Raw genomic sequence first — 265,453 nt, forward strand, 5'->3', positions numbered from 1 at the left:
AGTGACAGTTGGGAGTTGCATATACCAAAACATGCTAGTAACATTCATAACTTAACAAAACCGCTTATACAGCTAACTGTGGATTTCAAAGCTGATATCTGTAAATTATTTAACCATATACCCCTTCCTCCTTTCCTACTTCTATGGTAAAACATTTCTCATAGGCACCTTGCGTTCACAAGAAGAGTGGGGAAGGGGACCAGCCAACGTATCTCTCCTCCGTGACTCTCCAGGCTACATTTATATGATTAAGTTATGTAGTGTCCCCCCCCCCCCTCCCCCAGGAGTTTACTTTTTAATCCTATGCGACATCCTAGAGAGATATAAATTTACCCCTCTTGTACTTCCATTATCTCAACATGTTATCTAACTTCCCTCCCCCCTCCCTGTATTAACAGAATACTGCCTGTTCTTAAATCTTCTATACTTTCTCTTCCTTGTTTAAGTATGATTTTAAATCTTATCTGTTAGTCTCTCATCTGTTGTTTACGCCGGATGCATCTGTAGCCATTCTCCGGCTTATTCTGGTGAATGCAGAAATACCACCTTCCCTTCTGATACAATCCGCAGTCTTGCTGGATACACCATGGAGTATGGGATTCCCCGTTGTTTAAATCGCTTTTTAATTTCAATGAAAGTGGCGCGTTTTTGCAATTCTGCCGAAAAGTCTGGGAATATTGATATTACCGCATTATTGTGTGTGATGGGGCTTTTCAGTCGTGCCTGTCGTAGAGCGATATCTCTGTCCCGGCAGTTGAAGAGTCGTGCCAGTAGCGGTCTCGGTGGCGCCCCAGGTGGTCTCATTGGTACTCTGTGGGCTCTCTCCACCACGAACACGGGTGTAAACACGTCCTCTCCGAGTGTAGATTTCAGCCATTGTTGCAGGAAAAGTTCTGGTGATGATCCTTCTGTTTTTTTCTGGTAGCCCAATGATGCGGATGTTATTCCGCCGCATATGGTTTTCCAGGTCATCTGTTTTAGAATGACATTGTTCTGCTTTTTGGAATGCCGTTTGTACTTTAGCTGGAAGTGGCTGTATTTTATCCTCTGCTGCGGATACTCTCTCCTCCATTTCATGCAGCCACCCTCTTACGTTCTGCAAATCTTGGCAGAGCAGATTAACGTCTATCTTAATCTCTTCGATTTTTCCCGGTCAGGGATGTTTTACAGGTATTATCTTCCAGCACCTGGCGCAGTGTTGGCTCGGGTTTTTGTTCCGAATCTGCGTCAGCGTGTTTAGCTTTAACTGGTGTAGATTTGACTGGTCTTGATGTTGGTTCAGAAGCATCAGTTCTAGCAAAGTCTTTTAGTTTGTCCATTGCGGATGTATTTTTAGCGCGTGTACTCATATTTGTGGATAGTTGTTTATATAGTATAAATCTAGCAGGTGCGGAGAGATTTCCAGAGTCCAGCAAAGTGTTGTATATATTAATATGCAGATAGTTTTCTTGCTACTGTTGAGTTATTCCTCTTCTTTCGCCTCTACAAACTGCTCCCCCCCCCCCCCCAAAGCTATTGCTCTGTTCTGTTCTGCCAGCTGCCTCTGTGGTGCTTGCTTAATGATTATTACACTAGATGGCACTGTAGTAAGGGCTATTGGCTTGGTTAGCTCTTGTTTAATAATTCTCCCACCAGGTGGCGCTTCAATAGAAGCTATAGGCTTGATTTAGCTTGTATTAGCTTTCCTCAAGTGCTTGCACGGCCTTAATTATTTATTTATGCGTTGTGGGGGGAGGGATCTCTGCTGTTTCTGGCTGCCAGCATTAACGGTTTATTAATGCAATGTGGGAAGAGGGGTTTCTGTTATTCCCTGCTGCACTTATCTTTATATTTGGGGGGGGGGGCAGTGTATACTTGGCTGCGGTCCCTTTAGGTGCTTCGCGAGCTCGGTACCTCTCAAAATAGCGGCGCCTCGTGGCGCGGTCTCTCCTGGATGATGGCGGCCAGCTGCTGTATCCCCCATGTCTGTAGCCGAGCAGCGTCCCAGCTATCCGAGCCGCTCACTCTGTGCCGTCCCTCAGTCTCTCGCCGGCTGTGGGCTGCAGTGCAGGATCCTCCTCTCCGATCACTGCTGTCTCCCGACTGCCGGCAATCAGATCACAAGCCCGGGGGGGGGTCCCCCTGCCTCTTCCTGCCGCTGTCGCCGATGGGCTGCCCCTCCGGTCCGATCCTTCGTGCCTACCGGCCAGCACCGGGGGAGGAAGACCACTCCCGGAGGTCTGTTTTGCCGCCGCCACCTGTCCCTCACCGCAGCTCAGCGCAGGTCCTGTCGGCCCCAGGTAAGCTCGTTTCTGGGGGTCTGGTCTGCCGTTCTCCCCCGCGGCTGGTCTCAAGGTTTAGCAGACGGCTTGGGATGCCCCAGGGATCGTTTTTGTCTCCAGGTGCTTAGTTTTCCAGGAGTATTTCAGGATTTTTTGGGTGCCTTTTGTGGGAGCTCTGTTCACTCACAGCCGTCCTTCTTGCTTGTCCGTGGTTCAATGTATTTTTATTGATTTTTGTCTTATGTTCCATTAACATTTTTTCCAAAATAAAACAAAATTATTAAAGATAAACTATTGTGTTCTTAACATTTTTTTCCTTCAGCTATCTTTTGTTTCTTCGGCGAGTCTCGCCTTAGCGCGCACAATAAATGGTATCATTGTTAGAAAAGTGCAAATACATTTCTATATTTGATATTTTCGTTCCCAGTTTGCATTGTAAGATATAACTGTGTGCCATACAATATCATTCTAGTCAAACGTCAAGACGAGGATATTTTAGAGGTGGGGGGGTTCAGAGTAGAGAAGAAAGGTTTTGGATAGGATAAAAAAGGAGGGGGGGGGGGGGGAGGGGGGGGGGAGTTGACCTATGCAGCCTCAATTAAATACATTGTGCTTCCGTCGTCAATGGGGGCTGAAGCAGTTATGTGTGAGCGTAGCCGGGAAGGTGGGGTGGTTCCGTTCGCCACCCAGGTGGACACCTCTTGTGTATCCCGAAGCTGAGTCCAGGTGAGCCATACTGCCAGATACTTGTACTTCATCTCGTCTCTGGCATATAACTCCTCTAAATGCCTTATGCTATCCAGTGCCTCCAGCCACATTATCCGAGAGGGTGGGGAAGCGGACTTCCATTTTCTAGGAATCCCTTGTGTTGCTAGGATAAAAAAATCTCAGCAATGAGTTTTTGGCCTGAACTAAGGATCCAGGGAACATGGACAGCAAGGTTAGTTCCGGTGTTAAGTGAATCGGGTTACCACTGACCCACGTATAGAGAGAGCTAACTTCCTGCCAGAGGGGGCGAATCTGCCCGCATGACCACCATATGTGAATAAGAGTACCTTTTTCCGACTGGCATCTCCAGCAAGCATCCGGGTGTTGGGGGTAAAATCTGGACAATCTCTCAGGCGTCCTGTACCACCTCGTGAGAATTTTATAATTTAGTTCTTGCAGTCTGCTTGAGATGTTTATTTTAAATGTCAGCGTGTAGGCTTTCCTCCATGCTTCATCTGTACGTGCCTCTCCCAGATCATGCTCCCATTCCCTCTCGAGGCCCCTCCCTACGTCCCGACTTTCCTCATCTACCAAGAATCTATATAAGACTGAGATTTTGTTGATATTCGTCTGGTTACAAATGAAGTGTTTCTCAAAGGGTGTCGGGGGTGAGTTTATTTTATCAAATTCTCCCAATGATCTTCTATAATGGCTTATTTGAAGGTACTGGTACCATGCTCCAGCTGGGGGTCTCAAGACTCCGAGCACCTCCTCCAGGGTTTTGAGTCCTACTGTCCCCAGCATGTCTTTAACCCTCGGTATCTCTGCTGGCCATGTAGCTGTCATTATGTTTGTGAGAGATGAGCCTTTAAAGGAGAAAGGGATGTCTGTATTGCCTACCAGGGGTGTTAGAGGACTGGGTCTCGCTATTAATTTTGCTTTAGTGGCTGGTCTCACCCACGCCGATGGGATGTTTTCAATAAAAGGAGAAAGTCCCCGGTTTCTATAGCTCGCCTGCCCTGATAGCCACAATATGCCCTGGCCCTTGTATGGAATTGCATCTTGTTCCATCCTCACCCATCGTTTTGGGGGGCTCCTGTTAATTAGGTCTAGGATGCGTCGTGACATAGTGGCCTTGTAGTATAGTGCTACATTTGGTATGCCCATCCCTCCTCGTTCTCGCGGGCCAGTAAGAGCTCTCCAATTGCGCCTAGGTCGTCTTCCGCCCCCATATGAACCGCATCATTATTCTCTTAATCTGATTCAGAAAAGTTCCTGGGAGGCGCAGCAGCACCGTTTGAACAGTATATAGTAGCCTGGGGAGAATATTCATTTTGACGGAACTAATTCTGCCAAACCAGGAAAGAGGCACCGCGCGCCATCTGTCCATAACTTTCTCTAATTTGGTTATAAGGGGCTTATAATTTTTTTTGGAAGATGTCAGCAATATCTGGTGTGATTATGATTCCTAGATATTTAATACTGTCCGTGTCCCAAGAGAAGGAGAAAGCAGATTTCATGGCCTCTTTTTTATCTTCCGAGATATTAACCTTAAGGATTTCAGATTTACTCAGATTTACCTTGATGTTTGCAAGTCGGCCAAATCGGTGGAACTCTTTTAGTATGTTAGGGAGGGCGATTCTAGGGTTGGTTATATAAATTAACAGGTCGTCAGCATATAAGGCTAATTTTTGCTTTTCATTTTTTTGGCTGGATCCCCCTGATAACATTTACCTGGAGGACATTTGCCAGAGTCTCCATGACTATAATATACAAAAAAGGGGACTGGGGTCAGCCCTGCTGAGTGCCGTTTTTTATTTGGATCTGTTGGGAAAGCCTGCCATTAACCCTAATTCGGGCGGAGGGGTTAGAGTATAGTGCCATTACCCATCCCAGGAACCTCAACCCAGCCCTATTTGCTCGAGGGCCGCCTCCAGGAACCCCCATCCTACCCTGTCAAATGCTTTCTCAGCATCTACTGTTAAGAGACATAGTTGTTCTCCTGAGCTCTGAGCCCTAGACAGCAGCGATAGTGTTCTTATTGTATTATCGCCTGCTTCCCTGCCAGGTACAAATCCCACCTGGTCTTCATGGATCAGGGTGGGAATGTGTAACTGGAGCCGCCCGTGAGCATCTTGGAAAACAGTTTCGTGTCAACGCTTAGTAATGATATCTGCCTATAACTCCCGCACTGAGTGGGGTCCTTTCCAGGCTTAGGCAGGACCGTAATCACCGCTTGTAAGGCCTGTTTCGGGAAAGGACAGTCCATGGAGATCGCGTTAAAGGCTTCAAGTAACATGGGGGCTAATTGGTCTACAAAAGTTTTGAAAAAGCGGGGCGTAAAGCCGTCTGGGCCTGGACTTTTGTCTAACTTCAGTGACATTATTGCTTCTTTTAATTCTTGTAATGTGAAATCCCCTTCCAGTGCCTGTTTATCGGATTCTGGTATGACGTTGGGCGTGTGTGCTGTAATATATGTATTTCTATCTGCAATTGTTTCCTGTTCCAGGGCCCCTCTTCCTTCCAAATTATATAAGCCCCTATAGAATCCCGAAAGCTTTCAAGGATTCTGGAGTTATGGTGTACTAGCCCCTTCCCTGGCTTGTTAATTGCGAAAATGTATGTCTGCTGCAACCTAGGGTTCAGGGCCCTTGCCAGTCCCCTGCCACACTTATCACCGTATTCATAGCACCACCCTTTTAGTTTGTCTCGTTGACAAAGTGAGGCCTGGTCAAGTATGCAGAGTATTTCCGTCCATGTTGAGAAAATTCTGCGACGGTAGTATCTGCCTGTGACATCTTGTTAATTGTCTCTAGGTTGTCTAAACGTTTCAACAGTTCTTCTAGTTTAGCTGCTCCAAGTTTTTTGAGCCTAGACTCATGCGCAATAAATATCACTCGCAGGACGCACTTGAGAGCTTCCCATTTAATGGGGGAAGATGTAGGGTCCGTCGTGTGGTTTGATCTAAAGTCTTTTATAGTGTGTTGTATCTCCTGTTTGCAGACTGCATCATCTAACAAATTGTCGTTCAAACGCAAACTGAAAGATATGCTGTCCTTACCTGTCTTCAGAGACCCCCAAACTGGAGCATGGTCTGACCAAATGAACGTTCCTATCGAGGAGGAAGGGGATCTATCTAGTAACCCGTGTGAAATGTATAGATAATCCAGTCTGTGATAGTTGTTGTGTGCAGACAAATAATAACTATAATCTCTCTCCCCTGGGTGTAGCATTCTCCAGAGGTCAATTAGTCTAAGGTTTGCTAACTTTGACCTAAGTTTGCGTGTGGTGGATGGGAAAGTCCCCGACTTACCCCCTGATGAGTCTCGTGCCGGGTCCATGCTTAGGTTAAAGTCTCCTCCGAGGATGATACCGAATCCGTCCGCGAAGTTTGCCAGAGCCATCAACACCCGGATGCCGAACTGTTTCTGACCTTGATTTGTGAAAGTAAACGTTAGCCACTGTTAAGGTTTCATTGTTCACTAAAAGTTTTATGAATACAAATCTCCCATTTTTATCCATTTCGGATGATATGAGTTTGTGGGGTAGGCTTTTGTGGATAGCAATGGAAGTTCCACCAGCTTTTTTGGTCTGGCAGTGAAACCAAGTGGTAAAATATCGGTGTTTACATTTAGGGATTTTTAAATCTTGGAAGTGGGTTTCTTGCAGGAGGGCTAACTTAAAGGGGTTGTCCCGCGCCGAAACGGTTTTTTTTTTTTTCAACACCCCCCCCCCCGTTCGGCGCGAGACAACCCCGATGCAGGGACTGAAAAAAAGAACAGCACAGCGCTTACCTGAATCCCGGCGCTCCGGTGACTTCTATACTTCCCGGTGAAGATGGCCGCCGGGATCCTCTACCTCCGTGGACCGCAGCTCTTCTGTGCGGTCCATTGCCGATTCCAGCCTCCTGATTGGCTGGAATCGGCACGTGACGGGGCGGAGCTACACGGAGCTACACGGAGCCCCATAGAGAACAGGAGAAGACCCGGACTGCGCAAGCGCGGCTAATTTGGCCATCGGAGGGCAAAAATTAGTCGGCTCCATGGGAACGAGGACGCTAGCAACGGAGCAGGTAAGTAAAAAACTTTTTATAACTTCTGTATGGCTCATAATTAATGCACAATGTACATTACAAAGTGCATTAATATGGCCATACAGAAGTGTATAGACCCACTTGCTGCCGCGGGACAACCCCTTTAATTCTTTTTTTGTTCAGGTGGTCAAGTATTTGCCCTCTTAACCGGCTTGTTCAGCCCTCTCACGTTAAAGTAGCAGAAGTTTAAGTCAGCCATTTGGTTTTGATTTTGAAAGGCTTGCTTGTGGGTCGGTCGGGGATATTTGGGAGTGAGGTACGTGTTTGGTAGTAAGATGGGAAAGGATAGCTGGGTGAAGAAAGAGGTGGTGAATGAGAAATGGGGAGAAAGAGGAGGTCCACAATGTGGACCTTGTGCAGCGGTAGGCTGCCGCACTTGTTAAGCAGGTGAGATACTAGCCTGTTAATTGCCAGTATTTGCACAAAGTGCATTTAGTCACCGGAGGTGGGAGGTGTGAAGGAACGACCAGGGTAGGTTTTGTCCCCCCGCGTGAGGCACCAACATTTGTATTAACTCTAACATTTGCTACGGCTTTAACTTAGGAAATGGGGAAAGGTATAGAACATAGGAAATAAAAAATAAAAATAGAAATAAATGGAGGAAAGCTTTTGTTCCTGCTTCTGTGGACCCTGAACCGCGGTCCATCATTAGTGACAGTTGACTGAGAGCAAACCGCTCAAAGTCCCCTGGAGCGTAGATGGTTTCAAGAAAATCGAAGTAAACTAAGGCTCTGGAATCAAGTAGTCTCCTATGCTGGCATCCTTCTGTCACGTTGAGCTCTCAGTTGAACGGTCTGCCATTGCTCCTGTCCAGTGGGAGCCTCAACTGTCGGTGTCTCCGGCCAGTCAGGTAAAGCTATCATGAGTAGCTTTAGTACTCCCAGAAAGTTTGGCAAGTCTCCCAGGGAATGGAATATGGTAGTCTTCCCATCTTTTCTGGCGGCGAGAGAAAAGGGGAAGCCCCACCTGTATGGGACTCCTTAGTTTTTCACAGCAGTTAGGAGCGGTCTCAGAGCCCCTCTTAGGCGTAGTGTGTGTCGGGCTAGGTCTTGTAGAAGCATAATTGGCTTGCCTTTATATTGCAAGTCCCCTTTTTCTCTAGCTTTGAGCAGGATGATATCTTTTCTTTTAAAATAGTGGATCCTGCATATAATGTCTCGGGGTCTGTTGGGGTCCGTTAGTTTGGGGCCTAGAGCCTTATGAATATGGTCGATCTCAATGGTACTTTCCGGTGGGGAGTCAACCGCTGGAAAAAGGATTGCGACTACGCCTCCAACTGTTGCCCTTCTATTTCTTCTGGCAGGCCGCGAATACGCAAGTTGTTCCTGCGGTTCCTGTTTTCCAGGTCGTCGATCTACATGATGATACTTGTGATTTGATCAGCTTGTGCCTGTATGGCCTGCCTGTGTGTTTCCAAAATGGCCGACGTGCTTTCCTGTGTTTCCTCTATCTGGATGATTCTGTGCCCCAAGTGCTGCATGTCTGTGTGAATTTGTTCTAGGACCTGTTTATTAGATGCTTCACATCTTTGAAAGAGGCTATCTAGCTCTGCTTTTGTGGGAATGGCCATTATACGGTTTTTCCAGGCCTCCTCTTTTGCCTCTGCAGGTGGGGTTAGTGTCTCTTTTTTTTGGGTAAGACGCTTGTGGTATGGGGTCCCGGGGTTAGTGGTCACATATATGGGCAGCTATTTCTGCCCTCCATGGGGTCTGGAGCTGAGGATGGTGGTGTATGATGTCGGGTGCAAGGGCTGCTGCCCATGCTACTCACGGTTCCCCTCTCAGGTGAGCCTGCCAGCACTTCTCATTCCATGTCAGAGTCGCTCTTCGGGCCCTCTCTCCTCTTCCCTGAGTCAGGCGGTTGTATTCGGCTTCTTTTCCTAGGCAGGGACGCTTTACGCTGCTGCTCTCCTCCCGCTGGAGCTGGTGCTGAGAGGTCCGCTTTCTGATCTCGCGAGAGCGGGCGCCATCTTTGTTTTTGCCGGGGCGCCTAGAAATCTTTCTAAAGCGCTCTTTCCTCCGCTCATTGTTGGTCCTTGGGGTCGCGACTGCCTCCGCTTCATATCGCTGCGTCTCAGGGTGAGTTTCAGACGGTTTTTGGTGCCTCGGAGCTGCGGGCTGGGTGAAGGACGTGGGAGCTCGCTCTACATGCGACCTATCCCGCCATTAGCCAGACACGCCCCCTTTTACAATCAAGTTGATATGGAAGGTAAGTCAAATGTTAATAATAAAAACTGATTAAAGAGTTTACTGTCGGCTGTGTCCCTTTGCTCCAACACTTCAGTGTTTAAAACATTGCTAACAGATTCCAGTCAAACTACTGATATACCTCCATCACATTCTGAGTAGGTCACTACAGCAAAAGGGTGCGGTACAAAGGGATAAAGATGCTCATCCTACAGGGGTTGAATAATTCTAAGACTGCAATAGTTATTAAAAGTGGCATTTTGTGTGTGAATTTAGAGACACTAATTGTAATATTTGTTGTGTTTAGCTATTTAAATTTGTTCTTGCCTGTTTATTGTAAACATCTGAAAGTCTGTAAATTTGCAAATAAACTTACTTTACAATGAGGTTTGAATAATTTTGATTGCAACTGTATACATATCTCAGATATGTAACTCAGGAGTAGTGTATCACTGTTACCAGATGAAGAATCGGGTGAGGAGCTAAGCATGGCTTTTTAATGTTTTTACTTTGGGCTATGCAGATTTCTATGTGAGCCCCGCACAGAAATAGAGCATGCCGCGATTTGTTTTCTACGCATGAAATCCCTCCAGCTTGGCAGCTTCCACGGGCGGAAATTCTGCAAGAAATCCCGCCGCGGAATTTCCGCCCGTGTGCAGGGGGCCGTAGAAGCCAGAAAAAGCGCCGAATACAAATCCTGGAGGGGACTAGCTACAGCACAGGATTCTTTACACCAAAATGGCAGTGATATTTGTAACTGATTTTGTGTATATGTTGAGAGCATTTTCAGGCATATATTGTACACTATATGTACATACCGAGGGTTCTGTGAAAATAGTTTGAGTAATCTTGGTGGTGGTGGTGGGGGATTTTGAGGAAATCCATCCTCCTTTATGCCCCCCCCCCCCCCCCCAACAGACCACAGCCTCCTCAATCGTCTACACAAATCCATATTAAAAATATCCAACACAATCTCTGACAAGTATACTATATCATTCCTATGGAAGCCTGGAACCAAACCTTCCAAATCAGCATATCTAAAAAGAAAAAATGCACTCCTGGTGTGAGCTCTACCACCGGGTTAACCCTCCTCCGAATTCTCTCGCTATATATAGACCTCGGCAAGGACCATAATAATCGAGGAACAATATCTGAAAAAACCATCCCTGTATCTGGAACCTTGTTTCAATGCTCCACATCTTCCTTTCAATGTCCCATGACATATCAATGTGTTCTCTTCTATGTCATTAACCCCCAAGTTTAAAATTAAAACATCTGGACAGGGCCCATGTGACTCTCTAAGCCCACATGACTCTTTATACATCAGTTCAGCCATTAATCCACTCCACCTCATACATCTATTACCGCACCAAAAATTTCAAACTGTGATCTGTACAATCCCACATTTTCGGAATAACAGCGATCTGCTGCCCTTCTCCAAGCCCAGTACACAAAGGAGAGTCCAACAATCCACACAATACTTTTCTTAATTCCTAAAATGAAAAAAAGAATTAGTACACCATATTATTCAGGTGCAACTTAACACGAGATGAACCCTATCTGTCTACTTTTTCTTCAATACAACCACACCTGTAAACAATTTAAGCATCATTATACATTAAAAGCAGATAATGACTGGCCATCATCCCTGTCTCCCTGAAAACAAGACAGGGTCTTCTACTAATTGCTCCATAAGATCTTACTTTTGCCATGTATAGCTGCCTGGACACTATTTACATTGACTTTTTTTTTTTATTAACGGCAACTAGGGTTTATTTTTGGAATAGGGCTTAAAAGTCAAGAATCCTCAAAAATCCTGAAAAATCCTGCTAGGGTTTATTTCCGGGGTAGCTTTTATCTCCAGGGAAACAGGGTACGTGGATCAACAAAGAACCTGGTGCTTGTGGGCACAGACACATAAATGCCTGCAAATTCCTAAGCAAGCATATATTCTCATGAAAATGAGCAAACAAGCGAATCAGCACCCCTTTACCCATTTTGTCTTTTTTTTTTAAAATTATTATAAAGCTAGCATGGTTTGCCACATCCTTTAAGGCCCCAAAGCCACACCTAAACAGCTGATCTACACACTTCAGGCAATACTTTTACCAACTTCCCTAGTAAGCTAAATGTGATAGCAGAGTGCCGACCAGCGGCATACACTACTGCCTTACAGCCCCTGATCAGCGGCATACATTACTGCCTTACAGCCCCTGATCAATCGCCATACCTGAAAAACAGAATTAATAGGTACGAGGTTATACCATCTTTGAAAGAAAGCAATACCCGACAATATCTTCCAAACTGAGCTATATGGGCCACATCCTAAATGTTGGACTCTTCTTCCCTGAATTGCTGCATCCGCAAACAAGACTATGAAAAAGCAGCCACATTAATCTCACACTGACCATCTCTAACCCTCAATAAGAGGCTATATGTTAGACATAATCAGACTAGCATACAAACTAACTCCTGCCGACCAGCTCTTACCAACAATCACTCCATAGCCATTATCCACTGATGTCAGCACCTAATGATAACTCCTCCGCTTCCACAAACTCCCATCACCAAGCTGACTGACCATTAAAGTCACAGATACCAAGCATAGCACTAAATCCTGCTTTAGCTCCCTTGACATCTGCGCATGTGATGTATGAGCCTTCCAACCGCACATCACCACACATGACCTGCGGGAAAACCTGCGACCAATAATAATCACTCGTGAAGCAAAGAAGAACTGACCTAACTGCTGTAACTCCCTCCATGTAATCGTCCTTTTTACGTAATATCTGACTAATTAAACCCATAGACTATACACCCCTGACATTGGCAATTAACATTGCGATGGTTTTTCTATCAATTGGATAACAAAAAACTCCAAAGGAGCCCATGGCCATACCATTTTTTCAGTTCGCTAGCGGCACCCCAAAATCTTCCATCCTGACCACATGCCCTCTAAAACTCGTGCACCCCTCGTTACCCTGATGCCCCATAAACAAAAATCATCTAAGTAGTGTATTACACCAGCATCAGGAGATTCCTTCCTCCCACCTACTCTAAAAATGAGGATAGTTCTAAATAATAATAGGATGCCTTAGATCCCATCAGTAACGCCAAACCGGAAACCGAAAAATTAACACCCCAACCAATAAGAAGTTATCCGAATACTGCATCACATAACCAAAGTGCCATAATAAAGCTAATGTAGTCACATGATGCATATCTTCGTGCCAGCAGCTCAGGAGCGCCTCAGCATTCAGAGAAGACTGTTTGGGGTAAGGTAATGATAAATCACTGAGAGGAGATCGACTCCTTCTCTGGCATCACCCTTAAAGGGGACAACCTCAAAGTGAAAAAAAAAAAAAAAGGGGGGGGGGGGGGAATCAAAATGACCGGCAACTCTGCCCTCAGCTATGTGATTAGCAATTTAACTACCTCAGGATCATAAACAACTGAAATTAACTTATTAACCCCTTCACAGCCGAGTTCCTTTAACTAATGAACATATAGGCCGTACTGGGAGCCTTCTTTAATGAGCCAGGCCAACTTCCAATATGAGAGCCTCACTGGTGTCTTGCCCTATTGTAGGAAATTCTCTATTTCCTGGATGCAAGGAATTTGTACTGATTTCTGACTAAAACAACAATAAATGGATGAGAGCGGCACAATATGAGCCCTCATGGCAGTACCCACACCTCTCCATTACCTCGATCTCATAAATGTAACCACACATCTCAGGTAGTGAGGAGCCCCAAGGATGTCTAAAACCACCTCACTAGTTACACCGAGGTAGTGAGGCGCCCCAAGGATGTCTAACAAGCACCTAACTAGTTACACCGAGGTAGTGAGGTGCCCCAAGGATGTCTAACAACCACCTAACTAGTTACACCGAGGTAGTGAGGCGCCCCAAGGATGTCTAAAACCACCTCACTAGTTACACCGAGGTAGTGAGGCGCCCCAAGGATGTCTAACAACCACCTGACTAGTTACACCGAGGTAGTGAGGAGCCCCAAGGATGTCTAACAACCACCTAACTAGTTACACCGAGGTAGTGAGGCGCCCCAAGGATGTCTGAAACAACCACCTCACTAGTTACACCGAGGTAGTGAGGCGCCCCAAGGATGTCTAACAACCACCTGACTAGTTACACCGAGGTAGTGAGGCGCCCCAAGGATGTCTAAAACCACCTCACTAGTTACACCGAGGTAGTGAGGCGCCCCAAGGATGTCTAAAACCACCTCACTAGTTACACCGAGGTAGTGAGGCGCCCCGAGGATGTCAAACAACCACCTAACTAGTTACACCGAGGTAGTGAGGCGCCCTGAGGATGTCTAACAACCACCTGACTAGTTACACCGAGGTAGTGAGGAGCCCCGAGGATGTCTAACAACCACCTGACTAGTTACACCGAGGTAGTGAGGAGCCCCGAGGATGTCTAACAACCACCTGACTAGTTACACCGAGGTAGTGAGGAGCCCCGAGGATGTCTAACAACCACCTGACTAGTTACACCGAGGTAGTAAGGAGCCCCGAGGATGTCTAACAACCACCTGACTAGTTACACCGAGGTAGTGAGGAGCCCCGAGGATGTCTAACAACCACCTAACTAGTTACACCGAGGTAGTGAGGAGCCCCAAGGATGTCTAACAACCACCTAACTAGTTACACCGAGGGAACACCAACATCCCGGTAACCATTATTAACCATCTCTGTTCCTCCGGTCATCATTAGATTCTGCTTCTTTTTATGAAAGTAACAGTTATAAAATGACAAGTAATTATAAACCAAATCTGATTAACAGCAGCAGTCGCCTCAACCACAGACTGCGTGCAGCAATTACCTCACAGCTGACTGCCTGCATACAGTGGCCAGTTACCTCAGAACAGTCTCCTACAGTGCTCAGTTACCTCAGAGCTCAGCTAACTCAGGGCAGCGCTGTTACCTCAGGGCAGCACTCATTTACCTCAGAGCTCAGTTACCTCAGCTCAGACATGATACCATTAATAAAACACAACTGTTAAGCAGACATACATTCCCCATCATCCCCTGACTTGCCCTTTCTTTACAGCCTAGTAAAGGTTAACACTAACACATTTAAACTGACCAATCTACCTTAGGGGGCCCTCACACGACGGCCCCGATGCCCAGCACCCTGTGAGCCAAAGCCAGGAGCAGAGAGAAAGCATAATGGAAAGATTTGCATGTCTTCCCTATAATGGACCCGCTCCTGGCTCCGGCCCGCCAAAAAACCGAACACAAAAATCGCTCCCAACTGGTACACAAGCTAAATCCTTCTATACACAGGTGCCAGTAACCAGGGGTACCACCTAGTTACCGGGGGTCTCACCACTTGTAGAGCTTCACCTGCACCCTGCTAATGCAGCAGCACAGGACTTGGCAGAGGTGCCATCACCATCTTGTAGAGCTTCACAGGACTTGGTGTTGTCATCTGGTAGCACTGTTCCTGCTGGTGTTGGCATCTGCTGGGCACTGTTCCCGCTGCCAGGTTTCAGTCGCCTCCAAAATGATGAAGGTAAAGGCAGCCCCTGCGTTCGCTTCACTGGTGGTTTACTACTGACAAGTCCTCCTCAGATACAAGTGTTCACACAATGTCCTCTGCCTGTTCAGCTCCTCCTGGCCTGCACTGCTGACAAGTCCTAAGCTGCAGCACAGGGGATTCCAGACATCTGCACAGCTATTCCTCACTGTCCACTTAATCCTCGCCGACGATCAGCCGCTGCAGAAGGTCCTCCATCTTCACAGATGATGTGAAGTTGTCACAGGAATTGTGAGGGGAGCTGATAGGTCAGGGAGCTGTCACCTGGATGCTGCATGCTGCTTCCTTTCCAGATGATGATGGCCCACATCTCTGCACCTCCATATCTCACTGCTGTTCCTCTCAGCCTGTTCCTCTGGACCAATTACCAGCCACTGTCAGGCCACCAGATTCTGCCTGACAACCACAGGCATTTCCCGCCATTTTTCTACAGCCAATCATTTGCTGCTGCCAACCAGCCCATCACTGGGCAGAACTCACTCTGTGCCATCTCATCTGACCCAGTAATGACCTTTGTAACATTTCTGGTTAACCAGAAAACCTTTTCCATAGAGAGTGACAAATCATCCATCATGTACATAAAGCCCAGATCCCATGAGGCTTTCCCTCCTAACTGTCCCTCAAGCCTTACATCAGTGTGCAAACAATGGGGCAGATTTATGAAACTGTCTTTGTTGCTCATAATGACCAATCATATTGCAGCTTTCAATTTTCAAGAGCAAAATATGAGGTAACTGCTCTGTGATTTGTTGCAATGGGCAGCAAATAGTTTTTTTTATTTTTTTATTTATAAGTTTGTTTTTTTAGACCCTTTCATAAATCTGCCCCATTATATACCACAAGGGAAATATTGTGAGAATAAAGATTCCTAGAGCCCTGATATGTCGGGGTGGTATCACACATGAGTGGCAGTTTATTTAGATCAGTATTTCTATTTCCATTAAGTATTTTGTCAGTAGTAGTGGGGTAGTTTGCCATTTGCCACCCCTCCCCATTTATCTGGGCTTGGGATTGGCTTGTAGCTGTTTCCCATTACATCTGAATAATCAATGCCATCATTTTCCCAATAACTACATGTGCATGCGGAAGCTGGACACTCAAGAAAGTAGACAGAAGAAGGATCGAGGCCTTTGAGCTTTGGTGCTGGCGGCGTATACCATGGACAGAGATGGTCACAAATCGGGCGATCCTAGACCATGTCAGACCAAAAGTATCACTAGAAAAGGAAAATCACCAAGCAACGGCTTTCATACTTGGGTCATGTCATACTAGCTAATTCTCAAGTAACAATATTTAGGCCGCTTCCACATGGGCGACAAAATTGTGCGATTTTCTTACGATGCGATGGTGCTACAGATCCTATGTTTTCCTATGGGTTCCTTCACATTAGCGATGTTTTGTCTGATGCTATCTTGCAAGAAAAAAAATAAGAAAATCGCCATATTCTTTAAACAGCCTGTGGAGTGGCTATTTTCAGGGTAGGGCTTATATTTCAAGACGCCCTAAAATCCTGGCAAAAGAGCACAACAAAATTGCGATATCACTTTGAGAAAACGCAGCAATATTGCACAGATATTGCTGTCACCCATGTGAAAGATGCCTACTGCTCGGCCCAATTAGGTGGTCTACAAGTAGGGGACGCCTAAGAACACGCTGGCTAGACACAATCAAGGTAGACACGGACATAACTGTGGGAAATCTGAAGGAAGCCGCCAAAGACAGGGAAGCTTGGTGTATGCTGATCCACAAGGTGTCCGAAAGTCAGCAATGACTGAAGTTTTATCATTGAAAGTTCAATCAATGAAAATCATCATTTCTATTTCAAAAAGTTTTAATCAGTGTAACAAAACAAGAAATGTAACATTCCACAACATTACATAAACAGAATGATGATGGAGAGGCTGTCAGGGAAATGACCTTTAACAGGAGGATAGAGTAAGATCAGTAGCTGAACCCTGACCTTAACTAGAAGCCTGCTGGGTTCACCAAATACATTGTAATGGGACGAGCTTCTTCGTTGGTACATCTTGGACTATCAGCGCAGATGTGGCTGACCTTCAGCTATGAATCGCCTGCTTGTTGTCAATGGAGGCGAGTAGAATGATCCAACCCGCTCCCGATCAGCGATGGGCCGGCATCTGCAGTGCCCAACGGTCCTCCCGTGTTTAAGGAGCTCAACTCCGTACCATGCACCGCACGCACATGACACACGTGCAGTGCACTACTTCCTCTTCCGGCTCTACCCGTCACATGACTGATCACATGGGCATGACGTCGCGGAAGGTCCTTGCGCTTACTGGATGTAGCCAACTCGGTGGGGACTGCTTAGCATTGTTGGGCTCTCTGGTACATGGCCGCACGGAGCTGTATAACACCATGCTGAACGTTCCCTCTCCCTCCTTCCCCGTCCCCAACTCCCAGCAAAGAGTGTCGGCAGGTGGGAGAAGCAAGGTACATATGTATGTATGTGGGCTCCTCTATCACGTGATCTGTAGAGTGCAGCTCCTGTGTCTGACCACTTACCTGTACACTACCAGCTATATATATATATATAATCATGCACTGAATGTACCTGGGCTGAGGGTTCCATCTGTTCACTATACTTTGTGCAGTCGAATGTAAAGGTCAGGTTACTGCAAAAAAAAAAATGTACTGCGTAAATCAGGGCTTGTTCACACCAGCGTTCCGTCTCGCCGTTCCATTTTAGATCAGAGCGATGGAATTAAAGGGGTTGTCTCGCGGCAGCAAGTGGGGGTAAGCACTTCTGTATGGCCATATTAATGCACTTTGTAATGTACATCGTGCATTAAATATGAGCCATACAGAAGTTATTCACTTACCTGCTCCGTTGCTAGCGTCCCCATCTCCATGGCGCCATCTAATTCTGATGTCTTCTGGCGTTTTTAGACGTGCTTGCGCAGTCCGTGCTTCTGCCTGGTGAATGGGGCCGCTCATGCCGGAGAGCTGGTCACTGCGTCGTCATCGTAGCTCCGCCCCGTCACGTGTGCCGATTCCAGCCAATCAGGAGGATTGGCTGGAATCGGCAATAGACCGCACAGAGCCTATGGTGCACCATGGGAGAAGACCCGCAGTGCACCATGGGTGAAAACCGCAGTGCATCCCTGGGAAAGGATCGGCGGCCATCTTAGGGAGAAGATTATTATAACTTCACCTTTCAGCACATCGGTGAGTAGCAAGCGGCTTAAAAACCGCTTTAAATTGCTATTTTATGCCGGGGGGGGGGGTGACAGGGGGAATGGGCTAATTTAAAATTTTGATGTTTGCCTTGAGACAACCCCTTTAACCCCTTCCCGCTCCAGGACGTACCGTTACGTCCCGGGAGCCTGGTACTTCCCGCAAAAGGACGTACCGGTACGTCCTGGAGATAGCACGGGATCACATAAGATCCCGCGCTATCCCGCAGCGGGAGCCGGCTGTCAGTCACAGCCGGCGTCCCGCTCCAACAGCGGGGGGACATCGGAGATGCGCCCGCCGCTGTTAACCCCTTCCCTGCCGCGATCTAAGTAGATCGCGGCAGGGAAAGAGTTCACAGAGGGATCGCGATCCCTGTGTGCCTCCGGCCGGAACTCGCGATGTTCTGTATTGCCTGTGCCTATAATCACTGTACAAGCGATAAGGCATGGCAGAGCAGTAGCTCTGCCATGCCTTATGACAGCGATCATAGGCATAGTGATGTAAGTCCCTCAGAGGGACTCAAATAGTATAAAAAAAAGAAAAGAAAAATGTAAAAAAAAAAAGTAAAAAAAACCCCTTTTTATGCTTTTTCTAATATTAGCATAAAAAAAGGGAAAAAAAACTAAAACCCCACATATTGGATATTGACGCGTCCGTAACGACGTGTACAAAAAGTTGAACACACTTTTTATTTTGTACGACAAAAAGCGTTAAAAAAAACGCTAAAAAACAGAGGCAAAATGCTAATTTTTAGCATTTTGCCTCACAAAAAATGCAATAAAAGTGATCAAAAAAGCCGTACATTTCCCCAAATGGTACCAATAAAAACTACAGCTCGTCTCGCAAAAAATAAGCCCTTAAAGAGCTCCGTATATAGAAAAATAAAAAAGTTACATGACTTTGAATGCAGCTATAGAGAAAAAAAAAGATTTCCAAAAAAAAGGGGGTTTTATTGCAAAAAAGTGTAAAAACCTAAAAAAAATATAACAATTTTGGTATCGTTGTTACCATACCGACCCGCAGAAAAAATTTAGTGTGTCATTTATGCTGCATGATTAACGCTGTAAAAAAAATAAAAAAAATCTATGGCAGAATTGATACGTTTTCTCTCCCTGTTATCATTAAAAAAAAAATAATAATTTTACGATATTGTCTATATACCCAAAAGTGGCACCGATAAAAACTACAGATCGCCACGCAAAAAACAAGCCCTTATACGGCCGCGTCCACGGAAAAATAAAAAAGTTATGGCTTTTGAAAAATGGAGATGGAAAAATACCAAAAAATCGCTTGGTCCTCAACGCCAAAATAGGCCATGTCATTAAGGGGTTAAAGAGTTCCAGTGTTTTGGTTTTTTTGTACCAATATGTGTTTTGGTTTTTTTTGGTTTGTTTTTTTTACTTTTATTTTCTTTTAAACAGAGGAAAAGTTTTCAATTTACTTTCATTCCATTAAAAAATACAGAAATCTACCGGAACAAATAGTGCTCATGCCCACGAGCGATGTGGGATACACACGCCGATTTACGCTGCGAGAGTACCGCGATTCAAAACAAAAAAGCCAGCAAGTGATCACGTTTTTTCCAGTCGCTATTCATTAATATCAATGGAGCCCTCCGTGGCGTAAATCCGCGGTAAAATAGAGCACATTGTGATTTATTTTTTTCCTGCTTGCGGATATCTGCGGCAGAAATCTGCATGTGTATGGGCAGGCAGAAAGCTATTAGGTTCAATAGAACCGTGCCACTGCGGAATTCACATGCGGATTTCCACCCATGGAAACACAGTGCTAATCCTTCTATGGGCATTCACACTTAGTCTAGTCTGCTGTGCTATTTCTTCAGTTTAAGGGCTCCTTCCCACAGACGGATTTCCGCCGTGTAGTACGTGGCGAAAATCCGCTGCATTGCCTGCAGGTATTAGGTTCTATAGAACCTAATAGCTCAATGCTCACGGTGCGGAATTCCATCGCGGAATTCCGCACCGTGAAATCACCCGACCTCACCCGCGGCATGCTCTATTTGCCGCGGGTGTACGCGCGGCCAGCTTCCATTGCAGTCAATGGAAGCCGTCCATCACGCTATCTTCCGCTGTAGCACAGCGGAAGATAGCGTGAAACCGCTTCCCCGCCCACCGCCAGCCACGTCATATGACGCGTCTGGCGCATCATGTGACGCTGTGGGCGTGTCATATGACGTGGCTGCCACGTCACGCGCTCTATTGCGCATGCACGCCGAAGCGTCATGCGGGATGGAGGACGCCGGATCTGGAGGTAAGTATTGGGGTCTCTAGGGGGCGCCGTGACGGGCTCTGCCGCGGAATTCCGCAGCGGAGCCCGTCACGGCCGTGAGAAGTCGGCCTAAGTAATGGAAAACTAACAGAAGAGGAGTAAACTGAATGCTTCTGTCTACTTAGTTTTTTTTTTTTAATCGATTGATGTCAATGGGGAGAAAAACGTAATCTTTTTAATTCTGCTTTTCTGTTTCAGAGACTGAAAGTCGGAGCGCAGGTGTGAATGAGCCTTCCCCAGCTGGATAATTTTGGACCAACTAAAATACAATGTTTAGTTACCAAAGTTTAAGAAATAAAAAGGTATTCCAATAAATATTTTTTCTTGTCAAGTTTTCACCCATCCAGTGGATGGGCAAAAACGGATGCATTGGTGTGGGTACATCTGCTGGGACTCACTGATCCTGAGATTTCAGAGGTCCCATCTGCACAATTTCCATTCACCGTGACACGGGAGATCCTACTTGATGGGACCTGTGCAAGGCCTCATTTAACCCCTTGAGTGGCGGGTTTCCTACCACCCTGTCGTGCCCACCAGGGCAGGTTTTTTAAAATGGTCTAATCATTGAATTTCAACTAATTTTGCAGTTGCGTCTCAAGAGCCATAACTTTTTCATTTTTCCATTGACATGGCCATATAAGGGCTTGTTTTTTGCGGGACAAGTTGTGATTTTTTTAAACTGGGGGGAGGAAAAAAAGAAATGGGGAAAAAAGAGAAAAAGGGGCTATGTCATTAAGGGGTTAAATAATGTATTAACTTCCTTCTCTGGGTCATTACGACGCAGGGATACCACATGTGTGATTGTATTTTTGATTTTTTACAAAGTAAAGTGAGACAAGTGTTATTATTTTTTAAAATAATTTTTTAGCTTTTTTTTTTAAATTTATTTATTTATTTTTGTCCCTTTAGGGGATTTCCACAGGGACCCATCAGGACCCCCTGATCACATTCCGGGGGTCCGATGGTGACAGCCCTTTACATGCTGCGGTGACAGCCCTTTACATGCTGCAGTGACAGCCCTTTACATGCTGCAGTCACATAGACTGCAGCATGTAAAGGGTTAACACAGCAGAGATCGGAGGTTTTCTCTGATCTCTGCTGTAAGAGCAGGTACCTAGCTGTCCTCTCACAGCCAAGCACCAAGCTCTCCCTGCCACAGAGACCATCGGCTTGCTTCTGACAAGCCGATGGTCTCTATGGCAACCTGTAAACAAAGCAGGAGATTGCCGACATATCGGCAATATCTTCTGCTGGTTTTTCAAAGCCCTTGCTTTGTTCTCTGTGGGTCTGTGCAGGCAGAGCACACTGTCACAGCTTGTGGCATTGTGCTCTGCAGCTCCCATAGTGATACATAGCCCGGAAATCTTCCGGGCTATATTACTATCGGCAGTGGAGCTCGTCCCGGAAAATTTCCGGGCGTGCCACTCAAGGGGTTAATGGAGTGCTTCCCGCGCATGCATAATGAGCACTCCATTCATTTCATGGAACGGACGGAAGTAAAGGTAGAGCCACTGTGCATGCGCTGGGGAAGCTCCATTGAACGTGGATAGCAGATAAGTTCATATAACTGGAATACCCCTTCAAAGTCTGATTTATTATTACTCTGTGAAATGCCCACCCTCCGCCTTCCCCCGAAGTATAATTACATTCAGCCCCCCTCTGCCCACAGTATAGTCTCCCCTCACAGTATAATTATATTCAGGTCTCCCCATTCACAGCTGAATTATATTCAGTTCTTTTGCTCCTCAGTATACTTATTTTTAGTTCCCCTGCCCAATATAATTGCATATAAAAACTTCATAGTAAGGGGCAACTTCACTCATCTCCACCCCAAACCCCCTTCGCCGTGCATGCAAAAACACTTCTCTCTTACTGCTCTCCTGCCCAAGTCTGTGGCATGCCGCTTATCTTTTCTTGAATGATGCTTGCCACAAATTAGCTACATCACTATGTGGGCAATTGGCATTGAGGGGAAGACCTGGAGGCAGAGTGGATGCTGCCCCTTCAGGCCCTAGCCGGTAGCATGAGTGTCAGGGGGTGGGCCCATCAGACATGTCTGTTAGATGCAGGAGAAATATCTCTTAGGCCTCATACACATGGATTCCATATACAGGAGTCCGGCTTTTGTGAGATAGTTCCTGCTTTTATTCAAATAACCTTGTGCTCATAACAGACAGACAGAGTACGCGTTTCGGTTCAAATAGAACCTTGCTCACCTCTGAATAACAAATATTACACAGACCTTTAAAAAGCTTAACATATAATTAGTTAATTAAAAACAAATGTGTTAACCCCTGCATTGACTTTTTTATATTGATTGCCATGGTTCGTTCCTCCTGCAAGATCCGACACATGTCTATTTGCATATAGAGTATACATAGTAGCACAATACAAAGATGGACAGTCATAATAAGTGTGGTGTAAAATATAGTGACATAAATATAACCTTGAAGGACTTGAAGCGGCTTACTTATTATATCCATGTATATATCACAAAAAATTCATTTAGCGATATATTAATAAATGTATAGGTTATATACTTTATAGAGCAAAGCAATTCAGTAAGGGCAGTCATTAAATAGAGGCTCATTATGACAGACTGAAGCAGCTTAGTTAACATGTCATTAGCATTACTACTATGTATGTGCCTAATGACATGCAAAAACGGCACACAGATAAATAAATAAATAAACAAACAAACAGTGGGGATAGAGAAAAGAGAAGACAATGGATTCCTACATATTTAATTAGATCTAGTAGATGTACATGAGATCTGTCCTATAATTCATCCCTTTAGGGTATCTGGTGTTCAAATTTAGAATCCAAAAGGCTTCCCGTTTGAAAACCTTTTCTTGGCTGACTATGCCTTTTTTCTTATTCAGCACCCTTTCTATCCCCAAAAAAGAAAGGCTTTCTATGCTGCCTGCATGTTTCTCACAGAAGTGCTTGGCTACACCTGAGCTGCTTCCATTACCTTTTTTTATATTGCGGATGTGTTCTCCAACCCGTGTTTTTAGTTTGCGTGTAGTGCATCCTATATAACTCATATTACATTCATTGCATCGGATCATGTAAATTACATTAGTAGTGTTGCAATTAATGTAACTCCATATTTTATATTCTCTCGTGTCACTACTGTCGGAAAAGCTCTCTTTTTTAATAGCTAGATGACAAACAGTGCATCGTTGATTGCCGCAGCGATAGAAACCCTTAAATTTTAACCAATGAGGTTTTTCTGTGTTAGAAGAAAAATTACTTGGGGATAATAAGTCTCCTAGGTTTTTATTTTTTCTTGCAACAAATTTTACTCCTTCATTTAATATTTCATCAACCAAATCGTCCTGTCTAAGTATTGGCAAAAATTTGAAGAAAGTTTTTCTAATACTATATAAATTCCTGCTGAATGCTGTGGAAAACACTAAGCCTTTGCTCCTCTTTTTGTCTTTTCCTTTAAATCTATCCATGAGTAGTTCCTCTCTATTTAAAGGAGATGTCCCGCGCCGAAACGGGTTTTTTTTTTTTTTAAACCCCCCCCCCGTTCGGCGCGAGACAACCCCGATGCAGGGGTTAAAAAAACCACCCGCACAGTGCTTACCTGAATCCCGGCGGTCCGGCGTCTTCATACTCACCTTCTGAAGATGGCCGCCGGGATCCTCTGTCTTCGTGGACCGCAGCTCTTCTGTGCGGTCCACTGCCGATTCCAGCCTCCTGATTGGCTGGAATCGGCACGTGACGGGGCGGAGCTACACGGAGCCGCTCTCTGGCACGAGCGGCTCCATAGAAGACTGCTGAAGACCCGGACTGCGCAAGCGCGGCTAATTTGGCCATCGGAGGCCAAAAATTAGTCGGCTCCATGGGAACGAGGACGCTAGCAACGGAGCAGGTAAGTAAAAAACTTTTTATAACTTCTGTATGGCTCATAATTAATGCACAATGTATATTACAAAGTGCATTATTATGGCCATACAGAAGTGTATAGACCCACTTGCTGCCTCGGGACATCTCCTTTAATGCTTCCATTTTAGTACACGCCCGGTCCAGCAATGTTTTATTATAGCCTCTCTGATGTAATCTATTTTTAATATCAATTTTTGTTGTATTAAACACGGAGTTGTCAGAACAAGATCTTTTAGCACAAATAAATTCCCCCATAGGGGTGGCTTTTATGGTATGCTTGGGGTGACCGCTACTCGCGTGTAATACAGTGTTGCCGGCTGTTTCTTTCCTATAAAGTTTAGTCTCAATACCAGTAACAATATTACCCTTCAAGGTCAAATCTAGAAATGGTACCTCTTCCTTATTGTGTGTAACAGTAAATTGTAAATTGACAGAGTTGTTATTAATGTATCTGCTGAACTGATTGATTTCTCCATGAAATTTACCTTGTACTGATCCTTCATCCCAGATTATTACCACGTCATCAATATATCTAGCATACCACACCATGCGGCCAACAAAAGGATTATTATGATTGAAAATAAAACAATCTTCCCACCAACTCATAAAGAGATTGGCTATCGACGGAGAGAATTTGGAGCCCATTGGGGCTCCAGAAATCTGTAAAAAAAATTCCTGATCAAATGAAAAAAAATTATGTTTTAACAAAAATTCAGTAGATAAGAGGATAAATTCCTTTAATTCATTACTGTAATTGCTGAAATTTTGTAAATGAAACCGAACTGCCTCTAAGGCCGCATGGTGTGGTATGCTAGAGTAAAGATCCTTAACGTCACACAGAATCCAATGGAAACCATCTCTCCATTCCATATGCTGAAGTTTCTGTATAGCATGCTTACTGTCTCTTAGAAACCCTGGAGTCCTGCATACTAACGGTTGCAGGGATCGGTCCACCCACGAACTTAAACGTTCACAGGGTGAACCGATCCCTGCAACTATCAGCCGTAATGGGGGTGGAAATATCCCCTTGTGAATTTTAGGGAGACCATGAAATATAGCCATGGTTGGACTTGTAGGAAGTAGATATGAAATTTCCCTATCATCCAAAATACCCAAATCTTTTCCTATATGCAGCAACTTGTCAAGTTCCTTTAAACAATCTTGTAATGGATTTGTTTTGATTTGTCTGTAAATTTCTGTATGACAAAGGATTTTTTTGACAAGTGCCGCATACAGGTCAGAGTCTAATAACACCACATTACCTCCCTTATCTGACTTGCGTATTACCACATTTTTATTTTCCATAAGGTTTTTCAAACCTATTCTTTCTTTCACAGTAAGGTTGTCTTTTTTCTTTTTATTCAACTCATTGGTCTCCTTTATTTTAATTAATTCTTTTTCTATGACCCATTGGAATTCATCCATATATTTAGTTCTGGCATTTAAGGGGTAAAATCCTGGGTTAGGAACATGGAAGTCAATCTTGTTGATATTATCCGTGACAGTTGGTTCATCCCTGCTTTCTCTTTCTAGTTCCATGAGATCTTTTATAGCTAAAGCTTCTTTAAAGGTGCAATCTTTAAATTCATTGGTATGATAATGACTGATAGGGTTTCCTTGAGACTTCGTACCAGCTTCCCGTGTTTTATCAAAGAAATGTTTTTTTACAGTCAAAGATCTATCAAATCTGTTGACATCCAGCAGTGTTTCAAACAATGAGAAGTCATTTTCAGGGGAGAAGTTCAGACCTTTGCTCAAGAAGACGCATATTTGTTGTTCTGAGATAATGAGAGGTGTTAGTACAATGACATTCTTGTTTATAGTCTCCGATTTCTGCTGGGATATCTGCTTGTTAAGACTATCTCGTTTTTTTGCATTCTTTTTCTCATGTTAACCCCTGATATACTAGGTTCAGGGCTCGACATACTGCAGCTCGAGGAGTCCCTCTCTGTAGTGTGTCCTTCTGTATCTGTTGTGGAGAACGTAACTTTGTTATATTTCCTTTTTCTGTCATTGTTACTACGTTTCAGTATAGGTTTAAAATCACCTCTGTGCATGCGTTTTCTACTCCAATTATAGATGTTTTTTGTTTCATAGTCCCTTCTGTCTCTTTCCAACTTACTTCTTTTTATTTGCATAATAGTTTCTTCCATTTTAGCAATATTAGTTTTCAGTTTTTTATTCATGTTATTCCATTCCTCTATTTCCACCATATTCATAAGTGATTCCTCCATATCTTTGATATCAATTTCAAGTTGTTTTAATTTATCAGCCTCATATTCCACTATCAGTTGCATTAACTTGATAGAACACTCTGATAGTATATTATACGATTTATCTTTGAATTCTTCAGAGTACTCGAACGTAGGCTCTTTCCTCAATCTTAAACCTCTTGGTATCATATTCAGCTGTATATATTTATCAAGACTGTTCATATCCCACCAAATCTTGGTTTCTTTTTTTCTTTCTCTCTCCAACCCGATTAGAAGCTGTTCTACATTGCTATTTACCAGGACATTGCCCGTCGTAGAACCAATATAATAGAGAAATAGAATAACATGAATAACAGCGGAAGATAGCGTGATGGACGGCTTCCATTGACTGCAATGGAAGCTGGCCGCGCGTACACCCGCGGCAAATAGAGCATGCCGTGGGTGAGGTCGGGTGATTTCACGGTGCGGAATTCCGCGATGGAATTCCGCACCGTGAGCATTGAGCTATTAGGTTCTATAGAACCTAATACCTGCGGGCAATGCAGCGGATTTTCACCACGTACTACACGGCGGAAATCCATCCGTGGGAAGGAGCCCTTAAACTGAAGAAATAGCACAGCAGACTAGACTAAGTGTGAATGCCCATAGAAGGATTAGCACTGTGTTTCCATGGGTGGAAATCCGCATGTGAATTCCGCAGTGGCACGGTTCTATTGGACCTAATAGCTTTCTGCCTGCCCATACACATGCAGATTTCTGCCGCAGATATCCGCAAGCAGGAAAAAAATAAATCACAATGTGCTCTATTTTACCGCGGATTTACGCCACGGAGGGCTCCATTGATATCAATGAATAGCGACTGTGGAAAAAACGTGATCACTTGCTGGCTTTTTTGTTTTGAATCGCGGTACTCTCGCAGCGTAAATCGGCGTGTGTATCCCACATCGCTCGTGGGCATGAGCACTATTTGTTCCGGTAGATTTCTGTATTTTTTAATGGAATGAAAGTAAATTGAAAACAGGAACAGAGCTGCAGCACATGAAGCAAGGTGGGACAATTTATTATTTGTTTTATACTCATACACATGGGCAGATTTTTGCTGCAGAATCAGGAGAGGGCGTCCGCTCATTGCATGGAAAAACAACTCTTCATGCACATGAACGGAAACCAATTGCAGTTTCCGCTCACGGATGAAAAATCGCAGCATGCTCCATTTTACTGCGGTTCCCACACGGACGTCTTCCTTGCCGTGTGCATTCAGCCTTATATTTTACTGCACACTCAGCGGCGTGATGGCAGGTCTAGTTGCTAATGGTGATTAGATTGAAAAATCTTTTTGACATTTACAAAATCTTCTGGCTCCTCCAGCTCTAAAACATCATGCCTGCAGTTTAAAAAGGGTGTTGGAACTGTCAGATTACCTTTAACTCCTTCCCACTGTAGGACGTACAGTTACGTCCTGCGGGGTCGGGTGTGTATTAAGAGAGATTGCGCGGCTATCTCTCATCATACATCGCAGTTGGGGTGGCTTGATAGACTGCCTGTCAGATTGCAGTATGATGTAATGCTATAGCATATAGTTGTGGTCTCCTAGGGGGACTTAAAAAAAAAAAAAGAAAAGAAAAAAGTAAAAATAGGAACCATAAAGTTTTTTAAACTGTTAAAAAAAAGGAATAAAAGTTCAAGAACCTACCTTTTGTCATATTAAAGGGGTTGTCCCGCGCCGAAACGGGTTTTTTTTTTCAATAGCCCCCCCGTTCGGCGCGAGACAAACCCGATGCAGGGATAAAAAAAAAAAAACGGGTAGTACTTACCCGAATCCCCGCGCTCCGGTGACTACTTACTTACCGTGTGAAGATGGCCGCCGGGATCTTCACCCTCGGTGGACCGCAGGTCTTCTGTGCGGTCCATTGCCGATTCCAGCCTCCTGATTGGCTGGAATCGGCACACGTGATGGGGCGGAGCTACGAGGAGCCGCTCTCTGGCACGAGCAGCCCCATTCAGAAGGGAGAAGACCGGACTGCGCAAGCGCGTCTAATCGGGCGATTAGACGCTGAAGATTAGACGGCACCATGGAGACGGGGACGCCAGCAACGGAACAGGTAAGTGAATAACTTCTGTATGGCTCATAATTAATGCACAATGTACATTACAAAGTGCATTAATATGGCCATACAGAAGTGCATAACCCCACTTTGTTTCGCGGGACAACCCCTTTAAGGCTCCCTGTTAACAATTAATTAAATAGCTGTGGATGATATTTTAAGTGATTTGCGGATATCTCAATTGATCCCCCGCATGAAAAAAAAAGACAATTATAGTGCATTCACAGCAGAAATCTGCGCGGGCCTGATTTTCCCCGTGGACATGAGGCCTTAGTGATCACAAGATGTCACGCGGCAGATGTTCCTAATACAATGATCATTCAGTGTATTAGGTATATACTGTATACCCATTCTGAAAGTAGACACCACATTTTGTATGCAAACCTGCTTTTTGGCCTATTAGTCCAACAGAAATCATACCGTATTCTAACAGTAAATAATGATATTGAATACTGGCTTTATTGGTAAATGTGTGCATAAATATCAAACACTTGTGACATTTGCAAACCAGTAAAACCTTCATGTCAATAGAAACCTATTTGTCCTAAATTGCACAATAGAAAATAACCTTATTCTTATAGACACCACTGCTGTTCTAAGTCCAGACGGACTGTAACTAAATAAAAGGATGTAATATGGGGAGTAAAAAGATAACGTGTACAGCTAAGACAATGGATTATAGAAAGCTCAAGAGTCACAACTTGTTCCATATATATATTCATAGCAGTTTTACAAATAAAACATTACTACTTCCTAAAATTCAGTCTAGTTAAGATGAAAGGCGCCCAGCAGTTACTGTCACCTTTACCAGGTAGTCGTGTTAAGGCTGCATTCCCACGAACGTATATCAGCTCGGTTTTCATGCCGAACCGATATACGTCGTCCTCACCTGCAGGCGGGGGGGGGAGGATGGAAGAGCCAGGAGCAGGAACTGAGCTCCCGCCCCCTCCCTGCCTCCTCTCCACCCCTCTGCACTATTTGCAATGAAAGGAGGTGGGACGGGGGTGGGGCTAAGTGCCAAGAATTAGCCCCGCCCCACCTCTCCCCATTGAAAATATTGCAGGGGGGCGGGAGCTCAGTTCCTGCTCCTGACTCTTCCACCCCCCCCACCTCTGCAGGTGAGGACGACGTATATCGGTGCGGGTGTTTCGTGGATCCGGACGGCTTCCATAGGCTTCAATAGAAGCCTGCAGGAGACCCGTACTAAAGTGGAGAATGCTGCGGGTTTTTTCCCGCACACGCAATCCACACATCAGGGGAAAATGACATCCCCAGGTATTTAACTACCTGCGGGTGTCCAATGCAACGGGTGAAACGCTTCAGATTTTTAATTTTATTTAAGCCGTGGACATGAGGCCTTAGTCCCCCACTAGACTCTAGTTACAGTGCATTGCTACAGAGTTGACCTGTTATGATGACGTGGCTGCTGCAGCGGGCACATGCTGTGCATACTGATATGACTGCCGGACACATAATGGTACGACACTTCATCACTGCCACCATTTGAACAAAGATTTTATATATTTAAAGGGGTTGTCCCGAGGCAGCAAGTGGGTCTGTACACTTCTGCATGGCCATAATAATGCACTTTGTAATGTACATTGTGCATTAATTATGAGCCATGCAGAAGTTATAAAAAGTTTTATACTTACCTGTTCCGTTGCTGGCGTCCTCGTCTCCATGGTGCCGACTAATTTTCGCCCTCCGATGGCCAAATTAGCCGCGCTTGCGCAGTCCGGGTCTTCTGCAGTCTTCTATGGGGCTCCGTGTAGCTCCGTGTAGCTGCGCCCCGTCACGTGCCGATTCCAGCCAATCAGGAGGCTGGAATCGGCAATGGACCGCACAGAAGAGCTGCGGTCCACGGAGGAAGAGGCCATCTTCAGCGGTGAGTAGAGAAGTCACCGGAGCGCGGGGATTCAGGTAAGCGCTCCGGTGAGCTTTCTTTACCTCCCTGCATCGGGGTTGTCTCGCGCCGAACGGGGGGGGGGTTGAAAAAAAAAAAAACCCGTTTCGGCGCGGGACAACCCCTTTAATGGCTACAGTTTATATATAGAATTAAACTGTCACCGTGCAAATAAATTTTGCTACTTGCTGGAAATGTGTCTTTAAGCCTTTTATAGGCAAGATTTATCAAAGATTGTAGACCTTGAAAGGGGAAAAGAAATGCTTTGTCCAAATTCCTAATACAAAAATACCTGTCACATGTCTTGGTGCTGTTCCTTAAAGGGGTTGTCCCGCAAAAGCAAGTGGGTCTATACACTTCTGTATGGCCATATTAATGCACTTTGTAATGTACATTGTGCATTAATTATGAGCCATACAGAAGTTATAAGAAATTTTTCACTTACCTGTTCCGTTGCTAGCGTCCTCGTTTCCATGGAGCCGTCTAATTTTCAGCGTCTAATCGCCAGATTAGACGCGCTTGCGCAGTCCGGGTCTTCTTCTTTTATGAATGGGATCGCTCGTGCTGGAGAGCGGCTCCGTGTAGCTCCGCCCCGTCACGTGCCGATTCCAGCCAATCAGGAGGCTGGAATCGGCAATGGACCGCACAGAAGCCCTGCGGTCCACCGAGAGAGAAGATCCCGGCGGCCATCTTCAGCAGGTAAGTAAGAAGTCACCGGAGCGCGGGGATTCAGGTAAGCACTCTCCGGTTTTCTTTTTTAACCCTTGCATCGGGGTTGTCTCGCGCCGAACGGGGGGGGGTTGAAAAAAAACAAAAAACAGTTTCGGCGCGGGACAACCCCTTTAAGTAAACACTCACCACTTTAGAAAGGACCACTTCACTAGGGCCGGATTATCATTGCAGCACTGGCTTTGGGGTACATAATATCCAAAGTGAAGGGGGCGCCCCTGCTGCTTACTGTCTGGGGGGCTGAGAGAGCCCCCCAAAACTGGTTCTCACTGGTTTAGCAAATCCAGTGAGAAGCAGTTATTATTTTACCACATATATATATAGCTATATCTTTATTTATATTCCGCAGCGCTTACAAAAACAGCGGGATACAGAAAGACAGAAGTAAGGACATACAAAAACCACGGTTACATAGCAATAAGTTGATAGAAACAGTAGGGGTGCGGGTCCTGCTCCAACGAGCTTACATACTACAGATAATGGGATGATACAGAAGGTAAAGGGGCTGGAGATGTGCACGGTATGGCGAGGTGGAGAGTGTGGGCTGCTATACACATAAGCAATGGTCAGACATTAAGCCATATGGTGGCTGAATCATTGTGACTGCAGGGGGCGGTTTTTGGCGGCTAGCAGGGGTTGCAGTTTGTGGGACAGGGAGCATGTTATCAGGCGGATTACAGAGGAGATTGGTTTAGGGAATATAGTATGCCTCTCTGAAGAGGTGTGTTTTTAAAGCCCGTCTGAAGTTTTGTGATTCAGGGATTGCGTGAATAGTTTTGGGTAGTGCATTCCAGAGGACCGGTGCTGCTCTGGAGAAGTATTAGAGGCGGGAATGAGAGGTTCGAATTAAAGTAGCACTCAGTCTGATTTCATTAGCAGAGTGGAGGGCACGGGCTGGGTGGTGGATTGAGATGAGAGAAGCAATGTAGAGCACAGTGGTTCTATGGAGAACTTTGTGGATGAGGGTAGTGACTTGAAATTGTATTCTATATTTGACGGGCAGCCAGTGCAGTGACTGGCACAGGGCAGAGCTGTCAGAGTAGCGGCTGGACAGAAGATGAGCCTGGCTGCAACATTCAGGATGGATTGGATGGGTTGGAGTCTGCAGCAGGGGAGGCCTATCAGCAGCGAGTTGCAATAATCGAGGCGAGAGTGGATGAGAGCAACAGTGAGTGGTTTTAGTGTGCCCATGGTGAGAAAAGGGTGTGGATAATATTGGTATATGGTAATATTACTATAGCACAGCATATTCATTAACAACAGATGCTGTGCAGACGAATTATATAACACAAAGTCAGAAGGGAGATATGGCCATTGTAACCAACCTTTTGTGTCATGCCCACCTGTTGGCATGTCAGTGTTTATATTGTTTGCTGAGAGAGCCTCAGTTTGCCCCTGTGTACGATTCTATGTGGGTACAATGTGTAAGCACTGTGCTGCAAAGTGTTCCTAACTTTACACTTTCCTTAGTTACATTGGAGGTCAATTACTTTTACAGAGTATTCTTTAAAGTGTGCTGTTTCATTGTCAAAAAGTGTGACTTCAAAGTATAGGGTTAAGAGTTGAATCTTGTTCCCTTTAAAGGTCTTGCATTAGGGACCTTTAAAAGGAACCTGTCACCTGGTTTGAGCACCATTTTCTACATTTTGGAGTCCAGTGGCTCTCGCATGCCGTGATGAAATCAATTGCGCTAGAGGATCAGAATGTTACGTTTTTTCCTGAAAATCACCTTACACTAGTGGGTAAATCGATATTGATTTCATGCAGAATTTACAGCTACAAATTCAGGTGTGTATTTGGGTGCATGGTAAGGTAAAGTCCCCTGGTGCAAGCAGGGTGATGTCACACTGCGACGTTTTCTTGGCAGACTGTTTTTGTGTGGTGGCTTGCAATTGCCTTCCCCAAGTCAAGCTTGAGACGGCTACCTGAACCAAGCGGGTATTGAACCTACAACCTAAGCTCACAACTTTTTCTGGTCCCAAGGGACACATTGTCATACTGAACTACTTGCAAAGGTCGCAAGTATATGCCACAATAAACTGAAGTTCCACTACCATTACTCCCACCTATATGGAGAATGGAAGTCTCCTTCTTCCCCAGTCAGCACTACAGAAAGGAAGAGACAATGCATTGTAGATGATGGATGTCAAAGTAACAAAGTATCTGGTAGTTCTATAAACTACAATGGAGAGAGCTCCATGCATATAGGATGCCTCTAACTTATATACTCATTTCTGGAGTGCCAAACAGACTTTATTCTTGTCATGTATAGAGGAGCCAGATGTGGCTACACAATGCACCCTTCTTAGCACATGTCCTTTCCCGTTACCCTGCTATGTGTCTCTTCACCCTAACATGGAAACTACATTTGAGCAGTCACACATAGACATTTCTGTGTCCAGATGACTGGGGCCACACAGAATGCAATTGTGGGCCACATATGGCCGCAGGCTGCATGATAAGCCTATCCCAACCATTCAATGATGTAAATCACTGAATTGCTGGGATTGGTTCAGAGTGCCAGCTCTGATTGGCTGAGCCATGGCGCTTGTGATCCAATCACAGCAATCTCTTGCTGGAGGCGGGGTATTCAAGCCTTGTTACCAGGAAAAGAATGCTCTCTCAGCGCCGAGGACTACACTGAAGACTGCCGGAGTGCTGCAGCCCAGCATGAGGGACCAGGACGCCGCCTGCTAGGTGAGTATTAAGACAACCCCTGAAAATAAGACACTGTGCCTCTTTTGTGGCAAAAATTACTATAAGACACTGTGTTATTTTCAGGAAAGCACGGTATTTACTGAAATATACAGGTAGCAATCCTTAACATGACTTGCACATTATGAGTTTACACCTGCCGCACTTGCCCGTGTGAAGCTAGCCTTAGGGGTTCATATTTGTGCAACATTTGTGTGTTTGAAAAAGCACAAATCTCTCGTAGTATTATCACCCGTGTGAAGCCGGCGTAGAGGGTACATGTATAGCACCAGCTTTTCTTCTGTGTGGTTATCCCGTAAAATCGCCCGCTATCACATCTACTGCTACTGAGCAGTGGATGAAACATATGAGAACTACATGTGATGATATGAGAAAGGGTTAAATGTTTCGATGCGTTCAAGATTGGTGACAAAATGACTTTACAAGTTAGTGCTGCATCATTCAGCCACCAGTTAGAATACACAGATGGGATTGAACAGTCCTCGAAAAATAGCTAATTTTGTTCTTTGGACTGGATTTTCACCCGGTTAGGCCTCCTGTCCACAGGCGATATGTCACTGCGTTATCCGTGGCGATAATCCGGTCGCGGGTAACGCAGTGAACGCTTTCCATAGGCTAGCTATGGAAAGCGCAGCCCGATGTCCACGAGCGATTCTTTGCTCGCAGGATTCAAATCGCAGCATGCTGTGATTTGCTGCAGTAAGCCTATCTATCAGATAGGCTCAACGCGGAGACCTCCCAATTCTACCCCCTGCGGCGGAATATCGCTAGTGATATTCTGCCTCGGCCGTGGACAGACAGCCTTAGTATGCAGAAGACCTGGACAAGACAAGCAATCCCAGATTCTCACCCAGCCATATGTAACCATTCCCCCTTATGATCCACCACAAATGCCAAGAACTAGAGGTCTGTTTTCACTCTGCTGTATAGAAAGCTGGTCAGACGTAAAGCATTTGCTATTCTTTGGCCTCTGCCGTAGTTTATTTTCATGTAATATGAGTGCTGTACTCTGTTCTCAGCAGGCTATAGAAAAAAAAGTTCTTGTTCACATCCATTGCAACACTAATCTATCTGGCCAGTCCTGGATCACGTGGCTGCTCTGTGGGAGAGGGCAGAAGTTAGACAGGAACTAAAAGGAGTAAACTGAAGCTACTTATTGTGCTTGCCATTACAGGGAGGGCAGGGAGGAGGTAAAGGGACATTCACAGAGTAGAAAGGAAGGAAGAAGTCATAAAGGATCATGAGTTTTATACCGAGCCTCTCACCTGGTACCTGGTTCTTGCTGGCTACCCTCTTGCTGTTGTTGTTACTGTAAGTAGAAAATACATTTTGTACTTTATGATTACTATAGCTGCTAATGTTTAATTTGGGAATTGTCACACGTGTGGCATCTCTCTGCAATACACACATATAGACACAGTTTAATCTGCCGCTGCGGTTATCTGCTCCATAAGGGTGCCTACCCACTTGCGATTTTTTTTCCTGTGATGTTTTGCGTTTTTTCTCAAGAGCAATTAGTATAGAATGTGTTCTTGTCCATCTGGGGTTTTTTTTCCGTTTCGTGGGGTTTTTTCACATAGGAACTGTCAGTTGCATATGTCTCCTTATTTTTCTCTTAATGCACCCATGATTGTCAATGGAGGGCTGCAAAAAACGCTGCGGAAAACGCGCAAAAAATGCGCGAAAACGCCGCGTTTTTCACGCACGAAAATCGGCAACGCAAGTGGGTAGGCGCCCTTAGGGTGAATGCAAACGGCCGCGTCGGATTCCGCTGCAAGAATTCTCGCAACAAGATGCGACCCATGCCCCTGCAGTGACGCGCAGCACACCTCCTCCGGTGTCTTGTCTTTGCTCTGCGATGTGCCGGCTGGTGATGTTTCTCTGCGGGTACCTGCGAGGCTCGCTCAGAAATAGGACATGGCGCGATTTCTTTAGAATATGTTACCTTTTGTGATACGGTAGTTATAGTTCCTGCACTGGCAAATTTATTTCCAAGAAAGCAGAAACTTCAAAAGTGTATTTGCGGAGTTGGTTCGGTTTCTTTGATCTCTATGGCAAAAATACTGCATTTCTGTGCAGTTTTAGCAATATTCGTAATCCAATTACATAAATAAAAAAATATATATATTATATTCACCTTCCCTGACGCTTCTCTGGTCAGCCCCAGTCTGTATACTGGGGATGGACCAGAGAATCTCATCTCTGCACATCTGCCAAAGGCTGGGTATACAAAGATTGGCAGTGGAGCTAAGAAGTGATGCCACAGGAGCTCCAGAGGAGATGAGTGTAGAGTATTTTTTATTTTTAATTTTAAACTTTGAATACATTTTTTTTCTTTTGGCATTGTGGATTTTGCTGAACACCCATGGGAACTTTGACTTTCTCACTGGAACTCAACAAGAAAAATCACAATCCACAATCAATCTGTACCAGAAATTGGCATGTGCTGGACTTCAAAATCCGAACCGCGATGTAAGCCCACTGTCCACCTGGGAGGCTCACAAATGTTACATTAGAGGTTTTTTAATTTCAATGGGATCCCGCCTTAAAAAGAGCATAATGCACCTCTACAAGCCCTGTTGGGGCGCTTACAGGCTTTAGAGACAACACACAAGGCCACGCTGGACCAGACAGTGGAGTTGATACAGCTATGCAATCACATACGTTCACACTGTTTAAAGCAGACAAAGGCATTATTAACCAAATGCAGATGCCATTTCTATGAATATGGTAACAAGTGCAGCCGTACTCTGGTCAGAGCCCTAAAGAACACAAGAGTACGCTCTTTCATTCTCTGTATTTCTATTCCGGGGAGTCATCTCTGCATATACCGCAACAGATCACAGAAGCATTCAGGGACTACTTCCATTCTTCATATTACTTATCCCCACCTATGACAAAGGAGAAGTGGATCTCATGACAAACTCAGATGCAAACTTCTATACAAGCCTCTCGTATGAGCTGCCTTCCACAAACAGAAGTTCAAGCAATGGAAGCACCCATCACTCAGGAGGAATTAGCGTATGTTTTGAAACTGTCTAAGCCTGAAAAGGCTCCAGTCCCAGATGGTTTTCCTCTCACCCAGTATAAAGAGTTTTCTGAGATCCTTTCTCCTCATTTTCTCCAGACATTTAACTTTGTGACCACTGGGATGGCTCTCCCATGGGACATCTTAAAAGCACTCATCACAGTGATACCAAAGGAAGGGAAAGATCTAACGCTCTGTCATAGCTACCGCCCGATATCGCTTTTAAACGTAGATTTGAAACTTTTTTCCAAGAAACTAGCAAATAGAATATCCCCCTTCCTTCATCACATTATTCACAGAGATCAGGTGGGTTTTACACCGCTACGGGAAGCACGTGACAACATCGTCAGAGCCATCAACTTAAGTAGCCATGCAAAAAAACTTAGCTCTCCACATGAGTCTTCTATCAACAGACACGAAAAAGCATTTGACAGAATAAATTGGGACTTAGAATCTCTCCGGTAGATAGGAATGGGCACCTTTTAACGTAAAAAACGGCACAAGGCAGAGATGCCTGCTTTCACCTCACCTTTTTATTATATGTCTGGAAGCCTTTCTAGGTATTATTGTATCTTATCACCACCGGAAGCTTGGGGTTTGACAGGGTTTGGATGAAGGAACACCCCTGTCAAACCCCTAGCTCCCGATTGGGTGACCTCTGTAAGGTCCTTGAAGGTCCTAGCTACAGTGTATGTACTGCATTTTACCTGTCCTGGAGGGTTGGTGTTAGGGTTAGTTTTCCTGTTAGGCTTGCATTATTAGCTGTAAATGCAGAAGCTTTTACAGCTATAAATGTAAACCTAATAGGAAAACTAACCCCTAACCCTCCAGGGCAGGCAGAATGCAGTACATACGCTGCAGCTGTCCCTGCACTCCCTCAGTGCTCCATGTGGGCATTGATTTGCAGCCGCTGCGCTGGCTGTTAGCTACGTCCCCACCTGCAATTGCCCCGGTCACTCACTGATGGGGTCCGTTGTCCATGTGGGTCACCCGCCGCTCCCCCAGCCTTCCTTTTCAGGACGTCACTTGCAGCATTGAAGAGGCCGGCGCTCCGAGCCTCAGCGCTGTCCTCCGTTGCTTCTGTGCGTGCCGCCACTCCCAGCCTTAGTGCTGTCTTCATGCCGTCGCAGAAGAGCAGTGGCCGGTGTCCTCCGGCGCCTCTGCCTGTGGTTGCGCGGCCACTTCCTGCCTCGCTATTCTCCTGCCCTGTCTGAATTTAGTAACGCCCCCCAACCAATCAGAAGCTGGGAGAGTTACTAAATTCTTTGACAGCTGGTACTTTGTCACCACCCTTAACTTCCAGTGGTGACAAGGTACAATAACACCCCCTTTCTAGGACATATCAGATCCAACCTCACTATATCAGGGATTCACATAGGAAACAGCACACAAAGTCGCAGCATATGCGGACGACTTATTATTCTTTATATCTTCACCATGCATATCACTTCCTAATTTACTACTGGAATTCTGCAATTATGCCCAACTCTCCAATTTCAAAATTATTAGCAAAAATCGGCAGCTAATATCTCTCTTCCCCAATCATTGGTGACAGAGCTCAAAGACTTCTTTTCCTTTCGTTAGACTACTATCCACATAAAATATTTGGGCATTCACTTGACCGCAGATGTGAAGGATTTATATACAGCTAATTTCCAGAACCTATTAAACAAAATTAGATTGGACTTGAATAATTGGACAAAAGGCCTATTCTCGTGGCTGGGCAGATGTTCAATTTCCAAAATGAACGTCCTTCCACATATCCTTCGTCTTTCAGGCACTACCCATCTCTATTCCCAGGTTCCTCTTCAAACACCTAAACTCTTTAACCTCTTAATGACGCGGCCCTTTTTTAAAAATCAATTTTAGTTTTTTACTCCCCTCCCCTTTTAAAAAATCATAACTCATAACTTTATTTATCCATCTATGTAGCTGTATGAGGGCTTGTTTTTTGCGCGACGAGTTGTATTTTTCAATGCTGCTATTTAATGTACCATATAATGTACTGAAAAACTATTAGAAAATTCTAAGTGGAGAAAAATGAAGAAAAAAAAGATATTCCGCCATCTTTCAGTGTGTCTTCTTTCTACGGCACATGAACTGCAACAAAAATTACATAACTTTATTCTATCGGTCAGTACGATTACTACGATATCAAACTTGCAGGACCCACATTGAAAGTGATATTGAAGACCTTTCAAAGATTGGAGGTATCTCCGGCACCCTCCCCTCCTTTTTCCTGTCCTGGCTAATCCGGGTTTTCTCCCGGATATGGAGAAAGGGATATTTAAATACTGGCCAGACAACCAGAAAGACAAAGCACACTATTTCCTCCAAAATGGATCAGGGATGTCTGTTAGGGAATTCAATGTTCCGTCAATATGCTGTGAGGCTCCAAATCAAAGGCTGTTATGGCGGCCGCCATGAGAAAGCTATGAAACACAGAGATCAGGCCTGTGTCTAGAAGCAATCTGAGTTTATTGTGTACATTGCCTTATTCTTATACAGAAAATAGTAGGCGTATCAGTAGGCTAGTGTTACAGAGGTTGACCTGTTTTACTGGTACATAATTTTGTCTTCTCTATAAACAATGCTTTATTTGTTTGTATGTAGACATCGTGTCTGGTATCCTGATTATCATCACACTCTACATTAACAAAGCATTCCATACAACCTTTTGATCAGTGTAACGAGATAAACAAGCTCTTGGAGACATGATGGACATTTAAGATTACACCTCTACTTAATGTAATTAAGTACTAAGCTAAATGTACAGGAGCTTTTTATAGGACACAGAATAGAGTGTACAATTTAGGCCTACTGCCTCCGGAAACGTATATCAAAGATACATACATATATAAGTTTTCATGTTCATAACCCTCACAGTCCCCCATTTTGAAACAGTCCATCTTGAAAAGAGCCTTTGTTGTGGTACTATCAGGGGTGCTAAGCCACCCCTGCCGGTCTTTCTATCCTCTTCGCCGGATCCCCACTGTTGTTGCTCTTTTACGTATGACTGTTTTAACGATATCGTAGAGGGAGCGATTCCAGATAATTTGCTTGTCTCCGTATCCCACAGAATGTCCATAAATTGCAAACACTCAAAAGAATGAACAAAAGAAACAGTATTAGTAAAGGGTGAAACATAAAATCCATCATCTTTCCTGCAATAGGTGACCATTCAGTAAAAATATCATACCAGTTATACTCTGTGTCTACCTGGATCTCAATACCTAGGCTGACTAGCTTATCTCCTACCCATACATTTTTCTAATTCCATAAGGGAGAGGTTAGTAACATCCAAATGCATTTAAAGGTGTTCAGTATCTATCATTAGTCTTACAATTCTACCCAAGGATACTGTCAGAGTTGACATAGGGATAGTATCTGGGTACCAGTAGTACCTTAATGTTGCTTCAGCATCTGACAAAAATGTGTAAGTTTCTGTAAATCTATGTATCACCGATATGTTCTGTATACATCCAGACAATGGAGTGGTGAGATTATACATACTGGTGGTTCCAGTTCGGTTGGCAACAAAGAATATATACATATTGGGGGCCAACTTCTGTCAGCATATAGAAGAAGCAGGTAACACCGTCCAATCACATATGCTGATTGAAGGCTGCTGGAAACATGGCTCATATGCGGCTGTACTCCGTCCGCATGCTAGGCCATCCAGTGTTTCTTCACAGTTCTCTATACCATGGGTTTTATTTTCACTATAAATCATCATACCTGTGAACTTGGGCAACCAATATTGGAAAGCATATAGAGGCGGTCCGAACACCACAGGTAGTACTACAGACTTACACATCAGGCTTGTGTCCTTTACATCATAAAAAAAAAAGTCATTTCCCCAGTGCTATACTCATCAGAGCATTCTACACCATCAGCCCCGGGCCGTATCCAAGATGCTACTGGAATTACATTATTGAGAATATTTCTCCACAATTTTTCATTATTTGTCATCACATCTGACTGCTTTGTCCCTCTCGTGAATCATATATACATATTGCAGGCTACATTGTGTATAGTTCATGAATTTACTCATATTTACAAACAAATCCTTTTAAACCGCAAAACCAGATTAAAAAGCGTTAATACATCCTTATCATATCCTAATGCAAGACATCGGGGGAGGAACAAGGAAGGCATGCATTGTGCCTGAACATTTATCAATCTAGAAACATCCTGTCCTACCCCAGCCATTTTATTCTTCATCACCTCTAAATCTATAGAGTTCAGAACCCCTACACCTGTACCAATTCCCCCTAATAGGGTATCATACCATTTTCGTTTTCCTCTGGTGCAGGGTTTCATTGCCTGAAGAGAAATATTATAATGCACAATGGTTTTCTGGCTCTTTGTGGATGATAAGGGGTGTCAAATGCCTGGGAGTTACCCAGGGCAGACATGAAGTGTTGCATTATTTCACCTGTGAAATGTGTACCTCTATCTGACTCGATTACCTCTGGTACCCCGTATCTGCAGATTACCTTATTCATGAGCTTCTTTTCGGTTACCTGCTCATTTACTTTTGTAACAGGGTACGCCTCCAACCTGAAAAACATCAACAACAAGCACATATTCATACTTCCCAACACGTGGGAGCTGAATGTTGTCAATTTGCAATCCCTGAAATGGGTAGAGTGGTCCTGGCAAGTGCCTTTGTGGTCAATTTACTTCTACCCTGTTGCTTACGGCATAGCTCATGCAAAACTGGACAAATGATGTAGCAGCTACAAAGAACCCAGGGGGCAACCCTTTCTCTCTCAAGCGTAGGTAACATAGCTGCCTTCGATAGGTGAGTCTTTCCATGGATCAGCTGGGCCATCATGGGGTACAGGGATCGTGGTAGGCAAGTTACTGACTGTTTGCCATACGCCACCCTGTTCTACTGCTCCCATATTAGTCCATTTATCTTTTTCTTCTTTGCTGGCTTGTGACTGTAATGTCTTTAGTACATCAATGTTCAAATTTTTATCAAAGTCCAAATCATAGTCTCTGACTTGTGCGGTCAGTATCTTCTTTTCTTCTTTCTTCCACGGCTTGAGGGCCGCTGTCTGCGCTGAAGTCTGCTAGGGCATTGCCTTTTGCTTCTGCACTGTTGGCTTTGGTATGAGTTTTCACCTTCAGGATTGCTACTTTGTCTGGTAGGAGTAGGGCTTTCATAAGGTTCTGTACTGCTACACCATTCTCAATGGGTTGTCCTACAGAAGTTTAAAAATGTCTGGCCTTCCATATTGGGCCGTAACCATGATCTATGCCGAATACATACCAGGAGTCAGTGTAAATGGTTACCTTCTGTCACTCTACACGCCTCAGTGAGGGCCTTCAGTTCCGCTTCTTGTGCTGAGACATGCGGAGGCATTCTGCTTTTAGAGATCTTGTTGTGTGAACATCTGGTGTGGAGTCGTCAATCACCCTGGTACTATCTATAAAAACAACTCAAAATATGTATTAACAAGGGGTTTCAATAACTCTTTAAACTTTTCTTGTTGCATCAATGCTAGACAATCATGCTGATATTCTATTCCAAATAGATCACGTTCTTATTTGCAAAAATTTTTAAAAATAGCTGATCTGTAATACATAGATCACCTATGCATCCCCCTCCCCCATTTGATCACCTATGCCTCCCCCTCCCCCATTTGAAACAGGATACTCGATTGGAAGAAGAGTAGCCGGGTTCACCATTGAAAAGAAATATTAAAGGGGGGGCATGAGCAAAGCACATTGCAACCTTATTTGACGAGCTAGAGACAGATGTTTAGGTTGTACTTGAGTAAGTATACTCTGGATGTCATGAGGGGTGAGAACCACTAGGGGGGGTAGTTCAGGACCAACTCAGAAGACTTGTCAACCATTACTTGTACTGCTGCCACCGCACAGACACAGGAGGGGGCTCCTCGGGCTACCGGATCCAATCTCATGGAGTAATACCCAAGTGACCGTGGACGTCCTCCATGTTTTTGCGTCAATACTGCTGTCGCATGAAAGGCCAGGGACGGCAGTATGAGACAAGTCCCAAAAAGGTGCGAAGCTTTGGCAGCAGAAGAAGATACAGAAATGGCTTGAACTGCAGCCCTGCGTCGTTCTGTGAGATGTCTGCCTTCTTGAGCTAGACAACAACCTTTTGTTTACAAAGCTGTAATTTTTCCTTTTTAAGCCTTGCAGCCATTTTCTGCTAAAAAAAAAAATTTTAGAAGAGAAATAGATGCAGATTGACATGTTTCAGATCCTCAGCACAAAGCTGGAAAGTCATTAACATATTGCAACAGCACAGTCCCCTCAGGCGGAGTCCAAGCCTGCAGGACAGTTACATAAATGCCCTTTTGTCTGAAAAAGGGCCGGAGATTCAGACTGTCTCCACTCTGGCTTATTATCTATGACCTTAGGGATTTCAATAGACCTTCTACAAAGGCCATACTAAGTACATGTTTACCCATCTCTTCTATGCCCCTATATCCCAGATCTGACAAACGTTGTTGAAGGGGGGGCATAGAATTGTTTTACACTTTCTTCCTTCTCTTTGTGTGATATTAGAAAGAGACAAGGAGGATTCTCTCAATTTTTTTTTCTTTTTCCCCAATGTTTCAGACAAATTAAAAATATTTTACCACTTCTCAATTCTCTATGTTTAATTTTATCCCAATCTGTGCCACAATAGTCTTTCACATAATTTTAGATTATCATTCCCACTGCCTTCCCTGTTTTACATATACTTCTATATCACCCTCCGCTCCCTTCATCTCTTTCTTGTCCTCATGCTTCCACTCACTAGCCTAGGATCTAGTGAGCATAGGCATAACCGGTTTGTGCCGAGGAGCTCCGCAAGCAGGGCAGCTCTCTCTCCAATCCGGGTTCTGTTGTCCACAATGCCAGCAGGTCCATCCCTCCAGTCCAATGTTTGACCTTGGAGTGGATGACTTGGCATAGGGTGGGGAGGAGACGGTTGGAATTGAGATGAAGGAGGGGGTGAAGATGGAAGAGGGAACTAACCCGACAATGAGAGAACATCTTTGAATTCTTTTCTCATTTCATTTTCAGCTACTGAACAGTATATATATATATATATATATATATATATATAATACAACATACTTCCTGTGTAGCCAAATATAACCAATTCTTAATTCAGATTTCTTTGCAAAGACAAGTAGGTCTTCTAAAGCCCAGTACTCCCCACCCTTTGAAATTTATCTTATCTTCTATAGAACACAGAAACTTGTCCAGACAGATAGCAAAGCTGTATAACAGGTTCCACTGCCTGTGACCATCTTCTATTGTGTGTAACTAACCTGGGCTGTCTATTTAAGATTAACCCAGAATGTAATACACTTGCCCCCACCTTACAAAACTGCAAATTCACACTCACTAAGGGGGGTTTTTATTCATTCCTATACGGACTGATAATATGTGAAGTAGAAATTGGGATTGTATTTACTGTACACCAGACTTCCAATAATGAGCGAATTATGTATAGATAAGAAAAACTCTTAGTACCGCGGTTTTTACACAATTCGCTCAGAATAGGCTACCCAATGACAAACACAATACAACTTATGCCCATTTCTACTCACATACTGATATTCACCACACTGTGACCACTCAGCGGCCAATATATTATAGGGGGCTTTATTCCACCCTGGCATTATTAACAATTTCATCGGACACTTCTTTGTTCTTAGCTACTGACATTTTCGTACTATTGCGGATTTTCTTAAACAGCGACATTTTCACACTAAGCCCGATTATCACAAGAAATTCTTCAACTATCAGTTTATCAAAATTTTCCTTTAAAACAAACTAGTGTATTACTCTCTGCGTAATCCGGTTCACAGCGCCATTAATATATATTGCTGCAAGGAGCAAGACTTAGTTCAAATTACGCCTTAAAGAGAGTTAGACACTATAAAAGGTTCATACTGTAGTTGATTGGGACCCTAATAAGTGGGATGGGGACCAATATTCATTTGCCAATTTCTTTAGCTATCTTTCACACCTTATCCTCTTTACCAGCAGTATGGACAATGGCTGGCGGTTTATGTAAACCAAGAGGCTTATTGTTTTTATTCTTTCACACACATAAAACAATTGTTTGTTTCACTATTTTTCTGTGCAGTCTTCCGCACCTTATCCTCTTTACCAGCACTATGGCCAATGGCTGGCGGTTTATATACACCAAGAGGCTTATTATTTTTATTATTATTTTCTTTATACACTCTTCAAATAAAATACTGTTGTTAATTGGAAATGAGATACACTTTAAATAGAACTTTTGCTATTAATTTGACTAAAGTACTTATCAGGTGTTTCAAGTACACAATTATCTCATATTAATATCTTAATTCAATAATATTCAAATTAACACAACTCAATATTTTTGAATTCCACATATTCCACGAATCTGTATATTCATATATACACTGTGGTAATCCTGGGCTATTATCTCACACAACTAGTCTCAGGAATAAAATTAGATAATTAGATGCCCCTCCTTTGGTCACTCCATTTGTTCAAGTGAGAGACTTAACATGGAGTCTAAGAGTGACCTTCACTCTATACATTACCACAATATACATATATATACACCAACATCCACTTAAAATGGAGACACACTTTTCACATAGGCTGGACTGTGTGGAGGGTGGAGCAAGACCTGTTCCTATTGTTCTTCCCTCCCATCTCCTTACATCACCTAGCTCCACCCCCTGTGGTCTGGCTCAGCATTTGGTCATTTTTGCTTCATTTCGTTTCTGGTTACCGGACAGTATACACCATATAACACAGTCTAACTCTCATACAGGTCCTTCCATTTATACACACACATAAAGACAAAAACATTTGCATGTCAGTTACTATTTTTTTATTTTTTTTGTCAGTACTTTAAGTGTCAGTACTTCCTCACTTGTCTAAAAGTGTCGGTATTCTGTACTTCCTCACCCTGCATATTTTACCTCGTCTCTACTACTTCTCTTATGTTTATAAGAGGATCCCATCAGGGGTTTTATCCCCTGAAAATTTTAGGCTTCCCTGGTATAACTTATACCATGCCTTCCAGAGATTGGCAATAGGGTATTATATTCTGTACACTGACCATGCAAAGTAACAAATAAAGACAATAACAGTTAAACACCCGCACAGCATATTCAGCCCACCATATGAATTCTTAAAAAGCTTGAAGATTTATAAGAGGCATGCACTTCTTACCCCTCGGACAGGAAAGGAGCAGCCAGGAAGCACGGATAGATTGTGGCAAGATAAAACCTTACCTTACTGCGCAGTTTTTGTCAATCCGTGGTTCCGAGTGGCTCCTTATCCCATCTGGGTCCGGGGGGATTCGAGGTGTAGGTGGTCCTCTTGTTCCATCAAGCCCCGCGATCGGGCGCCAATTACTGTTAGGGAATTCAATGTTCCGTCAATATGCTGTGAGGCTCCAAATTAAAGGCTGTTATGGCGGCCGCCATGAGAAAGCTATGAAACACAGAGATCAGGCCTGTGTCTAGAAGCAATCTGAGTTTATTGTGTACATTGCCTTATTCTTATACAGAAAATAGTAGGCGTATCAGTAGGCTAGTGTTACAGAGGTTGACCTGTTTTACTGGTACATAATTTTGTCTTCTCTATAAACGATGCTTTATTTGTTTGTATGTAGACATCGTGTCTGGTATCCTGATTATCATCACACTCTACATTAACAAAGCATTCCATACAACCTTTTGATCAGTGTAACGAGATAAACAAGCTCTTGGAGACATGATGGACATTTAAGATTACACCTCTACTTAATGTAATTAAGTACTAAGCTAAATGTACAGGAGCTTTTTATAGGACACAGAATAGAGTGTACAATTTAGGCCTACTGCCTCCGGAAACGTATATCAAAGATACATACATATATAAGTTTTCATGTTCATAACCCTCACAATGTCCATGGAGATGTTATCACATATCTCCGACCCAGTACCACTGTCTCCATGGCACATCATTCAATTCCATCACTGTCTCATTTCACTACCCTCCCCATGACATTTCCTATTAAGACGCCCTTTCAACAACTGTGCAACGCACAAGGCCCAGTTAAAAACCCCCTTTCACGTACTTATTTATTTCTGCTTGGAAAATTTTCTCCGTGTGTGAATGAGATTTGTTCAAATCTCATCCACTTTACTGCTGACTTGAGGCCTCGGTCACACGGGCGTTTTTTCCCGCGATTTGCGGATCGCATAACGGATGCGCATCCGCAAATCGCGTGACCGGGGCCGACGATTTCACTGTCATTCAATAGCTGTCATTCAATAGCTGAGAGCTGCCTCTGATTGGTCCCTGCACTCAGCCAATCAGAGGCAGCACTCACTCACCCATTCATGAATTCATGAATGGGTGAGTGAGAGCTGCCCCTGATTGGTGAGGGCTGTGACTAATCAGAGGCAGCCCATTCAGCCAGCGGGGATTTTAAATCCCCGGCTGCTGAATACTACACAGAGCAGTTCAGGAGAACTGCCGGCCAGACGCGGCTGAACTCCGGCTGCTGGGAAAAGGTGAGTATACATTTATTTTTAATTTTTACACATTTTAGGATGACTTTCAGGGAAGGGCTTATATTTTTAAGCCCTTCCCGAAAATTCATCCCGCGCTCGCCGGCAGCCCATTGCTTTCAATGGAGCCGGCTGTATTGCCGGCTCCGTTGAATTCAATGGGCGAACATCGTTCTTCTCTGCCACAGCTGTTACAGCTGTGGCAGAGGAGAATGATCTTTGTAGTATATGTTCTCAATGGGGTCGGTGCTGCTGCCGTCAACCCCATTGAGCGCATATATAGAACACAGTGATGCGCAGAACGCAGATAGGCGCGTTCTGCGAATCGTTGTGTCCTATAATTGATCGCACATCCGCATAAAAAGCGGAGATGTGACCGATCCCATTGGGATGCATTTGGTCTATAGATCTGCAGATCGCAAGCGTGTCTGCAGATCGGACCAAAAAACGGTCGTGTGACCGAGGCCTTACCCAGCAATGCTACTACATGTGAACCTAAACACAAGCACAGGGTTTCACCACAGCGACCCCACTTTGCCTTTGGGATTACCCAGAACTACACCACTCTTTCATTTTTCCCCTGTGAGAAAAAAGGTGTAACGATGTTGAAGGCCGTGTGCACATAGGCTATATGACAACATCTTTGCTCTACAAGGTCGTCCGCACACACTGCTGCTCTAGGCTCAGATGTTGTACACAGCCATAATATGACCTTGAGTTCTGAGGAAAATACCTAAAAAAGAAAATAAGTAGAAAGTAATAATCAGGAAACAAAAAAATTACATGGAACGTGTTTCTATAGAAATGCAATGGCTGGCAATTCTCTTGCATGTCATGAAAATGTATTTATACAGTAAATGCCAATGGTTTTTGTTTTTCTTAGTTATGGAATATTTCCTTATGGCCTATTCAAGAAGTTGGGAATTCCTGGACCAAGTCCACTACCATTTATTGGTACATTTCTGGGGTACAGAAAAGTAAGTAGATATTATTGTAGACCATAGAAAATGCTGCTTGGTTTTGTTAAAATGGAGCAGTTTTGCTACCATTTAGATATGGGAGGAGTAAAAGTCCATGTGTGACACATCTTAAATGGTCTGGCATCTGTATTTTTTTCATCCCATTTTCAATAGTAAGGGAAGTGTCACACGAACGGATTCTAATTGCGGAATCCATGATCGCTGACTGCGTGGACTTCCTGCAGCAAAATGCAGGCATTAAAAGGCATGTAGTTTTGATTTTTCCTTCACGCTCATGGATACAAACTGCATATACCGCAAGCAGAAGAAAAATCGCAGCATGCCCTATTGTGCCACGCACTCCGCTCAGACAGACTCCATTAAAGTCAATGGAGGCATCTGACTCGCAGCTCACACGCAATTAACATTGACCTGTCATCGCTAAGCAATGGCTCCGGAAGTACAAACAAAAAAAAACTAAACTGTGCTGTGCATGACCGATGGCAAGCATATATTTATGTTCAAAAGGAATTTATTGTTTTTCAAGTAAATTTTACAATATACTTTAAAATGTATAGAACTGTATATTACAACAAAAAGATCTTGTTACATCATCATATTTATCATAATTTGATTTGATGTTCTCCTCTGTTATAACAGTTACCGGTACTTCACTTTCCTATCTATATGTAAAATAAACATTTCAACAGTATTCTGAGCTCCGTGAGCTCCCATCCAGTTGGCCCATCCTTTCACCTAGCCGGTGGGGTTTTTCAATGAGCGCTCCGGGCACCTACTATCTTATCTAACCAAACTTTAAGTCTTGGAGATATATGAAAGATTATGTTATAAGTTTAATGAAGCAAACCATAGAAAGTGATAGAAAAGAAAGATAGGGGGGGGGGGGGATAAATAATAAAAAGAGTCAAAGGGAAAAATAAGGAGGGGTACCCTGGTATCCCAAATTGTACACATATAAAAAGATTAAGTTACTATGTGGAACCCCACATTTTATCTCCCACTAGACCATACTGCTCCTCAACCACTCTGTGACAGAAGGGGAGTTCCGAAATGCCATCCAAGTAGCCCAAATAGCGTAAAATTCTGAGTGTTCCGTTTCTAAGTCGCTAGACCTGAGTTCCTTCATGTAATGCAGAGAATCCATTGCTTCCAGCCACACTATTCTTGGTATTGTGACACGTTGCCTCTAGTACCTACGGATATTCTGTCGTATAGCCATAATGAAGTGCCGAAGTAGGCCTTGTGTTAGGGTTGCTGCTGGGATCTGTTGTACTACATAGGTTTTCAGCAGCACAGTTTCACAGGTGGTGTTGATTGAGCAGGCGGGGTGTGGATTTTCCCAATTAGCCAATCCCCAAGGTCTGTGCTCGTATATATATATACCAGCCCCTTTGCTAGAGGCTGTTGGTCTTTCTCCTGTCTGTCCTGGTTTGAGCACTGTCATGATCCTGTGTCTCTGTGCAGGTTCTGTTCTGTGTGAACTGTGTCATGCACCTGCGTGTCTGTTCTGGTCCCAGCAGTCTTGTGTTCCTGCTTGTCTGTTCAGGCTTCAGCATGTTTAGTGTGAACTGTATTGTGTTCTTTCATGTTTGTACAGTCTTCTGTATCTTCTGTGCATGTGGCTGGACATGAGGTGTCTGTACATGTGGCTGGCGGGGAGTTGGTTTCCTCATTCCCTTGTGTCTGCATTCTTGCTTGTTGTTCTTTGTTCATGAACTGTGTCCTGTGCTGCTTGCATTATTTATCATCTAGGGCTAGTTAGGCACTTAGGTGCCAGTGCGGGGCCATCCCTATCGGGGCGATCACCCTGCTTGCAGTCAGGTGTCCTTGGTTAGTTGTCGTGTTAGAGTAGGGATTGCGAGATGAGAACCCTTTGATGTGGGCTTGTGGCCTAAGTGACTTGGCTAATCCCCAAACTAATTCCTCTTACTTATTATAGCAATTTAACCACTTAAGTGATGCATTTTTCCATAATTTACAGGTTAAAAAACTTCACTTTTTTATTAGCATTTTAAATTCTATGATTTTTTTTCTGTACTTGGGAGTATAATGTTTTTAAAAATATTTAGTGTAATTTAGGAGTTATAATGCAATGGGATGCAGGAAATCCCAGCAGTGATTTTTTTTTTTTGGGGGGGGGGGCTTGAAATATAAGTCCTTCCCTGAAAATCATCCGTGTCTGGTGTAGAAAATTTAAAAAATATATACTCGCCTCTCCAAATGGTACCCTAAAAATCATCCCTATCTTGTGTTGAAAAACAAATAAAATAAATATATATATTTTTTTCAATTATTATTTTTTTTTTTGTAACACAAGATAGGGATGATTTTTAGGGTACCATTTGGAGAGGCAAGTATATATTTCTTAAATTTTTTACACCAGATACGAATGATTTTATATACTCCCCTCTCCTCACCCTAAAATCCTCTCTAGCTTGTGTTGTGTTATATTAAAATATATATATACTCACCTGTCTGGGTCTGTCGGGATCCGGTGGGACTTGCAGCGTGTCTTCCCAACTCTGCACTGAAGATCTTTCAGCCGATGGGGATTTTAAATCCCCACCGGCTAAAAGCGCTGTCTCTGATTGGCTGAGTGCTCAGCCAATCACAGGCAGCCCTCAGCCATTCCTTGAGTGACATGTGAGCGCTGCCTGTGATTTATCACAGAGCTCAGCTAATCACAGGCAGCGCTTGGTTCATTTGTTGAATCCTTATATTTAAAATACCCCCTCGAAAATCATCACTGCGGGGTGTTCCCTCCTCAGTGAACCCTGGGACAGCACTATAACAGTGTTCAGAGATAAGGGGACTGCAGCGGGGATGAAGAAATCCTCTGCCATTGCTGTTACAGCAGTGGCAGCGAATAACGATCATCGCCCATTGATTTCAATGGGGTCCAAGCCGCTTTCGTGCGTCGTCAGACATGCGTCGGTGACAAATTTAAAATTTATTTCCTGAACGCATCCCTGACGATGGAGTCAGGGAAGGGGTTAATCTGTTTATTCGTGCGGGTATGCTGTTGAGTGTTTAAGCGTTTGCCAGTCCGAGAGCTATGCCTGTCCGTGAGCTATGTCCACTCTTTCTAAGTCCAGTTCTGCAGTCCACGTACCGATAAGACGCTGCTGAGTGTTCATGTCCCAGTTTGACGTTACTGAATATACATGTACACAGATAAGGAAATATTTGTTTGTGTTCCTGTTTCCCCCTTTTTCATGTCCATGTTTGCCAGTGTTTTTACACCTCGCTTAAGTTGAGAAATTGGGCCAGCAGGGATAGAAAGGAGAGCAAGCTCTGGTGTAAAGTGGAGTGAGGATGTATTGTTCAGAGACTGAGAGGTAGATCCTATGCAGTCTGACAAGAGTTCTGTTCAACTGCAAAATTATTTTAAAATTAACCCCTTAGTGACGAAGCCTGTTTGCGCCCTTAGGGTGCGTTCACACCAGTGTGTTTTTGTGCGTACGTACGCACGCACAAAAACACACTTCTATTTGCAACAATGCATTCCCTATGGTGGGTTCACATGTCCGTACTTTGCAGGTGCGTGCCTGCAAAGATAGGACATGCGTGCACCATAGGGAATGCACGCATTGTTTTCAATGGAGCCGCGGCTGCTGCCGGTGGCTCCATTGAAAACAATGCTCTGTCGGCACCCCTGCATTCTTTTTCAGGGAAGGGCTTCCCTGAAAAAGAAACATTTTAGTGTAAAAAAAAAATAATTACACCTCCGCCGCTGCCATGACCCCCGCTAGTTAAAAGAATTCCCAGCTGCTACAGCTGCGGTAGAGAATCCTGCTGCCGGCATCCCCGTCATTGGATTTCAGGGAAGGGCTTTAAACATAAGCCCTTCCCTGAAAATCCAAGAAAAGTAGTGTAAAAAAAATAAAAATAACATACCTCCCTTGAAAACAATGGTCTGCCGGCACCCCTGCATTCTTTTTCAGGTAAGGGCTTTACATATAAGCTCTTCCCTGAAAAAGAAAAATTTTAGTGTTAAAAAAAAAATATATACTTACCTGTCCGCCGCTGCTGTGTCCCCCGCGGGTATGAAGAACACATCCTTCATCCCCACTAGTTAAAAAAATTCCCTGCAGCAGAGGAATTCTTCAATTCTCAACCGCAGCTGTCACACATGTCAGTTGCGGTAGAGGATTCGGCAATTGATTTCAGGGAAGGGCTTTAAATATAAGCCCTTCCCTGAAAATCAAGTAAAAGTGGTTTAAAAAACAAAAAAATAGATACTCGCCTCCCTTCAGCTGCCAGGGCTCAGCCGTGTCTTCTCCTGCTGTCCCCTGCAGTGTGGTACTGATCTATCAGCAAGCGGGGATTTTAAATCCCCGCCTGCTGATTAAAGTTTCAACCCCCTTTATGGATGCGATCCGTGAGGGGAGCTGAAACCCTAATTTTTTTTTTACTTTTCATTCACTTTAATGTGATCAGCGCTAATCAATTTTAAATCCCCGCCTGCTGAAAGGGCTAAATGTGATTGGCTGAGGTCCTAAGCCAATCACAGGCAGTTCTCCCCGAATGAATGACGGGCGGCTCCATTGACAACAAGCACGCAGCTGTGTTCACGCGGGTTTTTGCTGGTACCTAGGTGCGGACGTATGTACGCACCTAAGTACGCACAAAAACACGCTCATGTGAACGCACCCTTAGTGATGGAGCCAAATTTTGGAAATCTGACAAATGTCACTTTAGCATAGAATAACTCCGTAAAGGTTTTGTATATCCAAGTGATTCTGACATTGTTTTTTTCGCCACATATTGTACTTCATTTAGGTGGTAAAATAGACCAATATAATTTGTGAATATTTATTAAAAGTGCCAAAATTGGGAAAATTCGGGAAAAAATATTATTTTTTCACATTTTTAACTGTAATATCTCAAATATGTGCAAACACACTGTACAAAATTTTGCTCAGATATATATTTCCATCTGTTTACTTCATTCTGGCACACTTTTGAAATTTTTTTTAACCATTTAGGAGACGACAAATTAAGCATTACTTATCAACATTTTGAGGAACACTTTGTTTCCTACACCAAGCCAAGATTGCTCATAGGTGTCAGAATTATAGATACCCGCACAAATGACCCCATTGTAAAAAATACCCCCCTTAATATATTCACTATGGGGGGGGGGTCATGACTATTTTGAGGAATTAATGCAATTTAGAGGAGAAAAAATAAAAATTAATATTTTTGAAAATATGTCATTTTAAAGACATTTTTTTTTCTATAGTGCACATGAAAATGAGGATTTACACCCCAAAATGGATACCCTTGTTTGTCCTGTGTTTAGAAACATACCCATTGTGGCCCTAGTCTTATGTCCGTATGCACAACGGGGCCCAAACCGTAAGGAGCAACTGGTGGTTTTCAGAACAGACATTTTGCTTGAAGGGGATTTAGGCCCCATTGCCCACTTGTAGAGCCCTTGAGCGGCCAAAACAACAGAGAACCTCACAAATGACCCCTTTTTGAAAACTAGATCCCTTAACAAATTCATCTAGGGGTGTATTGCATATTTTGACCCCACAGTTTTTAAATCCAAACAAAGCAGAAGGAAAAAATTACGACTTTCATTTTTTGGCAATAGTGTCATTTAAAAAAACATTTTTTTTGTACAGCACACATATGAATGAAGACTTATACCCCAAAATGGAAACCCCTGTTTGTCCTGTGTTAGGACGTAAAGAGGAAGAGACCACGGCACTCGCATAAACAACCCACGGGATAGAAACCCACTTATGGGGGAGGAAGTACTATTTCCAAAACTTTAGTGTCAAAAAATGCAAAGCCACCCTGGGGGCTATGGACCTAAGCCCCATGAGACATACAAAATAGAAAAATGGAGAGCATGGCAGCATAGAATGATGCAGAGAATTAAATCATTTAGAAGAACATGTTTATTGCATCCAAGTTAAGATAGGCAACGTTTTGACCTATAATTAGGTCTTTTTCAAGCCACGTAGCATGAGAATCAGGATACGTAGTCCAAGTCCCACCATTTTAACTTAGGCGTGCATGCGCAGAAGACGCCAGAGGGTCCGTTTCAGATGAGATCAGCGCCGGACTTCGCGAAGAATGGGGGTGAGTAGTTTCAACCCCCTTTATCGATGTAATCCGTGAGGGGAGCTGAAACCCTACCTTTTTTTTACTTTTCATTTACTTTATTGTGATTAGTGCTATTCAATGGATAGTGCCAGTCGCACTGGGGAGGGGGGGCTTCCCCAGCCCTGCATGACAGTTCCAGGTTGTTAGCTACCTCTGGGAACCGACAGCATGGAGCTTTCACGTCCTGAGTCTGCAGGGCTTTAATCCTCAAGGAATGCATGTTTTAATGTCCCTGAGGATTAAAGCCCACAAAGTCAGGATGTAAAAAGGTAATGGGGCCGTCACTAAGGGGTTAAACTCCTGTAGTCAAAGTCACAGGTGTCAAACACAAGGCCTGCGGGCTGAATCCGACCCGCCACCTCATTTTCTGTGGCCCGCTGGCTGTGCAGTAAGTTCCCTCACCTCTGTGCTGCTGTCAGTAGGCGATCTTCTATTGGCTAGTTCTCTCTAGTGCAGACAGTAATAGAGGAGTGCCGATAGCACACTGACAACAGCTGCGGAGGAGGGAAGAAGACTGTAGAGAACATGATCTCTGGTGCAAGGAGCGCTGAGGAGGAGCAGCTGCAGGGTGAGAGCCTGGTCAGCGCTGACCTCCTCTCACCGGCCTTCCCTCTGTTCATGGCTGCAGGCCTGCGAGACGAGGGCCCCAAGAAGGACTGAGATCAGCCTGTATACCTGCCAGTGGGACCATATTGGATGCAGGTAAGTATTAAGATGTGTAAGAAACGCAGAAGTGTCCTTGTGTGCATATGTATGTATGTGTATATGTGTGTGTATTGTAAGGGATTAGAGTTAGGATAGGTAGCAGCGTGGGCATCCGCGGCCAGAGACAGTGACATCAGGCAACAAAAAGTTCTTTAGTCCAGGCTTTGCCTGGGTTTATTGCAGCATAGACAAACAAAACAGGCCTTGACTTCACGCCAACATAAAATAACACCTCCTCGTCTGAGCGCTCACTAAACATAGACCGACCCTGACTACTCACTTAAAAAAAACAAATGTTTGCGGCACACGGCCAGTCCAGTCCTCAGACCTGTGGAGGTCTCACCATACACCTTTCCTTGGTGTGGAGGTTTGGGGCGTCACCCTGTCAACCTCGGGCCTCTCATCCCCACACTGGGCTAGCCAGGCTCCTGGCTCCACTGAGCCCTCTCTCTGGCTCTCTCAGACCCTGTAGGCCCAGGCTTTATAAGGCCTGATACCAACCTCACCTGGTACGTGGGAGTGGCCATCCCACCCTTCGCTTTGACCACTCCAGGAAAAGCCGGCCCGGATTATGCGGCTTGGAGCCACTTACAAAACTACAACATGTCAGTAACATAGCGTTACTGACACAGAAATGCTGGCTTCCTCCACCGAGCCCAGGCCGCTCGGTGGCACATATCCACCCTCCAGCACTTTGTCAGTCACTGCCTCACAGTATATATAATATATGTATGTGCACCTGTGTGTGTATATATTATATATAATGTGCACCTGTGTGTGTATTTATGTGTGTGTATATATATTCTACACATATACACACAGACGCACACCATTCTATACATATACACACAGACGCACACTATTATACATATATACGTACAGACACACACATATATATATATATATTTTGCAAGATATCCATTTTTAATACGTTTTCACAATATCGTTTAATCAGGTACACGGGGTCATCGGCCAGGCTCCAAGTTGGATCCGCTGTGGGCCTCCCACATATGGAATCCAACCCATTTGTGTGAAGCTTGCCTAAAAAGTTCTAGGATTACTTACTAGAGTATTTCTCTTTATAAACGGCACAGATAAATCAGAGGAAGACAGATTAGTTACTGCTTTTTGGTGTTGGCGTGTTAACAATTACGAGCCATCCACTGTCTGTGTAAATAAAGCCTGACAGAAATAAATGGTTGATTCTGTTTTTTTCAGGGTGTGCCCAAATTTGATATGGAATGCTTTAAGAAATATGGGAAGCTGTGGGGGTAAGTTTAAATATCCAAAGTAGATGTTTTCATGTGTTAATTTTTAGCTGGCAATATTAGGAACCTTTCACATGGGATAGAATATTACGCAACAGTGTTGCAACATATGCCCTTCTGCAAAATTTTCAGCACCAAAATCCACACTGCTAATGTGCGGATTTTGATGCGCAATTCAAAATAGCAGAATTCTGCAGCCAATTCTTCATCAAAATCCAGTTGGCCATGCAGATTTTGGTGCAGAATTCCATGGTGGCATATTCCGCAATACAGTTGTGGAATATACTGCCCCGAGTGAAAGTTCTCTAAGGGGCTCATATGTACAGCCATATTCACCTCCAAGTTGTGCTGATGCAGAATACAATACCCATAGCAGCCTATGTAAACCTGCTGTACCCCTTTAGGGTGCCTACCCACTATAGTTATGTTTTCACTGCGAAATTCGCAGCGTTTTTTTTCTCCAGGTGTCTATGGGACTTGTTAATGTTAAAATCGCAACGCTGCAAAATCGCAATTTACCGCGAAATCACGATTTTAACATTAACAAGTCTCATAGACACCTGGGGGAAAGAAACGCTGCAAATTTTGCAGTGAAAAAGAACTATAGTGGGTAGGCACCCTTATGCCTCTGTTTTAACGCTGTATTAAAAAGGCATTGCTTTTAAAAGAAGATATCTCCATGATGCAGTGCCGTTAAGAGGCAGAATGGAGCGCCTATGGCTCCGTGCCACACACTCTACAGGCTCCCTACATACATGTTTATCATGTGCCTTTAGGATATGTTCACAAATAGCAGATTTGTCCTTTGCCAAGACGTAAAAACAAAATTAAAAAGATGAAAAATGTGGTCTTGAAGTGGTTAAACAAAATATAATAGGATGTTTTAAACTACCAATTAGTGTATTGGTCCTGTGTCAAGGTGTGATTCATAATTCTAACCTACATGTTACTACTTTGCAGACTGTATGATGGTAGACAACCAGTACTTGCAATTCTAGATCCAGTTATTATTAAAACTATTTTGGTGAAGGAGTGCTACACTAATTTTATGAACAGACGGGTAAGTTTACAGCAGAGATAATGATTGAAATGACTATTTTTACTACATGATACTCTGGACTCTTTCTGAATATTGTCTGCACAGAAACATTCAAGCAGAAAGTGCCCTGCCCTATGTTAAAATGCAAGATCTAGATATATGTTATTGTAGTTTGTGAGCCTTTTTCTTTTCAAAAAACAATTCTATAGGATTAAAAATAAAACCTATTCAAAAATCACAAGAGACCATACTTAGTGATATACTGATACAGAGATAGAAGGGCAGATATAAACATCATATCAGCAGTATGCAGAACAGGCAAAGTGCTACCATACATGATTGCAAAGGTACAAAAAACAGATGAACAACCACTTACATGCCTGCCATACATGGGAAAGAGTTGTAGTATTATACTTGCACATACATAAGGCTACTATACAGAGGCAGTCATACAGATACGTGCAGCCCAGCACCATATAGATGAGTGACGCTAAGTTTTTGCTGCAACCACATCAAAAACTGCAACAAATTGCATGTGTTTTTCCAAGTGTGGTTTTGAATGGTTACCACAATTTAACCACCCTGTCTGAATACAGCCAAGTGTAAAGCCCCATTTACATGGGACGAATGTCGGGCAAACTATGCCTGACACTCATTCCCGCGCATACTCACTCCCGCGCTGTTGCACAGGAGCGAGTATCTCTGGCTCACAACGGGGCGGCAGGAGGAGATTTCACTCCCCGCTCTCCCCCGCCCCTCTCAATTCACTTAATACAGCGGCTGTTCAGTACTGAACGGCTGCTGTTTACACTCATCATTCAGAATTTTATGCAGCCTAAACGATGAGCGATGATCCTGAACAATGATCGTTTAGTGTAAACAGCAGCCGTTGTTGGGGCGGGGAGAGTGACGAGTGAAATCTCTTCCTTCTGTCCCGCCTCCCTGCTGGCCACTCTGTCAGAGAGCCAGCTATATTCGCTCCTGTGTAACAGCACGGGAGCAAGGACACACAGGGAATGAGTGTCGGGCATCATTTGCCCAACATTCGTCCCATGTAAATGGGGCTTAAGGCTGCTACTACATGGCAGTGTTTTATCCTTGCAAAATGCAGACAAAGTTCTGCTGATTGCAGCTGGAAATGGTACTTCTCTGTTCAAATTGCATAATGAGTCCAGGTGCCAGACGTAATTAGCGGAGCTCTGCCTGTCTACATGTTTTGCTAAATGAAAATGTTTGAGTTTCATACATAGCAATCACCGAGGAAGAATGTAATATTAAAACCAACTAACTTTATTAGAAAAATTAAAATGGACAGAACAAAACATATATAATCGAGATAGGAACTCTTGGATATAGAATCATTTAACTTTTCTGGTCATAGGCCCCACAAGTGATTTAGTGTCCATTATCCGGGACACTACTTGGTTCTTGTGTACGGGTTTTCCATGTGGAACTAGGGAATATTCTATATCCAAGAGTTCTTATCATGATTATATATGTTTTGTTCTGTCCATTTTTAATTTTTCTAATAAAGTTAGTTTGTTTTAATATTACATTCTTCCTTGGTGATTGCTCTAGAATTTATTTGAAGAATTACTGCCTTGGTGAATAATTAGAGTTTCATACATAAATTTAAATGGAAACCGATATAAATGGAAACAGAGTGTCCTTAAGGCCCTTATGTCCACGGGCGGGTCAGATCCCGTGCAGGGAATCCCTCACAGAATCCAGTACTACTCGCGGCCAGTGAGCCCTGCTTACCTGCATTCCCCGACAGCGACGTCCACACAGATCCCTCTACTTCCAGGTTCGCTGTACTGCGCATGGTACTCACGGCTCGCCGTCGGACATGCGCAGTACAATTTTTGTTTTTTTTTATCTTCTGCTTTCTCACTCATCCGCGGCATGTCAACATTGACAGCTGTGGGTGTGCCGCATATCGGAAAGCTTCCATTTACTTCAATGAAAGCCGGACTTTTTTCAAGTTTGCATGTTTTAATCCATTTGTGGACGCCCATGCATCTCTGAGTGGCTTGATTTGCAGATCTCCCGTGTGGATTCCACAAATCAAATTTGCCTGTGGACATTGAGCCTAAACATGAGTTATGAGTGTTTCAAATGAAGATGTTTTGTAATAAACCGGTACTTTTCTGCCCTAAACCCCTCACATTATAGGGGTTCTGTCATTAAAGAAAAAAAAAATTCTATGCTTACCTATTCCTCCCCAGGCAGTCTACTTACCAGATCTTCTCCCCACCGATCTTCTCATCACCTCTAGCTGGCTGGATCCTTTTCTTCCTGTGATGTTACGTCCATTGCCGGCATTCTCCTTCCTGCAGGTCAATGCACACTACATCACTAGTGACATAGCGTTTACTGCTCAGCAGGGAATGCTGTTCTTCTGCAGCCTGCTTTGCAGTGCACAGGCGCGGGGTCTCGCCGCTATACATACTATATGAACACTAACAGCTAGACTAGTCACATGCGTACTAAAGCGGGCTGCCGAGGATTCGGCATTACCTGCTAGGCAGTGAATGCTATTTGACTAGTGACGTAGCGTTCATTGACCTGCAGGAAGCAGAATGCAGGCAATATACACTTCGTCACAGGAAGAAGATCCGGCCGACTTGCGGTGAGGTGACTCATAGGACTGAAAGAGCCAGGAGAAGATCAGCATGTTGAAGATCTGGTAAGAAGACTGCCTAGGGAGGGAATGGGTAAGTACAGAATTATTTTTTTTAATTACAGAACCCCTTTAAGGCCTTATTTACATGAGCATTTTTTACACGGCTAATCTAGACATGATAAAAAAATTGCAACCATGTGAAGCATTGGATTCCAATGCATTCATTCACATGGCGATTAGCCGTGTGAAAACACAAAAGATAGGAGTTGCCTGCAAAGAAGGGGAGGGAGTTATGCAGCGGCTAGCGATGCAAATCTATGTCAGCTGGCTTTATTGAGCCAGTTCAAGTACTTATGACAGCTAAAGGATATATGCCGCATCCGACCATATGAATAAGCGAGAAAACGCGAGATTTTGTCGCTGCTTGGTTGATTGATTTTTCGCATTCATGCAATTTTAGTCCGCGATGCAGAAGCAAAAACCAGGATTGGAATCTAAAGTGAGAAAGTATAATGGAATATTTTGATTCTCTTACATGTTGGCTTCCAAATATTGATGCAAAATGCCGAGCTGAATACTGCCATTTCAATGAGGCCTATCCTTGCATCATCACAAACCCCCAGGAATACCAGCCTTCTGTAAATTGCTGGAGAGTAAGGCCTCTTGCACATGGCAAAGCCGTCCGTGCGCACCTGCTTACTTTCGTCTTCATCTGTACTGTGGATGGTCCGCACGGCTCGCCGTCGGACATGTGCAGTACAGATTTAAAAAAAAAAAATCCCGCATCATCACTAAGCAATTCAATTGCGAAAGGGCTGCAGATCGGAAGGCTTTCGTAGAAGCTGTCAGCGCGGAAATGTGTGCAAAAATGGAGCAATGCTGTGAGGAGAAAAAAATTTCTCGTGTAAATGAATCCATTTAAAAGAATGGATTTCTTATTCGTGCAGGTTTTGTGCACATCGCACAAAACTCACGTGAGAATATAGTTCATGTGAATGCCCCCTTAGTATAATATGGAGAGAAGGTGTTTTCCTGCTTCTAACAATACCAATGTACTTGAAATCCCCCCATTTTATAAGTTGTTTTTCCAATTTTTTCTTCTCCTGGACATGAGGGATATATTCACACAAGGAGCTTTGGGTGCAGTAGAAAACCTCACCAAAAACTGCATGCCTTTTTTGCTGTCGTTGCGTTTTTACCATAAATGTAGCAAAAATGCATGCAATTTTGCAGTGTTTACAGGAAAAAATGCAACCCCATGGTTTTGCTTGGGAGGTTTTTGGGGCAGTTTTTACTGTATCCAAAGTAGCCCCGTGTGAATACTCTCAAAGAGAGCTTGGGTATTATATGCCTTAGTGCCACAGAAACAGCACAAACCTCATTATGTATTGTTTTTATTTTGCCATTTTTCACTGCAAGTAAGGCCGGTTTTACATCTGTTTTGAAACCTACTGCCATGGGTTCTGTCACAGATCCGGCTCAAGATACCGCATGCAGCACTTTTTCTTCCGTCCAAAAGCCAAGTAGCTGGGCAGAAAGCAGATGGACCCTATTCTAGTCAATGAGGTTCGTCCGATGCTGTTCGGTTCCATCCAGAGACGGAGCTGATCGGCCGCAGGGATTCTCCTTTCGTGCTACCCTAACAGAGCAAGGAAAGCAGAACCCCAATCTCAGATATTAAACCACATTAAGCGTGGCTTCACACCTGCGTTAGGGCTCATTTCAGGGTTTCCGTCTCTGCTCTGTTTTTGGAGTATGTAAAACTGGTATTGACTTATCATTTTTTTCACCATTGATTTCAATGGGTTTTCAAAAAAATTTAAGGCTGCCTGCAGTTGGGCGGGTCGGATCCGGCGGCGAGGATTCTCACCGCGGAACCCGACCCGAGCGCCTGCAGAGAGCAACGCGTACTTACCCACGCCGGCGGCTCCAGCTGTTTGATGTGCCGCACAGAAATGGGACATGCCGCGGTTTGTTTGCCGCGTGAAATTTCGCGCGGCCAAACCGCGGCCGTCTGCATAGGATTGCGTTTGTTAACGCAATCCTATGCAGGCTTGCAGCGGCGGAAATCCGCCGCAGAATTTCCGCTCGTGTGCAGGGGGCCTAAGGCTTTCAGTTGGCTTTTGCTTCAGTTTTTTTTTACTGGAACAATGATGCAGCAGACCGCTCCTGTAAATGCAAGGTACCTTGATATGAAAAAGTTGTGTGAACACTAGGTAAATGATAGCACCATGTCAGCAAGTCCAGCTTACGTAAGATAGTAGCTGTGCCCAGGGGTGTAGCTGAAGGCTCATAGGCCCGGGTGCAAAAGTTTATCTTGGGGAACCCCAACTTCTCTTAAACCCTTAACGCAGAGGCGTAACTTGAAGCTCCTGGGTCCCAATACAAAACCTATAACAGGGACCCCAACTATAATGCTTTATTCATAGTACTAGCCTCCCTATGGAGAAGAGAGGCCTTATAGGCCCCTAAGGGTCCTGGGCCTGGGTGCAACTGCATCCCCTGGTATGAATTCTTAAAAACCACTGCATGTTACCCTGTAAGTGACAGCCTGTCTATTACTACTTTATGCTACCCTCAGTACAGTATCAAGTACTAGTTGCCTTTAAGCCATTAATTAGACCGTGGAAGAATTTAAAAACATTTAATGGTAAGACTTGGGGTCAGTTCACATCAACATCATAGATTCTATTCGGAACCTTTGTTGCTGATTTCCATTGAAATGCAGGACAAAATAGTGCGGTGTGCAGCCTTCTTTTGTTCTGTTCCATCAGAAGATGAATGCGTTTGTCCACTGAATTCTGGTTTCTTGCTCCTGCAGCGGAGCAGGAAAACAGAACCAATAACACTGATGTGAATGACACCTCTGCTTTTTGGGTCCACATGTGGTTTTGCATTTGCAAAGAACATATATACAATATGCTAGAATGTGTGTGTTTTTTTTGTTTTTTTTTAATTCTAGAATTTTGGTCTTAATGGGCCTCTGGAGTCTGCAATAACAATTGCAGAGGATGAGAAATGGAAGCGGATTCGCACAGTTCTTTCACCCACATTCACTAGTGGTAAACTCAAGGAGGTAATTACTAATTTGTCTGGAATTTCTTACTTTTTTACTTCTTTCACTTCCATACTTCAAGTTGTATACAACACTCGTTCAGTCCTACTGTACCTTCGTATATCTCTGCTAATACAGTTGCATCCGTGCGCTGATTAGGTCTTCGATACATAGCTGACCTGTCTTGTTTTTAGATGTTTCAGATCATGAACCACTATTCAAATACACTTGTGCGGAATATCCAGGTTTATGTGGACGAGGATGAGCCGTGTGCAATGAAAGAGTGGGTTGTCTTTTGAAAATTACATCTTAGAGCGAAGGTTTATGCTGTAAAAAATGAATTTTTGGCTTTTTAAATTTATTTATTTTAATACTGTATTTTGAATTAGACACATTAATTCTGTTTTGTTTTTTTTTTCAACACATTTCATCATTACAGGTAATGTATCAAGGTTCCAGAATTTTTACAGTAATTTAAATCTATTTTCGGACTCCACTTCAATGGAAAGTTATCCACTATAGGGAATGAGGAAGCTGTAAATTATCTACAAGTTTGGCATTTTCAAGCATTCTATTAATAAAAAGAAAAAAAATAAATGAATATCAATGAGACATTTATGCATATTCTTGTAAAAAAAAGGAGGGCTGTAGCTTTGTTTGCTCACTTCCATGTACTGGTGTTGCTTTATTGGGAGATCACTGCATACAGACATCAGCATTATAAAGGTCTGCTCACATGCTGTATACAGTAAATGCTGTGGATTTTGCACACAGAAATCTGCATGTTAGTGTAATGTCATGTTTCTCATTGAAATGGGAAACACTTGCCGATCATCTGACGTGTGTGAAACAAGCACCGGAGGATCGCAATTTCACAGAAGTGGTGCAAAGCGTTTTTGCATGTTGATGTCGCCCTTGCCCGTGTGAACATACCCTAAATGTGGAGGTCAAATCCATGTCAAAATCCGTATGTACGCAGAATTTTGACGTCAATCCACACCAAAGTCTGCTGCAGGAGTCTGCTGTGGAAAATTTGCTGTGTGTAAATGTAGTCCCAAAGCAACTATCATTTTCTGTCACGCCACCCCCCATTAATAACAGTGGTCTAATTAAAGTGCCAGCTACCCAGCAGAATAATGGATTTCTTCTGTCATTTGCACATTATAATCTTTATTATAGTATGCCACAATGCATTGTTTTATCTATGTCTAAGCATAAATAATGTATGTATTTAATGCGATTAGTAATTGATGGTTTTTTTTCTATGTGCCTGTTTCAGTGTGCTAGGAGCATACACTATGGATGTTGTCGCTAGTAGTTCATTCAGTGTGAACATTGATTCATTGAACAAGCCTAATGATCCTTTTGTTACCCAAACCAAGAAACTACTGAAAGTTTGATTATTCAATCCAGTTCTCATACTTGTAGGTAAGGTTTCCATTTGTTTAGCTTCACTATTAGAATATAGTACAAGGTAATACATATTAATTTCTGTTTGTTATCCATCATAATCCATATCTATGCATGATCTGCTGTTTATTGAAAGTTCACTTGGATGCAAAAACCTGATGAAACAAGGGTCTTAGTATTGTTCTTCTGATAGTTGTGGGTTCCAAAGGTTGAACCCGCACTTATCAAGCATTTATCGCATATCCTGTGAGTATGCTATAAAAGTATATGGTGGAAAATATCCCTTACATGACCACGTGCCGTACAATACAAGGGTATTATGGCTCTTATAGGGATTAGCCAACTCCCAAAACCCGTATGGGGAGGTGTTAAAAATACTGATTCCCCTACTGTTCCCATTCTAACAGTGTCTGCTTCTCCCGCTGCTCTCCGCTTCCTGCTGCAGCGATGATTTCATTGACACCAGGAGAAGTGACTGCTGTAGTCAATTACCGCCTCAGTTCAGCTAATGATTAGTTGCAGCAGTCACGTGTACAGTTCTCGGGACTGATTGGGCAACTATAAAATGTTTTTTTTTTTAAAAACACATTAGTAAAGTTTTGTTGTGATGGGTAGCATTTTATGATATTTTTTTGTATTTTTCAACATTTCAACACATAGGAACCTCTTTACAGATCATAGTGAACTCTGTCCTTTCAAACATTTCAATCTTGCGGGGTTTTTTTGGCCTGCATGCACGCCTAAACACCGTCAAATAGTGCATGTCACCTTTTTACGCACACATTTCACACGCTGTCTGTGAGAGGCGCCATTTAAAATAAGGTTAAGTTAGTTGCTTTGCATGTTATATGCGGTGAAAAAACGTTCATGTGAGAGGGCTATTATCCATATATTATAATGTAATGTGTACATTGTGAATAGGCACATTCTGAGTTTTGCTATAGGACATTATGATTTCTACTTGTACTCCTTTTTAATTATGATGCAATTATGTACTGTATTTGTGACTCATAGCAAATCTTGTACGAGTCTCGTACTTATATGACTAATTCTGCAGGTCAAAGCACTTGGATCATGGTCTGTAACAAAATACATTTAGCATGAAATTACATTTAAGTGTCACAATTTCACATTCACTTTGCGTTGACAGTAGTTGCCTTGATCTCTGTTTATGAATGTACTTAGAATGAATATAGAAATACTACCTCATAAATGTTTTCCACTTATAATTATTTCTGCTTTCTTTTGTTTAGTTACATTTCGTAAACCATTTGTGTGTATTCACCGCAACATAAATACCTGACGTGTACCATCCTTACGGTTTTATACCATTGAATGCATTTTTTTTTACTTTCAGTGATTTTTCCATTCCTCCGTCCCGTTCTTGAGTGGCTAAATTTTAACTTCTTACCAAAAGACTTCTTGAATTTTTATATGAATGCCATTACTAGTTTTAAAGAGGAGCGAAAGAAGGGAGACCACTCGGTAAGTACACCCTAATCTTGATTGTGTGCTGGAGTATGATTGTTAGTCACACAAATGCACAGCGCCATGACTTCCATTAGAAGTCTATATTTGGTAACCCTCTCTATTATAAAGAGAAAAGAAAAAAATTCTCTACTTCAACGGTAACAATCGAACCTCACCCTTCTGATGTTGTTTCACACCACTTGACCCATGAACAATCAAAACAGAAGGTCCGGATACTTCTTTGTGCCTTTTAATGACCTTTGAGTTGAATCCTCTAATTTGTTTGATAACACTGCAGTATATGTGGATGGAAGAATTATTGTTACTCCAAGAAAAGTGTATCAGATCAACCAGATCTGGGCCTTACCTTCCTTTCGGGAACCCTATAGCAAGACAACAGCAGTCCTTGACATAAAGCTACAAAAGCTCAATTCATCGTTGGGTGACATGTGCTGCACTCTTGGCTTCAATGCCTAGACCGATCTTTGGATTGTCCTCCGTGTTCATATGTATTTTCTCTGGCAGCTGATTTTCTTTTTTCCATAAATAACAAGGTTTCCTGAACATGAGTGCATTCACATGTAGCTAATTTGCTGTGGATTTTGTTGTGGATCTGCAGAAAATTTCCCCCTTTCAATTAAATTCAAATTGAATAGTTGAAACTGCTGCAGATCTGCAGCTATGTGTGAATGCACTCTTCTACTGACTCTAAAGTAATCTTAAAAGTAGGAAAATAAGAAAACAATTCTGTAATCCTCTTTTATTCTTCATTTGTAACTAACAGGGTCGTGTAGACTTCTTGCAGCTCATGATGGATTCTAGAGTAGAAGATGCCAGTGGCTTAAGCAAGGAACAAAAAGGTATACAGAATTCCTTTGAATTCAATATCTCATTAGTATCTACATATTGGGGGAATTACTTGTCCTGTAGATGATCAGGAATGAAACACAGCATTAATCATAATTAAGGCATTACAATTTATAAATGATGTATAGCTAGTCTTAGGGTGCCCACCCACTAGCGTTTTTTTACTGCGAAATTCGCAGCGTTTTTTTTTTTCTGCAGGGGTCTTTGGGCTATGGGACATGCAAAGCTAAAATCGCGATCGCGCAAAATCGCGATATCGCGGTAAATCGCGATTTTGCGCGATCGCGATTTTTACATTACAAGTCCCATAGACCCCCTGCAGAAAAAAAAAACCTGCGAATTTCGCAGTGAAAAAAAACGCCAGTGGGTGGGAGCCCTTAGTGAGCAGTTTGCATTATAATATTTTTGGACCGGCTTCTGCATGTTTGGCATTGTACTGTACATTGATATGCTCAGATTTAACAGATTCAGAATATCTGTTATTTGATACATTGTTTATCTGTACACGTCTACCAACTTTCCACTCGATTGTGCTGCGTCTACTCAAAGTTCTTGCGCATCAGCAGCAGCTTGACTCTTTCTGAGCATGCTTCAAAGAAAGATTATGGGGCTCAAGTTCAAAGATGACGACTGTGTCCCTTTAACCCCTTGAGTGGCACGCCCGGAAATTTTCCGGGACGAGCTCCACTGCTCATAGCAACATAGCCCGGAAGATTTCCAGGCTATGTATCACTATGGGAGCTGCAGAGCACAATGCCACAAGCTGTGGCAGTGTGCTCTGCCTGCACAGACCCACATAGAGCAGTGCAGGACTTTGAAAAACCAGCAGAAGATATTGCCGATGTGCCGGCAATCTCCTGCTTTGTTTACACGTTGCCATAGAGACCATCGGCTTGTCAGAAGCAAGCCGATGGTCTCTGTGGCAGGGAGAGCTTGCTGCTTGGCTGTGAGAGGACAGCTAGGTACCTGCTCTTACAGCAGAGATCAGAGAAAACCTCCGATCTCTGCTGTGTTAACCCTTTACATGCTGCAGTCTATGTGACTGCAGCATGTAAAGGGCTGTCACTGCAGCATGTAAAGGGCTGTCACCATCGGACCCCCGGAATGTGATCAGGGGTCCTGATGGGTCCCTGTGGAAGTCCCCTAAAGGGACAAAAAATTAAAATTAAAAAAAAAAAGTTAAAAAATTATAAAAAAAATAATAAAAACACTTGTCTCCCTTTACTTTGTAAAAAATAAAAAATACAATCACACATGTGGTATCCATGCGTCGTAATGACCCAGAGAAGGAAGTTAATACATTATTTAACCCCTTAATGACATGGCCCCTTTTTTTCTTTTTTCCCCATTTCTTTTTTTCCTCCCCCCTGTTTAAAAAAAAAACACAACTTGTCCCGCAAAAAACAAGCCCTTATATGGCCATGTCAATGGAAAAATGAAAAAGTTATGGCTCTTGAGACGCAACTGCAAAATTAGTTGAAATTCAATGATTAGACCATTTTAAAAAACCTGCCCTGGTGGGCACGACAGGGTGGTAGGAAACCCGCCACTCAAGGGGTTAAATGATCTGGTAGTTGCTGAATGCTATGTCCTTCTATTTATAATAAACTGTTCATTACGTGTATTTTACATTTTTGTCATTTAGGGACATCCTGGAAACTGTCAAATGCTTCTTGAGAAACCTATTGTGCTTTTCTTTGCAGCTCTGACGGATACAGAGATTATGGCTCAGTCTATTATTTTTCTGCTGGCTGGATTCGAGACCACAAGTTCGACATTAACTTACGTGTTTTATAATCTGGCCACCCACCCTGATGTTCAGAAGAAACTGCAGGAGGAGGTTGATTCATATCTTTCTGATAAGGTGAGAATATGATGGTGTGTGTGCATATTTATCCGGTCAGCTTTTACATCTTGGCAATAATAGTTATTCTGAATTCAGGCAGCTATTGAAACCACAATGTATTGCAAATTGACAGTAATGAGAGAAAATTCAATGTGCAATCTCATAATTTATCATGTTGTGTTCCACTCAGCTAAGCCTATTAGGGCTTTAATATCATTTGCACTAAAGGAACTGAATGAAATTAACCACAGTGCCAATTCCGTCACATGATGGATATCAAAAGCACCTGATGACTTCTATAAAATATACCATCTACTTACCCCATCTCATTCACAGATTCTCACTTTTGAGAAGATATGGGTAATGAAGAATACTCCAAACAATTAAATATATTTTGGTGTCTCCAATATGAGAATTGGATATCTTATGTACATTACAACAGACGTGATCTCCAAACTCTCTCTGCTTTCAAGAGTATCTGAATTCTAAAGGCTCTTTATAAGAATTTCTCTTTTCTATAGGTTAAGCTTAAAGCATTTTGGGATACGCACACATATTATATATATTTGGCAGCAAGACCTGGGTAATGCGATTGAGACAGCTAACCGGAGTATATATATACATATATAACCCTATATGGGACTCTGTCTTCCACTGTTCCATTAATGTTACCACAATGAAGACTGCATACAAAGTTATACTGCCTTCATGATGCCAAGTTATCCTACCACATGTTTTCATAGTAGTCCTGCAATGGAAGATGTTCTGCATACCTGGTGGTCTTGGCCAAGACTGACCAGGTTCTGGAGCCGTGTTTTTTGGCCTACTTCAAAACTTGTTTTGGTTTGATTGTACACAAGGACTCTAGGGTGGCTCGACTTACTATTAAAGCCCCTTCCCTCAGAGTCCAGTTAGACCTGCTGATTTCCCATTTGAACGAGCGAATCATGGCTGAGTTCGGTCGGGCAGGCTATGTATACAGCAGATACATCGTTGGCTCATTCAAATGAGAGATCCTTCAGTCGTTGACATTCACTGTACGATCCGTATTTAAAACGAATGATTAGTGAACGAGTGAACAATGATTTAGATGCCTGCATAAGATGGAACGCCAAATGATAAATTGTTCGCTTTTTGTTCATCATTGGCTGCAGTTACACTGAGCGATTATCGTGCATTTTTATTCATTTGAATGATTTTTAATGGAAAAAGGCCTTTACGCAACCCTAACTTGAACTATTTACATTTGTTTTTCTAGCTGCAAAGCAAACAATTGCACATTCATGGAGAATGGACTCTGTTCATTTCAGTGAGGCCAAGTCTCGCTTTGATCATTTGTGTGTTAGGCCTCAGTCAGACAAGCGTTTTTTTTTTTTTGCACACTTAGGCCCCCTGTCCACGGCAAAAAGAAAATTAAAAATCTGCAGCGTTTTTCCCACAGCGGATCCGCTCCCCATAGGGATGCATAAGACACCTGCAGGTAGTTAAATACCGGCGGATGTCATTTTCCCCTTGAGGTGTGGATTGCGTCTGCGGTAAAACACCCACGGCATGCTCCATTTTAGTGCGGGTCTCCCGCGGGGACGGCTCCTGCAGGCTTCTATTGAAGCCTATGGAAGCCGTCCGGATCCGCGGAACACCCGTACTTGAATTTCTGCTCTCCGGCGAGGGAGAGCAGGAGTTTTTTTAAAAATGGAGTGCCCGACACATCCGCCAGGCCGAAGAAAGAAGATCCGGCTGCAACGGAGGGGAGACCCACAGCGTTCGGACAGGTAAGTAAAATCTTTTTTTTTTAGCCTCATGTCCGCAGGAAAGGAGGGACCCGCTGCGGGATTCTGCATGGAGAATCCGCGGCAGGCCTGATTTTCCCTGTGGACATGAGGCCTTCGAAGATCGCGATCCTCTGCCACGGCTGCAACAGAGAATTCCTTCATCCCAGCCGGGAGTCCCCTTGTCACTGAACACTGACAGTGCTGTCACAGTGTTCAGGGATGAGGGGACTCCCCGTGGGGATATTTTACGCGCAGCACAGACGTTCCCGGCACACAGATGTCCTATCTTTTGCAGGTGCGATTATTTTGCGCCTGTAAAAGACAGACATGTGGACACTACATAGGGAACCAATGGTTTCATCAAATGCGCGCAAAAAAAAACGCTCATCTGACTTCGCCCTTAAAGAGGAACTTGCCAGTGTTCTTCTCATCTCTAGTTCAAATTTTGAGAAGATTTGCTTCTCATGGATTCCATATGCTTATCCGTAACTACCAACTCAATCTCTCATAGGTTTAGGACTTAAACTTTCAAAATGAATTTGAGCAATAATCGTTCAGTGTAAATGCGGGGGGGGAGGGGAGGATTGCTCACTATTCGTTTGCGGTTATTTATTACGGGCTTTCAGTCAGCAAAAATAACTAGTGCTGGCTTCTCGTTGTGTGTATACACTCCCAGCACAATGCTTCACACAGAAGGTGCAGCGCAGAGCGGGAAGCCAGCATGAAGTCTGATGTCTTTCAGTCTAAACGTTCTGCATGAGTGCTGACAACCTTAGCGGTGACTGTCGGCCTGTGTAAGATGGCCATTGACTTTTTATAAACATTTATACTGTATTGTTTCTATGGTTTATCTATGGTCTTTCTCCTTAGTAACCTCGTCAGAATAAAGCCTCTTTCACATGACGTGATCATTGTTCAAATCGCTTATTGAGGCCCATTTACACGTAATGATTATCGGTCAAAATTTGTTCAAAGGAACAAATTTGAACAATAATTGTTCAGTGTGAATGCAAAAAAACTGCTCACTTGTCATTCACTGTTTGTTAAGTTGACTCACTGGTTTCTCGACCTGTGTAAATGCTCCCCGTTCAGCACTTCCCATAGGAGGTGAAGCTCTGAGCGAGAAGCGGATGAGGAGCTGGCTAAGCGTCAGCAAGTCTTTCAGTTTAAACACTCTGCTCTAGCGCTGATGACCTTAGCGGTGACGTCAGCACTCGTGTAGTCGTTTAAAAGACTGTTGGCCATTAGATCGAGCTGTTTGCACTGTAATCGTGTACTGTGAACGCATCCAGCGAAAGAAGAATCGGCGATGATTGGATCTTTCATGCAGAGCTAAAAATCATTGTTGGTCTCTGGCTGCATCATTCTGTGTAAACAGGCAGTAGTTCTGTTATAAATGACAGCCTGTTTTCTATAAATCGAGGCGAGTGGAATGATCTCTGGCCCGTTCAGCCTGCAATCACTGAGTGATGATCACTCCCTTGTAAAAGTACAGGAGTGATCATCACGGAGACGGCGGTTGGGCACTAAGGTGTCCCGTGTGAAAGGGGCTTTACTATGGTGGTGTTTTGTTGTGGCTCAGGTTACAATTTGCAGTTATTTGTACAATTATGTCATTTCTGCTTTTTAAATTGTTTGTGTACTTTTAACGACTGAGCAGAAAGTGCAGTAAACATGTTCAAACTTTGGAGAGTCCATTGTGTTACTATGATGAAGTCCTCAAAAACAATAACGGGGACTGAGTTCCAGTGATTGGTGGATATGCCTACACATTATATCCTATGTCTGTGGGGACACCACTGCTTCTGTTGATAGATTTTCAGATCTTTATAAAGATTATATTAAAATGCTGCATACATTACAAAAATATAAATTTACAATTAGTCCTACATTTTGAGTTGTATTGAACTATTCTGGGATAAGTCATACTGTATATCATTCGTTTATCTTCAGGCCAGCCCTACATATGATATATTGAAGCAGATGGAATACCTAGATATGGTTATTCAGGAGACTCTCCGTATGTACCCTCCAGCTGGAAGAATAGAAAGAGTTTCAAAGCAAACTGTTGAGATTAATGGTGTCACCATCCCAAAAGGGATGGTCTGCATGATTCCATCCTACGTTTTGCACTATGACCCTGAATTCTGGCCTGAACCCGAAGAATTCCATCCTGAAAGGTAACTTAAGCCACTTACCATGCTATGTGGTCTTGAAACTTTTGAAGCATGACAGAAAAAGGGGTTATTTCTCTCCTGATCCTTATGCCTTTTTTCAATGGGCCTGACCATTGCATCATCCCCTGACTTTCACTGGAATATTTAGAATTTTCTCTGAGATTCACACAGTACTTTTTTGATAGCTTTTAATCAGTGGTTCCAGATGAGGCTGCAGTACTACAGCTGAAACGCGTAGAACCGATCAATTGAACCATTTACTACTTAGCTTATCCATCTTATTTTCTTTCACACTTGATGGATTAGCGTTTTGTATTCTAAGTGAGAGATGTTCATTTGGCATAAATTAATTATTTCCCTACTGCATCCTTTTGGGATATATATTGGCTATTGAGCCAATCATTTATGCTGTTACTGTAGATACAAGCGTAGTACTTTTTGGACGCTTGTGTCCCCCTTTTTTTGTATTTGTGTTTGTTCACTTCCTATAGCCGTGGGCTGGTTTTATTTTATTTTGATCTAATAAAAGTTATATTTTAGAAAGAAAATAGACACTCAGTGAAGCCCTTCAACCCCTTCCCGCTCCAGGGCGTAAGTTTATGTCCTGGCAGCAGGGTACTTCCCACAACAGGGCATAAACATACGTCCTGGGGATAGCGCGAGATCATACGTGATCTCACGCTACCCCGCAGTGGAGGCCGGCTGTCAGTCACAGCCGGCCTCCAACTGCAACAACATCCCCCCCCCCCCCGCTGTTAACCCCTTCCCTGCCACGGCATGGGAGGGGTTCACAGAGGAAGTGCGCTCCCTCTGTGAAGTTGCCGGGCTCTTGCGATATAATTGCAGAGAACCTGGCCTGTTGCCATGGCAACAGGACGCCAGACACTGGCGTCCTGTATTGCCATAGCCTGTGATCGCTTTATAAGCGATAAGGCATGACAGGACAGTAGCCCTGCCCTGCCTCATCACAGCGATCATCAGTGCAATGTTGTAAGTCCCCCAGAGGGACACAAATTGTGTAAAATGAAAAAAAAAAAAAATTAATAAAAAAGAAAAAAATGTTAAAAAAAAAGTTAAACCCCACATATTTGGTATTGTCGCATCCGTAACAACGCATACAATAAGTTGCACATGCTTTTGACTGTGCGGGGAAAAAACGTTTAAAAAAAACGCTAAAAAACTGTGGTTCCTATTTTTTATTCACAATTAAAACAAAATAGTACATCCAAATTGTCACTCTTGCATTACTAGAATGCTAAGAAAATAACCTAAAAAGGTCGCCTGCACATGGGCGGGACGGATTCCGCATGTGGAATCCCAGAGTGAAATCAGACCCTCTGCCCGGAACACTTTTTTATCTGTACTGTGGATGGTCCGCACGGCGAGCTGTCGGACATGAGCAGTACAATTCTTTTTTATTTCTTTTTTAAACCTCTGCTTTTCCCGCGTCATTGCTTAGCGATGACTCGGAATCTGTGACCTTTCCGCAAAAGGGACGCAGATTGAGTGGCTTCCATTGACTTCAATGGAAGCTGTCCATGCGGAATCTGCACAAAGTTAGAGCATGCTGCGAGTTCCCCTCCTCAAGCGGAAAATCACAATTGATTTCCGCTCGTGTAGAGGAAATCGCATTTTGTCATAGCATGCTATGGGCAGTATTTGCTGCGGAATACGGAGGCAGGTGCTGGCTCTGGATTCCGCAATGCAAATCCGCCCGTGTGCAGGCAGCCTTATACAGAGCTGTTATAGAGATCCAATTCAAATGCATTGGGCTTCTTTCTGTTTTCAAGCATTGTGCATACATCATGTGATGCAGCGTGCCACAGAGCTTTTCTCCTGTGGAAGCATTGTTACTAGGAGAAAATAGCCCTGTATATAGGGCACTAAACAAAGCCCGTCCATCGATCACATGACTGTTACAGCTAATCACCGGCCTCAGCCATCATGTCTGCATGAATGGCACTTGAATGCTGAAGCCAATAACTGACTTGAGTAATCCATAAAAGCTGCAGGAGCTTCTGCACTGGACCAGAAGGACATTTAAAAAAAGTGAAGTAAAAGTCAAAGAGACAAAAAAACCTCCTTGTGCGACTATGTTCAATTGAGGATAAAATACTGTAGAATTATGACTTGCCGCACTGAGGGGATTTGGACCACAGCCAGCTCCCCCTCAAGTCCCGGTCAGCCAAAGTATGGAGAAGGAAGGTGATGGCACGAGATCTTCGTCCAAGTAGTTTATTAGCGGTACACGGCAGTATATACATATAATGGCAATGCGGTTTGTTATATCAGTATATTTTAACCCTTTCCAATCCACTGTCCGACGTCTGAAGACATTCTGATTGAAGGCTATACTGCTCCGATGTTGGAAGACGTCCGGCAGGGTATTCTTACCGTATAATACTGGCCGCTCTGTTGTCGGGGGGCCTCTCCAGCATGTCACATACCGCAGTACCGGCTCTAGCCAGCAGATGGCACCATTGTATAATGGCAGAAAGAGAATGCCCCCTAGGAAACCCTGAATCCAAAATTGGATTGCAAAAGGTTAATATATTCTATATAATTATTTCCTCTTGAGCGCACACATAATACTATAAATTTTTTTAAAAGTATAGTTTTTGCTTTTTTTATACTGTTATTGAGAGTTCACATGTGGTGAATCTTGATGCAGATACACAGCAGATTTCACCCTTTAAATTGAAGGTGGCGATTGCTTTTACATACAGGAAAAATACATGGTATTTACAGTACAGACCTTGTAGATGGAAATTTTAAAAATGCCTTCCACATGCACATTTTAAATCTCCAGCATGTCAATTAGGGGTACACACACATGGACAATTTTTCAGCCTCATTTTTGGACCGAAAATAGGGTGGAAATTGGACCCATTAATTTGCATGAGTGTATGCACATGGGCTTTTCTTTTTACTCAGACGAATAGTCCATGTAAAAAAACAAAGAAAACCCGAACAGCATTTCTTATTCTTGTCTAATTTTTGGACAAGATTAGCACGTCAATGAGCAGTCCCCAATGCAGTACACACGTCACATATATACATACTAAGAGAACACCCAAAATTATGCATACATATCTGCCATATCGAAACAGCAGTGATGCAGTGGGCAATTCGCAGGAGAGGAGGAGCCAAACACAGCCAGGCCATCATTGGCTGTGCCTGCCACAGAATGCCAATGCAGCAGTGGTAGTGGAAGCTCTCTGGGTGCCTGCCTCCGGTAGTGGCTGTAAGGACACAAATTAAAGGGGCCATGAGAAAGCAGTGAATTATAATATGGGTGGTTTTGACAGCCGTGGACCCACTGGAGCTTCGGGCCCGGCGCCATTGCCCCTAATGCCCCTGTCGTAATCTGCCATTGAGTTAACTGCTTTCCTTTTTGTTATTTTCATTTCTCCATTCCCATTATCCAAAAATCATAACTTTTTTAAAAAATTTTTTGGCGACATAGATACATGAAGGTCTGTTTTTTGAGGGACCAGTTGTAGTTTTCAATGGTGCCATTTCAAGTACCATATAATCTATTGTAAAACTTAAAAAAAAATTCTAAGTAGACTGAAATGCGAAAAATAATTTTGACTTTTTTTTGGGAGGGGTTGTTTTCATGGCATGGTACAGTAAAAATGACATCTTCTCTATCTTCTCTAAGGCAATGATTATAGCAATGTCAAATTTAGGCTGCATTCCCCCAAACGTATATCGGCTCGGTTTTCACGCCGAGCCGATATACGTCATCCTCATGTGCAGGGGAGGGGGAGGATGGAAGAGCCAGGAGCAGGAACTGAGCTCCCGCCCCCTCTCTGCCTCCTCTCCGACCCTCTGCACTATTTGCAATGAAAGGAGGCGGGACAGGGTGGGGCTAAGTGCTGAGAATTAGCCCCATCCCCGTTCCCCCTCTCCCCATTGCAAATAGGGCAGAGGGGCGGAGAGGAGGCAGAGAGGGGGTGGGAGCTCAGTTCCTGCTCCTGGCTCTTCCATCCTCCCCCCTGCACATGAGGATGACGTATATCGGCTCGGCATGAAAACCGAGCCGATATACGTTCGTGGGAATGCACGCTTATATAGTGGTTTTTTTTAGATATTGTACTACTCAACAAACACCTTTTTTTATAGAAAATAATTTTTCTGTCACCATCCTTTGACCCCCATAACATTTATTATTATTTTTTTAACTTTTAAGTTTCCATTGGTGCAGTATTGTGAGGGCTCATTTTTGCAGGGTGACCAGTAGTTTTTATTGGTACCATTTTGGGGTGCATATGACTTTTTGATTGCTTTTTATTCAGTTCTTTCTTGGGGGCTGGGTTTCCAAAAAAGCGCAATTATGGAATTTTTTTTTTGATGGTGTGCACAATGCAGGAAAGCTGTGATATTTTAATAAATTTGAAATTCACAGAAGCGGCAATGTCAATTTTTTTCTTTAACCACTAGACTTTTTTTGTTTATTTGCTAACTACAAAAAAAAACAACAAACTTTATTGATCTTAGGTCCCCATAGGGTACTTGAACCAGTGATCACTTGATTGCTTATCCAATATACTGCAATTATTTATGAATTTTGTTGCAGTAAAATGTACAGACCTGTTCCTGGTAAATTATTAAGGAACTGCAGCAATTGTCTGAATGCCACAGCCTTTTCAATATGCTAATTAGAGGGGATGTTGGAAAACAGATCCCACTGATTTGATATGCTAAGTCCAAGAAAACCACTTTGAATGCTTAAAGTGATAGTTTATCTTGTGGGTGTTGGATAACTTTGTTCTTTAACACCTTAGTGATGAAGCCACATTTTGGAAATCTGACATGTGTCACTTTCACATAGAATAACACCGTAAAGGTTTTGCATATCCAAGTGATTCTGACATTGTTTTTTCACCACATGTTGTACTTCATTTAGGTGGTAAAAATAGACAGAATTTGTGTATAATTTATTAAAAGTGCCAAACTTCAGAAAATTTTGAAAAAAAATTACATTTTTCACATTTTCCACTGCAAGATCTCAAATATGTGCAAACATACTGTACAATTTTTTGATAAGATATATATTTCCATCTGCTTTAGTTTATTCTGAACGCACATTGGAAAAACGTTAGTCTTTTTTTAGCCATTTAGGAAACGTGCAAATTTAACATTCATTATTAACAATTTGAGGAAAATTTGGTTTTCCTTCACCAAGCCAAGATTGCGAAGGCTCATAAAATGTCAGAATGATAGATATCCCCAACAAATGACCCGATTTAAAAAATACACATTTGAATGTATTCACTGAGGGGGGTCAATGAGTATTTTGACCCCACAGTTTCTTTTTAGGAGTTAATGCAAATTAGAGAAGAAAAATAAAATTTCATATTTTTGCAAACCTGTCATTTAAAAGGCATTTTTTTTTCTATAGTTCACATGAAAATGAGGATTTGCACCCCAAAATGGAAACCCTTGTCTGTCCTGTGTTCAGAAACATAACCATTGTGGCTCTAATCTTGTGTCCTTATGCACAACGGGGCCCAAACCAAAAGGAGCAGCCGGTGGCTTTCAGTGCAGGCATTTTTCTTGAAGGCGTTTTAGACCCCACAGCACACTTGTCGAACCCTTGAGCAGCCAAAATGACAGAAAACCCCCAGAAATGACACTATTTTGAAAACTAGACCCCTCAACGAATTTTTTTCTTTTAAAAAACAGTGTTTTTTTTGTACAGCACACATATAAATGAAGACTTTCACCTCAAAATGTCTTGTGCATCTGCCATTTTGCTGATAGGCGCATGTGCTGAAATTTGGGAAATGTCCGCAGAAAAAAATATCCCGTCGGGGGGGCCTCGCCGGAGGCCTTAGGCAAGTATTTTCACCTCCCTTCATGGATTGGATCCATGACAGGAGGTGAAATTTTAACTTTTTTTTTACTTTTACGTGATCGCCATTATCCATCGGATAGCAGCGATCACGTGACCATGGACTGCGTACCATATTGTGAAATCTCCAGGCTCTCTGCTATGTTTGGTAGCCAGGAGCAGGGAGATTCTAAATTACCCTGGCGATCCGTGGCTTTTGTGCATGGGGCTGCCATTTTAGCAGCAGGCGTGTGCGCAGAAGCCGGGGTAAGGTCCGCGGATAAATCCAAGGGCCTTAGGTACATAATTTCATCTCCCCTCGCGGATATGATCCAAGATGTGGGATGAAATGTAAAACTTTTTAAACTTTTTTTTTTCACTTTTATGTGACTGGGAACCGCATACAGCGGTCCCCAGTGATATCTCTCTGCCCTTGGTTACACATGCTAGCTGGGACAAGAGAGCTTTTAAATCTCCGGGGCTGCAAGCCCTTCTGGGCATATGCCCGATGCTTACGTCAGGCGTGCATGCACTGAAGGTGACGTAAGATCCGAGAATGCCCAGAACGTCGTGGAACATCCGAGGACAGAGGCGAGTACTTTCAGATCCACTCATGGATCCGGTCCATGAGGAGAGATGAATCTTTAACTTTATTTAACATTTTTATTGGAAAACTGCGATCGCTAGACCAGGGGTCGCTCACCGCAGCCCCCACCCCCTGACAGCTCCATGCTCTTGGCTACCTCTGGCAGCTGACAGCATGGGGCTGTCATGTTCACAGCCTCAAGATGACTTTAATCCTCAGGGCGAGCATGCTTTTACGGCCCTGAGGATTAAAGCCCATAAAGGATTTCCTCTAGTCCCAGTAGTAATAGTGAGTCTCCCCAACATAGTGGCCCCAGTAGTAATAGTGCGACCCCCCCCCCCCCCACACACAGTGATCTGAGGAGTAATAATGACTACCAGAGTGAACCCAATAATAAATGTCTTCCTTTGTGGACCTCCAGCTGGGCAGCAACCTGACACCATCAAGCATTTAACTCACTCAGTCCGTAGTGGCCGGACCACAGCTACAGATAGAGTGAGTTAAATGCTTGATGATGTTGGGTTGATGCTCGCCTGCTTTTTTAGCAGCCATTAGAGATGAGCGAGCACCAAAATGCTCGGGTGCTCGTTGCTCGAGTCGAACTTTCCGCGATGCTCGAGAGTTCGTTTCGAGTAACGAACCCAATTGAAGTCAATGGGCGACTCGAGCATTTTTGTATATGACCGATGCTCCGCTTAGGTTTTCACTTGTGAAAATCTGGAAAACCTACGAAAGTGATGGAAACGCCACAGAAATGGATAGGGCAGGGCAGGGGCAGCATGCAAGGCTGCATATCAGGCTTCCAGGTCTCACTATTAAGCCACAATAGCGGCAAGAGTGTGCCCCCCCCTCTTCTCCTGGGTTACATGCTGCCCAACCCCCCGCACGACCCTGCGTCCACAGCGCACACAAAAGTGTCCCTGCGCAGCCTTCAGCAGCCCTCATGCCACACGCTCGCTTCATAGCCACACCACCCTCATGTCTATTTATAAGTGCGTCTGCCATGAGGAGGAACCGGAGTCACACATTGCAGAGTGTTGGCAGGGCCAGGTAGCGAACTTCTTTAAAAGGGGGGGGGGGATAGCCCACAATGCTGTTGAGAATCAATGAGAAATTGACGTTCGATCTTCATTCCAATAAAGTGCAAACCTCCGTCAGGAGCTGCAAACGTGGGCACGAGTTACATAGCTATGGGGAATCCATGTGCCCACACAGTATTCATTCTGTCTAGGTGTCGGATAGCTCAATCGACACCGCAAGGGAAAAGCCATCTGCACTCTGCCCCCTACCCAAGTCAGTCAGTGTCTTTGTGCCAGACAGGTCAAACACCGCAATGGGAAGTCTGTGTGCACCCACAGCATAGGCGAGCAGAAGGAACCAAAAGAAAGTAATAAACATGAAGAAATTACAGTGCCCAAACATGGCAGACTTACACAGCGCCGAGGACATAGGCCTCGGCCAACAGCTTCAGCAATCGTAGGCATGAAGCGGACTTCGATGCTAGTTCATCTGCGACAAGCTCATTAAATCAGTTACGTTTTCTTTCACCGCTCCAATGACTGGATTAGCCAGGAAAAAGTTCCACAGGCCCAACCTGGCGCAGTTGCAGTTCCCCCGGGACATAGGCCTCGGCCAACAGCTTCAGCAACCGTAGGCATGAAGCGGACTTCGATGCTAGCACAGCATTGAACGTCTCATTAATGCAGTAATGCTCCTCTTCTTTTGCCCAAACCAGTGTATCAGATAACTGTGGTAACATGACAGCAAATACATGATGCCCAGTGCTGATCCCCTGACCCCAAGTAGGAGGAGGAGGTGGCCTTACAAGGCCAAGAAACCATGACCAGGACCCGCTGTAGCCTGTGTGGGAAGTATCTGAGCGGGCCCTTGATCAGGCTCGGTCCCAGCAAACACACCTTGTGACCCAAGGTGCCGCGAGTTACATAGCAAATGGCAATCCGGGTCCACTCACACTATACAGTCTGTGTTGGTGTCGGATAGCTCAATCGACACCGCAAGGGGAAAGCCATCTGCATTCTGCACCCTACCCAAGTCAGTCAGTGACTTTGTGCCCAACAGGTAAAACATCGCAATGGGAAGTCTTTGTGCAGCCACAGCATAGGCGAGCAGAAGAAACCCAAAAAATGTAATAAATATGAAGAAATTACAGTGCCCAAACATGGCAGACTTTCACTCCGCCGAGGACATAGGCCACTGCACACACCCTCAGCAAACGCGGGCATTGAGCAGACTCCGATGCTAGTACTTCTGTGAACGTCCCATTAAGCCAGTAACGCTCCTCTTCAGTGGCCAAACGAGTTTCACAGATAACTGTGGTAACACGAGAGAAAATACATATTGGCCTTGGCCCACAATTCATGCCCTAGTCAGTGAGTGTTTTTGGGCCTGATAGGTAAAACACCACGATGGGAAGTCTGTGTGCACCCATAGTATAAACGGACTCCTGTAACATTCCAGTAGAAAAGGTATAAGCAGACCCCAGTAACATTTCGGTTGCAGTAGTATAGGCAGACCCCAGTACCATTTCTTTAGTAGAAGTATAGGCAGACCTCTGTAACATTTTGGTAGCAGGAGCACAGGCAGACCCCTCTAACAGTTCGGTAGCAGGAGTAAAGGCAGACCCCTCTAACAGTTCGGTAGCAGGAGTAAAGGCAGACCCCTCTAACAGTTCGGTAGCAGGAGTAAAGGCAGACCCCAGTAGTACCATTTCTGTACAAGTATAGGCAGACCCCGGTAACATTTATGGAGCAGAAGTATAGGCAGACCCCTGTAACATTTATGTGGCAGAAGTATAGGCAGACCCCTGTAACATTTAAGTGGCAGCAGTATAGGCAAACCCCAATAACATTCTTGTAGCTGCAGTATAGGCAGACCCCGGTAACATTCTTGTAGCAGCAGTTTGGCAGACCCCCTGTAACATTTACATGGCAGAAGTATAGGCAGACCCCTGTAACATTTGCGTGGCAGAAGTATAGGCAGACCCCTGTAACATTTAAGTGGCAGCAGTATAGGCCGAACCCAGTAACATCCTTGTGGCAGCAGTATAGGCAGACCCCTGTAACATTTAAGTGGCAGCAGTATATAGGCAGACCCCTGTAACATTCTTGTAGCTGAAGTATAGGCAGGCAGACCCCAGTAAAATTTCTGTAGTAATAGTATAGGCCAACATCTGAAACATTGGGGTACCATGAGCGTAGGCGAGGGCCGGAAAAATTAGTTGGATAAGAGTGTAGGCGTGGGCCCGAAAAAATAAGTGTACCAAGAGTACAAGTGTACCTCTGAAAAATTTATCAACCGAGAGGGCAGGTGAAACCCATAAATATTTTTTGAAAGATACAGCTCACTGTTGCTTAATTTGTAACAGAGCCTGGAGGCAGCCCTGTTGAAAAAATTGGTTCATGGTAAAGTCTCAATACTTTTGAAACTTTAAAAAATTGTAAAAATATTGGTAGATGTAGATGAGCCTTTTGGGCCGCAGAAAAATTGTCCGTTCAGCGCAATGACATGTTGTTTCTGGAGGAGGAGTAGCAGGAGGAGGACTAATGTCAGAGACAGATTGACAAAGCTAAATGCCCCATTTTACCGGTGATAGAGAAGAGTGCTTTTATCTGCGGTTGCAGCGAAAAGAAACTTTAGGTTCCGCTGCTCTCCGCCGGTGGAGAAGAGAAGTCTGGGGAAATCCAGGCTTTGTTCATCATTGAGTGTAAGCATGTCAGCACTGGCAGTTGACAGGCGGGTACGCTTGTCTGTGATGATTCCCCCAGCTGCACTAAACACCCTCTCTGACAAGATGCTAGCGGCAGGGCAAGCCAGCACCTCCAGGGCATACAGCGCAAGTTTGTGCCACATGTCCAGCTTTGACACCCAATAGTTGTATGGAGCAGAGGCATCACGGAGGACGGTGGTATGATCGGCTACGTACTCCCTCACCATCTTTTCACAGTGCTCCCTCCGACTCAGCCTTGACTGGGGAGTGGTGACGCAGTCTTGCTGGGTAGCCATAAAGCTGGCAAAGGCCTTGGAGAGTGTTCCCCTGCCTGCGCTGAACATGCTGCCTGATCTCCGCGCCTCCCCTGCTACTTGGCCCTCGGAACTGCGCCTTCTGCCGCTAGCGCTGTCAGATGGGAAGTTTAGCATTACTTTGTCCACCAGGGCCCTGTGGTATTGCATCACTCTCGTACCCCTTTCCTCTTCGGGAATGAGAGTCGAAAGGTTCTCCTTGTACCGTGGGTCGAGAAGGGTGTACACCCAGTAATCCGTGTTGGCCAGAATGCGTCTAACGCGAGGGTCACGAGAAAGGCAGCCTAACATGAAGTCAGCCATGTGTGCCAGGGTGCCAGTACGCAAGACATGGCTGTCCTCACTAGTAATATGACTTTCAGGCTCCTCCTCCTCCTCCACAGGCCATACACGCTGAACAGATGAGAGGCAAGCAGCATGGAAACCCTCTGCAGTCTGCCCAGCTGTCTCTTCCCCCTCCTCCTCCTTCTGCTCCTCCCCTTCCTCCTCCTCCAAAACGCGTTGAGATATAGACATGAGGGTCGTCTGGCTATCAAGCGACATACTGTCATCCCCCGTCTCCTGTTCCAACCGCAAAGCGTCGGCCTTTATGCCGTGCAGCGAACTCCTCAGCAGGCATAGCAGTGGGATGGTTACGCTAATGATTGCAGCATCGCCGCTCACGATCTGGGTAGACTCCTCAAAGTTTCCGAGGACCTGGCAGATGTGTGCCATCCAGGCCCACTCCTCGGTAAAGAATTGGGGAGGCTGACTACCACTACACTGCCCATGTTGGAGTTGGTATTCCACTATTGCTCTATGCTGCTCATAGAGCCTGGCCAACATGTGCAGCATAGAATTCCATCGTGTGGGCATGTAGCACAGCAGTCGGTGCTCTGGCAGATTAAACCGATGTTGCAGGGTCTTCAGGGTGGCAGCGTCCGTGGTGGACTTGCGGAAATGTGCGCAGACGCGGCGCACCTTGCTGAGCAGGTCAGAAAAGTGCGGGTAGTTTTTCAGAAACCGCTGAACCACTAGATTGAAGACGTGGGCCAGGCATGGCACATGTGTGAGGCTGCCGAGCTGCAGAGCCGCCACCAGGTTACAGGTTGTCACACACGACCATGCCAGGTTGGAGGCTCAGCGGCGAAAGCCAGAGGTCGGTCTGCTCTGTCAGACCCTGCAACAGTTTGGGGGCCATGTGCCTCTTGTCACCTAGGCTGAGAAGTTTCAGCACGGCCTGCTGACGCTTGCCCACCGCTATGCTGCCGCGCCACACCGACTGCTGGCGACGTGCTGCTCACATTTTTTATTTGAGAGGTAGAGGTTGCATAGGAGGAGGAGGGGGAGGGTTTAGAGGAGGCGGCATAGACCGCCGCAGATACCAGAACCGAGGTAGGACCCGCTATTCTGGGTGAGGGTAGGATGTGTGCCCTCCCAGGCTCTGCCTCGGTTCCAGCCTCCACCAAATTCACCCAATGTGCCGTCAGGGAGATATAGTGGCCCAGCCTGCCAGTACTTGTCCACGTGTCCGTGGTTAAGTGGACCTTCCCAGTAACCGCGTTGGTGAGGGCACGATTGATGTTGCGGGAGATGTACTGGTGTAGGGCTGGGACAGCACACTGGGAAAAATAGTGTCGACTGGGGACCGAGTAGCGTGGGACCACTGCCACCATCATGTTTTTGAAAGCCTCCACGGCAGCATCTCCAGACTGATCAATTTGGCAATGTGCACGTTTAAAGCTTGAGCGTGCAGGTGCGTGGTGGCGTATTTGCGCTTTCGCTCCAACGCTTGCGCTAGCGACAGCTGGACGCTGCCCTGAGAGACATTGCTGGATGGGGTCAAGGACAGCGAAGATGAGGGTGTGGGTGCAGGCCGGGAGGCGCTCGTGCCTGTGTCCTGAGAGGGGGGTTGGATCTGAGTGGCAGGTTGGGGCACAGGGGGAGAGGCAGTGGTGCGACCCGAAGGCGGTGAACGGCCTTCGTCCCACCTTGTGGGGTGCTTGGCCATCATATGCCTGCGCATGCTGGTGGTGGTGAGGCTGGTAGTGGTGGCTCCCTGGCTAATCTTGGCACGACACAGGTTGCACACCACTGTTCGTCGGTCGTCCGTGCTCTCACTGAAAAACATCCACACCTTTGAAGACCTAAGCCTCTGCATGGTGGCTTGGTGCGAAGGGGTGCTTTGGGAAACAGTTGGGGGATTCTTCCCTCTGGCCCTGCCTCCACCCCAGGGCATCCCACTGCCTCTTCCAACCTGTCCTGCTGCTGCACTTGCCTCCCCCTCTGAAAACCTATCCTCAGTTGGCTTAGCAAACCAGGTGGGGTCAGTCACCTCATCGTCCAGCGGCTCTTCCTCCGAATCCTCTGTGCGCTCCTCCCTCGGACTTACTGCCCTTACTACTACCTCACTGATAGGCAACTGTGTCTCATCATCATCGTCCTCCTCACCCACTGAAAGCTCTTGAGACAGTTGTCGGAAGTCCCCAGCCTCATCCCCTGGACCCTGGGAACTTTCCAAAGGTTGGGCATTGGTCACGACAAACTCCTCAGGTGAGAGAGGAACCATTTTTTCCTAATCAAGGCCGGGCCCGAGAACAGTTCCTGGGAGTCCACCTGCTCATCAGAATGTGTCATTTTCATGGAGTGAGGAGGCTGGGAGGAAGGAGGAGCCACAGCGAGAGCATTCAGAGTTGCAGCAGTGGATGGCGTAGAAGACTGGGTGGCCGATAGATTGCTGGATGCATTTTCTGCCATCCACGACTGGACCTGCTCACACTGCTCTGTTTGTAATAAAGGTCTACCACGTGGACCCATAAATTGTGATATGAAACTGGGTACCCCAGAAACTTGCCTCTCTCCTAATCCCGCAGCAGCCGGCTGGGATTCACCTGGACCAGGAACTCGGCCTGTGCCCACACCCTCACTTGGAACTCCGTGTCCTCGCCCGCGTCCACGTCCTCGACCCCTACCCCTCAGCATGGTGGATAGAGCAGACACAGACTGCTATAAATAATTAAGGAATTATGCGCGTACACTTTTGGAAAAAAACACAGGCTATATAGTGTGTATATCACTTTCCCTCTATAAGTGGTTGTGTTGGCCGTACGCTGAGCGTCAAATTCACTGCAGACACAGACCGCTGTAAATACTCATGGAATTGTTTGCGTTCACTGCTTCGCTGAGAGCGGTATTGTAAGGCAAACTCCAGGCAGAAAAAAATAGTCAGGAAGGCCACAAACAGGCCTAGCAGTGCAATACTGATGCACCAAAACTCCCACCAGACACCCAGTAAAATGTAAACGGTGAAAGGTAGCCCAACGAAGGGGCTTTTTTTTAAAATAGAATACAGGCTGTTCAGTGTGTATATCACTTTCCCTCTATAAGTGGCTGCATAGGCTCTACGCTGTGCGTCTCAAATTCACTGCGGACACAGACCGGTGTAAATAATTATGGAATTGTTTGCGTACACTTTGTCACTGAGAGTGGTATTGTAATGCAAACACCAGGCCGAAAAAAATTAGACGGAAGGCTGCAAACAGGCCTAGCTGTGCAATAGTGATGTACTACAACTCCCACCAGACACCCTGTAAAATTCAGACGGTCACAGGTAGCCCTAAGAAGGACCGTTGGGGTTCTTGTAGACAGGATTCTACACTACCACTGTCCCTATCTCAGCAGCACTGTCCCTATACTCTGTATAATTGACTGCAGACTGAGAACGCTATAGCTGTAATGGCCTGCACAGCCGGAGATGAAAAAAAAAAAATTTGTGCAAAACTGCTCCAAGGAGCCATAACAGTAATGCACACGGTCAGATGTGGCCCTAAGAAGGACCCTTGGGGTTCTTGAGGACAGGAACCTACACTAACACTCTCCCTATAGCAGCAGTAGTACTCTCCCTGATCTCTCCCAGTGTGTGTCTGAGGCGAGCCGCAGGCGGGACCGCTTTAAGTACTCGGTGGTCACTTGATCTCACCAGCCACTCACTGCAGGGGGGTGGGATAGGGCTGGCACGTCACAGGAGGAAGTGGTAATGCTTTCCCTGCATGTCTATTGGCTAAAAAATGGCGCTAAACATGCAGGGAAGGAAATGGAATTGACTCGAGTACCACGTGGTGCTCGTCTCGAGTAATGAGCATCTCGAACACCCTAATGCTCGAATGAACATCAAGCTCGAACAAGTGTGCTCGCTCATCTCTAGCAGCCATGATATGGCTGTTAAAAAATAAATACCAACACCAGCCTTTAGGGCGCCCACCCACTGGCGTTTTTTTTCCCTGCGAAATTCGCAGCATTTTTTTCTCTGCAGGGGTCTATGGGACTTGTAATGTTAAAATCGCGATCGCGCAAAATCGCGATTTCGCGGTAAATTGCGATTTTGCGCGATCGCGATTTTAACATTACAAGTCCCATAGACCCCTGCAGAGAAAAAAATGCTGCGAATTTCGCAGGGGAAAAAAACGCCAGTGGGTGGGCGCCCTTAGACTTAATTATCTGTTTGGCTGGTGACTTATCAGCCGGGTGGCAACCCTAGCGCCGCCCTTCTGAGATCTTGCAGACTGACGCAGCAGGCTCACGTTGCTTCGTGGTGGTGGTGGAGGGGGGCTGGAAGGGATATATACCTTTTTCACAACTACTGTATGAAGACTTTTATTCTGAGTCTAAGCTGAGTTCTTTTTATATTGTTTTTCTGCAGATTCAGTAAAGAGAATAAAGCAAGCCACACACCATACACTTTTCTGCCCTTTGGAGATGGACCAAGGAACTGCATAGGGATGAGATTTGCCATGTTGATCATGAAAGTTGCCATTACATCCATCCTTCAGCACTTCACCTGTAAACCATGTAAAGATACCCTGGTGAGCAAACTACTCCATATACATTCAATATGTTGAATTTTTTTATTATCCATGGTTACCTTATCACTGCAGATAACTGTTGGCCGAAGCCTTGTTCAGTCAACAACTGTCCCTCCCGACCTCGCTATACACACTCATTTCAAGAAAGCCTGCATGTGTTCTAAATAGTAAGAGGAGAATAAGCTTCTACCAAACACCTTGTTGGTGCCTTATCTCCCTTGAGACTAATAGTATTGTGCACCCAACATCATTGTAGAAGCAGGATACTGTTGTTTATTGGAATATCCCTAGTGCACTTGAAAGCAGGGGCAGGAAAGATCTCTAAAGGCCCATTTACACGTGATTATCGCTCAATAGCCATCATTTGAGCGATAAACATATGTAAATGCTCCCATCGTTCACTCTTCGGCTGAACGATGATTTTTAGGTGAGCATAGAATCCATTGTTCAGCCGGAGAGAAGATAACACAGACTGCATGTTTGCAGTCCATGGTGTTGTATTCTCCACGGAAGTGCTGATTACATTGTGTTCAGCAGAAAGCCTGTGGCAGAGCAAAGCAGTTCATTGCAGAGAACAGACCTACTGCTGTTCTCTACATACAGCTCTGGAGGCTCATTTACATGCACATGAAGGTGATACGCTGTTGATGGGCATCAGTGTCCATTAGCAGGTTTTGAGTGATTGTTTTGCATAAACTATCTTTTGAATGATTATCTTTGCGTGTAAATGGACTCTTAAACTACGTGTTAAGTCATCAACCAAAGGAGATAACATTCTAGATTGAGTAGTTACAATAGAAATCTGGTGACTGAGATTAAGGTGGAAGGGAATTTGGGTTTCCAGAGACCACAAATATTTACAGAGTTGTGTAACATTAGACAGGAAACACACCATCTTATTAAGGTATAAGGCCGCCTGCATACGAACGAGTTGAATTGCAGAATCCGCGATAGTCTCCTGTGCGGACGATCTGTGGCATTGCGCACAAATTCAAACCAATAGAGAACCCGCATGTTTGCTCACACGAGTGGACAGCAACTGTGATTTTTCGCAATTGACATTGCGGAAAGGTCACAGATTCCACGTCATCGCCTACCAGTGATGCGGGTAAAGCAGGAGTTTAAAAAAGAAAATCTGTACTGCACATGTCCAACATCGAGCCATGCGGACCATCCGCAGTACAGATTATGAAGACTAAATACAGGTACGCGTGGATGCTAGCTGGGTACAGAGTTGGATTCCGCTGCAAACTCCCGCTCGCGGAATCCGACTCGTTCGTGCGCAGGCAACCTAACAGAAAAAACTACTGGAATTCCAAGCATTTAAAATGGGGATAATAACTATATTAATGCAGATAAGGCCATTGCTGACTATTTGAGCTACTTTTGTTAAGTAATTTTCAGAAGCTAGTTTTTAGAATAATATGATTGGGCTTGGTATTACCTCTAGTTGTAGGAGTTCTGATCCAGCATTTTTGGAGAATAATATTGTAGATGAACTTGTGTGTTTCAAAGATGAATAAGTTGATGGGTCTTAAGTTACCCTTTCCAATCCACTTTGTATCCTGGTTTTCCTAGGGGGCTTACTCTTTTTCTGCCATTATACAATGGCGCTATCTGCTGGCTAAAGCCAGTACTACATGAGGTGACACGTCGGATAAGCTCCGACAGCAGAGAGGCTGGCAATATACAGTAAGAGAACCCCGACGGATGTCTTCCAACATCGTAGCTGTACAGCCTTAAGTCATAATGTCTTCAGATGTCAGACAGTGGATTGGAAAGGGTGATTACAACAAAACCCTGTTCACCTGCTCGGCCCGGCTTAAGATACAAGAGAGTCCTGGAGCCTGGGAAGCAGCTCAGAGCCGCCACCGGTATCAACGGAGACTTCCAGGTTGACGGCCTGGCGGAAGTTAGGTGTCGTCTGCTACCAATCAAAGGCTGCAGCGTCACCGTACATGTTTACCAGGAACATGTACAGTGACATATGTACAGTTATGCTGCAGCTTCTGATTAGCAGCAGACGACACCTGACTTCCGCCTAGCCGTCAACTCAGAAGTCGTCGCCAATATTGGCGGCTCTCAGTTGCTTCCCAGGCTGCAGGAGAGGTGAGTATGCCCTACTTTTTTTTTATTTGACCCATCACCTTATTCATCGTTAAACACATCTACAACTTTAAGGACGCGGACCTTCTCACCCCCCACCCACCCCCCTCAATTTTGGTTTTTCCTGACCCTTTTAAAAAAAAATCATAACTTATTTATCTATTGATGCAGCTGTCTGAGGGCTTGTTTTTTTGTGGAACAAGTTGTATTTTTCAATTGTACTATTTAATATACTGTAGCAACCCGGGGATCATTCGCTCACATCATAGGTAGACACCAATGGGTTAAACTCCAAATGTCTATTTTCAACTTCACAGCAATAGCAGCTTGCTTCAGGACAGCACTTTATGCACATAAACTTAAATGTCCTTTTACTTTAAGGTTTTGATAAACAGTCCAACTGTGGTTCTCACCCACTCTCCAGGGCAGCTTCATACAGTTGTCTTCACTTTCCCTCAAGACGGTTTCATTCCAACCTTCCTGAGGCACATAAACAGTCTCTCCAGCATCCAGGTCTCTCTCCAGACCTCTTGCTCCCAGAGCCAGAGCTCCCCAAGCGTCCCGCCAGAACAACGTAGCTCTCCGCCTGGTCACAGCCTCTCTCTCTGTTTACAACAGGAGTCAGGTTAACCAGAAGTCTGGTCACAACAAGAAGTCTGGTTCTCCCAGACACACACACCTCCTCCCTAGTTCCACCTGTCCCCTTACATAGCTTGCTGGTTCAGGTGGAAGATCTGGCCTAGAGTAATATTGGACCGATCTACATCACAGAAGCGAACAACCTCTGTGACCTACATCTTCTATTCCATACCATACCTGTGGGTGTTTTTCATCTTGTCTCAGGCACCAGACTGACTGTCTGTTGCCCCCTACAGGCCATTCTCTGTAGTGCACCTCTACAATACCATACAATGTACTGAAAAACTTAGAATTTTTTAAAAGTGGAGTGAAATGGAAAAAAAACTAAATTCCGCCATCTTTGGGTGCTACTTGTTTTTACAGCATACACACTGCAACAAAAATGATTCTATGGGTCAGTATGATTACTATGATGCCAAATATATATATCTTTTTTTTTTGCTGTACAACTTTTATTTTCAAAGATATTTAATTTGTTTAATTTTCTGCGGCCATCTTCTAACATCCATAACTTTTTTATTTTTCATCGACATAGCTGTGCGTGGGCTATTTTTCAGCTGGCCTTTCTGTAGTTTCCATTGGTACCATTCTGAAGTACATTTTTTCATCGCTTTCTCTTACATTTTTTTTCTTGGAGACGGGATGACCAAAAAAGCACATTTCTGACGTTCCTTATGTTTTTTCTGACGACGTTCACCGTGCAGTTTAGGTAATTCTATTTTCCCCGCAGAAATTGGGCCTTTTACGGACGCAGTGCTACAACATGTGTTTTTGTTTTATTTAATTTCTTTTATTATAAATATGGCAAAAGGTTTTTTTTTTCACCAGAGGGAACAAGAACTTGTGATAACATTACATTATATGATGATCTGACAGACATACTATGAAGCCACCCCACGACATTCAGAAGGCCCCCGGCTGCCATGATACCCACACGGCAACCCGCAATCTCATCTCAGATGGGGAGTGGGGGCGTATGGAGCCCCAGAACATTGGTCTGGGGATTTAAATGCCGCGGCTTATCGGGGGTGTTGTGGGCGGGTGTCTGCTGTAAGAAACAGCCGACACTCGCATTGTATAGAGCGAGATCGCCCCGCGATCTCCCTTCATACATACCAACGCTGCAGGACATAACTGTATGTCCTATAGAGTTAAAAGGTTAAACCGCTCGTCTGTGATTGCTGCCCCTCTAAGCCTAGGGGTGCCTTTACACTGGCAATAAAATTGTGTGATGTGAGAGTGAGTGAAAACGCAGAATTATGAAACCAATGGATTTCAATGGTTTCCTTCACATTTGTGATTATTTTCAATCATGCGATGTTGCGAGAGAAAAAAAATTGCCCTATGTCTTATCTTTGTGTTTTATTTTATTTTTTTTAATCTTCCATGTTTTCCTATGAAGCCTTCTTTTTATCGCATGACATCGCAAAGCATGAACTTGCAATTTTCATGCGATGTGTTTTAAAAATTGGAGAAAGTCCTTGCTTCTGTGGCAAATTTTACTCCTCCTGTTCTCCCCAGGCTCTTCCAAACCTGCTAAGAGACCATGATTACAATCCATTTCCAGTTCAACATCTGATATTGCAAGCCTGGATTTATACTTATGGATAGGTTGTTAAAAAGGGTGATGGTCTTGCTACTGTACAGGAGGATAAGAAATACTTTTTTTCTGCTAATGACAATGATGAACTACTTAAAGCTGTAAGAGATACTATGAATGCGGAGGAGGTACAGAAGACTAGAAAAATTGTTTGGTGACCTAAGAGCTAGGTGTAAGATGGTGTTTCAGTGAATGAGACTCTAAAGCAGTTGATTATGGAAGTGGAGAAGCAGAAAAATTCCCAAATATTTCCCAGGCATTTAAAGTAGTTGTGTTCTGACTGATCTTTATCGTCTATCCATAGGATGGGTGATATTAGTCTGATCAGTGGGGCTCTCACCACTAGGACCCCCAAAATCTCGAGAATGGGGGTCCCATGTCCCTCTCATAACTCAGGATCACTGCACTTTGACCCGCAGTGATGTCATATTGAATAGTGATGCGATGGTTGTGCATGTGCTCTGGCACTCCATTCATTTCAATAGGGTTGATGGAAGTAGCCAAGTACAAGTGCTTGACAATCTCCAGCATTCTATTGAGAATGAATAGAGCAATGGCACACATGTGCGATGGTCGAGCCATTCAATCTGTCATCTTTGTGGATGAGTGCTGTGAACTCGCAGTGATGAGAAGAGGGAGACATAGGACCCCCATATTCAGGCTTAGGGTGGGTTCACACGAGCGTGTTTTTTAAATCCCCGGCTGCTGATAGCTCAGTACTACAGAGCCGGGGACAACGGCAGTGGTTGTGGCTGAGCCCTGGCAGGTGAGTATAGATTTTTTTTTTCATACTATTTTAACCCCTTAGTGACGATGCTTGTTTGCGCCTTAGTGACGGAGCCAAATTTTGGAAATCTGACATGCGTCGTTCAACGTAGCATAACTCCGTAAAGGCTTTACATATCCAAGTGATTCTGGTATTGTTTGTTCGTCACATGTTGTACTTCATTTTGGTTGTAAAAAGAGACCGATATAATTTGTGTATATTTATTAAAAGTACCAATGTTGGAAAAATTTAGAAAATTTTTTCATTTTTTCACATTTTCAACTGTAATATCTCAAATATGTCCAAACATACTGTACAAATTTTTGATAAGATATATATTTCCATCTGTTTACTTTATTCTGAATGCACACTTGAAAAACTTCTGTTTTTTTTAAACCATTTACAGGACGTACAAATTTAACATTACTTTTCAGCATTTTGAGGAACTTTGTTTTCCTGCACCAAGCCAAGTTTGCAAAGGCTCATGAGTGTCAAAATAATAGATACCCCCCCCCCCCAAATGACCCCATTTAAAAAACTACACCCCTTAATGTATTCACTGAGGGGTGTCATGAGTATTTTGATCCCACCAGTTTTTTTCAGGAATTAATTCAGTTTAGAGGAGACAAAATAAAATTTCATATTTTTGCAAATATGTCATTTTAAAGACATATTTTTTTCCTATAGTGCCCATGAAAATGAAGATTTACACCCCAAAATGGATACCCCTGTTTGTCCCGTGTTCAGAGACATACCCATTGTGGCCCTAATCTTATGTGTGGATGCACAATGGGGCCCAAAATGAAAGGAGTAGTCGGTGGCTTTCAGAACATAAATTTTCCTTGAAGGCGTTTTAAGCCCCATAGCACTTTTGTAGAGCTCTTGAGCGGCCAAAACCAAAGAGAACCCCCACAAGTGACCCTATTTTGAAAACTTGACCCCTTAACAAATTTATCTAGTGGTGTACTGCCTATTTTGACCACACAGTTTTTGAATGAATTCAAGTAAAGCAAAAGGAAAAAAATGTGATTTTCGGTTTTTTGGCAATTCTGTCGTTTTTAAAACTGCTTTTTTTGTACAGCACACACATGAATGAAGACTTGCACCCCAAAATGGATACCTCTGTTTGTCTCGTGCTCAGAGACATACCCTTTGTGGCCCTAATCTTTTGTCTGGATGCACAACGGGGCCCAAAATGAAAGAAGTAGTCGGTGGCTTTCAGAACAGAAATTTATCATGAAGGTGATTTAGGCCCCATTGCCCACTTGTACAGCCCTTGAGCGGCCAAAATGACAGAGAACCCCCACAAATGACCCCATTTTGAAAACTAGACCCCTTAACGAATTCATCTAGGAGTGTGCTGTGTATTTTTACCCTACAATTTTTGAATAAATCTAAGCAAAGCAGTAGGGAAAAAAAGTACAATTTTCATTTTTTTGGCAGTTGTATCAATTTAAAAACAGGTTTTTTTGTACAGCACACATAGCAATGAAGACTTTCACCCCAAAATGGATACCCCTGTTTGTCCCGTGTTCAGAACCATACCCCTTGTGGCCCTAATCTACTTAAAGGACACATGGCTAGGCCTATAATGGAAGGAGCACCCGTTGGATTTCAGGGTACAATGGAATAAATTCCAGGCCCCATTGCCCACTTGTAGAGCCATTGAGTGTCCAAAACGATAAAGAACCTCCACAAATGACCCCATTTTAAAAATTAGACCCCTTATTAAATTCATCTAGGGGTGTATTGTGTATTTTGACCCCACAGTATTTGAATAGATCTAAGCAAAGCAGAAGGAAAAAATTACGATTTTCATTTTTTTGGCAATTTTGTCAATTTAAAAACTGTTTTTTTTATACAGTGTACATAGGAATGAAGACGTTCACCCCAAAATGGATACCCCCATTTGTCACGTGTTCAAAAACATACCCATTGTGGCCCTAATCTACTTATAGGACACATGGTTAGGCCTGTAATGCAGGGAACACCCGTTGGATTGCAGGGCACAACTGAATAAATCCCAGGCCCCATTATTCATTTGTACGGAATAAAAATTGACTCCCTAAAAATATCCCCCACACACTCCACGCCCTTTTCGGCGTTCCCCAAATCTTAGATAAAAGTAATAATGTGAACTGTGTGGTATTTCCGAAGACAGGGGTAATTACGGAGGCTGGTTGGGATGGGTACATGGGGCAATAAAACCGGGTATCCCCCCTCCTCTCATGCTTTTTAGGGGTATTTCGTGACCTCAGTAGCGGGTATGGGGTGTAAAAAGTGGCGCTCTGTGAGTCTCCGTAAGCTTGCGGAGGTTCGGCGGTCTCGCACAGAAGACGCTCAACAAGCTGCTCCTGGAACTGCAGGAAGGCGAGCGTTCCCGGGGCTTCTTGTAAATTGCGTATTACAGGTAGCGGTCTGAATAACGCCGGGCTCACGCAGCCGTAGGTGGAATCATCTTGCGGAGGCCCGCAGCGGATTTCAGCTGTGAGCCGGCTGTGACCCTGCGTACGGCAGCGTAATGTACCGCGCATAACTGCCAACTCACACAGGCGGTCATTCGCAGTACTTTTTTTTTGTTTGTATTTCCCGCACCGTCGCTTAGCGATGACGCGGGTACCCGCAGCCCGTACACAATGTAGTTGCGTATGGGCTGCGGATATATCCGCGACCACAGAGCACAATGGGCTCTATGTTGCGGATATCCACGGTAAAATAGAACCTGCTGCGTTCTCTTTTCTGCGAGTGGATTACGCAATTCCGACCCGCTAATGTGAGCGGGATTGTGTAATCCAATGCGATTGATCTGCGTATTACCGCGGATCAGACGCATGCGGAATCCGTAATTCCTATCCGGTCATGTGAGACCGGCCAAAGGTAGATCGCTACCTTTTTATCACGTAACCGGGGACCACTCAACGAGGCCACCCGTCACTGCTCCAGGCTCTTGGCGACCGTTGGTCACTGGGAGCAAGGAGATTTTAAATTTCCTGTGCTCCCCGACTCCTGCGCATGTGTCCGCTGTTTTGCCGGCGGTCGCATGCGCAGGATCCGGGAAAGTTCACGGAGGAAGATCTCGTCGGGGTGCAAATACGGAGGCCTCCGGTAAAAAGTTTCATCTCCTCTCACCAATCGCATGGGTGAGGGGAGATGAAGCTTCACCTTTTTTTTCCTTTTACGTGATCGCCATTATCCATTGGATAACGGCAAACATGTGTTCAGGAACCGCTCACCGCGGCCCTCCGTGAAATCTCCAGGCTCTTGGCTAACTTTTGTAGCCAGGAGCAGGGAGATTTTAAATTATCCTGGCAATCCACGGCTTTTGCGCATGCGTCCGCCATTTTGGTGACGGGCGCGTGCGCAGAAGCTGGGGTAAGGTCCGCGGATAAATCCGCGGGCCTTAGGTACGTCATTTCATCCTCCCTCCCGGATATGATCTGTGGGGGGAGATGAAACGCAAGCTTTTTAAACTTTTAAAAAAAATTTTTGAAACTTTTTTTTTTTACTTTTACACTTTTTTTTCACTTTTTACACTTTTTTTAAATTTTACATGATCACTGCTATCCATTGGATAACAGTGATCATGTCCCCGGTATAATCTCTCTGCTCCTGGCTACACATGGCAGCCAGGAGCAGAGGGATTGTAAATTTCCCGGGGCTCGAGCCCCTCTGTGCACGTGCCCGATGACATCGGGGAGGACTTAGGTGAGTATTTTCCCCTCCCCTCATGGATCTGAAACTTTTTAAAAACTTTTTCACTCACAGCGGTCTACCTTCATGAGCCGGGAACCAGGAGATTTCAAATTTGCCGGGGGCTCCCGGGCTTCTGCGCATGCGCCTGACGTCATCGTCTGGCGCGCATGCACAGAAGACCGCTGGCGGGTCTGGGAGGACCCGATCTTCGTGGGACACCGCGGACAAGCCGCATGAGTATTTTCAGCTGCCCTGATGGATCCGATCCATCAGGGCAGCTGAATCTTTACTTTTTTAAACATTTTTGTTTACTTTTTTGCGATCGGCGCTATCTATTGGATAGCGCCGATCGCAATGCCGGGGGGGACTGCCCGCATCCTGGGATGACAGCACCATGCTGTCGGCAACCTGCGGGCACCGACAGCATGGAGCGGTCACGTCCTCAGGCAGGTGGGCATTAATCCAAAGAGGATTCATAAAACTACGTCCTCTAGGATTAAAGCCCAATTACTGAGGACGTAGTTTCCCGATGGGGCAGTCGTTAAGGGGTTAAAAGGCTTTTCATGGAAGGGCTTATGAAGCCCTTCCCTGAAAAGCCATTGACGGCTGCCGGGGCTCAGTGGCGACTTCTGCCGCTGTCCCCGGCTTTATAGTTCTCAGTTAGCAGAATGCAGGGATTTAAAATCCCCACTGCTAGTAGCTCTAATTGTGATTGGCTGAAGCACTTCAGCCAATCACAATCAGAGGTATCAGCAGACGGGGATTTTAAATCCCCAGCTGCTGATAGCTCAGAACTACAGAGCCGGGAACAGCACCACAAGTCGCGGCTCAGCCCCGGCAGCTAAAGGGAGGTGAGTATTGATTTTTTTTTTTATACACTTTTTTTAAATGGCTTTTCAGGAAAGGGCTTATAAAGCCCTTGACTGGGTGCCGGCAGCAGGATTCTCTACCGCAGCTGTCATGAGAATTGAAGAATGCAGGGGTGATGGCAGAGCATTGTTTTCAACGTAGCCGCTGGCAGAAGCCGCGGCTCCATTGACAACAAGCACGCAGCTGTGTTCACGCGTGTTTTGCTCGTACCTAGGTGCGCACGTATGTACGCACAAAAACACGCTCGTGTGAACCCACCCTTAGTGGGATCTCTGTGGTAAGTTTCACCAATTACACTTTTATTATCTGTTCGAGGGATAGATTCCGAAGATGTTAAAATCTGTGAGGAGGTTCCTAAGATTGATGTACAAGTAGCAAAAGTTATTTAAAAAAAACAAAACACTCTATTCTCCCATTTAAGTATTACTCTCACTTAAGGATCCAATGGACTATAAAGCCCATTGACTCTTCAAAAAAGTCTGGGAGGCGTCATTGTATCTACTAGAGGCAAACGTGCTACTTTCGCGGCATGCTGTACCAGTTAGAAAGCACCTTAAATCAAAAGGCTTCAAGATACGATATCTTGTACTATCTATACTTACTTAAAATGGCTCCAGGATTCCAATCGGATGCCTCAGCATTGACATTCAGGTTCAGAGCTAGGAGTGCAGAATTTGGTAACTCCGCTCATAAAGCACTTTCGTTGCATTGAGGTGGTGACACATTGTCCAAAATTAGCTCTGTTCCATCCAGTTTCATGGAAATTTGGTGCTCTTACCTAAATTTAAAATACTGGAAATGCAGATGAAATAAGAAGACATCTCCAGGGGAGAAGCAAATGAAAAAGAATCTTTCTTTTTAGAAGCCTAAATTTCAGAACAGTGACCCAAACAACAAAGGTAAATCAAGTAGATGGAGCTGCCTGAAAGGAGGTAGGGGCAAAAACTTTATCCTTGAACCGAGCCACCACAATGCAATGACAGGGAGGGGAAGAGTGTCCCAGTTCTAGGACTCCTGTAGACCGGTATCGTAACTCCAAACTCTGTGGTGTTACAAGTAGTGTCTTAAGGATACAAGACAGAATTTTCCTCCTCCTGTCCTCCAGAAAGGTTCTTCACTCCAACGCAGCAGTCCTATCTCCTTCAATAGAAGCTGGCAGAGGGTATACATTATTTACTGAATTTAGGGGCAAAAATCCCTATTCTGGTAGGAGAAGAGGGGTTAAGGCATTATTCCACCTTGTTTTTGGTAATGAAATTGAATGGTCCCGTGGATATCCCGAGCCCTTGAGAGTTTAAAATTATTTATGGAAGGTATATTGATTACGTGAAGCGATTTAAATGTCTCTCTCAATATGCTCCTTGATACATCCAACCAAAAATCTCCACTCGCCAGACTCTGCTCTTAAGAAATTGAAACAGTGCTTGTCTGAGTTGAACTCAGGAGATGTCTGGTGTGTACATCACACAACTGACAAAGACTTCACTTTTTTTCTCCCAAATACATAATTAACATTATAGACTAAGTTATCTAATCATCAATGAGAGGCATTTAACCCTCACACACTGTCCCGGCATTGGCTGCATCACTCTTTCGGATCAGGCCCCTGTTGCATTCTTCTTAGCTTTATATAATCTTCCACCCAAAACATGGACAGGACCCCTGAATGAAACTTTACTTGACTCCCCCTATCATGTAACATCCTTACAAAAAATCACTTCTAGATTTCTTCTTTAAAAATAAAACCCCAATATTTCCTGTAGCTTACTATGGGAATCCCAAAGGCCTAGAGGAGAATTTATTGCATTTGGTACAAAATGCAACATACTGCCTATACTACTCCCTATTGTCCCAAATCTCTCCAATGGAATGTATTAGCAGGCTCTCTGGTGCAGTTAAGGTGCGGGAGGAATTAAACAACTCAGAAGGAAGTTGAAAGACTTGCCAAATATTTATTCATCTAGACTTTATCAGAAATGCTCTTTAAAATTTTATGTGCACAGCACTAAAGGCTCGAGATTCATGTCAGTCCTACTTTAAAAAAATCAAAAAAGAGCACTCCTTTATTGAGATTAGAACTTTCTCTGGCTCTTTGGTCAATAAAATTGATGTTACAAAGAATTTCTAACATTTCACAGCTCTGTGGATGGCCTTCCTGATCACCGACATGCAAGCTCCATTACATGTCGGTTTCTTGACTTTATAAAACTCCCACTGCTTTCAGAAGACAAAAGAAATACTCCTAGTGCCCTTTACCTTCCCGGAGTCTGCCAAGCCCCGCACAGAAATAGAGCATGCCGCGATTTGTTTTCTGTGCGTGAATTCGCATGGACAAATTGCGGCCGTCTGCCTAAGATTGCGTTTTCTAACGCAATCCTATGGCAGCTTCCACGGGCGGAAATTCTGCAGGAAATCCCGTCACGGAATTTCCGGCCATGTGCAGGGGTCTCTCACTGTTAAAAGCTTGGCCAACCATTTAATATCTTGCATACACAAAACAAAAGTCTGCACATCTAACAAATAAATTAAGTGTGAAGGTGCACAATAAGCCATGGCTGCAAGAAATACAGTAACAAGCATGTGCTGCAGCACCCATATACGCCCAATATCTGCAAACAAATGCATAACGTTTTTCTATACTAACCGCATAAAAATCCAAGGTTCTTAGCCGCCACATCAAGGCGAACCTTAATGGATTTGTGTAGGAGTGGCTGCCTGCACTTTTGTCATGCACTCCATTTTTCCATTTCTCGCAGGGGGTTAAGTAATAGTATATAGCTAGGTACTCAGCTTTCCCATTCACGTGAAGGCTTTTTAGCCTAAAGAGGGTGTCTATAGAGTTAGGCACCCATCCATTAAGGTTCGCCTGGACGTGGCGGATGGGCATACACGGATTTAATCAAACATATCAGTACCCCACAGAACAGTCAACGCCCTCCAGAACCTGGCTCCCTTCAAATGGCCAGCTCACTACATAAAGTATTTAGGCATCAACATTACAAAATCCTTATCTGACCTTTTCTACTCTAATTACTACCTGCTATTTGCCAAAATTAAAACTCGCCTTAGCTCACTCAATGTAACTTTGCTTTCCTGGGTAAGGATGAAAAACCATATCAAATCTGGTATGTTTTTATAGAGGATACCTATTTATATCCCTCAATCCTTTTTCCGTACAGTGAGACAGATATTCGTCCGCTTCCTATGGAATCGGCGCAAACCTAGGTTACAACACAGACTGCGAATACTGAAACCTTCCAATTGTGGTATGGGTTTTCCAGACCCCCATCTGTACTAGAAAGCCATTCACTTGAACAGGTGAAACTATATGACCAGGATACAGGAGACTGCTTTCTACCTTTCTGTCAAAAGGTCTCTTATGGGTTCCTTCCTTAAGGGCCTTCTATGGCATCCCACCACTGAACACAGTCTACTTAAATCTATTAGCCCAGTTATGAAAGGTACTATTGAAATGTAGTTGTTTTTTTTACTTTTCTTTACTTATCCTTTCAGACAGATTTTCCAGACAGTACCTCAAGGAAATGTGCAAACTGTTCTGCCAAATTTATTAGCTTTGGGGAACCCACACAGTTAGAAACATATGTACCTCTCCTCTCACTAGGTATGATATCTAAAATAAATTCAATCCTTCTTCTTAACAATGTATACAAAAGAAGACATTACTTTCATTGCAAGGATCTCACACAGGTTCTCCAGGTATTAACAGACACAAGAAAAAATTCCTACAAAACTCTTTAAGGCCCATTTACATGCAAAGATAATCTTTCTAACGATTGAACGTTTTAGCGATCTTTTTACATAAAGTGTTAATGGACACTGTCCATTAACACTTTATCTTCTTCATTTGCATGTAAATGGGACTCTAGGATCTGTTCACAGAGACGAGTGTGTGGCTATTCACACGCTCTGCTGTGAAACAGCTGCATTGTTCTCATTGGGACTGCCAGCGAAGAACACAGCATGCTGTCTGTTGAGAGATACTTTATCTCTCTGCAGCTGAATGATGGATTTTAAAGGCTGATTTACATACGATTATCGCTCAAAATTCATTTAAACAACTGCTTTTGAGTGATAGCCATTGTGGGTAAATGTGCGCCCATCATGCACTTACCGTGCACTCTTTATCCATCCCCGAGTTCAGTTCAGCATAAAAGCCGTAGTCGCTGATAAGAGGAACCACATGCTGTGTTCTCCGCCGGCAGCGCTGATAGCATTGTATGCAGCCGGCAGCAGGAACAAAAGCGGTGTATTTATAGAACAGACCACCACTGTTCTCTAAATACATGCAAATGAAGCTAGTTAGCTACTAATGGGCTGATTCGCCCATTAGTACCTAATGCAATATGATCACTCAAAAATGTCAGTTTCTGCCGAATTTTGAGCGATCAGCTTTGCGTGTAAATGGACCTTTAGTTCAACTTAAAATCATCGTTTAGACGAAAAGTGCATGACTGAAGTGTTTACATGTATCGATATCGCTCATTTTTGGTCGTTTGAACGAATTTTGAGTGATAAAAGTGACGTGTAAATGGGCCTTTACTAGATAGTATCAGACACCAGATTATCTTTACAAGCTTAATTTGTCTCACGCGATTCAATGTTGACATTGATTCATATACAGGCTCCATATCGCGGTAAACTGCCACAAAATACAAGGCTACTAGAATGGAGTCTCTGACCTTATTAAAAAGTCACTAGTAAAGATTTTCTGCTTCTAGTCGCCTCATTCTTCTTTGGGACCCTCTAAATTCTTTTCAACCCTAAAAACTACATTTGGAAAACTTGGAAAAACTTCCAACTCACTAGAGGTACTAGCTAATACTCCCACCCCAAGATTTCCTACTTAATGAGATTAGTTTTACCGTCCGTGCTGTTCATGCTCACTGTTCATGCTTGAAGTCTCCTAAGAACTCTGGGACCTACTATGTTACAGATCCCATGGGTGACATTTTTTTGCTGGGACAACTTTGGGAACTATGTAAATAGTTTGTTTCCTTCTTTGTTATTCACGCTGTGCATGCAAATAACATTGTATCTCTGTAGTGGATTCTCCATCATGTTTTTCTCTGAAAACACACTTTGGTATGCTTTGAAAAACCTATGCTGTTACCAACTTCAGCAAAATGCATGTTTTATACACTTTTCTCAATAAAAAGAAATTTGCAGGAAAAAAAAGACGGATACTATCATATTCTGATAGATTTCCGATAACAAAAACATCCGAGGTTTGCTATAAGAAGAGGATCTCTGATTCTGAACTTCCAATCCATCTGTCCGCCAGTCTGCATCTCTTATGTAAATAGACAGTGGAAACCGGAGACCATAGTGGAGGACAAATGGGGGAGTGGGGAGAGATGAGTAATTGCTGATTTGTTATTTTAATGCATGGGCGGGCCCATTGACAAAAGTTTCCCTTAACTCAAACAACCCGTTAAAATGTGCTCCCTATACGTGTGCTAGCTTCTTACATATGGTGTACATGTATTCGCATTAAACATAAATTGACACATAATAGTGATGATACCCATAAATACTGTAGCTTGTTTATTTTTGGTATACGGTTAGGCGTTACAATGCAAACATTTTACAGATACTGGTGCGAGTCTGGATTTAAATTACAAATTAGATTTCTTGTTGGAATACATAAAATATATATCATGAAAGCAGAGCGATAATCAAATATCATCATAGAAGTGTCAGCAAAAACACACAGAATACCAAATCAAATAAATAAGGTATGTTAACAGACGTATTTTTCTGACCTCTTACTGTATGTTATTGTGTTTAACAGTTCCCAATGGAATTCAGCCCTCAAGGTTTCATGCAGCCAAAGAAACCAATTGTTCTAAAATTTGTGCACCGGACAACAGCTAATGAGTGAGCAAGATGCAATGATGCCACATGGTATATGTAGTCTAGGCTATGCATGTGTTTTTTTTATTGGGGGGGTGGGGGAATTTTGCAATCAAGTTGATGTGGAATGTAAGTCAAATGTTAATATTAAAAACTGATTAAAGAGTTTACTGCCAGTTGTGTCCGTTTGTTCCAACACTTCAGTGTTTAGAATATTACTAGAGATGAGCAAGCGTACTCGGCCACGCCCCTTTTTCGCCCGAGTACCGCGATTTTCGAGTACTTCTGTACTCGGGCGAAAAGATTCGGGGGGCGCCGTGGGTGAGTGGGGGGTTGCAGCGGGGAGTGGAGGGGGGAGAGGGAGAGAGGGCTCCCCCCTGTTCCCCGCTGCTACCCCCCACGCCGCCACACCTCCCCCGGAGCCCCCCGAATCTTTTCACCCAAGTACTAAAGTACTCGAAAATAGCGGTGCTCGATCGAGTAATTACTCAGAACGAGTACGTTCGCTCATCTCTAAATATTACTAAATGATTCCAATCTAACTATGGATATACCTGCATCACATTCTGAGTAGGTCACAAAAGGATGCGGTACAAAGGAATAAAGATGCTCATCTCACAGGGGTTGAATAATTCTGACACTAATTGTTATATTTGTTGTGTTGAGCTATTTACATTTGTTCTTGCTTGTTTATTGTAAACATCTGAATGTCTGTAAATTTCCAAATAAACTTACTTTACAATGAGGTTTGAATAATTTTGATTGCAACTGTATGCATATCTCAAGATCTGTAACTCAGGAGTAGTGTATCACTGTTACCAGAAGAAGAATCGGGTGAGGAGCTAAGCATGGCTTCTTAATGTTTTTACATTGGGCTATGCAGATTTCAATTTAGTTACTTCTGGCTAGAATAGCCCATTAACTGCCTAGCACAAAGCGTTATCACAGTGCTGGTCATGTGACTTAGGCCAGAAAAAGTGCAGAATACAAATCCTGGAGGGGACTAGCTACAGCACAGGATTCTTCACACCAAAATGGCAGTGATATTGTAACTGATTTTGTGTATATGTTGAGAGCATTTTCAGGCATATATTGTACACTATATAAAGGATGCTCCTTTATTTTTCCAAAAGTAAAAACATGCAAGCAACGTTTCAACTCCAAAAGGGAGTCTTTGACAAAGACTTGACAAGCATCCTTTGTGATGCATTCATTTTATTAATACCATTCGTGGATGCTGCCTGGTGTATTTTGCTGTGGCTAACCTAAAAATCAGCCTTCACTCTTATCAGAAGTTCTCCAGTGCTGATAGCATTGTTTCCCCTTGGAGAACAAAGGATCTGAGTGCAGATAATAGCCACTATTAACTGTGTTCAGCAAAGGCTTCATTTGCACACTTAATTGGTACTTAAAGGAGATGTCTCGAGGAAGCAGTTAATTTTTTTTTTTGCCCAGTCCCCCCCATTAAACACACATTACTAAGCCCCCCTGTAAATGACATTTCTAGCTGGTTCGTACTTACCGTTCCAGCGTTTCAGCAAGTTATAAAAGTTTCCTCAAGATGGCCGCCGGCTCTTTCCCCGTCGCTCGCTGCAGCCCGACGTGCGCGCTCCCGAGACGCCGCCAGCTGTGTCTCCATGGCAACCGGACGCATCGCAGCCGCCGACCAGACGCCCCGCAGCCGCCGACCAGACAGCAGGTAACCGGCGCTAGCCCCCGGCTCCCCAGCGCTAGTTCCCCCGGCGCAGCGACAGCCCCCCCCATCGCAGCGACAGCCCCCCCGGCCTAGCGCTAGCTCCCCCGGCGCAGCGACAGCCCCCCCGGCCTAGCGCTAGCTCCCCCGGCCTAGCGACAGCCCCCCCGGCCTAGCGACAGCCCCCCCGGCGCAGCCCGGCGCAGCGGCAGCCCCCCCCCGGCGCAGCCCGGCGCAGCGGCAGCCCCCCCCGGCGCAGCCCGGCGCAGCGGCAGCCCCCCCCCCGACCCATCACTTACCTGGGAGGCTTCTCGGGGCTGCTGGGCTGGGCTGGTCTTCTCCGCTGGGCAGCTCCAGTTTCTGCACCTTCCTCTAACAGAGGATGGTGCAGAATGGCCGCTTCAGCGCGCTCCCGAGCAGTGACAGCTCGTCTGCGCATGCGCAGAAGAGCTGTAGCGGGGAGCACACTGAAGCGGCTCGTGCTGAATGGAGAAGACCGGACTGCGCAAGCGCGTCTAAAAAAGCAAGCTGCCAGCGAATTTAGACGGAACCATGGAGACGAGGACGCTAGCAACGGAGCAGGTAAGTGGAATAACTTCTGTATGGCTCATATTTAATGCACAATGTACATTACAAAGTGCATTAATATGGCCATACGGAAGTGTATAACCCCACTTGGTTTCGCGAGACCACCCCTTTAAGTAGCGGAGTAGCTACTTAATACTTTATGCAAAATGATCGCTCAAACTATCGTTTGAGCGATCATCTGCTGGTGTAAATGGGCCTCTAAGGTTCAAAAACATGTCAACGTCTATATTCCTGCACGTCTATATAAAAACTTTTAGCAAGCCTTGTAAAAATGACTGGGAACATAATCTAGAGTCTTCGCCAGAAGGAAAAGTTAAACAAACTATTTGGGGACGTTGCTCCCATGAGTGTGCAGTAGGTTACTGGCTTGGTGGAGCCCACCCATATGAACATACCCTTAGCTCACTTTTTCACACATCCGTGTTTTTATCAGTATTTTTCATCAGTTAATGGGCGGGCTGGTGCCTACATTTTTTTTTTAACTGAAAGAATCCTTATACAATAGAAAGCAAACTTATACTCACTTGTTTTGTCCTCCTCCCACTCTTGTCTCCTCCAGGCAGCTGATCCTGCACTTTCTAAGCATGTGATCACTGTGGCTAAGCACTGGCACCTCTGAAAAAACCCAGCTGTAGCAAAAGTACGGACATACAAAAACCACAGTTATATAGTAATAAGTTGATAGAAACAGTAGGGGTGAGGGTCCTGCTCCAACGAGCTTACATACTACGAATAGTGGGGTGATACGGAAGGTAAAGGAGCTGGAGATGTGCACGGTATGGTAAGGTGGAGAGTGTGGGATGCTATACACATAAGCAATGGTCAGACATGTGGTGGCTGAATCGGTGTGACTGTAGGGGGCGGTTGTTTGCGGCTAGCAAGGGTTGCAGTCACTAGGACAGGGAGCATGCTATCAGGCGGAGTACAGAGGGGTTTGGTTTAGGAGATGTGGTATGCCTCCCTAAAGGGGTGCGTTTTTAAAGCCCGTCTGAAGTTTTGTGATTCGGGGATTGCGTGAATAGTTTTGGGTAGCACATTCCAGAGGACTGATGCTGCTCTGGAGAAGTCTTGGAGGCAGGAATGAGAGGTTCGAATTAAAGTAGCACTCAGTCTGATTTTATTAGCAGAGTGGAGGGCACGGGCTGGGTGGTGGATTGAGATGAGAGAAGCAATGTAGAGCAGAGTGGTGCTATGGAGAACTTTGTGGATGAGGGCAGTGAGTTGAAATTGTGTTGTATATTTGACGGGCAGCCAGTGCAGTGACTGGCACAGGGCAGAGACGTCCGAGTAGCGGCTTGACAGGAAGATGAGCATGGCTGCAACATTCAGGATGGATTGGAGGGGTTGGAGTCTGCAGCAGGGGAGGCCTATCAGCAGCGAGTTGCAATAATCGAGGCAAGAGTGAATGAGGGCAACAGTGAACGGTTTTAGTGTGCCCATGGTGAGAAAAGGGAATGGATAATATTGCTATATGGTAATATTACTATAGCACAGCATATTCATTAACAACAGATGCTGTGCAGACTAATTATGTAACACAAAGTCAGAAGTGAGATATGGCCATTGTAACCAACCTTTGGTGTCATGCCCATCTGTTGGCATGTCAGGGTTTATATTGTTTGCTGAGAGAGCCTCAGTTTGCCCCTGTGTACATGATTCTCTGTGGGTGCAATGTGTAAGTACTGTGCTGCAATGTGTTCCTAACTTTACACTTTCCTTAGTTACCTTGGAGGTCAATTACTTTTACAGAGTATTCTTTAAAGTGTGCTGTTTCATTGTCAAAAAGTGTGACTTCAAAGTATAGGGTTAAGAGTTGAATCTTGTTCCCTTTAAAGGTCTTGCAATACGGATCTTTAAAAGGAACCTGTTACCTGGTATGAGCACCATAAACTAGGTTTTGGAGTCCATGGCTCTCGCATACTGTGATGAAATCAATTGTACTAGAGGATCAGAATTTCACGTTTTTCCTGAAAATCACCTTACACTAGTGGGTAAATGTTTATTGTTTTCATGCAGAATTTCCAGCTACAAATTAAGGTGTGTATTTGGGTGAATGGTAAGGTAAAGTCCCCTGGTGCAAGCAGGGTGATGTCAATTTGTGACATTTTCTTGGCAGATTGTTTTTGTGTGGTGGCTTGCCATTGCCTTCCCCGGTCATCTTTTACCCCTAGCAAGCTGGGTACTCATTTTACCGACGTCGGAAGAATGGAAGGCTGAGGCAAGCTTGAGACTGCTACCTGAACCAAGTGGGGATTGAACCCGCAACCTAAGCTCACAACTTTTGCTGGTCCCAAGGGACACATTGTCATACTGAACTACTTGCAAAGGTCGCAAGTATATGCCACAATAAACTGAAGTTCCACTACCATTACTCCCACGTATATGGAGAATGGGAGTCTCCTTCTTTCTTAGTCAGCACTACAGAAAGGAAGAGACAATGTATTGTAGATGTTGGATGGCAAAGTAACAATCTGGTAGTTCTATAAACTACAATGGAGAGAGCTCCGTGCATATCAGATGCCTCTAACTTAAATACTCATTTCTGGAGCGCCAAACGGGTCGAGAGACTTTATTCTATTTATGTATAGAGGACCCAGATGTGGCTACACAATGCACCCTTCTTAGCACATGTCCATTCCCGTTACCCTGCTATGTGTCTCTTCACCCTAACATGGAAACTACATTTGAGCAGTCACACATAGACATTTCTGTGTCCAGATGACTGGGGCCACACAGAATGCAATTGTGGGCCACATATGGCCGCAGGCTGCATGATGAGCCAATCCCAACCATTCAATGATGTAAATCACTGAATTGCTGGGATTGGTTCAGAGTGCCAGCTCTGATTGGCTGAGCCAATCACAGCAATCTCTTGCAGGAGGCGGGGTATTCAAGCCTTGTTACCAGGAAAAGAATGCTCTCTCAGCGCCGAGGACTACACTGAAGACTGCCGAAGTGCTGCAGCCCAGCATGAGGGACCTGGACACCGCCTGCTAAATGAGTATTAAGACACCCCCTGAAAATAAGACACTGTGCCTCTTTTGGGGCAGAAATTACTATAAGGTAGTGTCTTATTTTTGGGAAAACATGGTATTTACTGAAATATAGAGGTACCAATTCTTAACATGACTTGCACATCATGATAACTCAGATTACACCTGCCGCACTTGCCCGTGTGAAGTTAGCCTTAGGGGTTCATATTTGTACAACATTTGTGTGTTTGAAAAAGCATAAATCTCTCGCAGTATTATCACCCGTGTGAAGCTGGCCTAGAGGGTACATGTATAGCACCAGCTTTTCTTCTCGTGGTTATCCAGTAAAATCGCCCGCTATCACATCTACTGCTACTGAGCATATGAGATCTACATTTGATGCTATGAAAAAGGGTTAAATGTTTCGATGCGTTCAAGATTGGTGACAAAATGACTTTACAAGTTAGTGTTACATCATTCAGCCACCAGTTAGAATACACAGATGGGATTGAACAGTCCTCGAAAAAATAGCTAATTTTGTTCTTTGGACTGCATTTTCCCCCCGTTAGGCCTCCTGTCCACAGGCGATATGTCACTGCGTTATTCGTGGTGATAATCCGGTCATGGGTAACGCAGTGAACGCTTTCCATAGACTAGTTATGGAAAGCGCAGCCCGATGTCCACGAGCCGAGAATTATAGAGATTCTTTACTTGCTGGATTCAAATCACAGCATGCTGTGATTTGCTGCAGTAAGCCTATCTATCAGATAGGCTTAACGCGGAGACCTCCCAGTTCTACCCCCTGCGCCGAAATATCGCTAGTGATATTCTGCCTCGGCCGTGGACAGACAACCTTAGTATGCAGAAGACCTAGACAAGGCAAGCAATCCCAGATTCTCACCCAGCCATATGTAACCATTCCCCCTTATGATCCACCACAAATGCCAAGAACTAGAGGTCTGTTTTCACTCTGCTGTATAGAAAGCTGGTCAGACGTAAAGCATTTGCTATTCTTCGGCCTCTGCCGTAGTTTATTTTCATGTAATATGAGTGCTGTACTCTGTTCTCAGCAGGCTATAGAAAAAAAACTTCTTGTTCACATCCATTGCAACACTAATCTATCTGGCCAGTCCGGGATCACGTGGCTGCGGGAGAGGGCAAAAGTTAGACAGGAACTAAAAGGAGTAAACTGAAGCTACTTATTGTGCTTGTCATTACAGGGAGGGCAGGGAGGAGGTAAAGGGACATTCACAGAGTAGAAAGGAAGGAAGAAGTCAGAAAGGATCATGAGTTTTATACCGAGCCTCTCACCTGGTACCTGGTTCTTGCTGGCTACCCTCTTGCTGTTGTTTTTACTGTAAGTAGAAAATACATTTTGTACTTTATGATTACTATAGCTGCTAATGTTTAATTTGGGAATTGTCACACGTGTGGCATCTCTCTGCAATACACACATATAGACACAGTTTAATCTCCTGCTGCAGTTATCTGTTTCATAAGGGTGAAAGCAAACGGCCGCGTCGGATCCCGCTGCGAGAATTCTCGCAACAAGATGCGACCCATGCCCCTGCAGTGACACGCAGCACACCTCCTCCGGCGTCTTTTCTTTGCTCTACGATGTGCCGGCTGGTGATGTTTCTCTGCGGGTGCCTACGAGGCTCGCTCAGAAATAGGACATGGCGTGATTTGTTTACCGTGCGAGTTTTCACGCACTCAAATTGCGGCTGTCTGCATATCGCCACAGAATTTCCACCCCTGTGCATTCACCCTTACTCGCATGAAGATTTAGATGCAGAATTTTCTGCATCTGTAGGTGCGTAGGAAACCATTGGTTAATTTAGACGCAATTATTTTTTTTACGCGCCTATTTAGGGTCAAAACGACACTCGTGTGAAGGAGCCCTTATGCTTTCTGCTGCAGAATATGTTACCTTTTGTGATACGGTAGTGATAGTTCCTGCACTGGCAAATTTATTTCCAAGAAAGCAGAAACTTCAAAAGTGTATTTGCGGACTTGGTTCGGTTTCTTTGATCTCTATGGCAAAAATACTGCATTTCTGTGCAGTTTAGCAACATTCGTAATCCAATTACATAAATTAAAAAAATATATATTATATTCACCTTCCCTGACGCTTCTCTGGTCAGGCCCAGTCTGTATACTGGTGATGGACCAGAGAATCTCATCTCGGCACATCTGGCAGTGCAGCAGTCACTACTGACGTGTTCTCACCATAGGCTTGGTATACTAAGATTGGCAGTGGACCTCAGAAGTAATGCCACAGGAGCTCTAGAGGAGATGAGTGTAGAGTGTTTTTTATTTTAAACTTTGAATACATTTTTTTTCTTTTGGCATTGTGGATTTTGCTGAACACCCATGGGAACTTTGACTTCCCCACTGGAACTCAACAAGAAAAATCACAATCCACAATCAATCTGTACCAGAAATTGGCATGTGCTGGACTTCAAAATCCGAACCGCGATGTAAACCCATTGTCCACCTGGGAGGCTCACAAATGTTTCATTAGAGGTTTTTTCATTTCAGTGGGTTCCCTCATTAAAAAGAGCATAATGCACCTCTACAAGCCCTGTTGGGGCGCTTACAGGCTTTAGAGACAAAACACAAGGCCACGCTGGACAGGACAGTGGAGGCGGAGTCAGATACGTTCACACTGTTTAAGGCAGGCAAAGGCATCATTAACCAAATGCAAACGCCATTTCTATGAATATGGTAACAAACGCAGCAGTACTCTAGTCAGAGCTCTAAAGAACACATGAGTACGCTCTTTTATTCTCTGTATTTCTATTCCGGGGAGTCATCTCTGCATCTACCGCAACAGATCACAGAAGCGTTCAGGGACTACATTCTTCATACAACTTATCCCCACCTATGACAAAGGAGAAGAGGATCTCATGACAAACTCAGATGCAAACTTCTATACAAGCCTCTGTTATGAGCTGCCTTCCACAAACAGAAGTTCAAGCAATGGAAGCGCCCATCACTCAGGAGGAATTGGCGTATGTTTTGAAACTGTCTAAGCCTGAAAAGGCTCCAGGCCCAGATGGATTTCCTCTCACCCAGTATAAAGAGTTTTCTGAGATCCTTTCTCCTCATTTTCTCCAGACATTTAACTCTGTGACCACTGGGAGAGCTTTCCCATGGGACATCTTAAAAGCACTCATCACAGTGATACCAAAGGAAGGGAAAGATCTAACGCTCTGTCATAGCTACCGCCCGATATCGCTTTTAAACGTAGATTTGAAACTTTTTTTCCAAGAAACTAGCAAATAGAATATCCCCCTTCCTTCATCACATTATTCACAGAGATCAGGTGGGTTTTACACCGCTACGGGAAGCATGTGACAACATCGTCAGAGCCATCAACTTAAGTAGTCATGCAAAAAAACTTAGCTCTCCGCATGAGTCAGTCTTCTATCAACAGACACTGAAGAGGCATTTGACAGAATAAATTGAGACTTAGAATCTCTCCGGTAGAGAGGAATGGGCACCTTTTAACGTAAAAAACGGCACAAGGCAGTGATGCCTGCTTTCACCTCACCTTTTTATTATATGTCTGGAACCCTTTCTAGGTATTATTGTATTTTGTCACCACCGGAAGCTTGGGGTTTGGCAGGGCTTGGATGAAGGAACACCCCTGTCACACCCCTAACTCCCGATTGGGTGACCTCTGTAAGGTCCTTGAAGGTCCTAGCTGCAGTGTATGTACTGCATTTTACCTGTCTTGGAGGGCTGGTGTTAGGGTTAGTTTTCCTGTTAGGCTTGCATTATTAGCTGTAAATGCAGAAGCCTTTACAGCTATAAATGTAAACCTAATAGGAAAACTAACCCCCTAACCCTCCAGGGCAGGCAGAATGCAAGACATACGCTGCAGCTGTCCCTGCGCTCCCTCAGTGCTCCATGTGGGCATTGATTTGCAGCCGCTGTGCCGGCTGTTAGCTGCGTCCCCACCTGCAATTGCCCTGGTCACTCACTGATGGGGTCCGCTGTCCGTGTGGGTCACCTGCCGCTCCCCCAGCCTTCCGTTTCAGGACGTCACTTGCAGCATTGAAGAGGCTGGCGCTCCCAGCCTCAGCGGTGTCCTCCATCGCCTCTGTGCGTGCCGCCGCTCCCAGCCTTAGTGCTGTCTTCATGCCGTCGCAGAAGAGCAGTGGCCGGTGTCCTCCGGCGCCTTTGCCTGTGGCTGCGCGGACACTACCTGCCTCGCTATCCTCCTGCCCTGTCTGAATTTAGTAACGCGCCCCCCCCAGCCAATCAGAAGCTGGGAGCGTTACTAAATTCTTTGACAGCTTGTACCTTGTCACCACCCCTAACTTCTGGTGGTGACAAGGTACAATAACACCCCCTTTCTAGGACATTTCAGATCCAACCTCAATATATCAGGGATTCACATAGGAAACAACACACAAAGTCGCAGCATATGCGGACGACTTATTATTCTTTATATCTTCACCATGCATATCACTTCATAATTTACTACTGGAATTCTGCAATTATGCCCAACTTTCCAATTTCAAAATTAATTAGCAAAAATCGGCAGCACTTAATATCTCTCTTTCCCAATCATTGGTGACAGAGCTCAAAGACTCCTTTTCCTTTCGTTAGGCTACTATCCACATAAAATAGTTGGGCATTCACTTGACCGCAGATGTGAAGGATTTATATACAGCTAATTTCCAGAACCTATTAAACGAAATTAGATTGGACTTGAATAATTGGACAAAAGGACTATTCTCGTGGCTGGGCAGATGTTCAATTTCCAAAATGAGCGTCCTCCCACTTATCCTCCGTCTTTCAGGCACTACCCATCTCTATTCCCAGGCTCCTCTTCAAACACCTAAACTCTTTAACCTCTTAATGACGCGGCCCTTTTTTAAAATCAATTTTAGTTTTTTACTCCTCTTTTAAAAAATCATAACTCATAACTTTATTTATCCATCTATGTAGCTGTATGAGGGCTTGTTTTTTGCGCGACGAGTTGTATTTTTCAATGGTGCTATTTAATGTACCATATAATGTACTGAAAAACTATTAGAAAATTCTAAGTGGAGAAAAATGAAGACAAAAAAAGACATTCCGCCATCTTTCAGTGTGTCTTCTTTCTACGGCACATGAACTGCAACAAAAATGACATAACTTTATTCTATCGGTATAGTTTTTTTCCTGTACTACTTTTATTTTTTTTTCAAAGACATTTAATGTTTTTAATTATTTTCTGCTGCCATCTGCCATCATACAGAAAATGATAACACCAGAGCACCCTGGGAAAGGGGTTTAAACACTCAGGGGTTTAAATAGGAGGATGATTGCGAATCACCTCCAGCTGGATGGAGAAGCCAGACACAGTAACCCTGTAGATGCTGGAACAAAGTCAAGCAGACTCATGAGGGAGGACGACGCCCGCGTTTGCCAGACCTGACAATATAATTCCCATAAGTATTAGAAATCACATCACAGTAGGACCCACATTGAAAGTGATATTGAAGACGTTTCAAAGATTGGAGGTATCTCCGGCACCTTCCCCTCCTTTTTCCTGTCCTGGCTAATCCGGGTTTTTTCCCGGATATGGAGAAAGGGATATTTAAATATTGGCAAGACAACCAGAAAGACAAAGCACACTATTTCCTCCAAAATGGATCAGGGATGTCCATGGACATGTTATCACATATCTCCGACCCAGTACCGCTGTCTCCATGGCAGATCATTCAATTCCGTCACTGTCTCATTTCACTACCCTGCCCATGACATTTCCTATTAAGACGCCCTTTGAACAACTGTGCAACGCACAAGGCGCAGTTAAAACACCCTCTCATGTACTTATTTATTTCTGCTTGGAAAATTTTCTCCGTGTGTGAATGAGATTTGTTCAAATCTCATCCACTTTACTGCTGACTTACCCAGCAATGCTACTACATGTGAACCCACACACAAGCACAGGGTTTCACCACAACGACCCCACTTTGCCTTTGGGATTACCAAGAACTTCACCGCTCCTTCATTATTTCCCTGTGAGAAAAAAGGTGTAACAATGTTGAAGGCCGTGTGCACATAGGCTATATGACAACATCTTTGCTCTACAAGGTCGTCCGCACACACTGCTGCTCTAGGCTCAGATGTTGTACACAGCCATAATATGACCTTGAGTTCTGAGGAAAATACCTAAAAAGAAAATAAGTAGAAAGTAATAATCAGGAAACAAAAAAATTACATGGAACGTGTTTCTATAGAAATGCAATGGCTGGCAATTTTCTTGCATGTCATGAAAATGTATTTATACAGTAAATGCCAATGTTTTGTTTTTCTTCTCAGTTATGGAATATTTCCTTATGGCCTATTCAAGAAGTTGGGAATTCCTGGACCAAGTCCACTACCATTTATTGGTACATTTATGGGCTACAGAAAAGTAAGTAGATATTATTGTAGACCATAGAAAATGCTGCTTGGTTTTGTTAAAATGGGGCAGTTTATTACTATTTAGATATGGGAGGAGTAAAAGTCCATGGGTGACACATCTTAAATGGTCTGGCATCTGTATTTTTTTATCCCGTTTTCAATGGTAAGGGAGTGTCACATGAATGGATTCTAATTGCGGAATGTGTGATCGCCGACTGCGCGGACTTTCTGCAGCAAAATGCAGGCATTTAAAGGCATGTAGTTTTGATTTTTCCTTCACACTCATGGATACAAACTGCATATTCCACAAGCAGAATCAAAATCGTAGCATGCCCTATTGTGCCACGCACTCCGCTCAGAGAGACTCCATTGAAGTCAATAGAGGCATCCTACTCGCAGCTCATACGCAATTAACATTGACCCATGTCATCGCTAAGCAATGGCTCCGGAAGTACAAACAGAAAAAAACTAAACTGTGCTGTGCATGACCGACGGCAAGCATATATTTATGTTCAAAAGGAATTTATTGTATTTCATGTAAATTTTACAATATACTTTTAAATGTATTGAACTGTGTATTACAACAAAAAGATCTTGTTACACCATCATAGCTATCATTTGATTTGATGTTCTCCTCTGTTATAACAGTTACTTCACTTTCCTATCTATATGTAAAATAAACATTTCAACAGTATTCTGAGCTCCCTGAGCTTCCACCCAGTGGGCCCATCCTTTCACCTAGCCGGTGGGGTTTTTCAATGAGCGCTCCGGGCACCTACTATCCTATCTAACCAAACTTTAAGTCTTGGAGATATATGAAAGACTATGTTATAAGTTTAATGAAGCAAACTGAAGAAAGTGATAGAAAAGAAAGATAGGGGGGGGGGGGGGGAATAAATAATAAAAAGAGTCAAAGGAAAAAATAAGGAGGGGTACCCTGGTATCCCAAACTGTACACATATAAAAAGATTAAGTTACTATGTGGAACCCCACATTTTATCTCCCACTAGACCATACTGCTCCTCAACCACTCTGTGACAGAAGGGGAGTTCCGAAATGCCATCCAAGTAGCCCAAATAGCGTAAAATTCTGAGTGTTCTGTTTCTAAGTCACTAGACCTGAGTTCCTCCATGTAATGCAGAGAATCCATTGCTTCCAGCCACACTATTCTTGGTATCGTGACACTTTGCCTCTAGTACCTACGGATATTCTGTCGTATAGCCATAATGAAGTGCCGAAGAAGGTCTTGTGTTAGGGTTGCTGCTGGGATCTGTTGTACTACATAGGTTTTCAGCAGCACAGTTTCACAGGTGGTACTGATTAAGCTGGCGGGCTGTGCATTTTCCCAATTAGCCAATCCCCAAGGTCTGTGCTCGTATATATACCAGCCCCTTTGCTAGAGGCTGCTGGTCTTTCTCCTGTCTGTCCTGGTTTGAGCACTGTCATGATCCTGTGTCTCTGTGCAGGTTCTGTTCTGTGTGAACTGTGTCATGCTCCTGCGTGTCTGTTCTGGTCCCAGCAGTCTTGTGTTCCTGCTTGTCAGTGCAGGCTTAAGCATGTTTAGTGTGAACTGTATTGTGTTCTTTCATGTTTGTGCAGTCTTCTGTATCTTCTGTGCTTGTGGCTGGACATGAGGTGTCTGTACATGTGGCGGGTGGGGAGTGGGTTTCCTCATTCCCTTATGTCTGCATTCTTGCTTGTTGTTCTTTGTTCATGAACTGTGTTCTGTCCTGCTTGCATTATTTATCATCTAGGGCTAGTTAGGCACTTAGGTGCCAGTGCGGGGCCATCCCTATCGGGGCGATCACCCTGCTTGCAGTCAGGTGTCCTTGGTTAGTTGTCGTGTTAGAGTAGGGATTGCGAGATGAGGACCCTTGAAGTGGGCTTGCGGCTTAAGTGACTTGGCTAATCCACAAACTAATTCCTCTTACTTATTATAGCAATTTAACCACTTAAGTGATGCATTTTTCCATAATTTACTGGTTAAAAAAACTTAACTTTTTTGTTAGCATTTTAAATTCTATGATTTTTTTCTGTACTTGGGAGTGTAATGTTTTTAAAAATATTTAGTGTAATTTAGGAGTTATGATGCAATGGGATGCAGGAGATCCCAGCAGTAATTTCTTTTTTGGGGGAAGGGCTTGAAATATAAGTCCTTCCCTGAAAATCATCCGTATGTGGTGTAAAAAATTTAAAAAATCTATACTCGCCTCTCCAAATTCCAAATGGTACCCTAAAAATCATCCCTATCTTGTGTTACAAAAAAAAAAAAAATTTGAAAAAAAAAAAAATATATATATGTTTTTTTTTTAATTATTTTTTTTTGTAACACAAGATAGGGATGATTTTTAGGGTACCATTTGGAGAGGCGAGTATATATTTCTTTAATTTTTTTCATCAGATACGAATGATTTTATATACTCCCCTCTCCTCACCTTAAAATCCTCTCTAGCTTGTGTTGTGTTATATTAAAATATATATATACTCACCTGTCTGGGTCTGTCGGAATCTGGTGGGACTTGCAGCGTGTCTCCCCGACTCTGCACTGAAGATCTTTCAGATTTTAAATCCCCACCGGCTAAAAGCGCTGTCTCTGATTGGCTGAGTGCTCAGCCAATCACAGGCTGCCCTCAGCCATAACATGAGTGACACGTGAGCGCTGCCTGTGATTTGTCACGGAGCTCACCTAATCACAGGCAGAGCTTGGTTCATTCATTGAATCCTTATATTTAAAGTACCCCCTCGAAAATCATCACCGCGGGGTGTCCCCTCCTCAGTGAACCCTGGGACAGCACTATCACAGTGTTCAGTGATGAGGGGACTGCAGCGGGGATGAAGAAATCCTCTGCCATTGCTGTTACAGCAGTGGCAGCGAATAATGATCATCACCCATTGATTTCAATGGGGCCCAAGCCACTTTCGCACGTCGTCAGGCATGCATCGGAGACAAATTTTAAATTTATTTCCTGAACGCATCCCTGACGATGGAGTCAGGGAAGGGGTTAATCAGTTTATTTGTGCGGGTATGCTGGTGCGTGTTTAAGCGTTTGTCAGTCCGTGAGCTATGCCTGTCTGTGAGCTATGTCCACTCTTTTCAAGTCCAGTTCTGCAATCCACGTATCGGTAAGACGCTGCTGAGTGTTCATGTCCCAGTTTGACGTTACAGAATATACATGTACACAGATAAGGAGATATTTGTTCATGTCCCTGTTTCCCCCTTTTTCGTGTTCATGCATGCCTCTTGTTTCATGTCCATGTTTGCCAGTGTTTTTACACCTCGCTTAAGTTGAGAAATTGGGCCAGCAGGGATATAAAGGAGAGCAAGCTCTGGTGTAAAGTGGAGTGAGGATGTATTGTTCAGAGACTGAGGGGTAGATCCTATGCAGTCTGACAAGAGTTCTGTACAACTGCAAAATTATTTTAAAATTAACCCCTTAGTGACGAAGCCTATTTGCGCCCTTAGGGTGCGTTCACACCAGCGTGTTTTTGTGCATGCATACACACGCACAAAAACACACTTCTATATGAAACAATGCATTCCCTATGGTGTGTTCACATGTCCGTACTTTGCAGGTGCGTGCCTGCAAAGATAGGACATGCGTGCACCATAGGGAATGCACGTATTGTTTTCAATGGAGCCGCGGCTGCTGCCGGTGGCTCCATTGAAAACAATGGTCTGCCGGCTCCCTGCATTCTTTTTCAGGTAAGGGCTTTACATATAAGCTCTTCCCTGAAAAAGAAAAATTTTAGTGTAAAAAAAAAAATTGCAGGCATTCTCCTCAATGGAGCCGCTGCTGCTGCCCACGGCTCCATTGAAGGCAACGGTCTGCTGGCACACCTGAATTGTTTTTCAGGGAAGAGCTTTACATATAAGCTCTTCCCTAAAAAAGAAAAATTTTAGTGTGTAAAAAAAAAAAGATGACTTACCCGTCTGCCGCTGCTGTGTCCCCCGCGGGGATGAAGAACACATCTGCCGCATGCAGCAGATGTTTCCTTCATCCCCACTAGTTAAAAGAATTCCCTGCTGCTACATCTGGCAGGGAGAGCTGGTTGTTAGCTGTCAGAGGACAGCTAGGTACCAGCTCTTACAGCAGAGATCAGAGAAAACCTCCGATCTCTGCTGTGTTAACCCTTTACATTCTGCAGTCTATGTGACTGCAGCATGTAAAGGGTTGTCACTGCAGCATGTAAAGGGCTGTCACCATCGGACCCCCGGAATGTGATCAGGGGTCCTGATGGGTCCCTGTGGAAGTCCCCTAAAGGGACAAAAAAAAAAAATTAAAAAAAAAAAAAAAAAAAAAAAAGTTTAAAAATTTAAAAAAAATTTAAAAAAACACTTGTCTCCCTTTACTTTGTAAAAAATCAAAAATACAATCACACATGTGGTATCCGTGTGCGTCATAATGACCCAGAGAAGGAAGTCAATACATTATTAACCCCTTAATGACATGGCCCCTTTTTTTCTTTTTTCCCCATTTCTTTTTTTCCTCCCCCCTGTTTAAAAAATCACAACTTGTCCCGCAAAAAACAAGCCCTCATATGGCCATGTCAATGGAAAAATGAAAAAGTTATGTCTCTTGAGACGCAACTGCAAAACTAGTTGAAATTCAATGATTAGACCATTTTAAAAAACCTGCCCTGGTGGGCACGACAGGATGGTAGGAAACCTGCCACTCAAGGGGTTAAAGGGGTTGTCCCGTGGCAGCAAGTGGGGTTATACACTTCTGTATGGCCATATTAATGCACTTTGTAATATACATCGTGCATTAAATATGAGCCATACAGAAGTTATTCACTTACCTGCTCCGTTACTGGCGCATGCGCAGAAGACCTCGGCGGCGCGAGCACGCCGGAGCGGCTCCATTGCACAAAGCAGAAGACCGCACAGCGCAAGCGTGTCTAATGGAGGGAGAAGACAGCGTTAGACGACACCACGGAGACGGGGACGCCAGCAACGGAGCAGGTAAGTGAATAACTTCTGTATGGCTCATATTTAATGCACGATGTATATTACAAAGTGCATTAATATGGCCATACAGAAGTGTATAACCCCACCTGCTGCCGCGGGACAACCCCTTTAATTTTTACTTTTACTTTTCATTTACTTTAATGTGATCAGTGCTATTCAATGGATAGTGCCAATTGCATGACTTGGGGGGGGGGGGAGGCTTCCCGCGGCCCTGCATAACAGTTCCAGATTAGCTACCTCTGGGAACCGACAGCATGGAGCTTTCACGTCCAGAGTCTGCAGGGCTTTAATCCTCAGGGAATGCATGTTTTAATGTCCCTGAGGATTAAAGCCCACAAGGCCAGGATGTAAAAAGGTAATGGGGCCGTCACTAAGGGGTTAAGCTCCTGTAGTCGAAGTCACAGGTGTCAAACACAAGGCCCGCGGGCCGAATCCTACCCGCCACCTCATTTTCTGTGGCCTGCCGGCTGTGCAGTAAGTTCCCTCACCTCCGTGCTGCTGTCAGTAGGCGATCTTCTATCGGCTTGCTCTCTCTAGTGCAGACAGTAATAGAGGAGTGCCGATAGCACACTGACAACAGCTGCGGAGGAGGGAAGAAGACTGCAGAGAACATGATCTCTGGTGCAAGGAGCGCTGAGGAGGAGCAGCTGCAGGGTGAGAGCCTGGTCAGCGCTGACCTCCTCTCACCGGCCCTCCCTCTGTTCATGGCTGCAGGCCTATGAGATGAGGGCCCCAAGAAGGACTGAGATCAGCCGGTATACCTGCCAGTGGGACCATATTGGATGCAGGTAAGTATAAGGATGTGTATAAAACGCAGAAGTGTCCTTGTGTGCACATGTATGTATGTGTATATGTGTGTGTATATATAATATATGTATGTGCACCTGTGTGTGTCTGTATATAATATAATATATATATATATATAGTGCACCTGTATGTGTATTTATGTGTGTGTATATATATTCTACACATATACGCACAGACGCACACCATTATATACATATATACGCAAAGACGCACCATTATTATACATATATACGTACAGACGCATATATGTATATATATATATATATACACACACACACACATACATGTATAATAGTGTGCGTCTGTGCGTATATGTATAGAATGGTGTGCGTCTGTGCGTATATGTGTAGAATCGTGTGCGTCTGTGCGTATATGTGTAGAATGGTGTGCGTCTGTGTGTATACATATATAATAGTGTGCGCCACTGTCCACTAAGGGGGACCTTACTACCAATCGGGCCACTATGAGGTTCACTTTTACTATACTGTCTTACAATTAGAATTGGCCCTTTAAAGGCAACCATAAGGCTGATGTGGCCCTTGGTGAAAATGAGTTTGAGACCTCTTGTCTAAGTGATATGTTAACTTTATGTGAAAGAGCATAGGAACCAGCCTCTCCAAGGCCTCCTACCACTTCCTAGTCCGACCTCTCAATCTGATCCTCCATCAGCAGGCCATACACTACTGAGTAGGTGCCTCCTTAGTGATGCATAAACGCTGGAACAGGGTGAGGTCTACTACCAGGCCTGAGAGCGGAGCCAGTGCGGCAATGTAGCTGTGCAGTTGGAAAGACCCTTTTGGCAGAACGTGTTCTCCCTTTAAATCCATAAGAGTTCTCATACCCCGGGGCCCCATAACATCTCGCACACAAGGGAACTCTCTCCCTGTCATAAATGAAATAGAGCTGTGTGTTCTTGTGGGCGGTATTTTGGGGTTCCCCACCAGAGGGGTAAGTGGCCCTGGCTGCGATACGACTGCACCTCTTCTGTTGTGTTTATGCCAGGCATGTAGTAGTGTCTGTAAGAGGGGTGAGGCACCTATCCTTTTCCAATTCAATTCCCAGGTATCCAAAATGCTTCCCTAATCTGGAAGGGGTTTAAGGCCTTCTCTACTTGCACCCACAGCTTAGACACGGAATATTGGTTGAGATCTACAATGCAATTACCTACTGTTAGGGTTTTATAGCTAATGCGCTGTGTGGAGTTACACCAAACAAAATTAGTCATAATTTTCCTAAGCTTTGCAAAATAATAGTTGGGTATGTCCCAAGGGACTGTCTGGAAAATCTAAAGCATTTTTGGCAAGATATCCATTTTTAATACATTTTCACAATATAGTTTAATCAGGTACGCAGGATCATCGGCCGGGCTGAGAGTTGGATCCGCTGTGGGCCTCCCACATATGGAATCCAACCCATTTGTGTGAAGCTTGCCTAAAAAGTTCTAGGATTACTTACTAGAATATTTCTCTTTATAAACGGCACAGATAAATCAGAGGAAGACAAATTAGTTACTGCTTTTTGGTGTTGGCGTGTTACAATTACGAGCCATCCACTGTCTGTGTAAATAAAGCCTAACAGAAGTAAATGGTTGATTCTGTTTTTTTCAGGGTGTGCACATATTTGATATGGAATGCTTTAAGAAATATGGAAAACTGTGGGGGTAAGTTTAAATATCCAAAGTAGATGTTTTCATATGTTAATCTTTAGCTGGCAATATTAGGAACCTTTCACACGGGATAGATGCCCTTCTGCAAAATTTTCATCACCAAAATCCACACTGCTAATGTGCGGATTTTGGTGCGAATTTCAAAATAGCAGAATTCTGCAGCCAATTCTTCATCAAAATCCAGTTGGCCATCCAGATTTTGGTGCAGAATTCCATGGCGGCATATACCGCAATGCAGTTGTAGAATATACTGCCCCGAGTGAAAGTTCTCTAAGGGGCTCATATGTACAGCCATATTCACCTCCAAGTTGTGCTGACGCAGAATACAATACCCATAGCAGCCTATGTGAGCCTGCTGTACCCCTTATGGTGCCTACCCACTACAGTTACGTTTTCACTGCGAAATTCGCAGCATTTTTTTTTTCTCCGGGTGTCTATGGGACTTGTTAATGTTAAAATCGCAGCGCGGCAAAATCGCAATTTACCGTGAAATCGCGATTTTAACATTAACAAGTCTCATAGACACCTGGAAAAAAAAATGCTGCAAATTTTGCAGTGAAAAAGAACTGTAATGGGTAGGCACCCTTATGCCTCTGTTTTAATGCTGTATTAATAAGGCATTGCTTTTAACATAAGATATCTCCATGATGCAGTGCCGTTAAGAGGCAGCATGGAGCGCCTATGGCTCTGTGCCACACACTCTACAGGCTCCCTACATACATGTTTATCATGTGCCTTTAGGATATGTTCACAAATAGCAGATTTGTACTTTGCCAAGATGAAAAAACAAAATTAAAAAGATGAAAAATGTGGTCTTGAAGTGGTTAAACAAAATATAATAGGACAAAGTTAAGTTCAGCAAGTGTGTGTTTTAAACTACCATTTAGTGTATTGGTCCTGTGTCAAGGTGTGATTCATAATTCTAACCTACTTGTTACTACTTTGCAGACTGTACGATGGTAGACAACCAGTACTTGCAATTCTAGATCCAGTTATTATTAAAACTATTTTGGTGAAGGAGTGCTACACTAATTTTACGAACAGACGGGTAAGTTTACAGCAGAGATAATGATTGAAATGACTATTTTTACTACATGATACTCTGGACTCTTTCTGAATATTGTCTGCACAGAAACATTTAAGCAGAAAGTGCCCTGCCCTCTGTTAAAATGCAAGATCTGGATATATGTTATTGTAGTTTGTGAGCCTTGTTCTTTACAAAAAACAATTCTATAGCATCAGAAATAAAACCTATTCAAAAATCAAAAGAGACCATACTTAGTGATATACTGATACAGCGATACAAGGGCAGATATACACATCATATCAGCAGTATGCAGAACAGGCAAATGCTACCGTACATGATTGCAAAGGTACAAAAAACAGATGAACAACCACTTACATGCCTACCATACATGGGGAAGGGGGGTGTTGTAGTATTATACTTGCACATACATAAGGCTTCTATACAGAGGCAGTCATACAGATACGTGCAGCCCAGCACCATATAGATGAGTGACGCAAAGTTTTTGCTGCAACCACATCAAAAACTGCAACAAATTGCATGTGTTTTTCCGGGTGTGGTTTTGAATGGTTATCACAATTTAACCACCCTGTCTGAATACAACCAAGTGTAAAGCCCCATTTACACGGGACAAATGGCAGGCAAACTATGCCTGACACTTATCCCTGCGCATACTCTCTCCCGTGCTGTTGCACAGGAGCGAGTATCTCTGGCTCACAACGGGGCGCAGGAGGAGATTTCACTCCTTGCTCTTCCCCGCCCCTCTCAATTCACTTAATACAGCGGCCGTTCAGTACTGAACGGCTGCTGTTTACACTCATCATTCAGGATTTTATGCAGCCTAAACGATGAGCAATGATCCTGAACGATGATCATTTAGTGTAAACAGCAGCCGTTCAGTACTGAAGTGAATGGAGAGGGGCGGGGAGCGTGGCAAGTAAAATCTCTTCCTTCCGTCCCGGCTCCCTGCTGGCCACTCTGTCAGAGAGCCAGCTATACTCGCTCCTGTGTAACAGCACGGGAGCAAGGACACACAGGGGACGAGTGTCGGGCATCATTTGCCCAACATTCGTATCATGTAAATGGGGCTTAAAGGGGTTGTCCCGCGAAACAAAGTGGGAGTATACACTTCTGTATGGCCATATTAATGCACTTTGTAATGTACATTGTGCATTAATTATGAGCCATACAGAAGTTATTCACTTACCTGTTCCGTTGCTAGCGTCCTCGTCTCCATGGTGCCGTCTAATTTTCAGCGTCTAATCGCCCGATTAGACGCGCTTGCGCAGTCCGGTCTTCTTCTTTTCTGAATGGGGCCGCTCGTGCCGGAGAGCAGCTCCTCGTAGCTCCGCCCCGTCACGTGCCGATTCCAGCCAATCAGGAGGCTGGAATCGGCAATGGACCGCACAGAAGCCCTGCGGTCCACCGAGGGTGAAGATCCCGGCGGCCATCTTCACCGGGTAAGTAAGAAGTCACCGGAGCGCGTATTGGAAAAAAAAAACCCGTTTCGGCGCGGGACAACCCCTTTTAGGCCTCATGTCCACGGGGAAAATCAGATCCGCTGCAGATTCTACATGTAGAATCTGCAGCGGGTCCCTCCTGCCCCGCGGACATGAGCGCCGAAAATAAGAATTTAAAAGTATTTACCATCCGGCGCGGGCGGGGAATGTCAGCTGTTTCTCACGGCCGGATCTTCATTTTCGGCCGGCGGATGAATTCCTGACGCCGGCGGCACGTCGCCGGCACGTCGCCGAAGTGCCGCGCGCATGCGCCGGGCACATCCGCCGAGCCGAAGCAAGGAAGATGCGGCCGTGAGGAACAGCTGACCTTCCCCGCCCGCGCCGGATGGTAAATACTTTAAATTCCTATTTTAGGTCTCCCGCGGATCCGGACGGCTTCCATAGGCTTCAATAGAAGCCCGCGGGAGCCGTCCCCGCGGGAGACCCGCACGAAAATGGAGCATGGTCCGGATTTTTCCATGCTCCATTTTTTTTTAAATCCCTTTTATTGACGATCCGCGGGTATTTATCTACCCGCGGGTGGTCAATGCATCCCTATGGGATGCGGATCCGCATGCGGGAGATCCGCTGCGGATCTTAAATCATATTTTGCCCGTGGACATGAGCCCTAAGGCCTCATGTCCACGGGGAAAATCGGGCCCGCTACGGATTCTACATGTAGAATCTGCAGCGGGTCCCTCCTGCCCCGCGGACATGAGCGCCGAAAAGGAGAATAAATGACAATAAACTTACCTCCGATCCGCTCCGTTTCTTCTCTTCGCGGCGGCGTCATCTTCTCTCGTCGCGGCCGGATCTTCATTCTTCGGCTCGGCGGATGTGCACGATGACGTCGGTGACGTGCCTCGCGCATGCGCCGGGCCGAAGCAAAATGATCCGGCCGCGGCTGAGAGAGGATGGCGCGGCGCCGAAGAGAAGAAACGGAGCGGGTAAGTAAAATATGATTTTTGTGTCCCGCGGATCCGGACGGCTTCCATAGGCTTCAATAGAAGCCCGCGGGAGCCGTCCCCGCGGGAGACCCGCATGAAAATGGAGCATGGTCCAGATTTTTTCATGCTCCATTTTTTTTTAAATCACTTTTATTGACGATCCGCGGGTATTTATCTACCCGCGGGTGGTCAATGCATCCCTATGGGGTGCGGATCCGCGCGCGGGAGAAGAGTTAAAATCCGCTGCGGATTTTAATTCTTCTTTTCCCCGTGGACATGAGCCCTAAGGCTGCTACTACATGGCAGTGTTTTATCCTTGCAAAATGCAGACAAAGTTCTGCTGATTGCAGCTGGAAATGGTACTTCTCTGTTCAAATTGCATAATGAGTCCAGGTGCCAGACGTAATTAGCGGAGCTCTGCCTATCTACATGTTTTGCTAAATGAAAATGTTTGAGTTTCATACATAGCAATCACCGAGAAATAATGTAATATTAAAACCAACTAACTTTATTAGAAAAATTAAAAATGGACAGAACAAAACATATATAATCGAGATAGGAACTCTTGGATATAGAATATTCCCTAGTTCCACACGGAAAACCCGTATACAAGAACCAAGTAGTGTCACGGATAATGGACACTAAATCACTTGTGGGGCCTATGACCAGAAAAGTTAAATGATGACCTCCCACTCGTGATCAAACGTTGTTCTATGTTCGGGAAGAGGGGAAAAAATCCTTTTTATTACCATCTTATCTGTGGTCCACTTTATTAACGGAACCATTAGATTGTAAAAAGTTACAGAGAGTCAGAGAGATAATGCGTTTTTATGCACTCAGCCGCCTAGATGTGCACTAGAGATGAGCGAGTATAGTCGCTAAGGCTAACTACTCGAGCGAGTAGTGCCTTAGCCGAGTATCCTCCCGCTCGTCTCTAAAGATTCGGGGCCGGCGGGGGGCGGGGAGCGGCGGGGGAGAGCGGGGAGGAACGGAGGGGAGATCTCTCTCTCCCCCCTGCTCACCGTCGCAACTCACCTGTCACCCGCGCCGGCAGCCGAAACTTTACAGACGAGCGGGAGGATACTCAGCTAAGGCACTACTCGCTCGAGTAGTTAGCCTTAGCGACTATACTTGCTCATCTCTAATGTGCACCCTTTGGTTGTAATCAAGATTCCCCAGGGGGAGATGCAAAGGATGAGCATTAGATATTTAGTCTCACTGTTTTCTCATGCAAATCCCCCTCTCGCTAGGGCACTCACTATCGGGTTGCTGCCAGCTATCACGGCTGCTCCCGCTTCTCATTCCATCCTGATGAAGCAGTTAACTCCTTGTCAACCTGCAGAAACGCATTGATAGGGATGTAGTTCTTAGTGAGAAAGTTTTAACATTTTCAGACAATCAGAATCAGTGTTAGCTGGCTGCCCGGTACCATTAGCCGGGCGGCTGCACCGATGCCGAGTTAGCTGCTGATTCATTACAGTGATTAGTACTGTTATGGTCAGTTAGGATCTTTTCACCGCTGAGACTACTGAATTTAGGGATAATCTGTGAAGCACTAAGGCCTCCCTCACACAGGGCGCTTCCAGCAGCGTTTTTAGCAGCGTTTTCAGCCCTGTGCTAAACGCTGTACAAGGCTCCCATTCATTTCAATGGGGCTGCTCACACAGGGCTGAAAACGCTGCTTTGAAAAACGCTGCGTTTTGAAAGCGCTGCATGTTCTATTCTTGGGCGTTTTCAGCTGAGTATCCCATTGAAATGAATGGCCAGTGTTTTCAGCTGGGCTGAAAACTCAGCTGAAAACGCAGCTGAAAAGGCAGCGTTTTGCAAACGCCCTGTGTGAGGGAGGCGTTAGGGTGTTGTGATTAACTCCCATGAGTTTTTCCCTTCCCAAACATAGAACAACGTTTGACCACGAGTGAGAGGTCATCATTTAACTTTTCTGGTCATAGGCCCCACAAGTGATTTAGTGTCCATTATCCGTGACACTACTTGGTTCTTGTATACGGGTTTTCCGTGTGGAGCGAGGGAATATTCTATATCCAAGAGTTCCTATTTCAATTATATATGTTTTGTTCTGTCCATTTTTAATTTTTCTAATAAAGTTAGTTGGTTTTAATAGTACATTCTTCCTCGGTGATTGTTCTAGAATTTATTTGAAGAATTACTGCCTCGGTGAATAATTAGAGTTTCATACATAAATTTAAATGGAAACCGATAGAAATGGAAACAGAGTGTCCTTAAGGCCCTTATGTCCACTGGTGGGTCAGATCCCGTGCAGGGAATCCCTCACAGAATCCAGTACTACTCCCGACCAGGGAGCCCTGCTTACCTGCATTCCCCGGCAGCGGCGTCCACACAGATCCCTCTACTTCCAGGTTCGCTGTACTGCGCATGGTACTCACGGCTCGCCGTCAGACATGCGCAGTACAATTTTTGTTTTTTTTAATCTTCTGCTTTCTCACTCATCCGCGGCACGTCAACAGTGACAGCTGTGGGTGTGCCGCATATCAGAAAGCTGTAGGTGCAGGATCGGCACAAAAATGGAGCATGCTGTGATTTGTTCTCCGGACCTTTTTCAAATGTGCATGTTTTAATCCATTTGCGGACGCCCATGCATCTTTGAGTGGCTTGATTTGCAGATCTCCCGTGTGGATTCCACAAATCAAATTTGCCCGTGGACATTGAGCCTAAACATGAGTTATGAGTGTTTCAAATGAAGATGTTTTGTAATAAACAGGTACTTTTCTGCCCTAAACCCCTCACATTATAGGGGTTCTGTCATTAAAGAAAAAAAAAATTCTATGCTTACCTATTCCTCCCCAGGCAGTCTACTTACCAGATCTTCTCCCCACCGATCTTCTCATCACCTCCAGCTGGCCGGATCCTTTTTCTTCCTGTGATGTTACATCCATTTCCAGCATTCTCCTTCCTGCAGGTCAATGTACACTACAGCACTAGTAACGTAGCGTTTACTGCCTAGCAGAGAATGCTGTTCTTCTGCAGCCTGCTTTGCAGTGCACAGTCGCGGGGTCTCGTCGCTATACATACTATATGAACACTAAGGGCGCCCACCCACTGGCGTTTTTTTACCCTGCGAAATGCGCAGCATTTTTTTCTCTGCAGGGGTCTATGGGACTTGTAATGTTAAAATCGCGATCGCGCAAAATCGCAATTTACCGCGAAATCGCGATTTTGTGCGATCTTAACATTACAAGTCCCATAGACCCCTGCAGAGAAAAAAATGCTGCGAATTTCGCAGGGAAAAAAAAACGCCAGTGGGTGGGCGCCCTAACAGCGAGACTAGTCACATGCGCACTAAAGCAGGCTGCCGAGGATTCGGCATTCCCTGCTAGGCAGTGAATGCTATTTGACTAGTGACGTAGCGTTCATTGACCTGCAGGAAGCAGAATGCAGGCAATATACACTTCGTCACAGGAAGAAGATCCGGCCGACTTGCGGTGAGGTGACTCATAGGACTGAAAGAGCCAGGAGAAGATCAGCAAGTTGAAGATCTGGTAAGAAGACTGCCTAGGGAGGTAATGGGTAAGTACTAGAGATGAGCGAGCGTACTCGGAAAAGCACTACTCGCTCGAGTAATTTGCTTTATCCGAGTATCGCTGTGCTCGTCCCTGAAGATTCGGGTGCCGCTGTGGCTGACAGGTGAGTCGCAGCGGGGAGCAGGGGAGAGCGGGCGGGAGAGAGGGAGAGAAAGATCTCCCCTCTGTTCCTCCCCGCTCTCCCCTGCAGCTCCCTGCTCCGTGACGGCACCCGAATCTTCAGGGACGAGCACAGCGATACTCGGATAAAGCAAATTACTCGAGCGAGTAGTGCTTTTCCGAGTACGCTCGCTCATCTCTAGTAAGTACAGATTTTTTTTTTTAATTACAGAACCCCTTTAAGGCCTTATTTACATGAGCATTTTTACACGGCTAATCTAGACATGATAAAAAATTGCGACCATGTGAAGCATTGGATTCCAATGCATTCATTCACATGGCGATTAGCCGTGTAAAAACACAAAAGATAGGAGTTGCCTGCAAAGAGAGGGGAGGGAGTTATGCAGCGGCTAGCGTTGCAAATCTATGTCAGCTGTCTTTATTGAGCGAGTTGAAGTACTTATGACGGCTAAAGGATATATGCCACACCCGGCCATGTGAATGAGCGAGAAAATGCGAGATTTTGCCGCTGCTTGTTTGATTGATTTTTCGCATTCATGCAATTTTAGACCGCGATGCAGAAGCGAAAATCGCAATGCTCGTTTGAAAGAGGCCTTAGTCTAATTCACACAGCAGCATTCTGGTATTTTCTATCAGTATTTGGAAGCAAAAACCAGAATTGGAATCTAAAGTGAGAAAGTATAATGGAATATTTTGATTCTCTTACATGTTGGCTTCTGAATATTGATGCAAAATGCCGAGCTGAATACTGCCATTTCAATGAGGCCTATCCTTGCATCATCACAAACCCCCAGGAATACCAGCCCTCTGTAAATTGCTGGAGAGTAAGGCCTCTTGCACATGGCAAAGCTGTCCGTGCGCGCCTGCTTACTTTCGTCTTCATCTGTACTGTGGATGGTCCGCACGGCTCGTCGTCGGACATGTGCAGTACAGATTTTTTTTTAAACATCTGCCTTTCCCGCGTCATCGCTAAGCAATTCAATTGCGGAAGGGCTGCGGATCGGAAGGCTTTCGTAGAAGCTGTCAGCGCAGAAATGTGCGCAAAAATGGAGCAATGCTGTGAGGAGAAAAAAATTTCTCGTGTAAATGAATCCATTCAAAAGAATGGATTTCTTATTCATGCAGGTTTTGTGCGTATTGCACAAAGCTCACGTGAGAATATAGTTTATGTGAATGCCCCCTTAGTATAATATGGAGAGAAGGTGTTTTCCTGCTTCTAACAATACCAATGTACTTGAAATCCCCCCATTTTATAAGTTGTTTTTCCAATTTTTTTCTTCTCCTGGACATGAGGGATATATTCACACAAGGAGCTTTGGGTGCAGTAGAAAACCTCACCAAAAACTGCATGCCTTTTTGCTGTCGTTGCGTTTTTACTGTAAATGTAGCAAAAATGCATGCAATTTTGCAGTGTTTACAGGAAAAAATGCAACCCCATGGTTTTGCTTGGGAGGTTTTTGGGGCAGTTTTTACTGTATCCAAAGTAGCCCCGTGTGAATACTCTCAAAGAGAGCTTGGGTATTATATGCCTTAGTGCCACAGAAACAGCACAAACCTCATTATGTATTTTTATTTTGCCATTTTTCACTGAAAGTAAGGCCGGTTTTACATCTGTGTTAAAACCTACTGCCATGGGTTCTGTCACAGATCCGGCTCAAGATACCGCATGCAGCGCTTTTCGTTCTGTCCAAAAGCCAAGTAGCTGGGCAGAAAGCAGATGGACCCTATTCTAGTCAATGAGATTCGTCCGGCGCTGTTTGTTTCCATCGAGAGACGGAGCTGATCGGCCGCAGGGATTCTCCTTTCGTGCTACCCTAACAGAGCAGGAAAGCAGAACCCCCATCGCAGATATTAAACCCCCTTAAGGGTGGTTTCACACCTGCGTTAGGGCTCATTTCAGGGCTCCCGTCTCTGCTCTGTTTTTGGAGTATGTTTTTGAAAAATCTGATTTTTTTATTAGATTTTTTTGTTCCAGTATTTTAACATACATAAGTTGGCAGATTTACATATCAGTTTTGTTCCTAGTATAGCTGAGCCAGGAGTTGTACATCTGTCATATATACTTAAGAACAATAAGTAAGATAAAAAAAGTAACAACAACTGTTCCCCTGCACCGATTACGGCGAAGTCTTAAATGTTTTCTCCTTGGTGCATAGGGGGATAAGTAACACACAACTGGGGGAGGGGGTGGGGGGAGGATATTGGGTAAGGTGGGGGTGGGGGGGAGGGTATAGGTTGGGGTTGGGTTTGGCCTGTAGCATCAAGATTAAATGTCTGCCTACCAGATCCTCTAGATCTCCTATGGGAGAATCCGAGGCCAAGGACGATTCATGGTCATCGACAAGTGCCCCCCTCTCAAGGCGAGGACATGTTTCGACCATTAGTGTTACATTAACTAAGAAGAAGCTCAATGCGACGTGTATGCTGGCGTATATGCTGAGAAGGCATGGCACAAATTGTTTTTATTTGTCTCCCATCAAACCCTCCACACCAGAGCCTTCCAGGGGCTCCACATTTGAACAAATCCCTTATGTCTGCCTCTTGCCCAACTTAATAATTCTTCTAGATTACAAATTAAGTCCACTTTTTCTCTCCACTGGTTCAATGAGGGTGGAGATTCCTGCATCCACAGGAGAGGGATTAGGGCCTTAGCCGCATCAATCACCAGGGCAATGAGTCTGCTCCTCAGAGGGTGAAAGGTCCCAGAGGGCCTCCATAGAAAAATCAGGTCCGCTGTGAGATTCAGGTTCGGTGACATACATTGTAGCATTTTTTCTACCTCTTTCCAGAATGGGACAATGAGAGGACATTCCCACCAAATATGTAGGTATGAGCCTACTCCCAGGTTGCACCTCCAGCATCTGTCGTGGGATGCTAGCTTATACACGGCAAGCCATTGGGGAGTTTTATACCACCGCACCAAGAGTTTATAGTGGCTCTCTTGCATTAATATGCAGGGGCAGAGGCCGAAAGCTGTTTTTAAAATTTATTTTACTTCTGTTGGGGAGAGTGATATATTTAGCTCTTTCTCCCATGAAACCAGAAATGCGGTCTTGGATACCGTAGGGGGGGAAATGAATTTCTTCCATAGATTAGATATTTTTCTAGGTGCGGCGGTACTCTCCCCCCAGCACCTTCTGAAAGGGGGGTTTGGGTCTAGTTGATTTAAAGGTCTCTAGGAACTTGCCTATAGAGTTGGTTATATGCGCGGCCTGCAGGAAAGAGAGTTTGTTATTCGGTAGTAGAATCTGGAGAATCTCCTCAGGTTTTTTGTGAGCTTGAGATTGAATATCTTCCACTTTTTCCACGGGGAGACTCTTCCAGAGACTTCTTGTCGCAGGGTCTGGAGGTACTCCGATTAGTCTGCAAAAGGCTCGTAATGGGGCCAGCGGTGAGGGTGTTGGAGCCAAGGAGTTCCTTAGGTTGTCCCAGGTCTCGCAGGGGCCCCTGAGTAAGAGGTTAAATTTGGTTTCTTTGTATTTTAATTTCTCAGGATACCAGAGATCATCTAAAAAGATAGGGCCATGTCATCTCTCTGCTAACTTAGATAGAAGAGGGTCTTTTACTGGGTGAGTAAGCTCCATCCAATAACTCAATTGAGTAGCTTTATAATAGTCTTTTACGCATGGCAGGTCAATTCCCCCCTCTGAACGTCGATTTATCATAAGGCTGTAAGCTAAACGCGGTCTTTTTTGCCTCCAAACCTAGCTGGAAAAGGCTCTGCGTAAGTTCTCAAAGAAGGTTCAGGGCAGGGAGACCGGCACTATGCGGATTTTGTAAAGAATCCCTGGTAGTACATATGATTTGATAATGTTTTTCCTACCAAACCACGATATAAACGGGAATTCATAGAAGAGTAACATATCTTTGATTTGTGGAATTAAGGGTTTAAAGTTATAGGAGTAGAGATCTTCTGCTTTTTTGGTTAGTTTAATGCCGAGGTAGTTAATCGCTGAGTTGGACCAAGTAAAGGGAGAGCCAGCTCTCAAATTGCAATAGCTGGGTTCTGGCACTGAAATGTTTAGGATGGTGGATTTAGAAAAATTTATTCTAAAGTTTGAAATTACGCCAAAGTCTTTTAATTAGGTAATTAGTTTGGGTAGGCTCTTTTCTGGTTTAGTAATGACAAATGCAATATCGTCTGCGAAAGCCGCAGTTGTGAGGGTATTTAGGCCGCAGCTCAACCCATGGATATTTGGGTCTTGTCTGATGCTCTGGAGTAGGGGTTCAAGTGATAAAATGAAAAGGGTTGGAGACAAAGGACATCCCTGTCGGGTCCCCGTTACGAATGCCAAAAGGGGCCGACAAAAACTCGTTAACCTTCAGTCTAGCACATGGTCTGGTATACAAGGAGAATATGGCTGAGATGAAGGGTGTGGGAAGGCCGAATCTGTCTAGGACCGCTTTTATGTATGCCCAACTCACTCTATCGAATGCTTTTTCAGCGTCGGTACTTGCAATGACCATTGGGATACTATAAGTCTGCGCGTACCTTGCTGCGTGTAGTAGACGGTAACAGTTATCCCGGCCTTCCCTTCCCTTCACAAAGCCGGCCTGCTCGCTATTAATGAGGGATGGGATATAGTCTTCTAGTCGTTTGGATAGTAGTTTGGCCCACAGTTTCACATCGAGGTTTATTAAAGATATAGGTCTGTAGCTACTGCGCTCCTCTGGGTATTTCCCCTCTTTGTGTATTAACGTAATATGCGCTTTTAATGATTGTTTCAGAAGGGGTTTTCCCCGCAGAAGTGCATTGAACAAGTCTTTTAAGTGTGGCATTAGGGTTGATTTAAAGGCTTTATAGTAGGCGAGTGTTAGGCCTTCCGGGCCGGGACTTTTGCCTAGTGCGCAGGAATCTATTATATCCTCTATTTCTTGCGAGGTTACTGGAGTCAATAATGAGCAAGCTTCATTTAATCCTAATTTAGAAAGTTGCACTGAGGCAAGAAATGAGTCAGTTTGTGTTTTAATTAGCTGGGGTTCTTTACTTGGATTTAGTCTCTGGAGGTCATAAAGTGATGAGTAAAACTGTTGAAATTCCCCTGCGATTCCCGTTGAAGATGAGACGATGGCACCTTTCTGGGTTTTTATTGAATTTATGTGGTTTCTGCTACGGTTCTTTTTAATTAGCGCTGTCATGAATTTGCTTCCTCTATTCCCGTGAGCATAGATCATGTGTTTTATATATAGATGTTTTTTGTTGAATTTGGATTCGAGGGAGTTTCGTAGTTCCCGTCTCAGGGAGATCAGTTTTTCTAGGTTATTTTTGCTTTGGGCGCTTTTGACTACTTGTTCAAGGGCTGCTATTTGGGAGAGTTTCCCGTCAATTTCTTTTTGTTGTTTTTTGGTTCTTGTTCTAAGGTCGATAAGTAGACCTCTTACGTAAGCCTTATGGGCTTCCCAAATTATCGGTGTCCCTAAATCTCCTTTAGAGTTTAAGCGGAAATATTCCTGAAGTAATTCAGTAATTTGGGTTTTGTCTTCTATTGAATCTAATAGTGCGTCATTAAGGCGCCATCTCCATTCCTTCGGGGGTTTCTTTAAATGGGAGGATATTAATATGCAATGGAGCATGGTCTGATATCGTCATGGGCTCTATAACTGCTTTGTTCAGAGAGGTTAGATAGTTAGAGGAGATAAAAAGATAATCTAACCTTTGGAACGAGGAGTGAACTGTGGAGTAGTAGGTGAAATCCTTAGTAGATGGGTATAAATATCGCCAGGCGTCCACTACATTTAGTCCTTGGAGGAGTCTGTTCAGTGCCCTCAATTTCCTCTGCGAGACCTGGGATCTACCCCCAGAGGAGTCCAGCAGAGGTTTAAGTGTAAGTTTCCAGTCACCTCCAAGAATAATCCTACCAGAAGCAAACTGTCGGAGCGCCTAAAGCTGCTTAATTAGCCAGGAGACCTGATCCACATTGGGAGCATAAAGATTTGCGAGGGTCAATTTGGTGTTATTAATTGACCCTCTGAGGAACAGGACTCTACCCTCTCCATCTGTATATTGCGCTTCACATTTAAAGGCTAAGGATTTGTGGAATAAGATGGCAACCCCCTTTGATGCCGAAGTAGGGTGTGTATTGTGATAGGTTCGAGGGAAGTGTCTGCCCGGGAGGGCGAAACACTTATCCCCCTTGAAATGTGTTTCTTGCAATAGGAGGATTTTTGTGCCATACCTTCTCTCAGTAGGAGGGAGAGATTGTGTTGCTTGAGAGGTGAATTGAGACCTCGGATATTAAAGGTGGTGATCCGGATGTCAGTCATTGTAGCTTTCCGTCGCTTGTGAAGGTCGGTCTTTTCCGGGTAGTCGAGCTAAAGCGGAAGAAAGGCAGAATAGCGAAATAAGGTTATACAGTTATCTATTAGTTATGTGAGCGGCTGTCGAGGGCCTTGTTCAGGCAGGTGACAATGGGGATGGGGAAGAGTGGATAGGGATGGGGGATGTTAAGGGGAGACACAATAGGAGGTAAGGTTCGTTAGGTGGTGGATAGGGCTAGGTACAACCCTTAAGTGAGACCTCAGATGGCCACCAGGCCGGGTAACCGGGGGCTGGGGTGTTTTGGCCTAGTGGTTTACAGCTGAGTATGGGTGTGTGTGTGGGACGAGAGTAGCAATGTCAACAAAAAATTAGTTAGCATTTACGGTATAAGCCTGATCGGTACAGGCGCAATCGGGACCGAGTTTGAAGTAGGAGGATCGGCAGTCCTTTTAGTTCAAAATAGGAGATGGGTAGCGACGTTACTACAACAGTAGTGCAACAGTTTCTTTAAACGAACGGTTGGTCGGAGTGGCCCATTTTCTTTTACTTCAGGTTCCACTTCTTGTTGTATCTTCCTTGCTCTTCTTTTTCTTGCTTTTGGGGGATTTTACTGGCCCCACAAGCTGCCAGGCATCTGTCGTCGGTAGACGGGAAAGACAAGGAGGTTCTGGAAGTGGCATCCAGTTTGGGAGATCTATTGGGTCTAGCCCCAGGTGTTGCCAGCAGTTTTTTAATTCTTCCGGCGTACGTATATTGTATCTTTTTTCCTTATATGAGAAGCCTATGCCAAAGGGAAAGAGCCAGGCATATCTTATGTCCTTTGATCGCAAAGCCTCCAGGAAAGGTCGTAGTAGGCGGCGTTTGGTCAAGGTGGTAGGAGCTAGGTCCTGGAAGATTTGTATTGCTGTGTTGTCATACTGTAGGTTCTGGCGGTTTCTGGCTGCTCCGAGGACTGCGAGGGCATCCTGGAAGGAAAGTAACTTGCAGATTGTTAGGGAAAAACTCCCTTTAGTATGTCATCCGGCGTCCAAATTGTAATGAGTACTCATCATTAATTGTTTAAGTAATACCGATCGGTAGAAAAAGAGACCGTACATGTGCATGGAATGTACAATTCATCTACTTCGACTTTATTGGCGTTACAAGACGTCTTTTATAGACCTATCATATAATTAAAGTGACGTTGATTCTGAGCCAAACATTACATATTTAGTTTACATCATTCAATAATGCCACATGTTCAATCAAAGTCCATCATGATACCTAACATTTTCCATTCTTCCGCGATTCTGTTATTTTATACGTGTCTAAACATCATGATGATTCAGCATAGTTATTTATCAATACAGGTTTGTCTTTATGACTTTATTTTAAGGTAAATTTATTGGTTATATCAGCTGTAACCTGGTACTAATTTGCTTCTTATCAATTTATGTCTGTACTTTCAACCATCGCCTGACTAGTCACCAGTTATGGTTTATTACTGGTTAAGTCAAGCTGACATTCTACCAAGGCCTAAAGTTTATACAAGAAATGATTTCTCTGAAACAGTAGAATCTAAAATAATATCACAAAAGCTGGGGTCCTGGGTAATTTCCCCCACAATCCCCCCTTTTTATAATAGTCCATGCGAGGAGACGTTGTGGTACTTCAAGGAGGGTGAAGCCCTCCGAGCCGGACTTTTCCCAATTTTCTCTTCTTGCTTCGGGCCGGGTTCCCACCGATACGGCTCCTCGATATGACTGTTTAAAAATTCATTGAAGATACTAGTAAAATCGTAAATCCTTCATTATTTTCTTTGATGATTGTTTTCTTTGACGATCAAGATGGCTCTTTTTGATTCGTGTATGTTCGTAGTTTTGCATTGCTTGATTCCTCAGATATGAACAAACATAAGCGTTAGTTCTTATATAAACGTGACATTTCTATGTTATTCCCATAATAGGGAGGTCTTCTTTTTGGTACATACTTCAGACATATAGTCACCAAATTTGGAATACGTTGTACACAACAGCAGATCAATATTAATCCCATAACTATTATTGTAAATATCAAAAATATTTTCTTTATCCAGCTTAGGCCTAACCATGAAAATAACCAACTGAACTGAACCATCCCTGATCCACATCTTGTTTTATACTAATGGATATTTCTTTCAAAGTGTTGGTCTTCTGATGTATTGATTCTGAATGATCAGAGAGGTTGAAACACCACATCCCCTCGAACTCTTCACAACCATGATTTAGTGTCAACAATAGGTAATCTATAGTGGCTCTATTTTGCAGGGCGGCCTTTCTTACTCCTTGTACATGCAATAGGAGGAGGTCTAAAGCTTGAGAGGTAGTATTTAAACCTTTCGCTAAATCACAAGCTATACCATTTATGACTCTTCCATTATATACGGCTAGTCCCCAAACTCCCACTATAGAAAATCCTAACGCTTTTACTTCAGTGTCACTAAGGAGGGTTGGTGGACCCTAACAGCTCTCATCTATCCCTTTTATTTCCCTTTTTACTTTGTTACGTTCTTCTAGTTTCTAGTGCGTAAAAATAGTCAAACGGGACAGTGTACATGGTTCTCCTGTAACATTTGCTGGAATATATGTATAAGTGAGGTTTCCACATGATAAAACCCAACCAGTTGGTAATTTAACATGTCAAATATGATTGGGGCTTCTAACAATCACTTTATAACGCATTTCATTTGTTACCTTCTTACATTGATTTACCGTACGATTACAGGGTATTTGAGAATCATCAGTAGCTTGTTCGGGGTGTGCTTCAATTTGTCGACATTTCCCAATTTCCTCAGGGTCACAAGTGAAATTATAGCACACCTCGGCTTCAGCTACATTCTTAACCTGAAACTTAGTCATATTAGTCCATTCTGTATGTTCTATTTCCCTACAGTCAGGACAGTATTCATACAAATTTAAGAAAGTATTCATGCTGGTTACATCGGATTCTTCTACTAAACTATCATTATGTTTTGCTGTAAATATATTTCTGAGCACTTTTACAGGTGTAGGAACTGATAACAAGCATGTAAAATATCATTTCCCCTTCTCAAATTAGGCATACACATCCTTGAAATATTTAATACATCTCTTGCCAAATATTCCCACACATTAGGATGCCCTTCCGTCCATACGGACCATCTCCTTCCCACCTTTGTCATTTCATTTGGTTTCCAATACCATAGTATACCTGTAAGACAAATAGCAATACACGCTAAGGAACTAAGATACGCTTCTAGTTTTACTGAAGTAGAGGTGGTCAGGAGAACTTGGAAAGGACCATCAAATTGTGGTTCCAATATTTTTGCTCATGTGTCTTTTTATCACTACCCAATCACCAGGCTGCAATTCATGTGTACCTTCAAGAGAGTATAGATCTGCAATGAAAAAGAACACTTGGTCGTGTGTTACTTTAAGTTTCTTACTTAGAGGATAACATAATTTCTTAGGGTGCCATACTGCAGTTGTTGTGGGAAATACAGTCCCAGTCTTGGCACACTTCCAAACAAAATTTCATAAGGAGACATGCCTGTTTTCTTGGTAGGGACATATCTTACAAAGAAAAGGGCCAAAGGCAAACACTCAGTCCAGGGTTTGCCAGTCTGCCTCATGGTTTTCTGTATTTTTAATTTCAGGGTGCCATTCAGCCTTTCCACTTTACCACTACTCTGTGGGTGGTATGGAGTGTGAAAGGCCTGAGTGATGCCCAAAGCTGACATTATGTGTTTCATTATCTCTCCTGTGAAGCGGGTACCACTATCTGATTCGATCACCTCAGGTACCCCATATCTTACAGATTATCTCGTTCATCAGTTTCTTTTTCGGTCACTTGGGCAGTTGCCGAATTGACCGGATAGCCTCACACCACCCCAACATGTCCACACATACTAACACAAATTCATTCTTGCCCTTGCGGGGCAGTTGAATGTAGTCAATTTGCAGTCTCTAAAACAGGTAGAGTGGTCCAGGTGCGTGTTTCTGGGGTACTTTGACTTTTTGCCCAGGATTGCTTTACGGCACAAATCATGCAAAATTGGACAAATGATGCGGCAGCTACAGAAAAACCAGGGGCCAACCAGAATTTCTCTAACGTTGCGACCATTGCTGTTCTTGATAGATGTGTTCTTCCATGAATCAGCTGAGCCATCATAGGGAACAAGGCACGTGGGAGGCAAGTTCTGGTAACCGTTCTCCATATGCCGTCATCTTCCTTGGCCCCAGCTTTCGTCCACTTGTCTTTTTTTTCTTTGCTGGCTTGTATTGAGAAAGTCTTAATAATGTCCATATCAGATGAAACAGGTTTCCCTGTGTCTGCTTTAGAACAAAATGTCTCTGTATCTGTATCAGAACAAAATGTCTCTCTTGTGACTGGGTCGGGGTCTGTATGCTGCGTAGCAAAAACCACCTTTTCTTCTTTCTTTTCCATGGTTGTATCTTTTGTACATGCTTTTGATTCTTTAGTACTGCTATCTTATCTGGCCATAGCAGGGCCTCAATTAATTCTTTCACTGCAGCACCATTTCTTAATAGGTTGTCCAGCAAAGGTTAAAAATTGTCTGGCCTTCCATATTGGGCCGTAATCATGAGCAATGCCGAAAGCATACCTGGAGTCAGTGTACACATTAGCTGTCTTACCTGTGGCCACTCTACACGCTTCTGTGAGTGCTTTTAATTCCGCTTCTTGTGCTGAGACATGCGGAGGCAGAGATTCTGCTTTTACCGTGTCATGCTGTGTTACGACTGCATAACCGGAGTGGAATCAGCCATCTTCACCCTGATAACGAGAACCGTCTTCAAAAAGTTCAAAATCAGGATTATCTAATGGTTTTTCAACAACATTTTCAAAACCTGCTGTTTCTTGTTGCATCAATTCTATGCAATCATGCTCGTGTGTGTCATCATCAAATGTGTCATCATTGATTTTTGTATTTTCCCCTTCTTCGCCTCCTCCCTCCCCCCTTTTGGAATCCGGATAATCCACTGGCAATAGAGTAACCGGATTCAAGGTAGTACATCTTTGACAGGTAATTTTAGGAGGCATGAGGAGTGCACATTGCAAGCAGATCTGTCTGGCTGAATAGTAGGCCACAGGCCGTGGCCTGCCACCATGTTGTTGGCAAAGTACTGCTGTAGTATGTCCAGACAGTTCTGTACAGTAAAGTCGGAAAGGAAGTTGATAGTTGGGTAGACCCAGCGCAGGAAAAGAAGTGATAGCCTGTTTTAGCAAATGAAAGTTAATGATTGCTTCTTCAGAAAACGTGAAGGGAGTGGTTTTTAGACAGTCATAGAATGGTTGCATAAGTAGCGCAGCCGAACGTAACCAAGGCCTGCAGAATGATACAAGACCTAAAAATGTTCGAAGCTTTGCAGCAAAATTTGAGAAAGACAGATCTTGAATAGCCTTTTTTCCTTTCTTCCGTCAAATGCCTGGTTCCTTGTAACAGGCAGTGACCAAGAAAGATTACCTTCTACTTACAGAACTAAAGCTTGTCTTTTAAAGCTTTACATCTATTATCTGCTAGCAAATGGAGCAGTGAGATTGATGCCTGCTGGCAAATTTAGAGATTGTCAGCACATAGTAACAAATCATCCACATATTGTAGCAAGACCACCCCTTGTGGCCAGGGCCAGACCTGCAGAAAAGTTTGTAGGACCTGTATGTACATATTTGGAGAATTCTGCGCTCCTTGTGGACTGTTTTCCCCTGAAAGTGAATGCAAAGAGATTTTGTGAATCGGGGTGCAATACAACTGACATAAAGGCTGACATAAATTGCTAAGGTCAATCACTGTAAAATAGATGGCGCTAGCGGGTACTTGTACCTTGAGGCTTTTCCTTTAAAACCCCTGTCTCTGCATTATCATGACAGCTCTAGGGTTTGTAACCCGTTCAGATCTTTCATTTAATTCTATTCCTTTTTCTGCCAGCAACAGATTCTTATATTCAGTCTGCCGCCATTCAGGCTTGCATTCCTGTAATTTCTTGCGAATGGAGGGTTTAAGACCTTCCACAAAAGATAATGCTAACACAGAAGTCCCAATGTTACCATCAGTTATGCCGCTATACCCAAGGTCCGCCCACCTAGTATGTAATTTTGCCGCAAAGGTCTCACCCTTTTCCTGCATCACAGTGAACAGGGAAAGGGAAGATTCCCGTAGCCTTTCACTAGCCCACTTTTGGAGACCCTCACAGTATTCTTTTTCCGGACTGTATACTTTTTCTATCTCTATAGACTGTACCATTTAAATCCACTGCTTCATTAATCAATTTTCCCATAGCAGTTTCCTCTAGATTTGAATCTGCTATACTTTATTAGTAATCACAGGGTAAAGTCCTTTAGGCATAGGGGCCAAAGGTTCTTCACCTGCTACTTCATGCTTACAGACGCGCTGAGAAAAAAAGTTATTGCTGTGCTTTTGAGACAGTCTGCCCGCAACACAGGCAACAGAAACGTCTCTTCTATCATGGATTTTTGCAGTCTACAGCCCACAAGTCGAGTAAGGACCCTTTTCCTCCGTGAGTACCCTCTTATTAGAATCATAGGGTGGTGGATTTTGTATTTTAAGGGGCGTAATACATTATACACTTATATTCTTTTCGTTGATAACTTATATATTCGCTTGTTTTACTTATCCCATATATGTTTATAGCTGCAATCCATCCCCCCCCCCCCCCCCCCCCTGGCAATTCCTGAATTCTTCCCAAAAGGAAGATTTAAGAATTCCAGCTTCTCCTAAACCTGCTGATCTTAGCAACTGAATACATCTACATTTTCCTACTGCCCTTTGTCCTTTTATGTCTTTTTTCCTATTTCTCTAGTGGTTTTCCATTGATTACCGCTTATTTCGGTGTGTGTTTTTCCGTTTTATTTTTGCCTGTACTTCCTCCCGCTTTCTTCTCACTGACCTTAATTCCTACCCTTTACCTTAAAAAGGGCGTTTCCCCGACCAAGATATATAAATATATATATATATATATAGTCTATATAAAATAGCCTTTCTGCTATTTTATTTCCCAAGGCGCAGTTTAAAAGGGGATCTTTGTACTTAAAGGGCCATAAACCATTTCCTGTCTACAGGATTCCGTAATCGTAGACACCCAAATTAAGAGGACAAAGTACAGTAGTAAACTAAGCAGCGCTGTAGTATATGATGAGGGGAATCATTATAAAACATAAAACATGGGACGCAACATTCTCACCCGCCAAAATGACATACCAGATCCCTTTTACAGGTTCTTTGAAAATCAGGCTTTTAAAGGAGATAAAAACACTTACCCACTTAGCTCCGGACGGAAAGAGAAGAATTTCAGAAAAGCACAGATTTTATGGTAAGATAAAAAAAATCTTACCTTTGTACAGCACTGTTTTTAAATCTGTGGTTTCCTGGTATCCTCGCTCCTCCACTGCTAGGTCCGGGGTCCACGGGGAAAGATATTCTGCCTTGATAAGGGTTTTCGGCACCAAGTTTGTTAGGGAAAAACTCCCTTTAGTATGTCATCCGGCGTCCAAATTGTAATGAGTACTCATCATTAATTGTTTAAGTAATACCGATCGGTAGAAAGAGAGACCGTACATGTGCATGGAATGTACAATTCATCTACTTCGACTTTATTGGCGTTACAAGACGTCTTTTATAGACCTATCATATAATTAAAGTGACGTTGATTCTGAGCCAAACATTACATATTTAGTTTACATCATTCAATAATGCCACATGTTCAATCAAAGTCCATCATGATACCTAACATTTTCCATTCTTCCGCGATTCTGTTATTTTATACGTGTCTAAACATCATGATGATTCAGCATAGTTATTTATCAATACAGGTTTGTCTTTATGACTTTATTTTAAGGTAAATTTATTGGTTATATCAGCTGTAACCTGGTACTAATTTGCTTCTTATCAATTTATGTCTGTACTTTCAACCATCTCCTGACTAGTCACCAGTTATGGTTTATTACTGGTTAAGTCAAGCTGACATTCTACCAAGGCCTAAAGTTTATACAAGAAATGATTTCTCTGAAACAGTAGAATCTAAAATAATATCACAAAAGCTGGGGTCCTGGGTAATTTCCCCCACACAGATGATGTCTCTGGGAGGTTCGGAGTTAGCCGGAGGAGGGCGCAGCGCTCTGTGAATGTGTTCAATTATGATCGTATCGTCCCTATCTGGGCCTAAGAGTAGAGCAAAAAGTTATTTTGCGATTTTGGGGAGGGCTTCTGCAGCCCAGGACTCGGGCAGACTTTTTATACGAATGTTGTTGCGCCTGTTTCTATTTTCAGGATCTTCTTGTGAGAGGAGCATCTTGTTTATATAGGTATGGTGATTGTTTAATATTTGAGCCATTTCTAATGAGTGGGAGGTAATGGTGGTAGTAGAGGTCTCCAGTTCCTCCACTCTTCTTCCCATGCTTCTAACTTCCTCCTTTATCTCCATGAGCTCTGCTAATACTGGGCGCATAGTTTTGGAAAGGAGATCTTTCATGAACCTCCTTGAGATTCTTTCATTCTCCTCTCCCTCTGAAGAGGAGTCCTCCTCCCGCTCACCTCCGGCTGCAGCAGCCATTTCCTGGCTCGGCGCCATCTTGCTGGCCGCGTGGGGAGAGCGGGCCGCTCGCTCTTTTAGGTACCTCTGCATATCGGCCTGATTCCTAGCCGGGCGAGGGGTTCCGGTGTGCTCTCCGCCCTTCTCCCTTGCCGGTTTCACCATTCTCCGCATCGGATTGCTGCTGATCTCGGTCCAGGTAAGCGCCGCTGCACGGGAGCTCTGCTCTCAAGCAGCCATTTCTCTCCGTGGTGAGGCTCCGCCCCTGTTTTTGGAGTATGTAAAACTGGTATTGACTTATCATTTTTTTCACTATTGATTTCAATGGGTTTTCAAAAAAACGTAAGGCTTTCAGTTGGCTTTTGTTTCATTTTGCTTCAGTTTTTTTTTACTGGAATTTCAAAGATGCAGCAGACCGCTCCTGTAAATGCAAGATACCTTGATATGAAAAAGTTGTGTGAACACTAGGTAAATGATAGTGCAATGTCAGCGAGTCCAGCTTACGTAAGATAGTAGCTGTGCCAAGGGGCGTAGCTGAAGGCCCATAGGGCCGCGCGCAAAAGTTTATCTTGGGGAACCCCAACTTCTCTTAAACCCTTAACGCAGAGGCGTAACATGAAGCTCCTGGGTCCTAATACAAAACCTATAACAGGGACCCCAACTATAATGCTTTATTCATAGTACTAGGCTCCCTATGGAGAAGAGAGGCCTTATAGGCCCCTAAGGGTCCTGGGCCTGGGTGCAACTGCATCCCCTGCTATGAATTCTTAAAAACCACTGCATGTTACCCTGTAAGTGACAGCCTGTCTATTACTACTTTATGCTACCCTCAGTACAGTATCAAGTACTAGTTGCCTTTAAGCCATTAATTAGACCGTGGAAGAATTTAAAAACATTTAATGGTAAGACTTGGGGTCAGTTCACATCAACATCATAGATTCTATTCGGAACCTTTGTTGCTGATTTCCATTGAAATGCAGGACAAAATAGTGCGATGTGCAGCCTTCTTTTGTTCTGTTCCATCAGAAGATGAATGCGTTTGTCCAGTGACTTCTGCTTTCTTGCTACTGCAACAGAGCAGGAAAACAGAACCAATAACACTGATGTGAATGACGCCTCTGCTTTTTTGGGTCCACAGGTGGATTTGTATTTACAAAGAACATATATACAATATGCTAGAATGTGTGTTTTTTTTATATTCTAGAATTTTGGTCTTAATGGGCCTCTGGAGTGTGCAATAATAAATGCAAAGGATGAGCAATGGAAGCGGATTCGCACAGTTCTTTCACCCACATTCACTAGTGGTAAACTCAAGGAGGTAATTACTAATTTGTCTGGAACTTCTTTCTTTTTTACTTCTTTCACTTCCATACTTCTAGTTGTATACAACACTCGTTCAGTCCTACTGTACCTCCATATACCTCTGCTAATACAGTTGCATCCGTGCGCTGATTAGGTCTTCGATACATAGCTGACCTGTCTTGTTTTTAGATGTTTCAGATCATGAACCACTATTCAAATACACTTGTGCGGAATATCCAGGTTTATGTGGACGAGGATGAGCCATGTGCAATGAAACAGTGGGTCTTCTTTTGATAAGTACACCTTAGAGCGAAGGTTTATGCTGTAAAAAATAAATTTTTGGCTTTTTTAATTTATTTGAATCCTGTATTTTGAAATAGACACATTAATTCTGTTTTTTGTTTTTTTTCCAACACATTTGATCATTACAGGTAATTAGAGATGAGCGAGCGTACTCGGATAAGCACTACTCGCTCGAGTAATTGGCTTTATCCGAGTATCGCTGTGCTCGGGTCTAAAGATTCGGGTGCCGGCACGGAGCGGGGAGCTGCAGGGGAGAGCGGGGAGGAGGGGAGGTAAGATCTTTCTCTCCTTCTCTCCCGCCCGCTCTCCCCTGCTCCCCACTGCGACTCACCTGTCAGCCGCAGCGGCACCCGAATCTTTAGACCCGAGCACAGCGATACTCGGATAAAGCCAAGTACTCGAGCGAGTAGTGCTTATCCGAGTATGCTCGCTCATCTCTACAGGTAATGTATCAAGGTTCCAGAATTTTGTACAGTAATGTAAATCTATTTCTGGACTCCACATTCTCCTGTAACTTCAATGGAAAGTTGTCCACTACAGGGAATGAGGAAGCTGTAAATTATCTACAAGTTTGTCGTTTTCAAGCATTCTATTAATAAAAAGAAAAAAATTAATATCAATGAGATATTTATGCATATTCTTGTAAAAAAAAAAGGAGGGCTGTAGCTTTGTTTGCTCTCTTCCATGTACTGGTGTTGCTTTATTGGGAGATCACTGCATACAGACATCAGCATTATAAAGGTCTGCTCACATGCTGTGTACAGTGAATGCTGTGGATTTTGCACACAGAAATCTGCAGTATTTGTAGTACAAGTCATGTGGATGTGATTTTAACAAATCTCAATCGCGTGACACGGAAATAATCTGCGCAGTATCCGTAGTAGAATTGTCATGCTGTGCAGATTTCAAATCTGCAACATGTCAAATTATGCTGCAGATGTTCTCTCTAAGCTATGTTCACACGAGTGCAACCCTCATGTGTTGCGAAACGCACAAAATACGCATGAGCTCCATGCTTTTGATGCTGCGAGGTAAAAAAAATCACTGCATGTCCTATCTTTTCGTGCCCCTTAGAATGCATCGCCCATTGATTTCAATGAGACGGTCAGATACACTGCATGCCATGCCATGTGCATGTTAGTGTAATGTGATGTTTCTCATTGAAATGGGAAACACTTGCCGATCATCTGACGTGTGTGAAACAAGCACCGGAGGATCGCAATTTCACAGAAGTGGTGCAAAGCGTTTTTGCATGTTGATGTCGCCCTTGCCCGTGTGAACATACCCTAAATGTGGAGGTCAAATCCATGTCAAAATCCGTATGTACGCAGAATTTTGACGTCAATCCACACCAAAGTCTGCAGCAGGATTCTGCTGTGGAAAAGTTGCTGTGTGTAAATGTAGTCCCAAAGCAACTATCATTTTCTGTCACGCCATCCCCCATTAATAACAATTGTCCAATTAAAGTGCCTGCTACCCAGCAGAATATTGGATTTCTTCTGTCATTTGCACATTATAATCTTTATTATAGTATGCCACAATACATTGTTTTATCTATGTCTAAGCATAAATAATGTATGTATTTAATGCGATTAGTAATTGATGTTTTGCTATGTGCCTGTTTCAGTGTGCTAGGAGCATACACTATCGATGTTGTCGCTAGTAGTTCATTCAGTGTGAACATTGATTCATTGAACAAGCCTAATGATCCTTTTGTTACCCAAACCAAGAAACTACTGAAAGTCGGATTATTCAATCCAGTTCTCATACTTGTAGGTAAGGTTTCCATTTGTTTAGCTTCACTATTAGAATATAGTACAAGGTAATACATATTAATTTCTGTTTGTTATCCATCATAATCCATATCTATGCATGATCTGCGGTTTATTGAAAGTTCACTTGGATGCAAAAACCTGATGAAACAAGGGTCTTAGTATTGTTCTTCTGATAGTTGTGGGTTCCAAAGGTTGAACCCGCACTTATCAAGCATTTATCACATATCCTGTGAGTATGCTATAAAAGTATATGGTGGAAAATCTCCTTTACATGACCACGTGCCGCACAATACAAGGGTATTATGGCTCTTATAGGGATTAGCCAACTGCCAAAACCCATATGGGGAGGTGTAAAAATACTGATTCCCCTACTGTTCCCATTCTAACAGTGTCTGCTTCTCCCGCTGCTCTCCGCTTCCTGCTGCAGCGATGATTTCATTGACACCAGGAGAAGTGACTGCTGTAGTCAATTACCGCCTCAGTTCAGCCAATGATTAGTTGCAGCAGTCACGTGTACAGTTCTCGGGACTGATTGGGCAACTATAAAATGCATTAAAAAAAACAAAACACATTAGTAATTTTTTGTTGTGATGGGTAGCATTTTATGGTATTTTCTGTATTTTTCAACATTTCAACACATAGGAACCTCTTTACAGATCATAGTGAACTCTGTCCTTTATAAACATTTCAATCTTGCGGCGTTTTTTTTGGCCTGCATGCACGCCTAAACACGCCAATATAGTGCATGTCACCTTTTTACGCACACATTTCGCACGCTGTCTGTGAGAGGCACCATTTAACATAAGGTAAAGTTAGTTGCCACGCGTGTTATACGCGGTAAAAAAACGCTCATGTGAGAGCCATTATACATATATTATAATGTAATGTGTACATTGTGAATAGGCACATTCTGAGTTTTGCTATAGGACATTATGATTTCTACTTCTACTCCTTTTTAAATATGATGCAATTATGTACTGTATTTGTGACTCCTAGCAAATCTTGTACGAGTCTCGTACTTCTATGACTAATTATGCAGGTCAAAGCACTTGGATCATGGTCTGTAACAAAAACACATTTAGCATGAAATTACATTTTAAGTGTCACAATTTCACATTCACTTTGCGTTGACAGTAGTTGCCTTGACCTCTGTGTATGAATCTACTTAGAATGAATGTAGGAATATACCTCATAAATGCTTTCCACTTATAATTATTTATGGTTTCCATTATTTAGTTACATTTCGTAAACCATTTGTGTATTCACCGCAACATAAATACCTGAAATGTACCTGAATGCATTTTTTTTTATTTTCAGTGATTTTTCCATTCCTCCGTCCCGTTCTTGAGTGGCTAAATTTTAACCTCTTACCAAAAGACTTCTTGAATTTCTGTATGAATGCCATTACTAGTTTTAAAGAGAAGCGAAAGAAGGGAGACCACTCGGTAAGTACACCCTAATCTTGATTGTGTGCTGGAGTATGATTGTTAGTCACACAAATGCACAGCGCCATGACTTCCATTAGAAGTCTATATTTGGTAACCCTCTCTATTATAAAGAGAAAAGAAAAAAATTCTCTACTTCAACGGTAACAATCGAACCTCACCCTTCCGATGTGGTTTCACACCACTTGACCCATGAACAATCAAAACAGAAGGTCCGGATACTTCTTTGTGCCTTTTAATGACCTCTGGGTTGAATCTTCTAATTTGATAACATTGCAGTATATGTGGATGGAAGAATTATTGTTACTCCAAGAAAAGTGTATCAGATCAACCAGATCTGGGCCTTACCTTCCTTTCGGGAACCCTATAGCAACACAACAGCAGTCCTTGACATAAAACTACAAAAGCTCAATTCATCGTTGGGGGACATGTGCTGAACTCTTGGCTTCAATGCCTAGACCAGTGGTGGCGAACCTGTGGCACGCAGAGCCCTCCCTGCTGGCACGCGTCGGCCGCTCACTACGTTAGTGAATACCTGCAGGGGCCGTGGCTCCCCTGCCGGCATTCACTAAGCAGCGCTGCTTTGTGCGCTGATCCCTGACGCATATTAAGTTTTTCTTCTCCCCTTCTGCCCTAATCAGCAATTCCAGCAACCTGATTGGTTGTTTGGTGAATCAGTCAACACAAACAACCAATCAGGTTGCTGGAATTGCTGATTAGAGCAGAAGTGGAGAAGAAAAAGTTAATATGCATCCCGGCCACACTGTGACGTCAGTGTGCAGCCAGATCCTCCTCCCCCCTTCCCCGACATCTCCTACTTGGTTCCGCAAGAGCAGGGGGAGGAGGCATCCAGCAGCATACGGACGTCAGTGTGCACCTGCTATCAGCGCTGCTGGAGGGTGCCAGGCAGAGGAGGAGTGCTGCTTCCACAAGGAGGAGGGGGTAAGTATGTGGGTCTCCGCGTGGAATGAGGGGCCACTGTGGGGTGTCACTATGCTACTACGGGGACTGCTGTGGGGTGTCACTGGGCTACTGGGGGGCCGCTGTGGGGTGGTCACTGTGCTACTGGGGGGCCGCTGTGGGTGGTGGGGGGGTCAGTGTGCTACTGGGGGGCCGCTGTGGGGTGTCACTGTGATATCGGGGGTTGCTCTGGGGTGTGACTGTGCTACTGGGGAGTCAATGCGGGGGGAGGGCAGGGGGTCACTGTTACTGGGGGGGCCACTGCGAGGGGTCACTGTGCTACTTGGGGGCTGCTGCGGGGGGGGGGGGGCGTCACTGTGATACTGGGGGGCTGCTGCGGGTAATCACTGAGATACTGGGGGCCACTGTGGGGGGGGGCTCACTGTGATACTGTGGTTGGGGTCACTATTACCGCTAGGGGGGGTCACTATTATACTGGGGGTTGCTGTGGGATGTCACTGTTATCGCTGGGGCTGCTGTCGTGGAAGGGGGTCATTATTATTGCTCGGGGGTCACTATTATCGCTGGGGTTGCTGGAGGTGGTCACTATTATCGCTGTGTCTGCTGGGGGTGGTCACTATTATTGCTTGGGTCGCTGGGGAAGGGGTCACTATTATCGCTCGGGCCGCAGGCAAGGGTCACTATTATCGCTGGGGTATGTTTACAGGTGGCGGGAATGGGCAGGGCTGTTTCAAAATAGACAGGGTGTAGATTTTGACTGCTTTTTGAATGCGGAAATGCTGCAGAATTTTCCACAGAAAGTTCCACTGAGGACATTCTGCAGTATTTCCGAGTCCAAAAAACAGTCAAAATCTGCATCCTGTCTATTTTGAAGCGGCCCTGTCCATTTTAGAATGACAAGGGTAAAATCGTACGTTGTGATAAGCCCCGCCCCCTGACATGTTGTCACTTTGCCATAAATAAGTGGGTTTTGGGTTGCAGTTTGGGCACTCGGTCTCTAAAAGGTTCGCCATCACTGGCCTAGACCGATCTTTGGATTGTCCTCCGTGTTCATATGTATTTTCTCTGGCAGCTGATTTTTTTCCCCATGAATAGCAAGTTTTCCTGAACATGAGTGCATTCACATGTAGCTAATTTGCTGCGGATTTTGTTGTGGGTCTGTAGAAAATTTCACCCTTTCAATTAAATTCAAATTGAATGGTTGAAACTGCTGCAGATCTGCACCAAAATCCATAACAAAATCTGCAGCTATGTGTGAATGCACTCTTCTACTGACTCTACAGTAATCTTAAAAGTAGGAAAATAAGATACAAACCTGTAATCCTCTTTTATTCTTCATTTGTAACTAACAGGGTCGTGTAGACTTCTTGCAGCTCATGATGGATTCTAGGGTAGAAGATGCCAGTGGCTTAAACAAGGAACAAAAAGGTATACAGAATTCCTTTGCTTTCAATATCTCATTAGTATCTACATATTGGGGGAATTACTTGCCCTGTAGATGATGTAATGGAAAATATTTGATTATAAAATATTTGGTTATAGATACTTATTATTTGAATTAAAACTGCGTAATAACAGACAGCATCGAAATATACCAGAGAAGCTACTTCACAAACTAGGTTGTGTAACTATATTGATGGACATATGTCTAGATAAGATAAGGATATCGAGAAGCTTCCACATGTCGGCTCAAGGGGCCATACCAAGAATATCAAGATACTAAGGGGGGGGGGGGGTTGACGCCTCACACTAAGGATAGAGAATAATGTAAAGTAATCATGAACTGGATATATGTGAGTGTATATATGTATATGTGTGTGTGTATGTATATATATATATATACTGTATATATATGTATGTGTGTATGCCTATATATATATCTATATATATATCTATATATATATATACTGTGTGTATATATATATATGTATGTGTGTATGCCTATATCTATATAGATACATGTATATAAGTGATATTTGAAATATTACGCCACAGAATCATCCTGTAATGTATTGCACAGACCGCGTGACCATATTCTTAGCTAAGGGAGACATATGCTGAGATAAGATAAGAACTTCGAGCTACTTGGGCCTCTCAGCACTCCGTCAAGAGGTTATTCACTGCTGACTTGGAAGTTTCTGGAAGGTATGCAAATGAAGAATCAGAATGTATCCAATGAATGCCATGTGATGTCTAAGAAGTAACCAATCAGAGGTCGGATTGAGAACTGTCTAAAGAACTATGATATTTCTTGGAATAATGAGATGTAACCAATGGACATGAAGAAGGGTTAAAGAATGAAGTAGATCCCACCAACAGCACTAAGTAAACTCTTTCCGGGGTCAGGCAACCAAAAATGCAACAGCCAGTTTAGAACCATAAAACCAGAAAGGTTCTTAGATGAATGTCCATATAAATAATAGACTGGCAGCATGGACGGATGTATGAAAATACAAAACCGCTTTTATTCCCCCATTGCATAAAGGACGCGACGTTGCGTCCTTTATGTAATGAAGAAGGGTTAAATTGACCTGAGAGTGAGAAATGTTTGATTGAAAACTAACCAATAAACGTGCATAGTTAATTGCCCAATGATGTTGTGGCACCCCAATGTTAGGGGGCTATAAATAAAGATGCCCTGATATCGATCAGGTGGGAATTCTTTGATGAATCCATAACTGTGTGGGCTCTGTCATTTAATTCCTCCGTCATATGACGTACTGAAGTCTTGGTGTGAGCAGCCCTACTGCACGGGCCACCTAGACTTCAGTCGCATGGTACACACTGCTATCCCTCAGCAGGCTATCACCGTTACATGGATCATATGGCGTCATTCACGAGGTACACTCAGCTTTCCCTAGATGGCCATATATTTTTGCTGTAACAATGATCAGGAATGAAACACAGCATTAATCATAATTAAGGCATTACAATTTATAAATGATGTATAGATAGTCTTAGTGAGCAGTTTGCATTATGTAAGTATACATTATAGTATTTTTGGACCGGCTTCTGTCTATACTCATATGTTGTCATGTTTGGCATTGTACTGTACATTGATATGCTCAGATTTAACAGATTCAGAATATATGTTATTTGATACATTGTTTATCTGTACACGTCTACCAACTTTCCACTCCCTTCCAGTGCTGCGTCCACACAAAGTTCTTGCGCAGCAGCAGCAGCTTGACTCTTTCTAAGCGCACTTCAAAGAAAGATTATGAGGGCTCAAAGTCAAAGATGACGACTGTGTCCCTTTAAATGATCTGGTAGTTGCTGAATGCTGTGTCCTTCTATTTATAATAAACTGTTCACTACGTGTATTTTACATTTTTGTCATTTAGGGACATCCTGGAAACTGTCAAATGCATCTTGAGAAACCTATTGTGCTTTTCTTTGCAGCTCTGACGGATACAGAGATTATGGCTCAGTCTGTTGTTTTTCTGCTGGCTGGATTTGAGACCACAAGTTCGACATTAACTTATGTATTTTATAATCTGGCCACCCACCCTGATGTTCAGAAGAAACTGCAGGAGGAGGTTGATTCATATCTTTCTGATAAGGTGAGAATGATAGTGTGTGCATATTTATCCGGTCAGCTTTTACATCTTGGCAATAATAGTTATTCTGAATTCAAGCAGCTATTAAAACCACAATGTATTGCAAATTGACAGTAATGAGAGAAAATTCAATGTGCAATCTCATAATTTATCATGTTGTATTCCACTCAGCTAAGCCTAGGGTTCCTTTATCATTTGCACTAAAGGAACTGAATGAAATTAACCACAGTGCCAATTCCGTCACATGATGGATATCAAAAGCACCTGATGACTTCTATAAAATATACCATCTACTTACCCCATCTCATTCACAGATCCTCACTTTTGAGAAGATATGGGTAATGAAGAATACTCCAAACAATTAAATATATTTTGGTGTCTCCAATATGGGAATTGGATATTTTATGTACATTACAACAGACGTGATCTCCAAACTCTCTCTGCTTTCAAGAGTATCTGAATTCTAACGGCTTTCTCTTTATAAGAATTTCTCTTTTCTATAGGTTAAGCTTAAAGCATTTTGGGATACGCACACATATTATATATATTTGGCAGCAAGACCTGGGTAATGCGATTGAGACAGCTAACCGGAGTATATATACACATATATAACCCTATATGGGACTCTGTCTTCCACTGTTCCGTTAATGTTACCACAATGAAGACTGCATACAAAGTTATACTGCCTTCATGATGCCAAGTTATCCTACCACATGTTTTCATAGTTGTCCTGCAATGGAAGATGTTCTGCATACCTGGTGGTCTTGGCCAAGACTGACCAGGTTCTGGAGCCGCGTTTTTTGTCCTACTTCAAAACTTGTTTTGGTTTGATTGTACACAAGGACTCTAGGGTGGCTCGACTTACTATTAAAGCCCCTTCCCTCAGAGTCCAGTTAGACCTGCTGATTTCCCATTTGAACGAGCGAATCATGGCTGAGTTCGGTCGGGCAGGCCATGTATGCAGCAGATACATCGTTGGCTCATTCAAATGAGAGATCCTTCAGTCGTTGACATTCACTGTACGATCCGTATTTAAAACGAATGATTAGTGAACGAGTGAACAATGATTTAGATGCCTGCATAAGATGGAACGCCAAATGATAAATTGTTCGCTTTTTGTTCATCATTGGCTGCGGTTACACTGAGCGATTACCGTGCATTGAATGATTTTTTATGGAAAAAGGCCTTTACGCAACCCTAACTTGAACTATTTACATTTGTTTTTCTAGCTGCAAAGCAAACAATTGCACAATCATGGAGAATGGACTCTGTTCATTTCAGTGAGGCCAAGTCTCGCTTTGATCATTTGTGTGTTAGGCCTCAGTCAGTGTTTTTTTTTTTTTTGCACACTTAGGCCCCATGTCCACGGCAAAAAGAAAATTAAAAATCTGCAGCGTTTTTCCCGCAGCAGATCCGCGCCCCATAGGGATGCATAAGACACCTGCAGGTAGTTAAATACCCGCGGATGTCATTTTCCCCCTGAGGTGCGGATTGCGTCTGCGGGAAAACACCCGCGGCATGCTCCATTTTAGTGCGGGTCTCCCGCAGGCTTCTATTGAAGCCTATGGAAGCCGTCCGGATCCGCGGACTACCCGTACTTGAATTTCTGCTCTCCGTCACGGGAGAGCAGGAGTTAAAAAAAAAAATGGAGTGCCCGGCTCATCCGCTGGGCCGAAGAAAGAAGATCCGCAGCGTCCGGACAGGTAAGTAAAATCTTTTTTTTTTAGCCTCATGTCCGCAGGAAAGGAGGGACTCGCTGCGGGATTCTGCATGGAAAATCCGCGGCAGCCCTGATTTTCCCCGTGGACATGAGGCCTTAGAAGGTCGTGATTCTCTGCCACGTCTGTGACAGAGGATTCCTTCATCCCCGCGGGGAGTCCCCTTGTCACTGAACACTGAGACAGCACTTTACGCGCAGCACAGACGTTCCCGGCGCACAGCTGTCCTATCTTTTGCAGGTGCGATTATTTTGCGCCTGTAAAAGACAGACATGTGGACACTACATAGGGAACCAATGGTTTCATCAAACGCGCGCAAAAAAAACGCTCGTCTGACTTCGCCCTGAAAGAGGAACTTGCCAGTGTTCTTCTCATCTCTAGTTCAAATTTTGAGAAGATTTGCTTCTCATGGATTCCATATGCTTATCCGTAACTACCAACTCAATCTCTCATAGGTTTAGGACTTAAACTTTCAAAATGAATTTGAGCAATAATCGTTCAGTGTAAATGCGGGGGGGGAGGGGAGGATTGCTCACTATTCGTTTGCGGTTATTTATTACGGGCTTTCAGTCAGCAAAAAGAACTAGTGCTGGCTTCTCGTTGTGTGTATACACTCCCAGCACAGTGCTTCACACAGAAGGTGCAGCGCAGAGCGGGAAGCCAGCAAGAAGTCTGATGTCTTTCAGTCTAAACATTCTGCATGAGCGCTGACAACCTTAGCGGTGATTGTCGGCCTGTGTAAGATGGCCATTGACGTTTTATAAACATTTATACTGTATTGTTTCTATGGTTTATCTATAGTCTTTGTCTTTAGTAACCTCATCAGAATAAAGCCTCTTTCACATGACATGATCATCGTTCAAATCGCTTATTGAGGCCCATTTACACGTAATGATTATCGGTCAAAATTCGTTCAAAGGAACAAATTTGAACAATAATCGTTCGTTGTGATTGCAAAAAAAAACTGCTCACTTGTCATTCGCTGTTTGTTAAGTTGATTCGCTGGCTTCTCAACCTGTGTAAATGCTGCCCGCTCAGCACTTCCCACAGGAGGTGAAGCTCTGAGCGAGAAGCGGATGAGGAGCTGGCTAAGCGTCAGCAAGTCTTTCAGTTTAAACACTCTGCTCTAGCGCTGATGACCTTAGCGGTGATGTCAGCACTCTTGTAGACGTTTAAAAGACTGTTGGCCTTTAGATCGAGCTGTTTGCACTGTAATCGTGTAGTGTGAACGCATCCAGCGAAAGAAGAATCGGCGATGATTGGATCTTTCATGCAGAGCTAAAAATCATTGTTGGTCTCTGGCTGCATCATTCTGTGTAAACAGGCAGTAGTTCTGTTATAAATGACAGCCTGTTTTCTATAAATCGAGGCGAGTGGAATGATCTCTGGCCCTTTCAGCCTCCAATCACTGAGTGATGATCACTCCCTTGTAAAAGTACAGGAGTGATCATCACGGAGACAGTGGTTGGGCACTAAGGTGTCCCGTGTGAAAGGGGCTTTACTATGGTGGTGTTCTGTTGTGGCTCAGGTTACAATTTGCAGTTATTTATACAATAATGTCACATGTGCTTTTTAAATTGTTTGTGTACTTTTAACGACTGAGCAGAAAGTGCAGTAAACATGTTCAAACTTTGGAGAGTCTATTGTGTTACTATGATTCAGTCCTCAAAAACAATATCGGGACTGAGTCAGTGATTGGTTGATATGCCTACACATTATATTCTAGGTCTGTGGGGACACCACTGCTTCTCTTATTGTAAAAATTATATTAAAATGCAGCATACAATACAAAAATATAAATTTACAACTATTCTGGGATAAGTCATACTGTATATCATTCGTTTATCTTCAGGCCAGCCCTACATATGATATATTGAAGCAGATGGAATACCTAGATATGGTTATTCAGGAGACTCTCCGTATGTACCCTCCAGCTGGAAGACTAGAAAGAGTTTCAAAGCAAACTGTTGAGATTAATGGTGTCACCATCCCAAAAGGGATGGTCTGCATGATTCCAGCCTATGTGTTGCACCATGACCCTGAATTTTGGCCTGAACCCGAAGAATTCCATCCTGAAAGGTAACTTAAGCCACTTACCATGCTATGTGGTCTTGAAACTTTTGAAGCATGACAGAAAAAAGGGGTTATTTCTCTCCTGATCCTTATGCCTTTTTTCAATGGGCCTGACCATTGCATCATCCCCTGACTTTCACTGGAATATTTAGAATTTTCTCTGAGATTCACACAGTACTTTTTTGATAGCTTTTAATCAGTGGTTCCAGATGAGGCTGCAGTACTACAGCTGAAACGCGTAGAACCGATCAATTGAACCATTTACTACTTAGCTTATCCATCTTATTTTCTTTCACACTTGATGGATTAGCGTTTTGTATTCTAAGTGAGAGATGTTCGTTTGGCATAAATTAATTATTTCCCTACTACATCTTTTTGGGATATATATTGGCTATTGAGCCAATCATTTATGCTGTTACTGTAGATACAAGCGTAGTACTTTTTGGACGCTTGTGTCCCCCTTTTTTTGTATTTGTGTTTGTTCACCTATAGCCGTGGGCTGGTTTTAATTTATTTTGATCTAATAAAAGTTATATTTTAGAAAGAAAGTAGACACTCAGTGAAGCCCTTTAACCCCTTCCTGCTCCAGGGCGTAAGTTTTCGTCCTGGCAGCGGGGTACTTCCCACAACAGGGCGTAAACATATGTCCTGGGGATAGCGCGAGATCACTTTTGATCAGTCACAGCTGGCCTCCCGCTGCAACAGCATGCCCCCCCCCCGCGCTGTTAACCCCTTTACTGCCGCGGCTCTCGCGATATAACTGCAAAGAGCCTGGCCTGTTGCCATGTGTGACCTTTCCGCAAAAGGGATGCAGATCGAGTGGCTTCCATTGACTTCAATGGAAGCTGTCCATGCGGAATCTGCACAAAGGTAGAGCATGCTGCGAGTTCCCCTCCTCAAGCGGAAAATCACAATTGATTTCCGCTCGTGTAGAGGAAATCGCATTTTGTCATAGCATGCTATGGGCAGTATTTGCTGCGGAATACGGAGGCAGGTGCTCGCTCTGGATTCCGCAATGCAAATCCGCCCGTGTGCAGGCAGCCTTATACAGAGCTGTTATAGAGATCCAATTCAAATGCATCGGGCTTCTTTCTGTTTTCAAGCATTGTGCATACATCATGTGATGCAGCGTGCCACAGAGCTTTTCTCCTGTTACTAGGAGAAAATAGCCTTGTATATACGGCACTAAACAAAGCCCGTCCATCGATCACATGACTGTTACAGCTAATCACCGGCCTCAGCCATCATGTCTGCATGAATGGCATTTGAATGCTGAAGCCAATAACTGCCTTGAGTAATCCATAAAAGCTGCAGGAGCTTCTGCACTGGACCAGAAGGACATTTAAAAAAAGTGGAGTACAAGTCAAAGAGACAAAAAAACTATTCTTGTGCGACTATGTTCAATTGAGGGTAAAATACTGAAGAATTATGACTTGCCGCACTGAGGGGGTTTGGACCACAGCCAGCTCCCCCTCAAGTCCCGGTCAGCCAAAGTATGGAGAAGGAAGGTGATGGCACGAGATCTTCGTCCAAGTAGTTTATTAGCGGTACACGGCAGTATATACATATAATGGCAATGCGTTTTGTTATATCAGTATATTTTAACCCTTTCCAATCCACTGTCTGACGTCTGAAGACATTCTGATTGAAGGCTGTACAGCTCCGATGTTGGAAGACGTCCGGCAGGGTATTCTTACTGTATAATACTGGCTGCTCTGTTGGCGGGGGGCCTCTCCAGCATGTCACATACCGCAGTACTGGCTCTAGCCAGCAGATGGCGCCATTGTATAATGGCAGAAAGAGAATGCCCCCTAGGAAACCCTGAATCCAAAATTGCATTGCAAAAGGTTAATATATTCTATATAATTATTTCCTCTTGAGCGCAGACACAATACTATAAATTTTTTTTAAAGTATAGTTTTTGCTTTTTTTTATACTGTTATTGAGAGATACACAGATGCAGATACACAGCAGATTTCACCCTTTAAATTGAAGGTGGCGATTGCTTTTACACACAGCAAAAATACATGGTATTTACGGTACAGACTTTGTGGATGGAAATTTTAAAAATGCCTTCCACATGCACATTTTAAATCTCCAGCATGTCAATTAGGGGTACACACACATGGACAATTTTTCAGCCTCATTTTTGGACCGAAAATAGGGTGGAAATTGGACCCATTAATTTGCATGAGTGTATGCACATGGGCTTTTCTTTTTACTCAGACGAATAGTCCATGTAAAAAAACAAAAAAAAACCCGAACAGCATTTCTTATTCTTGTCTAATTTTTGGACAAGATTAGCACGTCAATGAGCAGTCCCCAATGCAGTACACACGTCACATATATACATACTAAGGGAACACCCAAAATTATGCATACATATCTGCCATATCGAAACAGCAGTGATGCAGTGGGCAATTCGCAGGAGAGGAGGAGCCAAACACAGCCAGGCCATCATTGGCTGTGCCTGCCACAGAATGCAAATGCAGCAGTGGTAGTGGAAGCTCTCTGGGTGCCTGCCTCCGGTAGTGGCTGTAAGGACACAATTTAAAGGGGCCATGAGAAAGCAGTGAATTATAATAGGGGCAGTTTTGACAGCTGTGGACCCACTTGAGCTTCAGGCCCGGCGCCATCGCCCCCAATGCCCCTGTTGTAATCTGCCATTAAGTTAACTGCTTTCCTTTTTGTTATTTTCATTTCTCCATTCCCATTATCCAAAAATCATAACTTTTTAAAAAAAATTTTTGGCGACATAGATACATGAAGGTCTGTTTTTTGAGGGACCAGTTGTAGTTTTCAATGGTGCCATTTCAAGTACCATATAATCTATTGTAAAACTTAAAAAAAAATTCTAAGTAGACTGAAATGCGAAAAATAATTTTGACTTTTTTTTGGGAGGGGTTGTTTTCATGGCATGGTACAGTAAAAATGACATCTTCTCTATCTTCTCTAAGGCAATGATTATGGCAATGTCAAATTTATATAGTGTTTTTTTTAAAATATTGTACTACTCAACAAACACCTTTTTTTATAGAAAAAAAGGTTTTCTGTCACCATCCTTTGACCCCCCATAACATTTATTATTATTTTTTTAACTTTTAAGTTTCCATTGGTGCAGTCTTATGAGGGCTCATTTTTGCAGGGTGACCTGTAGTTTTTATTGGTACCATTTTGGGGTGCATATGACTTTTTGATTGCTTTTTATTCAGTTCTTTCTTGGAGGCTGGGCGTCTAAAAAAGTGCAATTATGGAATTTTTTTGTGATGGTGTGCACAACGCAGGAAAGATGTGATATTTTAATAAATTTGAATTTCACAGAAGCGGCAATGTCAATTTTTTTCTTTAACCCCTAGAATTTTTTTGTTTATTTGCTAACTACAAAAATAATAAAAAAAAAAACTTTCTTGATCTTAGGTCCCCATAGGGTACTTGAACCAGTGATCACTTGATTGCTTATCCAATATACTGCAATTATTCATGAATTTTGTTGCAGTAAAATGTACAGACCTGTTCCTGGTAAATTATTAAGGAACTGCAGCAATTGTCTGAATGCCACAGCCCTTTCAATAAGCTAAGTGGAGGGGATGCTGGAAGTCAGATCCCACTGATTTGATATGCTAAGTCCAAGAAAACCACTTTGAATGTTTAAAGTGATAGTTTATCTTGTGGGTGTTGGATAACTTTGTTCTTTAACGCCTTAGTGATGAAGCCACATTTTGGAAATCTGACGTGTGTCACTTTGACATAGAATAACACCGTAAAGGCTTTGCATTTCCAAGTGATTCTGACATTGTTGTACTTCATTTAGGAGGTAAAAATAGACAGAATTTGTGTATAATTTATTAAAAGTGCCAAACTTCAGAAAATTTTGAAAAAAAATTACATTTTTCACATTTTCAACTGCAAGATCTCAAATATGTGCAAACATACTGTACAATTTTTTGATAATATATATATTTCCATCTGTTTAGTTTATTTTGGATGCACATTGGAAAAACGTTAGTCTTTTTTTAGCCATTTAGGAAACGTGCAAATTTAACATTCGTTATTAAAATTTTGAGGAATATTTTGTTTTCCTACACCAAGCCAAGATTGCAAAGGCTCATAAAATGTCAGAATAATAGATACCCCCCACAAATGACCCGATTTAAAAAATACACATTTGAATGTATTCACTGAAGGGAGTCATTGACCCCACAGTTTCTTTTCAGGAGTTAATGCAAATTAGAGAAGAAAAAATAAAATTTCATATTTTTGCAAACCTGTCATTTAAAAGGCACTTTTTCTTCTATAGTTCACATGAAAATGAGGATTTGCACCCCAAAATGGAAACCCTTGTCTGTCCTGTGTTCAGAAACCTACCCATTGTGGCTCTAATCTTGTGTCCGTATGCACAACGGGGCCCAAACCGAAAGGAGCAGCCGGTGGCTTTCAGTGCAGGCATTTTTCTTGAAGGCGTTTTTAGACCCCACAGCACACTTGTCGAAACCTTGAGCAGCCAAAATGAAAGAAACCCCCACAAATGATACAATTTTGAAAACTAGATACCTCAATGAATATTTTTCTTTTAAAAAACAGTGTTTTTTGTACAGCATATGAATGAAGACTTTCACCTCAAAATGTCTTGTGCCTCTGCCATTTTGCCGATAGGCGCATGTGCTGAAATTTGGGAAATGTCCGCAGGAAAAAAAGATCCCGTCAGGGGGCCTCGCCGGAGGCCTTAGGCAAGAATTTTCACCTCCGTTCGTGGATCGGATCCATGACAGGAGGTGAAATTTTATCTTTTTTTTAACTTTTACGTGATCGCCAATATCCATTGGATAGCAGCGATCACGTGACCATGGACTGCGTACCATATTGTGAAATCTCCAGGCTCTCTGCTATGTTTGGTAGCCAGGAGCAGGGAGATTCTAAATTACCCTGGCAATCCGTGGCTTTTGTGCATGGGGCTGCTATTTTAGCAGCAGGCGTGTGCGCAGAAGCCGGGGTAAGGTCCGCGGATAAATCCGAGGGCCTTAGGTACATAATTTCATCTCCCCTAGTGGATATGATCCGAGATGGGGGATGAAATGTAAAACTTTTTAAACTTTTTTTTCACTTTTATGTGACTGGGAACCGCATACAGCGGTCCCCAGTGATATCTCTCTGCCCTTGGCTACACATGCTAGCTGGGACAAGAGAGATTTTAAATCTCCTGGGCCGCAAGCCCTTCTGGGCATACGCCCGATGATTACGTCAGGCATGCATGCACTGAAGGTGACATAAGGTCCGAGAATGCCCAGAACGTCGTGGAATATCCAAGGGCGGAGGGGAGTACTTTCAGATCCACTCATGGATCTGATCCATGAGGAGAGATAAATCTTTAACTTTATTTAACTTTTTTATTGGAAAACTGCGATCGCAAGACCGGGGGTCGCTCACCGTGGCCCCTGCTCCCTGACAGCTCAATGCTCTTGGCTACCTCTGGCAGCTGACAGCATGGGGCTGTCATGTTCACAGCCTCAAGATGACTTTAATCCTCAGGGCGAGCATGTTTTTACGGCCCTGAGGATTAAAGCCCACAAAGGATTTCCTCTAGTTCCAGTAGTAATAGTGAGTCTCCCCAACATAGTGGCCCCAGTAGTAATAGTGACCCTCCCACAGTGATCTAAGGAGTAATAATGATTACCAGAGTGAACCCAATATTAAGTGTCTTCCTTTGTGGATCTTCAGCTGGGCAGCAACCTGACACCATCAAGCATTTAACTCACTCAGTCCGTAGTGGCTGGACAACAGCTACAGATAGAGTGAGTTAAATGCTTGATGGTGTTCGGTTGATGCTCTCCTGCTTTTTTAAGCAGGCATGATATGGCTGTTAAAAAATAAATACCAACACCAGCCTTTAGACTTAATTATCTGCTTGGCTGGTGACTTATCAGCAAACCTAGCGCAGCCCTTCTGAGATCTTGCAGACTGACGCAGCAGGCTCAGGTTGCTTCATGGTGGTGGGGGTGGGGTGGGGCTGGAAGGGATATATACCTTTTTCACAACAATTAACACTTTTATTCTGAGTCTAAGCTGAGTTCTTTTTATATTGTTTTTCTGCAGATTCAATAAAGAGAATAAAGCAAACCATACACCATACACTTTTCTGCCCTTTGGAGATGGACCAAGGAACTGCATAGGGATGAGATTTGCCATGTTGATCATGAAAGTTGCCATTACATCCATCCTTCAGCACTTCACCTGTAAACCATGTAAAGATACCCTGGTGAGCAAACTACTCCATATACATTCAATATGTTGAATTTTTTTATTATCCATGGTTACCTTATCACTGCAGATAGCTGTTGGCCGAAGCCTTGTTCAGTCAACAACTGTCCCTCCCGACCTCGCTATACACACATAATGCAGATAAGGCCATTGCTGACTATTTGAGCTACTTTTGTTAAGTAATTTTCAGAAGCTAGTTTTTAGAATAATGTGATTGGGCTTGGTATTACCTCTAGTTGTAGGAGTTCTCATCCAGCATTTTTGGAGAATAATATTGTAGATGTACTTGTGTGTTTCAAAGATGAATAAGGTGATGGGTCTTAAGCTCTTAAAGGGGTTTTGTCATTACAACAAAACCCTGTTCACCTGCTCGGCCCGGCTTAATGGATTTGTGTAGGAGTAGATGCCTGCACGTTTGTCATGCACTTCATTTTTCCATTTCTCCCAAGGGGTTAAGTAATAGTATATAGCTAGGTACTCAGCTTTCCCATTCACGTGAAGGCTTTTTAGCCTAAAGAGGGTGTCTATAGAGTTAGGCACCCATCCATTAAGGTTCGCCTGGACGTGGCGGATGGGCATACACGGATTTGATCAAACATATCAGTACCCCACAGAACAGTCAATGCCCTCCAGAACCTGGCTCCCTTCAAATGGCCAGCTCACTACATAAAGTATTTAGGCATCAACATTCCAAATTCTTATCTGACCTTTTCTACTCTAATTACTACCCGCTACTTGCCAAAATTAAAACTCGCCTTAGCTCACTCAATGTAACTTTGCTTTCCTGGGTAAGGATGAAAAACCATATCAAATCAAGTATGTTTTATAGAGGATACCCATTTATATCCCTCAATTCTTTTTCCGTACAGTGAGACAGATATTCGTCCGCTGCCTATGGAATCAGTGCAAACCTAGGTTACAACACAGACTGCGAATACTGAAACTTTCCAATTGTGGTATGGGTTTGCCAGACCCCCATCTGTACTAGAAAGCCATTCACTTGAACAGGTGGAACTATATGACCAGGATACAGGAGACTGCTTTCTACCTTTCTCTCAAAAGGTCTCTTATGGGTTCCCACCCTATGGGCCTTCCATGGTATCCCACCACTGAACACAGTCTACTTAAAACTATTAGCCCAGTTATGAAAGGTACTATTGAAATGTAGTTGTTTTTTTTTTTGTTTTTTTTTTTACTTTTCTTTACTTAACCCTTTCAGACAGATTTTCCAGATAGTAACTCAAGGAAATGTGCAAACTATTCTCCCAAATTTATTAGGTTTGGGAAACCCACCCAGTTAGAAACATGTGTACCTCTCCTCTCACTAGGTATGATATCTAAAATATATTCAATCCTTCTTCTTAACAATGTAGACAAAAGAAGACATTACTTTCATTGCAAGGAGCTCGCACAGGTTCTCCAGGTATTAACAGACACAAGAAAAAATTCCTACAAAACTCTTGAAGGCCCATTTACATGCAAAGATAATCTTTCAAACGATTGAAAGTTTTAGCGATCTTTTTACATAAAGTGTTAATGGACACTGTCCATTAACACTTTATCTTCTTCATTTGCATGTAAATGGGACTCTAAAATCTGTTCTCAGAGACCAGTGTGTGACTATTCACACGCCCTGCTGTGCAAACAGCTGCATTGTTCTCATTGGGACTGCCAGCGGAGAACACAGCATGCTGTCTGTTGAGAGATACTTTATCTCTCTGCAGCTGAATGATGGATTTTAAAGGCTGATTTACACACGATTATCGCTCAAAATGCATTTAAACAACTGCTTTTGAGCGATAGCCATTGTGGGTAAATGTGCGCCCATCATGCACTTACCGTGCACTCCTTATCCATCCCCGAGTTCAGCTCAGTATAAAAGCCGTAGTCGCTGATAAGAGGGACCACATGCTGTGTTCTCCGCTGGCAGCGCTGATAGCATTGTATGCAGCCAGCAGCAGGAACAAAAGCAGTGTATTTATAGAACAGACCACCCACTTTTCTCTAAATACATGCAAATGAAGCTAGTTAGCTACTAATGGGCTGATTCGCCCATTAGTACCTAATGCAATATGATCACTCAAAAGTGTCAGTTTCTGACGAATTTTGAGCGATCATCTTTGCGTGTAAATGGACCTTTAGTTCACCTTAAAATCATCGTTTCGACGAAAAGTGCATGACTGAAGTGTTTAAATATATCAATATCGCTCTTTTTTGGTTGTTTAAATGAATTTTGAGTGATAATAGTAATGTGTAAATGGGCCTTTACTAGATAGTATCAGACACCAGATTATCTTTACAAGCTTAATTTTTCTCCGTTCAATGTTGACATTGATTCCTATACAGGCTCCATATTGCAGTAAACTGCCACAAAATACAAGGCTACTAGAATGGAGTCTCTGACCTTATTAAAAAGTCACTAGTAAAGATTTTCTGCTTCTAGTCGCCTCATTCTTCTTTGGGACCCTCTAAATTCTTTTCAACCCTAAAAAGTACATTTGGAAAACTTGGAAAAACTTCCAACTCACTAGAGGTACTAGCTAATACTCCCACCCTAAGAATTCCTACTTAACGAGATTAGTTTTACCGTTCGTGCTGTTCATGCTCACTTTCTGCTTGAAGTCTCCTAAGAACCCCTGGGACCTACTATGTTACAGATCCCATGGGTGACATTTCTTTGCTGGGAAAACTTTAGGAACTATGTAAATAGTTTGTTTCCTTCTTTGTTATTCACACTGTACATGCAAATAACATTGTATCTTTGTAGTGGGTTCTCCATCATGTTTTTCTCTAAAAACACACTTTGGTATGCTTTGAACAACCTATTCTGTTACCAATGTCCGCAAAATGCATGTTTTATATAAGTTTCTCAATAAAAAAGAAATTTGCAGGAGAAAAGAGATGGATACTATCTAGAGATGAGCGAATGTGTTCGTCCGAGCTTGATATTCGTGCGAATATTAGGGTGTTCGGGATGTTCGTTATGCGTAACGAACACCATGCGGTGTTTGGGTTACTTTCACTTCCTTCCCCGAGACGTTAGCGCGCTTTTCTGGCCAATTGAAAGACAGGGAAGGCATTACAACTTCCCCCTGTGTTGTTCCAGCCCTATACCACCCCCCTGCTGTGAGTGGCTGGGGTGATCAGGTGTCCGCCGAATATAAAAGTCGGCCCCTCCCGCGGCTCGCCTCAGATGCCGTGTGAGTTAGATGAGGGACAGTGCTGTTTGTACCGGAGCTGCTGTAGGGAAAGAATTGGTAGTTAGTGTAGGCTTCAAGACCCCCAAAGGTCCTTATTAGGGCCACTGATAGCTGTGTGTTGGCTGCTGTTAGCAGTGGCAATTATTTTTTTTCTCAAAATCGCCTCTGCAGAGCGTTGCACCCGGCATTAGGGACAGAAGTGCTGCATAGGCAGGGAGAGTGTTAGGAGTGAGTGTAGCCTTCAAGAACCTCAACGGTCCTTTCTAGGGCCATATTTAACCGTGTGCAGTACTGTGCAATCCAGACGCACCCAGCTACGTTTTACTCCTGGCTTCGCCATTTGCTTTCCTTAATTGGGAAAAAAAATACCTGCTCTGCCAGAGTTAATAACTCTGCTACCCTCACGTTCTGTGCCACATTAGCAGGGCCACAGCACAGTTATTAAACTTCTCATGTTCATTGAATATACGCAGTGCTGCCTTTTGGTGGAAAAAAACTGAAAATAATTGTATTTGTCCTGCCTCTGTCCGTCCTAAGGGCGGTGGACACGTGTCGGCTGCGTGTGCAACGTTTAACAATCAGACGCACCCAGCTACGTTTTACTCCTGGCTTCGCCATTTGCTTTCCTTAATTGGGAAAAAAAATACCTGCTCTGCCAGAGTTAATAACTCTGCTACCCTCACGTTCTGTGACACATTAGCAGGGACACAGCACAGTTATTAAACTTAGATTATTCATTCACTAGAGGCAGTGGGGCCTTTCATTTTCAAAAAAGGGAAAAAATTATATTTGGCTGCAGTCTTGCGCCAATTTATTTCCTGCCTGTGAAATCAAATCACTGGTAATACAGCATGCTGAGGGGTAGGGGTAGGCCTAGAGGACGTGGACGCGGCCGAGGACGCGGAGGGCCAAGTCAGGGTGTGGGCACAGGCCGAGCTCCTGATCCAGGTGTGTCGCAGCCGACTGCTGCGCGATTAGGAGAGAGGCACGTTTCTGGTGTCCCCACATTCATCGCCCAATTAATGGGTCCACGCGGGAGACGGTTATTAGAAAATGAGCAGTGTGAGCAGGTTCTGTCCTGGATGGCAGAAAGTGCTTCGAGCAACCTATCATCAACACGCAGTTCTGCGCCGTCCACTGCTGCAAATCCGAATCCTCTGTCTGCTGCTCCTCCTTCCTCCCAGCCTCCTCACTCCACTACAATGACACCTGCTCAGGAGCGGGAACACTCCCAGGAACTGTTCTCGGGCCCCTGCTTAGATTGGGCAGCAGCGGTTCCTCTCCCACCAGAGGAGTTTATCGTCACTGATGCCCAACCATTCGAAAGTTCCCGGGGTCCGGGGGAAGAGGCTGGGGACTTACGCCAACTGTCTCAACAACTTTCTGTGGGTGAGGAGGACGATGACGATCAGACACAGTTGTCTTGCAGTGAGGTAGTAGTAAGGGCAGTAAGTCCGAGGGAGCAGCGCACAGAGGATTCGGAGGAAGAGCAGCAGGACGATGAGGTGACTGACCCCACCTGGTGTGCAACGCTTACTCAGGAGGACAGGTCTTCAGAGGGGGAGTCAAGGGCATCAGCAGGGCAGGTTGCAAGAGGCAGTGCGGTGGCCAGGGGTAGAGGCAGGGCCAGACCGAATAATCCACCAACAGTTTCCCAAAGCGCCCCCTCGCGCCATGCCACCCTGCAGAGGCCGAGGTGCTCTAAGGTCTGGCAGTTTTTCACAGAGAAGCCTGACGACCGACGAACAGTGGTGTGCAACCTTTGTCGCGCAAAGCTCAGCCGGGGAGCCAACACAAACAGCCTCACCACCACCACCATGCGCAGACATATGATGGCCAAGCACCCCACAAGGTGGGACGAAGGCCGTTCAGCGCCTCCGGTTTGCACCCCTGCCTCTCCCCCTGTGTCCCAACCTGCCACTGAGATGCAACCCCCCTCTCAGGACACAGGCACTACCGCCTCATGGCCTGCACCCACACCCTCATCTCCGCTGTCCTCGGCCCCATCCAGCAGTGTAGTTCAGCGCACCGTCCAGCCGTCGCTTGCGCAACTGTTGGAGCGCAAGCGCAAGTACGCCGCCACGCACCCGCACGCTCAAACGTTAACCGTCCGCATAGCAAAATTCATCAGCCTTGAGATGCTGCCGTATAGGGTTGTGGAAACGGAGTCCTTCAAAAGTATCATGGAGGCGGCGGCCCCGCGCTACTCAGTTCCCAGTTGCCACTACTTTTCCCGATGTGCCGTCCCAGCCCTGCATGACCACGTCTCCCGCAACATTGTACGCGCCCTCACCAACGCGGTTACTGCCACGGTCCACTTAACAACGGACACGTGGACAAGCACAGGCGGGCAGGGCCACTACATCTCCCTAACGGCACATTGGGTGAATTTAGTGGAGGCTGGGACAGAGTCAGAGCCTGGGACCGCTCACGTCCTACCCACCCCCAGAATTGCGGGCCCCAGCTCGGTGGTGGTATCTGCGGAGGTGTATGCTTCCTCCACTAAAGCACCCTCCTCCTCCTCCTCCTCTGTCTCGCAATCAAGATGTGTTAGCAGCAGCATGTCGCCAGCAGTCGGTGTCGCGCGGTGTGGCAGCACAGCGGTGGGCAAGCGTCAGCAGGCCGTGCTGAAACTACTCAGCTTAGGCGATAAGAGGCACACGGCCCACGAACTGCTGCAGGGTCTGACACAGCAGACCGACCGCTGGCTTGCGCCGCTGAGCCTCCAACCGGGCATGGTCATGTGTGACAACGGCCGTAACCTGGTGGCGGCTCTGCAGCTCGGCAGCCTCACGCACGTGCCATGCCTGGCCCACGTCTTTAATTTGGTGGTTCAGCGCTTTCTGAAAAGCTACCCATGCTTGTCAGACCTGCTCGTAAAGGCGCGCCGGCTCTGCGCACATTTCCGCAAGTCCCACACGGACGCTGCCACCCTGCGCACCCTGCAACATCACTTTAAGCTGCCAGTGCACCGACTGCTGTGCGACGTGCCCACACGGTGGAACTCTACGCTCCACATGTTGGCCAGGCTCTATGAACAATGTAGAGCTATAGTCGAATACCAACTCCAACATGGGCGGCGCAGTGGGAGTCAGCCTCCTCAATTCCTTTCAGAAGAGTGGGCCTGGTTGGCAGACATCTGCCATGTCCTTGGTAATTTTGAGGAGTCTACCCAGGTGGTGAGCGGCGATGCTACAATCATTAGCGTCACCATTCCTCTGCTATGCATCTTGAGAAATTCCCTGCAAACCATAAAGGCAGCTGCTTTGCGCTCGGAAACGGGGGCGGGGGAAGACAGTATGCCGCTGGATAGTCAGGGCACCCTCCTGTCTATTTCTCAGCACGTACAGGAGGAGGAGCATGAGGAGGATGAGGAGGAGGGGGAAGAGACAGCTTGGCCCGCTGCTGACGGTACACCGGCTGATTGCCTGTCATCCTTTCAGCGTGTATGGCCTGAGGAGGAGGAGGAGGAGGATCCTGAAAGTGATCTTCCTAGTGAAGACAGCCATGTGTTGCGTACTGGTACCCTGGCACACATGGCTGACTTCATGTTAGGATGCCTTTCTCGTGACCCTCGCGTTGCACGCATTCTGGCCACAACGGATTACTGGGTGTACACACTGCTCGACCCACGCTATAAGGAGAACCTGCCCACTCTCATTCCCGAAGAGGAAAGGGGTTCGAGAGAGTTGCTATACCACAGGACCCTTGCGGACAAGCTGATGGTAAAATTCCCAGCCGACAGCGCTAGTGGCAGAAGGCGCAGTACCGAGGGCAAGGTAGCAGGGGAGGTGCGGAGATCGAGCAGCATGTACATCCCAGGCAGTGCAACAGTCTTTAAGGGCCTGGCCAGCTTTATGGCTCCCCACCAAGACTGTGTCACCGCTCCCCAGTCAAGGCTGAGTCGGCGGGAGCACTGTAAAAGGATGGTGAGGGAGTACGTAGCCGATCGCACGACCATCCTCGGTGACGCCTCTGCCCCCTACAACTACTGAGTGTCGAAGCTGGACACGTGGCCTGAACTAGCGCTGTATGCCCTGGAGGTGCTTGCTTGTCCTGCGGCTAGCGTCTTGTCGGAGAGGGTGTTTAGTGCGGCTGGGGGAATCATCACAGATAAGCGTACCCGCCTGTCAACCGACAGTGCCGACAGGCTAACACTCATCAAGATGAACAAAGCCTGGATTTCCCCAGACTTCTGTTCTCCACCAGCGGACAGCAGCGATACGTAAGCAATACGTAGGCTGCACCCGCGGATGGAAGCTACGTTCTCTCTCACCATCCAAAACGGGGACATTTCTGCTTCATCAATCTGTGTCTAATATTCCTCCTCCTCCTCCTGCTCCTCCTCCTGAAACCTCACGTAATCACGCTGAACGGGCAATTTTTCTTAGGGCCACAAGGCTCACTCAAATAATTTTTCTGAACAATTTTTATAAGTTTCAATGCGCTTAAAAGCGTTGGAACTTTAACTTGAACCAATTTTTCGTTACACTGGGCTGCCTCCAGGCCTAGTTACCACTTAAGCCACATTAACCAAAGCGATTCACCTGCCATCTTGGTTGGGCATGGCCAATGTTTACTGAGGTACATTAGTACTGTTGGTACACCAATTTTTTGGGGCCCTCACCTACAGTGTAATCATAGCAATTTGTATGTTCTTCGCCTGCACTCATGGTACAGAAACGTGTGTGGGGTTGGCCTACACTTTAGCTACATAAATGTAATTTGGGCCTTGGCTATACTAAGGCTACTGAAATGGAACTAAGACTGCGCTCCCACTATACTGCTGCTTCAGAATTGTTACTGGGGCCTGTCTTGAGTGCTACTATTGCTGACATGGAACGAAGACTGCGCTCCCGCTATACTGCTGCTTCGGAATTGTTACTGGGGCCTGTCTTGAGTGCTACTATTGCTGACATGGAACGAAGACTGCGATCCCGCTATACTGCTGCTTCGGAATTGTTACTGGGGCCTGTCTTGAGTGCTACTATTGCTGACATGGAACGAAGACTGCGCTCCCGCTATACTGCTGCTTCGGAATTGTTACTGGGGCCTGTCTTGAGTGCTACTATTGCTGACATGGAACGAAGACTGCGCTCCCGCTATACTGCTGCTTCGGAATTGTTACTGGGGCCCGTCTTGAGTGCTACTATTGCTGACATGGAACGAAGACTGCGCTCCTCCTATAATGCTGCTACTGATATGTTAGTGGGGCCTGTCCTAATGCTACGGCTGAAATGTTACGAATTCTGGGCTCTGCCTATACCGCTGCTAATGGTATGTCTCTGGGGTGTGGAAACAGAGGCTTCCCAAAGACATGATGGCGGCGAGGCCATTTCCCACCAACGCGGTTACTGTTAAGGTGCATATAACCACGGACACGTGGAGAGGACACGTAGTGCCTCAAAAACATCCCCCTCCTCCTCCAACAGGGAAAACATTCTTGGCAAATGCCTTTGCATTGGTTCGTCTGGTGGCAGTCCAAGAATTTCACCTTTACCGACACAACAAGAGAGCCCCCACACCATCCCCCCGCCACGGCCCACTTAATCCTGGCCGCATTCCGAAAACCAACAAAATACAACCGTGCTACTAGGTCCGCAGTCACCACCACATTACCACCAACGCGGTTACTGTAAAGGTGCATATAACCACGGACACGTGTAGAGGACACGTAGTGCCTCAAAAACATCCCCCTCCTCCTCCAACAGGGAAAACATTCTTGGCAAATGCCTTTGCATTGGTTCGTCTGGTGGCAGTCCAAGAATTTCACCTTTACCGACACAACAAGAGAGCCCCCACACCATCCCCCCGCCACGGCCCACTTAATCCTGTCCGCATTCCGAAAACCAACAAAATACAACCGTGCTACTAGGTCCGCAGTCACCACCACATTACCACCAACGCGGTTACTGTTAAGGTACATATTACCAGTCTGACTGGGGCATGCAGACACCTTGACAGAATGAATAGTGTGTGGCACATAGGTTTCCCATTGCTATGCCCACGTGTGCAGCTCCTGATGGCGGTGGCACAGGATTCTATTTCTCATTGCTTCTGTACAGCATTGTGGGCTATCGCCCCGCCCCTTTTAAAGAGGGTCGCTGCCTAGCCGTGCCAACCCTCTGCAGTGTGTGCCTGCGGTTCCTCCTCATGGCAGACGCACTTCTAAATAGACATGAGTGTGGCGTGGCATGAGGGCAGCTGAAGGCTGCGCAGGGACACTTTGGTGTGCGCTGTGGGGGGGAGGGGGGGCGGTTGGTCAGCATGTAACCCAGGAGAAGTGGCAGCGGAGTGTCATCCAGGCAGTGATTGTGCTTTGTTGTAGCTAGTGTGGTGCTTAGCTAAGGTATGCCATGCTAATGAGGGCTTTTCAGAAGTAAAAGTTGTTGGGAGGGGGGGGGGGGGCCCACTCTTGCCGGTATTGTGGCTTAATAGTGGGACCTGTGAACTTGAGATGCAGCCCAACATGTAGCCCCTCGCCTGCCCTATCCGTTTCTTTGTCATTCCCATCACTTTCTTGAATTGCCCAGATTTTCACACATGAAAACCTTAGCGAGCATCGGCGAAATACAAAAATGCTCTGGTCGCCCATTGACTTCAATGGGGTTCGTTATTCGAAACGAACCCTCGAACATCGCGGGAAGTTCGTTTCGAATAACGAACACCCGAACATTTTGGTGTTCGCTCATCTCTAATACTATCATATTCTGATAGATTTCCGATAACAAAAATATCTGAGGTTTACTATAAGGAGAGGATCTCTGATTCTGAACTTCCAATCCATCTGTCCGCCAATCTGCATCTCTTATGTAAATAGACAGTGGAAACCGGAGCCGGTAGTGGAGGACAAATGGGGGAGTGGGGAGAGATGAGTAATTGCTGATTTGTTATTTTAATGCGGGGGGAGGGGAGGGCATTGACAAAAGTTTCCCTTAACTCGAACAACCCTTTAAAATGTGCCCCCTATACGTTTGCTAGCGTCTTACATATGGTGTACATGTATTCGCATTAAACATAAATTGACACATAATAGTGATGATACCCATAAATACTGTAGCTTGTTTATTTTTGGCATACTGTGAGGCGTTACAATGCAAATATTTTATAGACACTGGTGCGAGTCTGGATTTAAATTACAAATTATTCTTGTTGTAATACATAAAATATATCATGAAAGCAGAGCAATAATCAAATATCATCATATAAGTGTCAGCAAAAACAGAATACCAAATCAAATAAATAAGGTATGTTAACAGACGTATTTTTCTGACCTCTTACTGTATGTTATTGTGTTTAACAGATCCCAATGGAATTCAGCGCTAAAGGTTTCATGCAGCCAAAGAAACCAATTGTTTTAAAATTTGTGCTCCGGGCTACAGCTGATGAGTGAGCAAGATGCAATGATGCCACATGGTATATGTAGTCTAGGCTATGCATGTGGTTTTTTTTATTTTGGGGGGGGGATTTTGCAATCAAGTTGATGTGGAATGTAAGTCAAATGTTAATATTAAAAACTGATTAAAGAGTTTACTGCCAGCTGTGTCCCTTTGTTCCAACACTTCAGTGTTTAGAATATTACTAAAAGATTCCAATCTAACTATGGATATACCTGCATCACATTCTGAGTAGGTCACAAAAGGATGCGGTACAAAGGAATAAAGATGCTCATCCTACAGGGGTTGAATAATTCTGACGCTAATTGTTATATTTGTTGTGTTGAGCTATTTAAATTTGTTCTTGCCTGTTTATTGTAAACATCTGTAAATTTCCAAATAAACTTACTTTACAATGAGGTTTGAATAATTTTGATTGCAACTGTATACATATCTCAAGATCTGTAACTCAGGAATAGTGTATCACTGTTACCGGATGAAGAATCAGGTGAGGAGCTAAGCATGGCTTTTTATTGTTTTTACATTGGGCTACACAGATTTCAATGTAGTTACTTCTGGCTAGAATAGCCCATTAACTGCCTAGCACAAAGCGTTATCACAGTGCTGGTCATGTGACTTAGGCCAGAAAAAGTGCAGAATACAAATCCTGGAGGGGACTAGCTACAGCACAGGATTCTTCACACCAAAATGGCAGTGATATAGTAACTGATTTCATGTATATGTTGAGAGCATTTTCAGGCATATATTGTATGCTATATGTACACACCGAGGGTTCTGTGAAAATAGTCTAATGAGCAATCTTGGTGATGGTGGTGGTGAGGGACTAGGTTCAGATGTATAACTGCTAAGAGTTGGCTTTAGGCTGCATTCAGACGAACGTATATCGGCTCGGTTTTCACGCCGAGCCGATATACGTTGTCCTCATGTGCAGGCGGAGGAGATGGAAGAGCCAGGAGCAGGAACTGAGCTCCCGCCCCCGCTCTGCCTCCTCTCCACCCCACTGCACTATTTGCAATGGGGAGAGGTGGGGTGGGGCTCATTCGCGGAACTTAGCCCCACCCCCACCCCGCCTCCTTTCATTGCAAATAGTGCAGAGGGGCAGAGAGGGGGCGGGAGCTCAGTTCCTGCTCCTGGCTCTTCCATCCTTCCCCCCCCTGCACATGAGGACAACGTATATCGGCTCGGCGTGAAAACCGAGCCGATATACGTTCCTGGGAATGCAGCCTTATCAGAAGTTCTCCAGTGCTGATAGCATTGTTTCCCCTTGGAGAACAAAGGATCTGAGTGCAGATAATAGCCACTATTAACTGTGTTCAGCAAAGGCTTCATTTGCACACTTAATTGGTACTTAAAGGGGTTGTCCCGCGCCGAAACAGGGTTTTTTTTTTTTCAACACCCCCCCCCCCCCCCCCCCCCCCCGTTCGGCGCGAGACAACCCTGATGCAGGGACGTAAAAAAAAAACCGCTCAGCGCTTACCTTAATCCCCGCGCTCCGGTGACTTCTATACTTACCGGCTGAAGATGGCCGCCGGGATCCTCTTCCTCCGTGGACCGCAGCTCTTCTGTGCGGTCCATTGCCGATTCCAGCCTCCTGATTGGCTGGAATCGGCACGTGACGGGGCGGAGCTACACGGAGCCCCATTGAAGAAAGCAGAAGACCCGGACTGCGCAAGCGCGTCTAATTTGGCCATTCGACCATTTTAGACGGCGAAAATTAGGCGGGCTCCATGGAGACGAGGACGCCAGCAGCGGAACAGGTAAGTGAAAAACTTTTTATAACTTCTGTATGGCTCATAATTAATGCACAATGTACATTACAAAGTGCATTATTATGGCCATACAGAAGTGTATAACCCCACTTGCTGCTGCGGGACAACCCCTTTAAGTGGCGGAGTAGCTACTTAATACTTTATGCAAAATGATCGCTCAAAGCTGTCACTCAAACTGTCGTTTGAGTGATCATCTGCAGGTGTAAATGGGCCTCTAAGGTCCAAAAACATGTCAACGTCTATATTCCTGCATGTCTATATAAAAACTTTTAACAAGCCTTGTAAAAATAACTGGGAACATAAGCTAGAGTCTTTGCCAGAAGTTTTCCTTAAAGTTTTTTCTTAAGTTAAACAGACTGTTTTGGGATGTTGCCCCCATGAGTGTGCAGTAGGTTACTGGCTTGGTGGAGCCCACCCATATGAACATACCCTTAGCTCACTTTTTCACACATCCGTGTTTTTATCAGTATTTTTCATCAGTTAATGGGCGGGCTGGTGCCTACATTTTTTTTTAAACTGAAAGAATCCTTATACAATAGAAAGCAAACTTATACTCGCTTGTTTTGTCCTCCTCCCACTCTTGTCTCCTCCAGGCAGCTGATCCTGCACTTTCTAAGCATGTGATCACTGTGGCTAAGCACTGGCACCTCTGAAAAAAACCAGCTGTAGCATAAGGGTCCCCCGAATGATCGCCATATGAAAGTTACAAAAAGTTGTCCCTTCCCAGACCAAAACACCCATATTACATCAGGATAGAAGGCTGCATTCAGACGACCGTATATTGGCTGGGTTTTCACACCCAGCCGATATACGGCGTCTCTCTCTGCAGGGGGAGGAGGCTGGAAGAGGCGGGAGCAGTGCTCTGAGCTCACGCCCCCTCTCTGCCCCTCTGCACTATTTGAATGAGGAGGCGGGACAGGGGCAGGGCTAAGTGGGGTGAATTAGCTAAGCACCCATCCTGCCTCTCCTCATTGAAAATTGTGCAGGGGGGTGGAGAGGAGGCAGAGAGGGGGCGGGAGCTCAGAGCTCCCGGCTCTTCCAGCCTCCTCCCCCTGCAGAGAGAGACTCTGTATTTCCAAAAGGCGTGAAAACCCAGCCGATATACGGTCGTGTGAATGCACCCTGAAGCTGTAACTAAAATATATATGTGAAGCCCTATACCTCACAAATTGTGCAAACAATGGGGCAGATTTATGAAACTATCTTTGTTGCTCATAATGACCAATCATAGTGCAGCTTTCAATTTTCAAGATCAAAATATGAGGTAATGGCTCTGTGATTTGTTGCTATGGGCAGCAAATAGTTTTTTTTTTTTTTATTTATTTATAGATTTTTTTTTAGACCCTTTCATAAATCTGCCTCATTATATACCACAAGGGAAATATTGTGAAAATAAAGATTAGAGATGAGCGAACGTACTCGGGAAGGCCGATTTCGCAATCGAGCACCGCGATTTTCGAGTACTTCACTACTCGGGTGAAAAGTACTCGGGTGCGCCGGGGGTTGCAGAGGGGAGTGGGGGGGAGGGAGAGAGAGAAGGCTCCCCCCTGTTACCCCCCCGCTCCGCCGCGCCCCCCCCCTGCCCCCGAGTACTTTTCACCCGAGTAGTGAAGTACTCGAAAATCGCGGTGCTCGATTGCGAAATCGCCCTTACCGAGTACGTTCGCTCATCTCTAATAAAGATTCCTCCAGCCCTGATATGTCGGGGTGATATCACATGTGCGGCAGTTGATTTAGATATGTATTTCTATTTCCATAAAGTATTTTGTCAGTAGTAGTGGAGTAGTTTGCCATTTGCCACCCCTTCCCATTTATCTGGGCTTGGGATTGGCTTGTAGCCGTTTCCAACTACATCTGAATAATCAATGCCATCATTTTCCCAATAACTACATGTGCATGCGGAAGCTGGACACTCAAGAAAGTAGACAGAAGAAGGATAGAGATCTTTTAGCTTTGGTGCTGGCGGCGTATACCATGGACAGAGATGGTCACAAATCGGGCGATCCTAGACCGTGTCAGACCAAAAGTATCACTAGAAAAGGAAAATCACCAAACTACGGCTTTCATACATTGCTCATGTCAGACGAGCCAAGTCTCTGGTAACATTTAGGCCGCTTCCACACGGGCAACAAAATTGCACGATTTTCTCACGATGCGACAGTGCTACAGATCCTATGTTTTCTTATGAGTTCCTTCACATTAGCGATATTTCGTCTGATGCTATCTTGCGAGAAAAAAAATATATAAAATAGCAGCATGCTCTATACAGGCTGTGGAGTGGCTATTTTCAGGGTAGGGCTTATATTTCAAGCCCCCCCCCCCCTTAAAATCCTGGCAAAAGAGCACAACAAAATTGCGATATCACTGTGAGAAAACGCAGCAATATTGCACAGATATTGCTGTCACCCATGTGAAAGATGCCTACTGCTCGGCCCAATTAGGTGGTCTACAAGTAGGGGACGCCTAAGAACACGCTGGCTAGACACAATCAAGGTGGACACGGACATAACTGTGGGAAATCTGAAGGAAGCCGCCAAAGACAGGGAAGCTTGGTGTATGCTGACCCACACGGTGACCGAAAGTCAGCAATGACTGGAGTTTTATCATTGAAAGTTCAATCAATGAAAACCATCATTTGTATTTCAAAAAGTTTTAATCAGTTTAACAAAACAAGAAATGTAACATTCCACAACATTCCATAAACAGAATGATGATGGAGAGGCTGTCAGGGAAATGACCTTTAACAGGAGGATAGAGTAAGATCAGTAGCTGAACCCTGACCTTAACTAGAAGCCTGCTGGGTTCACCAAATACATTGTAATGGGACGAGCTTCTTCGTTGGTACATCTTGGACTATCAGCGCAGATGTGGCTGACCTTCAGCTATGAATCGCCTGCTTGTTGTCAATGGAGGCGAGTAGAATGATCCAACCCGCTCCCGATCAGCGATGGGCCGGCATCTGCAGTGCCCAACGGTCCTCCCGTGTTTAAGGAGCTCAACTCCGTACCATGCACCGCACGCACATGACACACGTGCGGCGCACTACTTCCTCTTCCGGCTCTACCCGTCACATGACTGATCACATGGGCATGACGTCGCGGAAGGTCCTTGCGCTTACTGGATGTAGCCAACTCGGTGGGGACTGCTTAGCATTGTTGGGCGCTCTGGTACATGGCCGCACGGAGCTCTATATACACCGCTGTCACCTCTGTATAACACCATGCTGAACGTTCCCTCTCCCTCCTTCCCCGTCCCCAACTCCCAGCAAAGAGTGTCCGCGGGTGGGAGAAGCAAGGTACTGTCATATGTATGTATGTGGGCTCCTCTGTCACGTGATCTGTAGCGTGCACCTCCTGTGTCTGACCACTTACCTGTACACTACCAGCTATATATATATATATATATATCTATCTCATGCACTGAATGTACCTGGGCTGAGGGTTCCATCTGTTCATTATCTTTTGTGCAGTTGACTGTAAAGGTCATGGGAACTGCAAAAAAAAAAAGCGTACTGCGTAAATCAGGGCTTGTTCACACCAGCGTTCCGCCTCCATTTAGGGTTTCCGTCTCGCCGTTCCGTTTTAGATCAGAACGATGGAATTAAAGAGTTCCAGTGTTTTTGTTTTTTTGTACCAATGTGTGTTTGTGTGTTTTCTTGTTTTTTTTTTTTAATTTTCTTTTCTTTTAAATAGAGGAAAAGTTTTTTCAGTTTACTTTCATTCCATTATAAAATACAGAAATCTACCGGAACAAATAGCGCTCATGCCCACGAGCGATGTGGGATACACACGTGGATTTACGCTGTGGGAGTACCGCGATTCAAAACAAAAAAGCCAGCCAGTGATCGCAGATTTTCCACAGTCGCTATTCCTTAATATCAATGGAGCCCTCCGTGGTGTAAATCCGCGGTAAAATAGAACACATTGTGATTTATTTACTTGTTTCCTGCCCGTGGAAATCTGCGGCAGAAATCTGCATGTGTGTTGGCAGGCAGAAAGCTATTAGGTTCAATAGAACCGTGCCACTGCGGAATTCACATGCGTATTTCCACCCATAGAAACACAGTGCTAATCCTTCTATGGGCATTCACACTTAGTCTAGTCTGCTGTGCTATTTCTTCAGTTTAAGTAATAGAAAACTAATGGAAGACGAGTAAACTGAATGCTTGTGGCTACTTCGTTTTTTTTGTTTTAACCGATTGATGTCAATGGGGAGAAAAACGTAAAATTCTGCTTCAGAGACTGAAAGTCGGAGCGTAGGTGTGAATGAGCACTTACCTGCATGCCTTTAGTTCCCCAGCTGGATAATTTTGGACCAAATAAACTACAATGTTTAGTTACCAAATTTTAAGAAATAAAGGGGTATTCCAATAAATAATTTTTTTTTCTCAGGTTTTCACCCATCCAATGGAGGGGCAGAAAACGGATGCATCGGTGTGGGTCCGTCTGCTGGGACTCACTGATCCTGAGATTGCAGGGGTCCCATCTGCACAATTTTCATTCACCGGGACACCGCAGATCCTACTTGATTGGACCTGTGCAAGGCCTCGTTTAATAGAGTGCTTCCTAGGCATGCATAATGAGCGCTCCATTAATTTTTAATGGGACGGATGGAAGTAAAGGTAGAGCCACTGCGCATGCGCTGGGGAAGCTCCATTGAACATGGATAGCAGTTAAGTTCATATAACTGGAATACCCCTTCAAAGTCTGATTTATTATTACTCTGTGAAATGCCCACCCTCCGCCTTCCCCCAAAGTATAATTACATTCAGCCCCCCTCTGCCCACAGTATAGTCTCCCGTCACAGTATAATTATATTCAGGTCTCCCCATTCACAGCTGAATTATATTCAGTTCTTTTGCTCCTCAGTATACTTATTTTTAGTTCCCCTGCCCAATATAATTGCATATAAAAACTTCATAGTAAGGGGCAACTTCACTCCTCTCCACCCCAAACCCCCTTCACCGTGCATGCAAAAACACTTCTCTCTTACTGCTCTCCTGCCCAAGTCTGTGGCATGCCGCTTATCTTTTCTTGAATGATGCTTGCCACAAATTGGCTACATCACTATGTGGGTAACTGGCATTGAGGGGAAGACCTGGAGGCAGAGTGGATGCTGCCCCTTCAGGACCATCAGACCTGTCTGTTAGATGCGGAAGAAATATCTCTTAGGCCTCATACACACGGGAGGCTTTTTGCTGCAGAATCCGGAGTGGGCATCCGCCTCTGGACTCCACAGCAATAACCCTCCATTATATGCTATGGAAAAACAATTCTTCATGCACATGAGCGGAAATTTCAATTGCAGTTTCCACTCACGGGTGAAAAACCGCAGCATTCTCCATTTTACTGCGGTTCCTGCACAGACGGCTTTCATTGAAGTTAATGGAAGCCATCCGACCTGTGGCCATTGTAGACGGGACCGCATATTCCTCTTGAAACGCAGAAGTTTTAAAAAAACACGTACTGCACAGGTCTGATGGTAAGCCATGCGGACCAATCAGTAGTACAGAGAAGCCAGAAGAAGACAGGTCCGTGTGGATGCCACCGCCGACAAGTACACAGGGTCACCCGCTGCGGTCAAGGACAGATTCTGTGTGGGATTCGCCAGGCGGAATCCTTGCCTGCTGTGTGCATTCAGCCTTACCTTCACCTGCACACCCAGCACAATGGCAGGCCTAGTTGCAAATGGTGATTAGATTAAAAAATCTTTTTGCCATTTACAAAATCTTAGGCGCAAGTGCAGGCGCTTTGCACTTTAAAAAATTTTTTAATCCACTTGTGCACCACTTACCAACTTTTCCAGGGCTGTACTTCTTTGGCAACTGAGTTTTCAGGGAGCTCACACCTAATGGTACTGCTGAGCCCTGAGAATAATACTGCACTAAGTGCTGCTCTGCGAAGCCCCATTGAAATCAATGGGAGCGTTGTACCGCGATTGGAGCGGTGCGCTAATGACCGTAAAAAGTGGCAGTATGAGAGCGGCCTAAGACTGCGAGACCACACAGATTAGTACATAATTACCATTTACCATGTGACTACTTTATTTTGTCATTTTTAAACCTCATTTTATTTTCCAGAAAATTAGAAAAAATTATTTGCAATTCTTCAGATTTTCAAGAAAACTTCCCAAATATTCTTTAGGCATCAGTACAGTTCCGTACTGGCTTTGTTGGGGGCTGTACATAAGACCCTCCTCCCATAAATAACCGCATTAAAAAATTTCAAAGTATGAAAAGTTGGGCTGCTTTTTTACTCGGACCGAGTATAAAGTCTCAGCATGTCCTATTGTTGTCTGATTTTGGGATGAGAATAGCAAATGTCAATGTGCAGTGTTCAGGACAATGGCCAGCACGCGGACAGGATATCAGAGTGTTGTCTGATGCGAGTTGCGCCCAATAATCTCTGGCGCAACTTTTAATACGTAAGTGTGCATGTACTCTTGCACTGAATCTGTCCCCATAAAGCCATATATCAATCTGCTCGGCTCCTCTGGCTCTATAACATCATGCCTGCAGTTTGGACAGGGTGTTGGATCTGTCAGATTCCCTTTAACTCCTTCCCGCTATAGGATGTACAGTTACGTCCTGCGGGGTAGGGGTATGTATGGAGAGAGATCACGCAGCTATCTCTCATACATTGCAGGTGCAGGCTGTTAAGCCTCGAGGCCGATCAGGGCTGTTAACCCTGAAAATATTTTTTGAAAAGTCTTTGAAAAAAATACAGGTAGTACAGAAGAAAAAAAACTATATAAGTTTGTTGTAGTAATCGCACCGACCCATAGAATAAAGGTATCAGGTCATTTTTATTGCAGTTTGTACGCAGTAGAAACAAAACACACTGAAAGATGGCGGAAGTTCGTTTTTCCTGTTTTTTTTCTCTGCCCGTCTGCAGGAGGCCTATATGGTACGTGAAATAGTACAATTTTTAAAGGGAGAAGGAAAAAATGAAAACTGGAAAAAAAAGGGCCGTGTCCCTAAGGGGTTAAAATCTGCACCCCCAGTTAATTTATATTGCAGATACTTTCTTCAGCATACAGATCAGACTTATGGAACTGTTGTCATCCGCAGCCCTTCTACCACATGTGACCATACCCTGAGGGTGCATTCACACGAACGTATATCGGCTCGGGCTTCACGCCGAGCCGATATACGTCGTCCTCGTGTGCAGAGGGGGGAGGATGGAAGAGCCAGGGCCAGGAACTGTGCTCCCGCCCCCTCTCTGCCTCCTCTCCACCCCTCTGCACTATTTGCAATGGGGAGAGGCGGGACGCGGCGGGGCTAATTCCTGGACTTTAGCCCCACCCCCGTTCTGCCTCCTCTCATTGCAAATAGTGCAGAGGGGCGGAGAGGAGGCAGAGAGGGGGCGGGAGCTCAGTTCCTGCTTCTGGCTCTTCCATCCTCCCCCCCCCTGCACCCGAGGACAACGTATATCGGCTCGGCGTGAAAACCGAGCCGATATACGTTCGTGTGAATGCAGCCTGAGGCTGGCTTCACAAGGTTGATAAAAACGTGCGAGATTTGTGCGTTGCGAGCCGCACAAATATGAACCCTATTCTTTTGAATGGAGCCCTACACACGAGTGATATATTTTATTTATTTATTTGCCTAGCACAGTGATGCTATGCAGGAAACGCATCGCAGCATGATCTATCTAGTTACGACATGTCTCTTCACAGCACCCATTGTTTTCAATGGGACCAGCAGCAGCAGCTTTAGGCCCATTGAAAGCAATGGGAAAAACCCTGCGACTCTCTGTGGCGGCTGTGACAGCCCTGGCAGAGGTTCCCCTCATCCCCGAAGTGATGCGAGGCTATTTTCACATGAAAACGTTTCGCATGCTTGGGGATTTCACACAGTGGGGAGCGCGACATGGGGGCGGGATTCACGGTCGGATATCGCACTCACCCATTTGATGTTAGCCTTACAGTTCTGAATTGCCATTGTACATTATCTAGTAAGCACTATTTTCCTTCCCTGATACTTAGTATTTCCGAGCAGGGCACGTTTCCTTCCTCCACTGATGCTCCCCTCTCATCTGCAGCACATTACTTCTGTTTTCTCTCTTTCTGCTTTGTTGCCTCACATCTTGTAACATCCTGTATCTGTATTGTAATGGGATAACTCAACGGCCCTGTTTATGTTCACAGTTGAATTTATTTGTGCCCTACTTATGTAGACCTTCATGTTGTTTTCTTTTACGTATATAATGGATAATATAGGCTAATATCTGTAAGGCCTCCTTCCCACGAGCGTGACGGGGTCCGCCGCGTAATATTACGCATTGAAGCCCGTCACGGCGCCCCCCAGAGCCCCTATACTTACCTGCGGGAGATAGCGTGAAATCGCTTCCCCGCCCACCACCGCCGCGTCACCGCCCACCACCGCCGCGTCACCGGCCGTGTCACGTGCACGGCCGGCCGTGTCACGTGACGCGGCCGGCCGCGTCATTTGGCGTCATATGACGCGCGGCGGTGGGCGGGAAAGCGTTTTTTCACGCTATCTCCCGCTGGTTACAGCGGGAGATAGCGTGAACGGACGGCTTCCATTGACTGCAATGGAAGCCGTCAGTGCGTACAGCCCGTCCTCACCCGCAGAAAATAGAGCATGCTGCGGGTGAGGACGGGAGAAATCGCGGTGCGTAATTCCGCGCTGGAATTACGCATCGTGAGCATTGTGCTATTAGGTTCAATAGAACCTAATAGCTGCGGGCAACGCAGCGGATTTTCGCCGCGAATTACGCGGCGGAAATCCGTTCGTGGGAAGGAGGCCTAAATGTTTTTTTTTTGCCTTCCCCGTGATCAACATTCGGGGATTAAGAGCCTGTACTGGAGGGACGTCTCTTTTTTTCGGCCTTACATACTATGTTACTATGTATGTAAATAAGCTGAATGCAGTGGGGTTTTTGACAAATCCAGGTGCCGCCCGATAATTAGCAAATCAACCTCAGCGTTTACCGACACCCCAAAGAACTTTTACATAAACAGATATCGGCTGAACTGGTATTCATATAAAGCCTGGTTTAGACACAACGATTATCGCTCAAAAGATGTCTTTTGAGCGATAACCATTGTGTGTAATTACAGGGCAAGGTGATCGCTCAAACGTTGAGCGATCACCTTGCTCTCCAAGCGGGGTATGCAGAAGACAAGCGGGGCCGCTTGTCTTCTGCATCCAGGTGTTCTCTGCTCGGAGCGCTGAGCTGGTATGCAGCTGAGCGCTCCGAGCGGGGTATGCAGAATGCAGCTGGACGACTCTGTTCTTCATACCCCGCCTGTCTTTATGGAGCAGGATACAGTTGAAACAATCGTATCCGTTGTATCCCACTGTGAATTCCTGACAATTGATCGCTGATCTTTTAGCATGCTGAAAGATCACCGACTGCTTAACGAAAACTGTGTGATGTTAGTGCAGTTACACATGACGATTATCGCTCAAAAGATGGCTTTGAGAGATTTTTGAGCAAGAATCGTGTCTAAATCAGCCTTTAATCCCCTTCCTGATTGTTGTGCTGTGTAAACGGGGCATCAATCATCCGGCAAACAAGCAAATGCTTCTTTAGCTGATCAGATCTTTCTATTGCTGCTGCAAAAATCGTTGTTGTCGACAGCACATCCCCCCGTGTAGGTAGGATGTGCTGCTCACCATGATGAAAGTGTATGGGGGACCAAGCAAAGTGATTTTTCTATCTAGTTTAAAAGACTGGTCTTTGTTTCACGTAGTTTCCAACATTACTAAAGCGGTCTCCATCTCGCAATTGAACCTGTGGTTCCATCCTGGTTTTTGCATACAAAATGGAACCGGTGCTGACTTCACTTAGACCACTTGGTACCACTCACACTGGCCGGTTTACTGTGGATTTCACGCTATGCATTATGAAGGGTGAAATTGGCAGTAAAAACATGCAGAAAGTTTTGACTTGTTGCGGATTTTAACCCTTTGCAATCCAATTTTGGATTCTAGGTTTCCTAGGGGGCTTTCTCTTTCTGCCATTATACAATGGCGCCATCTGCTGGCTAGAGCTAGTACTGCGGTATGAGACATGCTGGAGAGGCTCCCGACAACAGAGCGTCCAGTAATCTACAGTAAGAATACCCTGCCGGACGTCTTCCAAAATCGGAGCTGTACAACCTTCAATTAGAATGTCTTTAAACGTCAGACAGTGAATTGTAAAGGGTTAAAATCCGCACCACAGATCATTTTACATGCAGAAAATATCCAGAGGGTGCGCATGAAATGTTTGAAAACCACATCTACTTTGTTGGTGTTGTATTAATTTGCCGATTTTCAGCCAGAGAATTGGAAAGTAATATACCTGCTGTGCGCCCACCCCGAGGTCGCTCTCATGTGCCCTGGGTGAAGTTGCATGTATACTCTTAGCCTTTATGCCATGTAGGGGGTCTAAACAGACCGTTCAGCTGATGCTGTCTGCCTCCCAATCAGCTTCAGGTATGAGTACTCATTGACAACTCAGTTGGATGACCCTACGGGTATGCGGTTAGCCAAAGAAGAAGTGGTTTATTCATCAGAGTTACAGAAGTTATAGAGAAAAATTGCTTGCGTAAGATTTAATCACCGCATGTCCGAGGTCGCTGGACATCTGTATGAACAATTAATAATACCTCTTTCAAAGACGTCTCCTACATAAACAATATATCAATGCTCGGTGACAATTGTATCAAAGCAAAATATGTCTTTGGATAAGTTTCTTAGAAAAAGTTCCTCAGAACAGGATGACATGGGAAAGTACAGATAAGACATGTGAAAACAAGATTCAGGGTCATATAGAGAGAGAAAGTTAGATAAAGTGAAGTTGAAGGAGAAATTAAAACATATTTTTCTCTATTTAATTTGAGACAGGAGAAAATCTAGAATTAACCCCTCACATTCCCCCATTTGGACATAGAGTCCACCATCATGCTAGGTACGTTCACCCGAGTGGTGCCAGCTACTGCCAGATTCCCTAGAGTCATGTGGTGGTCCCAAAGTCCATCTGGGTTAAAGTTTAGCAAAAGCCTTTTCACTACAATGTGTGATGCAAGACATGATTAACTTTAAAGCAACATATATGACGAGCAAAATCATTACTACTTGAATTCCCATGAACCATCCTCCCAGACCAGAGAACCAATTAGCGGGATTGAGAAGGCTAAATGTGTTACCCCCACCAGCTATCTCTGGTTTCTGAGTTTTCATTTGTCCATGCAAGCAATTCTTTCGGCGAAACAGGAACAGGCAGGAAAGGAAGACTAGTGGCACCAGGTGCGTGTGTGCAAGTCCAACAGTCCTTCACCTGTGAGGTGTTCAGTCCATCTACCAGTATTTGGTGGTGTCTAACAAAGTGGTTCTGGGCATTGTCATTTTGCACCCTCTCATAGGGGCGAAGCATGGAGTGAGGAGTCCAAAAAGTCCAACAATAAACAAAATGTCCTTCATTTTCCTTCTCATAGGGGGGGGGGGGGGGCAAAGCAGGGTGTGAAAAGTCCCATTAGTCCCAAGACAAGCAACAGTTCCTTCAACTTTCACCGAAGTAGGTGTGATCAGCAGGACTTGATAGGGCCCCTCGAATCTGGGCCCTAGGGATTTCCGGACACGCCTCTTTACGACCACCCAGTCTCCAGGTTGCAGAGAGTGTGATCCCTCTAAGTTGTCTGGGTCTGGAATGGAAGAAAAGACTAGATTCTGTGTTACTTTTAGTTGGTCACACAGGTGCTTTACATATCTGGCTACTGTGTCATAGCCCTGCTGTAGGGCCTGTGGATGATACAGCCCCAATCTTGGCACAGAGCCAAACAAAACTTCTTCTAACTTAAAGAGGTTGTCTCGCGGGAGCAAGTGGGGTTATACACTTCTGTATGGCCATATTAATGCACTTTGTAATATACATCGTGCATTAAATATGAGCCATACAGAAGTTATACACTTACCTGCTCCGTTGCTGGCATCCTCGTCTCCATGGTGCCGTCTAACGCTGTCTTCTCCTTCCATTTAGACGCGCTTGCGCTGTGCGGTCTTCTGCTGTTTCAATGGAGCTGCTCCGGCGTGCTCGCGCCGCCGAGGTCTTCTGCCCATGCAAGACCATTTAGTCTTTTCACTTTGCCTGAACTCTGCGGGTGGTATGGGGTGTGAAACGCTTGTTCCACCCCAAGGGCTGAGATCACCTCTCGCATCACTTGACCTGTAAAATGTGTACCCCTGTCACTCTCAATTGTCTCTAGTACCCCAAATCTACATACAAGTTCTGACACAAGTTTAGTCGCTGTGCATTGTGCGGTGGCTTTGGACAGGTCCACGCACACAAGGACGTACTCATACCTGCCTGATTTGGGAAACTGGATGTAATCGATTTTGTAATCTCTGAAAAGGATACAGTGGTCTGGGTGTGCACTTCCGGGGAAAAGGGGGGGGGGGGGTCCTCACCACTTGTGCAGGGTGCACACTTCACATGCCTTCGCCAACCTGTCGAACCCTGGAGCATACCATACCTTGTCCACAACAGAAACCATGGCATTCCTAGAGGCGTGCACTTTCCCGTGAGCTAGGAAGGCGAGGTGGGGGTAGGCAGCCGCTGGTAAACACACTCTTTCTCCCATTCTTCATACATCATCTACGTACCTAGCTCCTGCCCCGGTCCACCGCTCCACTTCATCCTGTGTGGCGCCAAATCCCACATCAACAAGGGTGGTGGGACCAAGATCCAACTTACAGCACACAGGGCTTGGGGGGGGGTCTTGAGTCCTGTTCAGGAGAGCTGCAGCCTTGGCTGCCCTATCCACTCTGTCATTCCCCTTGCTCTCTGCTGACTGCCCCTGCGTGTGTGCTTTAACCTTTATTATGGACACCTGTTCGGGCAACATGATGGCTTGCATTAATCTACCTACTGATACACCATTCTTAATGGGCTTGCCTTGTGCCGTGAGAAAGCCCCGGGACCGCCAGATGGGTCCATAATCGTGTGCAATACCAAAGGCGTACCTGGAATCAGTGTAGATGTTAGCAGTAGTATCTTTCGCAATTGTACAGGCCTCAGTTAGAGCACGGAGATCAGCCTCCTGCGCTGACGTGTGGCGGCAGTGGTTTTTGTTCAAGTATCTCATTCAGTGTGACTACTTCAAAACCTGTTACAAACCTTCCTTCGTCATTCAGGTATCTGAATCCATCCACAAACAGCTCAAACTGGGGGTTCTGCAGGGGCTTGTCTGTGACATGCGCAAACCCAGCCGTTTCCTGGGCCATGAGGGCCACACAGTCATGCTGGTTTCCGGTGTCAAATGCCTCCTGTTCGTCAGTGAGGGAGTTGTAAAACAACTGATCCCCTGTACTTACTCCCCCATTTGAATCTATGTCACCTAATGGAAGTAAGGTGGCTGGATTCAAGGTGGTGCACCTTTGGAATGAGATGTTCGAGGAGGAATGCACTGCGAGTTCCATTTTTATCTGTCTGGCAAGAGACAGATGACGGCTTACCTGAGTCAGGATACCATGTATGTCATGTGGGGTGTAGGTCACCATGGTGTGATCTAGGACAACGTCAGAACTTTTGTCCAGTAGTGCCTGAACTTCTAGAACCGCTCGGACGCATGATGGAGACTCTCTAGCCACCGCGTCAAGATGGGCACTGTAGTATGCTACAGGTCGCTTTTTGTCACCATGCATTTGGTCAGTACAGCGGTGGCGTGTGCCGCCATCTCAGTGACGTACATTTGGAAAGGTTTGTCATAGTCTGGCAGCCCCAGTGCGGGTGCACTGGTTATCTGTGCTTTCAGCTGATGGAAGGCTGACTCGGCCTGTGGGGTCAGCGCAAATGGCCGTGAACCCAAACAGTCGTACAGAGGCTGCATGGTCATGGAGGCAGAGCGTATCCATGGCCGACAGTATGAGTCCAGTCCCAAGAAGGTACGCAACTGAGCATGGGAGGTGGGAAGTTGCATGTCACTTACCACCTTCCTGCGTCAGGTGTTTTGTACCTGGACCTAGACAGTGGCCCAGGAACACTACGTGAGATTTGCAGAACTGAAGTTTCTCTTTGCTGGCTTTGCAGCCATTCTACTCTGATGGAGGAAACACAAAAGGCTTAGTGATGCATTGAGGCAACTATTTGGGTCAGGAGCACACAAATTAAGTCATCAAAATATTATAAGAGGGCGGTGCCCTCGGGAATTGGCCAGGCGTCTAATACCAGCTTCATGCATCTGGTGAACTGGGTTTGGGCTATTCTGTGCCCCTTGTGGCAGCACTGTCCAACAGTACTGCTTTCCTCTGAAAATAAATGCAAACAAATACTGACAGTCTGGCTGGCCCTTTATACTCTTTCTCTTAACGGGGAACAAAGGGGTATTGGCTGGGGAGACACATTCCTTAAGGGCTTTAAGTTGACATAAAGAAGAGACAGTGTCTGCAATTGCATCTTCCTGGGCATGTGCCAAGGGGTACTGACGGACCAAGGGGCTTTTTCCCCTTCCTTTAGGTAAACCATTACCGGTGGGGCTGACAGTCTGCCGAGGTCCGTCTGTTTGGTAGCCCAAAGGCTCGAAGGAACGACACTAAGAGCTTGTTCCTCTGCGTGCGTAAGAGTGAGGACAGGGAGAGGTGTCGCTTGGTCTGCTGCCATCCGACAGAAGGTCGGGTGACTTTCAGACCCGGGATGTATACGAGCCTCACCGGACGGGTGAAGTTTGATACAACATCCCAAGGGTCCCATCACGTCAGTTCCCAATATGCTTTCAGGACCTTCCAGCACAAGGAAGCGCGTGAGGCATCGCGACCCTTTAAACATTACCTCAAGCGGTTCAGTTTCTGCCAGCTGAATTGGCACTCCTGAAACCCCTTGCACCGATTACCGCTAGACAATCAGGCTGGTATTCTATTTTAAATAGATCAGAACCTTGTTGCAAAAAAAAAAAAATTTAAGATAGCTGACCTGCAATACCTAGATCACCTATTTCTTCTCCTCCCCCTGTTTGAACTAGGATACTTAATTGGAAGAAGAGTAGCCGGGTTCAAAGTAGTAGCAACATTGAAAAAAAAAATGAAAAGAGCACATTGTAGCTAGATTTGACGGGCCAGAAATAAGTGCTTGGGTTGCACTTGCGTGTATATGCTCCAGATGTCATGAGGAGTGAGGACCACTAGGGGGTAGTCCAATACCAACTCCGAAGATTTGTCAACCATTGCCTGTACTGCTGCCACCGCACAAACGCATGAGGGAGCTCCTCGAGCCACTGGATCCAGCCTCATGGAGTAGTATCCAAGTGGCCGTAGTTGTCCTCCGTGCTTTTGTGTCAATACTGTCGTCATATGGCCAGAAAATTCAGTACAGGAAAGAATAAATGGTAAAGTGTAAAAGGGTGGATAGCTGAGAATTGAGCTTCAGGGGTGAAAGAGAAAAGAATGATTGAAAGACAGTCATAGAGTGGTTGCATAAGAGAGGAAGCAGAGTGGATCCATGGGCGGCAGTATGAAACAAGGCCCAGAAAGGTGCGGAGTTTGGCAGCAGGTGTAAGTACAGGTATGGCTTTTGGACAGCAGCCTTTTGTCCCTATGTCAGATGTCCAGTTCCTTGGGCTAAGCGATGACCCAGGAGAACAACCTTTGTTTTGCAGAATTGGAGTTTGTCTTGGAGGTGGCTTACAATTTCTTAGGACCTGCGGAAAGCTGAGTTTCTGCAGTAGCTGTCAAGACAAATACATGAGCCGGATCCACCAAGAGAGCAGTTAGTTTACAAAACTCTTCTGAACTGTCACCTGAGATCTCAACCCGTACCGATCCATCTGGTGAGAATTTGATGGATGCAGATAAGGCTTGTAAGATATCAGTACAAATAACAAAGACCTGAATTACAACAAGGCAGAATAATCCATAAACATCTATCCACATTGGAATATTATATTCTTTAAGCAAATTCATTATTAATCTGATCCTGCCTGCAATGTCTCATCAAATTTGAGAAGAAAAAAAAAAACTTTTCCTAACTGCCCAAGCTTCTCACCCCTTCCTTCGGAGAAGAGAGGGATGAAACATTACGTACTTTTACATCATCTAGCTCCACCCCTTCGATACTGGCCGCTTGTGTGTTTCTTCTACAGAACATTCTCTCAGAGACAGTACAATACTAACAGCATTTAGCAGTGATACAGACGTCCAACCAATCACAGAACTGACCTTTACACAAAAAGCAAAAATATACCTTAAAATCCCTATATGTTCTCTATTTTTAAAACCGTATAATTTACGTAATTCATTACAAGTTTCTTATTTCATCAGCGTCTGTCTTTCTTCTATGACCTTGAATTTTATCTCTCTATGAAACAGAACAATAACTAAGATTTTAGAAAGCGGCCAGAACATTCAGACCTTAACCCCTTGAGTGGCACGCCCGGAAATTTTCAGGGACGAGCTCCACTGCTCATAGTGACATAGCCCGGAAGATTTCCGGGCTATGTATCACTATGGGAGCTGCAGAGCACAATGCCACAAGCTGTGACATCGTGCTCTGCCTGCACAGACCCACAGAGAACAAAGCAAGGGCTTTGAAAAACCAGCAGAAGAGATTGCCGATATGCCGGCAATCTCCTGCTTTGTTTACAGGTTGCCATGGAGACCATCGGCTTGTCAGAAGCAAGCCGATGGTCTCTGTGGCAGGGAGAGCTGGGTGCTTGGCTGTGAGAGGACAGCTAGGTACCTGCTCTTACAGCAGAGATCAGAGAAAACCTCTGATCTCTGCTGTGCTAACCCTTTACATGCTGCAGTCTATGTGACTGCAGCATGTAAAGGGCTGTCACTGCAGCATGTAAAGGGCTGTCACCATCGGACCCCCGGAATGTGATCAGGGGTCCTGATGGGTCCCTGTGGAAGTCCCCTAAAGGGACCAAAAAAAAAAAAAAAAAGTTAAATTATAAAAAAAATAATAAAAACACTTGTCTCCCTTTACTTTGTAAAAAATCAAAAATACAATCACACATGTGGTACCCATGCGTCGTAATGACCCAGAGAAGGAAGTTAATACATTATTTAACCCCTTAATGACATGGCACCTTTTTTTCTTTTTTCCCCATTTCTTTTTTTCCTCCCCCCTGTTTAAAAAATCACAACTTGTCCTGCAAAAAACAAGCCCTTATATGGCCATGCCAATAGATAAATGAAAAAGTTATGGCTCTTGAGACGCAACTGCAAAATTAGTTGAAATTCAATGATTAGACCATTTTAAAAAACCTGCCCTGGTGGGCACGACAGGGTGGTAGGAAACCCGCCACTCAAGGGGTTAAACAACATTAATCATTAGTAATTACAAGAGGTATATTTCTCTGCACAGACTATGAAACACAGACGGCAAGGGATAGTTAAACACATAGAAAAGACAACATGCTAAGCGCTTCTAACAGCGCAACATTTTCTGCATTTTTAACCCTTGTATTCTTAAAAGCCCCCACAGATGTGAGTTGGGCTATAACTTTCTTACACTTGTATGAAGGAGACTAAAACGTACAACAAAGATTAGATTACATAACATCAAGACATACAAGACAAACAATAATGGTTATTTGTCACATAATTGTCCACAGATTCTGCATGAACTTGCTTTATGTCCCAAAGGAACACAGACTAAAAGGATTCCCTTTCTCTGATAACCCATTACTGCCGTATCTACACTTGCCTCAATTCATCTGTCTAACATACATTTATTCAACCTTTTGACTATCTCTGAATCTTTCTCAAACTTGCTGGTCTAAGACTCCCTTCTCCCAAAATTCTAAACACCTGCTTTTCTCAACAACTTACTACATTCTCTCCCCACGGCTAACTTGCTTTCTCTGTCCTTTGCTATTTCTCTAGCTGTTTTCCATATAGGCATACCCCTTGCCCTGTACGTTTCCCATATTGTCTGTTCTTTTTTTCTAAACCGGCATCTCTGATATCTTTCATGCTTTTTCCCGTACTATTGCCAGAACTCATAGTTAAAGATTCCCGCCTTTTAAAGTCCTATCCGTCTATATATTTTACAGGCTTGCCTACAGATGTCTTTCCCTTCCCGTCTCGTATTATCTCAATGGGTGTCAGATAAGTCTTAGACTGGTCGGACCCCATTTTGACTATTGGACTTACCTCTTGATTTACCAGTGTAAGGATGCCCACAGCTTCCTCTGGTAAATCTGGCGGTCCCACAGACCTTTTAGTCCCTTCTGCCAGGTCCGCGGCTGGCAGGACACTTATTTGCACTATGGACTTGTTCCTCTGTTTTTACCTCAATCACGCAGTATAAGGATGCCCACAGCTTCCTTCGGGTAAATCAGGCCAGTCCCTTCTGCCAGGTCCGCAGCTGGCAGGAATTCTATTTGCAATCCCTTTACTTCTTATGGGCATAAGGGGACCACGGCTTGCCTTGCTGGGTGGCTTTAGTAATTTTGTCTTTTACAAATTACAGCTAACATTATGAGTCCGGCAAAAAGCAATAATTTCTACAGCACACAGCAGACAGCGTGGCAATGTACACACAAGGGTTCTTCCGTCTAGCATGGTTACTAAGAACACCGTAAATAACAGGCAGAAGCATCCTATATAACATGCAGCGACTCACCTCCTGTCAACACGGGACTGAAGTCAGGGGAGCCCAGAGCTGGAGTGGCAAGTCAAGGGCTTACCTTACACCGGTGTTTTGTAGATCTGGGTTCCCGTGGCCTCTGGTCCGGCTGGTCGGTAGGTAGGGTCGTCGGATATCGGCTGCAGGTAAGGAGTTAGCTTCTGCCCCACGTAAACTGTTATGGGGCTCAAACACCAGAGAACAGGGTGCCCGGGGAGCAGTGTTTTATACTTTGCAGACACCCAGTTCCTGTGCTGCGTCCCCCAAAGCCTACACACGCCATCGATGTGACTCTTTTCAGTCCACGCAGTGTGCATGCTCTCCCAGCCATCTCTATGGCATTTAGAGTACTTTCCTCAGGTGGAAGAACATTTGGCTACAGCAGTGGACTAGGGATGTGAGCCACACCAGAATATCCAGCGTAAATACAGCGGCTTTGATGTTATTGCCCAACTTTTTCTAATCTGTTGGGTGAGAGGCCATCGACTCATTGGGTAGCAGTCCGTACCATAGATGACGCTGTGGAGGATTATTCCATCTCTTTGCATGACTTTTTCCCAGGGAACATTGCGTGGCATATATCAGACTCCCTGCGCCCTTGTCATAAGGCGAAACCCCAACCCCTTCCAGGCTCACGCATCTTTATTTGTAAGCCAAAACTAGGAGCACATCATTACATTACGGTGTTCTCTTCTGGTTTTGGCTTACAAGTGCTGACCCATGTACTGTCATGTGAAGCAGACCTAAGGGTTAGCATGTTTCTATAAGGTAGTGACAAAATATCAAACTCCGCGACATCACGGTTTATCCAGCCTGTAGGATTACATCCATGGGGACAAACTAGAGAACACTTTTTTTTAAATTTATAACTACCTGATGGAAAATTGGCCAAGTCAAATCTTGTAGAGAGAGTAATGTTCATTCACGGTTTCCTTTATAATGTAGGAAAAAAAACTGAAATTATTTAGAGCTTTATTTTTTTAAATACATTTAAGATTTTGCTTAAAATGAAAATGAGGTCAGACGTGTCTTCACCTGCGGTCTACCTGACGACCCCTTCTGTGTTCGTCAGGTAGACTTTTATCACCTGCGGCCTCCAACACAACGTCCCACACAGAAGTCTGTTCAAAGGAAATCAGCATTTTGGCTTTAAAATTTTATTCTTTTTTTTTTTTTTTTTTTTTTTGTGACCTTTTTTAAATCTCATTTTAGCCCACTCCTGGGAACGATGCCAGCGCATCTGAGGTATACGAGTTGTCCTTTGCTTAAAGACAAAGAAACGACTCCTCGCACCTTGCGCCTATTGATGATGAGGCACAGATGCAAGGACATCTATCACAAAGAATACTACTACAAATTCTATTTAATTACTGCAGTGCTAACCCATCGCACAGCTGAAGGAATGATGTGCTTGTAAACCAATTCACATTGTAACTGTGATATAAGTAAGTGATTACAATATCAATCACACGTAGAAAGCTTCATTCGATTTCGACAAAGCCTTCTAGGGGAGGGATTTTTTTAAATTCACAAGGAGTATATTGATAAGTTGAAGCTTTTTAGACACCCCAGAACAGAATGGACTGAATGTAAGGGTGAATTTAGATTCACTTCCTTCTTCATTACAATTTAGTGCTGCGCCTCTCTGCTGATTTGGAGTCCTGCTGACTGCATACAGAAACTTTCTGGCACGCTATATGCAGAAAATAGAGCCCATTGATTTCAGTTGCGCAGATCAATACGCAGCATGCTCTATATTCCTGCATATTTTGAAGTCATGAAACTAAGGAGAGCATTGTTATTATAAAAAATACAATAAAATACACCCATGTGGGTACAAATACGCCGCGCCCGGACATGGAGCTATGGCCGCACTATACCTGAATCTTCCTTAGAGAAGCCTTATTCCTAGCTAGAATGGCAGTCGCTGTGAGGTGGATGGCGGTGGAGTTTTCATCCGTTTTGGGATTGGTAAGGTTAGTGGATACAACAATCCCTTATGAAATAATAATATATCAACATAGAGGATGTCCTGACAAATTGAAAGAATATGGGGATCCTGGCTTAACTCACACCAACCACTATGAACGTATTCACCAAAATAGATGAGTAATTTAAGACTGGTTTAACACCTAAGGCACCCTGTCCACAGGCCAGGCAGGATATCGCTAGCGATATTCCGCCACCCAGGAGCAGGGGAGAGAACTGACAGTTCTCTGCGGTGTATCTATCTGACAGATAGGCTCACCACGGAAAATCGCAACAAATCGCAGCAAGCCCCTATTTGAGTCCTGCGAGCGGAGAATCAATATGATTCTCTGCGTGGACAGGGGGCTGCACTTTCCATAGCAACGCTATGGAAAGCATGCACTGTGTTACTTGCGGCCAATTATCACAGCGGGGAACGCAATGCAAGATGGTCTGTGGACAGGAGCCGTTTGTGACGGAGCTTTTCTTGTTTTTTCGTTTTCTCCTTCCCCCTTTTAAAAAATCATAACTCCTTCATTTATCCGTCGACGTCACTGCATGAGGGCTTGTTTTTAGTGGGGTAACTTGTATTTTTCAATGGTGCTATTTATTATACCACATAATGTACTGAAAAACTTTTATAAAATTCCAAGTGGAGAGAAATGGAAAAAAAAAAACGACATTCCGCCATCTTTCAGTACGGTTTTTTTTTTTTTTGTGCGGCGCACAAACTGCAACAAAAGTGGCATGATAACTTTATTCTATGGGTCAGTGCGATTACTACGATACCAAAGTGATCTATTTTTTTTTTTTTTTTGCTGTAGTACTTGTACTTTTTTTTTCAAAGATATATTTTTCAAATTATTTTCTGTCTCCATCTTCTGCGTAGAATAACTTTTTATTTTTCCGTCAACATAATTGTGTGAGGGCTCATTTTGTGCGGGTCGTCATTTAGTTTCTTTTGGTACCATTTTTGAATACATACGACTTTTTGATCACTTTTTATTACCATATATACTCTAGTATTAGCCGACCCGAGTGTAAGCCAAGTCAATAAGTTGTATCACAAAAAACTGGTAAAACTTATTGACTTTAGTAGAAGCCGAGCTATTATAGGTGAATAAAAAACACAATACTCACCTCCCAGAGGGCGTCTGTGTCCCTGGCGTGATGCTCCCACCAGCGGTGCAGCAAGCTGTTTGAGAATTCTCCCCGCTGTCATCTCCTTGCTCGGCTTTGAATTCCCCCGCCATCAGTGCTGTGTGAGGAAGCGCTGTGATTGGATTGAGCGCCAGCCTATCTCAGTCGACGCTCGATAAACCAGTCACAGCCATTCAGTAATCTCATTCACTGAATGGCTGTGAATGATCTAGAACTCGATACAATCATAGCGCTTAGTTACACAGCCTAGCAGGAAGATGACAGTGGGGAGAATTACAGAGAAGCTTGCTGCACCACTGGGGAGACCATCTCGCCAGGGACACATACGGCGACTGGGAGGTGAGTATTTTTTTCAACCTCACTTGAGTATAAGCCGAGAGGGAATTTTTCAGCACAAAAAAATATGCTGAAAAACTTGGTATATACTCGAGTATATACGGTACATTGTTTCTTGCAGCCGGGGACTAAAAAAGTGCATTTCTGGCGTTCTTTATTGTTTTTCAGACAACGTTCACCGTGTGCGGTAAATAAGGCATTACTTTGATAGATTGGACTTTTACGGACACAGCGATACCAAATATGTATTTTTGCTTTATTATTTAGATTCTTTTATTGCAAATGTAGCAAAAGGGTTGTTTTTAAAAAAAAAACTTTTATTACTTTTTTTTTTTTTAAATAATTAGTAAAACTTTATTGTTTTTATTTTCACATTTTCTTTTAGCCCCCCAAGAGTACCACAGCTAGCGAAGCTTTGATTGCTCCTGCAGTATGCTGTAATGCCACAGCATTACATCATAGAGCGATGTGACAGGCAGACTATCAAGGCACCCCACAGGGAATGCTTGATAGACATACTGCCAAGACAGCCCTAGGCCTTTCAGAAGGATCCCAGCTGCCATGCCTTCCGTACAGCTCCCTGCAATCTCAGAATTGACAGCAGCATTTAAATGGTTAACAGCCCTGATCAACCGCGCGGCTTGTCGTGGCTGTTGCCTGTGGGTGTCACCTGTAAGAAACGTCTGACACCCGCGATGTATTGAGAGAGATAGCATTAGGATGTAAAAAACACTATGGGGCCGTCGCTAAGGGGTTAAAGAAAGGATAAGAATACATAGAAGCCAATATGCTTGTTGAACCGTTCATTGCAATTCATGTTAACAGATTCTGCTTTTTTATCTGTTCTAAAAAGTAGAAATTCTTTTTATTTTCTCACAAGGAATCATTGTGCATTTTTTTATGAATATGCTCCATGTACTAATTGTGCAATATTTTGAATAAAATGAAGTAAGAAAAAACCCACAGTGCCCATTCTGCAAAAACACGTGTAAATACTCTTAGGCTGGGTTCCCACGGGGCGGATTCCCGCCAGAAATCTCGCGGTTTGGCCGCAGCAAAAACCGCGAGATTTCCGCCGGGAGAAGGACCGCGGGCTTTTCCGCTTTAAAGAGGCCCGGCCGCTCGCTCTTCCGCTGCAGCCGGCGCTCCCATAGAGGAGAGCGCGGCCGCAACGGAAAGAAAAAGATTGGACATGCTGCGGTCGGCAAAGTTGCGGCTGCGGTGGGCGAAGCCGCGACGCAGCCGCGATATCGTCCGGAATAACCGCAGCGGATTGGCCGTCCCGTGTGGATGAGATTTCTGAGAAATCTCGTCCACATGGCTGGCTAATCCCGGACGGCATTTCCACGGCAAATCCGCCCTGTGTGAACCCAGCCTTACGCTTGTTTGAATCCAGGCTTACTTTTTATTTTCATATTTCGCTTGATGTAGGTCCCTAGAGCTGGCTCTGGACTTGTGATACTTATCTGCAGAGGATTGACCGTTAAGCTAAAATTGGTGAGATCTGCTGACAGTCTTGTGTCGGTGGTGGCCAAACACATTGTAACCTGTCTACTGCCAGTTCTGTGTGCAGCAAGTATTTGCAGTGTTTGTGCAGCCAGCTCACTACTTTAGCGTGTACAACACTTCTACTGCTATCTTTTTATTAACTTGGGTTATCAAGTTTAAGTTGTAGATTGATTTCACCCTCTTCAAAAATAATCTTTCCTAGATCCCGTTGAAACCTGGAAGGAGTCTTATGGACTGGATCAAACTTAAAAGTAGTAGCAAAGATTTAACAGGCCTCGGGGGACGTTTAATAGAAGTGACAGAAGAAGAGCTTGCAAAACACAATACAAAGACAGATTGCTGGACTTGTATCAGGGGTAAGTGTGGCTGTATGTATATTTTTCACAGACAGGCCTATTATACCTTGCCTATGGCAGGATCTAATAAGCCACCTTATATGGCACTCCTGGAGGCCATGGTGCTGAGCCTGCTTAGCACAAGTGCGGTAGGAGCAAACTGTTGTATATGTAAGACTGGTATTAGTGTATCTTGACGCCACCAGGAAGCTAGGGGTTTGACAGGGGGGACGCTCCTCTCACACCCCTAGCTGCCGATTGGCTCGATTTGTCAAGGTACTTGAAGGTCCTTTACCAGGGTTTGCATACTGTTCCTCATTGGTGATTCCCTGCCAGCAATCCCTGGCTCCCTCAGAAGGTGGATGGTGAGTTCTATGCCCCCCCCTCCCCCGTGATTATGACAAGGGGTGTGTGGACAGCAGCTGAGAGCGCAGGGGCACACATGCAAACATGGAACATGCGGCACACTTACAGCAGCGGGGTCCCAGGAGTGCCGACTGCCGCACATCACAGTACAGCATGGACTGAAGACAGGGGTGTCATCATAGCTGACAGCCGCTGAGGGCAGAACAGCGGCAATGGGACACTTACACCAGCCGCACATCCCTGCACAACGGCCACTGCACCCCCTGAAGCGCCCTGTGATTTAACTGTGAGATGGGGATAGGGGGATAGCAAGTGCAGTGTTTCAGTAGCTTCTGCCCACATTTATCTCCCAGCTTTAAAACGCCTGCTGCGCTTGCAAAATTATGGGTGTTGCGGCTTAAGGTTCAGTGCCGGGGAAGCCCTTGCTACAGATCGCCAACATTATCCAACATTTAACATTACATTCATTGATGGTATATGTCGTCTTAGACTATTAACGACATAACACTTAGTCACCGCACTTTATCTTATGTGTGTGAAATTTCTGGAGACAATTGTGGCCCCTGACGAGCCTACTCCAGCGAAACGCGTTGGGCTATAATATATCCAAATGATCAGAATCAGAATATATGTGTCATTCTAAGATAAGGATGACATATCTTCCTTGAATACGGTGGTGGTAACTCTGAAATTATATCTTAACCGAGATCCATTCCAGCCACCTAGCTGGAACGCATAATGATTATTGTCCTAGTATTCTATTATACACACAGAATTGATTTCCAGTTCTTTGTAAATCGCCTCACGCAAACACTATTTAAGTATATATTTGTTTGTTCATAGGTACATTTTAACTGATTTATTAAAAGTTATATTTTATTTTTAGATATATTGGTGTTTCGGTCCAACCAGTGAATATATCATTGAACTTTGAACTAAGTCTGTCCCTGTGATACATAACCTCCAGTCTACAATCAGGACTGGAGGCTATAGGCTTTGTCTGCAGCTTTATTATTTTGGGGGACCTCACCACAATCTCTTTCAGCCATCTTGCTAATCAATTTATCTTTTCTCTGACAGCAATGCAGGTTTAGAGGTAGCACTATTTAATTTCTAGGGTTCTACTTTAGGCTGGATTATCTAGCCTGGTTAGCTCATAAGTATATGGGTTCGGAAACCATTGAGTTTCCATATAATGATCTAGTTCTCTATCCTGGCCAGCTTGGGATTATTGCCTAAACTGGGTGTGAACTAGTCCATTCCAAGGGGACTAAACCTCCTAGATATGTTTTATAGACATAATCCCTATTTAAGGCAGCTTTCTGTGAATTGTGGGGGCTCCGTTTAACCCCTCTACCTTCCTATTAGACCGAAGTAATAGGTCCTTAATTATTTTATTATGTTATTTAGATGTATCTAGGTTCCTAAAGAGCTGATCATACGGCAGAAACACGTTGAACCAGTTGTTACAAACCAAGCCAGTTGATCTAAACTAGTTGCTACCAACCAAATTAGCAGTTCTGCATCGTCTTCTGCCTTTAGCCAATAACCTTGAAAGGCAGGAAAATACTATTGCGTAGAATCAGCTGTTACGAACCAGTCCCTTTGCTTTCGTAAGATAACGTTTCGAGACAAGGGATCATCATTAAATTTATTACAGCTTAGAATATTTGGTGTGGGCACAGGGATTGTACTTCACTTTATTTATGCTCACTGAGCACTTTTGACCGAATAGATTTAGTACATTGAGGGTACAATCATATGGTGTGGCTATGCCCATAATACAGCTGCCTATTTGTGTGTATTTTTTAGTTTTTACTACTCTGACCTGGGTTCCAGGGGAGACGTGGTTCATGTTAGATGTTTGTCCTTAGAGTCCATTTTTAATTGTCATAAAATAAAAGTTACATTTTAAAAAATAACACAACTTGTTGTGAAAACCGAAACAATACAGTAATTGAGTGTACATGTGGTAAAACGCTGCATATACAACGCAGGACAGCATATCTCATGCACGCGGTCATGCCCAGATTTGCTGGTCTTATTTATTTTTTATTTCCCTCTCTGTCGCTTAGCGACATTGCGTGTAAACGCCGCACATAAGCAATGTAATTCTGTACATACGCACTTAAGTACGCACTCATAGAGAACTATAGGGCTGTATCGCACATAATACGCGGTAAAATAGAACATGCTGCATTTCTTTTACACGCCTGTTATACTCCATGAATGAACGCCAATGTGAGTGTAACCGTGAAAATCAATGTATTTGAATTGCCGCAATTTACTGTGTATTGTACACATGAAAAATGTGTACAATAAAAAACCAAGTAATCTTGTAGATATGATACCTTTTAATGGCTAACAAAAATACATGATGTTATAGCAAGCTTTCCAACCTCTCAGAATCCTTCCTCGGGCATAATATAACAGATATGTACAAAACTGTATATGAAATATGAAATGTCTGTGCCTTTTCATATGTGTACATTTAAATACCAAATAATTAGAAAATAAAGTGTTGTGCGCAATAAAATATCGTAGATTGATGCATCAAATACTATCCTAAATGCAGGTAATGACCACCATACAGTAAAGCAAGGCCCAACATTTTTTTCCTAAAGCTATCAATTCAGCGTGAGATAATAGAAAAGAAAACATTATGTACAATACTACTGATGATCACCGAGCACTGTCATTAGCTGCAGCTGCAGGTTTATGTGATACTAGCGTGTTACCCCATGACTTTGTCGGCATGGAATTGGTATTTTTTTTATCAAATCTGTGTTTCGCTGTATATTGAAGCATAAAAAGTTGAAATAGTGAATGGAATGTAACTGCGATCTGCTGTCGGCACAGTTCTGTACGTTTTTGGTCTTGTTCTCTTTTGCTAGGAAATAAAGGTTTTGTGGGCTGTGTACACGGGAGCACGCCACATACAGTTGCCCATGAGAAAAACATGTTTTTTCTAAATGTCCACCTGCTACCTTAGTGTTTGCCCTTGAGCCTTATTGATCGTCACCGCAAATGATATTTTTAGAGGGAATTTCAGCCTTTTGAATTGAAAAGGCAATCTCAATTCATGTTAATGTGTCTTTTGTTCAAGTTGTAAAACAAAATCGGTCTGTTTGAGTCTTACAGCCCAGCTTTCATTTGTTATACTGCTGAGGTCAAATAAAAGCTGCGCTGTGATTGGTTGCTATGGGTAACACAGATTTTCCTAGGCCCAGTGTTGTTCAACATTTTTATAAATGATCTGGAGGAGAGAATTGATGGGAAACTGATCAAATTTGCTGATGGCACAAAGCTAGGAGGGATAGCTAACACTAGGGGAGAGAGTATTCAAAAAGATCTAGAAAAGCTTGACTAACAATGATATTTAACAAGAAGAAATGCAAAGCACATATAGAATTGGTGGAATTGGGCTAAGCAGCAGCACAATGAAAAAAGACTTGCTAATACTAATCGATCATAGACTGAACATGAGTCAACAATGTGATGCATGGAGTCTAGATCATGAGGTAATTATTCCCCTTTAGGCCGGCTTCACACGAGCGTGACGGGCTCCGCCGCGGAATATTCCGCGGCGAAGCCCGTCACGGCGCCCCCCAGAGACCCTATACTTACCAGCGGAAGATAGCGTGAAGACGCTTCCCCGCCCACCGCCGCGTCATGTGACACGCCCACCGCGTCACATGACGCGGCCGTCCCGTGTCACGTGACGCGTCGGCCGCGTCATATGACGCGGCGGCGGTAGGCGGGAAAGCGTTTTCACGCTATCTTCCGCTGTGTTACAGTGGGAGATAGCGTGAACGGACGGCTTCCATTGACTGCAATGGAAGTCGGCAGCGCGTACACCCGCGGCAAATAGAGCATGCCGCGGGTGAGGACAGGAGATTTCACGGTGCGGAATTCCGCGGGGGAATTCCGCATCGTGAGCATGGTGCTATTAGGTTCAATAGAACCTAATAGCAGCGGGCAACGCAGCGGATTTTCGCCGCGAATTACGCAAATTAGTAAATCCGTTCGTGGGAAGGAGGCTTTACTCTTCCTTAGTCAGACCTCATCTGGAATACTATGTCCAGTTCTGGGCACCCCACTTTAAAAAAGACATTGACTGGAGGAAGTTCAGAGAAGAGTTACCAAGATGGTGAGCGGTCTACAAAGCATGTCCTATGAGGAACAGTTAAAGGATCTGGGAATTAGGGATGAGCGAGTATACTCGCTAAGGCACTACTCGCTCGAGTAATGTGCCTTAGCCGAGTATCTCCCCGCTCGTCCCAAAAGATTCAGGTGCCGCCGCGGGGCGGGGAGCTGCAGGGGAGAGCAGGGAGGAACGGAGGGGAGATCTCTCTCTCCCTCTCTCCCGCCCGCTCTGCCCCGCTCCCCGCCGCAACTCACCTGTCAGCTGCGGCGGCCCCCAAATCTTTATGGACGAGCGGGGAGATACTCGGCTAAGGCACATTACTCGAGCGAGTAGTGCCTTAGCGAGTATACTCGCTCATCTCTACTGGGAATGTTTAGCTTGCAAAAAAGAAGGCTGAGAGGAGACTTAATAGCTGTCTACAAATATCTGAAGGGCTGTCACAGTGCAGAGGGATCAGCCCTATTCTTATTTGTACAAGGAAAGACTAGAAGCAATGGGATTAAACTGAAAGGGAGGAGGCACAAATTAGATGTTAGAAAAAACTTTCTGACAGTGAGGGTGATCAACGAGTGGAACAGGTTACCATGGGAGGTAGTGAGTTCTCCTTCAATGGAAGTTTTCAAACAGAGGCTGTACAGACATCTGTCTGGGATTTAGTGATCCTGCACTGAGCAGGGGGGTTGGACCAGATGACCCTGCAGGTCCCTTCCAACTCTACCGTTTATATGATTTTTTTGAGCTTTTCTTTTAAATCTCAATCCATATTAAGGTGTCTTTCATTAAAGTTTTAATCCCGGGCAACACTGGCTATCCCTGCTAGCTTAATAATCACATACGTGCGGTAACGACATCTACTCAGTGTCTGCCTGTGTGGGGAAGCCTAGCTTATGATGTGCACTCCCTACCCCTCCACCTCTCCGCATGGCACATCACCAAATAAATTTGTCGTCGCCATCCCTAGAGAATTTTCGGCATAAAACGCAGCCTATGTCCTTCCTCAAGATGCAAGATATCTACCAGCCAAATGTCATCAAAAATCGTTTCATCGGTTTACCTGTGAGAAGGTGACAGACAGACAGACAGAGTTACTTTCGCATTTGTAATAGTTTGTATGACAGACTGACTGCAGACTTCAAACAATATGCCACCAGGGACATCCAGAGCCACTGGTGTGGGATTTACGGGTAGAGGCACACTCAGTATGGTCTGTTCTCAGGAGAGCTGTTTTTAGAGAGAATTTTTATCTCGGACAATCCCTTTAAGGAGTGAAGATGCCTCTCTGGTGCCATCTCCTCACCTGGGAGAGTTTACTAAAGATTTACTCGTACGGCTACATACAGCCGGTTAGTCTTTGCATCATATTGTTACCAGAATTGCTTGGGATGTCGCAACCATTTGGTCGAATTTGGAAACTGTTGTCAGCAGAACGAAATGTGCCTCATCCTAGTGGGACTGTAATTCTTAGACAAATATCACAATGCACAGATCGTTGCATCCGGTGTCATGCAATAGCGGCTCTACAATTCTCAGCTGGTGACATTCTGCAGAGTATACAGACAAATTTGGATACTCCAATATCGATTGGCTTAAAGGGGTTGTCCCGCGCCGAAACAGGTTTTTTTTTTTTCAATAGCCCCCCCGTTCGGCGCGAGACAAACCCGATGCAGGGGTTAAAAAAGAAAACCGGATAGTGCTTACCCGAATCCCCGCACTCCGGTGACTTCTTACTTACCTGGTGAAGATGGCCGCCGGGATCTTCACCCTCGGTGGACCGCAGGGCTTCTGTGCGGTCCATTGCCGATTCCAGCCTCCTGATTGGCTGGAATCGGCACGTGACGGGGCGGAGCTACGAGGAGCCGCTCTCCGGCACGAGTGGCCCCATTCAGAAAAGAAGAAGACCGGACTGCGCAAGCGCGTCTAATCCGGCGATTAGACGCTGAAGATTAGACGGCACCATGGAGACGAGGACGCTAGCAACGGAACAGGTAAGTGAATAACTTCTGTATGGCTCATAATTAATGCACAATGTACATTACAAAGTGCATTAATATGGCCATACAGAAGTGTATACCCCAACTTGCTTTCGCGGGACAACCCCTTTAATCGACATTGGCTGAGGGAGATTTGCAGTCAAACTGTCCTTTGCGAAGACTGCCCCCGCACCACACCATCGTTGTGAACGTTTTTAGTGCTGCCGCTCCCGAGCGACATGGCGTAACAAATAGCACATTGCGGTGTTCAGCACCACATTGAGATTATGTCTTGTCAGTGATGACCGGTGATCAACAGTCGATGACCTCTAGTATGTATCAGAAGTACACTGTCAGCGCGCTGCTTTGTTGATTAAGTGCTGCAGCCCATCACATACCCAACGCCATTTTCGAGCTGGGTAACGTGCAGCCCCATACAGCGATCATCGGCAGACATGCTTTACAAGGTGTCCACTCCTTGAGTAGATGCCACGTCACGTTAACGACTGCATTGACCAACATGATGACCCCACTTACTGATCATCCTGTGCACTGGGATATAGGAGATGTATCATTGTTTGAAATTGATTGTTCAGAAATGCATTTTCTATCAGTGTGCACAATTATTGTCCAATTTCAAACCTTTCTTCATGGGGTGACATTTTCTCTGAGGCCGTGTATTCGGAATATGTATTCTGCAGTACTAGCAATGCACACTAGATGTCCCTCTTATCAGAGTATGTTATTTTAAAGAAATCTCCCAAAATGAGCTTTTATCTTTACAAAAGCACTCGGAAAAACACTTAACGTAGAAGAAGCTAACGAGCGAGTACAATGACACCCTCTTGTACAATGCTGCGGTGATTTTTGTACAAGCACAGATTACTTGGTGCTGAAGAAGATGAAAAGAACAAATTGAAGATCGCCTTATAGTATGGGTCATTTAATGCTAAATCATTGCAAAAAGTGAACTTTTCAACACAGCTGTTTTCATACAATTTGGTAGAGGGTGTAAAGTAAGCTACAGATGTAAAATTGTAGCCCTCGGTGGCACACAGTATTAATACAGCAGGGTTGCAAACAGGAGAAAAAATGTGACATCTATATTTACAACGAAACATTTCATAACTCTGCTTCTAATTATGGTAGGACTTTCATCTTGGGCTTCTTTTGAAGCTAATGGAGCACACTTTCCATCAAAAATTTATAATAAAGGATTCTTCTTTTTTTTTTCTGCTTATGCCATAACATGACATTGGGATCAAAGTTCTTTTTCTCTTTAGCTATATTATACATGGCTTGGTGGCAAGATACTTACACTTATAACTCCCTTCTGCAATTATATTGTGAATTTTCTGTATACATAGATGATCTGCTACTAGTATGGCAAGGTGGTGAGGAAAGGATTGATTTAGGTCATTCATAACTCTATGACTATAACTGACTCTTGATGTCACTTGACAGGGTAACACAGCACTGATATTGTTTCTACATCCCTGTACTTCAAATGCTTGGTAGGAAATACAATGTTAAATGCTACTAGCTGGCATCTAGCTATTCTTTTAATTCCCAAAGGCAAATACCAGCCTGAAAAAATCTCAAGTTTCAAAAATATGCGGCTGAGGTGTGCTTGAAGTTGTGTTTTCTAGTCAATTTCTCAGTCTGCACACAACCAGATTTGCATTGCGGATTCCGCACCAACTACCTTCCATGGCATGCTATTAAAAAGTTATTATTCCTGCACACTCACAGAAATGAATTGCGATTTCTGCTTGTGGATGAAAAATTGCAGCACGCTCTGTTTTTGAGCAGATTTCGCTCAGACAGCTGGAAACAATAAAAGGCGTTTGACCCATGGCCAGTCTGCAATTAACATTGTGAAAAGGTCGCAGGATGGCACTGGAAAATCTTCTGCGCATGTCCAACGACAAGCTGTCTGGACCATCCACAGTAAAGAAAAAAGATGACGACTACAGGTATGCCGAGTCGCCGGCCGCAGTCAGTGCTTGATTCCGCTGCGGAATTCCAAATGCAGAATCCAGCTCTACCGTGCTGTTACACAGGACTAGTCTGTAGGGGGGCACAGTCATTTCTGTCACAGTTACGGATGACTCCATTCCTGTCACACGGCTATGATAGAGGAGATCACAGCTTATCCTCTTGACTGTATATGTTACGTTATACTACCCTTGATATGCCAGCCCAGGTGCCCTAGATCTCACCCACAACCTCTGTCCCTGCCTACTTGCCTCCACTCCTGGCTAACCCCAGGCTCACTAGGGACCGAAAAAGGGCCGCTGACGTACCTGGATGGAAAGGATAGAATACCGACAATATAGGCAGGTCAAAATAACCAACATGAACAATACTAAGCAGAACTGAGGCAAATGGAAAAACCTGGCAGATAATAGCAAAGTATAGCTGACAAGATGACAGCAGCAGGAGACCAACCGAGGCAGACAAGCTAGCACACTGAGGGAAAACAATAACTGGCAGTGATTGCAAGTCTCTGCCCGACTTTTAAACAAAATCCTCCGCCCAGGGGAGGAGAGAGGGAGACAGCCAACTCCCAACAGAGCACAACAAAAGGGATCTCGTGCACGGCAGCTTCACTCACAGGTGCGCGCGCCACCAGCACCACGCCGGCCAGGCATCCGCGCCCCTGGCAGCCGGAAAACAAGCCGGGGGGACCCCGCACACCGCCGCCCGGCAGGACCAGCAACCGCTGCATGGTAACAGTATACTTATGTTGTGTAGCTGATGCAGAAGACTAAATGAGCTAATGATAATCAAACTAGTTTTTCCTGCAGAAAGAAATGGTATAGCTGCGTATATCATGGAATAGATGTGAGAATTAAACCAAAATTTTTTTTGGCGTCAACATGGTGGCTGATAAGGGGGTAGACTGCAGGGAAGTGGCTAGAATACACAGATGAGACCTCCAGAGTGTGACAGGCGCACAGATTGGAAAAATGTGTTTTTCGCCGAAGTGTCCCTTTTAATTTATACATAATTTTAGAATCGATAAAAGGTCAAGAATTTTTTTTTTCGGGGGGGAAATTAATTCAAAGAAGGCTTTCCCTAAATTTTGTAGTTAGAAATGTCAATGTATGGGGAGTTTATATGATTTTTAATTTTTTTAGCTTTCTCTTTTGGACCAGCTCACTTCCAAAGAATGTTTTATTTTTTGTTCCAATTTGACTCTAATTTGTATTAGAACTACAGTATTAGCAAAACATTATAAATTAACATCTTACAAAGAGTCTGACACCCTCACATCTTCCTACGCCCAATGGTTTCCAAGGTCTGAATGATCAAATATTATGGTTGTCAGTGACCATAGAAAAATTAACCCTCCTGTATTTTTTGACCTCATACATAACCCGATGCCCCTGAAAACTGAGATTTTTATATACATTCCACTGACAAACAAGTGTGAAAAGTTTCATAAAAATTGGAGCTGGTTGGGTGTTATTCCTTGGGCGATTTTGTCCTGGAGTGACCCTGCTGATAAAGCATTCTGCCTAATCATCGAGAGAATGGTGCAGTGATTCATACAATTGCCTCACACTTCTCCAATTGGGCTGGAATAAATCGGTGTCACAGATCTACCTCCCTGCTGTGCAGGTCCTCTAATTTCTGTGTGCACTACACACAAGGGAGAGATCCAGTAATAGCACTTCCAAGGTCATGATCAGTTCTTCCTGGGAGGAGACAGGCTAAGTATTGTTTTAGGTGGGATGACTATCGCTCCTGCCAACGCACAGCAGTGATAGTTGTTCAGTGACTGGAGGTGGAGTATGCCGGAGATCTCTACTAGCCGCTCACCTCTGTTCACTGCATGCAGGCAGTCATTCAAAGATGAACGACTGCCTGTTTATACTGAGCGAGAAATCGACCGCTAGCAACTACTGAGTGACTTCTCGCGCACTACACTATTGAATTCCTTTTTTACACAGGGCAGTAGTCATCTGTAATCGAGATCATTTGATCGATTATTCGGGCAACTGTCGACCTGTGTAAAAGTACTCTTAGAAAAAGGAGAAGGTGAGCAGGAACAATCAACACTAGATAATGCACTGAAAAATGGTCATACTTACTGATGTAAGGATACCAGGGCAGGTACATAGACCACTTCCCAGCAGCATGGAGGAAAATGCTACATAGGGAATGTAGCAGGTACAAAACACTGATGGACCACCACTCACACGCTCACAACATATTGGAGGAGTGGCTGCTTAGTACTATACTAGTAATTATTAGGAAATTTATAGTACCAGTGTTTCTGGTGGCGCAATGCACCACACAGCTCTGCTGCATGCACGTCATACACAGCTCTGCTACATGCATGTCACGCACACACAGCTCTCGTGCATGCACTTCTTACACAGACTGCTCTGATACATGCATGTCACATACAGCTCTGTTACATACATTTTTATCCCATATAGCAGGGATCACAACCAACACAGAGTAATGCGCACACTGATCACATCCTGGTCATGTGACCCCTGACTCCTATCACACAGGTGACTGATCACATGACGGTGACATCACAGGTCCTGTAAGCACACGGCTGCTCTCCGGCTATGCAGGTTTTTAATAAAGTGAAAAACCTGTGATGATATCACTGTCGTTATCAGAGGCACAGCTCAGAGCCCCTGGTAACTGATCTTATGACGGCATTTTCACATGTAACTCTCACAGTTATTCACTTACAGACAGGTGGTCATTTGTATTCCATAGCAACTGAGGTTGGGGGGTTTGTAGAGGATGTAGTCCACCCATAATCTGCACAGGAATGATGGACCTTTTGATGTCACTGTCATGTGATCAGGGGTGGAGCATGTAACTCACTCACGGACAGGTGGTTTTTAGTATTTTGATTTGCACACAAATAAAGCTTATATATTGTGCCATTGCCACAAGTATGTGTAGTGCATCATACAGCCTTACAGCACCATTAGTTTCACCATACTATTTGATAAGGTGGGCTGCTCCACATCTTCGAAATGTACCACACAAAGTGCTGACACCCTGGGCTCCCCCAGCATCTCGGGGCCTTCCAATACAGTCAATATCGATGGAGTGCGCAAGGTGTGTGGCCTCAGACGCTAGGAATCTAAGAACCCCCGAGAAGTACTGTGCAAAACAATTTTGAAACAAGCATGGCTCATGGCTTCTGCAATGCTTGGACACATTGATCACCCTAAGGGGCATAGCTAAAGGCTCAGGGGCCCAGGTGCAAAAGTTCAGTCCATATCGGTATAACTTGTATACATCAACTGTATATAATGATATGGACCGTGCTGGTTTATCCTGGGAATCTCCTGTATATAATTATATATGTACAGCTGGTATAAGTTGCACATCTCCTGTATATAGTGAAACAGAGCATGCTGGTGAAACCTGGGTATCTCCACTAAATAATTCTGTATGAGTTATACAGTATAGATTATACCAGCTATACATGTACAAGCATATATGCAGTACATACCTGGCTACACCGCATTGTCCGCTCTCCTCAGTATCCGACACTGCCGAGCCGGAACAATCACGAGACCGGTAGTGCACTGATAAACTGCAGTTGTTACTTATCACTGCTCTGGATGGGAAGCCTGCTGTTTGCAATTCACTGCCGGGCTGCCCCAGGTAAGTCTCTTCCCTCCCTGAGTGTCACTCAGAGCCGGCCCACTACAGTGATACAGCATGCAGTGTATGCAATTGTGACTCCAGAATGTACGCCTGCAACTGGTGCCATGTGCAGATGGAGGACACCCATTTCATCTGCAAATCCTTTTTTGCCTTGCGCAATCCGGATCTTTCCCAATAGCTCTTCCCCTATGTTTCTGGGGGTCTTCTGTCGGTTCACACACCCATATTTGGTGGACCTACCATCAGCTAATTTTTTTCTTGCATTTATATGAACACTTGTTTTAGGCCTTATGCACACGACCGTGACGGGCTACGCAAGCGGAATACCGCAGCGGAGTCCGTGACGCCCCCCCCCCCCCCCAAAGACCCGTTACTTACCTCCGAATCCGCTGCACGAAGTCCCGCATGACGCGTTGGCGCGCATTCGCAGTACAGCTCATGATGCGCCGTACAGCGTCACATGGACGGGGCACGTATTCACGCTATACTTCCGCTGTGCTACAGCGTGACGGGGGGCTTCCATTGACTACAATGGAAGCCGTCTGCGCATATGCCCGCAGCAAATAGAACATGCCGCGGGTAATTTCACGCTGCGGAGTTCCGCGGAGGAATTCCATAGCGTGTACATTGAGCTATTAGGTTCAATAGAACCAAATAGCTGTGGCGAAACGCCGCAGAAATCCGTCCGTGGGCAGTAGGCCTTAGTAAAATTTGAGTATGCTAATTTCAAATCTGGAGTTAGTTTTTTTACTGTAAGCTCTAGTTTTTTTGCAATTTATTATTTAAATATTTGACTTTAAGGCATTTTCGACACAATTAAGTACATGATACATAGGGAAATAAAAGCCTCAGTTGATATGATGCAAATGTATTTATCATTTACAAAACGTGTAGGGTAATGAACAACAACTTTCTGACAGGCCATTACAGTCGGCACTAGTTCTAGTCCAGCAGAAATGTATGTTTATAGCTTTTGCGTTTATGTACTTGCTCAGGGCAATCGCGTTTTATGGACCAGCAGTAGTCTGCCATCATGTTCTTATCCCATCGTCCTTGATATCTTTCCTCTTTTATAAGCAAGTCCTGATGGAAGCGTTCTCCCTGCTCATCACTAACCTTCCCAAGGTTTTCTGGGAACTGATCGAGATGACTGTTAAGGAAATGCAGCTTAACACTCATGATGCTTCCAAGTTCACAAAAGGCCGCTAACATTATTTCAACCAGTTCCTCATAATTCTCAGCTTTTTTGTTACCAAGAAAATTTTTATTAACTTCTACAAAAGATATCCATGCTGCCTGTTCCTTCCTATTCATCATCTTGACAAATTTCTCATCACGTAAAAGAACGAGGACATTGAACACTCCTGCTTTAATTTTCTCAAAAGATAAAGCTGGAAGTGCAGAAACAATATACTGTAAATAATCGCCATATGTATCCAATGCTCTCACAAACTGCTTCATCAGGCCAAGCTTGATGTGGAGTGGGGGGGAAATAATTCTGTTTCGACTGACGATAGGTTCGTTCGCAATGTTTGCTTTTCCTACTTCTAAAGTTTCTCGGCATGGCCACTTCTTTTGTACCCAGTGTTTTTCTCTTGGTATCTCTGCTATCCCACATACATATGTACTCGAAAATCGCGGTGCTCGATCAAGTAATTACTCGAAACAATTAGGTTCGCTCATCTCTAATGGGGACCTTTCTACTGACTTGGCACCTTTGGGACTCATATTTAAATTTTCCATGTCTCTGACACCACATTGCAACCGAATGTATGCTTATAAGTAAAGTCCACTCCTATACTGTAATAATATCTTCATATGCGTGTGTCTTATGGTACAACTAACCTTTATATAGATCACCTCCATACCCTGTTGGGTTGGTTTTATACTGGTTGCTATACTTTTCTGTATTTAGGGAAGACTAGAAAAATGCAATTTCTGTAACTCACATGAAGCTATGTTATTGTTTGCGCGATAAGAGTTGCATGTAAACAGGAGCAGTCGCGCACTATTCGTTCAATTGTCGTTTATGGATGGTTTTTAGCCGGCATAAAAATAGTTGTCAGGCAGTTCAAAATTCAGTCAATTTGCATAGGATTTGTTCAGTCTTTTGAGCGGCTTGACAACTTGAGGGGAGTAAGCAATGTACTCATTGTGTTTTCCTTACATACACATTGAGTACATTGTTTATTCATGGCCAAAGAAGACAATGGAATTTGTGGGACAGATAATCCCTCGCATAAATACACTCCTACCTGAGCAAACAAATAATACTGAGTTTACTTTAGCTAATGAGGGAAATGAAGATTATTTCAAGGCATTATCTGTACTGTAGTTTTTATGACCATAAATCGTCAATTCATTCAGTCGCTTGGCCGGATAAGCGAGAGCCATTGCATATAAAAGGGTTCTTCATCGGAATCGAAATAACCACAAAAAATGCTTTAGTATCTGCTAGCTCTTGTTCTGCCTTAGGGCTCCTGTCCACAGGCGATAGTGCATTGCATTACTCGTGGCGATAATCCGCAGTGCACACTTTCCATAGCATTGCTCTTGAAAGTGCAGCCACCTGTCCACGAGTGAAGAATCCTAGCGATTCTTCACTCACAGGACTCAAATCGCGGCATGCTGCGATTAGCCACTATTCTCTGCGGTGATCCTATCTGTCAGATAGGCTCACCGCAGAGAACTGACAGTTCTTCCCACTGCTCCCTGGCAGTGGAATGTTGCTAGCGATATTCCGCCTTGCCCGTGGACAGGGGGCCTTGGTTGTTTTACTTGATTATGTATTTCTGGAGCTTGCAGACTTTTATAACCTCTTGGCATGTAGAAAGGTTTTAGTATTACATGGATATGTATAAGTATTTATCATTGTAGCAATAGATTACTATTGTGTTTCCCCAAAAATAAGACCCTTATATTAATTTTTGAACCAAAAAAAGCGCTAGGTCTTATTTTTTTGGGGGGGTGCCTTATTACACTTCCCTAGCAGGCTCGGTCCAGGTCCCTCACGCTGCTCTCCGGAGCTCCGACATGCTGCTTGCAGTCCTTGGACACCCACAGAAGATCACTAGCTGGTTACGGGATTCATAAATCCCGGCTCTAGAAAGCAATGGCTCTGACTGGCTGAGCAACACTTGAGAACCAATCAATGCAGCGCTTAATGAACGAATGAAATGGCTATGATTGGTTCATCGAGTGCAGCATTGATTAGCTGAGCAGCGGTTGAAGAACCAATCACAGACATCGTGTTGTCGCGGCATGATTTATGAATTAGCTGCGCTGCAGCATTGATTCGCCAGTTCATAAATCCCATCTCCATAACATGATGGCTGTTATTGGTTCTTCAGCTGCTGATCAGCTAATCAATGCACCGCTCGATGAACCAATCACGGCCATCATATTGGTTCATCGAGTGCTGAATTGATTGGCTGACCATCGCTTGAGAAGCAATCAGAGGCATCGCCTTCTGGAGACGGGAATTATGAATCCTGTAAACAGGAAGTGATCTTCTGTGGGCAGACAAGGACTGCAAGAAGCGCATCAGAGCTCCGGAGAGCAGCGGGAGGGACCTGGACCGAGTCTCCTAGGTAATAGATTTATTATTTTTTATTTTTTTTTAAGGTAATGCAGCTAGGGCTTATTTTCATGTTAGGGCTTATATTTCAAGCCTCCCCAAAAATCACAAAAAAATCTGGGTAGGGCTTATTTTCAGACTAGGTCTTATTTTCAGGGAAACTGTATATTGCTGGAAATTGATAGAAGCTGTAGTGTCCATTCACCCAGTAAGGGCTAATGCCCACAGATGGATTACTGCCTCAGCCCCTGCGGCGTAAATCCGCAGCGGAATAACGCAGCTATTAGGTTCTATTGAACCTAATGGCTCAGTCCTCACATGCATAATTCCGCCTCGGAAGAATGCACGCCAGTGGGGGCTTTTTGTTTATCCCCGCAGTATACCCACACCGTAAAATCGCGAGCGTATCCCGCTCCGTCCATGGGCATGACCCCTAAATCTGAGCATAGCACTTATTGGGTTACTTGCTACTATGTTCATGTTGCTCAAAATATAGAAAACACATTTATTGGATGTTCTTCTGTAGAAGCAGGCAATATATGCAAAGTGAAACGTGTAGATTTTTAGAAATTGTTTTATCCTTTCGCTTCTTCCATTAACAGTCTAATCATGTTTTCGAGATTATGATATGTTGGCTTTTATTTTCACAGTAGAGTGTGCATTATCGCCTTTATATTACTTTAATAATACTGTACTGCACGCTGCTACACAGTTATTACCAAAACAGTCACGGCACCTTTGTGTGCATTCTATGTTTGTAGCAAATAAACTGCATAAATAACCATGTTTATCTTGGCATAATGCCATATTTAGAAGGCGAGTAAATTTACGAATATTAGTGAATATTCAGTATTATTATAGTTCGTGGAGGGCATTAAAATTGCATAATGTACAGTCAGTTTCTGTTCTATAGAAATGCAGATTAAACACAAATCAAGAGCCTAAAGGTCATCTGTTGAAATACATCTTGTACACTGTTCCTGCGCACACAATCGAGATGATTATTTTCTTAGAATAACTTGCCTTGTAGTCCTTCTAAACCTCATCTGTTTTTCAGAATTAAATTGGTGTCTTGTGAATACATTATTCATTAGGTTACTGGTGGCCGCATAGTAGATTGCCGTCTACCAGTGGATCTCAGAACAGCGGCCAGGAGGTTGTGTTGTATGGCTCACTCACATTTCCTGACTCCTAATAAACCCTCTAGCATAGCGCAGGGCAGAATAGAGGAGCAGTATTGTCATCAAGAAGACTTGGCTGTGGAGCAAGTGAAATAACCAATGGTGGATGTCGTCACTATTATGGGGACTCTGGGTATTGCCCGAAAAATTGAAATGACTACTGAAAAGTTTTCTCTACAGAATTGGAAGTGTCTGACTATTGTTAGGCTTGTGCCATGTTTACATGGTGAATGAAAAAAGGTTTGGTATGGTATTAGCCAGTAGAGCAAAATGTGATTGTTCTCAGTAAGAGAAACCAAGTAATCTTGTAGATATGATACCTTTTAACCCCTTGAGTGGCACGCCCGGAAATTTTCCGGGACGAGCTCCACTGCTCATAGCGACATAGCCCGGAAGATTTCCGGGCTATGTATCACTATGGGAGCTGCAGAGCACAATGCTACAAGCTGTGGCATTGTGCTCTGCCTGCACAGTCCCACAGAGAACAAAGCAAGGGCTTTGAAAAACCAGCAGAAGATATTGCCGATCTGCCGGCAATCTCCTGCTTTGTTTACAGGTTGCCATAGAGACCATCGGCTTGTCAGAAGCAAGCCGATGGTCTCTGTGGCAGGGAGAGCTTGGTGCTTGGCTGTCAGAGGACAGCTAGGTACCAGCTCTTACAGCAGAGATCAGAGAAAACCTCCGATCTCTGCTGTGTTAACCCTTTACATGCTGCAGTCTTATGTGACTGCAGCATGTAAAGGGCTGTCACCATCGGACCCCTGGAATGTGATCAGGGGTCCTGATGGGTCCCTGTGGAAGTCCCCTAAAGGGACAAAGAAAAATAAAAAATAAAAAAAATTTTTTTTTAAAGTTAAAAAATTATAAAAACACTTGTCTCCCTTTACTTTGTAAAAAATCAAAAATACAATCACACATGTGGTATCCATGCGTCGTAATGACCCAGAGAAGGAAGTTAATACATTATTTAACCCCTTAATGACATGGCCCCTTTTTTTCTTTTTTCCCCATTTCTTTTTTTCCTCCCCCCTGTTTAAAAAATCACAACTTGTCCCGCAAAAAACAAGCCCTTATATGGCCATGTCAATGGAAAAATGAAAAAGTTATGGCTCTTGAGACGCAACTGCAAAATTAGTTGAAATTCAATGATTAGACCATTTTAAAAAACCTGCCCTGGTGGGCACGACAGGGTGGTAGGAAACCCGCCACTCAAGGGGTTAATGGCTAACAGAAATACATGATGTAATGGTGAGCTTTTGAACCTCTCAGGATCCTTCCTCAGGCATAATGGAACAGATCTGTACAAATATATACATATGAAAAGGCACTGACATAAGGGGACTAATTTGCATTTAAAATAGTTACAGACAAGATGAGCAGAGAAGTAAATACTTAATTAGTCCGCTGGTAAGGAATGTGACAGTTTTATAATCTCCAAATTGGTGTTAGGGGGTCACAAGTCTGTGTGTCATCTCTCCTTTAGACAAATATGGAAAATGAAACAATACTTCTGCAGCGCCATTTATTGGATGGCAACATTCCTTCAAATCAGTGTATGAATTTTTACGAAGTCTGTAAAACAATGATGGGGAATAGCACCACTTCTGGGTGCTCTCCTTGGGGAGATATGATGCCATTCCCCGACCCACTCAACCCCCAGGTGTCTCCACACACACACTGGGTGTTCTCCTTAAGGATACCCCTCTTGATCTCCTTCCGACCTTTTATATTCTCCACTGATGCAAGAACCACGCTCCGAGGCTCATTCCATTCTTAAGGGTATCAAAAATGGCTATAAATTTATACTCCCAAATTCTTCTGTGACACTGCAACCTGAAGTTTCCCTTCAGTATGATAACCATAATCTGTTCCATGTGTCCGCGACTAGAAAAAATGTTTTGCCACTGTCGAATTGTGTGGCGATGAGATCTCATCCTGGCTCTGTTTTTGTTCTATTTCCTATTTCCACTCACATCCCTGCCCAACATATATCAAATTCTAGGTAAATTTGCAGCGATCTAGGGCCTCAGAGTTAATAATACTAAATCATTGGCTCTGAATCTAAACTTGCCTCACCCCACCATCAAGCTTTTGAAGCTTAACTTTAATTTTCCTTGGATCACAAACCGCTTTCCTAATCTGGGCATACATTTTACAAACTCTTTTGAGACCTTATACCGAACCAATTATCCCCCCTTGATAAAAAATTTAGAGCAAGACCTAGATACATGGGCATCCTACAATCTATCCCGGCGAGGCAGAATCCATTCTATCAAAATGTCTTGGTTTCTAAAAATTCTATATTTCTGCTGTTCCTTACCCATTTCTTTCCCAGCTGTAGATTTAAAACGCTTACAATCCAAACTGTTGACCTTCATTTTGGTCAAATAAATCCAGGCATATCCAACAATCTATTCTTTATGCACCTTGAAATGTGGGATGCCTGGGGAGTCCCTAACATCATAAAATATTATCACGCAGCCCAATTGGCACAATCTCCATCTTCTCACATCATGAGAAACCCCAATGGGTATCGATAGAGGCACAGACATTTACCCCTCACCTGCTCGAAGATGTCTTTTGGCACAGAACAGAACAGAAAATCTGCAGCATTTTTGAAAAACCACTGCAGATTATAAATCCACAGCATGTCTATTTATTCTGACAAATTCAACTCTTGAATGCAAGGGTTCAGTCGGTCTCTCACGGATGAATCGCATTCTGCATGCAGGAGCCCGCTGCGAAAACTGGCTTTGGCATCGGCTGGCGACCCCGCGTTCCTTATTCACTGTAATATGGATGACCACGGACATTCGCCGCCATGCGCAGTAGAGATGTTTAAAAAAATACATAGGTTTCCCTGCGCTAGGTGATGATGTGGGTACCCGTGCCAGATCTGCAATGTCAGTTGCGAATGGGCCTCGGGTCGGCCGGATTCCATTGACATCAATGGAAGTTGTCTGTGCGGAATCCGCAAAAAAATAGAACATGCTGGGATTTTATTTCTGCTTGCGGAATTCGCAATTGTTGTTCGCTCATCTGAGAGACTATGCGAATGTTCTATTCTTTTAATGTGTGTGGAATACCTTGGATCGTCCGCTTGGGTGACTATCGAGGATTCTGCAATAGAAATCTGGTCGTGTGACACCAGCCTAAAATTCCTACGGATCCAAAATTGAAAACGCTGCCAAATTTGATTTGGCCACTGCAAAATTCCGTTGTAGAATGCCTGCAGCCATTTTGCTGTGGTTGATGGTCTTAAAGTTAGGAATTTTATACAAAAAGGTTCGCCTGGATGTGCCGCATGGGCCCCATGTTTTGATCAAAATATGAGCTAATAACCTTGCATTTTTATGTGATGGATATAGACAGCAGTTTTATTCAGGTATTGAATTTGTATGAGTCCTGATTCGTGTTACTGTCATTGTCACGGTTATGGCTTATGTGCACCTTCGCATTTGGTTTCTTGGAAATGCTGTTCTTGAGAATCCTTCACATAAATTCAATCAAGTTTAATTGGGTTTTCTGGGAATATTGCAAAGATCGTCTTTACAATACTCACTTTTTAAAATTATTTATAGACCTTTTATAAATGCTAGATGCTCCTATCTCAAAAATATAGATCGTTGCCTCCAATTTCTCATATAGAAACTTTGATTAAAATTTGCATTTTTTTCAGGATTAGTGTATAATGTTACTCCTTACATGGAATACCACCCTGGTGGAGAAGAGGAGCTCATGAAAGCTGCCGGGATAGATGGGACTCAGCTCTTTGATCAGGTACAGTGAGAACACAATGTTAGCATATCTGTTCCATATTATAGCATTGATAAACTACTGTACTTGAAATACACTTCGTCCGCACATGAATTGTTGTCATCAACAATGCAGTCTTCATTGTTGACAAGGTCAGAATTGCAAATAAATAGCATTAAGTAAGCCTATGTTCACAACTGCTCTGTGGATCTATGTGTAATGAAACCATAATATTTTGCTGGTTTCATTGTAGGGCGGATCTGAAAGGCGTTCAATGCACCCTTTGACTTCACACGGGTTGTGTAGGCTTCCATTATTTTGGTGGCAAGAGTAAGTATTGTAGGTTGTCCAGTTCTTGGCTTTAAAAGTACCAGAAACCATGCATTAGAAGCTACCTATCTTCCCACCCAAAACTAAATCATGAAGTTCCTCAACTAATACAGTATATGAGTTTCTCTTTAATTCTCCTAAACTAGATTTTAAGAATATGGGGGCTATCTATGCATACCTTAATGGAGAGGCAGTGTTCTCAAAGAGAGTACATCTACTTAACAGGGAACAGGATTTGGGTAAAACCTTCTCAAGTGAACAGTGGTTCAAGGCCATAAAGTGGTCCTTGCGGGCATCCTCATGCGCCAACCTTCAAGAAACTATTCACAAACTACTTTTGAGATGGTATAATCACCCCTCTAAACTTGCACATCTATTCCTAGGTTCTTCGAGTTTATGCTGGTGCACTGTGGAAAAACAGGATCTGTTCTACAAATTTTTTGGGATTGCCCAAAAAATTAAAACTTGGCGGACATCTATCTTTGAACTAATATCCGAGCTAGCCAACACCCATGTTAGAATAGATCCAACTTTGGCCTTATTAGCTATAGGCATTGACAACTACCCACTGAAAAAAAGGAGGTTGCTTTGCCATATCTTCCAGTCAGCCGCTCTCCTGATAGCAAGAAATTGGAGATCCACCCCCTATCCATCTATTGAATCCCTGATAGATTTGGTTTCCCAATATTGTCTATATGAAAGCTTATTCCACTCTAGACAGGTTAGGTCCTTTACATTTCATGTTTGGTGGGACTCTTGGACCCATAAATTCCCAGGATGTGACCTTCTCCAATGACTTCAGGTATTTCTCAGATGTCAAGACGGATTGTGACAGGATCTTAGCCGACCTTAGGGCACATACCGTGCCATGAACCTAGAGATGATTGTCTTTTCTTCTCCATCGAAATAGTACAATAGCACTCAAACTCCCGTTTCCCATTTTATTTTCATTTTTTTTGTTCTGTTCATGTTGTTTTTCTCAATGTACATGGTCAAAGGATATCTTATTCTACAACATACTAATTTAATGTATTGCATTCAGTTGGGCTGCATAGCAATAGGTTTGTACAGAAACCTTCTTAATCTGTATTGATGCAAAAATGTAATAAAAACCTTTATTCAGAAAAAAAAGCACCAGAAACCTTGACTGAAACGCCTGCAGAAGGGCCAAAGAGTTCTGTGTCGTGCTGACAGTGTTGGCTACTTTTTCCTAAATCATATCTGCTTGTAAAGTGGAATGATTTGGTGATCATAATTTGGTTGAATGTCCACAGGCGAGTCGGATACCCCCTGTGGGAGCCCGCAGCGGAATCCCACCCTGCTCGCGGCCAAAGACAATTATTTACTTGAGCAGAAGTAATTGAAGGGAGCATCACCTAAAGCGTTCTTCAGGAGACTTCTTAGAACTCAAAGAAGCATCTTTTATTCAAATCCACTGGCAAGACATACAACATTTCAACCATTACTTTGGTCTTTTTCAAGTTAAAACATTAACACGGCCAAAAATATATATATAAACAAACATCAAATCACAAGGAAGAATACTCTCACACCCCCCCCCCCTCCCACCTTCAAGTATCCTGGTTGGCTGTCCAGAGGAAACACCTGGTGTGGACACTTAAATATTCCAGATATTTACCTGTCCGGGTCTTCTGCATCCCATTCCAGATCTTCTTACTTCTGGACTGCGGATGCTTGCGGGCGCTTCGGCTGGCGCATTGTGTGAATACTGTGAGAAGGTGACCGGCAAAGTGCTGGAGGGCATATATATTTCGCCTAGGATGCTCTCCTATGAGGCTTTGGGGAGCACTTGGCCAGGTACGTGCCACCGAGCAGCCTGGGTTCGGTGGAGGAAGCCGGCAGTATGGTGTCAGTAGCATTAAGTTACTGACACGTTGTAGCAAGTAAGTAGCTCCAAGCCGCATAATCCGGGCCGGCTTTTCTGGAATGACCAAAGTGAAGGGTGGGATGGTCACTCCCACGTACCAGGTGGGGCTGGTACCAGGCCATATAAAGCCTGGGCCTACAGGGCCTAGGGAGAGCGTCTGGCTGGGAGCCAGAGAGAGCATCTGGCTGAGAGCCAGAGAGAGGGCCCTGTGGAGCAGGGAGCCCGGCTAGCCCAGCGTGTGGGATGAGAGAGCTGAGACCTTTGCAGGTCTGAGAGTCCTGGCTGGCTATGTGCAGGAGCTATTTGTTACCAGTGGGTAGACAGGGACGCTACGTGTATAGTAAGTGCTCAGACGAGCAGGATTTATGTTATGTTTGCCTGTTGTTAAGGCTGTATTTTGCTTTTGTTTGCTTGGAAATAAACCCAGGCAAAGCCTGGACCAAAGACTTTATCCTATGTGTCACTGTCTCTGACTGCTTATGCCCAAGTTGCTACCGATCCTAAACGCTAATCCCTCACAATACGCAGTAAATTTTTTTCAAACTCCTGCTTTCCCGCTGATCCACAGCTTGTCCACAGTGTCAGCTGCGGGTGTATAATGAATTGGATGTCTTCCATTGACTTCATTGCAGCATCTGCAGCAAAATGAAGCATGCTGTGATTTGTTTTCCAGACCGAAAGATCCACAAATGAAATTCACATGCTTCAATGAACAATTCCGTAGCATGAACATTGAGATATTAGGTTCAATAGAACCTAATAGCTGCGGGATAATGCTGCGTATTTCCGATGTGTGAAATGGAGCAGAAATCCGTCTGTGGGCATTAACTAATTTTCACGAGGCGTAAATCCGCTGCGTTATCCCGCAGCTATTAGGTTTTATTGAACCTAATAGCTCAATGTTCACGCTGCGGAATTCTGGCTTGAAAAAGACTCTTCTAGTCGAAACGTTGCCTTTTTTTATGGAGCAATAAATTTATTTATATGTTTTCTACAGCATTGATGCTGCCGCTTCATTTGGAGTCTACGTAGTATACTTGGGACTGGAGGTCCGTGGACCCACAGGTGGCTTGGCATTTCTTTTGTTGAACCTCTGCACGAGTTGTGCATTTCTACGGTGTGCTGCGGGACTTTCTCAAAGCAACTTGCGGAATTCTACCACGGATTTCTGCAGCGTGAAAGAAATCACGGAAGTATCGCAAAAGAAATGTTCTGTGTGCCACGGAAAAACGAGTGTAGTCAATGGAAGCCGTCCGTCACGCAATGTGAGCACAGCGGAAGTATCACATGATTACGCGTCACCGCTGGTGAGTCATGCGCTGCACTGCGCATACATGCTGGCTTGCCGGACGGGACTCACACGGCGGTTCCAGAGAGGTAAGTATGGGGTCTTTGGGGGGGCGCCCTGTCCAGAGTCCTCTGCGATATTCCGCTGGCCGACACGGCCGTTGTCATGAGGCCTAAGTGAACAGTATAACTCTTCTGTATATGGAATGCATTGAGTGGGTTGGCATCGAGGATGAATATATTACTAGTTTTTTTCTTTACATCTGTTACCTAGTACACACCATTGGTGTTCTTGAAATAGTGGAACACATGGGTAAATATGTTATATAGTCTATAGAAGATCTATTATGTGTAGTTGTTTAGAGGTCCTCCTACTGGGCACTATTTTATATTTTTACCATAAATTCTTTACATAAGTGTAGACAGCAGTGTTAAAAGGGTTATCTAGCTTTAAACTGTTGATGGCCTAGCCTCAGGATAGGCCATGAATAGTAGATAGGCGGGGGTTCACTGCCTGGGACTCTGGCCGATAAGCTGACAGGTCTGTGCATGGAGCAGAGTTCTGCTGGAAGGAGACAGCACTGTTTTCACTCCTGTGGCCTGGCTTGGTATTACAGGAAAAATTCCCATTGAAGTGCATGAAGTAGAGGTGCACATGTGAATCCTCTACTACCTGCACTTCAAGCTGTCCTGGGGCTGCATACTGAAGAACGATGGGGGTTCCAAGTGTGCAATATAAATTTTTCTGTTTACAGCCTGTAAGCATAGTGCATATTAGTACAGTAAAAACATTATCAACAGTGTAACGTATAACAGGTTCTGTTGTATCTTGTCTCCACCGGAAGAATGGGTGGAGACCTGGGTTGGCCTGGTTGAGTTGTAGGGTAGGGCTTGGTGACGCCCACAACAGCACTCGTATCTCAGCTGCCGAAGACGCTGCTGTCAGTGTCTAGCCTCCTATCTGCCATGCCGACCCCACGTCACCCCACTGCTGTGAGTCTTCCCATGGCGAACCCACTGCCTGGGCTCCCTGGCTCACTGCGGCTGTGACCCGCCATGGCTGTCTATCCCCGGCCACTGAGAGTGTCCTACCCAGACGCTGTCAGTCTGCTCTGCAAGCGTCAGCGCTCCCTCACTGTCCCCCTGGCGCTCTGTGCTCCCAGCTGCTGTTCGTTGTCAGAGAGCAGGGTTCTAGGGTGCGGGTACAGCATGCCATATTGTAGGGAGGCCGACAGGAACACAATTACAGCCGGGGCCATTGCAGGGAGCCCGGCGGTAAAGCCCCTTGAAGCTGGGGGAATGCTGAAAGTATGGCACAGCCCAGCCAATCAGCAGCTGTGGGCGTACCCTATACCTCCCACACCACAATCCCAGGTCTCCACCCATTTTTGTGGTGGAGTCAAGATACAACAGTACCCTTATAACAATAGCAAAGAAGACAGCAGTCAATGATACACAGTTGTTGATTGCTGGCATACTAACAGTTTATATCAACAGTTTCTAACCCTCTAGGGCTGCTTTCACATCTTTGGCGGGGGTTCTGTTTTCCTGTTCCGTTTGGGGAGCAGGAAAGGGGAATTGCTTGGCCGAATGGGTTTTTCTTATGACAGAACCAAATGGCACAAAACAGACCCCAAGGACTACAATGGAGTCCGTTCTATTTCCGCTAAGCTGCCTGACATTTTACCGAAAGAAAAAGCTCTGCATGCAGCTTTATTTCTTCCGGTATTTTGTGCCGGATCTGCAATAGAACCTCCAAATGGATCTTCCAGCTCAGTTGTGAACACGGCCTTACCGTTGCCAAGGTACATATAAACTCTAATTCACAATAGGCTTCCCTCCTAAAACAGAGCTTAAAAACTTCTTTATAAAAGATAGCAAATATGGTTAAACACTTTCTAGAGTATTGCTGTAGCATGTAGAAGAAATAGCTGTGAATATAGATGAAGATTAGATGATATTTTTTTATTATCTCTACCCCTGCTTTCAGCTGCACTACCCGTTGATCACAGTCGTTTTCAATAAGAAACTGAGAATGTTTTGTCTGTCTCATTTAATTCTTCCCTCTTGTTTCTGTATGCTCAAGTTCTGTGGACATATATATTTCTAAGATACGTATTTGTCTCCTCAGGTTCATCGTTGGGTTAATTATGAATCAATGCTTAAAGAATGTCTAATTGGGAGGATGGCTGTTAAACATGCTTCATTATTGAAAGGTAAAGGCTGAGATATACAATATAATTACCGTATATACCGGCGTATAAGACGACTTTTGAACCCCGAAAAATCTGCTCTGAAGTCGGGGGTCGTCTTATACGCCGGTAATACCAAAAAAAAAAGTGTAAAAAAAAAAAATCATTACTCACCTCCCCCGGCGTTCTGTCGCGCTCCGGCAGGATGTCGCTCGCTCCTCGTCCCCGGCGCAGCATTGCTTTCTGAATGCGGGGCTTGAAATCCCCGCCTCCAGAAAGCTAATACACACGCCGTCAGCCAGTTACAGCCATTCAATGACAGCATTGAATGGCTGTGATTGGCTGAAGGCGCACGTGGCTTCAGCCAATCACACCCATTCAATGATGTCATTGAATAGTGTGATTGGCTGAAGCCACGTGCGCCTTCAGCCAATCACAGCCATTCAATGCTGTCATTGAATGGCTGTAACTGGCTGACGGCGTGTGTATTAGCTTTCTGGAGGCGGGGATTTCAAGCCCCGCATTCAGAAAGCAATGCTGCGCCGGGGACGAGGAGCGAGCGACATCCTGCCGGAGCGCGACAGAACGCCGGGGGAGGTGAGTAATGATTTTTTTTTTTTACACTGTATTACCGGCGTATAAAGTGAAAGTTGGGGGGTCGTCTTATACGCCCCGTCGCCTTATACGCCGGTATATACGGTAAATTGTGGAAGGTTGTAGGCATTAGAAATGAGGGTGCTGATTCTTTAAGTTCATATACAAAGGTGCTGCTTGATAATCAAAGATCTGCAGCAATTTCGGGCACTGTAAGGCTGGGTTCACACGGGGCGGAATCGCAGCAGAATTTCCGTGCGGACTTTCTGCATGGAAATTTCGCCGGCAATTTTTATCCCGGGATAAACCAGCAAAGTAGACAAGATTTGTAAAAATCCAATCCACACACTGCGGACAAGCCGTTGCGGCCGAGCTGCGCTGAAACTGACATTGTGCGGAAATCATAGCTGCGGCATGTCAATTTTAGCACTGTCTCCGCTGCTGCCCCTCTCCTCTCTATGGAGAGAGATGACTGCAGCAAAATGCAGGCACCGAAGCCACTCCAAAACCTGTGCCAAATGGAGCCAGTTTTGAAGCTGCATTCCTGCCGCTGAAATCTTGCAGTATTTCCGTGTGGTCCCACAGCGGACATTCTGCGAAATTTCCACTCCATGTGAACCCAGCCTAAGGGTAGGCTCAGATGGATGAAACCAGTGCAGATTTTTCAGTGTTGACTCTGCCTCTAAAAACTACAGCAAAAATTTGTAGCTGAGTTGCAACTTTGTGCTGCATATTATGTCATGCATGGATTTAACCCCATCAATGGGCAAAATCCACATGCACCTCCAAAAAGTGTTTAAAATACATAAATGTGGTGCAAGGCATGTCAATCAGTTTTTTTGCACTGAAAATTGAAACTTTTGCATTAGGAAATCTGCCCTGAAAGTGAAAACTGCGTGTAAAAGCCATGATTGCCATTACAAATCAATGCTTTTTTTATTGACCAAGCTCTGTATGCCATTTATGGTCATGCATTTCTGCATTTCATGTTCTACTTGTGTAGAACGGTGTGCCAGTTAACCATATTTCCATTGCGCTTGACACTTAAAAAAAAAAAAAAAGAAGTAGGTAGGCCTTTGCAGAAGGTGCAGGTCCACAGCCACCTAAACAAATTTAATATAATTTATGCCATAACTGGCACAGATTTGAAATTTTAGTTCATGGTACGGCTGGGCGTTAAATTTATAAAGAAACCTACGGCACACTAATGAGGGATGAACACTCAGAAACAGCTGTCTGTGTATGGTTTTCTGGCTTGAATTTCTATTCCCAATCATTGTTTTACAGACTTGTTAAAAATTCGTACATTGATTAGGAGGAAGGAATGCTGCCATCCAATAGGTGGCGCTGCAGAGATATTGTTCCACCTTCCTTAATTGCATAATGTACCCAGAGGAGCGTGCATGACCTTATGAATCTCCTCACTCACTTTTCAGGTGTCTTCTCACACCCCTTCTGGGTGCTCTCCTTGGGGAGAGACAATTCCATCCCTGACCCACTCACCCCCTACGAGTCTCCACACACTTTTTGGGTGCTCTCCTTAAGGAGCGATGACACCCTTCTTGACCCAGAATTACTCTGGTGGCCACATTGCTAACAGCAAAATTTCAAATGTGAACAGAACTGCTTTTTACAAAAGAGTTTTTGCCACGTGGTTTGCAGCGTGTTGCAGCCTAATTGCTTTCGGTCTTTCTGTTCATATATCTATGCATTTGCCTTTTGGAACTGAACTACGACTGTATTAGAAACACATACACTGAAAATTTTCCACCTTTTAATCTTCATACGCTCCCATTAGTGTATGTTGCTATTTTTTCATTAAAACCACAAACTAATATGGTCTCTTTTTACTTTTAATTTGCAGGTTTGACATCAACTGAAAACCCAAAAAAAGCACTCAAAAATGGTCAGTTTGTAATAAGTATCGAGCATCTTTTTTTTTTGCAGTTTAGATTTACCCTTACAATCATACATATAATTTCTGATGTTATTTACTTAGTTTTATTCTAATTAGCCATTCGCATTTGGTGAAACCAGCGTGCCAGAGAGCTTTTTACCCAGACTCGCTGACAGCAAGGGTCATTTTAAACGGGACGAACTATGGGGCTTAAATGCCCGACAGATCGTCCTAGTGATGATCATTTCTGTGCTTTTTACACAGGAACGACCATCGCTCAGTGAATGGAGGCAGAGCGGGCCGGATATCGTTTTGGCTTGCCCACCTCCATTCACAGTAAATGGGCAGTTGATTATAGATAAACTGCCTGTTTACACGGGCCGATTCGTCCAGTTGCGTAAACTGAGCAGCGAAAGAATTATAACTCGTCATTAAGTCTGTGCATGTGTTTACACTGAATGACAGTCATTCAGATTCTGTTGATCGCAGGAATTTAATTTGTTGTCCCGTGTAAAAGGCCCTAAGTCACAGCAGCTTCTATAACACTGTACAGCAGAGCAGTTTGGCTGTTCATTTACCAAAATGGACTGGTTAACTAAACCATGTGGCAGCTGTAATGGTAGACATTGTCACTATCACCTACTTTTTAGGGGGAAAAAATGAAAATTATGTATATATATTATGGGAAGTGTTTAGATTTATGTTCTTATTAAAAGAAAAAGTTTGAGTACAGCTTAGTTCACGCTAAGTGTTAACCGGATAACTCTGATAGGAGTGATATTCCACATACAAAATTGGCCATACTCTGTGCACATGGATTTTCTTGTACAACACATGATTAAATGCTGCAATTCAAGTGTTTTATCAGTAATGATGTCACTGATGGAACACAATATTGGTTAACGGCTAGCTTTTTCAGTCATGTTCCTCACTATAATTAGTGTACTCTGTGTGGGCACCCTTGCCTCAATGTTAAGTAACATCCTGCAAAAACTTTTTCCCGGTAGCGACTGCAGCATATATTAGAATTAATCTTCTAATATTTGTCTTGCGAGAATGTACACACAGTATTGTCTGCATTGCAGATGTCATTCTGTTGGAAATGGTATAAAACACACTTTCTGTATTTTTTTGGCTACAATAAACTTGCAGCGACTAATATTTATGAGGAAATGTTCCCTTTAGAGCTCATTATTTGGGAACTTTGGCTTTATATTATACTTCTGTAAAGAAAGTTAGTTTCTGTCTACTTTTGAGACAGTACATTACTGTGCAAAACTTTTAGGCAGTTGTGGAAGAAATGCTGCAATGTAAGGATGCTTTTTAAAGATAGTGTTAACACTTTATTTCTGTCAATTAACAAAATACAAAGTGAATGAGCAAAAGAGAAATCTAAATGAAATCAATATTTGGTGTGACCACGCTTTGCCTCCCAAACAGCATCAATTCTTCTATGTAGACCTGCACACAGTTTTTGAGGGAACATCTTGGAGGAATAACCACAGATCTGAGGATGTAGACTTGATCCTCCTGTCTCTTCATGTAATTCCAGACAAACTCGATGATGTAGAGGTCAGGGGTCTCTGGGGGCCACATCAGCATTTCTAGAACTCCTTGTTCTTTATGCTGAAGATAGTTCTTAATGACATTGACTGTATTTTGGGGGTTGTTGTTCTGCAGCACAATAAACTTGGAGCCAAGCAGATGGCTTCCTGATGGTATTGCATGATGGATAAGTATCTGCCTGTATTTCTTTGTATTGAGGACACTGTTAATCCTGACCAAATCCCCAATTTCACTTGCAAAAATGCAGCACCAAGTTTGCGAGCTACCTCCACCATGCTTCACTGTTGACTGCATTGAGTTATTGTGCCCTTAAGCATAGCAACTGCCTTCTGTTACAGCCAAATATTTAATATTTTGAATCATGAGTCCAGAGCACCTGCTGTTATTTTTCTGCACCCCAGTTCCTATGTTTTTGTCTTTAGTTGAGTCGCTTGGCATTGTTTCCATGCCAAAGGAACGTCTGTTTGGATGCAAAACTTCCATAAAGAAAACTTCTTACCAGACTTCTTCGATCAGTAGATTGATGTGCAGTACCTGCATATCTCTGGTTTCTTCTAGTTTTGAGCTGAAGGCACTGCTGAACATCCTCCGATTTTGAAGGGAAGCAAGCATGATATGTCTTACATCTGCTGCACTGTTTGCTTGACTACCGCTGCATCTTTGTTGTCGGTTTCTTTGTGCTTCTTCAAAAGGGCTCGAACAGCACATCTTTGAAATCTTTGCCTGGGAGAAACCTTGCTGATGGATTGCTTGTGTCTTGTTGCTGTGCCCAGTCCTGCCATTGTGTATCACCTGTGACTTGAAATTGTCTTCCACAACCTCACCTTTCTAGCGGAGTTTGGCTGGTATTCACCCAATTTTAATCCTTCCACACAGCTGTTTCAATTTCACTTGTATGTTAACCTACAACCTCTTTTAACCTACATATACCAAATAGGTGATAGTCATGATTTTCATAATTGGTTAATCAAATACCTGACTGCAGTCTTACAAAATTCCTGGCTTTGCAAGTGTACCTACCTAGAAGAATTGATGATATTTTGAAGGCAAATGGTGGTCATGCCAAATATTGATTAGATTTAGTTTTCACATTTGTTCATTCACTTTGCATTTTAGTATTTGTCAAAAATAAACTACTAACACTTCTGTTTTTCAAAGCATTCTTAGGGTCTTTTTCCATGGGACGATTGTTGGGTGCATGAGCAACCAACTGTCGTCCGTGCTATAATTGCTCTTGTGCTTTCACACAGGAGCCACGATTGCTCAGTGAATTGAGGCGGAGTGGGTAACAGAACTCTCCTGCCTGCTTCCATTCACATTAAACAGGCCAATATGAAGATGATGTCTGTAATACTGGGCCTACAAGCATTCGTTTGGATGTGAAATCAGAGATCAGGACAAGACTTGGGCCCCACATTTCTGTTGTGCCACTTGCTATGTAAAATGAATAAACTGGTGGAAAGGTACAGATACATCAATGTCATTAGGGGTACTTATGATATGGAGGGAACAAAAGGACTAACCAATTTGCCGGCTGCAGTGAGGCTTGTATCGCACTCTGAAACTATTCCTGTCCTCTTACAACCTTCAAGAGAACAACTCGAAAATGAGGACGATGAGATAATGTAGGAAGAGAATGAATTTTTATGAAGCAGTGAAAGAAATGATCCTCCATTTAAACCTACAGGACATTTAACTTCACGGTTCTTAATACAGGCAGATTTAGATAACTTAAGGTCCATTTACACGGGACGACTGTCGATGAGCTTATCGTTGATCTTTTATGCAGCATAAACAATGGATGATCAGCTTATCGCTCATTGTTCAGTTTAAACAGCGGCCGTTCAGTAATGAACGGCCGCTGTGTTATCTCAATGGAGAGGGGCAGGAGAGAAACTCCTGCACTGCCCCGCCCCCCTGCTGGCCGCTCCGTGAGCGAGCCAGCACCAGTAGCTCCCATGTGACAGCACTGGAGCGCGGACACACAGGGACGAGTGTCAGGCATCGTTTGCCCGACAGTCGTCCCGTATAAATGGACCTTCATTCTATGATTTAGTCGTAAGTAAAAGGAAGGCAGAACTTCTGGGCTCCAGATTGCAAGAATGGAATATTCTCCAACCGGAAACAAGTGTAACAATCTATAGACTCTGAGAACGAAATCTTGTGTATTTCTTCTATTATGATGTAACTTTTTTTTTTAATCAACATATGTGGTTTGAGGTCGGCTCTGCGTCACTATAAAGTTGTCCTAGAGTGGAGGCTTTTTATAGACTCCTCAAAAACCAGTTAAAAAGCAGTTTCGCTTCACAAAGGCAATGTGCTGCATTCTGTTAGTCAGTTATGCCAGTGTTGCAAAGCAGTCTTATGTAATACTGCAGTATATGCTTCACTCAATCAAATACTCTGAAAATAAATGGAAGATCTATGGAGGCTTGAAGGTCATTGCTGTCATATTGAGAATGCAGACAGGGTTCATAAAACACTCCTGTTTTCTGTGTGGGGGGAATAGCTGTTACAGACAATCTCACAACATAAGGAAGGTACTGTTGTATTATCTCGCCACCAGAAGCTAGGGGTGGAGATGTAATTGAGCTGGATTGACATGCGGGTGATGTCCCCAGCTTGTGATTGGCTTTCCCTGCTGTCCTGCTATATCCCTGTCTCTGCTCTCATCTGCTGTCCTTACGCCGATGTTGCAACTATCCCTGTCCTTGCTGTGAGTGTTATTTTTTTCTGAGGCTGTGGGACTTCTGACATGTAAGGTCCCTCTGGCGCCGTGCCTATAGCCTTCCTGCTAGGTCCCCCTCTGTCACGGTCACTGACGTTCTCCGTGCACTTCTGTCTGGCCTCCATGAAATGTGTGTTGTGCTTTCAGCGCTCCCTAACACCCATCCCCCTGACTCACAGAGGTGTCCACCGGGGTGTCCCCGCAGCTGCGTTCACACATGTCCTTGGCGGCAGAGTGCCATGTGCGCTCCTGTTGGCCTGATCACGGAATGTTGCTGTCAGTGCCTCCCCCTGTGCTGCTGCGCTCTCACACACTACTCCCTGCCGTGGGTCACTGTCCCCTGGAGCTAGGTCATAGCAGTGTGGGGACTAAGCTTTGCCTTGGATGGAGGATTAAAGTCAGTTTCAGTGTTACATTATTTACTGTAAATGCTTCCATGTTAATGCCGCCCTGCTCTCACATGGAAGCATTTACAGCTAATAATGTAACCCTCCAGCCAAGGCAAAACCTCACTCCCCACGCTACTACGACCTTGCACTTGCCAGCCAATCAGCAGCTTGTAGGCGTACACTGGGCGGATACAGCCCATCACTAGATCACTATATCTCCACCCACACTTGTGGTGGCGACATAATGCAACAGTACCAGACTGGCTAAACAGCTTTTAGAGAATTGGGGGCAAAGCCTTGTGTCCTCTGAAGACATTCTGCTTCCTCTATTGCATATTGAATTAGGCCACAGTTCGTCAAGGCAATGGATAAAAATTGCAAAGGATTTTCCTATCTCAAGTCCAAATTTACCCATCTTTCAGAAGGAAAAATAAAATAGGGTGTTTTGTGGGTCCACAGACCAGAGAACTGAAAAGTGAATATAGATTGAATGAATGCTTAAAAAGCAAGGAAAAATCTGCCTAGATGGCAATCAAGAAAGTGACAGTCAAATTTCTGGGGAAAATGAGATCAAATGACTTTAAACAAATTGTGACCGACATGTTGAAGTCATACAAAGATTTGGAATGCAACATGCCAACACTACTTGCAGTCACTTATCCAGATAAGTATGATAGAAGATTTCACTAGGACATACATGCAACTGAAAAATCGTATGAAGGAAAGTGGATGCCTGCAATGTTGACTGATTCCTGCTGGAATATCCCAGGGGGGGACTGCTGTATATAAAAGAAATAAGTGACTTGTGCAAATATTTAATTTAGCTTTCCATATATTTATGCCACTTCTGGAAGTTCTTTGTTGTTATTTATCTGCCACCGCCGGGTGATCTTATGTCCTGCTTAACTATATGTTACACTATTCAGGATTTTTTGTTTAAAAGTAGATTTATAAAACATTTAACCGCAATTCTATATATACACTTCTTTATTCTACCATTTAAAGGGGTATTCCAGTGATTAAAAGTTATATGTTCCATAAGGCATGTAATTTTGTAACAGAATGTTATAATTAGTCTTACCAGGCTGCGGAGATATTGTTTTACCTGTGGTTTCCACCCTACTTGGTTCTCCATTGGTATCCAATGGCTGCGACCTGTCTGCTCCGCTGTTTTACTGGTCAGGCATGCTCCGTGCCTACACATTCTGTAATCAAGTAAGTTTATACAGTCATAAATGCGCACTTGTCATGAGTGCCTCTCTACTAGAAGTCCATTATAAGTTAATCACCCGTTGGTATAGATCCCCGGTGAGATTGGCGGACTTTTTCCCGGAAACCTCCGATAGATGTTGGAGAGGATGTGGAGAAAGAGGCACACTACTCCACATATTTTGGAGCTGCCCAAAAATCAACTCAGTATGGAAGGAGTTCCTGAATCTTATAAACAAAATAACAGGGATTCGAGTCCTCCCGAGACCAGAAAACACAATCCTGCTGATGGGTTTTGAAAAAATACCCCAGGGGCTTAGAAAACTTATAATTCATGGTCTCCTAGTAACTAAACTATTGATAGTAAGGAACTGGAAATCGCCCGTTACCCCTTCTCTCTCAGCCATTACCCAACTGATGTCAGAACATATGACCATGGAAAGAATCTACGCCTTTAGACAAAACAGACTACCTAGTTTTGTGGAGACATGGGACCCGTGGATAACATATTTCCACGCAGACCATACTATGATAAATCTGAAACCATAACCATAGTTGGACTTGATCTATATTAAATCTGAAAGAAAATACTATTCAATGTATGTAGAGATAGCAGTTATCATAACTTTGATACAACAAGTAAGCAACCTTATTCCTCCCTCCCCAGTTTCCCTCCCCCCTCCCCTCCCCTGCCACGCCCCCCTCCCCCCCTTCCTTACCCAACCTACCCCCTTCCCACCTGTGCTAAACAGTTAAAATAATGGATGTTAAATACAGCAGGACTAACAGTTATCCTTTAATATACGTATATCTGGATATTTACCTCCTTCTCTAGACATTGTTTTATTCTTGCTGTAAGACTTTTCTAATGTTTATATGTATGGAAACTGTACGGTTTACATTCAATAAAAAATATTGAACAGATAAATGCGCACTTGTCAGTAACTGGCAATGCAGCGTTTTGGAGATGTAGTCTTTGCACACCCCACAGCCATTTTAAATAACAATGTGGAAATTTAATGCTGGCTGGTAAGCAGCTGTGGCGCACCTAAGCAAATTAGGTACGTGTGCAGTTTGACTATTTAGATGGACGTTTTGAGTAACAGCAATGAGTGGAAGTGTTTGGGCAAAATGTTAAAAATTTGCCTTCAGTCTCTGGAGACCCCCTTTAAGGTTAATGTATGTACATCTGTTCCTGACAGTCAAAATCTTATAACAAATTTAAAATCTGCACCTAAATCTTTGCAAGAAAGCAAAAAAAAAAAATATTCAGAAAAGATTTTTTTAAATTCTTTTGTATCAGTGTTCAGATTATCTCAAGCCAGCGATAAGCACTCCATGTAAAAGGGCCCTTACTTTGCAGCATTTTTTCTATACTTAACTAACACTTTTGCACAGCACTGTATATTTTGCCTGGTTTGGAAGCACAAAAGTTTATATATGTATATTGTTTTCATTTAGACACGATTGCTAGCAATGTTTCAGAGGCGGCTGGAAAAGTGAGTAAACCCAGGTTAGTATGTCACCCCTCTTTAATATTTAGTATTCTTTTCAGTTTGTTAAAATGTAAATTGATATGGTTGGATATAAAGCGGTACTGCCTCCATGTACATTTATGGCCTAGGGCTAGGGTCTGTCATAAATGTGTGATTAGTGGGATGCAACCACTGTGAACAGTGTTATTTGTGCTTGTCGTTTCTTGGATGTCACATGGTCAGCCGTTTGTAGAAACTTTTGTCATTTAAAACAGAACTTCTATAAAAAAAAAATAGGAATACACAATGACATTTCTGATTAAGGGTTCTTTTACACGGGATGATGATCGCTCACTGGAGCAATAATCGTTCAGTGAATGGAGGTGGAACGGGTCAGAGTTCGCTTCGAGCCACATGTATTCACAGTAAACAGGCAGTCCTTCATAGATGATCAGGCCGATTGATTCTTCCACCTGTCTAAACTGAAGAACGAATAATAAACAAAATAGCGTTCATTGTTCAGTCACTGGCAGTGTTTACAGTTGAGCAAGATTTAGCGAAAAGTGATTGCGCAACAAATTCGCAATCACTGTTACACACCACGTGCTGACTGAACACTATAAGGGTAGGTTTATGTAACATATAGGGTATGTTTCCACGTGGCATAAACACTGCGGATCATCCACTAGTAAATTGTAATTACTGAACTGTGTTTTTACAGGTCATTGGTTAGACTAAATAACAGAATCAAAATCATAAAGCAAAAATACATGTTTAGTATCGCTGCATCCGCAAAAGTCTGGTCTATCAAAGTAATGCACTATTCACCCCACATGGTGAACATCGTCCGAAGAAAAAGAAATCCAGAAATGCGCCTTTGGTCATTCTGTCTCCAAGATAAAATGCAACAAAAATGATCAAAAAGTTGTATGTTTTCCAAAATTGGTACTGACGCAAACTACAGGACGTCCTGCAAGAAATGAGCCGTTGCACAACTATGTGGATGGAAAAATAAAAAAGTTATTGCGCGCAGAAGAGGGCGGTAAATAATTATTTAAAAAAATTAAATCTTTGAAAAAAATAAAAGTAGTACAGCAAAAAAAGAAATACATAAGTATGGTATTGTAGTAATCGTACTGACCCATAGAATAAAGTTATGTCATTTTTGTTGCAGTTATTTTCTACACGCACAATACGGACAGCATAAACATCATGGATCTGCATTGGGGTATTCGGATACGCGTTTTTCATGCACTAAAAATAAATGAATCACAACATGTCCTATTTAGATTCATATTACGGATCAATATTGCTCATTAAAGTCAATAGGATTGCGTAAATATGCAGTAACTACACATGATACATATGTATTCACTGCGTACTTACACATAAATGTAGGATAAATCTATGAGAACTTTTTTTGCTCACGGTGAAAAATGCAGTGAATATGCATGGAATAAAACCCAGCAAGAAGGTCCAAATACGCAGTCTGAAAGCGCTTCATATTTAACCGCTTAGTGACCAAGCCTGTTTGTGCCTTAATGACCAGGCCAAATTTTGCAAATCTGACGTGTCACTTTAACATTGAAAAACACCAGAAAGGTTTTGCATATCCAAGCGATTCTGACATTGTTTTTTCGCCACATGTTGTACTTCATTTAGGCGGAAAAATTGACCAATAGAATTTGTGTTTATTTATTAAAAGCACCAAAATTGTAATGGTCCAACACAACTGCGTAATGGAACATTTAATTGCCACTAAACTAGACCAGGTGGGAAAATTCAAAAACAACTGGGCAAAGTGGCTTCAATTCTCAGGTTATTCCTGTTAAGTCTTTTTCCCCGCACTATGATCATTGGGTTTAGGAAGGAAGAAGATGGGTGGTGTGTTGTGGCATTTGGCATGTATCTTACATAATCGACCACACTCAGCAGTATGGCCTGTCTTGGTGGTGCTTAACCCAGACCAACAATTCCTAACTTTAAAATGTTGTTCCTAATAGTTATTGTTGTTACTATTTTCCACAGGAGTTATACTCTTGCATGGTGATTTCTCATCAGCTTTATGTCCACAACTGATGGGAAATAGCCATTATGGCTACCCTATAAGTGGTTATGCATATATAAGATCTGAATAAATATGAGAACCCTAACAAGACATTTTTCATGTCTTGTCACAACTGGGTATATGTTAGACCCACCTTTAAGAACATAGTTATAATGGAAATATTCATCCAATGTTTATCAATACTGTGGACAGATATGCACATCTGTATGTATCGGAATCTCTGTGCTTGTCTATAATGTACTTTATTTCCACTGTGAAAATTAATAAAATATTTGTTTAAAGAAAAAAAAAAAAGCACCAAAATTGGGAAGATTTTGAAAAAAATCGTCATTTTTTCACATTTCCAACTGCAATATCTTAAATATGTGCAAACATAATATAGAAATTTTTGTTAAGATTTATATTTTCACCCATTTACTTTATTTTGGGCGCACATTGGAAAAACTTTCGTGTGTTTTTTTAACCATTTAGGAGACGTACAAATTTAACATTACTTTTTAGCATTTTGAGGAACACTTTGTTCTCCTACACCAAGCCAAGATTGGAAAGGCTCATGAGTGTCAGAATAATACATACCCCCACGAATGACCCCATTTTAAAAACTGCACCCCTTAGTGTATTCACTGAGGGGGGTCATGAGTATTTTGACCCCACAGTTTTTCTTCAGGAATGAATTCAATTTAGAGGAGAAAAAGTAAAATTTCATATTTTTGCAAATCTGTCATTTTAAAGACATATTTTTTTCCTATAGTTTACATGAAAATAAGGATTTACACCCCAAAATGGATACCCCTGTTTCTCCCGTGTTCAGAAATATACCCATTGTGGCCCTAATGTTATATCTAAGTCCACAACGGGGCCCAAAACGAAAGGAGTAGTCGGTGTCTTTCAAAACAGAAATTTTGCTTGAAGTCCTTTTAGGCCCCATAGCACACATGTAGAATTCTTGAGTGCCCAAAACCATAGAAAACCCCCACAAATGACCCCATTTTAAAAACTAGACCCCTTAAGGAATTTATCTAGCGGTGTACTGTGTATTTTGACCCCACAGTTTTTGAATGAATTCAAGCCAAGCAAAAGGAAAAATTGTGATTTTCGTTTTTTTGGCAATTCTGTCATTTTAAAAACAGCTTTTTTTGTACAGCACACATATAAATGAAAACTTGCACCCAAAATGGATACCCCTGTTTGTCCCGTGTTCAGAGACATACCCATTGTGGCCCTAATCTTATGTCTGGATGCACAACAGGGCCCAAAATGAAAGGAGTAGTCAGTGGCTTTCAGAACATAGATTTTGCTTGAAGTCCTTTTAGGCCCCATTGCCCACTTGTAGAGTTCTTGAGTGCCCAAAACCATAGAAAACCCCCACAAATGACCCCATTTTGAAAACTAGACCCCTTAAGGAATTTATCTAGGGGTGTACTGCATATTTTGACCCCACAGTTTTTGAATAAATTCAAGCAAAGAAAAAGGAAAAAAATTAGGATTTTCATTTGTTTTGGCAATTCTGTCATTTTAAAAACAGCTTTTTTTGTACAGCACACATATGAAGGAAGACTTGCACCCCAAAATGGATACGCCCGTTTGTCCCGAGTTCAGAAACATACCCATTGTGGCCCTAATAGACTCACAGGACACATGGCTAGGCCTACAATGAAAGGAATAGGCGTTGGATTTCAGGGTACAACTGAATAAATTCCAGGCCTCATTGCCCACTTATAGAGCAATTGGGCAGCCAAAATGATCAAGAACCCCCTCAAATGACCCCATTTTGAAAACTAGACCCCTTAACGAATTCATCTAGGGGTGTACTGCGTATTTTGACCCCACAGTATTTGAATGAATCTAAGCAAAGCAGAAGGAAAAGGTTACGATTTTCAATTTTTGGGGCAATTTTTTAAATTTAAAAACAGTTTTTTTTGTACAGTGTACATAGGAATGAAGACGTTCACCCCCAAATGGATACCCCCGTTTGTCCCGTGTTCAGAAACATACCCCTTGTGACCCTAATTTACTTACAGGACCCATGGCAAGGCCTGTAATGCAGGGAACACCCGTTGGATTTCAGGGCACAACTGAATACATTCCAGGCCCCATTGCTCATTTGTACGGAATAAAAATTGACTCCCTAAAAATCCTCTCCCCCCCCCCCCCCCCACACACACACGCTCCGCGACCTTTTCGGCGTTCGCAAATCTTAGATAAAAGTAATAATGTGAACTGTGTGGTATTTACGAAGACAGGGGTAATTACGGAGGCTGGTTGGGATGGGTACATGGGGCAATAAAACCGTGTATCCCCCCTCCTCTCATGCTTTTTGGGGGTAGTTCGTGACCTCAGTGGCGGGTATGGGGTGTAAAAAGTGGCGTTCCGTGGGTCTCCGTAAGCTTGATGAGGTGCGGCGGTCTCACACAGAAGACGCTCAACAAGCTGCTCCTGGAACTGCAGGAAGGCAAGCGTTCCCGGGGCTTCTTGTAAAATACGTATTACAGGTAGCGGTCTGAATAACGCCGGGCTCACGCAGCCGTAGGCGGGATCCGCTTGCGGAAGCCCGCAGCGGATCTCATCTGTGAGCCCGGCTGTGACCCTGCGTACGGCCACGTAATGTACTGCGCATAACTGCCTACTCACGCAGGCGGTCATGCACAGTACACCTTTTTTTTGTTAGTATTTCCCGCACCGTCGCTTAGCGATGACGCGGGTACCCGCAGCCCGTATACAACGTACTTGCGTATGGGCTGCAGGTATATCCACGACCATGGAGCACAATGGGCTCTATGTTGCGGATATCCACAGTAAAATAGAACCTGCTGCGTTCTCTTTTCTGCGAGTGGATTACGCAATTCCAACCCACTAATGTGAGCGGAATTGTGTAATCCAATGCGATTGATCTGCGTAATACCGCGGATCAGACGCATGCGGAATCTAATTCCTATCCGATCATTTGAGACCGACTTATGTTAGAGCGCTACTTTTTTATTACGTGACTGGCGATCGCTCAACGAGGCCACCCGTCACTGCTCCAGGCTCTCTGCGACCGTTGGTCGCTGAGAGCAAGGAGATTTTAAGTTTCCTGGGCTCCCTGACTCCTGCACATGTGTCCGGCTTTTTGCCGGCAATCGCATGTGCAGAATCCGGAAAGGTTCACGAAGGAGGATTGCATTGGGGTGCAAATACGGAGGCCTCCAGTAAAAAGTTCCATCTCCTCTCACCGATCGCATCGGTGAGGGGAGATGAAACTTCAATTTATTTTTTTTTACTTTTACGTGATCGCCATTATTGGATAACGGCGAACACGTGACCAGGAACCGCTCACCGCGGCTCTCCGTGAAATCTCCAGGCTCTTGGCTACATTTTGTAGCCAGGAGCAGGGAGAAATTAAATTATCCTGGCAATCCACAGCTTTTGCGCATGCGTCCGCCAATTTGGCGATGGGCGCGTGCGCAGAAGCTGGGGTAAGGTCCGCGGATATATCCGGGGGCCTTATGTACGTACTTTCATCCTCCCTCACAGATATGATCCGTGAGGGGAGATGAAACGTACGGTTTTTAAACTTTTTTTTTAAACCTTTTTTCAACTTTTTTTAAATTTTTTTTACACTTTTTTTAACTTTACATGATCACTGTCATCCATTGGATGACAGTGATCATGTCCCCCGTGAAATCTCTCTGCTCCTGGCTACACATGGCAGCCAGGAGCAGAGGGATTTTGAATTTCCCGGGGCTCGAGCCCCTCTGTGCATTGACATCGGGCGCGCATGCGCAGAAGGGGATTTCGGGTCCCGGGACAGCAGGACATCGGGGAGGGCAGAGGTGAGTATTTTCACCTCCCCCTCATGGATCCGACCCATGAGGGGAGGTGAAACTTAGCTTTTTTTTAAAACTTTTTTTCACTTTTCCGCGATCGCGTTATCCGCCGTTATTATTCCGCGGTCCCCGCTGACATCTCCTGCCTCCCGGCTACCTATAGGAGCTGGGAGCCAGGAGATTTTAAACTTCCCGCGCCGCCGGGCCTTCTGCGCATGCGGCTGACGTAATGCTGCCTGGCGAGCATTCGCAAAAGGATGGCTTCGGGACCCGGAGGACCAGGACAGCGGGGAGTCGTGCGGCGGAACCGGGTGAGAATTTTCTGCTGCACTGATGGATCTGATCCATCAGGGCAGCTAAATCTTTAACCTTTTAAAGCTCTTTTATTTAATTTTTGGGGATCGGCGCTATCACAATGCCGGGGGGGGGGGGGGGGTGTCACCGCAGCCTGGGATGACAGCTCCATGCTGTCAGCGACCTGCGGACACCGACAGCATGGAGCTGTCACGTCCAGAGCCTGCGGGGCTTTATTCTCTGTAGGAAGCATGTATTTACGTCCTCGGAGAATAAAGCCCACTTCGGGAGGACGCAAAAAGGCTATGGCCCGGTCGTTAAGGGGTTAATGGACTGAAATTGCATACACCCATCGTGTGAATGACCCCTAAATATAAATACTCCTTAACATGCATATGGAGCTCCATGCACTATGATGGTGTTTCTCTCCTTCCACCCCTTTAGCACTGAGCTTCCTAGCTTGGGGGGTGGTTACGGTGCCTAGGTAAGACTGGCAGAGCTGTGCCACCACCTGGGATCAGCTGAACAGAGCGATGTGAAGGTATGTGCCAGAGCTCAGAATCCAAAATGGCACCCTCTGTGCTGGCGCCGCCCCCTCTGCCAAGTTATGACTGTGCCATCCAAGGAAAGTGGAGAGCTGATCCTTCTGCATCTGGAAATCACTGTAGGCCAATGGAGGGTCAGATTAGACTCGTGGACTTTGAGTTTGACACATGTGCTAGAGCTTCAGATAGGAGTAGTCTACATCATTATTGGAATAGGTTATATATCCCCCTGAGATGAGTTGCCTGAGGCTTGACTGCAAAGAAAAAATAAACAGGCTGCATAAAAGGGAAGTGTAATCATTTAAAGGAATTTTGAGTATACGGAGAGAGACTGGAAAATGGTTTTACTATTACCAACTATTGCAGGATAATAGCCGAAGACTGTTCATAAGATGTATAAATCTGCCCTACACCTAGAAACAATGCAACAAAGTCAGGCTTTGAGGCTCTCCTATCAGATTACATGTGGTAGTCTGTGTCAAGATGCAAAGTGAACACTAATCTTCATAGTGTTTTTATTTGTGCAAATCCATATTAAACTAGGCTCTTCAGAGCAGTCAGGCTACTTCTCAGAGTCTGGCATGAGTACTGTAATGGGAAAAGTGCCTCACATGCTCTCAGGCCACTTTCATACAAGCGTTTGTAAAAATGCTGCACTTTTCAGAGTTTTTGTAAGCATTTGCCAGCGTTTTATACTGTATATTATGTGCAGTAACAATGCAGGAAAAGTAAGCTGATGAGATCACCACTTTTCCCCCTTCCCGGTAGCATAGTAAGTATCGTTAAAAAACGCACACGATTTATTTCCAATGGGCGACACAGAGCGTCAAACACGCCTCGAATGCCCGAAACTAGAACGTACAATGTTTGTTTTAGAGCGTGATAAAAACGCTGCAATAAAACGCTCATCTGTAAAGCCACATTGAAATGAATGCGGGCTCGGTGCAGCTGTAAAAACCGCCTGTGTGAGAGTGGCCTTAGCTAAACCTATATTTACTCAATTTCCGATGCCAATTGCATACACTAATGTACACTTTATTGGAAATAGCTGCCCTTTTACTATTGGAATTGAGACAGGTGGCCCCGGACTACAGCATAATATTTTAAGTGATAGTTTTCTATGCATCAGTTTTAGCGTGAATTCACACGAAGTGTGATTGTTCTCAGTGAGAGAAACTAAGTAATCTTGTAGATATAATACCTTATAATGGCTAACAAAAATACATGTTACAGCAAGCTTTCAGATCTTCTATCTATCCTTCCTCAGGCTAAAATGGAACTGGTTTGGATGGGGCACATATATAATATACAAATGCAGAGAGGACACTTGATTAAATTACAAATGTTCACACACAGAAATGTGAGACTGTTTTGCACTCAAAACTTAAAATAACAGACACACAAATACTTAATCAGTCCATTGAGCTCAGGAATGTGACCGTTTTATGATGTGTCTTATCTCTCCTCCAATCTGCACATGGAAGGAGATGCAGCACCACCTAGTGGATGGCAACATAATTACAAATCAAGTTCTGAATTTTTATGAAGTTTAAAAAAAAAAAAAAAAAAAAGATCTGAAAGAGGGACATCTCTTTTTGACCTCCTTCAGACCTTTCATATTTTCCACTTTTATGCAAGAATCCCGGGCTGAGGTTCATTCCATTCTTGTATCAAACATGGCCGTAAATTGTAAATTTGTACTCCCAAATTCTTCTGTGACTGCGACTTGAAATTGCTCTTCAGTATGATAACTCTTCTCTGCTCTATGCTGTGTCCCTGACCACAAAAATGTTTTGCCGTGGATAATTCAGTCTTTCCCTCTTCAATTGAGTGGTGATGAGATCTCCTCCCAGCTCTCAGTTTTTGTTCTGTTTCCCCAATATAACCCCCCCCCCCCCCCCCAACAGGACATTTACTGCATCGGATCAGGTACACAACATGGACATGGGACATGTGAATGTCCCGGGGATCTTATGGTCCTGCTGTGTGTTGGGGGATCCGCCTTACCTTACAGGGATGAGTTCCTTTTTGTGTTTCCGGAGGCAATGCACTCCTGATTATAAAGTTCCTGAAATTTGGAGGTTGCCTATAACATAGGAGGGGAGAGTCAGAGAATATGGTTTTTAGACGGTCATCCTCATGTAGGGTATGATAGAGTTTCTTTGCAGTCTTCCTTAGTACCTCTAGCTGTGAATTGTAGGTTACTAATAGAGGCACACGTCCGTTTTTCCTTTCTCCTTGTATTGGAGTAGTTGATTTCAGGGTATCCTGGTGGCTCTGGTGATTTGGTCATCAATTGAGGTTGGATGATAGCTCTGATTTAAAAATGTCTTTTTGAGATTGTGTAAATGTTCCTCTCTGTCTGCTGGATTGGAGCAGATCTGGTTGTATCTGATGGTCTGGCTGTAGATGATGGACATTTTGATGTGCTTAGGCTGGGAACTGTCCCATCTAAGGTATGTGGATCGATCAATGAATGATGAACTGGCAGCATAAACGGATGTATGAAGATATAAAAGCGTTTTATTTTTCAGGGAGGGTTCCCAAACCTTAAATAATTGGCCTTCGTGGGTTGCCAGCTTTGTGTAGTTTGGGAAGCCTATAGAATACTCCAACCCTGGGGTTCTCCAGTATCAAGTCCAAAAATCTTGTGGAGCCCACAGACAGGCTTATGATGACCCTTCTAAATTCCCTCACATATTTCTGAGTCGGGTCTCGATCCAGTTTGGTGTTGTATCTGGTGTTCGTCAGCTGTCTTTCTGCTTATTTCTTGTAGTCTGATGTATTAATGAGGACTATAGCGCCACCCTTATCTGCAGGCTTAATGGTGATCCCTTGTTGTTTTTCATTGCATGCATAGCCCTTCATTCCTGCATATTGATATTAAATGCTTTCCTATTCTGCATGTCCAGTATAGTAGATTGCACCTCATGTGTAAAGGAGTCTATATATTTATCCAAGCTGGGATTGTGGCCAGGAGGGGGTGTCCAATCAGACTTCTTCTTGGCCCCTAATTTCTCTTGTGTTTTGAGTCCTTGGAAGTCTTATCTCCTCTTTGTCATAGGAGAACTCTTTCAGTCTTGGTCCCTGAAATATTTCTCCATGTCCCTGCATAGTTTTATTTTATCAAGTGTTTTAGTAGGAGAGAATGAAAGTCCCCTGGAGAGAACACTGAGCTTCACATTACTGGGGTTGTGAGATGACAGATTTATAACACAGCTGATTTTACCTTTGTTCGTGTCCTGTTGGGGGTTCTGTTCCATCATGCCGGACTTGGGGTGTTCCTGATGGGTGTTCGGGTACAGGCCTGCTCTGGACTCGGGGTGTTCGTGATCTGTGTTTGGGTACAGGCCCTGCTCTGAATCAAAGTCTCTGGAGTTTCTTTGCCTTGTTCTTAATAAGGCACCATCGTGGTGTTGTGTAATAGTGTTGCATTCTGAGTTCCAAGTCCTCCATAAGTGTGTTCCTTAAAGTTTGTATCTCCACAAGGGCCTTTCTTTTGCTACTGTAGTAGACGTGGATAAGGTGGTTCCGCCATCTTTCAGAAGTCCTGTAGCAAAGACGTTGTGCATAAGGGGTATTATAGGTGTGCAGAATGGGATTCCTTAGGTAAAGTCCTTTGGGAATTAAGTTAAAGAAAATGTCGCTGTCCAGTTGTGCCAGTTTCTTCAGAAGATGTTTCAGTTCGATTTATATACGGTATACATTCTGGTATCCTCCATTAGGTAAAACGAAAAAGGTCTGGTACCGTGTGAGCCAATAGAGCAAAGTGTGATTGTTCTCAGTGAGAAAAGCCAAGTATTCTTGTAGATATGATACCTTTTAATGGCTAACAAAAATACATGATGTCACATTCCTGAACTCAATGGACTGATTAAGTATTTATGTCTCAGCTCAGTTTGTCTGTTTTACGTTTTGAGTGCAAAACAGTCTAAAATTCCTCTGTGTGAACATTTTTAATTCAATCAAGAGGGGTGTCCTCTCTGCATTTGTATATTATATATGTGTCCTATCCAAACCAGTTCCATTTTAGCCTGAGGAAGGATTGATAGAAGATCTGAAAGCTTGCTGTAACATCCTGTATTTTTGTTATTAAAAGGTAACATATCTACAAGATTACTTGGTTTCTCTCACTGAGAACAATCACACTTTCAAACTAAGTGATTTGGAATTTGGCGCGATGATGGCGACCCTGAGGAAGCTGCAGTTTTGTGATGATACACTTGGAGCAGTCTTACTCTGCCCCCTTTAATCACTATATGACCTTTAAATGATGATATGCCTTCTATTTGTGACATGCTTTCTTAGAACTTATTTGTCTATGTCCATATATACAACATGATCTGAATACAAAGTATTGAACTGACAGGTCCCAGTCCAATGCACCGATCATTAAACAAATATCGCCAAAAGAAGCAAGAAACATACATCTATGGTTGCCCACTAGTAATATTTTCTCCAACAATGTTTCAGGGCTTAGTCACAAGGGCGCATCGGAGCCCGTGTTACTGCAGTAAGAAGATGGCCGCACTTCAGGACGAACGTCTCTCTGCAACGCCGGGAGAAAGAAGATGTGACCGGCCTCATTGCCCATCATATGTTCTTTCTTCAGCGCTGCGGGGAGTCGTCCGTCTTGAAGTACAGCCGTCTTCTTCCTGCAGTAAGGGCACAGTCACATGGGTGCATCGTCGCCCGTGTGATTAAGCCCATAAGACGAGAGAAAATTTCTTCTCACCAATTCATCATGCAGATTTCTAGTCCATTTTGAAGGAGATTATTGATTTATTTATAGCACATTCATTCACTTCAGGGTTATACTTAATGATATGCCAATATCAACAAATAAATAGAGATGAGTGAGCGTACTCGCAAAGGGCAAATACTCGAGCGAGTATTGCTTTTTGCAAGTACCTGCCCGCTCGTCTCAAAAGATTCGGGTGCCGGCGGGGGTGAGCGGTGAGTTGCGGGAGCGAGTAGGAGGGAGCGAGAGAGAGAGCGAGCTATCTCCCCCCCCCCCCCCCCCCTCGTTCCTCCCCGCTCTCCCCCGCAGCTCCCCGCCCCCCCGCCGGCACCCGGATCTTTTGAGACGAGCGGGCAGGTACTCGCAAAAGGCAATACTCATTCGAGTATTTGCCCTTAGCGAGTACGCTCGCTCATCTCTACAAATAAAACTTCTGATTATAGTCAAAGGATAATATAGACTTCCTATTGCCTTTTACTCATTTCTTTCATAAAGGACTCCCAAATTGCCTCATTTGTATACTCCCCTCATTCTCAGCTGTAATTTCAATTCATTAGTCTGTTTCAGAAAATTACTAGTTGTATTATATAGTGATGGTATAGTATATAATCATTGGTATTAATATGCCTTTTAGCTCCAAAACTGTCCATATAGGACCGCTTTCTTATTATGCAAAAGATGATGGCTCTGGAAAGGGAGTAGGAATTTGATAAGTCAGTTTATAATGCACTTTAGATCTTAATTCATGTCATAGAATAGAAAACTTTAAAATATAACTTTTTATAAATTAATAAATACATGTTTAAAACTTCATAGCTGAGGATAAACACACATATATAAATACACATAAATCTAAATCTCCCCGCTAATAAACAATAGCAGTAGAGTGGGGGGTGCATCCTCCCTTAGGGATAATTCAGATTTTGAAAGCAGACTAAGACGATGCCCACCTCCTAAGGTAGTGTAATTTCCCTTCTACATATAACGATAGAGGATGGTTATTCAAGAGTTCGCGGACCAGACTTTACGTCTAACGGATGGTCCTTTCCCCGTAAACCTCTTAATCGATAGCTGACTAGGTCAACGATGGGGGGAGGGGGGGGACTGTGTCCACTCAGGGATTAATTTTGAGTTGTCTACACCCTCCCACAGTTTAGAATTAGGCCAGAACCATCCCCTATAGAGGATTTCTTTCATGTAGCCAGTGTCCGTCTGCCTTCCTAGATGGTGTGCAGATGAACTTTATAGCCATTTTATTTCTCACAGATGGTAAATAGGGATGCAGAATTCAAGATACTAGGTTCTAAGTTAAAAATTCCTAGTTTATAATTCAAAGGTTCAGGGTTCGACATGTTTCTAACATTTATCAATTCATCAGGAACCTTATATTTTAGTTCTGTTTCGAGGGTTCTCAGGTAAGATGGATAAGTTTGCATATTATTCCGTCCATTCCTCTCTCCTATAGTCCACAGATTATGTGTACTATTTGAGTTGTCGAGAGATGACTGCCCATGCCTGCCTGAAATGGCCCCACCCCCTTATGCCACATGACGCATGACTGAGTGTGTCATCGGGAATGCCCCCTCACGTCATTAAGCATGTCATTGGGCATGCCCGCATAAATTTTTTTAAATAAATACATATACAGGCCCTTCACGGGTGCACACAAATTTGTAGTAACAATTCCACATTATTAATGATCAACAATTACATCCCATCTCTTGTGCAGGATAATCAAAAACTCTACCAACTCATACATATACACTTTCTCTGGAATGCACTCTACAGGCAGGCACTCCTCCCTCTGGAATGCACCTTATCTCTTGGGAAAACTAGAAAATAATTAACTCTTTCTAGACTAGCAACAGAACTGTATCACAGATTTCACTGTTTTCTTTCTTATTTCTACATGCTCTGACCATAATATCACATGCGTGATCATTTATCCAGCTTCCACATTTGCTTTTCATTTTTATTTCTTCACATAAAGATAGCCAGTTTTGGACATATCTGCTTTTTGAATGTCTGCCCTTCCTGGAGTTATATCCCATGACCTCCACTGTGGTCATGTCTCTTGGTCCCCAAGACTGTAGCTGTTTTGGCTACCCATCATAGATGGATAGTCAGACCAATCCCTGAACGGTTCTTGCAGTGGGAACTTCCTAGACCTCTTTTTACTCATTGCTCTGGAATTCCAAATGGTAATGCAACGGGAGCTTCCTAGAAGTCTTTTAATCTATTCCAAATTCTGGATTAACTCAGCCTAGCAATTGGGTATCCTTTTCTCTGGTCTCTCACCGTCTTGACACATATCCACAAAACAAAGAGGGACAACAGTCTATTCACCAAATGTTTGTCTCTCACACTGTTGCATTCATGAGTCTTCAGTTCACTTACAATGACCCTCGTCCAGACTTTGGTCATTTGCCTTATTCCTGGTACAAATTATTCCATCTGCTAATGATATATCTTAGGTCACAATTTATTGCAACTGGGAGAGGCACAACATGTAAATTTTAATTTTGTTAAGGTGTCTCCAAATTCTGTGACATCACCATGGGGAAATATTGGACCATTATATATAACTTTTAAGAATCTCGCTTGTGAACAAACAAACATTACAAGCATAGTCACACAATCTGGACCTCATCTATTGATTCACGCACAGTACACAAATTGATAATTTGGTAAGTGAAATAGAAACAGAGGACTGTACATTTTCTCAAGACAGCAAACAGAAACAAACACGTGTAAGAAACAAGGGTCTTACCGTAGTTATGTGTGTCTGGTGTCCACCATCCAGAGACCTTGACAGTCTCTAGAATATTCTACATGCCCATATTTTCCAGCAGAAAGGTTGGAATGCTGATTTAATTTAGGTGATGCTCAAAGGTTATCAAAACCGATCAGGTATGCCTAATTGTATATCTGATGCGTCATAGAAGAATACATGTGAAACATACAAGATGGTGTTTCAAGCTTCTCTTCTCAAGCACTTTTATTAAGTACATCTTATATAGTAAACTAAGTAGTGCCAGGGGCTAATCATGAGCTCGCCGTGACCTGTCAGAATCAAATCATAATAAAATAAGCATTTCATAGCATATCATAGTAAGGTTATGGCTCGTGCACATTAATAAGCATTCATAGAGAATTTCTTATCAGTGATGTAACGTAAAATAATTAAAGTGAGAAAATGAAGGCTTCAAAAAATACGTCTAGTACATAAGCTAATAATGCTGCCAAAATATCTGGAGGCATAATTACAAATACAAGGACTTTTGTTAAAAACAAAAAATCATTGTAAGCTGTATTTTTGTGTTACACTGCTGACTGTCACTTTGTGAACTGTAAAAAACTGGCCGAAGGAATGATGTGCTTAAAACATTCTAGGTTACTTTCATGGGGGCAACAGGGATGGACATCATAGTTCCCGTATATAATAAAAACACATTATAAGATAATATAAAGTGTAATAAATCACAAATTGTGTGGAGTTCTTTTCTTTTCCAGCCTGTAGCAATGCCATCCTCATGTTTTAGTTTTGTATGCATTCGTTCTTCTTCTTTTGAGGCCAGTTTACCCCTTCAGTGGCAGGTTTCTTACCGCTGTGTCAGACCTACCAGGGCAGGTTCTTTAAATGGGCCAATCATTTGATTTCAACTAATTTTCCAGTCACGTTCCAGGAGCCATAACTTTTTCATTTTTCCATTGACATGCCATATGAGGGCTCGTTTTTTGCAGGACATGGTATATTTTTTGATGGCATCATTTTGGGGTATATAAAATGTATTGCATAACGTTTGTAAAAAAAATTGTAGGGAGATTGGGGGAAAAAAAAGAAATTCTGCCATTTGTTTTTTGGATTTAATTTTTACGGCGTTCAGCGTTAAAATTGGAACATTGAAACTGTTATCCTTTTAATTGTCGCAGTCAATTCTGACAGCAGCATTTAAATCCCCCCAGCCGATGTTCCAGGGACAAAATAGCGCAGCACACTGAACATCACCTTGGACGGTTGGCTATTCCAACCTCAGGAAGATGCATATAAAAACATCCCCTTTGTCATAGTGTAACTCGAACTTTCAAAAGGGGATGTAGCTTCTGGCATCATCCAACAATTGCTTTTAGTAGTGGATTTTTAGTTTTTGCTTCCTTTCATCCTACCACATTGTTGGCATAATGCCGAGTCTGGGACTATATCTGGTATAGTCTGCCCTGTAGCCTGTATCTTAAGCAATTCTATCTTTAACCTATTAGTGAACCCCTTAGAAACCATGTGGCTCATCAGAGCTGTTAACCCTTTAAATGCAACTGTCAATTTTGACAGCGGCATTTAAATAACTGGATCGATGTTCAGGGGGTGCCGTTTGACCATGCGGGTGTCATAGCAGTCGGGGGCCTTCTGAAAAGTCCCAGGGCTGTCATGGCAAAATTCCTATAGGGTGGCTTGATAAACTGCCTTCCAGATTGCAGTATTATGTAATGCTATGGCATTACATCATACTGCAGGAGTGATCAAAGCATCGCAAATTGTTGTTTCCTCTGAGGGGAAAAAAAAAGTAAAAATGAGATCAATTAAGTTTTATTATTTTAACATATTTGGTATCCTTGTATTCATAAAAGTCAGATCTATAGTAACGCATTATTTACCCCGCACGATGAACATCGTCAGAAAAAAAAAAAAACGCAAGGAATGCGTAGAATTTTTTTTTTTTAGTCACCCTGCGTCCAAGAAAAAATGCAATAAAAGCGATCAATAAGTCGTATTTATTCCAAAATGATACCAACGCTAACTACAGGACATCTCGCAAAAAATAACCTCTCGTACAAGTATGTTGATGGAAAAATAAAGGAGGTACGATTTTTAAAAGGGGGGGGGGGGACCAAAAACGGAAAAAAAGCTTGGTTACTAAGGGGTTAAAAAAAGATGGCAAACTGCTGTACTATTGCAGAAGATGGCGGCAGAAAATAAGTTAAAAAAAATTTAAATACCTGAAAAAAATCACAGCAAAAAAAAAAAAAACTGTTTGGTATCGTAGTAATTGTACTGACCCACAGAATAAAGTTACCATGTCATTTTTGTTGCAGTTTGTGCGCCGTAGAAACAAGACGCACCGAAAGATGGTGGCATTTCATTTTCTTTTCCATTTCTCTCCACTTAGAAGTTTTTCAGTACATTATATGGTACATTAAATAGCACCATTGAAGAATACAACTATACACTTTCTCTGGAATGCACTCTACAGGCAGGCATTCCTCCCTCTGGAATGCACCTTATCTCTTGGGGACACTAGAAAATAATTAACTCTTTCTAGACTAGCAACAGAACTGTATCACAGATTTCACTGTTTTCTTTCTTATTTCTACATGCTCTGACCATAATATCACATGCGTGATCATTTATCCAGCTTCCACATTTGCTTTTCATTTTTATTTCTTCACATCAAGATAGCCAGTTTTGGACATATCTGCCTTTTTGAATGTCCGCCCTTCCTGGAGTTATCTCCCATAACCTCCACTGTGGAGATTTCGAATAGAGGATTTGCCATGAGCGGTGTTAATGGACCTGGGACTGTGACTAATCCTAAACGAGACACGAAACTTGCCCAACGTGTTGAATAATTGGAGGCTGAAGGGGGGGATATAGACTTAACCCACTTGGGGGGTATCCAGGGGGCTCCGTATAGGCCGTCGATTTCGCCTGAGTGTTCTAAAAACAAGCCCTCCTACAGTTAGATCCATGGATAAATAAAGGAGTTATGATTTTTGTAAAAGGGGGGAGGAAAAGCCACAAATAGAAAATCGGAAAGAAGCTTGGTCACTAAGTGGTTAAAAAAAGATGACAAACTGCTGTACGTATAATGCAGGATTGTTGATGTCCTACTCGGTTCAATCTGTTCTCAGTTATATTTGTATGACGAGTACATACTTATTGGCTCTCCAGCTGTTTAAGCCCAAGATTGCAGATGTATTAGTAAGGACTTCTTATAAAGCTGTTATAAGGTCTGTCATCATAACTCCCTTCTGTGCTGTTGTTGCAAAGTCTGAACTTTCTTTTGTAGTTTATATTGGTCTCCACTTTGTGGAAGAGCCATATTTATTATAATTGTTTATTAATATGAATGATCTATTTTGTTGTTTTGATGTCTGAGTACTTCCACTTTAGTTTCTGACTGTTGTCATGGAAATATACCTCTGGGTTAGAATGTCAGTGACAGGATCAGAGCAAACCGTATAGTTTTGTGATAATCGGAAACCCATTCATGAGCAGATGATTAACTCCGCATGCCAACATTTTCATAATGGTGTTCATTGGGTGTTATTGAGGCACAATAACAATGTAGCTCGGTGGGCTCCCAGGCACAATTACAGAAATCATGTGAATTAATCTAGGACTCTGTGTGTAGCCGTAGTGTTAGGGAACTTTTACATGAGACAAAAGTCACTTGAGTGATCACTTAAAGGGAGCAATTACTTAAACATGAGACCCAACAGGGCACTTAGCAAGAATTGCTCACGTTGCAGAGTCGCTTTGGTTTTTTTAGCTCACCTGAAAACGAAGCAGCTATCTATGTAAACAGAGTCATTCATCTATAAACTACTGCTTGTTCACTCTGAATGGAAGCAGGTGGCCAGAAGAGATCCCCAGAGCGCTCCGCTTACATACATTGAACGATTATTGCTCCTGTGTAAAAGCACAGGAGTGATAATGATTGGGATGTCCTGTGTAGAAGTACTCATAGACTATAACGGGACTATTTGTATATCCATCCCACATAGATTCAACACAGCTAAATAAGTAATTGATGTGCAATGTCATACAGCAATCTTTAAAATTTACCTGTCTTAATTGTATTACTTATATTTTTTTTTACTAATTAACACCAAATAGTGAAACCTTTTCTAGTTTTGTGAACTATTTTTTTTTTTTTACTCGTTTTATTGAAAACATTATATTTTGTACAATAACTGAATAATAAAAAAAAACGTTGATTACATCATTAGCTCGTTACATGCATGTCAAGTATTTTGATACATTCTATTGACATATTTGTTTGTTACATTTTTCCCTGATGTTGTGGTTTCTTTGTGGTGCCGGTGGAGGGTGTGTTTCTTTTTTGGTTTTACAAATTGTTTCTAGGCGTTGCTATTCTCATCAAGTTATGGAATTGGGCCTGTGTATGCACCGTACCCGTTGTCCCACACCATCTTTCCCACACTTTATTAAACTTTTCAGGGCATTTTCTGTTTTTGTATACAATTTTTTCGTATGGCAGAGCGGCGTTAATAATGTTCTGCCACTTTGTGAGTGTCGGAGGGCGTCTATCCATCCAGCGTAGGGCTATTGCTTTCCGGGCGTAGAATAATACCTTTGTAAGAAATATCTTGTCATGGTACTGCCATTGTTCTTCGTCTAAGAGCCCCAACAGGCATACTGCGGGATCATGTGGTACTGGTATTCCCAGTATTTGTGTTAGAAATTCTATGATCTCTCTCCAGTATGCCTGAATATCTACACAATTCCATATTAGATGATTAAAGTTTGCGTTAGGTACTCCACACCGGTGGCAGCAGTTGGTGGTTATCCGATTCATTTTATAAAGTCTAGTCGGTGTTAGGTAGCACTGATGTAAGATATATAGTTGTGTTAGTTTGTTGTTTGCCGCCGGCGATACTGTGGTGTATATGGACATTGCCGTTTCCCAATCCTCACTAGTGAGGGTGGGAATAAGTTCTCTCCATCTCTGCATTACTGACATTGGTGTGTCGGGAATTTTAGCACGCAGTAGATGGGTGTACAGCACTGAAATCAGGCCTTTAGGTCCTTGTGTTCGCAGTATGCCTATTAATGGATACTGGGAAAATGTTTGTCTGGGTCCTGGAAACTGTGCGGTCAGTGCGTGTCGGAGTTGCAAGTATCTAAAAAAACTCGCCCTTGGAATCTGGTACAGTTCTTGCATTTGTTCAAAGGAAGCCAGCGTTTGGTCGCTGTATACATGTTCTAGTGTGGTGACTCCTGAGTTTATCCAGAATTGTTTGCCTGGCAGATTCATCAAGTGTGGTAGCGCCCTGTTGTCCCACAAGGGAGTCTCCAGGGGAGTGTTCTCCTGTCTAGTTAATGATTTGCATGTCCGCCACACGTTCACTGCCAGTCGGTGGATCGGTAGCATTTGTTTGGTCACCCATCCTGGTTTTTCCAGAAGGATCCAGAGCGATGTTTCCTCGAGGAAGTACATGAGATGGTGCTCGGAGTTAGGGAGAGGCGCGCCCGACAACCAATGGCGGAGATACCTAACCTGACCTTGTGAACTATTTTTATTTTCCGATTTTATACATTTTTTTATTTTTGTAGGGACTGTAGGGGCTGCCATCTAGCCATTGCTGTAGTTAACACTATTTACAGATGCTTTACAGGAGAACGCATAGGCTATTTGCACTAGGGTCAGGAGCTGGCTCATTGCCTCCTATGGGAGACTGTTCCAGGTATGATTTGTGATCTGTTGGCAACAGTTGAGAACCCAGAGGAGAAGGGAGAAGCGGTTTTTAACAGTTAAAATTTTTATCTGCTTCTGCCTTCTTTTTTCCTGGGTACACTACGCGACCCAGTGATCACGTGACCGCTGGCAGATCCCTGTTACAGCAGAGCTGCAGGGTTTGGGCAGGCCCAGATCAGCTCTGCCAGTGACTATTGCCACTGCAGGGGGGATGTTTTTCCCTGTAAGTGGGGCTCTTGTGGATGCCCCATCTACAGTTGGAATGACCCCCAGAGGTCTTTTATGACATCATTGGGGACATAGATGGTTAAAAAAAATTGTTACAAAAATAAGTAAAAAAATTACAGAATAAAATAAAAAAATATATATACATAAAAAAGAAAATTACCCAAAGACGACGCCAACCAAAACTGTCAATATGTGTCCTATAATCCCAAACTATACATATTATATATCAAAATGTCTGAAACAAAATGAGGATCCTGTTCCCATACTATAAAGGTTAAAAAAAAAAAAATTTTAGCCTTTAACCCCCAATAAAACAAACAAAAAAAAACACAGGAAAAAAAAAGTAAGTGAAAAAGATATAAAAAAATAACCCTATATGTAGCGGGAGGAAAAAAACGCAGCAACAATAATATTGGTAGCTGAAGGGAAAAAAAGGCAGTAAAACCACCACGTGGGGAAAATCTCTAAAAAGTATCTGATCCTTTATGTACGAAACAACATGTTCCTTAAGGGGTTAAGCATTTTTTCAGTTACAACTTGCCCCACAAAAAATAAGCCCACTGCGCTATGGGCCAGAATTCATACAACAGTGGTTAAAAGTCCAAAAAAATCAAGTTTCATAAATGGCGCTCATAACTGTGTGTTAATGAAGATGAGGGAACAGTCTGTTCCGATGGGTAGAGTCAGTTTTTTTTCCCGATCACCACTTGTCTGATGCAAGTCGCATCTTGTTCTTAGATTTCTGATTGTGAATTTGCTGTTTTTATTCTTCGTTTTGCCCAATCTCTGTGTAATACGGTTATTTATGTTTTATTTAAAAAGTGATTACTGAAAATCGTTAAATAAGGTTTGTATTGCAGAATTCTGTTTATTAGTTTGAAGAAGAGCTCTATCAATATGGATACTTGTTTTTCCACTAGACCTACGAAATTAGTCTGGACTAGTCCGGCTTTATATTTTTTCTTAAAATAACTATTCATAGAAAATGATACTGTAGTTTATTTTTGCTGATGCTTGCATAATACAGAGTTATAATATACTTTCTCCGCTAATGATGAGTGTTCAAATGTACCAAATAATGTACCAAGTGCGTATTTGTCTATGCCGCACAGTACTAAATATTAAGCACTGTATAATTTTTCGTAATATATTTCCGTAAGATTATAACCTAACAGCTAGATCTGTAAGATCGTAACAAACTAATCAGATTCTTATTTAGCATCCCCAAATTAGTATTTTCACCAATAAATTCGTAAATTTCACTTTTGTCAAACTTTTAAGGTATGCTGGCCCACTGTGCACTGTCAGGAGCTGTGTATAGTGGGACTTGAATTCTGGACTTCTCAGTTATGTCTTGCAGCCTTAAAGGGGTTGTCCCGCGCCGAAACGGGTTTTTTTTTTTTTAAACCCCCCCCCCGTTCGTCGCGAGACAACCCCGATGCAGGGGTTAAAAAAACAACCCCCACAGCGCTTACCTGAATCCCGGCGGTCCGGCGTCTTCATACTCACCTGCTGAAGATGGCCGCCGGGATCCTCTGTCTCCATGGACCGCAGGGCTTCTGTGCGGTCCATTGCCGATTCCAGCCTCCTGATTGGCTGGAATCGGCACGTGACGGGGCGGAGCTACACGGAGCTACACGGAGCCCCATAGAGAAGAGGAGAAGACCCGGACTGCGCAAGCGCGGCTAATTTGGCCATCGGAGGGCGAAAATTAGTCGGCACCATGGAGACGAGGACGCCAGCAACGGAGCAGGTAAGTATAAAACTTTTTATAACTTCTGCATGGCTCATAATTAATGCACAATGTACATTACAAAGTGCATTATTATGGCCATGCAGAAGTGTATAGACCCACTTGCTGCCTCGGGACAACCCCTTTAACATCCAGGCTTTTATTAATAAGCAACTTTTCTTTGGCCAATCACAGTGAGCACTGGACTTTTTAAACCCACAGTTTTTTATCCCCGTTTCCTGGTTGTTTTGTTTGTTAGGCCAGCTGCACACTTTCTCGGGCATAACTTCCATCAAACAGCACATGGACACTTGTCCGTGCGCTTTCTCATTTACACAGAGGCACCACACTGACATTCATTTGCATGTCCTGTTTCTTTTCCATGATACGAACATGAATGGGATATACAATGAAGTGGAAAAAATGTCAATGTGTATAGCCTCAGAGGCTATAATGGGGCCATGTGCTGTCTGTGGAATATATACTCCTAAAGCATTTGCCGTTCTCATTTATGGCACGCTTTGGTGCAGGCACTGTAGGTGAATGTAGTTTATAAACATGTAGACATAAAAGAAAGTGTAAAAAAAATGCCATATTATAAAATTTACAGAAATTGCTTTATTTACACAGAATGTAATTTTTTGTGTTAATTTACACAAAAAATGCTTTATTAAGCATTTTTTTGTATAAATGTTATAATTTGGCATTTTACACACTTTCTTCTCTGTCTACATCTTTATGGTCTAAATTAGTGTACTATCCTTTTTGGATTTATTAGATGGTAGTGCCAGCCACTTTTCTCTCAGGTGACTTGAATGTAGTTGTAAGGAATAAGGAATGTGATATGTATGTATCAGCTTCTAAGTATTTTGAGACCTGTGCAAATCTTGTTGATAGTGTGCACTGTCTCAGGTGCACTGGAGGAGAGTAGTTTTAACAGAGATGGACATTTTACCTGGTTACATCTATGTGAAAAGTCCTTGCAAATTTTAATAATGAACATTGTCATGGATAGGAGATGGGAGAACCGACAGTTCCCACCTCCATCACCAATTTGTAACAGATTGACTGTTCCGAGCACCTCACTGGCATTGACCATGTCCCTCGACAGAGCCTTGATCGATCACTTTAGCGAGGTTGCATGTGTGGAGTCGCCAGAACAGAGGTGGATTTCTAACCAGCTTTCACAGGGGCCTGCCACATGCACACCAAAAGCACAAATCACCCCCTGATCTGGCCTATAGCACTCCAGCACGTTACAATGCCGCTCACATACACACGCTGCTACCACTAGCTGTTAAGAGAAGCTGAGACCCAGACTGTGAACACAATCTTTGGAGTTTATGGTTTGTTTTAAAACTGACAAGGTTTAACTAATAAATTGCAGATTTATTCTAGAAAAAGACTAGCAGTGCAAATTACACACACACACACACACACACACAAACAAAGGATATACTAAAAAGGTTGTTACACGGGAGTATAAGGGTATACAGATATACGCAACAAGACAGTATTTTAAAATAAGCAAGGAGAAAAATAAAAGAAAGAAACCAGATTTGGTATGTCCTGCCCAAGATTCTGATCCATGCAGAGTCACTAAAGCAATGGGAGCAGCCTTACGCCAAGGAGTATCTCTGAAGTCTGACAACAGGGGTCTTTGGAGCCCCGAATTATAAAGGATTCCTCAGAACACACCTTCCCTCGCCCCCTCTGATGTCATTCAGGAGGTTAGGGTGAGGGCATGCAGCCCTTGTAGAAAAATCATAATTCCCTATTTTGGACATATCTCCGCACAAGATATTCTGATCGGGAATATGGGCCTGGCATATTTCTGGTCAGGGTTTTATCTATTCAGTGATATCAAGCATGACACTAAATTATAACCGTATGTGGATACGCCGTTCGGGGGTGATGCTGAGCTCGTACCGCAACATGTGTAGATGCATTCCATTCATCTGGCCCGCCAGGTTCCAAAAACCTAACTCATATTGGGATAGGACCTTAACACAACCAATAATCTTTATTAAGAGATTTTTGGTGACAGGGAGTCTGTGGGAATTACATGAGGTGTTAAGCCTGACTAGCAGGGGAGGTCTTTTAACATTTACCTTTGGTTTTTTTTGCTATCACTATCAAATGGCTTCCTAAAGCCCAATGCATATCAGAGGCCTCTCAGATGTGAGGGAGAAAGGAGAACTGGAAACATTAAATTAATCTTTCCCAGTATCTTGAGCGGCAAGTTGCTATGGATAGTTCGCACCTCCCCTTTTTGGATGGGCGATGGTGGTTGATCTCTACTGATCACTTCCAAAGCCCGTCCCTCTTGCCTCGTCTTGATGGGACAGTCCATCTGCATAACTATGTTCACTTCCTTTCTTGTCCTGGATAGTGAAATTGCAGGACTGCAGCGCTAGACTCCAGTGTAGGAGTTTGTCATTTCCTATGGTTCAATCAGCTGAGCGGGTTGTGATCCGTGACTACTGTGAACTTATGCCTGTATAGATATGGCTGTAACTTCTATAGGGCCCAGACTATGGCATTCTTTCTTGACCATGGCATATGCCACCTCTCTAGGCTGAGGTAAATCGCAGGGTGTTCTTTTCCCTTTGCGTTTACCTGGCTGAGGACGGTGCCAAGGTCATAAGCTCTGGCATCAGTCTGCACCACAAACCTGCTGGTGAAGTCTGGGGACTGCAGGACCGGAGTCAATCTGCAATTGACGTTTGCTGTTCAACATTTTAATTGCACTTTTTATGGTAGATGTACTTAATAAAGATGTATTTTGCTCTTAGATTGTTGCTGTGTGTTGTATAATTGATGCTTGCTAGGGTTTTTACACTAAGCAAGTGCATTTTTTGTTATCAGCCTGGTATTCAGCGTTATTGGTCTTTTTAATTGCCTGTATCCTTTATTTAGTTATTGCGGTGTTTATTACAGATGTATTTTGAATTATACTTATGTGTGTTTCAGGCAATTTTCACAGGTTTTTTTGTGATCTGTGATACGCTTCTACTTTTTTGCAGGTATGACTGGTTCCAAACAGATTCTGCAATCACTATTGTTATCTATACGAAGCAAAAGGTACGCTACTGTAATTTAACAACAACATAAAGAAGAGTGTTACAACAAAGAATGTAATGCTTGTTTTAAGAGTTCAAAATTCCCTGTTTCTAGCGCCATCACCAACTTCTAGTAGAGGTCCTGTAAGATGGCATTTATTGGACCTGAGCATTGACCTTTTGCGCAAATGCATGGAAGTAAATGACCCATTTCTCCTGATGTCAGTCTTTTAACCACAAAGCAATTTAGGCTTTTCCTATGCCAGGAGTTCCTGCATCACAGACATTTTCCAGTTAAGCGATATGGTGCCAAATTGCCGTGACTGTGTGCAAGTATTTCTTACAGCCGCTATTTCTTCTCTTTTCTGTGTATTACTTGCCATATAAAATATATTTTGTATCTGCAGTCACTACCGAGCATGCCTTCTTCTCTGTGTAGTGTAATTAGCATGACAACAGTAAAGAGTAGATGTTTGGAAGCGTGCCAGAGGAGAGAGGAAGTTGTCTTGCTCTGCAGCATCTCTCTAGTGTCTGCATTCACCACTGCTTCTGTCTTCCTAATAAATATTGCCTACTAGTGAATTGTGGATTACACTTAACTACCTACTATATACACACAAGGCAGATAGCAAAACCAACAGGAATCTGGTGGGCGAGGTGTTGCTAGTACAGGCTTCTGTTGCAAAGTGAATTTTTGTGGAATCCTTTGAGGCGGTACGCCAGCAAACGTTGTTGGGGAAAGGTTGCGTTCGGCCCCAGTAATTTTTTTTTTCAAAAAACTCAGTTTGTTTTTCACCTATTTTGTGATGTCTGATTCATATGAACAATCTACAGCTGTGAAATTTTGTTTCCTTCTCCACTGCCCAAAGACCTTGTAGAAAAACAAAGTTGCATGGAGCGAGTTTTGGAGAATGCGGAGGCTGAGGCAAGGGTTTCATGAGAAACTGAACAACTTGTTAAAAAAAAAAATGACTAGAGCCAAACGCAATGTTCGCCAACAAGAAGGGTTCTGCAGACATACACCTTGCAACACCTGGTAACACCCTGCCCACCAGAATTTAGTAAATTTCTGCTGGCATACTATAAATATGAATGTAACCATTAAATCAACCTAAAGGGGGGCTCATGCCCACGGCCGGGTCGGATTCAGACTCTGCACCCCCCCAGAGACTGTATACTCGCCTCTCCGAATCTGCCACGAGCGCTTTGTCCAGTGAGCCGGTGCACATGTGCAGTGCAGCGCATGACGCGCGGTGACGCAGATTTCCGCGATACTTGTGCTGTGCTCACAGCGTGGGACTGATGGCTTCTATTGACTGCAACGGAAGACGTCTGTGCGCTTTTCCGCACAGAATAGAACATGCTGCGATTCTCCCCCGTGAGTGGAAAATCGCAGTTGATTTCCGCTCGTGAGCAAGGGGGAATCATTTAACATAGCATGTCTATGGACGGTCATTGCTGCGGAATTTGCGGCGGCTGTCTGACCGTGATTCCCGTAGCGATGATCCGTCCGTAGGCACTAGTCTATAAAGTTGGCAGTACCTAGAAAAATAAAGAGAGACTTAGTTAAATCATTTTTCCTTAATTGGAGCATTACACGGTGATCTTGGGATGTATTCTTGTAGGAATGATTATATGATTTGATTTCATTTTTCTGAGGGTAAGAATGTCACGGAGTTCCTGTTCATCATGCTTGTGCTGTACATTTAACTTGTATACTATAAAAGCGGCGCATGATTAACGTGTCCATACAGATCCATAAGCCAGATGGGCTAAAAAGCATCCTTTCAGCCTGTTTTTAAAATAAGTAAATCCATTAAGCTGTTCCTGTTCTGTTCTCCTTTTATGTTATAGAACATGTGTGCAGAGATGGTTACGGTTGATTACCAAGAGAAAATCCTAAGAGGAGAAGTAACTGTAGAAGATTACTCTTACCTTCTGCTCATTGGTATGTTAATACACACTGTAACTGCACCGTTAATGATTTATTGAGCCCTTTGACAATAGGACAGTGACACTAATCAATTATTGGTATTTTTTTTATGTAGTCTTGCCCTTAAAGGGGTTGTCCCGCGAAAGTAAGTGGGGTTCAGCACTTCTGTATGGCCATATTAATGCACTTTGTAATATACATCGTGCATTAATTATGAGCCATACAGAAGTTATTCACTTACCTGTTCCTGTTCCATTCAAATATGTACATTCCATCTTTATTGTTTTTCTTGACCTCTCAACTTCTCTTCATTTTCTTTCTTTTCAATGCTGTTGGCTACATAACTGCTTTACTGTCATTGCTGTATAATTGCATAGAGTAAAGAGTGAGAGGAATCTATTTTCACTCATGTTCATACTTTAACGTACAGATTCCATTAGTATAGCTAATGCTTTTGTCTTTCATCTTATTGTTGGTCCACATTTGATTTATAAACTGACTTAAAAGCTCAAAGTGACTCAAAGTATAAAAAGTCGATGTCATTAATAGCACAAAAGTTTTAAGCCTTCCCTCGTTAAGAAGCGTTAAAGTCGGGTGAAAATCTCAGTAGTCTGAAATATAAATTTGCAGCATAAATCCATGGATTTGCCAGGTAATTCTGCCAATATGTATAATCTGTAGGAACAAGCTTGTAACATGCTTTCCCTCTTTAATGTGGTAGGATTTGCTAATGTGTGATTCTGTGAAGCAGATTGCGAATCCCCAACACGGTCACCGTGCAAGTTGCATACAGTGTTTTTCTCCTGATATATATTTATTTCCGTCCATCCACTTTCTTTTATGAGCCTAATAAGGCAGGGTTCATATGGCCAAGAATCGCGCACGAATATGAGCCCCATTCTTTTCTTTTGAATGGAGTCATACACATCGCAGCATGTCCTATCTTTGGGCGTGCCCTCGCATCGCATTGCCCATTGTTTTCAATGCGAGTGCGATGCAAAGTTTCCTATTGAAAATAATGGGAAACACTCTGAGATTTTCACAGTGGCGGATCGCAACTAACCCAAAGTGATGTGAGACATTTTTGATTCACGGCCCATGTACAATTAGCCTAAGACATGGAAAAACAGAAGAGCTCTCAAGGGATGCAGGCCCTAACTATTGCAAGGGAATGTAGTTCAGAGCTACAATAAAATTATGTCACAGAAGTCAAGACTTCAAGTCAGACTAGAAGATGCTGAAATGTTTCAAGAAATAATTCTTAATCATAGTTATATATCATGGCTAAGAATAAAGGTTAGTTTCCGAATATCGTCAGCACCAAAAACGAACGCCTGGGCTCCTAGATGACAGAAGGAATGAAGTTATCAGAGAACAAAATGGTGTAAAAAAAAAACAACTAATTTTTGCACATATTTTTTTCAGTTTTACATCACTATTTTTTAAGAAAGCGAGACTAAGTTAGCGGTAAAGGGCGTGGCAAGAAAGATTTAACTACTATTTGCACCAGGAACTGGCATAAATAACACAAGAAATCTACTCTAGCTGGGTTAGATTTCTTTTCTTTTTTTATTACATGGATAGCTTGAGATGCACCAAACAAATTAACCCCTTAATGACGGCCCCATTGCCTTTTTACGTCCTAGCTAAATGGGCTTTAATCCTAGAGGACGTAAAAACATGCATCCTCTTTGGATTAAAGCCCTCTTGGCTCAGGACAGGACAGCTCCATGCTCTCGGTGCCCGCAGGTAGCAGACAGCATGGTGCTGTTATCCCAGGCAGCGGGCAGTCCCCCCCGGCAATGCGATCGGCAATAAAGTGAAAAATAAAGTTAAAGATTCAGCTGCCCTGATGGATTGGATCCACCAGGGCAGCTGAAATTACTCACCCGCCTTGTCTGTGGTGTCCCGCGGTTAAGGGGTCCTCCGGGACCCGTTGCCGCTGTTCTGTGCATGTGCAGAAGGCCGGGAGCCCCGGTAAACTTAAAATCTCCTGGCTCCCGACTCCTGAAGGTGAGCGGTCCCCGGGCCCGTGATTGCCGCTATGTATT

The 265,453-nt window shown here is 43.9% G+C and overlaps 2 protein-coding genes and 1 pseudogene across 2 annotated transcripts in view; all 3 read left to right on the forward strand.

The window, feature by feature from the left end:
• Positions 1 to 34,933: 34,933 nt before the first annotated feature.
• Positions 34,934 to 104,358, forward strand: LOC136628916 (cytochrome P450 3A9-like; annotated as a pseudogene).
• A 5,666-nt stretch (positions 104,359 to 110,024) lies between these two features.
• Positions 110,025 to 175,033, forward strand: LOC136628922 (cytochrome P450 3A9-like). The gene is made up of 13 exons (XM_066605000.1): positions 110,025 to 110,223; positions 115,191 to 115,284; positions 122,658 to 122,710; positions 123,665 to 123,764; positions 145,891 to 146,004; positions 146,178 to 146,266; positions 147,919 to 148,067; positions 149,384 to 149,511; positions 151,785 to 151,860; positions 153,835 to 153,995; positions 157,563 to 157,789; positions 163,874 to 164,036; positions 174,542 to 175,033. The coding sequence occupies exons 1-13, from the start codon at positions 110,153 to 110,155 to the stop codon at positions 174,629 to 174,631; spliced, it is 1,515 nt and encodes a 504-aa protein (XP_066461097.1). The 5' UTR covers positions 110,025 to 110,152; the 3' UTR covers positions 174,632 to 175,033.
• Positions 175,034 to 179,481: 4,448 nt separating this feature from the next.
• The window catches only part of CYB5R4 (cytochrome b5 reductase 4), a 138,260-nt gene continuing 52,288 nt past the window's right edge, over positions 179,482 to 265,453 (forward strand). Inside the window, exons 1-8 of the mRNA XM_066605006.1 lie at positions 179,482 to 179,699; positions 200,156 to 200,309; positions 220,864 to 220,964; positions 226,577 to 226,661; positions 229,096 to 229,137; positions 236,482 to 236,533; positions 261,434 to 261,491; positions 263,324 to 263,417. Coding sequence (XP_066461103.1) covers positions 179,625 to 179,699; positions 200,156 to 200,309; positions 220,864 to 220,964; positions 226,577 to 226,661; positions 229,096 to 229,137; positions 236,482 to 236,533; positions 261,434 to 261,491; positions 263,324 to 263,417 — 661 coding nt within the window. The 5' untranslated portion in view covers positions 179,482 to 179,624. The remainder of the gene's footprint in view (positions 179,700 to 200,155; positions 200,310 to 220,863; positions 220,965 to 226,576; positions 226,662 to 229,095; positions 229,138 to 236,481; positions 236,534 to 261,433; positions 261,492 to 263,323; positions 263,418 to 265,453) is intronic.

This window comes from Eleutherodactylus coqui, chromosome 1 (assembly GCF_035609145.1).
Source record: "Eleutherodactylus coqui strain aEleCoq1 chromosome 1, aEleCoq1.hap1, whole genome shotgun sequence".
NCBI classification, from domain to species: domain Eukaryota; kingdom Metazoa; phylum Chordata; class Amphibia; order Anura; family Eleutherodactylidae; genus Eleutherodactylus; species Eleutherodactylus coqui.

What these genes read in the sequence shown, in the direction of transcription:
- LOC136628922 (XM_066605000.1), top strand. Translation starts at nt 110,153, where the DNA reads ATGAGTTTTATACCGAGCCTCTCACCTGGTACCTGGTTCTTGCTGGCT. An exon ending in AAATATGGAAAACTGTGGGG is followed by an intron (nt 122,711 to 123,664) that starts GTAAGTTTAAAT and finishes ACTACTTTGCAG; the next exon opens with ACTGTACGATGGTAGACAAC. An exon ending in CTAGTGGTAAACTCAAGGAG is followed by an intron (nt 146,005 to 146,177) that starts GTAATTACTAAT and finishes TCTTGTTTTTAG; the next exon opens with ATGTTTCAGATCATGAACCA.